The 225,113-nt window shown below is 34.9% G+C and overlaps 31 protein-coding genes, 2 long non-coding RNA genes and 3 other non-coding genes across 77 annotated transcripts; 20 read left to right on the top strand and 16 right to left on the bottom strand.

Annotated features, from left to right (window-relative positions):
* Positions 1-940: 940 nt before the first annotated feature.
* On the bottom strand, positions 941-3,224 carry LOC102613736 (serine/threonine-protein kinase RIPK). The gene is made up of 5 exons (XM_006474663.4): positions 2,546-3,224; positions 2,305-2,440; positions 2,039-2,175; positions 1,805-1,928; positions 941-1,698 (listed from the first exon to the last, which is right to left on the bottom strand). Exons 1-5 carry the CDS (start codon positions 2,930-2,932, stop codon positions 1,115-1,117), a joined length of 1,368 nt encoding a protein of 455 aa, XP_006474726.1. The 5' UTR covers positions 2,933-3,224; the 3' UTR covers positions 941-1,114.
* A 7,546-nt stretch (positions 3,225-10,770) lies between these two features.
* LOC102578016 (cysteine protease Cp) lies at positions 10,771-13,924 on the top strand. The gene is given in 7 exon segments (NM_001288897.1): positions 10,771-11,136; positions 11,938-12,053; positions 12,173-12,246; positions 12,324-12,588; positions 12,752-12,883; positions 13,226-13,361; positions 13,621-13,924. Coding segments are annotated over 7 exon segments (1,086 nt in total). The 5' UTR covers positions 10,771-10,811; the 3' UTR covers positions 13,659-13,924.
* On the bottom strand, positions 13,682-18,331 carry LOC102614332 (pentatricopeptide repeat-containing protein At2g06000). Of its 2 annotated transcripts, XM_006474666.4 has the most exons (3): positions 16,186-18,331; positions 14,973-15,019; positions 13,682-14,887 (listed from the first exon to the last, which is right to left on the bottom strand). In XM_006474666.4, exon 1 carries the CDS (start codon positions 18,090-18,092, stop codon positions 16,305-16,307), a length of 1,788 nt encoding a protein of 595 aa, XP_006474729.1. In that variant the 5' UTR covers positions 18,093-18,331; the 3' UTR covers positions 13,682-14,887; positions 14,973-15,019; positions 16,186-16,304. The 2 variants fall into 2 exon arrangements, with proteins under 2 accessions (XP_006474729.1, XP_006474728.1); XM_006474665.4 differs by having other exon boundaries at positions 13,682-15,019.
* Positions 18,332-18,507: 176 nt separating this feature from the next.
* Positions 18,508-26,263, top strand: LOC102614822 (hypothetical protein). 7 transcript variants are annotated; one of them, XR_008051922.1, is made up of 15 exons: positions 18,508-18,691; positions 18,828-18,915; positions 19,009-19,117; positions 19,719-19,768; positions 20,148-20,214; positions 20,413-20,485; positions 21,257-21,312; positions 22,208-22,304; positions 22,585-22,669; positions 22,872-22,934; positions 23,945-24,004; positions 24,695-24,787; positions 25,448-25,510; positions 25,701-25,983; positions 26,099-26,263. XR_008051922.1 is itself a non-coding variant. In XM_052434283.1 (15 exons), the coding sequence occupies exons 4-15, from the start codon at positions 19,326-19,328 to the stop codon at positions 25,875-25,877; spliced, it is 891 nt and encodes a 296-aa protein (XP_052290243.1). In that variant the 5' UTR covers positions 18,632-18,691; positions 18,828-18,915; positions 19,013-19,117; positions 19,249-19,325; the 3' UTR covers positions 25,878-26,079. The 7 variants fall into 7 exon arrangements, 6 of the variants coding, with proteins under 6 accessions (XP_052290239.1, XP_052290241.1, XP_006474730.1 ...); XM_052434283.1 differs by lacking the exon at positions 26,099-26,263 and adding an exon at positions 19,249-19,332 and having other exon boundaries at positions 18,632-18,691; positions 19,013-19,117; positions 25,701-26,079; XM_052434279.1 differs by lacking the exon at positions 26,099-26,263 and having other exon boundaries at positions 25,701-26,079.
* TRNAG-GCC (transfer RNA glycine (anticodon GCC)) lies at positions 26,183-26,253 on the bottom strand. The gene has a single exon. It is a non-coding gene; the product is annotated as a tRNA-Gly (tRNA).
* A 657-nt stretch (positions 26,264-26,920) lies between the features above and the next one.
* On the bottom strand, positions 26,921-34,057 carry LOC102615710 (uncharacterized). Of its 2 annotated transcripts, XM_006474671.4 has the most exons (15): positions 33,617-34,056; positions 33,093-33,356; positions 32,779-32,903; positions 32,469-32,685; positions 32,079-32,204; positions 31,719-31,975; positions 29,883-29,990; positions 29,463-29,604; positions 29,207-29,372; positions 28,726-28,883; positions 28,165-28,488; positions 27,942-28,016; positions 27,663-27,732; positions 27,375-27,532; positions 26,921-27,190 (listed from the first exon to the last, which is right to left on the bottom strand). In XM_006474671.4, the coding sequence occupies exons 1-15, from the start codon at positions 33,893-33,895 to the stop codon at positions 27,044-27,046; spliced, it is 2,616 nt and encodes an 871-aa protein (XP_006474734.1). In that variant the 5' UTR covers positions 33,896-34,056; the 3' UTR covers positions 26,921-27,043. The 2 variants fall into 2 exon arrangements, with proteins under 2 accessions (XP_006474734.1, XP_024953179.1); XM_025097411.2 differs by lacking the exon at positions 27,942-28,016 and having other exon boundaries at positions 33,617-34,057.
* Positions 34,058-38,482: 4,425 nt separating this feature from the next.
* Positions 38,483-44,227, top strand: LOC102616281 (uncharacterized). 18 transcript variants are annotated; one of them, XM_052433661.1, is made up of 5 exons: positions 38,483-39,171; positions 39,644-40,915; positions 41,265-41,437; positions 42,540-42,721; positions 42,955-44,227. In XM_052433661.1, the coding sequence occupies exons 3-5, from the start codon at positions 41,424-41,426 to the stop codon at positions 43,902-43,904; spliced, it is 1,146 nt and encodes a 381-aa protein (XP_052289621.1). In that variant the 5' UTR covers positions 38,483-39,171; positions 39,644-40,915; positions 41,265-41,423; the 3' UTR covers positions 43,905-44,227. The 18 variants fall into 18 exon arrangements, with proteins under 18 accessions (XP_052289621.1, XP_052289637.1, XP_052289634.1 ...); XM_052433677.1 differs by having other exon boundaries at positions 41,257-41,437; positions 42,540-42,695; XM_052433674.1 differs by having other exon boundaries at positions 41,257-41,437; positions 42,540-42,695; positions 42,952-44,227.
* On the top strand, positions 38,888-40,094 carry LOC112497920 (protein OXIDATIVE STRESS 3 LIKE 2-like). The gene is made up of 2 exons (XM_025097458.1): positions 38,888-39,171; positions 39,644-40,094. Exons 1-2 carry the CDS (start codon positions 38,888-38,890, stop codon positions 40,092-40,094), a joined length of 735 nt encoding a protein of 244 aa, XP_024953226.1.
* A 1,317-nt stretch (positions 44,228-45,544) lies between the features above and the next one.
* LOC102617374 (uncharacterized) lies at positions 45,545-48,005 on the top strand. Its single transcript, XM_006474678.4, has 6 exons — positions 45,545-45,706; positions 45,822-45,971; positions 46,710-46,862; positions 47,037-47,212; positions 47,457-47,571; positions 47,718-48,005. Exons 2-5 carry the CDS (start codon positions 45,840-45,842, stop codon positions 47,551-47,553), a joined length of 558 nt encoding a protein of 185 aa, XP_006474741.1. The 5' UTR covers positions 45,545-45,706; positions 45,822-45,839; the 3' UTR covers positions 47,554-47,571; positions 47,718-48,005.
* A 604-nt stretch (positions 48,006-48,609) lies between these two features.
* LOC102617756 (uncharacterized) lies at positions 48,610-49,496 on the top strand. The gene has a single exon (XM_006474679.3). It carries the CDS (start codon positions 48,645-48,647, stop codon positions 49,269-49,271), a length of 627 nt encoding a protein of 208 aa, XP_006474742.1. The 5' UTR covers positions 48,610-48,644; the 3' UTR covers positions 49,272-49,496.
* Positions 49,497-56,012: 6,516 nt separating this feature from the next.
* Positions 56,013-58,358, top strand: LOC107176489 (uncharacterized). Its single transcript, XR_001507827.3, has 3 exons — positions 56,013-56,339; positions 57,905-57,955; positions 58,093-58,358. It is a non-coding gene; the product is annotated as an uncharacterized LOC107176489 (long non-coding RNA).
* A 753-nt stretch (positions 58,359-59,111) lies between these two features.
* On the top strand, positions 59,112-62,949 carry LOC102618036 (uncharacterized). The gene is made up of 9 exons (XM_006474680.4): positions 59,112-59,486; positions 59,585-59,771; positions 59,900-59,952; positions 60,399-60,435; positions 60,531-60,596; positions 61,970-62,074; positions 62,181-62,334; positions 62,405-62,481; positions 62,585-62,949. Exons 1-9 carry the CDS (start codon positions 59,383-59,385, stop codon positions 62,645-62,647), a joined length of 846 nt encoding a protein of 281 aa, XP_006474743.1. The 5' UTR covers positions 59,112-59,382; the 3' UTR covers positions 62,648-62,949.
* Positions 62,950-64,223: 1,274 nt separating this feature from the next.
* Positions 64,224-68,633, top strand: LOC102618320 (probable protein phosphatase 2C 6). Its single transcript, XM_006474681.4, has 5 exons — positions 64,224-64,874; positions 65,530-65,898; positions 66,766-66,883; positions 67,070-67,293; positions 67,615-68,633. The coding sequence occupies exons 1-5, from the start codon at positions 64,614-64,616 to the stop codon at positions 68,152-68,154; spliced, it is 1,512 nt and encodes a 503-aa protein (XP_006474744.1). The 5' UTR covers positions 64,224-64,613; the 3' UTR covers positions 68,155-68,633.
* Positions 68,634-74,366: 5,733 nt separating this feature from the next.
* Positions 74,367-76,639, top strand: LOC102615600 (scarecrow-like protein 18). The gene has a single exon (XM_006475038.2). The coding sequence runs from the start codon at positions 74,672-74,674 to the stop codon at positions 76,043-76,045; it is 1,374 nt and encodes a 457-aa protein (XP_006475101.1). The 5' UTR covers positions 74,367-74,671; the 3' UTR covers positions 76,046-76,639.
* Positions 76,640-79,459: 2,820 nt separating this feature from the next.
* On the bottom strand, positions 79,460-88,922 carry LOC102618791 (peroxisome biogenesis protein 5). The gene is made up of 15 exons (XM_006474683.4): positions 88,660-88,922; positions 88,275-88,406; positions 88,034-88,181; positions 87,682-87,875; positions 87,262-87,513; positions 86,733-86,855; positions 85,939-86,106; positions 85,172-85,362; positions 84,434-84,680; positions 83,604-83,688; positions 82,201-82,310; positions 81,511-81,735; positions 81,136-81,201; positions 80,220-80,314; positions 79,460-80,113 (listed from the first exon to the last, which is right to left on the bottom strand). The coding sequence occupies exons 1-15, from the start codon at positions 88,777-88,779 to the stop codon at positions 80,035-80,037; spliced, it is 2,235 nt and encodes a 744-aa protein (XP_006474746.1). The 5' UTR covers positions 88,780-88,922; the 3' UTR covers positions 79,460-80,034.
* A 2,198-nt stretch (positions 88,923-91,120) lies between these two features.
* Positions 91,121-95,015, top strand: LOC102619095 (COP9 signalosome complex subunit 6a). Its single transcript, XM_006474684.4, has 9 exons — positions 91,121-91,581; positions 91,717-91,805; positions 91,889-91,982; positions 92,116-92,177; positions 92,276-92,354; positions 92,501-92,593; positions 92,727-92,827; positions 93,978-94,033; positions 94,649-95,015. Exons 1-9 carry the CDS (start codon positions 91,299-91,301, stop codon positions 94,728-94,730), a joined length of 939 nt encoding a protein of 312 aa, XP_006474747.1. The 5' UTR covers positions 91,121-91,298; the 3' UTR covers positions 94,731-95,015.
* A 722-nt stretch (positions 95,016-95,737) lies between these two features.
* LOC102619389 (F-box protein At-B) lies at positions 95,738-98,616 on the bottom strand. 4 transcript variants are annotated; one of them, XM_025097317.2, is made up of 5 exons: positions 98,098-98,616; positions 97,805-98,010; positions 97,381-97,471; positions 96,740-97,261; positions 95,738-96,403 (listed from the first exon to the last, which is right to left on the bottom strand). In XM_025097317.2, the coding sequence occupies exons 1-5, from the start codon at positions 98,245-98,247 to the stop codon at positions 95,888-95,890; spliced, it is 1,485 nt and encodes a 494-aa protein (XP_024953085.1). In that variant the 5' UTR covers positions 98,248-98,616; the 3' UTR covers positions 95,738-95,887. The 4 variants fall into 4 exon arrangements, with proteins under 4 accessions (XP_024953085.1, XP_006474748.1, XP_024953084.1 ...); XM_006474685.4 differs by having other exon boundaries at positions 95,738-97,261; XM_025097316.2 differs by having other exon boundaries at positions 95,738-97,156.
* Positions 98,617-98,751: 135 nt separating this feature from the next.
* Positions 98,752-100,594, bottom strand: LOC102619693 (putative 4-hydroxy-4-methyl-2-oxoglutarate aldolase 3). The gene is made up of 2 exons (XM_006474686.4): positions 100,361-100,594; positions 98,752-99,494 (listed from the first exon to the last, which is right to left on the bottom strand). Exon 2 carries the CDS (start codon positions 99,484-99,486, stop codon positions 98,968-98,970), a length of 519 nt encoding a protein of 172 aa, XP_006474749.1. The 5' UTR covers positions 99,487-99,494; positions 100,361-100,594; the 3' UTR covers positions 98,752-98,967.
* Positions 100,595-107,034: 6,440 nt separating this feature from the next.
* Positions 107,035-112,074, top strand: LOC102619977 (receptor-like protein kinase BRI1-like 3). Its single transcript, XM_006474687.4, has 2 exons — positions 107,035-107,500; positions 107,626-112,074. The coding sequence occupies exon 2, from the start codon at positions 107,928-107,930 to the stop codon at positions 111,639-111,641; it is 3,714 nt and encodes a 1,237-aa protein (XP_006474750.1). The 5' UTR covers positions 107,035-107,500; positions 107,626-107,927; the 3' UTR covers positions 111,642-112,074.
* Positions 112,075-116,354: 4,280 nt separating this feature from the next.
* LOC102620262 (probable WRKY transcription factor 2) lies at positions 116,355-120,750 on the top strand. 4 transcript variants are annotated; one of them, XM_015529211.3, is made up of 6 exons: positions 116,355-116,850; positions 117,744-118,224; positions 118,501-118,683; positions 118,797-119,641; positions 119,735-119,893; positions 120,056-120,750. In XM_015529211.3, exons 2-6 carry the CDS (start codon positions 117,805-117,807, stop codon positions 120,615-120,617), a joined length of 2,169 nt encoding a protein of 722 aa, XP_015384697.1. In that variant the 5' UTR covers positions 116,355-116,850; positions 117,744-117,804; the 3' UTR covers positions 120,618-120,750. The 4 variants fall into 4 exon arrangements, with proteins under 4 accessions (XP_015384697.1, XP_006474751.1, XP_052289655.1 ...); XM_006474688.4 differs by having other exon boundaries at positions 116,357-116,850; positions 118,794-119,641; XM_052433695.1 differs by lacking the exon at positions 116,355-116,850 and adding an exon at positions 116,869-116,987 and having other exon boundaries at positions 118,794-119,641.
* Positions 120,751-121,336: 586 nt separating this feature from the next.
* LOC102620548 (chloride channel protein CLC-f) lies at positions 121,337-125,526 on the bottom strand. Of its 2 annotated transcripts, XM_006474689.4 has the most exons (9): positions 125,028-125,525; positions 124,430-124,832; positions 123,976-124,170; positions 123,227-123,681; positions 123,004-123,108; positions 122,526-122,756; positions 122,189-122,401; positions 121,858-122,090; positions 121,337-121,677 (listed from the first exon to the last, which is right to left on the bottom strand). In XM_006474689.4, the coding sequence occupies exons 1-9, from the start codon at positions 125,358-125,360 to the stop codon at positions 121,599-121,601; spliced, it is 2,247 nt and encodes a 748-aa protein (XP_006474752.1). In that variant the 5' UTR covers positions 125,361-125,525; the 3' UTR covers positions 121,337-121,598. The 2 variants fall into 2 exon arrangements, with proteins under 2 accessions (XP_006474752.1, XP_052289812.1); XM_052433852.1 differs by lacking the exon at positions 121,337-121,677 and having other exon boundaries at positions 121,956-122,104; positions 125,028-125,526.
* A 1,982-nt stretch (positions 125,527-127,508) lies between these two features.
* On the top strand, positions 127,509-132,377 carry LOC102620811 (uncharacterized protein At4g26450). The gene is made up of 5 exons (XM_006474690.4): positions 127,509-127,993; positions 128,537-130,414; positions 130,547-130,736; positions 131,010-131,064; positions 132,043-132,377. The coding sequence occupies exons 2-5, from the start codon at positions 128,559-128,561 to the stop codon at positions 132,096-132,098; spliced, it is 2,157 nt and encodes a 718-aa protein (XP_006474753.1). The 5' UTR covers positions 127,509-127,993; positions 128,537-128,558; the 3' UTR covers positions 132,099-132,377.
* Positions 132,378-140,584: 8,207 nt separating this feature from the next.
* Positions 140,585-147,490, top strand: LOC102621106 (uncharacterized). The gene is made up of 4 exons (XM_006474691.4): positions 140,585-140,810; positions 141,586-142,053; positions 142,761-143,916; positions 144,244-147,490. The coding sequence occupies exons 2-4, from the start codon at positions 141,884-141,886 to the stop codon at positions 147,136-147,138; spliced, it is 4,221 nt and encodes a 1,406-aa protein (XP_006474754.1). The 5' UTR covers positions 140,585-140,810; positions 141,586-141,883; the 3' UTR covers positions 147,139-147,490.
* Positions 147,491-151,639: 4,149 nt separating this feature from the next.
* LOC102621378 (uncharacterized) lies at positions 151,640-155,878 on the bottom strand. Of its 4 annotated transcripts, none has more exons than XM_006474692.4 (4): positions 155,711-155,878; positions 155,435-155,558; positions 155,186-155,291; positions 151,640-155,079 (listed from the first exon to the last, which is right to left on the bottom strand). In XM_006474692.4, the coding sequence occupies exon 4, from the start codon at positions 154,801-154,803 to the stop codon at positions 151,837-151,839; it is 2,967 nt and encodes a 988-aa protein (XP_006474755.1). In that variant the 5' UTR covers positions 154,804-155,079; positions 155,186-155,291; positions 155,435-155,558; positions 155,711-155,878; the 3' UTR covers positions 151,640-151,836. The 4 variants fall into 4 exon arrangements, with proteins under 4 accessions (XP_006474755.1, XP_024952936.1, XP_024952934.1 ...); XM_025097168.2 differs by having other exon boundaries at positions 151,640-155,041; XM_025097166.2 differs by having other exon boundaries at positions 151,640-155,291.
* A 3,818-nt stretch (positions 155,879-159,696) lies between these two features.
* On the top strand, positions 159,697-163,087 carry LOC102621860 (WPP domain-interacting protein 1-like). 2 transcript variants are annotated; one of them, XM_006474694.4, is made up of 3 exons: positions 159,697-159,919; positions 160,152-161,335; positions 162,229-163,087. In XM_006474694.4, the coding sequence occupies exons 2-3, from the start codon at positions 160,249-160,251 to the stop codon at positions 162,975-162,977; spliced, it is 1,836 nt and encodes a 611-aa protein (XP_006474757.1). In that variant the 5' UTR covers positions 159,697-159,919; positions 160,152-160,248; the 3' UTR covers positions 162,978-163,087. The 2 variants fall into 2 exon arrangements, with proteins under 2 accessions (XP_006474757.1, XP_006474758.1); XM_006474695.4 differs by having other exon boundaries at positions 159,699-159,919; positions 160,263-161,335.
* A 1,953-nt stretch (positions 163,088-165,040) lies between these two features.
* LOC102622354 (uncharacterized) lies at positions 165,041-167,936 on the bottom strand. The gene has a single exon (XM_006474696.4). The coding sequence runs from the start codon at positions 167,208-167,210 to the stop codon at positions 165,423-165,425; it is 1,788 nt and encodes a 595-aa protein (XP_006474759.1). The 5' UTR covers positions 167,211-167,936; the 3' UTR covers positions 165,041-165,422.
* Positions 167,937-171,049: 3,113 nt separating this feature from the next.
* On the top strand, positions 171,050-171,121 carry TRNAW-CCA (transfer RNA tryptophan (anticodon CCA)). The gene has a single exon. It is a non-coding gene; the product is annotated as a tRNA-Trp (tRNA).
* Positions 171,122-171,259: 138 nt separating this feature from the next.
* Positions 171,260-175,148, bottom strand: LOC102622657 (high mobility group B protein 10). Its single transcript, XM_006474697.4, has 6 exons — positions 174,621-175,148; positions 173,704-173,782; positions 173,117-173,279; positions 172,954-173,034; positions 172,296-172,657; positions 171,260-171,669 (listed from the first exon to the last, which is right to left on the bottom strand). Exons 1-6 carry the CDS (start codon positions 174,821-174,823, stop codon positions 171,577-171,579), a joined length of 981 nt encoding a protein of 326 aa, XP_006474760.1. The 5' UTR covers positions 174,824-175,148; the 3' UTR covers positions 171,260-171,576.
* A 1,114-nt stretch (positions 175,149-176,262) lies between these two features.
* LOC102622955 (photosystem I reaction center subunit V, chloroplastic) lies at positions 176,263-177,043 on the bottom strand. The gene has a single exon (XM_006474698.3). It carries the CDS (start codon positions 176,853-176,855, stop codon positions 176,379-176,381), a length of 477 nt encoding a protein of 158 aa, XP_006474761.1. The 5' UTR covers positions 176,856-177,043; the 3' UTR covers positions 176,263-176,378.
* A 189-nt stretch (positions 177,044-177,232) lies between these two features.
* TRNAW-CCA (transfer RNA tryptophan (anticodon CCA)) lies at positions 177,233-177,304 on the top strand. Its single transcript has one exon. It is a non-coding gene; the product is annotated as a tRNA-Trp (tRNA).
* A 353-nt stretch (positions 177,305-177,657) lies between these two features.
* Positions 177,658-182,066, bottom strand: LOC102623249 (hypothetical protein). Its single transcript, XM_025097938.2, has 10 exons — positions 181,801-182,066; positions 180,549-180,692; positions 180,224-180,391; positions 180,020-180,106; positions 179,579-179,713; positions 179,324-179,434; positions 178,901-178,992; positions 178,714-178,819; positions 178,540-178,626; positions 177,658-178,389 (listed from the first exon to the last, which is right to left on the bottom strand). The coding sequence occupies exons 2-10, from the start codon at positions 180,687-180,689 to the stop codon at positions 177,976-177,978; spliced, it is 1,341 nt and encodes a 446-aa protein (XP_024953706.1). The 5' UTR covers positions 180,690-180,692; positions 181,801-182,066; the 3' UTR covers positions 177,658-177,975.
* A 7,176-nt stretch (positions 182,067-189,242) lies between these two features.
* On the top strand, positions 189,243-195,563 carry LOC102623727 (actin-related protein 8). 2 transcript variants are annotated; one of them, XM_006474701.4, is made up of 13 exons: positions 189,243-189,738; positions 190,621-190,697; positions 190,913-190,983; positions 191,150-191,217; positions 191,600-191,661; positions 192,284-192,381; positions 192,710-192,791; positions 193,073-193,215; positions 193,598-193,746; positions 194,454-194,587; positions 194,769-194,887; positions 195,141-195,214; positions 195,398-195,563. In XM_006474701.4, exons 1-13 carry the CDS (start codon positions 189,422-189,424, stop codon positions 195,435-195,437), a joined length of 1,434 nt encoding a protein of 477 aa, XP_006474764.1. In that variant the 5' UTR covers positions 189,243-189,421; the 3' UTR covers positions 195,438-195,563. The 2 variants fall into 2 exon arrangements, with proteins under 2 accessions (XP_006474764.1, XP_015384672.1); XM_015529186.3 differs by having other exon boundaries at positions 195,141-195,248.
* A 159-nt stretch (positions 195,564-195,722) lies between these two features.
* Positions 195,723-203,457, bottom strand: LOC102624493 (GPI-anchored protein LLG1). 4 transcript variants are annotated; one of them, XM_006474703.4, is made up of 4 exons: positions 203,146-203,457; positions 202,998-203,054; positions 201,489-201,722; positions 195,723-196,141 (listed from the first exon to the last, which is right to left on the bottom strand). In XM_006474703.4, the coding sequence occupies exons 1-4, from the start codon at positions 203,225-203,227 to the stop codon at positions 196,014-196,016; spliced, it is 501 nt and encodes a 166-aa protein (XP_006474766.2). In that variant the 5' UTR covers positions 203,228-203,457; the 3' UTR covers positions 195,723-196,013. The 4 variants fall into 4 exon arrangements, with proteins under 4 accessions (XP_006474766.2, XP_052289268.1, XP_052289267.1 ...); XM_052433308.1 differs by having other exon boundaries at positions 195,723-196,199; positions 201,547-201,722; XM_052433307.1 differs by lacking the exons at positions 201,489-201,722; positions 202,998-203,054 and adding an exon at positions 197,651-197,707 and having other exon boundaries at positions 195,723-196,375; positions 203,146-203,453.
* Positions 203,458-204,221: 764 nt separating this feature from the next.
* On the top strand, positions 204,222-205,334 carry LOC112497944 (uncharacterized). The gene is made up of 3 exons (XR_008051829.1): positions 204,222-204,361; positions 204,491-204,883; positions 205,019-205,334. It is a non-coding gene; the product is annotated as an uncharacterized LOC112497944 (long non-coding RNA).
* Positions 205,335-205,479: 145 nt separating this feature from the next.
* LOC102624765 (phosphatidylinositol/phosphatidylcholine transfer protein SFH13) lies at positions 205,480-210,943 on the bottom strand. 2 transcript variants are annotated; one of them, XM_025097747.2, is made up of 16 exons: positions 210,636-210,943; positions 210,331-210,395; positions 209,661-209,758; positions 209,229-209,532; positions 209,033-209,132; positions 208,649-208,915; positions 208,272-208,349; positions 208,091-208,195; positions 207,961-208,010; positions 207,767-207,866; positions 207,524-207,622; positions 207,321-207,431; positions 207,068-207,221; positions 206,536-206,918; positions 206,370-206,444; positions 205,480-205,915 (listed from the first exon to the last, which is right to left on the bottom strand). In XM_025097747.2, the coding sequence occupies exons 3-16, from the start codon at positions 209,665-209,667 to the stop codon at positions 205,895-205,897; spliced, it is 1,854 nt and encodes a 617-aa protein (XP_024953515.1). In that variant the 5' UTR covers positions 209,668-209,758; positions 210,331-210,395; positions 210,636-210,943; the 3' UTR covers positions 205,480-205,894. The 2 variants fall into 2 exon arrangements, with proteins under 2 accessions (XP_024953515.1, XP_006474768.1); XM_006474705.4 differs by lacking the exon at positions 210,331-210,395.
* A 9,970-nt stretch (positions 210,944-220,913) lies between these two features.
* LOC102625059 (ubiquitin-conjugating enzyme E2-17 kDa) lies at positions 220,914-223,494 on the bottom strand. The gene is made up of 5 exons (XM_006474706.4): positions 223,344-223,494; positions 222,326-222,414; positions 221,706-221,833; positions 221,457-221,561; positions 220,914-221,270 (listed from the first exon to the last, which is right to left on the bottom strand). The coding sequence occupies exons 2-5, from the start codon at positions 222,393-222,395 to the stop codon at positions 221,127-221,129; spliced, it is 447 nt and encodes a 148-aa protein (XP_006474769.1). The 5' UTR covers positions 222,396-222,414; positions 223,344-223,494; the 3' UTR covers positions 220,914-221,126.
* Between the last annotated feature and the right edge of the window lie 1,619 nt (positions 223,495-225,113).

The raw sequence follows: 225,113 nt of genomic DNA, 5'->3' as shown, positions 1-225,113 counted from the left end.
ATAATTTCAACCACTCCCGGTGGGTTCTTGCAATCGAAATTAGTCATATTCGACCGTATTCTCGTGTCCTCGATGGAATTTCTCATTCTAGAAAATATGCATTCTGTGGCACTGATGTTCCCTTCTCTTCTCCAAACGTCTTTATCTTGCCCTTTGAGATGCAAGACGCGTTAACTACATCTATGTTGTGTGGTACTAAAACTCTTTATCAATGTTCACACCCTAATCAACATGTTTACCTTAATTCGGACGAACAATCAAAAACATACCTAATTTACGTTTTTCATTTCACAACTAAAATAAGGCAGTTTCCTTCTCTTGCTTGCTAATATATATATGCTACGCAACCTCTCAAGTCAGCTGGGTTCTTGCTTTGAATTCAATTTCCTAATTCAGTAATGCGTCTAATTAATATAATCTCAAATCCTATTTATTTCCATGTTAATTAATTTATTAGCAGACTTATAGTGGTTGTTTTATGGAGATTAATTGATAAAGCCAGACAGATCTTCTTCACTTTCCCTGTTAATTGCCTCAACTTGCGATCAAAGGAAAGGGAACCAAGTGCGTGACACTAATTAAAGCCGGGGATATCCGATATTAATTTAATCTTCAGATTCTGCATCCTTGATCAAAAGAGAGAGAAAAAAATTGTGCCCACATTATGGTGGACATAGGCTGCTCTATAGACTATAGGCAGAACTATGTATGTAGAAAAAAGGGTTGGTGGGATTTAATCAGAAATAGCGTCTCCGCGTTGTATTAATTCAAACTGATTAGCTGTAATCGATCGATAAAGTTTGAATGTTACATGCCTAATTAGTTGGTCATTGGCCATACAATTCAGAATTGGTCTTTGGCTTAATAAATAAGTATACAATTAGGTTGTTCATTAGCTGAGTACAATTAAAATAATAGTAATAATAATAAAGATCCTGTATTTCAAAGAATTAATTCTATAAAGAAAAAGAAAATTAAAAAACTCCCTCACAAGAATTCTTACACTTGGGAGAAATATTCCCCAGCACTCACACTTAGCAATAATGCATTCACGGGATACAATTCTAATTCAGTGTCTCTATTTACAGTATGATTTACGGTTCTAATTAGTACTCTACGCTCCCTTTGAGCTAGGGTGCAACGGAGACTTGGACTCATTTCTGGAATGATCATTTTCAGATTGAAATGTTCGGGACCTCGGTGATCTCATATGACGTCTACGGCCATTGACGATGTCATTGTGCAGCTTGTGATTTTGGCGATGGTTGCCCTTCTCTTTCTTTGTTTCCTTTTTGGCTTCACATTCCTTTAAATCCTCATTATTATTTTTATCGTTGTTACTACTTTCAGTTGGGACAGTGAACACAAATGTCCCAATGGCAATGTCATCATCAAAGTCCTTGAGAGGCTCCAATGTCTTGACAACGGTACTCATTGCGGGTCTTTGCTTAGGCCTGTGGCTAAGGCATTGATAAGCCAATGCTGCCGCCTTTCGAGCACCGGTTTCCGAGTACTGGCCTTCGAGTCTTGGATCCATTATCCGGCCAAGTTTCCGCGCATCATTCAACATTGGCCTCGCCCACTCTACTAAGCTCTGTTCTCTTTGTGGACGGCTCTTGTCCACTGATTTTCTCCCCGACAGAAGCTCCAATAGTACTACTCCAAAGCTGTACACATCACTCATTGATGTCAAGTGACCTGAATTATACCCAACCAAACATATCAATATATCAGTTATTTTTAGAAAAAGATGATATCCAAACTGAGAAGGCTAATTATTAGCAAATTAATTAACTAAATATACCTGTCATGACATATTCAGGAGCAGCATAGCCTTGTGTGCCCATGACTCTGGTGGAAACGTGCGTGTCATCTCCTTCCGGACCATCTTTTGCGAGTCCAAAATCTGACAGTTTAGCGGTGTAGTCCTGGAGAAGATTATGAAAATAAATAATAATTAGCACATAATTAACAAAACTAATTAATTAACTCTATATATATAGTTAAACTAAAAGATAGAAAGAAAGGCAATACTTACAGAGTCTAACAATATGTTTGAAGCTTTAAAATCCCTGTAAATGACAGGTTTTTCAGCGTCATGGAGAAAGGCAAGACCCTTTGCAGCTCCAAGAGCAATTTTCATTCTTGTTGACCATGGCAACGATACGGAATATCCTGCAAGCCAACAGATCATGTTCTTCACATGAGTTTCTCAGCAATATTATTGAGTAATAACAATAATTCAAACAAAATTAAACCAAACATCAGCAGGTTAATTTATTGATCAATAGAGAGATAACTTACTTCTGAATAGCTGATTCTCTAAGCTGCCACGTGGCATATACTCGTACACTAAAAGCCTATGTTCTTCTTCGCAGCAATACCCAATCAACTTCACAAGATGTGGGTGCCTGAGTTGCCCAAGAAATATGACTTCGGTCTATCAATAAGACACAAAAAAGAATGTCAAATATGATGGATATGTTAAACAAAAGCCATAGTGGAAGCTCCAATAATTTTACTTTTTATTAGAATTGATACTCACCAACCACTCTCTATGTCCTTGTAAACCTTCCAAATCCAAGTTCTTAACAGCAACAGGCTGAGCTTGCAAACCAGGCCTAAGCTTATCGTCAATGAATCCCTTGTGCACAGCACCAAACCCGCCTTCACCAAGAAAGTTACTCGAAGAAAAGCTCTGAGTGGTCACCTTCAGCTCGGCGAGTGTAAAAACGTGAAGATTTGAACCGGCCAGGGATATGGAAAGATCCTCGGAGAGCGTTGTTGAGCTGGGGTTACTCAAATCCACAAAAGAAATCCTTTGAATCGAACTTTGCTTCTTGACCGCCTTCTTGGGCTTGCATGCTTTTTCCTCCTCTTGAATGCTAAAACAATTTGGGACTATAGATCTCCACGTGATTTTAACAGTCATTGTCGTTGGTGATGGTGAATGAAAGATTCTTGATTAACGTTTATCGGATCCAATAATTAGCTCAACAATTATGCTCTAAATGGTGTGTTGGAGAAGAAATGGAGGGTGTTAGGAGAGACTTTAAAGAGAAGAGGCGCCGATGAGAAAAGCCAGGATGAAATATTCAAAACACCAACTGCTCTCGCTTGCAATTCTTTCTTTTTTTTTTATTATTATATCGACTTTGGAATTTTTCTTTGCATCATTCCATTTATAGGCATGGAATTCTTCAGTCTTGTACGCTTGTGTGTACAGATGAGAGATGATTTAGGCGTTATATATATTATATAATTTGATTAATTGATGATGAGTTTCGAAGTCCACAAGGTTGGTTCAAAGACTGAAATTACATAATTACCCTCCTTTGACTTTTGGGTCTACTGGGGAAATGATGATAATGAACGAAATTAGAACTTTCGATGTTCTTCATTGGAACTATAATTGACACATGAAAATTACGTTTGTATCAGCAATATTATTAAGGTCACGAATCTTACGGAAGTCTAGACATGCAGAAAATGAATTGAAGTTCCCACGATGATTTATCCAATAACATTTGTCTAAACTCATTTTATTTCAAATTATCCAAAAATAGATAGAGAATGAAATAAATGATTGGATGAACGTACCTCAAAAAATAAAGTTTAAGAAAATACAAATCAATCTTAATTCTATTCAATCGGTTATAACCCAGTATATATAATTTTTTGGAACAACGAAGAAACTTAGATACACATTTTTTTATTAAAAAAATAATGTGAAAGCCTTTTTGACTTTTAACTTTTCTGCCGCTGTTACTGTTTACATAAAATTTATAGTTATTTCACTATTCACTACTAGATAATAAAATGGAGAATTGAAATTTATGTATCATAATCACCACTCAATAAATGCACTTCAGATATTTTTTGGATAAATTTTAGAATGTAAAACATCAACGGCGGTGCTAAAAATTCGATATAAGGGGACTATGTTATACTCATCATGTTTTTTTTAAAAAAAATTATCATGTCTAATTATTATTATTCTACGATGTAGATTAAACCCATTAATTCTTTAATATTTAAAACTTTGAAGACTTTAAACTTTAGCTCTAATACGAGCTTGTAGATGTAATTAGTTGATGGATTTGGTCATGGTGATAAATTCTTTAACAATTGAAAGACAGATAACATATATAAATTATCATTAATTGTCTTACTTTTAAATATTAATTAATAAAAAATATTAATCTTAAACAAATTAAATAAATAACTTTATACGTCGTGATCCTAGAAGCTTAACCATAATGAGCATTGTCTGGAGAAGAAGAAAAGGGGCAATTTCGACAAATCGGGAAATATGGTCATCAGACTTCCTTGAGGAAAAAGGTAGGCAAGTTTGCAATACCGGGAATAACCTTCCAGAAGTTCATCTCGTTCTCTTTTTTTTGGTTTGTGGGTTAAATATATAATCCACAAAAGACAAAACCGCCCTCCATGCATAACGAGATGACACCTAACTGACGACAGCCGCGGGATCTGTGGACTTTTTCCCGCTCAGTGGATCGTATGGCGATGAAGCTTCCCAATTGACTTCAAATATCGAAAGTGGGACCGTAAGACGGTAGGTGAGGGGTCAGGCTAACATCTGGTGAATGAACCATGTAAACCTGTTTAACGAAAATAATTAAATAAATTAAGAATAAAATCATGCAAATGAATTTGGTCCCGTATTGGTTGTTTACAATTCTGAACCTGGATAAGTGTGGCTGCAGGCCACTGCCTTTTGGTTGGCTTACACAGAATTAGAATATCCATGGAAATGAAGACCTTAGAGCATTACTAAAATGCTTTTTAAATAAGATTTTATTATTTATTTGAAGAGTCACATCAATATTTAAGACTTTAAAAAATACTTCAATTAAGATTCTTCAAATAATAAATGATTATCTCTCTTCAAATTTGGAGAGTTGATTTCTCCCTCTTTAATTTATATTTTATTATTTTTCATTAGAGAAAGAGAGAGAAATACTTTAATTGCTATTGACTTTTCCTTTAAAAAATAATTATTTGATTAAAATAATATTAACTTATTTTTATTTGAAGAGTCTTTTGAAGAATAACATATTTTTTTACTCTTTTATTTACCATGTAAGTAAATATTTGAAGAATAAAATTAATAGAGGCTTTTGGAGATGCCTTGGGGTGAGTTTTGCTGACCGTCGAGGGGCAAATTTGTCAATAAGGGAGTAGGTGCGCGCCATATTGTCATATCGTCATTCGAAAAAAAGTCAATGGGCATTATTGTAAACGTATATAACGACCGCGTAGTCAATGGCGACCTGAAAGTTTTTAGACTGGACACTTCTTCTGGAGCTTATGATATTCCTTGCTCTTGGTGGGCATAAAGGTCTTTTAAACAAAGCCTAAAGCCCATTTCAAGATAAAATATAAATTGATAACATAGGATATCACACTAGTAACGTAATGATCCGTAATAATAAAAATGTTGGACCAATAATATTGCATATCAAATCGGAAATATGTTATCACAAATATAATTAATATTGATTCTAATCCAAACCTTGTAACGAAACCTTCATAATAAATAAACTAAGTGAATTACATAAAAGTTTATTTAAGAAAGTCAAAGAAGAACGTTTGAAAATAAATATTAAATGTCAAATTATTAACATGTTACGATCACAAATACAGAACTAATAAAAATATGATATTGTATTAAAGTGAGGATTACCTGACTCAACATAAAAAGATTAACATTCGAGCAAGATATTAAGGGTAAGTTAAATGGGTAATTAAAAATATAATTTAAACTGATCAAAAAATTATTATTATTGTTGTTATTATTATTCTTGTTGTTTTGGAGTTGGGGGGGTAGATGATGGGTTTCCCGATGTCAAGAAATTAGGATGAGGAAATCAAATAAACTACAACTACTCTCACCTTTTCTATGAAAAATCACCAAACAACTGTACATAAATATGAGATATCAAAAAAAATTTGAAAATTTTATATGTCATATTGACTTAGGAAAATTTCGTCTGATTTGACAGGCTTTTTCTATAATTAATTGCTTCTAACAATATCAATTGTACAAACTAAAACATTGAGTATTTTGAATAAGAAAATCAGAAAAGTCTCATTTTGCATGCGAAAACTCAGAATTTGTTGACATATATATTTCCTTCATCCACCCTCACTTATCACATGCTAACGGATTAATCATGTTTATTGAATTAAGCTTAATGATGTTTAAATTAAAACTTATTGAAGCTTACGATCAGAATAACTATAAGATGAACTAACCCGACAATTTTAATTATAAAGTAGACAACAAAACAATAATTAAGTAAATCCCATGAATTAATAATATAAGTCATATATTTACAAACTCGAAGTAGTTAATTTTAATAAAAAGAATTTTATTTTAGAACACGTGGTGTAATGGTAAAAGGTGTTCAGTTGAGCTGCCCAAAGACTCTGCTGCTATAGTTAGTGCTCACTAACCTAATCCCCGAATCCCAATCCAATCTTCATGCAAGTTGGGTTATATATACGCGTGTAAAGGGTAGACCAAAACATATCGCACGTGTAAATTTCGTTTGAAAAGAAAAACTAGTATGTACTGAGAATCACGGAAACAGTCTACGGAAGCGTGTTTGTACAGATGATCCGCGCCGTAAATCTTGTATTACTACGGGTCAAAGTCAATCTTATCATTGCATATTTTTCTTTTTAATGTTAATGCTTGTCTGACTAAATACGCTTTTTCTTTTTTTAACGTAATTTGTTTAGACTTGGACTTCCGTTAAGCGCGTCAGCGCCACGTCACCGTCGCCTATGAAGAGTGACGACTCTCATCGATACGATTTTCAATTTCCTTTTTTTTTTTACTCTTAATACTTGGACGCAGTCATTACTCATTATATATATAACTTATATGGGTTTGCCCCTTTGTTTATGGAAGTAAAGGGCATACGGCACAGTCTACTATCGCGTAAAGGCACTTCTAGGTACAGATATTAAAATTGGTATAATATCAATCGGATCTAATAAGATGCTCTATTATTTATGCGATTGTAAAAGTTTTGTTTTAGTAATTAAACTTTTTAAAATAATTGAGATAAATTAATTGTTAATAGATGAATTATATTGGAATTGATGAATAATTTTAGAAATTTTAATAATTATTTTTTAAAATGGATTATACAAATGGCTTATGTCTTTATTTATTTTTTTTAAGAATAAAACACTGCACTAGGAGCACATCATGAAGCACAAATTGACATAGCAATCACACCATGCTGCGTTAATTATGTTTTATTTCAATTTCAATTTAATTTCCATTGTTAGAAGTGTCGTCCAAAAGATTTGAAACTAAATAATTATATCATTTTTTGCATGGAAAGGAGGAGGTTCGTTTATTTTCGCTTCGGCGGCTTCAGAAAATTTAAACACAGAGACAAAATCCCTTGGATGGAATTGAGCAGAAATTGCTGGCCGAAGAGGTTGGGCTCTTGGTATCCAATGCTTATCATCTTGGGCTTTGGCAATATTTGCAGTTTTACGAGACCATTATTTTGGGCTTCAAATTGAGGCTATCTTGTCATACAATTCATGTCTTTAATTATTTAAATGATACACCGATCAGATGATAATTCTGGATTATTATTTTTTTAATTGTTACGATCAATAGACAAAAATAATTTGAAATTCATTTATGAAAAACAACCTCTCTTGAGTTAAGGAGCTTGAATCTACGTCCTTCAATATATATTCAGATGCAAGTGACCATTGGCTAGTAAGACCTATAATGACTTAAAAATGATTTAAGATTGAAACCTTTGCTCATCTAAGACATCTTGAGAGAGGGGGGGGGGGGGGGGGGGGGGGGGGAAACAGAAGAAGAAAGTTTAAGAAACGTCGAAGGATGAGTAATTATTCAATGATAATATCACAAGATTATGTATATGTAATTGTTATTGTTATTTGATAATTCTAGAAAAAAATTTACAACATGCCGTATAAGTGTTTGATTAGTATAGGGAATCAAATGACTATGCGTATTTATTTAATTTTATAATTTTTATCTTTTTTGTTGTTGTTGTTGTTTAATTATTTTTTAATAGAGTTTTTAAAAATTAAATAAGTTATTTATTCGTACTCAAATTTTTATTTTTGGAGGTAAATGTTAAAATTCTTTTTTAAAATGTTAAAATATTAAAATATCCGTTACATTTTTGACAATTTTATTTCATTAATTTTAAATATAACTTTCAAAAATTCATCCATTAAAATAATTTTACAATTTTTAATAAAATGTTTTTACTAACAATCAATCGAAAAAAAATTTCATAAGAAATTTATTAATAAAAATTGTACTTAAATAAACTCTTTTATATTAAACAGAGCTTGTACCAACAGAATGGCTATGCGGTGCCACAGACTCTTCACGCGGGTGCGACCGTGCGAGTGGAATGGATATAGGCAATTTTTTAATTTTTTTTTAGACAAATCTTATGTGTGGTATAGGATGATTCCCCCTTCAAGCTTCCTGGTTCCGAGTGATTAGGATTGATGCCATGAACACGGAATCTTGAAAAATTGCCAATATCAGAATCTGTCAATCTTTCAGTCAATTGTGGAACAGTGATCAGTGCTCTAATCAACAAAAGACACGTTTTAATCTGTACAAATTGCAATTAAAATATCTACGGCCTTTGATTTTCTCAGGGGCGGCGTTTTGTCTTTCTGTTAAAAATAATGCACAAAAAGGTCGATCCAACCATAAGACATTATAAATTTATAATTGACGCTAGCCGAGTGAAGGACACGGAGATGGAGTGGCCCCTGGCGCTTTATTGACGGCGTTATTTATTTTATTTTTTCAGTTTTTATTTTTTTTAAAGCTGTAATGTTATGCCATATTTTTTTTTTTTTGTTTCTTAAGACAATTTGGTGTTATCTTTCGGAGCAGTCATAAATTAATGGTACGTTTGATATTATTTTTTAAATTAGTGTTTTTTGTTTATTTTATAATAAACAAATGATTAATTTTTAGTGAATATAAAAATATATTTGATAGTTTTTTTTTTTTTATAATAGTCTCTATAGTTGAAAAAGTGAAAATATATTTAAATGTCTGTCTTCGAAAAATAGTGATAATGAAAAGAGTTGGGAAAAAAAAGTTGTATTGTACAATAAAAGAGTTTTAGTAGAACCTGTTAAAATAATAATATATGATTATTATTATATTTTTTTTCTCGCTTAACATAATAGCCTAATGCATCTATTTGTTATTTTTTATAATTTTGTAAATTTTATTTTTTAAATTATATAAAAATAAAAATTCAAGAAAGTGGCATTCAAGGCAGAAAGATGTTGGAAAAAATACCTTTAAAAATTGCCTTTAAAGTAATATATATATATATATTGCACTATAGGAATAATCTAAGAAGAAAAAAATAGCTAAATTAAATAATATAATAAAAAAATTATTTGAGTTGGCCTACAACGATAAAGAGGCATAGAGACTCGCAACAGTTTTGATGACTTTTTATGCAGTATGGACTTTTATTGTTTTCTACTTTTGTGGATGGAAAGATAGGAGACGAGAACGATTCATTCCCAGAACAATCCAAACACCGTCCAAAAAGGGTGCCACCAAACATGTTTTTCATTTTTTTAGTTTTTGAAAAACCAAAAACACTATTTTAAAATTAGGACCATAGAGGCCCTAAAGATTACCTGATTGAAAACATCACATAACTCATGATTTATACAAATACTAAATATAGTACAATATTATAATTTAATATGATATAATTAATGTAATGCAATGTGATACAACGTGGTGCATCAAATACACCCTAGATATTATGGTTAGGATATAATAATAATACATAATGTTTAGCACAGAAAAATAATGTAGGTATGGTGAAATGGTAGTTAGGCAAATATTAAAACTAATTAAGTAATGATCAAAATCAAATTTGTACAAATTAAAACAGTATATTGTATTTGGAGACCAAAATAATTTACAAAAGCTACATACCAACTACTACCAACTAAATTATATTATCTCGAGTGACCATGTAATGGAAAAAGGAAGGAGAGGGAAAAAAAATTGTAATGAATGTTAAAGTCTCACACTTTTTAGTCATAATATCTTTTTCATATTTTAAAATTAGCGACTAATGCTCATAGCATCAAATAAACTTAATAACTAAAGGATATTATAGTAAATATCTACTTTAGAAATATTTTTATAATTGATTGCAACCGAACCCAAATATACGGGCTCATTTAAAGCGAATTGAGCCTCTTTTGTGATAAAAATGTAAGTAAAATATTTTGTACGATTACAAATCATTCCTATATTAACAGAAATGAACGCTATAACGGCAGAGAAAAAAACCGTTACGACGACGTGAAGGAATTTCACGAGAACGTCATCGCGCGCGTCAGAGTTAGTTCCTATCGTCTACGATACGACAAAGCCAGCTTAGACGCCCGTTCTAATCTACAAATTTCCAATCCATCCCTCAGACTGAAAATGATACGGAATCTTGAGTCTTGACTTATCTTGCACCCGACGAGGCATCTCATAATAATAATAATAATAATAATAATAATAATAATAATAATACACAACTCATTTCAACCACATAAATTATGAATCTCATAATTTTATATAATTGAGATGAATTATGTAAGTTACATTGAAGATAACTTAGCACTTGCCGAATAATAATAGTGTTCATAGACTGCATTCATTTAATCCGAAGCCCTTGAGTGCAGTGTGCTCTCTCCAAACAAAGCAGACACAATCATTAGGCATGGCTCGCCCCGTACAGTTGGTCTCGTCCGTCATCTTGTTGCTTTGCTGCGCTGCCGCAGCATCAGCATCAGCATCAAGCTTCGACGACTCCAATCCGATCAGATTGGTATCATCGGACGGTCTCCGTGACTTCGAGACCTCCGTCCTCCAGGTGATCGGCCAAGCCCGCCATGCTCTCTCCTTTGCCCGTTTTGCTCGCAGGTATGGGAAGATTTACGAGTCCGTTGAGGAGATGAAGCTCCGGTTCGCGACTTTCTCCAAGAACTTGGATTTAATCAGATCTACCAATTGTAAAGGCCTATCTTACAGGCTCGGGTTGAACAGTAAGTTTTTCATTTTGAATATTGGTCTGTAGCTCAGGAGGCCAGTCAAGCCATCTGATTGCCTAGATTCCTGATTGGTCTGTAGTTCACGTTAGTCACGTGCTTTCCTATAACAATCTACGCACTAGAAATGAATTTTTACGATTTTATTATTATTACTGTTATTGTTATGCCCATATTTTTACCAAAACTCAACTTCGATGACATAAAATGAAAGTGTGAGGGCCCAATTTAATTAGGATAAAACAATACAAACTCTAACTCTCATCAAATTCAGTATTACGCGATAAGAGATAAAAATTTTCTAATTAATTATACTGTTTACTTCAATTATATATATTTTTTTTTTCATATACGCGTGTTCTTAGTTATTCTATTTGATTTGTATAGGGATTTTGTACAAATATATTATTTCTCATCATAGTAACTAGTATTTTGTGATCTTCATTTCTTGGGAACCAATCATGGATTGATGATGCTTTAGCTTATGTAGTGATTCTGTAGTTCCCTCAGTAGATTAATCACGGATGGTTATAGGTTATAATTGGATAATCAAGCTTCAAACTTATATTTTTGCATTCATTTGTGTATCTCGTGCAATCTAGTAGTAAATATTTATAGTGAAAATGAAAGAGGTATTAAAACTGTCTTATTTCTACTATTGGATTGTACAAAATAACGAGAATTTGTATAAAAAATTTAAGATCGTATTTACTAAAGTTACACTAGTATTATTGATTGCTAATTAACTCTATACAATTGTTGTTGATGGCGTTTAAATGTAATTAACATAACACGCAGAGTTTGCTGACTGGAGCTGGGAAGAGTTCCAAAGGCACAGGTTGGGAGCTGCGCAAAACTGCTCTGCCACTACAAAAGGAAATCACAAGCTTACTGCTGATGTGCTTCCAGAAACGGTAATTCTACGAAATACTATTCTCGATTGAACAACCAAGATGACCATCAGTTTCTATAAGCTTGTATTTTGTATTACATAGAGAGGAAAAGACTGATTTTTCTGCTGCTATATGTGTAGAAAGACTGGAGGGAATCTGGCATAGTAAGCCCAGTTAAAGACCAAGGTCACTGTGGATCTTGCTGGACTTTCAGGTCAGCTTGATTTGGAATGAAATCAGAATTTCTAAACTGAGTTTTCAATTTTAGTGCTAAATAATTACCTTTTGCAGCACGACTGGATCTCTTGAGGCTGCTTACCACCAGGCCTTTGGAAAGGGTATCTCTTTGTCAGAACAGCAGCTTGTAGACTGTGCCCAAGCTTTCAACAACCAGGGATGCAATGGTGGGTTGCCATCCCAAGCCTTTGAATACATCAAGTACAATGGTGGCCTTGATACTGAGGAAGCATATCCCTACACCGGAAAAGATGGTGTCTGCAAATTCTCATCTGAAAATGTTGGCGTCCAAGTCCTGGACTCAGTCAACATTACCTTGGTGAGTTTTATGCTGAATTTTCATTTTAAATGAGAGTAGAGTCTGCAGTACTGGACTCACTACATGCCAAACAAATGAAAATCAACCATAAATAAATCAATCATAATCTAGAAACTCTGGATATGTATATGTTTCAAGTTTCATGACTTGTAAGACAATGCAGGGTGCTGAAGATGAATTACAGCATGCAGTTGGTCTTGTTCGACCTGTGAGTGTGGCATTTGAAGTAGTAGATGGATTCCGATTTTACAAGAGTGGAGTTTACAGCAGCACTAAATGTGGAAATACTCCCATGGTGAGTCTTATTGACTTGGAAAACGATACATTATTTTGATAGGCATTGAATGCAAATCTGTTAAAAAATGTTTTGATTTATGTTCAAAATCAAAATTTAACAGGGCATTCAAGTTTTGAAGTTTTGCAAAACAAATAAATGCCTAACATTATGGTCCAAACTCTCCAAACAACATTTCTCATTTTCTTTTCTGAACTTCTCAGTTGGTCAACATGTTACTCACGCAAGGAATGCTTAATGTAGACGTTGTGTAAATGATCCTTCACTTGGAATTATCACCCAAGCATTAACCACTCATCCGATGCATTTATTGCATTTCTAACTTTCGGGATTTTATGGCAGGATGTGAACCATGCCGTCGTTGCTGTTGGGTACGGAGTTGAAGATGGTGTTCCATATTGGCTGATTAAGAACTCTTGGGGAGAGAACTGGGGCGATCATGGCTACTTTAAGATGGAGATGGGGAAGAACATGTGTGGTAAGTTACTGTTACATCTAGATTGTCAGTACCAGATCATTGCTCACAACTTAAATTATCAGTCATCGTCAATTTTCGTCATCATCAATTTTCAGTATGACCTAAGATATGATGTCAATAAAAGAAACAGAATAATGTAGTATACATCCGATAAGTCTTGATAAGTTAACAGAGTAGTAACAGATCTACGCATGAAATTTGAAACATTTAAATAGGTGATATATATTTGTGTTTGCTGATTTTACTGATTTGATTGTAGGTATTGCAACTTGTGCATCATACCCAGTTGTGGCTTAGTCTGCTCCTGAAGAAATAGTTGGATCTGGCTATCAGCAAGTCATTTGCTCATAAAACTTATATTATTTCACTCAAGAATGATAGCAGAATGGTTGGCTTTATGTACGAAATAAATTCGGAGATTAATGTCCATATAATCTACAATAGCAATGCATGGCTGCTTGATGTTCAAAATAAATTCTGAGATCTATGTCCATGTAAACAGTCATTGTGACTAGGACACCAACGATGTTATATATATTTTGTCAATGCAAGGTAGTTGTTATATGGAAGCTTTAGGCAAATATCAATGCATTGCTTAAAAAATTTGGTTGTCTTCTGCCCTAAAAAGGAACTGAGAACTTGCTGTGAGAATGATCGTGTGTTCATTGTGACATCTGCCTACTAGATGCCATTCAATTCATGCTCTCTACAGGCCTTTTCATTATCATAATTTGTTGCTGAAAAATAAGGGCACTTAGCAGCTTAACCTCTTAAAAAAGCTTGACCGCTACTCCAAAAGTAGCTTTTTCAATCTTCCATCAGCTTAATTTCAGATACAACCCAGCAACAAAGATATTTAAACAAAATCCATACCAACTATGCACTTGAATATTTGCATTTCCATGCACAAAGAAAACTGTGGTAAGTGAAATTTTGCATTTAACAACTTAATTTGTAGACTCCCAGTCAATTTCTTACGGGTCAACTTTGTTTGCAGAAGAATGTACTATACAGGAAAACCAAATCCAAACAACGGGAAATTATTGGGAACCAGAGGTCCAGAGCCAAACAGAACACATTTAAGATAATTACAATTTTGACTGAGATTACAATGAATTAATACTAAAAAGGGGAAGGGGGCAAAAACAATAGAAAAAACCCAACCATATCTATGCCCATACCTGTTAAACATGGATTCATTCCAGCTTTTGCCCATTACTTCCTCTTTTCCTGGCAATCTGCAATATTCATTTTGCTGTGCTGGAGCTCTGTGTTCTATACAAAAATCTTTCCACGAATGGTAGGGTAAAACTATGTGCAGAATCTGGGAGACCACAAATGAAGAAATAAAAACTAACTGGATGGAGACGGCAAAAATTTTTTATTGCTAATTTTTCCGGCAAATATAATCTGAAATTAGAAAATTTACTAATCCAGATGGTGCCCTTTTAGTGCTTAAAATATCTTCTCTCACTTGAACAATAACTACTTTCTCCGCAACTATCTCTGGTTTACTTGTAAAGTCCCTGTAACAAGTTCAGATTGGATTAAACAAAACCCATTGATCTCTGATGATATCCTAACCTGCTGAGAATGGGAATGACTTGATACCATTCATCATTCAGTAAGTACTTGGTAAATATACATTAGCTGCCAGCCTGCAAGTCCACAGAAATGAAAAGCATTAAGCAAATGCAACGTTCAGGACAAACAAAGTGCAACTCATCAATTCTTTGTCAATGGGAGTTCAAATAAAATTATCAAACAGATTTCAAAAACGATCACAACAACCAAATAAAACGAACTAGCAACATAATATAAAACTTACAACTCATAAAATACCAGCATCCAAATTCTAGTGTAAATGAACAAAAAAATATTTCTGAAATTTAAACAAAGATGACCAAAATCAAATTCTGTCCCGAATATACCACATCCAGCCACAAATATGTTAAAGATCATCCGACTCAGTTCCATACAAAACAACCCAAAAGATCACAATCATGTATTGCTTGCATTAAGCAGCATCCCTTTTCCCCCTTCAAAAAAAAAAAAAAGCATTTTTACAATCAACAGTTTCTTTTAAAGCTTTGTCTGTGGAGACTTGATCAAGTGCTTTTCAAGCAGATCTCTTTGGCAGGATACTTGCATTTGAATCCTGAGGAAAGTAAGGGCTAAAAAATCAATTTGGTTGCCCATCCTCCTATCTTTCAAAGAAAAATTAAAAAAAAAATCTTTAAAGCTTTAGACTGCATTTAAAGAAGAAGAAAAAAATGTTGCACCAGTACTTAGGACGTGATGTCCAGAGTATCATCAAAAAGTCAATGGGAACACCAAAAACCATATAAAAACAATCCAATGAGTGCCTGACAACCCTATACAAAGCTAAACCAGCCTTTACATTATCCCAAACCCCCTCTCAATTTAGCTGAATGAGGAAAAAGTACTACAATAAATAAACACTGAAATACATCAGAGAAGAACTACTCACTTCAGTCTTTCTTCCCTACAAAATTGTGCCATTACATACCAATTATGCTATTGAAACCTGGAAGGAGCCTTCAGTGACACAAAACTAAAAGCATAATGGTAATTCCATATTAAACACTGTTGCTATAAGTTCCAGGCACAACAAAATGCTCCCCCAGCTAACATGAAAATAAAGTTTATAGGCTTTTTGGACATAATTTGAGTCTAGGTAACTACTCAAAGATAGCTCTTCATGGGTATCCAAACAACAAGTCTCTTTCACTAAATTTATTGATAATAGTAGAAAAACAAGACACAACCAACAACTAATGAAGAACATGTGCAAAATACTTACTGCTAACTTATTTGCAGTGGAAGCTGATGAGCGGCATTTGTACTTGAGTCATGACGATGGTAAGATCTTGCTTCATGAATGGGTTGACAGAGTAAAACAAGTAGTTCAACTGCTTTCTTTTAAGCTGCCACCGGAATATCTGTATTTGTTCTCAAAGGAACTGCTTTCTTCCAGGATGGAAGCTGCAAGTTCAGGTCCTCTGATGCCCTTTGCATTATGCGAAAGGCTTCATTAGGCATCCCTCCCTTCAAAAGGCAAGATATCAACGAATTCACCGTAATGTCATCTGGCGCACAGCCAATTGTCAACATCTTATTGAAAATGCTAATAGCCTCAACCATTCTTCCCTTCATACAATGCCCAATAATTAGAATGGTAAATGTCACTTTATCAGGTTTGCATCTCTTCTCCTCCATCTCTGCAACAATGACATTTGCCTCATCCACATTACCAGCCTTGCAAAACCCATCAATCACAGGGTTGTACATAAATGGTTTTGGAACTAAATCATTCCACTTCAATTGCTTCAAAAATCGGCGTGCGTCGTTTAGTCTATTCTCCTTGCACAAAGCATTAATAAGAATCGTAAAAGTATAAACATTTGGGGACAGGTTTTTCCCTTTCATTTCATCACAAAGCTTTAAACCTTGATTCAGCTGTCCATTTCGGCAATATCCATCAATTAAGGAACTGAAAGTAACAACATCAGGAAGGTAACCAAAAGAAAGCATCCTTTCACGCATGTACTCAGCCGAAACCATGTTCCCAACCTTACCAAAACCATCAATAAGAACATTGAAAGTTACTGCACTGGGTTTAATGCCACAACTATTCATCTCATTATATATGCCCGTAGCCTTGTCCATCTTACCTAGCTTGCAATAGCCGGATATAACTGATGTATAGGTCACAACATCTGGTGAAAATTCACTTTTAAACTTAACTTCCTTCAATAACTCATGGCCTCTAGCTACCTCATTAACTCTGCACAACCCACTTATAAGTGTGTTATACGTAACAATATCCGGAGAACAGCCAAAACTCCCCATATCATAGAAAAACTCAAAAGCCTTTTTAACTTCTCCAATCCTGGATAAACCTTGAATCAGAATATTGAAAGTCCAAGTATCTGGCTGAGAATACAATCTAAAATACTCTTTAAACATGTACACAGCCTCGTCTGCATTATTTTGTTTAACCAATGCATTCAACAGGCTATTGTACATAAATGTACTCATGGTAACTTCTCCAGGCCGAAACTGAGAAAGCAGTCCCTTGGCAGCATCACACTTTCCAGCTCTTATACATGAAGAAACAAAAAACTCTATCATCGGACTATTGGGCAAATGACCATCACTCCTCATGTAATCAAATACCACTTGCACCGAATCATGTAGACCCATTTCACACAAAGACCTCATAACCAAATTGTAAGTCTTGAAAGAGTGATTAAGACTCAGATTCACTCTACTGAACTCTAAGAACTTCAGTCCCAGTTTTGGGTTATCTAACCGTTTAATTACCTCCAATGAATTCAAAGGACTCAACTTCTCGCACAAATAACGAGCACATGTATCCGACAAATAGCTGGAACGAAGTAATAAAGTACACACAACTTTAACAAACCAGAACTCGTTGCTACACCTATAATTTACCTCCTTTTCATCAAAGGGGCGAGATCCTCCGTTGGCGAGGCCGTGAAAATGGGCAATGGCAGCGATCGTGGAGGCTCGAACCCTCGAGGGACGGACTGTGAAAAATAAGAGGGTCATCGGCAACCCCACGCCATTTGCAGCAGCCTCTGACTTATGCCCACAAAAGTCTATGGAATTAGATCTTCTTTGAGGATAACCGTTGGATTCTTTAGATTTCGAAATGGGTATATCGTTAAGCTCTTTATTCTTCATGGAGATGATGCGACACTGCGTAAATAAACCATAGCAAAGCGAAACCCAAATCCAGGTAAATTAAAATTTATTCATAAAAACACAAAGAAAAAAAAGTAAAAAACCCAGTTATATTTTAGACCATTTAACAGAGGTGGATTAAACTTCGTATATTGGGGACGCTGTGAAGGTGGCAAACAGGCAAAGTTGCGTTAGGGTTTTTAGTAGCATGGCGAGTGATTGAGGATCGGATTGGTGACTTCGGGCATGAACCGGTTATTACACGGGCTGGGTTTCGCGATTGTGTCTTGAGCCGCCCCACGAATTGCCCACACACACGGGTCAGGCCCCGCTCAATTCTAAAGTTGGGCCAAACTAGTTGTTCGGTCCAGTAAGCCGGTTTTGTAAATTAATAAAAAAATGAACAAATGTTTTTAGTTACAAGTGTCAACTGTTAAACGAGGTGCTCTGGCAGCTCAGCAAATAAACGGTTTTCAATCTCACTGCCAAATCCTGAATTTAAAATTTGTCCCGAGAATTATAAGCTGCAGGAAGGAGAAGATGTCGACGGAGAGACATGCTTCTTCTTCGACCTCTGCATCTCCTGAAGAAAACGCTATGTATGTTTTCAAATTATGCAATTCACTAACACGGTTTTCACCTGATTTTGATCACTGTTTTATTTTGTTGAATAATTCTTCTAAATTAGTTAATTCCTAATGAAATTATTTCGTTTCATAATTTGTCACTCCGTAGGTTCCTCGATATACTGCATGAAGCTCCATTACTAGGTCACCGAAAATCTCATAGTATTTTTGGTAGTGTTGTTTACTGTTTCGTACTGGTCAGTAGTCGAATTTCGTGTTGATTTAAAATTCGTTTGCTCAAAACTATTATTATTAAGTCAAGCTCTGATCGGTCTTTGATTTGATTTTAGGCAGGTTATGCCATTTTGGCTGCAGGAACTACATGGATATTTCATCCTATTCACTATTTGATCCCGCCATTGCTTTGCAGTTGCGGTGTTATTCTTTTGGCACTCACAGGTTTACTTCTATCACTTTCTGTAATTGGATCTGCATGTTGAAATATTCTTCTAATAATGCTTTTAGATGTGTTTTTGCTTACAAAATAGAGGTACAATTTTCCAACACTATGGACTCCTTGTGTGTGCTAGTTGATTTGCAATTGTGTTTAGAGAAAGGAGGAGAGGGAGGGAGAATGTTCCTTTTGTGATGCTAGGAGCGATTGTTCATGATCTGTAAGTTCAGTAGTCCAAATATGGAACCAGATTGTAGTGTTCTGAGTAAAATGTTTACATGTGGAAAGTATATTATGAACTTGAAAAAAGACTATAAAAGTCAATGATCTGTTGTTCCATTATCAGCTTGAACGTCGCTGCAATAGGATTTTATATTGATTTTTGACATATTCAAACCATTGCTGTTACTCGGCAAATATGTGCAACATGCCTAAGGCATAGCATATTCTTCCATTTTTTTTTGGTTGATCAATTGTACTATGTGCTTAGTTTCACATAAGAAACTTACATTTCTAGGCTTTTATTCCTTTTATCTTTGCTTGGTATGGAACATGCTGCTATTTTAGTGACTGGATTTTGGTCAAATTCAAATTTCATTATTTCAGGCATATTTCAACAGTATTTTGTGTATCAAGTCCAGAAAATACGCTTGCAGGTAAAATTTGGAATATATCTCTATCTTTATCTGTCTCTCGTTCTTTGAAACTGTTGAAAGGCAACGGACATAAATACTTGAGGGAGAAGTTTATTATGTCATTGAGTTCTTTCAGAGTTTCACACAAAATGGTTTCTCTAGGATATGTAGACCTCTATTTGTTAAAAGAACAACTTTTGCTCTTCTTGAAATTCAATTCCTCTTGGTCTGAGGGCATAGATTATATTTATGATGATAGTGTCCTTTGGAAAGGGATTTATGAACTTGCCACTGAAATCTGATTAAAAGGGTCCAGTGATGTTGTTATTTTTATTAATGCCGTTGAATTGTCAAATCAGCAGTTTTTCATTTGGAATTTTTGAAATGGATATTTTGGCAGGGTTATTATAGCTTCAGCCAGAAGTTGAAGCATATTGTTCGCCTACCATTTGCCATTACTGCCTATGGTATGTACATATTAATCTATTCTTATTTCATCTCCATCGGAATCTGTTTATCTTGCACATATTCAACCATGCAACAGCAGGAAGGGATTTTATTCACCATGTGGCAGAGGGGGAATGTTTTAAATGTCAGTTGCTTATTTTTGAAAATCTTAAAACATTAGAATTGTTGTTATATTGAAAAGTTTGCTCTCATGTTAGGAACTGCGGCAATGCTACTTGTCATCGTTTGGAGACCCCACATCAGTATTCTTTCAATCTCTACTCTCCTAAGGTGCTCTCACAAGTGCTTCCGTGAATGAAATTCGAGTCATAAGCTGATAAATAGGTTGCCTTGTGCTATTTCATATCAGTAAACAATGATTATGTGTTTCTCTAGAAGAAAGTCTTCAGACAGTGATGAATAAGGGGAAAAGCAAAGTGTAATCAGGCAACTATGTGGAATCTACCAGTGATCTTATAACTATTATTATTATTTTTTAAATGTCAAGTTAATACAACTTAGTGCATATAATCGGAAGTAGATTGACATGTACAGATAATTTATATCTAATTTCTGGAGTTACATATTCATGCATAAAGACTATTAAGACATAATAAAGTAGAGGAATGGAAAATTTGCTGATATAGGGAAGCTGCAGGCTGCATGTTTTTCACTTGATTTTGTGCTGGTTTGCATTTGATGGTTTTGTTTGAGCAACCTTTTTATCAAATCATAAAGGATACTTTGATGTTTATATTTGTTTCTGCTTCCTCCAAATTCTATTAAAGATGGATTATGGTTGTTGTACAAATTTAGACCCTCTCTCCAACTTGGTCAAATTGGTTTAGACAATGTTAAAAGATATTTATTCTACAGAATAGAGTATTACCACAGATGTACCAACATCTTGTCTTTGTTGTGTATATTAATTGTGCTGGGTGGGAGTGAAATTGAAGATGCTGCTTTAGACTTGCCTTTTCCTGGGTAGATGTTAGAATACCATGGTTGCTTTGCAAACTATTTATGGTCCACTTGATCTTAGTGTACGCATTTTATTTGCAGGATTATTATGTTAATTGAAGCAATATGTGCTGCTTCCTTTATGAGTGTCTATATCGGTGAGTTTTAATTATTTTGAGCGTTTGAAAGAGTTATGTTGCTGCAGTACATGCTGATGATTTGAGTTGTTAATTTTATATGAGGTTTGATGCTTTGTTCTAGGTGCCAAAGCTACTTATAATTTTCATATTTTACCAGACAAATTACTAGAAAAATGACCTTCCTACTAAATTTGTTGAATTGCATATGACCTCCATCACTCCTTGGAGTATTTATTGATTACGTTGTACCTAAAAAAATTATTGACCAAAGCAGCAGGCAAATTTTATAGTTATTTTTCAAATTTCAAAGGATTTTGATCCCTTTCAGAAAGTCTCATCTAAATTATTTGCAAAGCCAAGACTGGAACGTCTAAAAAAAAAAAAATGGGTATCACAAAGTTTATACTTGTTGTCACTTCGTAATTGTAACCTCCATCTTGGTTGGTGGATTTCCAATCTGAGATGTTCTTGAGCAAACATATCAAAGCCAAATGCGATATATCATGGGTGTGTATAATTAATGATTCCCATTTTGTTTTCCCAGATAATATAGGACTGTGTATTTAGTTACTCCATTTGACTTGGATTTGTACTTTTACCAATCTGACAGGAGCACGTATCTAATCTAAGTCGGTATAATTTCTTTATATGTGCAAATTTTGTTATTGTTTCTTTGGGATAGACGTGCTAACACCAATTTTCGAACTTCCATGACCTGTTGACTATATGTTCTTTTATGTAGTTTCCTTAATTTTCTTTCAAGAACCTTGGTATTCATCAGTTTTGGGAATCTAGTTTTTAAATTATCTGGCGTGTTTGATAACTAACAATCTAGTATGTGCAGTGGCCTCTAAAGGTGGGGTTATATTTCGCAGAACATTAATGTTTTCTGTATACTTCCCGGTGCTTGCAGGTTATGTACATCAGTACAATTCATTGAATTCTCAGCCTGATGTTATGAAGTCACTTTATTCTCCTCTTCAACCATCAAGTTCTTTGGAAGGTTTAAGGTATTCTATCAAAAACTTTAAAAGCCAACATACTAAATTTTGTAGCCTTATGGGACGTGAGAAAATGCTAACAACATTATCATGCATTAACAAGTATGCTTCACCGGATTATCTTTTTCCTCTTGGTAAGATCTTTTTGATGATATAGCAGATTTCCATCAAATGCAGCATATGGGTGACCAAACTATACATATAGTGGAAGTTGAATATATGCATCATGAGTCAAGTTTTATGGAGTGCATACATAATGATCCATTGACAATTTTTTTGGTCCAAACAGGTATCATGATGGTGGTCGACTCTCTGATGAGCAAATGGCTTTGTTGCAGTATCAACGTGAGAACCTTCATTTTCTAAGCGAGGAGGTATACTGTGATTAAGATTTATGATTCTGCTTTTACAACCCAAATGTTATTGGATCTTCACTAAAGCCAGTTTGTTTTCTTATCAAATTCCAATGTGTTATGAGCTGGTATAATTTGCATAAGTAGTTCATCTCTTGGTAAAAACCATAATGAACTGTTTTCTGGTTATAATCAAATTCCAAACAACATATGTTTGCTGCAGATTCTTAGGTTGCAAGAATGCCTGAGCAAATATGAACAGTCCGATGATGGAAGTACACCTCAGGTAATACTTACTCAGACTATATTAATATGGTTTTATGTGCAAAACAGTGCAGAGCAGGAAGTAATTTGAATGTCTGCTTTACCATATTTAGACATATGGGCAAGCATCATCAATCTTCATGACTGTGATAAGGATAAGTACATAAACAGGCCTTGTTTGTTAAATTATGTGGGACTGGTTTGGCACATTTTTCCAAGGCTGGGTCATACCTCTGGCCTGCCAAAGATACAAAGGCCACCCTGGAATGATATATGTTTGTAATAAATGAAACTGTTATGAGTCATAGAAATTTGGAACTATCTATTATCCAACCTAGCTACAACGACAAAAATTATAGTTTCCTGAGGTTAAAAAGAGATTTGTGGTAATTTATGTGCAAGAAAACTTGCTGGTGGAGTTCATATTAAAAAGTTTGGCATTCGAATACTTGAGGACTTGTCGTATGTACCAAACACTCATGGATGTATAGGAGAAAGGCACCTTCATTTGTCTAGTACATGTTCAATGTTTTGAGTGTGTTCACAAATTTTGTATGAATTTTTTTTCTTTTTCACTTTTTATGGTTCCACAATCCAACCTAACACATGATCATATGTGTTTGGGCGGGTATAGAGATTGAGAGTGGGAGAGAGAGAGAGGGAATATTATTAACACAAATATTCCAATGCATACTGTTGTTTTGCATACCATGCCATAGATTCATGATTATGTTGCCATGTGAGTCAAGTGCTGGATGTGCTTTTGCCCATGGCCATCCCCAGGGTGATTTATTTTATGAAAGTGCCAGCTACTTTATATATCATATTAAACTCAAAAATATATTTTTTTTAAATTCGTTTAAACAAGTGGCTTTGTTCCTTGGTTCTGAAGTCTATGGATGACAACTATCTCTTGTTTATTAAATCATTTTGAATTGAGCCTTCAATCGATGCAGCTTTTGTTTTATAATAGTGGAATAATTAGGCATCAAATGATCAGAATAAGTTGGTTACAGGTTGCTCTTTTTTCAGGTTGATCTCGCACATCTTTTAGCAGCTCGTGATCAAGAATTACGGACACTTTCTGCAGAGGTAATTCTTAACTTACTATATTACATGGGATTGCCCAGTGGCTTATAATAACAGAATAGAAATGCATATAAGTTTATGTTGTTCATTGTCAATGAAAGAGATGCTTTTCTGACCATCAACATTTGCAATGTCTTATACTGGTCATTCTTAAACATGCCTTAAAATTCCAGGCTGCTCTTTCTGGGTTTCACATATACTCCTTGTTCACAGCTCTCTCTAGGTTATGCTTAGGCATATTGAGTGCTTATGCTTTATAATTAGTGGCTTAGTGGGTATATCTGTAAGATTGCTGAGCACTGGGGATCTGTTGGATGTGATCAAATTTTCTAGCGAAAATCATTTGACACAATACCAGCACAGTGTTGCACTAATATAAGGGAGACTTGAGAAAGTCTTTGGGAAGGAAGTAGAAACACAAAAGTTTTTCTGTGTGGTAAAGTAAAATTTATACGGATGAGTCCAAATGTTCAGAGAATTTTCATGCACTCTCACTTTCATGAAGTCAACCAGTGGGCTTCTGACATATATCTTCCTGACCAAGTTACACAGATGTTGAACAGGTTATGATATTCTTTTGATGGTGATTACTAGTGATACACTCCATCAGTATATTCCCAGGAAATGATTGAATCTCAACAGTTGTTCTGGAGAATTAGACTTTAATAGATGCTGAGATTATATCTGTTGCAGATGAATCAACTGCAATCTGAATTGAGGCTTGCTCGGTCTTTTGTAGCTGAGAGGGAAGCAGAGGTCCTGCGAGTTCGCAATACCAACAATCAGGTATTTTCTAGTAGTATATTTCTGTGACATATGCCAATTTATGATATTATGTACTTTTTCACGAAATCTTAGTCACGTGTTATTGTACTAAAATGGAAATACTTCCAAGAGAGAGGGTACTAGAGCATGAGGGCAGTATTTAAAAAGTAAAAAACTTGATCACCGGATAGAAGATTTAAATGCCAAAAAAAGTTTAATCAACCTTTCTGTTTGGTAACTACATACTACATACTGCATAGTCTTTTCTATCTTGTTCTTGTGAGATAAGATAAAAGCAACTCTCTACCAACTTATCGTTAATCATTGCATGGACCCTTCCTTCTTTACAAATCTCAGTGCCAACGTTTAAATATAATTGGGTAGTTTTCAATGTAAATCTCTTAATATTTCTCTTTAGCTAAGCCAGTTAACTGCTAAATCTGAATATAAACTGCCCCCTTTTACTAATATGCTAGGAAATTGTCAATTTCCTGAAGGACAGAAACTGGTGTCTTACTCTTGCAGAAAATTAGCATTGTATTTGTTTGGTTGTAGTAAGACTTGGAAATTTCATGATGTGGTTTATGCCATGAATGTATCTCTTGAAGAACTTTTGTTATGGGATTGTCACATCCATGTATTTACTTTTATTTTTTTTAACAAATAAAACTATTAAAACAGTATGTGGAGGAGAATGAAAGGCTTAGAGCAATTTTAGGAGAATGGAGTACCCGAGCAGCAAAGGTACCAACCATCTTATGGATTATGTTTACTCTCCGCGAATGTTTTTTTTTTCCTCTTTTTCCCTCTCCCCGCTTGCAAACCCCACCCACCCCCCTCCCCCCAAAAAAAAAACACAAATCTAATTCTACATTCACACACTCTGGTGCTTATTTACGTGCTGTAAAAATTGTATCTGTTGTTCTAACTGAAGCAAAACTTGTTAAAAAGCTTGAGCGAGCATTGGAGGTTGAGCGGATGTCAAATATTGAATTGCAAAAGAAAATTTCGACAAGAAGAAATCAACATGGACCAGCAGAATCAAATGAGCATGACACAGCGTAATTGTTCCTTTTCAAAAGAAATGTGTAGATTGATATTTACTTTGTAATTTTCCTGTGAAGCCATTCTTTTATGTGTTGTGATTCTTGTGAAGAAAGGTAGGTTGGACATCCCTCCATTATGGGAGTAGACACACACTTTTCAACCAGCCCTAGGTATATGGTTCAATGTACATAAACACAGTTTCTTTTTTCTTTGATGGGTATTAAATTTATAGTAATTTCAGCTTAACGTTTCTGATTTGGTTAAAAGTTTTCTTCGCCGATTCAGTCTTTGATTGGAAGCATTACTTTTTTCTTCCCAAAATCGACAGAGCATGATTTCCGCAGTGGGGATGAAAATGGCAAAATGAAATGCACCAGCCGGGAATCGAACCCGGGTCTGTACCGTGGCAGGGTACTATTCTACCACTAGACCACTGGTGCTTTGTTGACAGCTGTTTTCTCATTTAAAATTTAACTAAAATACTCTTGGTTAACAGGTGACAAATTTTTGTTTTTCCTCCTCTTTAATTAAATGAAGATTAAGGTTCGTTTATTGTTGAGATTCAATCGCCCCACAACCAATGCTTCATGTCATTAATGAGAGCTGAGCTGTGTAGCCACTATTAGAAAAACAAAAAATCAGCCACCGTCACCGGCGTTAAATTTAATGGACTCGTTTAAACTAACTAAATTTAATGGCGACGAGTAACGGACAGAAGATGCCCAGCAAAAAGTTGGGAACAATTGGGTTTTGTCAAAATAATAATGTGTCTTAAAAAATTAACCCAATCATCCCCCCCACCCAGAAAAAAAAAAGAAAAAAAAAGGGTCAATTCAATTACAGGTAAAGATTTTCCCAACATTCCAGTTACAGCCAGGGCAACCGATGTAAAGATTCATAAGTTCATTGGCTAAGATTTGCTTATAAACTTCAAATCTGAAAATGCCAGGAATCATACACCCAAGTCCGACATTATCCCAGTCCTGACTAATATTAGGCAGCAAACCAAACAAAAAACATGGACGAATTAGCAACTTCAGTCATGGACTCTGCCACTATAGCAGAGTATAGGATCACTTCGAAAGGAAATGGTAAGACCTTGCACAGTGGACAAACTCTGTAATCCATCAGGGAAAATCTTTTCATGACAAAATTTTGATAAGGAATTAAGGAGAAGAATGACACACTCACAATCTATCATGACACTTGGTACAAATGAATATAGCTGCATTACAATGGGGTTACATGTGCGGTTTTGTTTAGAAAGAGACAACCAAAGACATAATTGAAGAAATCAGCACCTTTGACTACTTCCCCTGTGACTAAAGCTTCTGTATCATACTTGCACGCTCTTGTACAGTCTGGACAGTAAGTAACCTACACGAAACACAACATACGTACTATTTTCATTGAGGAAAGACGAATCTTTTGTTTGCTTAATTTTTTGGCAAACGAACACAGTAAATCAAAAATTATGAAATTTAGATAATAGAGGTCTTAGTTCAAACTGCATTCCAATCATTTATGCCAAAAAAGGGAAATGTTAGCTAACGTTACAAACCTCCAGTAACTTGGGCTGAAAAGAGCTATCAAGCATTATATCCACACCATACATGGCCCTAGATTTTGAACTGTGCATCTCTGGATGTGCAACAGCGGCTGCCTTGAAGACAGATCGGATAGTATTTTTGACTCTCTGATGAATTTCTAACCATTTAACTGAAACAAACATAGATATCAACATAGCACATAAATTCAAGTATGTTAACAATATACTATTACTTTGTGATCACCAACTTTCTACATTGATTGGCAATCAGTATTACACTAGTTAGGAAAGTCCAAATACCTTGGTGTTCCGCTTCGAACCCCCTTACAAAATCCGGTGTGTTCATGTGATTGAATCTCCGACCATAATTCTGAAAACCACAGGAAGTTTTTGAAAGGACTAAATTTAAAGGCTCCATAGAAGTGTTGAAATATAATCCAGGTAAAACAAGTAATTTCCAATAAATATCAGATTTTCTTCAGCAAAATCAGCGTTCATCAAACAGAGGGCCATTGTACATGCATAACCGCCCAGAGATTAAAAACAGTCATTGTGCATAAAAGTGATGCTTAAACATACCATAACTGTAAAGTGTGTCTCGTACTCAAAGAAACTGTGCTTGTCTAAAGAATATGGATTGTTTGCCAGTCTAACCTGAAAATATAGCAAGGAAAAACAAAAAGCTAATATGTGCATCTAAATTAGCAGAAAGCATTCCTAAATTATGAACACGAGAATAGTAAGGAAATAGTAATCACATCATTCTATCATTTTATAGAATCTTAAAGAGGAATTAGCATACCCAGAAAACATCTGAAAGGAATATTTCTAAAGGGTCCATACTGCGAACCAGTACTATGTAACGAAGATCAAACTTCCTTCCTTGGAACAAAGCAGGGAACTCAATATATTTCTGGCATATTTTTGGACCAGTTTCCATGAGACGGATAATAGCAGATAAATCATCAGTCACAGAGGTATCAATAGTCCTAGCCATGTTCCAAGGTTTTAATATCCATAAATTATTAAGCCCATCTCTTTTCCGTACGTAATAGTCACCAATAAGTTGAGGTAGATGCATTTCAAGATTGTAAGTAGGCTGAAACCATTCAGGAGAACCATGTGCCTGTTGGAAGGAGAAAATTAGAATTAATGACATCTGGCAGAATCAATTGCAAGTCTTCCCCACCCCCCACCCCCCCGCCGCCCCTCAGTCTTGGTATATTAAGCATGTTACTCTGCTAAGTTGATATATATAATAAATATTAACAAGAGAAGTACTTATTTTAACTTTTTAACAGATAACAGTTCAGTCCTTGTAATATGCTCTTTGTGAAATGATAAATTAGTTTATTTTTCTAACCTTCTGAACAGTCTCTGCCAAATGATGTTTCATTACAAGGCAAGACTCAAAAGGAAATTGGTTTACATATTGCTGATCGGTTATTCCAGTAGCCGTTTTCATGTCCTCATCCACCTGCAAACTTGTCCATATAATATCAGCATCCTTCGGCTCAGTTGCTGTAAGCGGAAGAAGAAAGGAAATATCAGAAGTGCAAAGGCATAGGGTGTATATAGTGTAAAATTAATGACATCAAGATAAAAATCTCAGCAACTTTTTCCAGCGAATCATAGCCCCGACCAGAAAGTAAAATCTAAGCAAGAAGCACAAGTCAATCTAGAAGTAAACCCAATTATAATCACAAATCTAGCAACTGAAACATTAAAAACTGTGGAGGCTACATAGGGTGTATACTGTCTCCAAGCCAAAAACAGGAGACATATAGATTAAACTAGTCGAACAGAAAATAGAAACCCTTAAATCAATGAATCACTATACTTACTGATTACAAATTCAGTACGAGTCAAAAATTCTTCCACATAAGGTATGTCAGTGAAAACACGTAAAGCACATCCGTCACTACGATGCAGACTTTCAGTGTTAGAAGACTTGGTAGGTGTGTAGCTCAAACTTTTGAATTGCAATTTCTGGCAGTGTTTCTTATACTCCTGCAAGATTCAATGAAAATTAATACCAAACTAGAAGTAAAATATATTTCAAGTAGGAAATATCTGTGGGGCTAGTAATAGGGATAATACATTGATAAAATAACTCTGTGGAGTATGAAACCAAGCTGTAAGTCTGGCAGATCGTTGTTTGTCCTCCCCAATACCATATAAGAAATCACGAGTACACTCATCACGTTTGTAAACATTCTGTATTGGCCATAATATAGAAAAGCTGAAAGAGAAAATTTATTCATGTTATTGCTTTCACAAGAATTGTAATTTATGTTTCATAGGAAGAACACAGGGAATATGTTTTTCAATAAGTAAATATTAACAAATAAGAACATAAAAAAATATGTTTTTGCAAAAAGTAGTTATATAATTGTTCTAATCCAAAGGAACATATCCGAACTCTATTATAACTACACTTTAGATATCAATATCAACAACAGAAACAGGGTACAATGAAAGACTAAAAAAAGTGCTAAAGCTAAAAGGTAAATATCGAACCTCACAGCTGATGATAATTTCCCTTCCGGCATGAAGAGGAAAGGAGCTACCCTGAAATTTGGCTCATCACTATGCCGCACAGCTGAACCTAATTCATCCATAACATACCTGCAGAAAACCCCAAAGAAATGATCATTCATGTCATAGCTTTGATTGTAGTTGTCAGCCAGTTCAGTTGGTAAAATCTCTTGAGGTGAAACAAAACGTATGGGTTCGAACACCGGTTACATGAGTGAGGAAGGGTTTAATTATCACTATGTAATACTAACATTTAAAAAAAATGCCACGACTTTCATTTACAGTTGACAAAGGCAGGGATAATTGTGAGACTGACCACACACCCAATGAAATAAAATTAAAGGACAGGTAGTTCTTTAATATACTGATAAGGCATAACCTCAACTTCCACAATATCAGTACCATGTTATGTTGTTGCTACAAGATGAAATGATGCAACATGGTAATCAAAACGGGAGATGCTAACACACTCGTTGTTGGGCATGTATGAGAAATAAAAGACTAAATTTTAACTCATAAAGAAGCTTGGAAGCTCTGAATGGTATATTTTTGTTCTATATATTTGTCACAAATCCAACAGCCAGGGACATAATTGCACTAAAGCCATAAGCTTTTTTTTTTTGGCTGAGAAACAAAATAAGTATATTAGATTAGGAAATGTACATAGAGGAGGGAAAAGAAGCGCATATAAGCAGAAGACAAAAAACCCCAAGCCCAAAAACTGTAAATCCTAAAAGATTAAAAGTTCTAACTAATGAAATTACACCATAACTGCTTCCCAATTTAATCAAAGAAAAAAGAAAGACAAATCTTTAAACTCCAGAGAGATACAAGCCCATAGAGAAGCCCAGAATTTAACTCTCTCCCAAAGATACATGTTATCCTCCATCACTTTGCTCTAAAAAATTCTTAAGTTTCTTTCAATCCATAGGACCCAAAATATAGCCATAACTGTGCAATCCCATAAGACAGAAGCCTTAGACCTGCCTTTAAGTCTCAAATTTTTTTCCAAGAGAACAGAAAAGCCTTAACCCAACCTTTAAGGCATAAATGAGTACAACAATCCAATCACGTTCAAGTATATCACTAACAACATTTTTCATCCAAGTAGCTTTTATGAAATTACCAAGAATAACAGATCATTAAAGTCAAGAGTGCCAGTTTTTTTTATAATACTTTTGGTATGCCAACTAAATTCGCAACTCACCTTTTAGGAATTAGTTTATACGTAATAAAACCTCCATCAGACATATCTTTAGCATGTCATGGTCGTCGAGACTTCTTAAAATTCAGATTTTTCAATGTTAGTAGAATCCACGGGTTTTGATCTTCTTTAAAGAATATATTCTTATTACTTTTTATATGATCTCCACTTTATAACTCTATAAAAGCATGTTCTACTGTCATATAACATCAACCCTCACCTAAGAGTTCTTATCCTCGATGCATTTAGAGGACTTCTATTTCTCCTCATCCCACAAACTTCACCCACAACTGCCCACATACCTTCAGAAGGCATTAGCCAAAAGGAAAATTTTCAACGTACTTACTTGGAAATACTTCCCTCCCAACTTTATAGATAAAGTAACATCATATTTACAAGCATCAATTAAACAAAAATGATGGACAGCTCAAATTTGCTGTAGCTAATCAAATCTGTTTTAAATATTTTCTCCAAAAACCTTTCCCTCCCAATTGACTTATGAGATCAAATTATACCAGGCAAAGCACCAATCTAAATGTGTTTGTAGCCAATAAGAAGAGTATTTAAGATAAAAGATATGAAGCAAACTGCAAGATCAAGAGAAAAGAACATACCATACAGATGTTTCATCTATCTTCTCCTCATTGGCAAGCCTATATGTCATCAAATACAACCACATCGCACTAAGAACACGATCAGCAAGAGGTTGATCAGCACTCCATTCAGGGAGGCGCGGTTGAAGCATTGAATCAATCACATGTTTCCCCTCTTCCAAAATTTTAGAAGCAGTGACACCATTCAATGTACAAAGAGTGGGAAGAGATTCAAGAATCTCAATGGCACTTTCTCCAAGAGGGCCAGGTATATCGACCTACAAAAAAAGGTGAAGATCTGAAATATCCTACAAATAATTGTTCTACCTTCATCAGTGTCCTGCCGGAAAACTAAAGTGCTATTTCTAGAAAGAAAAATACCCCCAAAGATTGCAGGCAGGGAAATCCCTTCAAGACTTCCAACAGTTCACGAACTGAATTCTGCTCTAGTGGATTTCCCCGAATATTCAAATGTGAAAGAGTTGGCATCTCAGCAGGTGAAAATGCCTGTGTGGAGGGAGAAAAACAATGAATCATGAAAAATGAACTCCTCAAAGGACAAATTGCTTGAAAGAACAAGCACAAACTTTGAACAAAGTTCATAGTGTGCTAACTATCTTGACCGTAATTTCTTAACAAAGAATGATTCCTGAATATGGAAATACTTAGTTTGTATGGATTACAATTAATGAGGGAAAAGTAACTAATTAACAAAAGAAGAGAAGGGAAAAAAAAAGGAAAAAGAAAAGAGTACAGTAAAGATGTTGACACCTTATTGACCAGATTGTGAATACATCTATTTGAAAAGTCAAGTGAGGTCACACTTTGCAAGGGACGGTCTCTCAGACAAAGACTATTTGGATAATCCTTGTCATAAACTTCTCCACAAAATCCCAAAGCCCACTCACCAAAATTAATGGTGAAATTTGAGTTGTAGATTTCCAGTTTAGGACATCCTTGTAAAATTGCATCTTCCATACGATGATCACTGAAAAAAAAGGTAATTCAGTCACCTCCTGACAGAACCACTAGCATTAACTTTAAACGATCGTGGCAATCATTAATTTATCAGCTGTCGTACCATTTTTTCAGAACTGGATTATTATTCAGCCACAACGCCCTTAGATTTTTTAATTTGGTGACTTCCTGTACGATAATTTCGACCGTCTCGAGCTTGTTTCCACAGAGGCTAAGTGCTTGTAAATCCTAATGCAACAAGGAGCATGAAGAATAGAGAGCATTACAGCATAAACAATGATTAAAACACCAGTCCAAGACCTAAACTACGGGTAAAAAACATCAATATGGATAACCAAAATAATTGGTGTCAACAGAAAAACATGCCTCATGCTATATTATGAAAATATACATATAAGATTATCTAAAGTAACGAACCGGAAATTTACAAGACAAATTGAGAGACAGAAGCATATCATCATGAATGTCAGCATCCTCAAGCTCCAACCACTTAACAGTGCCATCACCCTTTTTGATTGCATTACAAATCTCACTCTCCAGTATGTCCTCAACATTTGATTTGGTGCCATTCTCATGCAAAACTCCATTTACGGCGTCCACTTCTTCACTATCTGTATCAAGATCAGTATCTACACACATCAAAGAAGCCATTCTCTGAGCCAGCCCCGGCACCTCCTGTAGCTGCAATCACTCAGAAATTGCCAACCGTCAGTACACGTCCTTGTATCAAAACTCCGAACCATGTTCCATCATCACTCTGTTCTCTTAAGAATGCAAAACACAACTCAAAATTAACGCTATTTTCAAATTCATTTTTATTTATAGCTATCAGTTCTCCTCATAAAGCAATCCAAATTCATTTTCATTCATTTTTTTTTTACTCTTTTGAAAATGCAAATACAAGAATAACATTAGCGTTCTGGAGAAAGCATGGCAAGGACCTGACTAAAAGCATCGGAGAGACGGAAAGTCCAGGCATGGTCGACGAGGAAAACGTTTGATTCTTTAGGCATGGATTGAGAGTCCAGCACGAGTCTTCTCTGGCGACCGTCCTCACAAACCTCGATTTTAAAGTAACAGCCGGCATCGAAAGTTTCCGTGGTGAGCTTTTGGAAGAGCTGGCGGTGCAGCGACTGCGGTAGCCCCGAAGCTGCCAAGAGTACACCGTGAACTTTCACAAAGTCCTCGTATGTCTCTATTCTGTTGCTGTTACTTGACATTTTCACACCTGCCTCTCACTCACGGTTCTCACGGTCAGTCCTTTCACCTATTGCAGGTTCCGCTCTGCTGGTTTTGTGGTGGCCTCGGCTGTTAGCTTCGCTTGATGGTCCAGCAAATTACAAAATGCTCCTCTAGTCAGTCGCCCATTTTCTTTTCAATACTAGTTTTTTTCTCGGAATTTTATAGTGCATAAATCCTGCAGTTTTTCTAACTTTAAATTTTAAGTCTTTTAAACTCTATTTTAAAATTTTTCAAAATTTTCCTCAATTTTAAAATTTCGAATAAAAAAATTAAGTTAATGTTAAGTTACATGCATATAATTTAAGAAATTCAAAAAACTATCATTTTTATCGTCATCCTTAAAAACTTAAAATTATATATATATATATATATATATATATACACTCCATCAAACTATGGTGCATAGCCCCTACATTAAAATACTTGTAAGTTTGGTCGGTACATTACATATTCACATATAAGATTCGGGAGGGTCGAGTGATTAAAACTAAGGGTGTTGTTGTATTTTCGCAGCTCATCTAATAAAATCCATGTGAAAATCGATTGCAACTCATAAAGGGTTGAGTAATTTTACAGTACAAAATTTAATGAGTTAAAATGATTAAAAAAATAATATATTTTATGATAAAATATACTGAATTAGTGTACTTGATTTTTTTTTATCTTTAACTTATTCTTGGATTCTTTTCATTCCTTTATTGTAAAGTTACTCAAAAGTATATATTTATAATTTTTTTAATCTTTTGGAGCATATTGCATGCAATTTCCTTCGAATTTTTTTACATTTGAAAAACTAAAAATTAAAATAATTTTATGATGTTAAAATTTTAAATTTCTAATTTAATTGCAGATTTTCAAAAAAAAAAAAGAGATTGTGTAATTAATTACATCTAAATTTCATATTTTTAATTGAGTGCTTAGGTTGTGTTTGGCATATAGGATTAGATTGGACTAAATATTATGATTGGACTGAATTAATTTGGATTGGATTATATTGGATTTATACAATATTATATTATGTTTGGTACAAATCGGACATCGTTAAATCATATTTAAATACAGAAAAAATATTTATGAATATTTAAGAGTAATAATTAAAATTAATTAAAGGTAATTAATAAGAACATTAAGGTGGCGTTTGTGTTTTAACTTAATAACTTAAAGTGACTTAACTTAATTAATTAAAGATGTTTGTTTTTATAACTTAATGAGACTTTTTAGATAATTTTGACTTAATAAAATAAGCCAATTTTTTTGGCTTTTTACTTAAGGAAGAAATTTGAATTAAGTCAATTACTTACTAATGTAAAAAATATCCATGTTTTATAATTTATTTTTCATATCTATCACAAAACTCATCCATAGACATTTACCCCACATAAAAATATTCATGTTTTTTATTTCTTATATCATATACGATAAAATTTGAAATTTATGGTATTTTATATATTAAAATTCTAAAATAATAATGTATTCACTTAAATATAGTTTTACATATAAATGTTAAAATATTGTGGTATTTAATATATTATTTATTTGACATTCAAATTTAATAAGGATACAAATGTAAAAATACATATTTTCAGCTTTTTCAGTTGAAAAAAAAATAAATAATTTAATACTTATTTTCTGAGATTCAGATGAAAAAACAAACATATTATTCAGATTTATACATTCAGATCTATTCAGAATTCATACTAATTCAGGTCTATTCAGATTTCAGAAAAAAAAAACAAACACCACCTAAATGTATAGTAAATTAGTTATCTGGTAGTTATAATTATAATGGACAAATATAAATTAATAAACTATTTAATTAATTAATTAATTTTTGTAACAATATATATATATATATAATCAATTAATTTCCATGATTATTTTTAATATTAAATTAATGATTATTAAAATTAATACAATCAATTATTGTAACAATTTATTAAATAGTTAATTTTATTGGAGTAAAATACATATTTAATTAGACTATAAAAATAAAATAAAAAATAAATTTCACGTAAATCATGAATAAAATAATTAATTAATTAATTAAATTTTAAGTGACAAATAAAAAAATTGTGTTATATATGAAAGAAATATTACAAATAAATAAATATTTTTCATTTATTCTAATCCCATCTAAACTCACTTACAAATTGGGATTATTAATCTTATGATTTAAGGACTAAATTTAAATTTAATCCTCTCTAATCCAATCCAAACAAAGTTACCAACACATGAAATAAAATATTTAATCCCCAACTTAATCTAATCTCACACTAAATCCTAACTTCCAAACTTCGTTGTTAGTACATCATTTATCAGACCGTCCTCCGGTTAATTGAAGATCACTTAAGCGGGATAAAAATTTATTCAAACAAAGTACATGAAGAGAATTGAATCACTAAATTTTTAACTTAGAATAGAGAGTTGTGAACCATTAAGTCGGGGGTGGTCCTAAGTCCTAACTCCCGCTGTCACTCTCTTGCAAATAAGAAAATCATTACTTCTAAAACTTTGTATCAATTATACAAATAATATACTCATACAAAAATGCAAATCTTAGGAGTATCCGTGGAAAAATAAATAAATATGTAAATTTCAAAAGCTAATAATCATAAATTTTTTATACAATCATTGTATCCTAGTTTTGTAAACATATAATTAAGTGAAAACTAATTCTCCTCTAGTGTCACTCGAAATATATTCTATAGTAGGAGTGATATTACTAAAGAGTACTTCTAAAATGACTTTTCAACATATAATTTTTACTTACAAAAATCACTTTTAGCCATTTCAAAAAAATAATTTTAAGCCGCCCGAACTATAATTTTAATGTGATTAATAATGACATTCACCGTACATTTTTTAAATAAATTGGACAATTCTTAAACCGTTAGATCGATACATTACAACAAATACAATTGAGATATAACCTCAAGAGGATAATTATTGCCTACGAGAGTTAGGACAATAATGCTTCCAAAAATGATGACATTTTTTATAAAAAAAACTGATTACACAAAATTTACAATTGTTGTTAGAGCAGATATTACATTGATATTTACAATATTATATTGATATTTATAATTAGATATATAGTTGGAATTTATATTATTACGTTAATTGTATGAAGTACATGCCCAAACATATGACCCTCACAGACGAGGAATGTCTCTGTTCAACTCATATTTTGTAAGGGAGAAAAATTTATAAATTAACTCCACACATTTTTTCGCTTAATTGAGGGAGATTGAGCCTATAGAGACTCGAATTAAGGTGGGCAAAAAAGCTTAGGGCCGGCCCAGGCCCACTATTTAAAAAAAATAATTTAAAAAAAAAGAAAACTTAAATTCTTAACTTATAAATAAATGATGATTCAAAAAAACCTAAAATTATGATACTAAACTCTCTCTTTTGTGTTAATTAATTAAGAGAGTGTTTGAATTAGAGAATTCAGTATTAAAGAAAATTAAAGTTATGAACTTTTATTTACTTTAAAATATTCATTTTCTTTAATTTATTTATAATTATAATAACTTATTGATCATTAATTTATTTTAAATTTATAATAATTTAAAAATAAATAAAGCCTAAGTCCAACCTGAGCCCGGCCCAAACCCTCTCGCTAAACTTAAAGTGGGTTTGGATATAAACTTAAAAAAGCCTGGTCTAAACCCACTGTTTGCTATCCCTAACGAAGCACTACCCTCATAATCTTCCTTAACTTAGAGAGTAGTGATTCACCACAGTAGCAAAGCCCAAATGGTAAGTTAGATGACATTTTATTTGCTAGAAGTTCGAGGGTTCAATGACCTTTCTTTTTTTTGCTAAAAACAATGACCTTTCAATTCAAGAATTTACCAACCATGAACAGTATTTAGATGCGAATTCAAGCGAGATCAATGGTTCACTGGGTAGCTATGGCGTTTTAATTGGATAGTGAATTAAATTCATATATCTTAAATGGTTTGGCTAATTATTATTAAATATTATTTTGATTATTAACCATCAAAATGGATTAAATTATTGATTCAAAACATATGTTAAAATTTTAAGTAAAAAACTAAAATTGAAATAGATCCACAAAAAAATACTTTGGGAGACGCGAGTTTTGCAGCTAAATCAAACATGGGTAATGTCGCACACAATTTAACACGAACCCCTTGTTACTCTCTCCATTGAAGTTTTAAAATAATATTTTGTGCGTCCATTTTTAAATTTTTTTTATGGCCTAAACTAATTACAATTAGGATCTACGAATCATATTAATTAATTAATACTAATTACACACTTGACATTAACGAGGAACAACAATTAGCCACTAATCCAACCCCACCATGCATTTGTAAGCACTTGTTAGCTTCATTATTATTATTATTATTATTATTTTCTCACAAATTATATTTTCCAGTAATCTGTTTCAATTTAAACATTTTTAAAAAGAAAAAAATGGATAAAACGATCTGTGAAACCAATATCAAAATCAAGCCATCCACGCGGCATACAAGAGTGAACCCTATCCTTGTAGTTGACTAGTTGTACAGACTCGAAGCATCATATTCTGTGTCTACCTTTGCCCACAACTCTATCGCCCCATTTTTTTTTTAAACTTTATAGATTTATAAATAAATATCTGAAACAGATAATCTTCTTTTGGCTTCCCAACATTAAAAGACGACATTTTTCGACGAGCAGGATAAGGCTGCACCTTCATCATTTATTCTTCTTTTATTTATTTTTCCATTTTAAAATCCTAATTAATCAATTAATTAAACGAAAATCTAAAGCTTTCTTTTTTCTCTCTCATCCAAGCAATGGTGAAAATATCGCCAGCCCATGTGCAAGAACAGTAGGCAGCAGCAGCAGTTGCTATTATAATATTTATTTGTACCCAAAACTTTGCAGGCCTTTTGCTGTTATTTTTTTAATATTTTTTTGGTCTATTTGATCGATCTTCATTTATGGGTTGAACGATGTCGATTGCTTTGGAAAGAAACAACAGTAATCCAATCCAACGGTCCAAGTTCATGCAGTGTGTGTCGTCGGTCTACGATCCACCGGAGACTGAAGCTTTCACCGGTGATAGGAGGTTTCTGGTGGGGGAAGAGAGGGAGGACTCCAGTAGTACTTCGTCGATTGGGAGAAACAGTGACGTCTCTGAGGTTCCATCGGACGGTGAAGATTCAGACGAGGTGCAGAGCTCCTATAAAGGACCCTTGGATACTTTGAATGCTTTGGAGCAAGTTTTGCCTATCAAGTAGGTCCTTTTTTTTTTCCCTCCCCCGGGTTTCTTCATTTTTATTTTGTGTTTTTTATATATATTTATTTATTTTTGATTGTGTGATTTTTCTTTTTAAGGGTAATTTTATTGAATGGTAAAAGTTTTGGGAACTTTAAAGATGGCTTTTAGAAAATTGAAGATGTTGGGGCTTATACATTAAAACCTGTAATTGCAGATGCTGAAAAGCTGCACTTTAGAACATTAATTTTTCCATCTTAAGTCAGATTTCCATTTATTAGATTGTGATAGATTGATGCATTCTTTTTCAATAGATATTTAGGTTGTTATAACTAGATTATTTTGACTGCTGTTGATGGGGGGTGTTTATTCTAATTTACCAAGGTTTATTTTACCCTATCAAGCCCAATTTACTAGTTCTTGTTATACTTACTTTGGTGTTGTTTTCTATGGTTCTAAACTTGCTTCAATTTTTCGTTCCACATATCAGGAGAGGTATATCCAGTTTTTATAATGGAAAATCAAAGTCTTTCACAAGCCTAGCTGATGTCTCCTCTGCTTCATCTATCAAAGAACTTGCGAAGCCAGAAGATCCATACACCAGGAAACGCAAGAATCTATTGGCTCATAATAACTTATTTGATAAGAATCACAACCACCAATTTAAAAGTAATGGGAGAGGGGCATCAAAGAAACCGGCCAACTGTGGTCGAAGCGCCATGGTTCTGGGAATGACCATGAAAAGCTGTGATATGAATCACAGAGGGGATTCCGACTCGATTGCTTCATCACATTTGCATCATCTTCCACCTCTACATCCTCAAGGTAAAAAATCTCCCAGCAATGGATCACCGCCACCACCTCTTCGACGAAACTCCCCCTGGCGTTCTTTCTCCTTGTCCGATCTACAATGTGTTGCTGCTGCAAGTCCTAATATATAACTGTTTTAGCATTTCATGGCAGAGATGTGGACGGCAAATAGTATTGAAATTTAACTTCTTTTTTTTTTTTTTTTCCATGTTATGAACCTGGAAGTCGGAAGAAATTTCATGTTTTTGAAGTCTCTGGCAGTCAGTTTACTTCTTTTATCTTGTAGTCTTTGTCGATTGTACTTGCAGCTTTAGGTATACCGCTTATGATGTGTATTTTGGAGCATTTATCTTCAGCTGTACTCTTCCTTTTTCCTTACCTCCTTTGGCTTGTAGACGGTGACTAGATTGCACCACTGTATCATACAAATATCTAAATATATCTTTTTATCTTTCTGAATTTGGCTGAATTTTTTTTTAGCATTTGAAGTACAAAATTACACTGGAATAAATAGATATTTGCCCTTTTCTATTGTGTTCTTAAGTGTCTTATTCTTGCATGTACCCTTATAATCAGTAGTATTTCTGGTGTTTTATTGTCTTGTTCTTCTATTGTTTTGGTGGCTGGACTATAATTGTTCAAATTTGATAAGGTTCCCTGTCATATGACCTCTTCCTTCCACTTTAACCCCTCTTAATGTTGAGTTGAGGTTTGATGTTTTGTTCTACTCAGACCTAGCAATTTTGTATCTCTATACATGTTTGATTACAGATATCCAGGTTTGTGCTACTGACTTCTCAGCAACCATCAATCTAAGACCTCCACAACGTCCTTCTTTTTGCAATTTGCTTCCAATGCTCTAACCATGAGGATTTGTTGCTTTGGACTGCAATTAATGAACATTCCGGGGATTTAGCAATATTGAAGATCAGATTTGGATGCTTTTATGCATGTAAGTTCCTATAAATTGGATTGGCAAGTTCCTATAAAATAGATAGGTGTTGGTGCTATTCCGCCAGTAAGTTTCTGTTAATTGGTAGTCATAGTTTACGCTAAAACATAAAAAGATTTGTGACTTATTAGCAGTTAAAGTTACAGATGATTTGAAAACACATCATGCTTGACGGATATATTAATAATAACCTAATTAGAAATATTCTTATGGTGATCAATCTGAAGTGGAAAAAAATTCCAAATAGGTATTTCTTTGTCATGAACTGGTATACCAAATCACAGGATGATAGTAGGATTGTATTTAATTGAAATCAAGTGGATTAATGATAAATCTTACAGATATCCAGGTTTGTGCTACTGACTTCTCAGCAACCATCAATCTAAGACCTCCACAACGTCCTTCTTTTTGCAATTTGCTTCCAATGCTCTAACCATGAGGATTTGTTGCTTTGGACTGCAATTAATGAACATTCCGGGGATTTAGCAATATTGAAGATCAGATTTGGATGCTTTTATGCATGTAAGTTCCTATAAATTGGATTGGCAAGTTCCTATAAAATAGATAGGTGTTGGTGCTATTCCGCCAGTAAGTTTCTGTTAATTGGTAGTCATAGTTTACGCTAAAACATAAAAAGATTTGTGACTTATTAGCAGTTAAAGTTACAGATGATTTGAAAACACATCATGCTTGACGGATATATTAATAATAACCTAATTAGAAATATACTTATGGTGATCAATCTGAAGTGGAAAAAAATTCCAAATAGGTATTTCTTTGTCATGAACTGGTATACCAAATCACAGGATGATAGTAGGATTGTATTTAATTGAAATCAAGTGGATTAATGATAAATCTTCCTGGTTGATCTTCATACTTAGTAAAATAAATATTGTATGTGCCTATGTGGTTTGAGGGGATAAACTTTGATTTCTGTCAATAATTTTATTTTAATCTGAAATTTGTCGTTTTTGAAACTCATAGATTAGTTTTTAGTTTTTGATATGGTATCAAGTTGTGGGTTAACTTGACGTAGATAAGCTAGAGACTACAATCAAAGATAAGTGAAGGGATTACAATTGATGTAGTTTCCTCCTCAAGATCAAACCGGTATAATAAGTGAATTAAGCCAATACTTTTGTGAAATTAGAATCTGTAATACATTGCACCAGGACTGAAAAATACTACTAAAACTTATCATTATAATACTGCTTTTATCTATATGTACACATGTATTACTTCTGCTTATAAACTAGCCAAATTCATTTGCAATCCCTATTAAATTTCATGTGTAGTAAACTGATATATGAAAAACAGATGCTTTCTAAGATGTCAAAATTAGTCGCAAAATTGATAGCATCAGCTGATTGGCGTAGAAATGAATCAGTGATAGATATTGGAACCATTTGCTGAGTAATTTAATATGCTCTGCTATGTTCGGCATTTATATAATTTCCTCACTGCCAATTTTAGATACCTTGAAAAAGGAAAAACTATGAATAGCCCCAACTATGTTTTCCTTGAGGATCATTAATTATCCCTTGCCATAGAAGTATATTTTTCCATAATATAATGTTGAAGACAACACAGTTATGATAGTATGTTTTAAATAACAAAATTACAGGTCTAGCTCATTTCTAGTTTGCATTTTAGCTCACAGTGCTATAAATTTGCTTGGACTCAGAATGGTATCACTACAGGAGCATTTTGGCAATGCTGGTTGGTCACAAAGAGAGGAATTCACAAAGAAACAAGTCCTACATCAGAAGAACACCTGCAGGTTTCTTTTTACTTGCAAAATGCATGGTATTGTTTTTTATGACTTTCGTTATGGTTGACACTTGCAGTCTGATGATTTGAACTATTTTGTCTATCAAAAAATACGTTTCTTTCTCTGACAAGCCGTACAACTGTACTATTGTAAATGGCCAAGCCATACAACTGTAGTTTTGTAAAAGGCCGAGCCAGCAAATCCTTTTCTTCCTTTCCTCATATCTGAAATTCATAAGATGGTAATGACTATTTTGGTATTTTAGCAGGGTCCTGGTTGATTTTGGTGGTCTCTCTACACCAACTCAGCACTGTTGTCTATCATATCCTAGATACGATGCCTCCTTCATCTTCTTTTGTTTCGGAACAGGAACTCAAGATGTTTCATTCAATTGACAGGGAGTTATACACCCTCCTTACCATCAACTTATGGCGAGATCCAGTGGAATCTTTGCAGATTATGGCCTTATGGCTCTGGTTGGAGAGAACAAGCTTAAACGACGTTGTAAGTAAAATATTAACCTTGCCTGATGTATTGATCAATGAAATAGCAGATGAAGCAGTCACATGTCTGAACTGCATTAACAACGACCATTCTGCTTGCTCATCTGAGAGTTATGTTATTCCGTTGACCCAAAGCGTGATGGACAAAGAAATCTCTCTCAGATTTTTCCATGAAAATCGGCTCAAGGCAACTGAAGGGGTGGCCAAAGTTGCCAATGAGGTATGCATCAGAGCATTGAATGACATCATGCAACGAGCCGTTGCCAGGAATGCTGCTCAAAGCATAGCAGATAGCCAGAAGATGATGACGGCCCAACCTTTTCAGCAATCTCTGGTTCACCCTGGATTTTCTCAGATGAGATTTGGTTCTAGTGATGTGTTAGAGTCTGTGACTCCAGAAAATGAGGTACCACCAGATGATAGGACCATGTTCGTTACATTTTCTAAGGGTTATCCTGTGCAGGAAAGGGAGGTCGGAGAATTCTTCACAAGAACCTATGGGGATTGTATTGAGTCCTTGGTCATGCAGGATGTGCAGTCCAGTGAGCAGTCTCTCTTTGCAAAAATTGTTTTTCGCTCAACAGCAACCATTGATGTGATTCTGAATGGTATGGGCAAAGTGAAATTTACCATCAATGGGAAGCATGTGTGGGCTCGAAAATATGTTCCAAAGCGTCCAAAATCCCAGCTGATGCCGTCTCCGCCATCAGTTTAGCAAGGGTTGCAACAATTTAGGGGAGATTAATGTTTTAGTTTCAAGTCCTTTAGTTATTTCAGTGTCATGTTATGCATAATAAAAATCTCCAGCGTTGTTGCTTTAAAGGATTATTATGTGCTTGGTTTGCAGTTTGTTAAGAAATCAATATCATAGTTGGATGTTGCTCTGTTCGTGACTTGAGCAGTTGCGCATTAATTTGTGTCTTGTGGAAACTTTGGTAGCATGTACCTTGTTGAGTGAAGTTACTTTGGTTTCATCATAACTCAAAAGAATTGAATAGAATGCATCTCAGAATTGTAATGCTTTGATTCGAAATTCAATTTGGGAGATACTGGTATACAATTAACTATCAATTTTTCACCTTAAAAGTTCTTTTTAAGATTTGATTTGTCGTCTTATCATGAATGTCAAGTGCTGAATTCTAAAAGAACAGTTAAAAGGTCTGCTATTGTGTATCTGACTATTTATGGATTATGGCAAGAAATAGTCAAAGGTGGAACCTGGGAGTAAATGATTCTGTTCAATAATTACAAATTATATTGTCTATTTTTCAGAGTAAAGTTAATATATTTATTCAAAGAATTAACTTCAACGCACTAACAATTAATTAAATAGACACTGATTTTGAAAATAACCATAAATAATCCAATAGTGTATTCATTAATTAGTAATTTGTTGAAATTAGAATAAATTGGAATTAGATTGGACTAAAATTAGAATGGAAATATTAATTTGAATGCATTATCTACTTTTAATTATAAAAATCAGAATCGAAATCGAAATAAGTTATACTCTCATTTATGTGTTTACTTTATCTTAAATAAAAATAAATCGTTATAAGTTAGTAAAATACTAAAATGACCTTAGTTGATTATTGTCATTATTTATATTATCTATAATAATAATAATAATAATTGTTAAAGTTATTATTACTATTATTATAATTATTAATTAATTATTATTGCTGTTAAAATTATTATCATTAATTAGTAGCATTATTATCAAACAAATACAAAAAAATAAGAATTATAAAAATAAAAATATAATATAATATAATATAATATAGGAAAAACATGTGGTGCAACTGTGGTACCGTCCCACAGTTGCATCCAACCGTTGGATGCCCGTAGACCCCACCCATTCAAGTGCATCCAACGGCTGGATGCAACTGTGGCACGGTACCATAGTTGCACTGTAGCCGGACCATATAATATAATATAATAATATTTTATATGAGGATAAAATAGAAATTACAAATTTTGGGTGAGGTAAAATAAGGAGTTAAAAAAATTAGAACTTAATTCCCAACCCCATGGAAATCAAGTTCTCATTTCTTAATATATATATATATTTTATGCAAGTTTCACATATTTTATTCATATTATTATTTTTTATTTTAACAAGTAAATACTATCGATTATTCATATTCTAAATTTCAACTCCTCAATTTAAAAAGTAAATGCACCAAAAAAAATAATATAATTTTTTAATTATACTATATCACCTTAAACTTATGTCTACTATAGGGTATTCGAAAAAAATTCAGATTTATTAAACTCTTTTTATTTTTTTAAAAGAAAAAGACAATCTACGGGCTATTCCCTGTGAAAAACTTACTTTATTATGATAAATAATTGCTTATTCATTTAAAATTTAGAAAATTACGAGTGCCGACTCCGGGGATAGCACGCCCCCTCCTAGAATATTTCCCGTAGAAATAAGTTGCAGCACTGTCTATTTATCGAGTTCTATGAAAGCTTTTAGTTCTTCAACTCAGAGCCCACACAATTCTACTCTACGTATGATTTATTATTTTTCTGTTGCTGTTTCCCTTCTGTAGTGCATGAAACACATGAGCTATTGGGTTTAAACTTCTTGCAATTTTTTTTTTAAAAAAAAACAAAATTTGCGCAGCTTAATATTGCTTGAAAAATGGAAGCGGGTTCAAATGGGGAGGAACCCACTTCGTGGGATGAGCTTTACAGCATAAATTTGATGCCATCAGAGCTGTTTCTCAAGTTTAGAAAAGAAATTGAAGGGTTTCGAGTTGGTGTCAATTTAGAGGTTCATTCCGTTCCCATGCCTTTTACTGTTTTCATTTGTTCTATTGTATTTCCTATCTCATGCTTTAACAATTTTTAACTTTTAATTACTGTGGATGATGGTTAATTTTGCAAACAATCATGAGCTTGTCTCTTACAATAGCTAAATTATTGATTTATTGCACAATTTTACCATTGATTAATGTATGTATAAGGTCTATGTTGTATTTGGGTGGAACCAATAATGAAGAGTATGGCATCTCAAAATCTGGAGTTTCTATGGGAGTTTATCTTCAGTTAAGATACTTGAAAATGCAGTTCGTGAAGTTAATATATTGCTTTATTAGTTATTGATGAAGGTTGTAGGTTGGACAAAAGCTGCCATTATGTCTTAAGCTGTTCTGAAAATAAAAAGGGGACTTATACCTGCTTCATTCAAAGTTTATTATATAACTTAATGCGATTGAACAGAATGTTGGATGGCCCAAAATGTTCCACTTGATAGAAATGAAAATAATACGTGTAATAATCAAGTATGCCTTTTCTCCTTATGTCTGGGCATTGCTGCATTGGATGGATTTGAATAGTTGACGAGCACTCATCTTTGTTCATTGCACATTTTTGAAATTTGGAAGGGCATCTGCTATGTAGTTGGCTAGTTGCTGCGTACAACTTAATGTATATATATTTTTCCTTACAATCTACAAGTCAATGTTTGGTGTTCTTTTGTTTTATGAATTTTTCTCATGTTATGGCCCAGTTCTATAATGCTCCAGTCAATGAATACCAAGCAAAGATCATACTGAAGCCTTTGTCCCCTAATAGGCCGTGGAAGTTCATATATGAGCCTATCCACCAGGATGTACGCATTCTTTCGAAAAAGATCCCTGTAACCAAATTTCTGAATCTCCAGGTTAATCATTTAACTTAATCCCCTTTTCCTCTGGCTGTATTAGATAGAGTTTTATCTTTGATAGGATGTTCCACATGAGTTCATAAATATGCTATTTGTATCTGCGTGATTTTATTGGCTCTTGTTTATTCCAAATTTTGCAGCAATGATGCTCAAACTCTTGTAAAATTGCAGGTTGGCATAGGCCATAATTTTCAATTGCATGCAACTGGTTGGAAATGGAAACTCACTACATGTTTAGGTGGAGATGGAGTATCCCGGATCCGGAATAAGACATCTCTGGGCTTGTGTCCTGGGGTGGATTTTCGATTTGGTTGGAGGGCAGATTATGTTCTTCCAGAGATTACTGGGCAAGTTCTTTGATCTTCTATGCAGTTACCAATGAAGTAATCATGAGAGTTTATGTTTACTTATATAAGATTCCAAAATCACTCCTTAGAAAAATGGATGACTGTAACACTGCTTACTCTTGTTCAGCAATCAATGGTGATTCTTTTTTTTTTTTTTTGGTTATCCATGTGTTCCTCTTTTTGATGCAAGATATTTCTGTATATATAATTTTATAGCTTTTTGCTGAAATGTTGCATTCAACAGGGCTCTGGGTACTGGTGAACCGTTGTTCAACATGAATTCAGGAAGATTGCAAGCATCACTAGATAGAGTTGAGACCATTCTAACCCATTCTTCTTGATACTCATTAAAAAACCAGGTAGGCCTATACTTGGACTTATTCTGGTTGTTGAGGTATTTTGAAAATCACATAGAATATTTTCCAGAAGGCAATGAATTGCGTTGTTTTCTCTTAATCTTAGCTGTTGAACTTTTTTTATATTAAATAGTAATTTTTCATTTCAGGACCTTATTATTTAGCGGGATTGGCAAAGGCTGAAAGATGCAATTCGCATTAGAATGCATCCCATGCCTGGAAAGTAGTGACACTGATCATTGTCGGGTTAGCATTCAATGAATCAGATGACGGTCCTTCCTTAATATGCACATATGTAAACAAGATTCGCCAAATCAAACAAGTCTTTGTTGACTGTTTGTTTTCAAAATGAAAGTAGCTTCATGTATGCAATTGGCTTTTGGATAATCATTGTTTTTTTGGCTTTTGTTAGTGAATCGTGATTGCTTCAGTTTTCATGGCATTTGTTTTTCCATTACTTACTTTTTGTCGATGTAAATGACTTTATAATTGCTGTTGAAAACCTTTTACCCTCTGAAGAAGATTCTGCTACTAATCAATACTTGTAATATCTTAAAGTTTGTATAATGCACACATCAAAACAACCATTGAGAGAACTCAGCCTCCACCGGGCATTACCAGCAAATCTCAAAGAACTTCGCAGGTTTTTGGCTACCTTCCGTTTGTTATGTTTAAGAAGGTCAATTGCAACAAAATGTTATCGGCTGGCTAATCCTTGTTCCTGATAGTTGAAACCGAGTGAGCCTTGATGTGGAAGTAAATTATTCAACTACAAATTGCAAAATGAGCTTTAAAATAGGTTAGATTCGAGATTAGCTTCAGTGCATATTGTCCCTTGGGTTTGCTATGCAATCTGCTCTGTGCAGGCAGCCACTTTTAAAAGCCAGATAGCTCAAACTTTTAAATTACTTCAAATCCAAGTGGAGGGAATGAGCGACATGATACATATCGAACAATGCAAAAAGTGGGCCCTTTACAACATAGCCGTTATAGCCTGCCTCCAACGGCCGAGCTGTCTTGCTATATAAATTCAAATGCTAGCTCCTTACTCCTTGCATCAATTAATTCATTCACAAATGGCTTCCTCTAAGCTTAGAAGGTCATGTTCCTTCCCAAATCTTCTACTTTCTTGTCTCAATTTCACACTCTTTATCTTATCTGCAGCTTCTCTAGCCCCAACAATTCTCCTCAAAATGCCACCTACTTCTTTTGGCTTGGCATTCCTTATGGTCTCTTGCATCTCTCTGCTCTCCTCCTTTGTGGGTTTCTACTCTCAGCTCACTCACTTCTGTTTCATAACCCACGTCTCACTTCTCCTCGCCTCATTGATGGGGCAATTACTTAGCACACTGGCATTGTTCACCAGAGAAAAATCAAGCCTTTCGATGCTAAAGTCAGAACGTGACCCCAAAGAGGCTAAAGTTTTGGTGAGATTAGAGTGTGGGATTTTGATGGCAATGTTTCTAATGCAGTTACTGGTGTTGATATTGAGCTGTGTTATACATAGCTGTTGGGTAAGAGATTATGAGGAGATAGAAGCTGAGAGAGAGGCAATGGCAAAGAAGAGGAGCAGGAAAATTGCTCAAGTGCAAGAGGAATCCATGGCAAATGCAGCCAAGATTGCTGAGGTTAAAGCCAAAGAATTCGATGAGAAGATGAAGAGCAAGTATGGGCAGTGGGTCAAAACTGATTTTGAAGGCTGAACTCAACTGAAGCCCACTATTCAGTTATCTTATCAGCTATTTGATTACTTTTATATGTACTTTTGTTGTGTTTGGTCACTGCGGTAGTGGCCAATTCATGTGTGTGTAGTAGTTTAATGTAGAGCTATAAATGGAATATATCATGTTTTATATTAATTAAACTTATCTACTGGATTCTGCAAAATATATCTTGAATCGAAGTAGATATTACAACACGTTATCTAATTGTCTATCGCTTTTGGTTGAGGCTAGAAAAATGGTGTCGATGTAAACACATTTTACTTAAGCCCCTTCCTTGGCGTCTTCCTTCACTAGTGTTTTCTCTGACGGATAGAATACTAAATGGAAGCATAGATGGGTCTTAGTTCATTTAGCTTTTCTTTTGTTTTGCTTCTAGTTTTCAGCCTTTCGGAAGCTCCTACAGGGTGGGAGAACCGATAGCAGAGAGGAGTGCGAGATTTAAGACAAGGGGTTTTCATAACAACACAGGGAAGTGAGTGAGATTGGTGGGTGTTTTCAACAGTCGTTAAGGGCATAGTACAAACCATTGATTGCAGGTTGTGTCATAGTCAGGACAAATGGGAACAGAAGACTTAATAAGCAAGTATCAAGCAATAACTCCAGCAGGAGAAGAGGAAGATACAATCACTTTTATGGGCAGTATGAAAGAAAAAGGAGTTTCAAATTGTTGCAGGCTGTTCAGTTGGAAAAATCTTTCTCCCGAGAGGGATACCTCGAGATGGTCTTAAAACAGCATGGCAAAAAGCTTGGCATAGATTTTGATTTTAAAGTAGAGGGCTTGGGAAATAACATTTTTATGTTCAAAATTCACGTAGAAGCTGATAAACGGAGGATGTTAGCTGGAGGACCGTGGCATTTTGACTGAGCTCTCATTGTGCTTCAAGAACCAAGTGGCAACTGGTATTGGTAGCCTCTTGAAACAGTCTTTTACACATGTCTCATTTCAGGTACAATTCCACAAATGTCTACGGATGTACGCACTATTCGTGTGTGGGACTCAAAGATTGGAAAGGTGGAGGACGTTCGCATTGATGCAGCAGGAGAATCAAGAATGCTTTGGAGAGCATGTGCGAGTCCAGATCGCGAGGACGACGTGAATACCATTGAGGAAGATTATTAGGGTAATTTTCAAAAACATCCTCTGAGGTTTAGGATTTTCTCACTTTAATAGAAAGCATCCGTGTATTCTCAGAAACCTCCTCTCTTATCAGTACTCCGTTAGGTACATATAGGTATCGTTTACTTTTTGGATTGATTTGGGAATTCTGAGGAGTGAGAATCCTAGGATTGGAAGTGTGGAGTGGGAGTGGGAGTAGGTTATTTACTTACACTGGAATGGAAGCATAAAATGGAGATCAGAATTCAATTTATGTGTTTACTTTGTCTTGGATTGAGAGTAAATAGTTTCAAATTATAATTTTATCCTTATTTAAAGAATTATAGTTTTTAATTACAAAACTAATAAAAAATATATTTAATGAATAATATTTATTTTATTATATTTGTAAATTTATTATAATTATTAATATTCTTAATTATGAACAATAAATTATTAATTTTAATTTTAATATAAAATGAAATGTTATTTTATTTTATTTAATATAATTATATTAAATTTATTATTATATAAAATAATAATATAATATTATTTAGTACAAAATTAATATTTTATTAGAATAAAGTATTTATTATTATTAATATTAAATAAATATAATATTATTATTTTTAAAATAAATATAATAATATTATATTTATTAATTTTCTATTAATATAATAATATTATTTTAAAATAATTTTAACTTAGAATCAATATAAATTATTATTTAGTTAAATATAATATAGAAATGAGATAATAGAGATGACAATCAGTTGAAACTGATAAACTTAGACTTCCATTTCAGTTTGTATGTATCTAGCTGTCACCCATAATTATAGGATTCAGTTTGTAACTTCACTAGTTTATAGGATCTTCAATTAACTTCTAATGTATTTATATACGGTTGATTTATCAATAAGAAAGATGAGTTTTACAAGTCTATCATGGTATCAGAGCTCAACCAGAGATAACAAACTCAAAAAATTCATTTTACTTTTCTTCTCACATCCCATTCCTTTCTTCACTCTCGAACAGCCATGGCTACCTCTTCCCCCTCCATTCTCAACACCAATGAATCCCAAAACGCCCTCATCAGTATAAATGTTGCTGCCCAAACCCCTCTAAAACTCACCTCCACCAACTACCTCTCATGGAAACTACAATTTCACACCCTCTTCATTGGCTATGACCTCCTAGGCTATATAGATGGCTCAAAGCCATGTCCCCCAGCCACTCTCACACAAAATGAAACAACCATAACCAACCCTGCTCACACTCTCTGGATCCGACAGGACCAGTTAATCTTGAATGCAATCATTGGCTCCCTCTCCCACACCATCATACCATTCATTGCCCGAGCCACGACCGCTCGCGAAGCATGGACTATCCTGGCCACCACCTACGCCAAGCCTTCTCGTGGCCGTATTAAACAAGCCAAAAGCCAACTCAAGATGATCACTAAAGGCTCTGACACTGTCACAATGTTTTTGCAATCCATCAAGGCAAAGGCTGATGAGCTTGCCCTTCTTGGAGCACCACTAGATGCGGAAGATCTCACCGAAAAGATACTTGATGGCCTTGGCGATGAATACAGAGAACTAACACGTGCCGTCCAAGCCAGAGACATGCCTATAACCTTTGAGGAACTACATGAAAAGTTGCTCAACTTTGAAGCTTCAATGCTCACCACGAAACCAGAACCCCTTCACTTTCCTGCCACTGCTAATCCTACCACCAAAAATCCAGCACCTTGGCGCTCACCTGCACCTTCAGGGACCACCAACAATTCATGGCGTCCCTCCCACAACCACCAAAACAAGTATCCTACTCCACCAAACAACAGCCAACTCTCAACTCAAGGTAATCGTCCATCTCGGCCATACTTGGGTTATTGCCAAATTTGCAGGATACAAGGACATACAGCAAAAAGGTGTCCCTCATTTCGACTAGTCCCAGTTAACACATCCAACAGTAATACAGGAAGTCCTTCTCCTGCTTTGCCCAATCTGTCTGCAACTCCATGGCAACCAAGGGCTCATTATGCTTCCCATACACCTAGTACTACATCTTGGCTCCTGGACAGTGGAGCCTCTCACCATGTTACAGCTGATCTACACAATCTATCCATGCATGCTCCATATAATGGCTCGGATGACATTATGATCGGTGATGGCTCGGGTCTCTCCATTACTCATACCGGTTCTACTTCTCTCTCCACAACTCATAACAATTTTCGATTGAACAATGTCCTCTGTGTTCCTGCTATGAAAAAGAATCTCATTTCCATTTCTCAATTTTGTACCTCAAATAATGTCTCCATTGAATTCTTACCAACTTCTTTTCTTGTAAAGGACACTCGAACGGGGGCAACACTGCTGCAGGGCCAAACTAAGGATGGCGTTTATGAGTGGCCGGTATCTCCACCCTTGCTTGCATTTTCCAGCATCAAAACAACCTTACCCGAGTGGCATCAAAGACTAGGACACCCAGCTTTTCACATTTTGAAACAGATTGTTTCCCAAAATAATCTCGATATCTCTTCTTCATTATCCAATAACTTTTCTTGTAATGCTTGTCTAAGTAATAAAAGCCACAAATTATCATTCTCTCAATCTACAATTGTCTCTTCTCAACCCCTTGAAACTATCTTTTCTGATGTTTGGACTTCTCCAATTCTATCAAATAATGGATTTAAATATTATGTCATTTTTGTGGATCATTTCACCAGATATATTTGGTTCTATCCTCTCAAACAAAAATCTGAAGTCAAAGATATTTTTATCAGATTTAAAGCCATTGTTGAAAAATATTTTGATAAACCCATAAAAACACTTTACACTGACAACGGTGGTGAATATATTGCCCTTGCCCATTTTCTTTCAACAAATGGTATTTCTCATCTCACTACACCACCTCACACACCTGAACACAATGGTTTTTCTGAACGTAGACATCTTCATATTGTAGAGACTGGATTAGCATTACTCTCTCATGCCTCTCTTCCTTTAAATTATTGGCCTTATGCCTTAGCCACAGCCGTTTATTTAATAAATCGAATGCCCACACCCACACTCAACCTTTCCTCTCCTTATGAAAAAATTTTTTCACTAGCCCCTAATTACTCAAAACTCAAAATTTTTGGTTGTTTATGCTATCCCTGGCTTAGACCGTATACAACCAACAAACTAGACACTCGATCCAAACCATGTGTCTTCCTTGGATACTCTTTAACTCAGAGTGCTTACTACTGCCTTGATCCATCAACTTCCAAAATATATGTCTCTAGGCATGTTAAATTTGTTGAGTCAGTTTTTCCCTTCCGTCATCTCTCTGTTTCATCCTCTTATCCACAATCAGATTTCATTGCTACTTGGATTCCACCACCTCTTCGCATTCCCACCGTGCCATTGGTACCACCACTCAATTCGTCATCTGCAGTGAACACTCAACAGCAAACCCCCAGAGAAGCTTCACCATCACCAGCCCTGCCTGTCACTTCTGTTCCACCACCATCATGTGCACCTTCAACTACCAACAATTCCCAACAACCATCACCACATATAAACCCACCCGAGCCTCAGCCACAACCCACCCACACCATGACTACTAGAGCGAAAAATAATATTCGCAAACCCCTCACCAAAATGAATCTTCACACCCAATTAACCACAGGCAATGATAATGAACCCACCACATTGACCCAAGCTCTCAAAGATCATAAATGGCGTCGCGCCATGTCTGAAGAGTATGACGCTTTAGTAAAGAATGGCACATGGGTTCTAGTCCCACCGGATAGAAATCAAAATCTGGTTGGATGTAAGTGGATTTTTAGAACTAAACGCAAATCTGATGGCTCTGTTGACAGGTTCAAGGCTCGATTGGTTGCAAAAGGCTTCCACCAACGTCCTGGACTAGATTACCAAGATACTTTCAGTCCAGTTGTAAAACCGACTACTGTCCGAATTGTTCTCAGTATCGCAGTCAGCCGTGGTTGGTCCTTAAGGCAACTTGATGTAAACAATGCCTTTCTTCAAGGACATCTCTCAGAAAATGTATACATGTCACAGCCACCGGGATTTGTTGATAAAGATAGCCCCTCCTATGTCTGCAAACTCAATAAAGCAATATATGGCCTTAAACAAGCCCCCCGTGCGTGGTACCATGAGCTCAGAACATTCCTCCTACAGTTTGGCTTTCAAAATTCCCATGCTGATACATCCCTTTTTGTCTTTCATAATGGTGGCCATACTATGTATCTCCTTGTTTATGTTGATGATTTAATTCTCACAGGAGACAATACAACCACAGTTAATCACTTCATTGCTATTCTTGCTCAGCGATTTTCCATCAAAGACCTTGGCTTTCTGACTTACTTTCTGGGTGTAGAGGTTGTACCAAACAATCATGGCTTGTTACTTTCACAAAGGCGATATATTATGGATCTCCTCACTCAAACCAAGATGCAAGATGCCAAGCCTGTTCTTACTCCCATACCAACCAGTCCAACTCTCATGTTAACCTCCGGTTCTCCTCTGTCTAATCCAACTGAGTATCGCCATGTGGTTGGGAGTCTCCAATATTTGCTAATAACAAGACCAGACATCGCTTTTGCTGTCAACAAACTCTCCCAATATATGCACTGCCCAACAACTGAACATTGGTCCTTTGTCAAACGGTTACTACGTTATCTTGTTGGCACCATTGATGATGGTCTGCAACTCTACAATGACTCTACTCTCAGTTTGCATGCCTTCTCCGACACTTCTCTTAGTTTACAGGCCTTTTCTGATGCTGATTGGGCAGGGGACAAGGACACTTTTTGCTCAACCAGTGCTTATGTTGTATATCTTGGTAAAACTCCTATCTCCTGGAGTTCTAAAAAGCAACGGACTGTTGCTAGATCCTCCACTGAGGCAGAGTATCGTTCCGTCGCAAATACAGCTGCTGAACTTAATTTCATTTGTTATCTCTTGACTGATCTTGGCATTTCGCTTCCCACCTGCCCTGTCATTTACTGTGATAATATTGGAGCAACTCAGCTCTGTTCCAATCCACTCTTTCATTCCCGAATGAAGCATGTTGCAATAGATTTTCATTTTATCCGGGATCAAGTTCAACATGGTACTCTCCGTGTAGCTCATGTCTCTTCTGCCGATCAGCTTGCTGACGCTCTTACCAAGCCCCTTCCAAGACAACGTTTCCTTCAACTTAAACACAAGATTGGACTTCTTTCCCGCGCTCCATCTTGAGGGGGCATAATAGAGATGACAATCAGTTGAAACTGATAAACTTAGACTTCCATTTCAGTTTGTATGTATCTAGCTGTCACCCATAATTATAGGATTCAGTTTGTAACTTCACTAGTTTATAGGATCTTCAATTAACTTCTAATGTATTTATATACGGTTGATTTATCAATAAGAAAGATGAGTTTTACAAGTCTATCATGAGAGAGGTGGGAGTGAATTCCCACTTACACCTTCTCCGATGAGAGTCTCACTTCCACTTCATTCTCTAAAAATAAAGCCTACAGAATAGAACTCCTAAATCCTTCCCGTTTTAAGTAAGTAAACACAAAAGTGAGAGAAATCCACACTCCCCGCACCTACTCCAAGTAAACACAGCGATAATGTAGACGAAGGCATTAGCAAGATCGAACTTGAACACGTTAATGATAAAAATATTCCAATAAACTTAAGATTTTCACATTGGATTCTGGAAATGGTCCGAACTTTGTTCATCTCTTTCCTCCCCCGAAACCATAGCAATCAAGTTCAAATCCCATTTCGTTTTCTCTGGAATGAATTCATCAAGTACGTTGGCACAAGCTAAAAGACCATGACGACGAAGCCGACAACTCTCATATCAGCGACAACGGCTCACGACCGCGAGGTAAGAGAGTACAGACCAGTGAGTTTTGCCGGTGACTCTGTTTTGGAGCCGCGAATGAGGTATTTGTTAGCTTCTTACCCTGCATGTTATTTTCATTAGCTGAAATTGGAAGATTTGGTGAAAAGTTGAAAATGGGTCTCAAAAATTGTTTAAGAATGTAGCTGTTTCTCCCGATTTTTCCATCAATTCATGTTAGTTTTAGTTAAATGATTAATCAAAATGCATGTAGCATGCTTAAGATAGGGCTAAGTCGAGTTACTCTCTAGTCTTGTGATTGATTGAAAAAGGGTCTTGAGAATTGTTTGAGATTGTTAGATATTGCTTCTCATATTTTCCTTGGCTTCATGATTAAAGACGTTAAAGATAGTTTGAAGTGTATATTGGCAGTATTCCATTAAAGGGGTTTTAAATTTTTTCTTTTTCTTTTTCCATTTTTGGGATGGTTTATGTCGTGGTTTTTACATGTGTTGGGCCGAGAACAATGAAAATGGTTTGTTGCATTTTTTTTGGATCAATTCGAGGGGGGAAAAAAGTTTCAACAGGGAAGATGCATGACATGGCTTTACTGGGGCATGCGCTGAAATGATGAAGTAATGGTTCCAGAATGTGAAAAATGCGATAGATTTGTGATAATGCAATTGTATTGACCTCATGATCGGCTATAACTTGAACTTTTTGTTATAAATGGAAGTCTATTACTGTTGTACATGGACCAGTTTCACTAAAATCCTACAAATTGCTGTTAGATTGTGTTGAGATGTGAGCTTTCACAGGTGTCGAAAACGATGTAGCGAGTACAAAGTAGGATTTTAAAGATTTTTGAGGGAAAATGGTGAAAGAAAAGAATTTTTTTTTTCTTAATTTTTTATGGGCATGATTGTGCTTATCAAACGTATGTGGCTAATTTTTGACAAATACAACAAGAAATTTTGGTTGATGTTTATGTAAAAGATATAAGTTATTTGTGTTATTGAAGCTGTCGTGTGTTTTGATTTGCAATTTCACCATTAAATTGACGTTGTTACTGATTAGAAGCTGCATGTGTAAAAAGAAAGCAGTGTTAGTTTTCCTGAGTGGGGTATAAATATAATGAGATGCTGAGATGGGGATCCATGACTTGTAATTTGTGTTTTTGCTATAGTTGGAAGTGACTGTGAATACCAAATCTCCTAAAAACTTACTTAGTTTTGGGCTCCAGATGAAAAATGACATTATTTTCATTATTTAGTGACTATATGATCATGCTTCGAGTGAAAGTTGGTGTGGATTTTGTTCAAAATTTTTTGTTGAGCTGATCAAAATGTAATGATTCCTAAGTAAATAATTTGTGGTTTCATGCTATGTTTTTTCACTTCTTCTTGTAGAGGTTGGAAAGGATAAGTGTCTTTTTTTATCAAGGCATGGAAAGAGAGTGAAAAGCAAAGAACAAGTAAAGCTTTATGTAAATTGTCTTTCTTTTAACAAGTATTTTAGTTCTGGTGTACAAACCACATTATTTAGCTTGGATCACAAGTCACCCTTATTCACTAAATAATTTTAACCAAAGAATGAGTAAAAATTATATTTTTATCCTTTTTCTACTGATATGTGAATTTGAATTAATTGTGCTGAAAATGTTGAACAGGGCTCAGAAAAAGCTCTCAGCTATTTTTAAGCCAGACTGAAAAAGATTGAGGTAACCCAACTCTTCTTGTTCTAGATTTTTTCATTTTTTTTCCCCTTTCTCTATGGCAATGTAACCATGGCTGAAGCTGCAGTAGAATGGGAAATACAAATTGCTTTTAAGTTCATACAGAACCTCTGTGATTGTAGAGTCGGATACGTAGGAAGTCGTGGACTTGGATAGCAACATATAGCAGGAAGAATTTTCAGAATTTGAAAGCCAACACACCCCTAGACTTTGTAATGCTATAGCTCATTTCTTGGCTAAATTAGCTTTTGAAGAAAAGGGAATCTGTTGTGTGGTTGGATGAATTTTCAGCGGAACTTGTATATCTTTTTGCTAAATTGAATCAATGAAGGATACACTTTCTTTGAAAAAAAAAAGATAATAAGAATTGTTGATTTAATAATATTCATCGGAAAGCCGTTTAAGGCTTTAAGCCTCTGCAGTTAAGGTTAGTACATACATCATGCACATGGCCACATGGATCATACTCATTCGATCACTCGTATCAAACTCGAAGACTCCATCATTGAACACAAATCATTTCAATTATCAGATCAATTAATTAATTAAGATAAATAACAATCTATTTTTCTTTCTCAAGTTGAGTCTGAATGAAAAATTACGAACTTTTGGGTATTCTGTCTGTAAAATTCTTATAAAGTAGGGTAAATTTCAGTTGAGCCCCCTTATCTTGTACGAAATTTTTAAGAGATTTGGCTGGCTTGCTATTGCCAAACATCGTGTTACATCCACGTGTTGCTCTGACAATGATATCCAGTTCCTCTGGCCAGTTGCCACATCGTCAACTCAACGAGCATTTAATTTCATGGTCGGTCCTAATTGATATAGGCAAAATCCTTAGCGGATTATATTTCCGTGTCCTGGCAAGATGCCCACGGTTAAAACCCACCAACATGGCAACATGTCGAGATCCAAATTCGAATTGGTTACTGGTCCTGGTCAGAGACTACTGTGTTCGCGCCGGCGGTCCAACAAGGAGGCGAAGAGAAAATTTTAAAAAATAAAGTAAAATAAAATAACTATTGGCTAGAGAATTTGTCTTATCCTGAATTAACGGCCCACCACGTGACAGGCATGCAAATAGGCCCTAGCTTACATGGACATGGGCTCCAGTCCCCTTGTAGCAACCAACAATAAAAACCGTCTTTACATATAATTCTTTCTTTCCAGAAAGAAAAAGAAAAAGAAAAAGAAAAGGTAAAAGAAGATTAAAAAAAATATATTATATTCTGGAAATAATCCGAAAGCTAAAACTGTTAGCAGATATGGTGACTGTTTCCAGATGAGATGACAGCAGATTTCTATTCTTCTCTTGTCTATCCATGTTGTTGGATGAAACATAAAAAAAAATTTCAAATTCTTAAAAAATTAAATTAAATCAAGCTCAAGCTCAAGCCGAGGCTGTAACTCAAATGTCAACGATTTTGGTTCAAAGACCTGCAGTCTTGAAATTCCATCGCGATGGCGGCTTTAGAAATCACCGCAAGTTCAGCCGAATTTCCGCAACCTGGACTATGTAAGATTTTTTTTAAAAAAAAATTAGGTCTTTTCTTCGGATTAATTATAAATATATAATTAATTAACTATTGACTTTTTTTTTTTAAATTTTGACAGGAGGATGGATTCTAAATCTTCCCGTACAACCAAAAAGGAAGATCTCTCGATAGTATCGATTCCTCAAAGGTCAAATGATCTGAGGTTTGACCGCCTTCAGCCGTCCGATCGAGAGTTGCTTCAACACGACCGATTTGAATTTGGGAAATTCGTCGCGCGTGAAGCCCTTCTTGATGAAGAATATTGGGTAGGTCCTTGATCACTTTGTAATCTTAGATTTAGAGGTCTCCTTTTTTTCTTTTTTTTTTTAATTTGTATAATTTGTGTTCACTGCTAATATATTTTGGGGGCTTTGTTTTTTTGATTTTGTGGTAGACAGCAGCATGGCTACGAGCCGAAAGTCACTGGGAGGGTCGGACAAATGAACGGTGCGTTTTTAATTGTCATTTTGTTCAATAATTACACTAATTTAGCTAAATAAAATAACTACGGTTTATCATCTAAAAGTATCTATGTTTAATAATTGCATTTTGATCCTTTGTTGCGCTTAAATAATTGATTTTAAAATGGTGAGAACAACCCATTAGTCTTTATATAGTTAGTTTGAAGCAGTATAATGCACCTATTTAATAGTTTCTTTCAATTGCGTGCACATACGATGTAATGAGCTTTGATCAAGGACGAAGTGCTTGCTTAAGGAATGAATTTGATTTTCTAATCTGCTAATTAATAAGTTTTAATGGAAGAATCCTTCCCTGAGATTGTCCCAATGATGAGTTTGAGCACCACTATGATAATGTAGTTAAAATAGGTACAACACTGTAAGTTGAAGAGTTGGGGAATTACTGATTTTGGGTGTACCTGGTTAATACAGATATGTTGATAACTTCAAAAGGAAATTCGCAGAGCAGGTAGGATTGAATGTCATTCTATTTAATCGATCTATGTTGTGCGCAAGCTGCTTGTCGTGAATTGAATGGTTGATATAGATCTTCTTATTGTGTAGGAGTTCAATGCCATTAAAAGGCGATGCAGGGGGCTAAATGGACAGAGGCACTATTGCATTGTCGCGGTATGATATTTGTAAGATTTTGGCTTCATTTTTTCATTCTCACTTGATGTTTCCTGACTTATCAATTCATCACTAATGTTCTGACAACTACTTTTTCCCACTTGATCACTAACGTTTCTGACAACTACTTTTTCCCTCTTAATCTTTCACTTCTTATCATTTTATCACTGAAATGTTAAAACTAACGGAAACCACCAAAATGTTAAAACCAACGGAATATTTAATGTAATTTATATGAAAAGTCTATTTTATCCATGTGTAATTTATCCATATTTAGGGAAAAAAATTATGAAAAAAGGAAAAAAAAAACCTACTTCATTTTCTTTTTCCTCCAAATGTCAACACCGGCCTTAGCAAACACGGAAGAGATCACACAGCCACTACCAACATCAATCCTTCAAATCTAAATAAAACACAAAAAATGAGATAAAAACAAAAATATAAGTATCTAAGGAAAGAAACTCATCACTTTTCAGAATATGCATTTTTAGGTTTCCTACACATATCTCTTATCAATAGTAATGGTGGACAGCAGGGTTAAATCTGGATAAGTCAACAATGAGTAGTATGGTGATAGTGGCACTGAGGTTTTAATCGCAGAATGAAGTTTCAAAGGTAAAGGTTTCACTATCAGCAGTGGGTAGTTTGATGGTGATGATAGTTGACAGTAAACTTTGCGGGATCGGGGATGGTGCTGCAGTCACTGTTGCAGCTGGGGCTTGGGACGGTGTCAATTTCTAGCTTCTTTTATTCATTTTTGCCTTTTGTATTTTGAAATATTATTAAGATTTTGACTGAAAAAAATATGGATTTTGCCTTTTATATCTTTAAGGAATTGATTTCGTCAGTAATGTTGATTAGTGATAAGGTTTGTGTATGATTGGATTATGGTTTGATATTGATTAGTTAAAGCATATTATGTTTGGATTTGATTGGGTTATAGTATATGTTCTCTCTCTCTCTCTCTTTTTTTCCCCGGGGGGGGGGGGGGGGGGGAGATCAATTTTATTATCATATTTTAGGTAGTTTTATGATTAATATGGTCTTGTTTTGACTTCAAGAGATTGGATTATTGAAATTACTCAGATACTCTTGTGACATCAGCATTTTTTAAATGAGGTTAACATTTTGGTTGTAAAATGATAAGTGAAATATTACGTGGGAAAAAGTAGTTATCAGAAAATGTTGGTGGCGAATTGATATGTCAGGAAACATCAGGTAGATATTTGATAATATCCCTTTTAATTAAATCTTGCTTCACCTTTCAATTTCCTCTCCATTATGATGGCTAAAAGGCGAACTGAATTGCTATTGGTTTTGTGTGCATGTTAAGATAGAGCTCCTCATACTGTGCTATAATATCGAATTTTCAGGTAAAGAAGGATGAGGGGAACGTAAAACGCACCGTACTGAAAAGTGTAGTCGGAACCCTTGATTTGAGCATCCGGTATTTGTTGCAAGGGGAGAATTTTCCTGGGGTACATGCCTTATCTTAAATGCAAAAGTGCCAATCTTATCTATCATCCGAACAATCTGTTACTGTTAATTACTTACACTGCTAATTAAGTTAAATTCTTCTCACAGGAGCGGGTAAATCCTCCTCTCTTCGGCTGCATCAACAGAAGAGGCCCGAATAGGTATGGGTATATTGCAAATTTATGTGTTGCCAAATCAGCACGTCGGCAGGGTATTGCAAGCAACATGTTGTATTTTGCTGTTGAATCAGCTAAATCCAATGGTAAGATCAACCAAGCATCCGTGAATAAGAAACATGAGAACTTCCTCCTGATCTGACTCTTGGGTCACAGATGTGGAGCAGGTATATGTACATGTGCATAGAAACAACATAGCTGGACAGCAACTGTACAAAAAGATGGGTTTCAAGGTAATACTATCATCGTCACTTGAAACTGCTGCTTCTGGTTTCATTTTGTGGTCATTCTATAATATCTGATGAAACGCTGATCCATCTTCCATATTCTTATCAGATGGTTGAAATGGAAAGCTCTCAACCTGTAGATGAGACTGACTTGCTGTGTGTTAAAACGTGAAATTCAATGAACTGTTGAATTGTGTTGTCTCCTTTTCGACTCCATAAAGATAGAAAACCATTGTACATGAAGTTGTAGATTAATCCATTGTTTACAGAGAAACCCAGATTAGGAGAGTGGAATCCCAAGAACAAGAAAAAAATGGAACCATTAGTTGTTACTGTTCTTTATCATGTATGAACTTGTGCCATTGTAGATACTCCATTTATGCTGTATGCTTCTATTTAGATTGCACAACATCAAAGGTAAATTGTAGACACCGATTTATTTGACGGGCTAATGTTTATCAATCATTTCATCCATTATATTTTAGAGGATAATACTATAATGATCTCTATTGATGAGGATACTTACGATAAAAAAAATTGCAGGAAATTATCATATACCACCCTGAGGTTTGTACTAACTTCAGCTCAATAGCAAGTATGAGTAAATAGGCAAATTTTATACAGCCTGTCTTTATGAGTTGATGCCATTTGTGCTATTTTACAAATAAGAGGGTATTCTAGTAACTTGATAAAAATAGTATGAAACTTTTAATTTTTATGTTAAATGGAAAATATTGGAATCTTGTAAAATTTAATTGCAAAATGAATAAATGTACCTTACAAGATTGCATTTCTCTAGCTCAAGTTTTTGTTGGAGAGAGCTGCTCCAATGGGCATGATTCTCTCCTTAGTCCTTATGCACCAGATCAAAACCCTTTGATGGAACTCATACAAGGTTTTCTGTTACATGATCTTATGTTTTGTGAAGAAGTAATGCTATTAGTACCCCTCCGTTTGCGTGTCTCGTAAAAACCCTTGTTAGGGTGCTATTGAAAATCTCCTCATGAGCTTCGCTCATAATGAAGCCACTGAAGCATTACATTGCATTTAGGACGGCGAAATGCGGGCATGGGCCCGGCTTTACCAACCTTAGGCCCAAGCTCACTTAGGAAAAGTATTAGGTTTTTACTTATTTTTTATTTTTTTTATTGTTGTATGTTTAAAATGAATTAATAATCATTAAGTTGTTATAACCACAAATTGAAAAAATAAATATTTTAAAATAAAATAAATAAAAACTTACAGATTTAATTTTTTTTAATACTAATTTCTCTAATTCAAGCATTCTTTAGTATTATAATTTTAGATTTTTCTGAATCATTATTGATTTATAAATTAAAGATTTAAGTTTTCTTTTTTTTTATTTTTTAAATTTTAATTTATTCTTCTAATTTATAAATTTATTTTTTAAAAAATTAGGAGATTAGACCTAGTTAGGGTGGGCAAAAAAAGTCCGACCCTCATGTGAACAGTCGAGCCGAAATATGTGGGCCTGGGCCGGACTTTTTTTGCCCACCCTAAATTTGCATTTGGTGGCAAATAGTTGGACAAAGTAATTGCGCCAAATTGATAAAAGTTGTGGGCCTTGGGTGGGGTCGCCAATGGAATACTGACTCGCCTGCAATTAATTACAACGGTGCAATATCAACAACGATGTGTTTGTTTTATTTTAATTTGACAAAATCAAAATTATACAGCACAGACCAAATTTAAAAAAATAATAATCATTATAATAAAATATTATTTTGATTTGTAATCTAATGCCCAATTGTCCATTTATACACCAATTACATCACCTAACAAGTTTTGTCTCAGTTCTTCTTTCAATTTTCTTACAAGCTATTGTCTGGTTGTTTTCTATCAAGCGATTCAACCCCAAAGTGGTGTCTTGTCTTGAATTGATCTCTATTTTTCAAATTTCTCTCAATACCAAGCAGCAGTAAGCAAATAAACTTAAAAAGCTTTATGTTATTTTGTGTACTTTTGTTGTTGTGTCTGCTTCCCCTTTGTTTTTTTTCACCTAACCCAACCAACCAAAATCCAGTAACAATAATCATAATAATAATAATAATTCCAACCCAAATGCAATAAAATTGGATTTTGATTTGATCATTTGAGTGGGCAGTTAGGATTAGAAAATGGGATCTTGCTTCTCAAAAGAAAAGGGAAGCTCTGATGCTACTGATGATGCAGCAGCAGCAGTGGGCTCTTCGGGAAGGTGGAGGAAGAGCAGAGATGCTATTTTTCTCAAGAAAAAGTCATCCATTGACGATGATGCTGATCAGCTTCTTCATCACATATCTGGGAGGATGGTCAACAACGCTGCTAGTAAAACCGCCTGCGTGTATACCCAGCAGGGCAAGAAGGGAACCAATCAAGACGCCATGATTGTTTGGGAGGTAAGCTTCATTTTCTATCTCTAATTAATTATTTTGTTCATTTTCAATGCTGGTAGTTTTCTGTTACCAAGTAATTTGAAAGTGATGCTTATTATTTGGTAGGTTTATGGTTTGGTTTGATGCTATTGGGAATAAAACAAACATAGGGGTAGAGGCCACTCGGTTTCTTATTTTACTTGCCAGTAAATCCAAAATAAATAAATAAATTTCTACATTGAACCTGAACCTATAGTTAACTAGGCCTTGGAAGGTTTTACAGACATGGTATTGTTAGTTCAATAGACATTATGATTGGTATAGCATAAAATTTAAAATCTTGATAATCCCACCGGGTGGGGTGGTGGGGAAGCAAATTTAGAGTGAGTGGTGTATTACTACTACGCACTTGATCACAATTTCAGTTCGGAGCACATAAAAGTTTGATTTAGGCAGCGTGATTCTAGAGTAGCATTGTCAGGAATGAAGGCATGGAAGAGTATCCATGTGGACCCACCCTCCAAACCACAGTTATGTGGTTGCAAAGACAGCACGGGTTCAATTTTCCTTACACTGTTACTGTGCTTCTTTAGTGTGCAATCATGTCATTATTTCTACAGGCAAATATTTGTCTTTGACAATTTTATTTGATTAGTTGATTGGAATGTTTGTACAATAGAATTTCAGTTCAAGTGATACGGTATTTTGTGGGATATTTGACGGTCACGGTCCTTATGGTCATATGGTTGCCAAGAAAGTACGGGATTCTCTTCCAGTTATATTGTGCTCCCAGTGGAAAGCTAGCAATGATCAGACCAGCTTTGAGAATGCTAATGGAAGTACACATTCTGAGGAAACTGCATCATTAAGCATGGATGAGGAAGGGTTTGAGACACTGGATACTGAGGGTGACAAACTCCCTGAGATTTATCTGCCACTTAAGAAATCCATGTTAAAATCTTTTAAGTTAATGGATAAGGAATTAAAGTTACATCCAGCAATTGATTGTTTCTGCAGTGGAACGACTGCTGTTACACTAGTTAAGCAGGTAATTTTTCTTACTGGATCATAACTGATTTCTTATAATTTCAGTTTTTAGATCTCAATATTTTCTTATATTTTACTGTTGGAAATTGGTAATATGTATATATTTTGTGGAGCAACTTAAAATATTCAGTTTCTAATTGTTGTAATATTTTCAATAGTTTGTGAACATGTTAGTGATTTGTGTCTTTTGGGTGAACAACATAGTTCTGCACATCTTTTATCTAAAATTGTCATCGTGTGCATGTTTCAAATGGGTACAGTCCATAAAGCTTTCTGCAAATGCTCATCATGGTTTACTTTCTTCTATTTTCTCTTCACTCTTAATCTAACATGGTTTATAGACGTTTGATACACGAAGAAGTGAATTCTATGTATCTTATTTTAAATCTGGTCAAACATGTCTTTGGCATGCAATATTATTCATCAACTTATTTTTCTCTTTCTAAACTTTAAAGCTGTTGAATGACAAATAAATAATGTTTAACATACTAGTCTAACCAAAAGGATGGCAGCAGCAAAAATAGAAAGCTACTAAAATTTTGAACTTAGGTATATAATTGAAATTATGTGCTTGTGCTGTAGCTGGATTTAGGTGATTATGATCAAAATTTCAAACAAATTTTCTTCCACAAACCCTCATATTTTAGGTAGTTTATTGGCTTGATGAAAATTTACTAGATCAGGGCTGGGAAGTACTTCATTATTTATAGCAGTCACATTTACTGCAGTTCTGATTGGGGTACGTAATTTTGATAAAATGTCTCTTGATAGTTGTATAGATGTCTTAAACTGACAATTTTTATTTGTGATTATGTTAAATCTGGAGATAACACCATTTATCCATCTTATGAAAATTTTGACTCTGCAGGGTCCTGATATTGTAATTGGAAATGTTGGTGACTCAAGGGCAGTGCTGGCTACAAGAGAAAAAGACAATTCTTTGGTTGCTGTACAATTGACTGTGGACTTGAAGCCTGATCTCCCAAGTCTATCTCTCTCTCTCTCTCTCTCTCTCTCTCACTCGCTTACATCTAATGTGTGCGACTTAATTTAAATTCTAAGTTGTAAAAATTAAAAATTAAGAAAGAAAAATTGGCTTTCTTCAATCGATTATGTTGGAACAATAAACTTTGTATTTCTATAGTCTTAAATTCTTGTCTTTATATTTTCAGGGGAGGCTGCAAGGATCCAACAATGCAAAGGAAGGGTCTTTGCATTGCAGGATGAGCCAGAGGTTGCACGTGTATGGTTGCCAAACAATGATTCTCCTGGTTTGGCAATGGCTCGAGCATTTGGGGACTTCTGTTTGAAGGATTTTGGTTTAATTTCTGTCCCAGATATTTACTATCGTCGCCTTACTGAGAAAGATGAATTTGTTATTCTTGCCACTGATGGGGTATCTTTCTCTTTCTCAATATGCTATTTACTTGAAGCATCTTCTTGTAGTTCTGAAACTTCACTGTCTTCTTTGTACTTGTGATCCTTTTTTGGTTTGTCACAAGTTCAGTGACATGCATTGGTTTCGCTGTATTTTTGCATGTTTTCTCATTCATCTTGTGCTGCCAATGTATATGATGCTATAACTGATCCATATTGCAATAAGTTACTTGCATTTAATTGATAGATCATGTCCTACTAGGTTTATTATGTAGTAGGAAACTTTTATTCTTCAAAACAATCATTGATGCATTGGAAGCTGTTTTGTTTGCATACTCAGGTTTGGGATGTCATTTCCAATAAGGAAGCTGTGGAGATTGTAGCTTCAGCACCTAGTCAAACTACAGCAGCCAGAGCTCTTGTAGACTGGGCTGTTCGGTCATGGAAGCTTAAGTACCCAACCTCCAAGAATGATGATTGTGCTGTTGTATGCCTCTTTCTGGAACATTCATCTGCAGTCAATGGATCTGTGGAAGAAGACAGCACAACAGAGCCTCCTCATGAGGCAGCAGAAAGGGTGGCAGTGACTGATGGGAAAAATACGGCCTTAGATGTCCCCGGCGATTCTCATGCATTGGCTGTTGATAATTTGAGAAATTTACAGGGTTCTTCTGAGATTGTTCCCGTCCCAGAGTCAACAGAAAAGTTTTTTGTGAAGAGCCAGGGCCAATCAAAGAGGAGCCTAGCCGAGTGTATTTCTACTGCTGAGGATGAGGAGTGGTCAGCTTTAGAAGGTGTTACCAGGGTTAATAGTCTGCTAAGCCTTCCCAGGTTCTCGTCTGGTGATAAAAGATCAGCAAGTTGGAGAAATTGGTTATGACACATCTAAAAGCAGTTATTCCCTTGTTTTAATCACAACGAACTGGGGCTTCAGCAATTCCACGTGGTCTCCCTTCAAAGTAAGAAATTTTGTAGGATTGCAGTTGCCAAATGTTAATAACTACGACTATGGAAACATATAGTGACTCTCCATTGTTAGAGCTGGAAACTTGAAGGGATTCTTCGTACTTTGAAGGGAGACCACGCATGTTTTGTTGGTGTTACCATCAATTTGGAGTTCGAAGATCTATGTTGTCCGTTAGACTGAGCTTTGCTAGACTTGGCATTTTCAACTGTCTCATAAACATGTAAGCCTCAAAATTCATAGAAGACGCTTTTTTCTTTTCGTTGATCTGTTTATCTATTTTATTGTTGCTAGATTGAACAAAAAATATATATGCATATGGCATGGCAAAATGTTGTACGCTAATATCCTCTGCCTTGGAAATGAAATCTTTGGGTCCTTTTGTTTTTGGCTTATCCCCTCCGGAGAGACATTAGACCTTTCTTTGACTAATGTTCTGTTAGATTATAAAAGCACCGACCATCTTGCACCCATACATGTTGCGTGGAAAGAAACAATTGTGAAAAGTGAGTTACAGTTAACACATGAATTTTCAACTTGAAATAAAATGAGCATTCTTGTGAAGCAACTAGGAGAGGGTGAATTCCAATCTTCTAGGCTTGCCGCCAGAACATGAAGGTATCTAATATCGACTCCAATGGTGAATCTTAAGGGCTTGATACATCAAGAGCACAGCAAATCGAGCCCTCTATCTGAAGCCCACCCTCACTTTATATTGACAAATGAGGAGTCATGGCAAAGATCCAAATACAATCACATAAAATGAAATATACTTATATAAATAATAACAACATTTCGCTCAGTGACACTACTAATGACATTCAAATTTCTCCTCTCAATTATATAATGAGATAAGAGTTGATATATACCCCATAAAAATATGGAGAGAATAAACTTCTAATTGTATTATAATATATCAGTGTTAAAAGATATATATAGTGCTTTTACTTCCACCATCCATTAGAAAGAATCAAGTTAGAACCCTCACAACTGTTAAGTTACATTATTAGTAACTTGCAGCAATCCATAACCAGTCACTTAACTCAAGATCGTGAAATATTTTGGAGATTATAGATGGTTAAATTTACATATGAGGTAAGTTACCGCTGATATAATTTAGTAAAACTTAGAACCCTATACCAAGACGAGCTCGCTGAGGGTGAAATAGTGTGACTCTTAATCTAAAATTGATGTGAAATGAAATTTTCAGAATTAAGTCGTGAGCAATTATTATTATTTTTCCGAATAAATATGAGCAAGTGTTAGTGGAATACTTGTAAACTCTCAAAATTATTGAGTTGAGACATAGTAGATACGACGGATCCAAAGAAGTATTTTTTTTCCACAGTTGTTTCTAAGCTGTAAAACTAATTGAACTTCCTGAGCAAAAAAGAAAAAACAGGAGGAAAGCTCGAGTGAGTGCAAGGGTGTAGTGTCTCGAGAAATTAAGAAGAATCCAACAAAATGAAAGGAAATTGGTGGACTTTTTGGAGATGTCAAATCAAGGACAATTAATGAAGGAGGTAAATTTCAAAAGAGAGCAGCTTTTTAATGCTTGCACTCCACATATACACCACTGTTACTGTAAGGGGCCGGGAAAAACAAGCTCTTCCATAAATACGTGGGAGTGCTGTTGCAATCTACACCACTCAGCAGCAAGCAAGGCATCAAAAGGTGGACCCAAAAATGAAAAACTCCCCCTTTTTCTTTTCATTATTTATATTTGGTAATATACTATATATTTTTCTTTTTCGATCTCTCCTCTTTGTCATTCGTGTCTCTTAATAATTGCAGGAACCGGTTAAAGAATGCGATTCCCTCCAGTTCAGTTTCTTTCTTTTTTCTTTTTTTTTTTCTCCTGTCCTGGTCTCGCACTGATATTTGAAAGCTAGCAAAATATTATGATTTGGGTTGCAAGTTTTTGATGTGTTTGTTTTAATATGTGTAAGGTAGTGATTACTGTGTAAATCTTTTTTATTTAGAGTATTGATGATAGTCAACAATAAATATAAATTTAATATTTATTTTTATAATCATTCGATCATCACCATCGTTTTACAATTAATTAATGTGGAGTATTATCTCTTGTCCTGTTGGAGCAGATAAGGGATCTTCTTTTACCCGAGGCTCTCAGAGATGTACATATATTCCTATGCCCATCATCACGAAGCACACTACCCAGGAGTGTAATAAATGGGGGGTTTCTGTTTTTGGGCCTGTCCTAGCAATATTCTTGCTGTTTGCTAGTGATTTGGATTCAACCGAGATGCTTTCTAATTTATTGTTTTGATTTAGATAGCTCGCTATATATGAATTGTGAAATTTGATGAAGAATCCAGGATATTTTTTTTTTGTTCCCCATAATGGATGGTTTTGTTTTGCTTTTGCAGCAAATTCTTTTTGTCTTCTTTCTTCACTTGGCGCTAATCGAATTGCATAAAATTATTTCACGATGCCTGCTACATTTATACTCTTGTATAAAATCTAGTGGCCAGTGGGTTTACTGTGTACTTGTTCTTAGAAATTAAAGAAAGCAGCCATTTTGCTGCATACGCACGTGCATGAGAATGGGATTTACATAGGTTAGGATTACTCACTTTCACTCACTTCACTTGGGATTAATCAACATTTCTATTCTTTTCTCCTCTCCCTAGAACTCGTGCTGACACTGATCAAAGAAGGTGGTTTCCTGCAAGTAGCTTGGGCCAGGCAGTGATTTCATCACAAAATCAAGTTGATACCATTACTATATATATATATATATATAAACTTACAGTATTCATAAGATAAAACTGGCCACGCAAACATGATTCAGTGAGCAAACTCTAGTTGATACTTACATCAAATTTATGTACACGGTAAAGATTTGTTATCGAGATTATTATCTTTAATACCTTAAACTGTCACGTGTTATCGGTCTTTTATATAATTAATTAATTAACGTATCAGTTTAACTCTTATACTATACATAAGAACTAATAAATCTAACTTTGGAATTAAAGATTATGTCAACTTTATTTAAATATATAAAAGCTACTAAACCTAACTTCGTAACATCTTAACGTTAAAAACATCATTCAATTGAAACATATATGTGCTTTGGTGTGGATGCCAACTACAATAATTAAGTTAATAAAATTTATTATGTTCAAGTTAGAAGGTGTGAATTCAATCTTGTTCGTATGAGCAAGAAGTAGATTAAACTACATACAAAGATTGAACTACAGTGAGGCTAAAAACAAGAGGGAAAAAGAGGGAGTACTCCGGTGCACGTGGTGAGGAAGTGATGAGCCAAGTTGTGTATCTGTCAAATCTTGTGAAATGAAAAGGCAGCAAGCAAGTGATGAGGGTGAGCCAGTTGCAGCTATAGGGCGAATCCAAGAAAGAGACAAGAAAGGCAAATTAAACAGGTGTCAGCGTAGAGACAATATCACACAATACCCTCCTTCCTACTCATGTATACTCATGCAGGCTACAAGCTTTGCACCTCCACATTTAAAGCTTTGCGTGCTTTTGTGGCTGGGATCAACCTGCTTCATTTTGTCCCTCTTTTATACAGAATTTTCATTTTTGCAGCTTCTGATTTTACCTTTCACTTTCCCTGGGTGATCCCCAAAAAAAAAAAGAAAAGAAAAGAAAAGAAAACTGCTCAACTCCACCATGCCAGCATAATAAATGCTGAAACAGATCTGGTGTCTCATGTGCAACACTTACATAGTAACTATTAAATGCGCAAATTAAATGCCATTTCTAACAGATTCATTTGGAAATATGAGAAACATTCTCCTTCTCCTTCCCTATAAATATCGATCAACTTATTACCACCTACCACCACAATCATATTTATCACTTGAGAAACAAGGTAATCAGGCGTCCCCCGGTATTTTGACGCATTTTAATTGTATGTTACGTATCGTATCGTTAACCTGTTAATTAACTTTGGTTTATCATGTGATTTATATAAGATATCATGAAGTTTAAAAAATTTACCGTGTTAGACAATGGATTGAGAGAGAAAATGCTAATTTGGAACTTAAGGTTAAGAAAACTAACGTAAGAATTACTTTTGTATATATGATAATTAAGAATGATTTTGCTTATCTCTCTCTTGAGAAATTTTTAAATACGTAAAGAATGTCACGTCAGTTATGTAACAAACAAATGATATTATAATATGTATTCATTTATTTAAAACCAACATGTAACTAATAGTTATATTAAGATTAACTATACATGTCACACATGTAATAGTTGATTGTATCATCTCTTATATACTAAAGATTTTATTCTCTCTCTTTTTAAGTAACGCCAACTCTAACATTCAATACATTGAAATTGTAAATTATTTACTGTCTAATATGTCATGTAACATCTCATTTTATATGCATATTTTAAAACAAAATTTGAGAAATGTTGCCAAACTCAATAATTAATAGTTCTGTAATGGCATGATAGGTATCTATTAAGAGTTATTATCAAACTCTTGAACTCATAAAAGATGAAGAGAATGACGGTTGTCCAATGTTGTTAAATAAATCCACCCATCCCTACTTTCCACTCTTAATAATAGAAAAACTTTGAGTGGTAGCAAAATTAAAATTTTTTAGCGGAGAGTAGGGGGACGTTGAAAAAAAAAAAAAAAAAAAGCATTGCTTGTGAATATACCCCAACTTAAGAATGATAGAATTAAATAACAACCTAGCTCTAGCTCTACAATAAAGATTCTCATTCTTGATTGTTATTGGTTTGGTAAGGAGCCCTACTTTGAGTTTCCCATTTTGATATGTAGTGTATGTTTCATGTCGAAAAAGGGAAGAAGCAACTTGCTTCTCGATCGGCTCCAAATCCCGAGTGGGGTTTCTCAAGAGAAATGGTATTTGACATACCAATGTTTCTAATCCCGCATTATTTCACAGGGATTTCGCATCTCCATGTGAGACCAAGATGACTTGTCAGTTAATTAAAGAACGATATTACGTAGGCCCAAGACAACTAATCGATTTATTCCCTCTTCTTTTACAGCTTCAAAACAATTGGAACACACGCCTTCATAAACCTAACAGAAAAATTAAAAGGAAGTACGCATAAAAATCAAAATCAAAATCAATTATTTATTCAATTTGTAACATTTATTTCATACTAAAGAAGTCAAGTTGTTTCATAATGGGTATCATCAGTTCATCACCAAATTGGATCTAAAGTGTCATTACGATGTTCAATGGACATATGAAGTTAGTACTATCATATAAAGTTAAAGGAAAAATAATAGAAGTTAATACAACTAACTTATACTCAAAAGTTAATTAAAGAATTGAAAGTTGTCTAAATTTTATATAGTTGTATGGACTTATTTGTGGGTGAATTTGACTGTAATTTTAAATATAAATTTGTGGACTTAAATTGTCCATGCCTTATATGGTTAAATCAACATTCAATCTCACTTTTACCCAAGTCTTAAAGATTCAATCTCCGCTAATGAGGGATATAATTTCCCTAATGAAAACTATGCATAAAATTTAGATAGTACACAAACACACATATATAAATGTATCAGGTGACATATGGCCTGTCACACATATTAATGTGTGTGACAACATGTACCTGATTAGATTTCTATATACGTATTCACATAATTTAATGTCATGTATATATAGTTGAGATATATAAAAAAAAATTGTATTCGATTGTGGTACGTAAATGACATAATTATTAATAAAGTGTCATAAGTTAAGTAATTACTTATTTTTTGAGAAAAACTGCATCAAAAGTACCACATCATACATCTTTGATATAATTGTTTCGTCTCTAATATACATTTTTTTTTTCTACTTATCATTTCTCCATCCTATAGTAATATTTGTATATAGAACACATGTTTATCACATAAATTAAAATAAAAACTTTATATCATCATTTCGTAAGTTTGCAAATGTACTCGTATTCTCAGCAATAATTAAGAATGAGAAAATGAGTATTGGACCGGGTTGAGAGATTCTGTTTGACTTTGCCGACTTGTTTACTTACACCCACATCCACAACATAGGCTTCCTATATTAATTCGAAATTAAAATAATTATAAAAAAAAAAAGCATGGATTTCTGTTGTGGGGGAGTGAGGAGGGCAAGAAAATGAGCAAGAGTCTGCTGCTTTAAAGTTTAGAGCTAGAGCTATTACTAACTACTACCAGTGTCACTTCTCTTGCCTCCCTGTTATAAACTTTCTTGGGCAGGGCAGATTATGTTGGCTCATACAAACAGTTTCTTCTTTATCATCACAACCACAGCTTAATATATAATACCATTGTATTCCCCTAAACCAAAAATGAATCCAAATCTTGTACATTCTTTTAGCTTTTCACATTCATTTTGAGAAGACACACACCTCTTGCTAGCTAGCCCTGCTGATCAAAATAAGAGAGACACACAAATCAAATATGCTTGGGTCTTTGAACAATACCACCTCTTCCCGTCATGATCAGCAACAAGAAGAAGATCCCTTGGCTGCTGCGGCTTCGTCGTCGGATCTGATGCTGCAGCATCATCAGCCACTTCATCAATCTCATCATCAATATTCATCATCATCATCAAGAGTAGGAGGGTTAATGAACTCTCCTCCAGCAATCCACATGCGGCAGTTACTGATAAGCTGCGCAGAGCTTTTTTCGCAGGCAGACTTCTCCGCCGCTCACCGCCTTATTTCCATTTTATCCGCCAACTCTTCCCCTTACGGCGACTCCATCGAAAGATTAGTCCATCAATTCATCAGAGCCCTTTCCCTTCGCCTCAATCTGCACCACGCCAACGCCACCCTCTTAATGATGAACATCACTACCACTACCACCGCAACAACACTACCTTATAATACCACTACTTACAACGACAGAAATGCTCTTCAATCCTGCTACTTGTCACTTAATCAAATAACACCATTCATACGATTCAGTCACCTCACAGCCAACCAAGCAATATTAGAATCTTTACAAGTAGGGCAACAGTCCATACACATCCTTGACTTTGACATCATGCATGGAGTCCAGTGGCCTCCTCTTATGCAAGCCCTAGTCGAGCGTTTCAAAAATTCCAATATGCTCCAGCCTCCTCCCATGCTTCGAATCACCGGCACCGGCCACGACATAGAAATCCTTCAAAGAACAGGCGAACGGCTTCTAAAGTTTGCACAATCACTCGGCCTCAGATTCCAATTCCACCCTCTCCTCCTCATGAACGATGATCCAACTTCCGTAGCTTTTTGTCTTCCCTCAGCCTTGACGATTCTCCCAGGTGAGACCTTGGCAATCAACTGCATGTTGTTCCTCCACAAGCTTCTTAAAGATCACGACACGCGAGACCTGCGTTTGTTTCTCCACAAAATCAAGGCCTTAAACCCCAGAGTGGTGACCATAGCTGAAAGAGAAGCCAGCCATAATCACCCGGTGTTTTTACAAAGATTCGTAGAGGCAGTGGATCATTACGGGGCCATATTTGACTCGCTGGAGGCTACGTTGCCACCAAACAGCAGGGAGAGGCTGGCGGTTGAGCAGGTATGGTTTGGAAGGGAGATAGTGGAGATAGTGGCGACTGAGGGGGAGAATAGAAAAGAAAGACACGAGAGGTTTGATTCGTGGGAGATGATACTTCGGAGCTGCGGTTATAGCAACGTTCCTTTGAGTGGTTATGCTTTGTCTCAAGCTAAACTGCTGTTAAGACTCCATTATCCTTCAGAAGGTTACCAGCTTCAGATTCTTAATAATTCTTTGTTCCTAGGTTGGCAGAATCGTGCCCTTTTCTCTGTCTCTTCCTGGCACTAAATCCTTATATATATAAATATACATATATCTATTATTTGAGTCAATTATTATGCCCTAAATTATGACCAAATCCTCACCCACCCACTTACCCCAACCAAAAATAAATAAATAAATGAGATTAAAATAAAGTACGAGGGGATATATTGAGACCCTTTTTGCTTCTGTAGCTACTTGCTTCAATTCAGTTTGAGCACAACAAATGATCAAACGCGATCTCAAGATCCTCAGTTAGCTGGCTGTAGCAAGTTGTTGTCTTTGCATGAAATTATTTTTTGAAGAAGTTAAAAGCAGCCCAAGTTTCTCGCTGCTGCTGGTGCTGCGGGTTGTGGCTTCACTCACTATGCGCCCTCCGTTGGTTCTTTTCGGGGAGCTGAAACTACATGTGTATGTGACTTGCTACCTCTTATAATTTTTATAGTTGGTTTCGTTGACATTTTCTTTCTCTTTATTTGTCTTCTTAATTATCCCTTTTTATAGTATAAAACTTTTTTTGGCTTAATTAAATTAATTCTGTAACCAAATCCTCTTGGCCTGCGATGGGTAACAAGAGCGATGTGAGATGTTTCATGATCAACATAATTAATTAATATTCCATTTAAAGTTTGAGGCACCATCTTCCTCTAGACGGACGGTTGTTGGTTTGGTTTTTGCTTTAGACAATATTTGTAAATATTTTATGTTAATGCTGCTTCAGTTGGGTCGATTTTATTATAAGTAAATTTAATTAATTATATCCGCTGTCTTATCCTCTTTATTCTCGCTCGTATTATTTATAAAATAATTTAATGATGAAATGAAATAGTGTTATTGTTGCCTTCTTTGTTCCCCAAAATTCCCTTGTGCTCTCAATGAAGGGATCATCAAAATGCATGAGGGTTCTAGTTTTCTGAGACATGCGCAAATTAAGTATCTACGTGTATATACCCGTTGATGTCTCTTTAATTTAATATATGTGTTGCCCTAATTTCTGCCTTTTGTCCCCTCAACAAAACCATCAAAGTTCACAAATTAAGCCCTTTTCATGTTCACCTTGCCTCCTATATCACCATGCATTTGCAAAACCCTATTCCCTTCCTAGGGATCTCTCGTGTTCTGTAAATTTTAATTCATCATCTTGTTTATTGCATGGACCACTAATTAATATTCTATCTTCCTCCTCGCTATCTCCTTGCTTGGTTAGTAATGTACATGACGATAATTGATAGTGAATATATAGATGCTTTTAGGTTTCACTGCTTTGATGTGTATATATCTGACAACGATGAAAATTATAGAGCTAGCTTGCGTGTGATCAGAAGGCTACCTAGGGTTTGGTTGGTGCACGCATGGCTTGTTTTGTTTTGACAGAATCATCAACCCATCCATCTATCTGTATCTATCTTTCTATGTCTATTGATGTTTCTATTTGATTCAGACTTAACTTGCCTCTTGGTTTTGTCTTTGTTTACATGATGAGACACTACTATATATACTATAGCAACTTTAATTGATGATACTCATTCTCTACTCCCCGTGCCATACTCCCTTTTTGCAATAATTGCAATGATATGTAGATCTGTTGTGATGCATTAAGTTTGGTTCACTTGCTGCCACAAATTATTCGTTTTGGCTTTCTTATTTAATTATATATTCGCATGATGCTCATTTGCTATGACAAGGATATTCCCTGTAGATTTATACTTGTTTATGCTTAGTGGGTGCCTCCTCAAATCTTTGATGATTCTCATTACCAAGTCCACTCTTTATTAATTGTATGATCTGTTGCGGTCTGAGAGAGATCAAGAATTATTTTACAACTCGTGGATCTCAATTGAAGAATCAGTCGAAACTCACAAAGCACAGTTGTATCGTTAATTTATGATCACACATTTTTTGTTTTCTTTCAACTATATATTATACAATTAATGAGCATATATATGCTAGTACTTGTCCTAATGGTTTATGAGTGGTGGCTCTTCCCTTATTTTTGCGTTTCATCAGTGGACAGGGAAAGGGATAGTGACGGTAATTAATTGAAAAGAAAATGATAGGACCCTTAGTTAATTGATAAAATCTGTAAAATATATCGAACAAGAACTACTAAGTAATAATGTTCCATCTGGCATTAATTAACATGAATGCACAATCATGTCTTGCCTGTTCCGAGAGATGCATTTAATATGAGGAACCACAGGATGGAGCTGTATGTCTGTTCTTTCTTCAATAGTGTTTGAAGATAATCGTAGAACCACCATTCCCGAATATAAAAATTTCCAAAAAGTTATCTACAGTAACTAGTCAGATTGATGTAATGCATTATTAAGAGATATATATATATAGTACAAAGTATTAGGTGAAACAAGTGATGTGAGCATTTGTCAAAAGCACTTTTTGATATCAGGAAACAGCAAGAATCAACCTCCATACTGGTCTTATTCCCGCCCCACAGTATTACAACAACTGCAGGAAAAAGAGCACATATTTATACATGGACATGGATCTGCAATGAGAGATTTTCCTTTAGTTTATAGCTTTAGGCTATAAAACGTTTAAAGAAGAAAGAAAGCAAGGAGCAAATGGACGCATGCAAGATTTTGTGCCAAGGGACAATGATATATATATGAACTCTACATATTTTATTATCTGTGAATGTTATCATAATTTTGTTCAAGAATATATTAAGATGTTAACAGAGAAATATCATTTGTACATCTATGATACAACATTGTTTGATGCACAGCCCTGCTCTCGGTTGGAAACCTCTTAAGTTTGCTGAGGGATCAAAAACTAAAGAAAACTTTGACAAATTGAGTTGAAGTGCAACAATGTTGTGCTCCATGATATGATGATATACTCGGGAGAATACATATAGCTAGGGACATGCCAAGGGTCGTGCTAGAGCCTAGATGGGACCGTGTGCAAGAAGTAACAGGCAATCAGAGGTTCGTCCACTCACTTTCTCCCATCTGGGCAACAAAATATTTACTCAGATCCGAACCAAATGATTTTTGGGAGAGAATATTAAAATGGCCTACCAAGGGTTGACCAAAAATGTAGCATATGAAGCCTCTGTCCTACAGCTATCCTAACTCATAATGGTGGTTCTACTCTTTTTGTGCTCCTATTATAGATATTTCCCAAGTTTTGGGAGAAGAAGAGAACCGTCCGCTTCGTCTGCAACTAAGTAGTCTTTTAGGCATGCATTTCGTTCTAAAGGGTCATTTAATAACCCTAAAGGGTCATTCAGCAACCCTTAGGTATTATTAAATGACCAAAAAACACTCCGAACCCCAAATTTTGTTTTAATGGACTGTCAAATCCCCATCATTTAAGCAATAAAAATCCAAATCTCTTTCAGTATTAGTCTACCAAGCTGGAGAACATACTCTCACTAACATTTAGCCTATATTTATTTATAATACATGTACATTATAATAAACTTAAATTGAAAAATTTTCTTTCATTGTAGATAAGGACATTGCAGTGCATTAATTGCAAGAAATGTAACAAACATTGAAGCAATCAGTGTTGCAATGGGTACACAGTTGTACTCCCCTCATCTTCACTGTAGAGCGCACATGTGCTTCCGTCACGAGAAGCCAAATTATTGTAGACGAATCCCTCTAGCATCTATCCACTCACTCAGTAACCTTACATGCCAACACAAGTACATCAATCAGATTATGGTAATATCTCAATAGTGTATTTATTTTACATTACGAGGCCATGTGGCTTCTTGGATCTCTTTATCACTTTTTCTCACCCACAAGCGGCTAATCCCCTGCTACTATTTCGCTTATGCTTGAGAAAGCTCAAGAACTACATAAAATACCTCATCCAATTGTGTATAAAATTAATGCTGTTAATTGCTGACAATCATGTATCACGTTCCAGCTTCTAGCTCTCTTGGAGGCTGTTTTACCAAAATGGATGGCATTTGATCTGCCGTCCAATCGGACTAAGCATTATAACCATCACCAATTAATCCACTGCTTCAAAATAGATACAGATTACAATGGGAATTCCTTTTGGAGAACATCAAGATTCCGTGAATCACAAGCTTCAAGCATATCATTTCTAGAAGCAGAACTGCAGATTTAAAAAAAAAAAAAAGGATGAAATTTGAATAACCTCAGGTTTGAACGATATATAAGCTCAGAATATATCCCCTCTATTAGGATAACGACCAGCATACCTCAAAGAAATTCTCAAATACTGCCAGGCATTATCTGCCTTGGGATTCATAGCGAGTGCACGGACATAGTAACGAACAGATTCCTCATACATACCCTATATTCCGAAAATAGGTATACATTTTTGATTGATTAGTACAAGTTTTTTCCCCTTGAACAATATATCATAATACTTAAATGAATGCAGTAATTCAAAGATTTCGAATAATCAAGAAGAATGACATAAATCTCAAGGTAAGTCATTATCAAACAAAAGGGATGTTCAGTAGCATCATCTTACAGATTAATTTGACATAGAAACTGAAAGTATGAAGTTAAATGTAATAACTAAACAATCACGAATAAAATGTTATCATACAAAATGTCATTGTCTTTTGCTCATTCATGTACGAAGAGGACAGCACTTGTGCAGAAGCAATAGTTTGCAAGCCAGCAAGTGTTTCATATTAACAAAAATTTTACCAGTAACAAAGGAAAAATAACAAATTGAAGCTATATTATCCCCAGGAAAGCATGTGAATTCCCCATATATTTGAGACGATTTGGTTCCCTATCATTCTAAACAAGTTCATAGGTTTCCAATAGCAGTAAAATGAAAAATTATTTTTCAATTAGTTCATTCTGTAATTCCAGAAACAGATTTCCATGTGATTTATGTGTCTTTAATTGATAATACAGAAATTCTATACAGGATTGCCAATACGTAACTTGAAAATAACAGTAACATGAGATTCTGCTGCATCAAAAGAGCTGCAAAACTTGTACTTTAATCAACAGCAAATAAAACACAAATCGGTTTCTAGAGAGACTTTCGCATAGAAGAAGAATAAATGAATCAGAAGAGTGCAATCTATTCAGTTCCTAACAAATGCAAGGTACAGTCACAATTTGTATAAAGAATCAAGAATAGGAATAGACCTGGTTGGCATAGCTGATACCCATGTTTGCCCATGCACGAACATAGTTGGGCTTCAAATCTAAAGCCTGGAAACATAGAGATAAACCCAAAAATAGGAAAGAAAGAAAGATCACATTCATGTTAAATGGAAGAAATTATGTCAGGATGGGCCAAAACATTTATCTAAGAATTATCTGAATGACTAGTTTTCATACCGGAATTCGTTTCTAATTTTCTATTCTACTCAGTTCAGAGATCATGCCAAAAATTTTGTACTTCAATAACCTTTTTGCATCCAAACTTCAGAACTTTTAATTGAAATGCAGTATAAAGCACAATAGTATACTCAAAATTTCTCACAACATTTAATTTGATGGGCTAATTGCAGGGCTTACCCGTTGATAAGCAAGTATCGCATCAGCACTTTGAACACTATTGGCTTGTGTTGCACCAAGTTTGTTCCAAAGAGAGTAATCTTGTGGCTTCAGTTTCAAAGCTGTCTGGAAGGACTCAATGGCTTTATCATACTGTCTAGACAAGTTGTACAAGACACCTAGTACTATGTGCACATCAGCATCTTCGGGAGACATACGGGCAGCTTCAACAAATAATCTAGCAACCTGCATACCGCAAATCAACAGATGTAATACAAGAAAATCAGACCTGTATCATCTATATGGAGTTTTGTGGTCACTAATGCAATATATAGAGAGGAAATCTCCTTGATTCTAAACTTGGATATGATTAGCAATTTAGATATATTTTATGAACTAATACTTTAATGCAGGTACATATACCGAGGTATCAGCAACTTTGACTAGTTAGCTAATTTTTACTAATCAATCCCCTGCAGTAAAACTAATACTTCTCATATTTTTGAGGAGTTTCACCATAACTTTTCCAGTTTTAACTTCATTTGTTCTGCAAAGTGTCTTTTATAAGTAATATACTAAATTACGATACTACCCAACAAAATTAATCTTATCAGGGAAAGTTGAGAAAATTAACTCGAAAGTATCAGCAACTCTAGATGGCACAGTCAACTTGGAGAAAAATAAAAGTCATTCCTTTTGAGAGATACTTACATCAGCATAATACAAAGAATCAGAAAGCTCCGGGGGGGCAATTGTCCCGTACTTCGGGTGATGACGTAGCCATCCATACAAATATTTCAACGCAGCTGCCTGCTCCAACTCTGCGATTTTTGATGCACAAGTTTCTGATTACTGATTGATCATATATATAGATTTTAGGGGTGTTTACAAATCTGATCTTGCGGATTGGACATCAATGCATGTTCAATTCATAATTTTGCGGATTAAAAATTTTCAATCCAATCCACGAATTAGTGAAATTCAATCCAAATCCACTCCATGTGTCTGCGGATCAGATGCAGATTTGACCCAATCTATATCCAATTCACCATTTTGGGAATTACTTTGCAAGTAAAAAAATTTTAATCCTATCAAATCCACAAAGTAAATAAAAAAATATAATATAAAAATGATTTTACTACCGATCAAATTTAAAATTGAATAAGATTTAAATAAATTAATTGTTTAAATAAAGTTAGAATAGTACGTTCAAAGTTTCAACTATAACGTAATGAAAAGAAAAAAATCTCATTTGTTTAGATCAATAGATAAAAATTAACTAAAATTATGAATATTAACTGTTTAGAAACTAGATTTGCCTATTTAATTATTTTTTATTTTATATTATTATGGATAAGATACAATATGGTGTTAAATTAACACATTTTAACTTATTTTGTTATTAGTAAGTAGTAATTCCACATTTACAAGTTTAATTTTTTTAATTAAATAAAATTTTTTTTGCGGATTCACGGATTTTTGCAGATTTATAGAAGTAAATCCATATCCAGCCCATTGATTGCGAATTTTCAAATTTTCAATCCAATCCAATCCACCAATCCACAGATTAGATTTTTACGAATCGGATTTTTGTTGATAAGACGAATTGAGCGAATCGAATTGGATTCTGAACACCCTTAATAGATTTGATACTTGAACATGCTATTTTACCCATAATTCAAGGAAACTTATAGTTAATTAATGATGCATCTATTTTATGAAAACTGCACACAATTATACTTTAACTACAGGTATGTCTGGGACTGTTGCGCTTCAGCTTATCTTAGAAAGACAAAAGCTAAAATCTTTAGCAAACAACCCACTTTTACTTGGTAGCTAAATAATTACCACCCACTTATACAGTTATATTTTGTCAGCTAGCAATTTAATCCCACAACAGCTAAGGATTAAAAGCCACATCACTTCACCTCAATCCCAAATATAGCCCACATGATCCCATCAGGGTAATAACATAATGCCTACTGGATCACATCTGGGTATTAATAATTGAATATTTCATTCCCTAGAAGTGATATAACTCAATATTATAAGTAAAGCTCTCTTTTATCAGCTTTACATGACGTATATACGTAGATGAAAGGAACAACACTAACCATTTGTATGACTCACGCCAAGAGAAAGAAGCACTTCGAGGTTTGTAGGTTCCGCCTCATGAGCACGCATCATGGCCGCTATAGCCTGCATGTAAAACAAGTTGGTTCATTACATGCTCTGCACAAAGTGCTTTCGAGTAACCAAATTGCTCTCTAAACAACCAGACGCTTAAAACTTTTAATGCACAAATCATAAGAGCAAAGGTCAATTGAGCTATATCGTCATGAACAAACATTTAATTTGAGACATAATCACCTGCCACTACTTAAGGCTGAAGAATAAGTTGGAATTCAGGATACACTTATAATGCGTAGTCATGAGTGGTCAACTAATCAGCACTAGCTCTCTCATACATATAGATATATGCCAATGATAAATGTCTAACAGGATTGCTAGATACAATTTCAGAAAGCTGCTATCGACTATGAAAGGTAAATAATCAATCTATGACCATGAAAATTTTGAAAAATGGGAGGTGGACCCATGGAGATGTGCTATGAAAAAAGATATATGGCCATAAATCATCTGTATTAAGAGATGGACTGGAGGCATAGGCCATTGGGAATAGGGAAAGACAGACTCTTCTATATTAAATCTTAATTACCCACTTTGTTTTGGAATGATGATAACTCTCTTCCCTGAAAAATACAATGCAAGTCGGCATTATATCTGTAGTAGAAACCCCCAGAGGGCATTAAAAAGCTTTGAATAATGTGTCATGAAAATGGGAACATTTAAGTTTCAAGAATCTCAAGCTTGATTCTCTTGCATGCACTATTTCAAACGAAATGATTCAGAAACCATCCCAAGGCATGAACAATAGAATAACCTGTTGATCATCATCGTTTTCAGCATGTGCTATTCCAAGTAATCTCCAACCTTCAGAATTTTCAGGGTTTTTCAAAACTTCAGCCTCCAAAGCAAGCACTGCTTCACTTAGAAGTCCTTTGCGGAATAGCTCCTGGCCTTCTTTTAAGGGATTGGGATGACCAACATAAGGATTCATATCCGAAAAGACATAAACCCCCCTTGAAGCATCCGAACGCACCTTGGCAGCTACTTGCTCGTTCAGGAACCTAGAGTATAATTCCAAAAATGGTTTCAAGTAACAACACATTTATAAGGAAAAAAGGGCGGGCAGCAAGACGAAAGCTCAAAACTTTGAACAGTTTTATTATATGGAAAACATTTGAAGTGCACAGATCAATATTAATAAAAAATAAGTGTCAATCTCAAACATAAAGGATTGGCAACCAACCGATTAATTTTTAAACAAAACATTTTTACAGAAAAATTGGAAGAAAAATACAATGAGCACCCCAGCTGCCAGGAGAATAAGTTTATAGTGAAATTATCTGTTTGTACTGCATAAGTTACGATGACCTTAAAAAACGCATGGAAAATGAGGGCAGGAAGGATACAATAAAAAAATTATGGAGTGGCGCTCCTGGTAGTGAGTACAGGAACCATAATTCACGTCATCATCAGACCATTGATTGCAAGAACAAAAAATTAAATATTCAGCTATATTCTAAACTAATTGAAACACAGGATATGCAGGACTTACTCATCGTATGCATTTGCCCAACTATCACCCGAGGTGTCGAAAGCCCCTTCACTAACCTGCTGCCCAAATTCTTCTGCCCAGTCACCAACATGCAATTTAGAGAATTCATTGACCCACTGATCGTCAACTGAACCCTGTTGCTCTTGTGCAGCAGCAAATTCATCTGCCCATCCTTCAGGTCCACGAGAAAGCTAAGAACCAACAAAATTAGATATAAAATTTTTGTACACTAACATATACAGATCTTTGTACACAGTAATTTCATGGGACACATTAAAAACACATCAAAGTATATCAAGAACTGTCACAGCTCGTATATCAAGAATTGTCACGACTCAACCAACCCAAAAATAGAATATGAATATAAATATATCCATGATATAATATCGTATTGATCTGACTCAACAAAACTTCATCTTAGAGTTGCCTATTGTATATTTTCAGTAAATAAAAATTTTCAGGAAACCAAGACACACACACACACACACACACATATATATACACATAAATATGTATGTATGTATATCTATATATATATATATATATATATATATATATATCTACGCACACACACACACACATGTGCATTTGCCTATGTCAATCTACAAATAATCAAGATAAATTAACCATTCGATACATAATTAATACAAATGTATCTTTTCCTTCAATACAGTCTTCTTAGCTAAATAGCTTGTGAATACAACTAGATTATTCATGAAAAAGCACAAGTGTAAATGGACTTTTGCTTCAATAGATTCTCTACTTGCCTCATTACGTGCAAATTCATCAGCCCAAGCAGGACCATTATTATATTGTTGTTGATATTCAGATGCCCAATCTCCAGATGCAGGTAAGGTGGCTGGTTTCACTTGATTATCATCAATAATAAGTTCCCCGCGACTCATTTTTGACACAAACTGAAGAAACCTTGAATTCTGCAAACCCAAAATCTCTAATAAATATCTAACATGAAATTTAAGGAGACAACAACATCTTGAAACATTGAAAGATTGGGGCCAGCATCTACATTTATAACAGCTAGACCTATGTCACATGGTCAACTGCCATTAAACAAAGAGGTGGACAATTTAAGAGTTCTTGCATCCAGTGTACATTGACATTAACAAAAGCATATACAAACAACATACCCACATACAATATATCAGTCATCTGGTGTCAAACTTCTTGATGCTTTTATTATTTTTCTTATCAACATCCAACCTAACTCCTTCCAGTGAATAAACACAAAATAGTTTATTATGTCATAATACAACAAGCAAATTACAAGCTACAGCTTTTCATGTTGTTTAGAGGATAAAATAAGACACCAATTCACAAATTACTCAAATCAACAACAGTGTCTAATTATAGACCCTTTTTGTGCATTTTGGGGGTGGTAAAAAGGCAATTGTATTGTGGAATAATGGTGTTTGGCAATGATGAACCTAGGGAGAAGGATATTGATCCACCCTCTTGCATCTTTCTTTCTTTGAAATAAGATTTCTTGTGGAAGCAAATGCACATACTATGGAAATCTTAAGTCATGATAGAGGATATAAACCTGAAATTTAGGGTCATGATTTTGTGCTAATGTCTGCGCGAGCATACGAGTTTGCTCCATTGCAGCTAAGTTTGAGACATTTCCACCTCTCATTTGGTCTCCTGATGTCAACAGAACTTGCTCCTGCAACAATTAGGAATAATTAGAAAATACTAGAACTTAAAATGACCAAGGTAATGATATCATATGGTTTTTACCATGAAAATGAAAGTTAAAAAGTGGCAGTACCGCCGTCAATTACCCAATAAAACAATTAGAAACAGGAGAAAACTTCAAAGTGTCAATGTAATGGTCAATAATTGAGAAGCTGGAGCCAAAAATGAAGAAGTTCGGCAAGGTTTGATTTGCCGAGTTTAGAAACAATAGAAGCTATAACAACATAAATTCAATGAACCTAATAGCTAGCGACTCCAGCATTAATAATGCCAACCGTCATACAGTTCCAAAATCAACCAGTGGCCAATCTAACCAAATTTATATGACCTATCAGCCATGGAAGGTAGACACAAGCCATATAGGACATTCTTACTCGCTCGAACTCAGAGGCCCAACCATTGGCACCGTGTTGTTGTTCAAATGAATGAGCCCAAGCATCAGGATCACCGTGTGCTGCTCTGTGCTGGCCATATTCAGCAACCCATCCATCTGCAGGATGAGGACCAGTATTACACATACTTTGAGATTCATTCCAATAATCCTCCAGCTCCCGAAATCGCCCAGGCAGAGGTCCCTTTCCACGGGCATCACTGTCTATCTCCAAAGAAGACAATAATGTATTTACCTGGATCGAAAAATCAGGTTGCCAATTCATCTATAGTCAAACAAGTGCGACTAGTGTGAATAGAATCAACTGAAGAAATTTTAAAGCATTTGTGATATAATTGAAGGTCAAAGAGAAGAAATTGTCAGAAAAAAAGAGCAAAATTCTCAAATTAAATCAGAAGTCAACCTGAGCATTAATGAAATCCTCACTCTGATCTGCGAAAAAATGCCTTGCCATTATGCTACTACGATCACGTATGCATTTTTTGTCACCTTCAGACAACCCCAATAGTGGAAGTGCAGCAGGATGGAAAGGAATACCACTGCGGCTACTCTCAACAAATGAATGCAAAAAGCTTGATAACACTCTTTGTGGAGGACCTACATTAAGGTAAGCAAGGAAGAAACACAAAAAAACTCATTATAACTTGGATTTTCCTCATTCCCACAACGCTGCAAAGCTGCTTTATGTTTGGAATACTATTTTAACCTCATCATAGTGAAACTGAGTAAACGTATAACATTAAAGAAAAAAGTACCATCCAAAGTTGGTTGAAGCTGAGGAGCAGCTGCCCTGTCATAAAAGTGATCAAAAGGAGGACCATGGCTTTGGTGCTGAATCTCATCCCAAGCATCAGTAAATCCATTCTGATCAGCAGAGCGGAAGCCACGAAGAAATTCAGAGCCCTGCAACAAACAAAACAACAAGTATGATAAAAGAAAGAAAAATAGACGTAAAAAATTCATAATTCCTAAGAAGTAGAAAAAGAAAACAAAAACCTGAGCATTAGGTGGCAGAAGGGACTGGTCAAACTCAGAACCGGGAAGAGCTCCTAAATGATTGTCGGTCTCCGCATAAAAATTAGGCTCAGAAGTTACGGGTGTGGATGTTGGAACCTCCTGTAGCCTTTCCTGTTTATTTTTCAAATTTATATAAAATAAATGCTTAAACCCAATTCAAGAACCACTAAATACACGATGGAACTCGTTACGAATCAATCAATAAAAATCCAGCTTCGACTAATAATTTGAGGACAATTATGATACAGAAGAACTCTACGATTATGGGGAAAAAAAGCATCGAACTTTTATGATTTTTACGAGTAAAATAATATTTTAAATTAAGTCAATTCAGTAAAAGCGATTTGAAAGAAAAGAGGAAGACCTGAGTCTTCGAAGAAGAGCCGATAAGAGCGTTGGCAAGAGCACCGAGGGGATTTGAAGAAGAAGAAGAGCCTGGAACCGCGCAAGCAGCTCCGCCGGTGACTAGCTCACGCATCGCCATCACTCCGATTTCTTCTTCTCAAAGTAATTTATTTTTTTACTCTCTCAATCAATAAATTATGATGATGAATTGATGATAAAAGGTCGACTGTTTTTAGTCCCCGTATTTTTTTTTTCGGTTACGGGAGAGTTGTTGTTAGCCTGACACTTCCTGTGTATATATTATTGTTATTTTTATTTATTTTTATAAATAGTTGTCTTGCTTCTCTTTTTCTGTGCCACAAGGGGATGTCATTAATAATTTTAATAATTTATAGATAAGGCAATTGTTACAAAATTTTGGGATTGACATTCTCTCCTAATTTAAACACTCATTATTTTTTTTAAATTTGGTGACATCTGTGTTTTAATATTAGTATATAATTAAAATTTAAATATTTTTTCTTTTTAATTTATCCATCACTAATTATATTAATAGCACTTCCTCTATAAAGATCATATAAAAAAAAGATCCTGATCCAAAATTTTGGGGTTATTCTCAATTTATAACAAAATTATCGTTGATGAGTCCTAATAAGCCCAGCATGTAAACAAAGAGGGGGTTATGAATTGATCCTAATCAAACATTAAGAATCATCTAAAAATTTATGTCATAAAGTACGGAAATACGATACCTTTAAATTGGCAAAGCTTATGTTACTTATAATGTAACAAACAACCAATGAATATAGGCCATTGATTTTGATATTCCTTAAATCCAATGGATAAAAATAATTTTAATATAAAACAAAGTACAGGTGAAATAGATATTTACAGAAAATTTTATTTCTAATCATATGTTTACTTATTTTTTCAAATAAGTCCTCATTGATTTTTTATAATTAAATGATTTTTCATCCATCTTTTCTACATTTATTTTTAAAACTTTATAAATTTTTTACAACATTTTTATAAAGATTTAAATGATTATTATATTCATAAATATCCACAATTTTTTAATATATTTTTGCACTTGAATTTATAATTTCTTGTCTCTCTTGAGACATAAACTAAAATTTTCTTCTAGCACACACACACATTCAATCTATTTTCCTTCTTAAATACATATCATCAATGCCATCACACAGATTTTGTAACATAAATTTAGTATCATGAATTATAAGAGATATTATATGTAATAAATATCTTATAAATCTAATGAATTGTTAAAAAGATGGTACAATGAATAAATTACCAAATCCTCTAATAAAAATATTCCAATTCTTTGATCTTATCAATGATTCAAACATGTGGAGAAATAATCAATTAAATTGAATGTCACTATATTTATTAAATAAATTAGAAAATCTAAACTTATCTATAAATAATATAGAAATGGTAAACAAAATATTAGAAATTAATAATTTCAATGAAGGAATATAAAATAAATTAAAAAGTTAAGAGATCAAGTGATCAACTAAGTAAAGAATTTAATAAAGTTAAACAATTCATAAAAGACTTTAACATTAAAAATCATGATATATTAAACCAAGTGATTATTAATATAATGAATAAAAACTCAATAGATAAAAAATTAAACAAGTTAAAGATTCAATTAAATAAAAAAAAAAATTGTTGAGCAGTTTGATACTAAGTTTGCTATAAATATAAATGAAGAACTTCAAAAACATTGAAATACTGCAGCTTGGGTGTAAACAACCTGGAGTATAAATAACCTGGGGTATAATGTAAAATATTAAAACTTATTGATATTTTTAATAATTATGATCTTTTCTAAGGGTTTAAAAATTTATAGCTGTAACATAACATAAACTTTGCCCTTTAAATTTGTGTTTTCCTTTTCACATTAATTAGTTGGGTTTGTCAATATTTTTATAGATTCTTCCATAACGTAGTAGAGATATATTTATTTTAAAAAATTAGATATTATTTCTTTTCATTTTGGGAGCGGACTCTTTTCAGTTAAGGAATGTATAAATAATTGTAAAAACCCGAAACCAATAAGCCCAACCCAACAAATAATTAAGGCTTTGTACGGACGAACTCCCTAAATTCACCCGAGCGTAATGTTTTTCACACCCCTTCAAAATTCTTAGATCAGAATTTTGGTAATCATAGCTCCATTGTCATTAGAAATGGCATTAAAGAACAAATATGAATTTAGTTACATTAAAAAATCTTTAAAAAAAATAACACTTTACAGATCATGAATCTTAATTATTTTATAGGACTTTTGTTATGTTACATAATATATGTAACATAACAAGAAAGTAAAATAATTATGAAATAATGAAAAAATAAATCATCTGATAACATTAATTTTATTACGAAAATTATGTTTATAAAATTTATTGAAAATGAAAATCGAAATTTAATAAAATTTTCTTGTAATTATGTGTGCGTGTGTAATTTGATAAAAGAAAGAGATAAAAAAATAAAAAAGTGAAAAGATTTCATTAGAACTTTAAAGGGCATTAGATTCTCACTCTCATCAATTCCAATTTTCGTTCTCCTCTCCGTCGCTCGCAATTTCATATAATAAAAACAACAAACGGTAAAGAGGAAGAAGAAGGGAGAGCAATGGCGTCGTCGTCGAGCAGTGGATTGACGTTCAAGCTTCATCCACTGGTGATAGTAAACATATCGGATCACTACACTCGTGTAAAATCTCAGATGAACCACTCCTCCTCCGCCACCACCACTAACGACGACAACAACAACGGCGCTCAGCCACGTGTCTACGGTTGCGTCATCGGTATTCAAAGAGGACGCACCGTCGAGATCTTCAACAGCTTCGAACTCCTCTATGATCCCTCCACTCACTCCCTCGACCGCGCTTTCCTCGAGAAGAAGCAAGAACTCTGTAATTCAATTCAATTTATTCTCTTTTAATTTACAGAAGAAAAATTAAATAATAGATATTCCTTTTTTAAAACATATTATTATTATTATTATTATTATTATTATTATTGCTGTTATTATGCTTTTTGTGTTTTAGATAAGAAGGTGTTCCCACACTTCTATATACTTGGATGGTACTCCACAGGGAGTGATGCTCAAGAATCCGATATGCACATCCATAAAGCTGTATGTTAGATTTTATTCTCTTTTATTTTATTGTAGTTTATTGTTGCTTCGTTTTGCTTATAGAATTTTTTGTGTTGTAACAGTTGATGGATATCAATGAGAGTCCTGTGTATGTTCTTCTCAATCCTTCGATCAATCCTGCCCAAAAGGATCTCCCTGTTACTATTTTTGAAAGCGGTATGATAGTTCGTATAGAGTTATAGTTATGAAACTTGAATTGTCGTATGGCATTGCCAAATGCTTCTTTTAGTTTTTATTTTTTTGCTTGTTAATTTTTATATGCCGTGGGTGGTGATTGTTGTGAACCCAGAGCTGCATGTCATTGAGGGGATTCCGCAGCTAATCTTTGTTCGTTCAAGCTACACTATCGAGGTACAATCTGATTATACTTTATAGCATATAATTGTTGCAAATAGATTATATAGAATTGTGTCCAACTGAATAATTTTCTTTCTATTGTCATTTTGAAGACTGTGGAAGCAGAAAGGATCTCTGTTGATCATGTTGCACATCTCAAACCTTCTGATGGAGGTTCAGCAGCAACTCAATGTAAGTACCCACTTCCTTCTGTTGTTGTCTTTTTTAATTTTTCTGATATGAACTTTGCTTTGACCTGTTGTAGGAGGATAGCTAGAAGTTTTTGACTGTGTGGTTCTTTTCTTTTTTGATTAATGATATTATATGTTTGTGTGCAGTGGCTGCTCACCTTACTGGCATACATAGTGCCATCAAGATGCTTAATAGCAGAATTAGGGTCCTTCATCACTATCTTGTTGCAATGCAGAAAGGTATAAGATTTTTATTCCTGAAATTTCCAAATTGGTATCTGTGTTTTCTTCCCAAAGCTGGATGCCTTCAAAGGTTTCTTATGTTGATGAATAAAATGCCACTGCTCATTGCCTTTTCTACTCCTGGATGCAGGTGAAATTCCTTGTGAGAATTCGTTGCTAAGACAGGTATCAAGCCTCCTGAGAAGATTGCCAGCCATTGAATCTGAGAAATTTCAAGATGATTTCTTGATGGTGAGTTTGTTTTCTTCCTTTTTGAATATCTTCACAATTTTCTACCACTAACACCTAGGTATAACTGCAAACTGCCTCATTGTCAAGGGATGATTTTCTGCCTCTTTAGATAGTCTTTCTTTTTGTGAAAAAGAAGGGGAAGAAAATCTAATCGTGATATGATGGAAGAAAAGCAATCATTAAATTGTGTTCTTTGATTAATGGAGAAAAGCAGACATAATTTTCTCTTCAAATATGATTTTACCATAACATCAAGCTCTTGACTTACCTTACCTCCTTCGAGGTTCCAATCTTTCTCTCTTGCTCTTATGGCATCAACCTCATCAGAGTAGGCAACATACATGCACCTCAATGTCATTGGTCGAAATCCTGTTCTCATCAAACTCATGAAAAACTCAAGATCATGGCCATCGGCCCTATGAAGGAAAATTTTGGCTCACTGCAATTCACTCCGTGACAATTTGAGTTTAGGGTTTGGGTTTAACTTGATGGAACCTTTGATAACGTTGAAGTAAAATGGCAAATGATGACATATATGATATAAATATTAAGAAATGGCAATTGTTCTGACCCTCAGCTTTGGTGAAATGAATGCTAGTTGAATTTATGATTCATATTGTCATCAGCTAGTTCAGCCATTTTGGTAACTAATCACAGCACACAGCACTGTAAGACTGTAGATAGATTTGTTGGTGAAGCTTGATGGTAGACTGATTTGGGGATTCAGTCAGTGAAAATGATAGCTGTCATGAGCTGATTGCCCTCAGATTAGTGGTAGTCTTGAGATGACGCAGCATCTTGTATTAGTTTTATTGAGATCTGATTTCTGGTGTTTGGGATGGCAAAAATCCCTTTCCTTTTCCTTCCCTTGAAGTTCTATAAAAATCAGTTATCAGTAAATTTGAAGTGCTGAGAATGATTAGGTTTTGTTTGCGCTATTGACTGTTTTGCCCTAAATTCTGTGGATCTTTAAATTTCACAAACTAGATAAAAGGTGAAATAATCTTTGGCTGACTTATGTTCTCTCTTTTATTTGGTATATCTATAATCAGGATACATGCTTATAGTACTCTATAATTACGAGATACAAAAGTTACTAATGTGTTATTATACAACTGCTTTATGATGCTTATTCTTCTTCCTCTTGTAGGAATACAACGATACATTGTTGATTGCTTACCTGGCCATGTTTACCAATTGTGCAAGGTACAATATACAGTCTTTCTTGCCAGATTTTGTTTCTTTCTGAAAGAACTGAGATTTTAATATGCTTGATAGGTTGAAAGGAACAAACTGCAAATGTCATCGGTTGAGTAGGCTAGTTAGGTTTGCTTATATTTGAGTGAAGAATATTCAGTAGTGATAACAAGCAGGCTTTATTAGTTGCCTAGTTATTGTCAAACCCTTTAAATATCTTACTGATAATCATTGTTAGGTGCAGGCATGGGCACCCTATTTTTTAGAATGCTAATTCTGAAAGATCAGTTTACAACTTTGTAAAACCCTGAATCTGCATTTTAAAAATAAAAATAAATCTGTTTACCGGAGAAGGTTTCATCTCCCATATGGTAGTAGTTATTTAGGGGATTGTAATCATCTTGTTTTAAGTTGGAAGAGTAGTAATTATGAGAAATTCGAAGGCATCTTATTGAACATGAGATAGGAATGTTCACCTAGTGATTATGTTACAATGGTAGAAAGTATTGCATGTTATGAATTTTTTTTATAAACATTTGAGTAATTGTATTTATTTGATGTGATAGGTGTCCCTTGCACAGACACACTAACCTGATTTCTTTTTTTAATTTTATTTTTGGGCAGTACGATGAATGAGCTGGTTGACAAGTTTAACACTGCATATGACAGGCATAGCCGTAGGGGGGGACGGACTGCTTTTATCTGAAGCTGCTTGCTCTTGTTTGGCAGTGTTGCTGACTTGTTAACTTATTTTGGTGTGCATAGCACATAGGAGCTTAGGAATTATATTGGCAGCACCATACACAAATCAAAAAAGAAATAGAAAGATCTATAAGATTTTCTCTATATCTTCCTTTTTATGGATTTGCTTTTCTACTGTTTGTTTGAGTTTACTGGAGGTGGAAGAAAATAGCACTGCTGCATTATGTGAGGGTTTTAACATATTCAATATCCATTTTGCGTAATATTAAAATGCCTAGTACTCCCAAGAGTTTGGAGCTTCTCAGGCAGGATTGAACAGTGTGCAAACAAAAACATTACTGATAAGACTTTGTTCCAATACCACTATTAACAGAAATTGTTTTATAATCCCGGTAATAAAATAAGGTAAGCAGAAATTGTTTTCTTGCACCTTGATTTCTTGTTTAGGTTGCTTCTTCTGAACTCACTTCATGAATTAGTCTACTGTTAATAGGAATTTCATGGAGACTAATATTAGTAATTTGCAACTATTATTTGTTTGCATCATGGTGCCGACTTAGAAAGATGCGTAATACACATCGGTATTTGCCGTATTTGAGCAAAAAAAATGTATTCAGTGGACATCATTTGATTTAAGGCCATGATGTTTGCAAGCTAAAAGTCACTGCTTGCACCCTTAACTGGAAGCTAAAAGCTGCTTGCACCCTTAACTGTATTCAGCTTCAACTTTTGAGTCTCTGACAAAACGGAGATATCCAAGCAGATCTAGTTGTCAGATACAGGCTAAAATACATTGTTTTGGCAGGTAGGCCAAATTCACAAGATATTTCTTGTTACCAGCCCATGTACAGCATCCTGATTTGAGCTCCTATTCAAATAGCATTAAACAGTAGTAATATAGGTCAGGCATGCCACACGTATAATCTCAAAAAGCAACGCTACACAATACAATTTTTTTTTTCACAGAAAATTGTCTCAAATGATAGGATATTCATCAACTAATTGGCGAGATAATATAATTAATTTACTTAAATTTTGTAAAAAATTACCAACCACACAATAAATGACATATCATTTAAGATGAAATTTGAGTTAAAAAAAATTGAGTTATGTATCATTACTCAGTCTCAAAAAGTCCTAATGCAGCACAAGTGTGTAGGATCAAATAAATCCTGATTCATGGAACTGCCATCCATCATGGCATCCTATTTCACAGCCATCCAAGCAAAACGTCAGCCATGGTCGTTCATTGTGAATTTCTGTGATAACAGGATTTCCTTTGCTAGCCAAACGAGTCTGTCCAATACCAAGCCAATGTAATCCTCGAAATGAAGGCCTTTTTAGCCATCTTAGTGAATCAACTGACAAACCAATGCAGTTGCAAAGATCAAGCCTTCTTAGTTGTTTACTCTTCTCTTGGTCCGGTTGCTTTCTAGCCAATGCTTCCACTGAAGCATCAGTCACATAAAAGCAAGATCTAACACACAAATCAATAATCCCTATACCAGCTGCGGCAATTGTCAGAATCCCATCATCTGATATACCTGGCATGTAACCTAAATCCAGGGTTGTCAAAGATTGGCTAATTGTCCCTCCAACGCACAGCAAATGAGAAATTCCCTTGTCAGTCACCCTCTTACAGCCTCTAAGACACAAATTCATGATAGGCAGATTCCCCTGAGCAAGAATGGATAAACCAGAATCAGTAATATCAGCTCCTGTGAGATTCAGTGCAGTTAACTTTCGGAGACATGAAATAGATCTAAGGCACGTATCTGCAATGCTCTTGCAACCACCTAGATCAAGAACCTCCAAGTTCCTAGAGGAGGCTAATTTCTTCACAGTTTCACTAGTTATTAGCCTGCACCATAATAATCTCACCTCAACAAGGGCACATGGAACCCCAGTGAGATCATGAAATGCCAAATCTGACAGAAAAGAGGCACTACGGACTTCAAATTTTTTTAAGCTGTGGCAGGAAAGTAAAATTGCAGCAAAACCAGCATCACTTACTTTGGAGAATCCACCAAGTCTCACCGACTCCAGGCCTTTGCAACCTTCAGAAAGTAGAAACATGCCCATATCGTTTACTCTTTTAAATGTTCCTTGGTGATTGTGTCTACATCGAGTAAGAGAGAGGCCAGTCAAATGATGACAGGAACCAAGGGACTGAAGCCCGCTGCTGGTTAAGTCAAGGCGTGCCAATGGTTCCGTGTTTGGTCTGTCCTCAAGATCCAACTCTACCAGAAAAGGAAGAGACGCGGTGATGGTTATAAGCAACTCATCAGTTATTACATCTAAAACAAGTGACAAGCTCCGCAAGTTGAAACTGGAGTAGTATGAGGAAGTAAGGATGGGGGGTTGCACTGTCTCCATAAGGTTTCTACCGATTCTCCTTATGAGAAAGAATGCATCACGCTCAAGTACTGGCTGCAACTTCAGTGATTTGATAGTACTGGGAAGGAAAAATATAATGGACTGGAATGCACATGCATCAACCTCAACCCCAAATCCTCGAATTTTGAGAGAAAGAGACTAATGATAGAAAAGAAACATGCTTCAGTAGACAAACATGACTTTTCATTTAACTTTCAATTTATCCAAAACAAATATAAAAACAACTGAAGAAAAATGGTTTAGCTAAAATAACTTACTTCCAATTGCAAGCAACTAGTAAGCATTATGGCAAGATTATTTTCGAATACATGAGGTGATTCCTTGTCTGCCAATTCCAGCATAAGCACCCTGACAACAAGGTACAGAAAAACTTGTTCATTGCAGCAAAATGCTTCAAATAAATATACCTTTAGCCAAACTGAAACAAATGAGGTACGCTCCATCAAACAGATTATATTAGTCTATTGTTCTCTTCTTTTGCTAAAATAGGAGAAATGACAGTAGCCTAACACAGGTACAGTGAAAATGCAAGGAAACAATAATACAAATTGCATGAATTAAATCCATAATCGTCTATTTCGAGTCAAAATTGAAGTCTAGCAGTACCCATTTGTCCATTCTGGCAACCTGTATGATAAGTTCGAAACTGTGAGCAAATAGGTAGATGACGGTGGCCCTCACCTAAGATTGGGACAGTTATGTCCAATGGAAGCAAGGATTTGATACGACAGCGAGGAGCAGCACCATAAATTCAGCTCACGGATTCTTGGAGTAAGGAAAGCGCACAGTGAGTGATCTTGGAGGCGGAGGCAGTTGAGTGTGAGACTGCAGAGGGCTTTGCACCGACCCAGAATGTGAATCAGAGTCTGGCCACCGGGAGATATAGTCTGCCAATCGTTTCCATGCGATCACATGTCGTCAGTACACAAAAGTAATAATACATACATGCAGGTCGAAAGAGGGAATGATCCTACGCTGAGATGAAGAGAAGACAAAGAAGGAAGTGCTTGGGACTCCACTGAGAAGCGTAAAGCTCTGTTGACACATGCAAGCGAGCATAGCGCCTCAATGTCCAATCTTCCCAGTATCTCTTTGTTTAACACTGCGCTAGGCACTGTCTCCATTTTTCTTTCCTGCCCTTCGCTTCAAACTGCCCTTCAACTCCTAATCGTAGTGTATCGTGTCTATATCAGGCCAGGGTCGGTTTTGTTTCTCTGGTGTTATGTTCTGTTTTTGGGCCATTTGTGGGCCCTTGTGATCAATTAATCGTGGGTCTGCTACTGGTACCGAAATAGACGCCTCTTCGATTAGATTTCTGTCATATGAGTGTCCTAACTAATCACACCATGTAAGAACAAGCATTAATGAATTCACTCTTGACAAAATAATTACTAATTTAGCATTACTAAAAATTACCAAACTCTAGCTAGCATCCATGAGCTTGACCGAGTGCACTTTCAAACAGCTTTCTTTGGTTAACTAACCTATTTGTAAAAATCTAAATAATTGATGTAGACTTTTGTTCACCCCAACCTTGTTAAAAATTTTTAAAATATATATATAAATAACAAAATCTATACATATGCAAAAATGGGTGACAGGTTATACCCATTGTCAAGCAGATAAAATAAGCAAAAACAAAGACAACTTTATTAAAACATGGAGTGAACTTTTTGTTATTCAGTTGCACAATAACGGTAAAGAATGAATCATTTGCCATTCATTCATTAAGCACAACCGTAGTCCGGGTGGAAAAAGTTTCGTTGGTCAATGTGATTCTCTTTCGAGAGCAATAGAAATTCATGTTGCACATGCAGAGAAGACTGCAAGCTTCAACAGTTGAATCAGATGCTCAGCTCCGATTTTGAGACAAGAATGCCATCGCTATCAGCATACAACCACTCCCCATCACGGATGAATGATCCAGCAATGTATACGCCGGCAATGTACACGGGGACATGCTTGTCACCATGGCCCTTCTTGTTCGATTTCAAAGGATGAGATCCCAGGGCTCTCACGCCAATACCACATCCATTGATCTCATCTACATCTCTAATGCATCCATTCACCACAATGCCCGACCATCCATTATTATGTGCCAATTGTCCCAAATTGCCTCCTATCAGAGCACACCTCATGCTTCCCCCACCGTCTATAACTAGGACTTTCCCTTCACCTCTGGTTTCAAGCAGCTCTCTAACCAAAACATTGTCCTCAAACACCTTCAGGGTGACAACTGGACCAGAGAATGACCGACATTGGCCATAGATCTGGAAGACCGGTTGCAGAACGCGCAAGTCACCACTTGCCAGAAGAGCTGCATTTGAGTCACAAGCTTCAGCAGTTGCTACCACCCCAGCCATATAGCGTCCTGCAATAAAGTATACAAATGTCACAAAGGTATGAACTATCCGTAATCACTACAAACGGGGAACCAATTCAGCTATGTGTTGTTATGGACACACAGGACTTCATCATATTCCTCAATTTTCATCATCCCCTGTTAACATGCTAGGAAGTGAAGCCTGCGCAAGACGCATGACAAGCAAAACAAGACCTAATAGCCCCGCCACTCGAAATCAAGGGCACTAGGTGGGGACTAAATCTAATTGCTATAAAAAGGCGCTTTTTCCGCTGATTTATCAGCTCACGATTGCATATCTTAGAGACTGCAGTCTCCAGCAGACATGCTTCGGAAGTCAGAAACATGGCAATGCCAAGAAGGGTTGACTCATTACCATCTAACGCACAAGCAGTTTGAGTATGCTAAGGTTGAGCATAAAAATAAACTAAGTTATCATAGTGCTATGAATATAATTCAACCTGTATGCGAAATAGTTGAAATTCCGTTACTCAATATACATAACCAATCAAGCGTTATTTCACAACTGATCAACATATAACTGAGAAAGGTTTGCAATTATCAGACAAGCCCCTATCGAGACATTAACCTCAATCAAAATTTAGCCTCATATATCTATCCACACGAACCTCAAACAAAGTTGACTCAATAACTTAAAGAATCGTCTTCTTGTTTAAATAAACAACCTTTTCGTGTTGCATGTCAGGATCACATAACTAAGCGATCAAGAATTTAGTTAGCTCATACTTTCAATAAATAGTAAATTGAAATCATTAGCAAATTAATTAGTTGCCTATAAAGTTGACGAAGATATATAAACAGAAGAGCCAGTAACATATAAATAAAAGTAATGAACAATGGACAAAGTTTCTAACCTTGAGCAAGCTTTAGAGAGAATTCCCAGATTATGGAAAAATGAAGTACTGAAACTATATTATATATGCTGACTGAGGATGAATGAATGAATGGTAAATGAATTCTTTCCTTTTCTTTCCTTAATTAATATCAAGAAAATATCAAGGATGATGATATCATTGTGACCCTATCAAATTTTGGAGGTCGACGTTGGCCGGAGAGACAAAGAATTATCTCATTCATAGGTTTATGTGCCACTACGCCAATGTGATGATGATGATGTCGTCACTGACCCAAACTTAAGGTCAAACGGTCAAAGGGTCAGTTACTGTTACAGTGATTCGGAAAGTTTAAGATATTTTTCCACTTTTGACTGTTAGAGGGTGCGAGGTTGCAACGTGATCTGGGCTGGGCTGCTCACTGGACTTGGCCCGTTAAGTGATTTCCCGTATCGTGCTTGACTTGGGTTTACAGACTTTGAGAGTGAAAAGATTGCCGAAATCTTCTACATTTCTTTGTCATTTTATTGATATTTACGGACAGACATTTCGCGGAACTATGAAAATGTTTAGATCAGCTCGTAATGCCGCAATATAACCAGAACTTACTAGATGTCGCAGCCCAAATATTTAGAGTCTAAAATGGATTGGAACTACTATTGAATATTTAGAAGAAAATCCGCACCCGTTATTATGTTTAAGAGACTTAAATTTTTATTGATATAGATAAAAGGAAACTAGGTTACAATCTATGGATATTGCATATGATCTATGAAATCTATTGAGAGTACATACACTTATAGTACAATGAAGAGGTTTATCAAGATCAACTTCAAAAATCAAATCCTATTAATACTTGGAGAGATATGTAGCCCCAGCATTATTTTATGGGAGGAGAAAGGGAGATAGAAACTTATAGCCTCAACTTTTATTGAGAGCACAATGTAATGGTCTGCCTAAAATTTCAACATGAGCGCCCAATATTCTAAGCTCAAGAGCATAAATCCTGGCCAAGGTGTGTTCGCTTGACCTAATTATACAATTTTCTAGCATAATTTAGCACATCTTATTATTTGTACATATTTAGAATTTTTCACACTTGTGTATACTTAAAAATATCTAGATATTTTGTAGTAAGTTGAGCATATAAATGGGGCATAACACTTGCCATTTGAGCATATAACACCATGAGCAACTCAAGCATTATTGTAAAACTCTGAAGCTCTCTTGTATATGTTATTCGAAGTAATAAATTTCTCTTTGACTATAGTGCTCTTTCTTCTCTCTAGTTTTTCCACGAACATCTTTGTTTGGCTAATTTGAGAAATTTAATAGACTTGCATAGCAAATTTGTCTAAATGCCACACTCATTTAGTGAACAAAATCCTCATCTTATGACAACAAGCCCACCTCTAGATTAACTCGTATTGAAAAAGTGCATTGAGTTCTCATGGAATAAAAATATGGAATATGTGTGATGGATGGAAATTTCACAAGGCCTATTTACAAACAACACATTTTACTTTAGTATTTGATTTTAGAATAGATCGCATTAGCTGACCGGAGAGGCAAAGAATTATCTCATTCATAGGTTTATGTGCCACTACGCCAATGTGATGATGATGATGTCGTCATTGACCCAAACTTATGGTCAAACGGTCAAAGGGTCAGTTACTGTTACTGTTACTGTTACAGTGATTCGGAAAGTTTAAGATACTTTTCCACTTTTGACCGTTGGAGACTGCGAGGTTGTAACATGATATGGGCTGGGCTGCTCACTGGACTTGGCCCGTTAAGTGATTTCCCGTGTCGTGCTTGACTCATTGAAAAAGTGCGTCGAGTTTGAACATTTAATTGTCATCAGTGGCGGACCAATAACTAAAATGAGGGGGCTTAGTTCAAAAAAATTTATTTAACTTAGATTTTTTTAATATTCACTCGAATATATTTTAAGTTTTATAAACTTAAATTTTATTACTTTTTTTTTAAATTCTAAATAATAATTCTAAATAACAATAGTAATAAATTATTATTTTTAAATGCATGAAAATATTATTTTTTGAAGTAGTATTTTAAATACGTGAAAATATTATTTTTCGAAATAGTTTCCACAAAATATTTAAAAAAATAAAATAATGTGGCTAATGGGATTTGAACTAAGGTATTAAAATTATTAAATAATACTCTTACCATTGAACCACAAGTCTTTTAATATCTAAAAAATGTGTCTAAATTATTTTATCTAATTTTTTCAAAAAGGGCTTGGGGTACATTTAAAAGAAAACTTAATGGTTCAGGGGCTGAAGCCCCTCCTGGGCCTTAATTGAGTCCGCCCATGATTGTCATGCAATAAAAATATGTAATGCGTGCGCGATGGATTGAAATTTCACGAGGACTATTTACGAACAACACATTTTACTTTTAGTATATGATTTTAGAATTAGATCACATTAGTTGTCAAATTAGTAATTATCTACGAACCATACGAAATGCGTGAACTAAATTTTTTTATTCAATATTCGTTGTCAATTTTCCACATCCTTATCTTCAAGCACACAAAAGAGTTAATAATTCTGAAATTAATTAGTATCTGTCTTGGCGTTGATGATGGATCAAAATCAATGTGAACGTGTGGATTCAAACATGTAAATTGTTTTTATCTAACTAATATTATTATTATAATAATAATTATTATTATTTTGTCTTTGATGAAATATCCAACTAAATACCATAACAGGAGGGAAAATTAGAAACTTGAAAAGTAGCTGCGGCAGTAGCATTCACATTGAGGGATATTAATTTGTCATGGTTCAAAATTGAGAAAATGAATATAATAAATCCATCATCATCATCATCCTCGATTGCTCATATCATATCAATAGCTTTCACTCATAATTAGGTCGGTTCAATTTGTCAAAGCCAAATCCCATTAATGGTTTTGGTAGGTCTAAGCAAGAAAAATAAAAATTAAAGATCCGAGGTAAGGGACCTCCAATTCCAAAGGAAAAAAAAAAAATGTGCGTGGTGCCCACTAATTTACACTCCCCCCCCTCCTTTTGCTTTTGATCCCGTTAATAATTACAATCAATGGTTACAAATCTCAACTATTTAGATCTCAGTAGATATCATTCATCATAAACAACCGCTAAAAATATTCTTAAATCATATGTAAAATAGACATGAACAATCATGATTCATGATATTAAAATTTTTTTTTTTATCATCTGGACTCCGAATGTTTTGAAAATTGACACGTACCCTTTTTATTTATTTATTTATTTTGATATATTAATTCATCGGACCGTATTTTTTGAAATCTATGTAAAAGATTAGATGTATTTTACGGAAGGGAGCAAAGCAATGGAGGAGCTGCACGTGTGATGTTGACCCAGAGGGCTGCAAACTTAAAAATATTGGAGATACAATTAAGCCTTCTTCGAAATGGACGAGACGAGTCTTTTTCTTCTGGAATAATGAATTAATGTGATCAGCCCTGATAATTAAATTAATTATCTATCACTGTGTAAGAAGAATAATTAATAAATAAATAAATAAATAAATTGGTGCCGTGTTTATTGAGACCTCCGGGTGGAAGAAATTGAGACGTCCATTTTAAGCTAACCAATCCAACTAACCTAAAACTTTGAACAGTAGACGTTTTAGAAATTAGGAAGCCTTTTTTTTTTTATCAATTATCACCACCAGGTTGTTAATTAAAAAGTCAAATATTTCGGAATGGTCCACACACCCACACGTACGCGATATAATTCAATTATTAAATTTCATTAATTTTTATAAAAATACTTTGGGGGGTAGTGTGCGCGCGTGTACATATGTATATATATATTACAATTAATTAAAGACTCTTGATTTTCAAACCCGTGGAATTAGACTTTTTGTTGCCTTGTCTTTTGGTACACTCCATCCAAGCACTCCAAAATTTAACGAAATGGTTTGTAGTTTTTTTTTTCTTTTTTTTTAAAAATTCATTTCATTTTCACGCCAACAACAAAATATTTTAATTGAAAAAATCAATATGATCAGGTTATATTTAAAATACAACTGTTGTATCATGTAATGTCCTCATTTTTCATTAACAATATCAAATATTTCCTTTACGCTCTCGTATTTTTCTTTTTTTTTTTCAATAAAATTAGACATAATATATATCATAAGTTTGGAGTATACGAATAATTAAAGAAGAAATATTAGATAGACTATGCGATAAATTACAGCCTTTAAATAAAAATCTTCGTGTGATCTAAGATGTCATTACTTAGTTTTTATAAATTTGATGTTATGTGTCTATTGACAAGCGTATTACAGTTGGTATTTAATTAACTATTCATGTAAGCATTCTTTCAAAATGAAAGATAAATACAAACAAAGAAAATGATTGATAACACATGGGGTTTGAGGGGACGCTCGTGTGACAAAAGGAAATATTGTCAAGATTAAACTCTTGGCTTTTCTAAGGAGTGGGGCAAAGGGAAAGAGAGTGGTATGCACTTTATTCAAAATCCCATTTTGAAAAAGGGGGAAAAAAGAAAAAGGCAAAAAAGAAAAAAAAAACGAAACCCAAAAATATTTATTAAATAAAGGGGGACGGTCCATAAATCTGCCTGGTTTCTTTGCGAGGATTCCGCTGTTTTCTAGTGAAACTTAATCTTATTTTAATGCTAAATAATAATAATACTTCAACAACAATAATTATAGTTATTATTTAAAACATGGAAGCAAAATGCGAATCTAACGGGAACTAATGAGAATAGGATGCCCTCGTGCGTATTGCATACATGCAGACAAATTGTGATATAAGAAAATAATAAAAGAGTGATTACAAAACCCAACACCCTTTGCACTAACCCTAACCCTAACCCTAACCATAACCAAAGGCTCCATCTTTTTAAAACTTTGTTTTGTCTTAATATTTATGTACATGCATGTATGATACCCATCACTTTCCCGAGAAAAATATTGTCTCTTCTTCCGTTGTATATACAATACCCAAAGGATTCTTTCTTTCTCTCTTTCATTGTTGTATGTGCATCAATTATTCTTTTAATATCAATTTTGAATCATTCTATCAATATCAGTGATGTAAGAATGAAACGCATGCTTGTATATTCTATAAATAATTATGCTCATCATATCCTTTTTGTTTATATACGTACATCATTGACCTAAACTATTTAATGCCTTAATATTTAAATTAAGGGATGTTATTTTGGCACTATGTTACCTAACATGGTCGTTTTTGGTGGATGTGTTATCCTTTTATTGTCAATTTTATTCAACATGCCTTCCACAAGAAAGTAGTTCCCAGATCGCTAGCTATCTTAGACTTTTTTCCCATTGAAAATTTTTGTTACATTGACAATTTTGTTTGGAGATATGTCTCCTTTTTCAAGGAGAAATACATCTTGTATAAGAAAAGAAATTATTTGTCTACAAAAAATAATAATTATATTCACATAGGTTGGATTCACTTATCTGTATAACACAATAATTAATTTATGTTCCAGTAGAAAATTTCCAGTGTGAGAGAAGTTATAGATCCATTGAGAGATTAAGTGTTATTAGGATTTTGAGTGTGAGAAAAATATTAAAGTGATTGTAATAATTTTTCACACAATGAATTTTTCTCTCTCATTTCTGGTGAAGTTTTTGACGTAAATTCTTTTATTATGTGATTGTTTTTATTCTTCATCTTTTATTTATTTAATATTTTTATTTGTAAAGCCTTAGGTGAAATTAAAATTCCCCTAACAATTTTTTTTTCTTCATCTTGTATTGTTGATTATTCAGCTGTAAAATACGCTAAAAAAAATGTTACTTCCCAAGTAGCAGGATCCAAATGCGTCGCAATCGTGTTGGTTATCAAATTAATATCATCTGAAATAGCAAAAATAAAAAATAAAAATCACAACTTGTTCTTTAATCTTTAGTGACCCTATGTCTTGTATGTAATTGGTGAAGATTATTGTATTATATACAAGAACTGGATCCCCTTTTAGGGCAAATTAATAAGCAGAACAATGTATTAAAAAGTGATATGAGCACTAAATTAGATTACCAGACCAATTTTGTTTTTTTTTTTGTTTTTTTTTTTTATAATAGATACTCAAGGACAATGTGTCGCAAGACCAAATATTAAAGGTATCACGTCTTCACATACGTATGTTTTATAATGTAATTTACTAAAGGCACATAAATGTAAAGATAAGATATAAAATTAACTTTTTATTTTTTATTTTCCCCATAAATTTGTTTTCCCCAGCTAGAGAGAGGACAAAACAAAATACCACGTAATGAAAAATAAAGAAAACTAGAAAAGTAAAAGTTTGAGTCGCAAAGTCCAAAGATTCAACCACTAAATTGGCGGTCGATTGGTGCAGGATTTTAGTAAGTATATATATATATATATTTTCTAACTTTTTGCACAGGATGAGATTTTGATAAAATGCAAGGGACCTCACTGTAATTTTGTTGGGAAATAAGGTGGCAGGAGAATTTTAAAGGAAGTCACGGAGGGAAGAGACGTGCGTGCCGGGTAATTCATCCGAAAAAGAGCAGGCTCTGAGAATCAAATCCAAAGTTTGACTGGACCCGAAAAATAAGAAAAATAAATAAATAAATAAAAAATGTAATTGGGGAGGAAGCATCACTCCCACAAACAATTTACTCTTTTATGCTGCCTCCTCCTCTCACTCCAACTCCAATGCAATGCACCCACCAACTAGTTATCACTATTCTATTCTTTAATTCTTTGAATTCTTTATTTATTTATTTTTCGTTTTTGAGTCTCCAAGTTTCTTTTCTTTTTCTTTTCTTTTTTCAACACTTTCGTTCTTCTTTCTTCTTCTTCTCCCTCTCCCTCTCCCTCTCCCACTTCCTCTTGTTTTCCTTCTTTTGCAGCGCCAACAGCTTCTTCCATCTTCATCAACCCATTTTTCTTTTGTTGCCGCCAAAACAGTGCTTTTTTTTTTCCCCTCTTTGGGTACCAAAAGAAAATCTTGTTTTTATCGAAACTAAACCGGACCCGACATTTCTGAACATAGTACTTTTGTTCTGTCTGTTCTGTCACTTCCTGTACTTTCACTCACTTCCCCATTACATAGCATTTACATAACAAGTTAACAACCTCCGCTCAAGACTCAGGTACTCTTTTCATTTTTACCTTTTTTGTTTATGTATTACTGTTATTATTATTATTATTGTTGTATGGTGTTGAATTTATGTAAGTTTCAGGATCTTTGATAGTGATTTTTATTATTTAATTTCAGCTGGCCAAGGAAGAAAAAAGAAAAGGGGTCGGTCATTTTGGAAAATGCAAACAGATCTCAAAGTGAAGAAGAAGAAGAAGATAAATTTGGAGGAGCTATGAATCTTGGTTTGGTGCTGTTCGGCTTTCGTATGGGGGCTGCACAGAGATTACTATTGCTCACTCAACCACTTCAAAATTAAAACAATTTTTTGAAGAACGGAGAATAAAAAAAGTTGCTCTTTTATGTCAGCTCATTTGGTCATTTTTTGGATGTGAGGATTTGAGACCCAAAAGAAATTTAAAGAGCAAAAGAAAAAAAAAATGAAGACAGAGTGGAGGGTATCGTTATTATCACAAGATCAACAGCAACAAGGGAAAGGAATCATGGGAATCTTTGGCTTTGTGCTATGGTTGTTGCTTCTCTGTCACTTGCTAATAATGCCATCATATGCTAGAGAACTATCATCATCTTCAAGGCAAAGCGGCGGCAATGAAGAGTTGACAATTTTGATGGCTTTCAAGCAATCCTCTATTGGTTCTGATCCAAATGGGTACTTGGCCAACTGGACTGCTGATGCTTTAACTCCATGTTCATGGCAAGGGGTTTCTTGTTCTCTTAATAGCCACGTTACCTCCCTCAACCTCAACAACCTTGGCCTTAGTGGTAGCTTAAACCTCACAACTCTCACAGCTTTGCCATATCTCGAGCATCTGAATTTGCAGGGCAATTCTTTCTCTGCTGGTGATCTATCAACATCCAAAACTAGCTCCTGCAGCCTGGTGACAATGGACCTTTCGTCAAACAACATTACAGGCTCTCTTCCTGGCAGATCTTTTTTGCTCTCCTGTGATCGTCTGTCTTATGTTAACCTCTCTCACAATTCAATATCTGGGGGTAGTCTCCATATTGGCCCTTCTCTTCTCCAGCTTGACCTCTCCGGCAATCAGATATCGGATTCTGCCCTGTTGACGTATTCTCTTTCCAATTGCCAGAACTTGAATCTGCTAAACTTTTCTGATAATAAGCTCCCCGGCAAGCTGAATGCTACTTCAGTTAATTGCAAGAGTATTTCCACCATTGACCTTTCTTACAATCTCTTATCAGGGGAGATACCGGCTAGCTTTGTGGCAGACTCGTCCGGATCTCTCAAATATCTTGATCTATCCCACAACAACTTCACTGGCAAATTCTCCAATCTTGATTTTGGACGCTGCGGCAACCTCTCCGTGATCACTCTCTCTCAAAATGGTCTCTCTGGAACTGAATTTCCTGCTAGCCTGAAGAATTGTCAGCTTCTGGAGACGCTTAATATGTCCCATAATGCACTGCAGGGTGGTATCCCAGGCTTCCTGTTGGGGAGTTTCAGGAATTTGAAGCAGCTGTCTTTGGCACATAATCAGTTTGCTGGTGAGATCCCTCCTGAGTTGGGACAGGCTTGTGGGACTCTTCGGGAGCTTGATCTTTCATCCAACAGGCTTACTGGTGAACTACCCTCAACTTTTGCATCATGTTCTTCTTTGCATAGCCTCAATCTTGGCAGCAATATGCTCTCAGGAAATTTTCTTAACACTGTTGTAAGCAAGATTTCAAGTCTGATATATCTTTATGTCCCATTCAACAACATTAGTGGTCCTGTGCCGCTGTCCCTCACCAATTGTACTCAACTTCGGGTACTCGACCTCAGTTCTAATGGCTTCACAGGAACTATCCCATCAGGGTTCTGTTCGCCTCCAAATTTTCCAGCTCTAGAAAAGATAGTGTTGCCGAACAATTACCTCTCCGGTACTGTGCCCTTAGAGCTTGGAAGCTGCAAGAATTTGAAAACGATTGATCTTAGTTTCAACAGCTTGGCCGGTCCAGTTCCGTCAGAAATTTGGTCCTTGCCAAATCTATCTGATCTTGTAATGTGGGCAAATAACCTTACAGGTGAAATCCCAGAAGGCATTTGTGTCAACGGAGGAAACCTGGAGACCCTAATTCTCAACAACAATCACCTCACTGGAGCCATTCCAAAGTCCATTGCCAGCTGCACAAATATGCTATGGGTGTCACTTTCCAGCAACCAACTCACCGGAGAAATCCCTGCCGGCATTGGAAATCTTGTTAAACTTGCTATACTCCAACTGGGTAACAATTCGCTCACAGGACAGGTACCTCAGGGGCTTGGCAAGTGCAGGAGTCTTGTTTGGCTTGACTTGAATAGCAATAACCTAAGTGGTCCTCTCCCATCGGAGCTTGCTAACCAAGCTGGCGTAGTCATGCCGGGAATTGTTTCGGGAAAGCAGTTTGCATTTGTGAGAAATGAGGGTGGTACAGCATGTAGGGGTGCTGGAGGACTAGTTGAATTCGAGGGGATCCGACCAGAGAGGCTGGAAGGCTTTCCAATGGTTCATTCTTGCCCATCAACTAGAATTTACACTGGCATGACAATGTATACATTCACCACCAATGGAAGCTTGATCTACCTTGATCTCTCCTATAATTCCTTGTCAGGAACTCTTCCTGAGAATTTTGGTTCGTTGAACTATTTGCAAGTCTTGAATTTGGGACACAACAAGCTAACAGGTCATATCCCTGACAGCTTTGGAGGTCTGAAAGCAATTGGTGTTCTGGATCTCTCTCATAATAATTTTCAAGGATCTATCCCAGGTTCATTAGGGGGTCTCTCTTTTCTCAGTGACCTTGATGTGTCCAACAACAACTTATCTGGTATCATTCCATCCGGAGGTCAACTGACTACTTTCCCAGCCTCCAGATATGAGAACAATTCTGGCCTCTGTGGGTTGCCCTTGCTCCCTTGTAGCTCTGGCAACCATGCAGCGACTGTCCACCCCCATGAAAAGAAGCAGAATGTGGAAACAGGGGTGGTTATTGGCATTGCATTCTTCCTCTTGATTATCCTTGGGCTTACATTAGCTTTGTATCGAGTGAAGAAAGACCAGAAGAAGGACGAACAGAGAGAGAAATACATTGAAAGCCTCCCAACTTCAGGTAGCAGTAGCTGGAAACTATCCAGTGTCCCTGAGCCACTGAGCATCAATGTTGCCACATTTGAGAAACCTCTGCGGAAACTGACCTTTGCACATCTGCTTGAAGCTACTAATGGTTTCAGTGCTGATAGTATGATTGGCTCTGGAGGGTTTGGTGAGGTTTACAAGGCACAACTGAGAGATGGCTCTGTCGTTGCAATCAAGAAATTAATTCATGTTACAGGTCAGGGAGACAGAGAATTTATGGCAGAGATGGAAACTATTGGGAAGATTAAGCACCGAAACCTGGTTCCTTTGCTGGGATACTGCAAAATAGGTGAAGAGAGGCTTCTTGTGTATGAGTACATGAAATGGGGGAGTCTGGAGTCTGTCCTTCATGACAGGGCCAAAGGAGGCGGCACAGAGCTTGACTGGGCCGCTAGAAAGAAGATAGCTATAGGGTCAGCACGTGGCCTTGCATTCCTTCACCACAGCTGCATACCTCACATTATTCACCGGGATATGAAGTCTAGCAATGTTCTTCTGGATGAAAATTTTGAGGCCAGGGTTTCAGATTTTGGCATGGCAAGATTGGTGAATGCTCTGGATACTCATCTCAGTGTAAGCACCCTTGCAGGAACTCCAGGTTATGTTCCCCCCGAGTACTACCAGAGTTTCCGCTGCACAACAAAAGGTGATGTCTATAGCTATGGTGTCATACTACTAGAGCTTCTTTCAGGAAAAAGGCCAATAGACCCTTCTGAGTTTGGTGATGATAACAACCTAGTTGGATGGGCAAAGCAACTTCACAGGGAGAAAAGAATCAATGAGATACTGGACCCTGAGTTGACAATGCAGACATCAGATGAGACTGAACTGTACCAGTATCTAAGAATTTCATTTGAGTGCCTAGATGACAGGCCATTCAAGCGGCCAACCATGATACAGGTAATGGCAATGTTCAAAGAGCTTCAAGTTGATACAGAAGGTGATAGCCTTGATAGTTTCTCGCTGAAAGACACAGTTATTGAAGAATTGCGAGAGAGAGAATCTAGTTCAGGCTAAGGCAACAAAGATGCAGTATCAGCGAGTTGAACCTCTGATATTAGAGATGAGGTTTGTCCTACCCGTTTCACCTAGTGTAAATAATAGAACACTGAATGAGACAGAGAGAACACGGAGGAACAAAGTTTGGGGTCTTTCAGTTGCTGTAAGTTGGATAAGTTATATTTTCTTTTTCTTTTCATCATTGTTTCTGTTAGTAGAGACTTCAAGACGTTGTTCCTTTGCCATTAGCTTCTTCTTCCTGTCACAGTTTTGCTAATTTATGTTCCACTAATTGTTTGTCGCAATTGCCAATTGTTGTTCATAGAATGTTGGAATGTGATCAGTGAGAGGAACATTTTGTAAAGTTGTAGGTAGCATTATTTGACAAAGTAAACTCGTAATTGTCATCTAATTTATGGTGCAATTAAGTGATTGTGTTAATAATTTTGAATTTGAGAAAGCATATATGCAAAAAATTCAGGAACAAGACTGTATGTGCACGTGTGTGTGCATAGTGGCTGTTTCAACTCTTGTTTTGGCTCTTATAAAAAAAAAAACTCTTGTTTTGGCTTAAAAAAGAATCAAATTGATGACGTTCATAACATATTCAGACTAAATGAATATTAAAAATTGCTAAGCGTGTGTGTGTTTGTGTTGTATGAAGTAGAGGCAGGGATTTCATGAATCTGTTGTTTTTCAATTTGATGAGTTTTGAGTTGACAATTACTTCCAAGCAAGCGATTCATATATTCATGTAACTTGTTATTATTACCATGATGAGCTGATTGCCTTTCATTTCTCATTTAGCTACTCTATTATCTGTATTTACGATTTTTCATTGACCGTTAGTTGCTGAATCTACCTTAAACCCTATGAAATAAATTTCAAAAAACCCTTGATGAATGTCAAAAGATTTTTCACTGTTACCTAAAGGTGCCTCATCCTGCTAAAATAGTTCAATGTAATAACTAAACCACTATTGCGGTATTGCCTTTGATTCAACACGATCTTACATGCTTTTAAATGTCAAAGATTTGCCCTGTTTCTCATTATGTCCCATGAATTATGGCTTTTACCCAAATAGGCGTATTAGTCAAATCTTTTTTTTTCCAAATTTATGCCATCATTTGCATGTTCTTGCATGATGCTCTACAGGCGTTTGATATGAAAGTTTTGTCTTCTTATTCTTTTCCCACGACACATTGGTCGCTTTTGGACCATCTCGGATCACTCACTCTTCAAGAATAAGTACCTTGGTATCATTGTTTTGAAATCAAACACTCATGACGCTTTTGACTTAAGCCCCTGTGGCCTGGGATTGATGATGAATCAATCAATCAGTCAGTGGTGCTTTTACGAAATGAAGAAAGGCAAGTAAATGGGGTTTCTGTGTCATCCAATATCCGCTGATGATTGTTGCCGCAATCTCCAGAATCCAGAATCCAGAATCCCCAAGTAATTGGGCCGACATGGGCTCAAAAGAGTAAGCCCGGCTCATAACTAATCCAACAAATAGTGATGATGGCCAATAAACGTGGGACCCCTTATGGCCGAATTTGCAACAGTACCTGAAATTGGAAGTCATGGAATTCAGTCCTGAAAGAGGCCCCATAACTTGACAGATAATATGGTTTTACTCAGCTTCCGCTGACTGTGTGACTCAAATTTGTTGCTTGGAAATGGAAAAAGTCCAAAAAGAATAAAAAAAGATTGGCATTGGGCAGCGTGGCTCCCAATTTTCTCTATCACATGTCCCCACACACACACATATCTAACCTGCGTCCCGAATCCTGACACACACAAACCGGAGACCATGTTTGAAAAATGAAAACTCATATGCTGCCGGCTGCATGAGCCATGAATCTGAAGCCCTTTCTATAGCCAATACAAACAAAAAAAATCCTTTACTCTCTGGAGATCATAATCTTGCTTCTATTACGTTAAGTTTTTTACTATAATTGCACTTTCTTATTCTAGTTCATGAAGCTGTGCATGCATTGGAATTTTTTTAACCCAAAAACAATGTATTAGTAGAGCTCCTTTATGGAAAGTGATCAACTCCACTGGACTTTTTGTGTCCGGGTAATAGAATATAATAAATAAAACATTAGCAACAGTACTGTGTCCGTGAGACATGGGCTAAGAGACAAAGACTCGGTCAAATAATCTTTTTGACCGGGTGGGGGGGAAAAACTGCCCATAAGAAGAAAATAAACAAATAAAGTATTACATAAAAGATAAAAATTATCTTTGTCACGTACCCACATGAAGAAGAAGTAGATTAGACCGAAATGCTGTTTGTTTCCTCATATTCACATACATACTGACATACATACATACATACATTACACGCATGATGTAGGCTGTGTGTGTGTGTATATATATATATGCAGACAGATACATGAGGCATGCATGGGTTACCCCCCCCCCCCCCCCAGTTGGCACATTCTGAACATCTTCAAACAACAATGTTTTCATGCTTTTCTGGTGCCAGTTTTTGGCTCCATTATCATCAGTTGCTTTCTTCTATTTCTTTTGAAAGATTCAACTCATGGGTTTAATTTATATACACTGTAACTTCTGCACACGACATGTAGCCCAAACAAAATCTCAGCTCAGGCACTGCCATCCACCCATGGTCTTGTTTTCAATTAATTTAAAACTAGTACTTTGTGCCACATCCTATACAATACTGTTGGTTTAATTAAAAGGTTTTCACATAATCTAATAAACCATGCATGATTGAAGCTAGTGCTCTAGAAGATCAAACTAGTAATGCAAAAAATGAAAATGGGGCATAAGCTTTATGGGAAAGAATATGAACTCAACTTTACGTTGTTAGTGGGCAACCCGCAAGTAACAATAAACCAAACCGGAAAACAAAAAAATAAAATAAATAAAATAAAAAGTAAGGTCACGCGGCAAGAGATAACTAGAATTTATTTATTGATTATTTTATAGGGGTGGGCGTGAAATGATTAGGCTAGAATTGGATCCTCTTTAGGTCTTTTGGAAAAAAAAATAAAAAAAAGAATAAAATTAGAGATGATTATCAGCTGGTCCTTTTCATTTCAACAATACTATATTAAAAAAAAAAAAAAAAGTAATAGAGCTATCCAATATGGTTCCAAAAATATGGCTCAAATTAAAATGGGAAAGTCTTTTTTTTTTTTTTTGGTTCTTTCGGAATTCTGATACATCAGTTTACTTGTGTAGACTGCCCTTCTTTTTAATCCTGATATTTTAATTAATTAATTAAGTAATTAATTTTTTTTAGCAGATTCTAGGAATTTACATTTGGTGGCCACTTGGGTGTCATTTGTCACTTCCATTAAAGTCCATCTTTGGGAGCTCCGATCATCCACTATGTTAAAATTCGTGTTTATAATTTATTCATTTGCTTCAACAGTCCACTTCTTCATGCATAATTTTAAGCCTTATGGTTGGGTTAATCTTGGGAAAAAAAACAAACTAATGATTAATTTAAATGGGTTCGATTGGATTAAATTGTAAATAAAAAATTAATCAACTGGTGTTAGTGAAACCAACTCGAAAGTTTGATAATATGTTGTTATGATTTGATTCTTTACCATTCAAAAAAATCATGTCAAACTTCACACCCCAACAAACAAAGTAACATCTTTACTCCATCCATTGAATTGATTGAGTTAATACAATTTACCAACTTGGTTTGATTGATCACACATACAGAAACTCAAAATTATTAAATTAAAAAAAAAAGTGTAGACTCCATATATGTTCCAAATGACCAATTAAATCCAACCGTTGCAAAAATATCCATTCATACTCCTGTTCATTAGTGAATTTGGTTTATGTCAATGGAGATGGGAGTATTAATTTATTATTTTGTTTATTCATCACCAAATGATAAAATGGGTGGTGTTTTCTAAAACCATACAATAGAAAATGGAATGAAAAATAAAAAAATAAGGGTCCGTTCGGGATTGATTTTTAAGAGTTTAAAAGTAATTTTAAAAAATTAAAAGCTAATTTTAGTGTTCAACAATTTTTTTTAGAAATCACTTTTGGTAAAATCAACTTATCCTATATTAAATTTTAAAAAATAGAAAAAAGTAGCTTCTTAAAAACCTATTTTTGAAAATTAATTTAATACTTAATATTATTCTATATATATATATATATATATGAAAAAATGAAAAAAATTATTTCATTAATTATAAAATAAAAATATTTATTTTGGTTACTAATTATTACATGTACGCAATCAAATATTATACCTAATTTAATTATTTATATTTTTACAGTAATTTAATAATAAAATTTATAAAAATATATACGACTGTTTTTAAAACTCACAAATCACGTTACTTTCAAAAATAAATTTTATAAAAAAAATCAACTAATTATTTTTATAATTAATTATTTGTATAATATAATTAGCAATAATAATTTTAAAAATTATAGCATTTAGCTAACTGATTCTGAGTTCATAAGATATCGAAGTGGAAGGAGCTGAAGCCTCGAAGGGATCGAGTTTGGGCAGCAGGCGGTTATAACATCTTCACTTTACAAGGGTACAGGTGTTAGGCACCCAAATCACTTGACACCCCAACGTTACACATATTTACCAATTATTATTATTTTTATTATTATCACTAATTACTCCAAATTAATTAACCTACAACTCACTTTCCTATAATTCTTCCATACAACCAATTGCATCACTGCTCTCGGGGAATTTATAACCCGCCCTCGTTCACATGGCGCTCTGCCATTGGCTTTGGCCAGTCCAGAAACAAACAAAAGGGTGAATGATTAGTTAAAATGAATAGTACTAGAACAAGCAATCAATGAAACACAAATAAGAGAGGGAGAGGGAGAGGAGGTGAATATGTATGCTTTGTTGATTTGTTGTTGTTCTTCTTGCAGAGCTTTTTGTTTCATTCTTCTAAAGATTCCATTTTCTAGACATAATATTGTAGGTTTCACAGATTAAAGGAAAAAAAAAAAATCATCTTTTTCTATTTCGTTTGGTTTCAATTTTTTAGCTATAAACCAAAAACAAGAGAGGAAAACAAAAAGATTCCATTTTGACATTTTGTAAGGAGGGGGGAAGAGAGAGAGGGAGAAAATCCGAGGTGGGTTTGTGAAATTTGTGTTCTTTGTTGTTGCTGTTGTTGATGGTAGTGGTGGAGGTGGTGGTGGTGGGTCTTGTTCATTTAGCTTTGACTCTTTAATCAATCAGGTAATGATTTTTAATCATTCTTTCACTTTCTCTCTCCCCATCTCTTTCTTTTCTTTGTTTTGCTTTTCCTCCTTTAATGTTTTGTAACTCTCAATTTTGGAAAATATTTATCTTTGATAAATTATGCAAATTTTGAGGTACCACTCTCACTCTAATAATTCTCTTTTAAAAGATTTTATGATCTCTGTGTTTTCTTTTTTTGGTTTTGTATTCTGGGTTGTTTTTGTATTTTTAAAATGTCAATTGGCTTATCATTAGATCTTGATTGATGGGCACCATAACTTGAACAACTGGTTTTCTATATATGTAAAGGTTCAATGGATTTGTATGATTAGTTTCCTTCAACTAAACTTTATCAATATTTGGAATGTTGTCAATTTTTCTTCATCTATTTAGCCATGTCGATTTTCTGTTGCTACCTCTCCACCCCTCTTACAGGATAAAATTTTGGGTTTTGTTGAGACATTTTTTTTTTTTTGCCTTTTTCATTTTGGAAAAAGGTAAAGAGATAATATTATTGCATTATTGAATTATGACATGTTTTTAGATATCTTACATGGGTGTTCCTTCATCTATTCCGGGCTTATCTATATGCAACTTTGCGTTGATTCTCTTTGTGTATATATCAAATCATTTGATAACCTCTAGTCAAAATTGCAGCTTTATACTCCTTCTGGGTTTCTGAGTAGCAAAACTGGGATTTTTTTTCTTTATTTTATTTGTTGTTTCTGGGTTATTTTTAGTCTTATTACGGAAACCCACATGAGTGCACACCTGTATTTGAACAAGTTTTTTGTTTGAATATAATCTTCCATCTTATCTGCAGCTAAATTTTATCTCCGTCATTGGTCATTTTCTGATTCCATTGTGTACTGTGTGAACGAATCTTTCAGGCATTAAACCCTTTGCGGAAGACTTTGATTCTACGTTGACCTGACTTTTAGACTAGACTGAATGGTCATGGCTGGAATTGATGATAACATGGCAGTAATTGGAGACTGGGTGCCGCCTAGTCCAAGTCCAAGAACCTTTTTCGCAGCAATATCAGGTGATGATATTAGCTCAAGAGAACCACCCAGTGAGAATGGGGCTGATGGGCTCTCCTTAGGATCTCAAGAGCAGATGACATCAGGAAATACTGAGAAAAAGAACATGATGACAGGAGGTGCATCAACTGACTTAGGTCCATTTTCTGAGCAGAAATCAAGGTTGGCGGCAAGAGCTGGGTTTAATGCTCCAAGGTTGAATACAGAAAGCATTAGAACATCTGACCTTTCTCTGAACCCTGATATTCGATCTCCTTACTTGACAATACCACCTGGTCTCAGCCCAACGACACTGCTGGAGTCTCCAGTTTTCCTTTCAAATTCCCTGGTGAGTTTATTTCTTGAGAAATGTCACCTGTTGTTTCTTGAATTCTTGTCTTTAAATGAAATTTGATAATATGAAATCTATTGATGGGGTTTCAAATGATTGCATTCCGATAGGAACCATTACGATTCCAGTTTGTGGCTTTTTTGCATTTTGCGTTAATTTTTTTGCTTATGCTGAGAAGAAAGTAGTTTTAGATAATAACTACATTAAAAAATGAGTTTAATTTTATGAATTTGCTGTGGCACATGCTAAAAAACTGAACCCTTGCCTCCGCAGGCACAGCCATCTCCAACAACTGGAAAGTTCTCATTCATCCCAAATGGTAATGGTAAAAGTTCGACATGTATCTCAGAGGCCCCTGATAAAAGCAAGGATAACATCTTGGAGGACATCAATACATCATTTGCGTTTAAGCCTGTTGCAGAATCAGGTTCTTTTTCCCTTGGTACAAGAAATAAGGCAAGTATAATATGGCCGGATTCCTAATGCTATTTGTTAAACATTTTCATTTTCTGTCTGTTGAATATTGTGTGACTAGTACTTACAGATTTACTTTTCCTCATCCTCAGCAGTCCTTTCCTAGTATTGAGGTTTCTGTTCAGTCTGAGAATTCCCATCAGTCCCAAAATGTAAATGCAGCCAAAGTCCATTCTCAATACAGAAACAGCCTCAGCCTCCAAGTCCAAACAGACTTCTCCAGAGCAACAACTGAAAAGGATAATGGGTGTAATACCATCTTGGCTGATCAAAGGGTCTTTGATACTTTTGGTGGCAGTACTGAACATTCTCCACCTCTTGATGAGCAACAGGATGAAGAAGGAGATCAAAGAGGCAGTGGAGATTCCATGGTTGCTGGTGCTGGAGGTGCATCATCTGAAGATGGATATAATTGGAGAAAATATGGACAAAAACAAGTGAAGGGTAGTGAGTATCCCCGTAGTTATTACAAGTGCACACATCCAAACTGTCAGGTTAAGAAGAAAGTGGAGAGATCTCTTGAAGGCCACATAACCGAGATCATATACAAAGGAGCTCATAATCACCCCAAGCCTCCACCCAATCGCCGATCAGCCATTGGGTCTAACCCTCTTGACATGCAATTAGACATTCATGAACAGGCTGGACTGCAGAGTGGTGCTGATGGTGATCCCTCATGGGCAAATACACAGAAAGGGACTGCTGGTGGAACTCCCGAGTGGAGGCATGACACTGTCGAGGTGACATCAGCAGCACCTGTGGGACCTGAATACTGCAACCAATCTTCTGCTTTGCCTGCTCAGAATGGCACTCCCTATGAATCAGGTGATGCAGTGGATGCCTCATCTACCTTCTCTAATGATGAAGATGAAGATGATCAGGCGACACACTGTAGCGTAGGTTTTGATGGTGAAGAAGACGAATCTGAGTCAAAGAGAAGGTATCTTTTTCCTTTCTCCATATTTCTGCTATGAAGTCTAGAATTGTATATTTACTTCACTGTGGGAATATGCTTATGTTATTGATATCCCAGGAAAATTGAAGCTTATGCAACAGAAATGAGTGGAGCCACTAGAGCTATTCGTGAGCCTAGAGTAGTGGTTCAGACAACGAGTGAGGTAGATATCCTTGATGATGGATACCGCTGGCGCAAATATGGGCAAAAAGTTGTGAAAGGAAATCCAAATCCAAGGTGATCCTTGAAATCATCTACTTCCCCCCCCCGCCCCCCACCCCCCCTCTCTCTTTCTCTCTGAGATACACGTGCACAAAAAATGCACAAGCCTGCATGCCCAAAGCAAAATTGCAGTCCTAACAGTCGCATTGAAATTGAAATTTTGTTGCTATCTTGTAGGAGTTATTACAAGTGCACAAGTGCAGGCTGCACGGTGAGAAAGCACGTGGAGAGGGCGTCCCATGATCTGAAGTCAGTGATCACCACATATGAGGGAAAGCACAACCATGATGTTCCCGCTGCTCGAAATAGCAGTCATGTTAACTCTGGCTCCTCAAGTGCCGTTGCTGCCCATGCTGCTGCTGCTGGTCAAATCCACAGGCCCGAGCCATCACAGCTTCACAACAGCATGGCAAGATTTGACAGACCTGCTTCTTTTGGTTCTTTCAGAGTACCTGGAAGGCAGCAGTTCGGACCTTCCCCTGGCTTCTCATTTGGAATGCATCAACCAGGCCTGGCCAATCTATCTATGGCAGGACTTGGCCCCGGCCAACCCGAGCTGCCTGTTTTGCCTGTTCATCCATATTTGGCACAGCAACGCCAGGTTAATGAAATGGGTTTCATGATGCCAAAAGGAGAACCAAAGGTGGAGCCAATGTCGGAACCTGGTCTGAACTTGTCGAATCGTTCAGCAGTTTACCAGCAGCTAATGAGTAGGCTACCTCTTGGACCTCAGATGTAAATGTTGCTGCTTTATTTTATTTGAATTTATTCCATAATTATAATTATAATTATAATAATTATTATTATTGTTTTGTTGTTCTGAGGAAAGTAGTGCTATTTTATATAAATCTATACAAAAATTCTGTTCTTTAGATGATCCATTCTGTGATTCTTTGTTCATTGCGAAGCTGTACCAAATTTTCATCCATTGGTAAATGATGAAAGCATGCATCAACTTGTAGAAGGCGACTTTCTGTTAAAGATGCTATTTTTCATTTTAGCTTCAGTCTACACTCAGTGTGTGCAAGAAAAATCTATTAATAGTTCACGCTTCAAACTCATCGTTTAAGGAAAATTGTGATTATAAAATAAAAATTATTAATGAAGATATTATAGATTTTTCATTATATAAGTGTAGAATTAAATCAATTCAGTTTCTAAACCATAATAATAAGTGTTTAATAGACATTTTCATAATATAATTTTTGCCGTCCAAGCACTCCAAACAGGGCATTTAGGCTAAATGCTGAATGTGTGCGGGCATGAACCCGTTTAGGCTCCCGTACTGCAACGATCCTTGCCGTTTAACATTTGCCAAAATTTTTATCAAACACACTTGGCGTGTAGCATTATTAGAGGGGGAAAAAAAAGATCCTTAGCCGTGAAAAATAAAGAATTAAGTGAAATTTTCAGAAAAGCTCCAATGCAACCCACTCTGTGCTGTGAAACACATGCATCAATCGGTAATATTGAGTACATTTATCAGGGAAAAATATGGATCTTTTTAACTACTGATTTTCAATTCCTTTCGCTACTTAATACGAAAAAAAAGGGAATATTACATTTACAAAGTGTAATTTTGCTAAATTACAAGAGTTAAGATATCAGCAGCAAAACCCACAATGGGTAACTCTAAAAGGCATGTATATTTTGCTTGTCAATGAAGATGGGATGAGTTCCAGAATCAACACTCGGCAATCAAATGCAATCAATCACCCACTCAATGGCCGTTTGAAATCTCCTCGAGATTTTTGTCTTTACTATGCTGATAAACTGATTTCCGGTGATTTACTTCTTCTCTGTTGGACATAAAATCAGAAAAGTGCCAATTGATTAATTATTTGGAAACTTTTGTTCCCCAACCAAGATCATAAAACAAGGGAAGCGGAAAATGATACCAGATTTGCTTATTTAAAAGGAGACTGAATGAAAACAATGAAATCAAATGATATAATAACAGACTGAAAGAGAGTAAGAACCTGAGACAATTCCATATAGAATCATAATGAAGAATAGCAACAATTCTTTGCTTCCTTCTTCTTTGGAGTTCTCTGGAACGCTTAATTACAGGCAACTGCTTGATCCCCTTGGCCTCCATTAATTCCTTGGCAATCGCCAGATCTGTGTCCGGGTAGCAGGTTAAAAGTCCACGCTCTCGGCCTCTATAGCTTATCCCTCGAGTACAAATAGAGGAAACAAGACATGTATTCACCTATAAAGATTTCACTTGCATGTCATCAGTAAGGATATAGATAGACAAAGTAAAGACAAGCTGCGAGAGTTCAGAAAAGTAAGGCAACAATTACATACATCGGAAGCTATTGAATCGCCCTTGGAATTATCACTAGACAGTTTGGACAAGCAACGTTTAATGTCACCATATGTTAATATGCCCTCCAGGAAATCTTCACCGTTAACCACAAGGACACAATTCTGTTGGCCATCTTTCATGGATTCTATTGCTTCTTTTAAGGTTACAGTAAGTGCAACCTTTACAAATTCCTTTGACATAGCCCTAGAAACCTGACAAGGAGGGATGGAGAATTGAAGTAGCTTAAGTCACAATTAATGGAAAATAAGCAGGATTGTAATTTGTGAGGAGCTTTAGTCAGGTACAAAATGATGAAGCATATCAGGAAAATTGTACCTTCAATTCTTCCAAAAGCATTTCTTCAGCTGCTTCAGAGTCAGCAGCGTTTTCTACGACAGAGAGTTCTAACTCATCTGCGCCATCAGTCCTCCTCCATAAAACCTCATTTTTATCTTCCATAGGTGAAAGCGACGAATAACCCCTAGCCAAAGTCCGTTTATCAGATGCATCCGTCTCCTTGGCCTGGTTTGCCACAGAGGGAACCCATATTGCCAATCCAACAGCTCCCTACTTGCGAAATAGGGGAAACAAAATCAAGCACCAAGGTAAAATTAGCCTCTGAACAGCATCAGTGCATTGTTATGAAAGACTACAACTTAACAGTATCAGTGCATTGTTGCAATTGTGATTGCCTTCAGAAGACAACATCCGCATGCCATTGCAAAATGGAAAGGAAAGGAATTTTCATAGGCAATAAGCAGTGAACACACCCATGCCAAACATGAAAGATGCAAGAAGATTTTGGATCAATTACCATGAGAGGAAGCAATATCCTGTAATCTCTAGTCAGCTCAAAGAGAAGTAGAACTGATGTCAAGGGTACAGAACAAACAGAAGCTAATGTAGCAGCCATTCCGACCTGCATTATGAGTTTGTAAGGACAGTAATTAGCTAATGAAGATCAACATCCCCAACAACCCTCAGACCAAGCCAAGAAAAATGTAATTGATAACTTCTTTATAAAATGGAAATGTTACCAGAGCATAGGCCTGCGGCTCTGCAACAGCGACATTGCCTGGAATGGCTGAATTTATAATTTCTGCAGCCGAACCACCAAATACAGCACCAACAGCTGCACCAATCATCAAACTTGGTGCATAAAGACCACCCACAAGCCCAGACCCTTTGCACAAAGCTGTGGCCACAACCTTAGCAGCTGCAAGTTGAGTTAACAACCAGATTCCAGGAGCAGATGCAGTTTTCCCAGTATGTAGGATTTCTTCAACATTTGTGAAACCCCAGTATAGTATTCCCGGATATCTAAGAGCAATTATCCCAGCTCCCAAACCACCTAAAGCAGGGCATACAACAGGAGGAAGGCCAAATTTTTCCTTGATGAAATCAAATGACTTTGTAAACCAAGCAACCAAACGAGTGAAGACTACACTTACAACTCCACATAGCATGCCCAATATGAGGTATAAAGGTAATTCTGCGAGACAATATCAAAAAAAATAATCAGTAAGCAGATGATTCACGAACCGTCTATTGAAATTTCATCTATGGATTGGACGAAATTATCCCGGACCCAAAAAAAAGAGAAAGATCTGACTAATAGAACAAGCAGAATCAGAAATCAAATATATAAAATTACAAAAGAAAAAATAAAATAAAATAAAATAAACTAAGATCTCCAACAAGCACGGTTAATGTCCAATAAATACTTCACAGAAGAATACCATGCAGATTCAGGATAAAACCAATATATAAAAATCAAGAACAATACCAGCAGCTGACTTCAAATCATATGAGGGCACAGTGAATGCTGATTGTGTCCCCAGCAAAACAGTTGATACTGTAGATGATATAACAGAGGCCAATATTATCATTGCGGTTGTAAATGGGGGTGAGTTTTCAGCCCGAAGAGGCCTTAACACAGTTTCAATGGCAAAGAAACAACCGGCTACAGCCGCATTAAAACCTGAAAGCAAATTGAAACAGAAATATCAGCCACTTGAACGATCAAAACTGGAAAGGGCACACGTTCTAGAAGCTCAAATAATCAGCCACTTGAACGATCAAAACTGGAAAGGGTACACGTTCTAGAAGCTCAAATAATAACTCCCAATTACATTAATAAATAAGGATGAGAAAACTCAACCTCATTGTTATTCATATCTAGATCAAAGCTAGCTATTAAATACAAAAGTGCATACAGATCCATAATAAATTTATGATACCTGAAGCAATTCCAGAAGCAGCACCAGCTGCAACAAGCGCAATTTTCCTTTCTCTGTTATTTTCCATCATTAAAGAAAAACCATTGGCACATGATTTTCCAATATCAACACTAGGACCTTCAGGACCCAAAGAACAACCAGTACCTAAAGTAACAGCAGCCTGAATGGCCTTTATTGTAGGAAACACTCCGGCAACCAAATCAAAACCTTGTCTATCCAAAGAACTCGACTGCTTTATTTGATTTAATATCTCAAGTAATCCATGCATCATTCCAACAATTACTCCTCCCGTCACTGGAATGAGTAAAATCCGATGCCAAGTGTCCGCCAGTCTCTGTAATCGAAGCCAAGCAGCACCCTCATTCGGAGTACCCGCCCAGGCCCATTCATGTATAATATGAACCTAAATAACCAGACAAGCAACCAGTTTGTATTAGCCTAAAAAAAAAAAATCGGACTTTAAAACAGGAAAAAGAAAAAAAAGATCAATTTCCTTGCAAAGCAATCAATTTGGATAAATATTTGCAACTAGCAAAGCTACAAAGCAAAAAAGATTCAAACTTCAAAACAAAAAGATCAAAATTCAGCAAAAGCTAACCCCTTTATTGAAGAAGGCAACGCACAAACCGGATGCGAGGCCGAGAAGGCAACCGATGAGAAGCAACGCCCACTCAGGAGGGGCACTTTCCGTCAGAGAATCACGGGCGTCCACATAATTATGGTGATCGAAAGACGACGAACGCGAATGCGAAAGAGGAGGATCTTTGAAAGTTATGCGGCGATCGGAAAATCGACGATCCAATTGCTTAAACAGATCTTTGATTCCGCCTGCCGCAGAAGGAGTACTGGTTCTATTCGACGGCGAATCTGGAGCTGATTCTAAGTCTTCTTGATTCGACGATCTCAGCGGACGCCTCTCATCGCTTGACATTTTCTGCTTTCGAAAATTTGATTATTTTTTATTTTTTTTGGTTTACGATTTATCAGTTCTTCATTTTGTTTGTTCTACTGGTTTATGCATTCGTAGCCTTCTTCTTCTTCATCGTCTTCGTTTCGTTCGGTTCCGTTTTGTTTTCATTTTGAAGCTTTGTTTTTCATTTCCTATAATATTAATATAGTGTGACGTAAAAATGAAGGTAAAATATTATTTTTAAGAGAATAATAAAAGTAATTAGCAATATATGGATTACGAAAACCAAATATGAAGTTTTTCTTTTAAATAATAATTTATGAAGTTAAATTAGAGTAATTTCTATAAACGAAGCAAAAAAAAAAAAAAAATCATTTTATTTATTTTTGTGGAAAGGAAGCAAAGACCTTTTTCTTTTTGACAATAAAAGTAGGAAGCAAAGACCTTTTACTTGTGTGGACTGCAGTTGTTTCACAGTAAACAATTAACACTCGTTTTTGTAACTACAGAGTAGAGGGGTGGTCTTTATTAATTAGTCTATACAAATTATCTCTCTATCTTGGTTCTAATTCATTTCTTGATATTCACCAATTTTTATGCACATTAAAATTTTGTTAATATTTGTTTTTGAATGATCAATTTTACTCCTTTTAATTTATGATAGCCCATATTATTATTTGCAGTTAAAAGAAAAATATATGAAAAATTTGATGAGAATTAAAGAATTGAGAATGAAAAGAGAAGAAAAATATTAATTACATAATTTTATCAAAAAATTATTAATTAAAAAGATGGTATAAAGAAAAAAAATTAGTGAGTTCAAATAGTCCCACCTAAAGAAATGAGTGATATATATTATAATATGTAACAAAAAAAAATGTTATTATTTGAATGTGATGTAATATTTTAAGATTAATTTTATATATATATAGATGTATACATATCTTTAAATTTAATTTTTAAATAAAGTATTGTCCAAATCTCATCTAATAATCCCACTAACTAAGATGGGATGGTGAAGAATCCAACCCAATCGAAACCCCACTGACTGAGCATGTATGTATCTCAATGAATGAATTGTTTTTCAATAAAAACAAACAATAAGAGTAGAACACGTTGTGTTGTATCATTTGATAATTGGGCATTGCCCACCGGACTTTGTTGGCATTTGCCCACGAACGCATATAACACAACAAGAGGTTATCATCCCATTTCTTTCGAGGGCAAAAAATTTGAGTAGATCACAATATTACAATGTGCCCATCTTACATATCATATTATTATTATTATTATTATTGTTATTATTTTAAAAGAAGAATGATACTTTAAGTCTTCAATAATTTTCATTTGTATCATTTAAGTCCTTAATTCTGTAATAATAAATTATTACTTACATAAAGAGTGTGTTCGGCAGCCAGCTTAATAATTTATACAGTGCAGCAATCTTATGTTTAGATTATAGCAATAGCTGCACAATGCACTATAATGTAACAACTGCCAAATTATGCTAACCTTAACCTTGGGTTTACATAATAAAACATTATTCTCTCTCTCTGTTATATATTATATTATTCAATAAAAATAAAACTTATATTTAATGTTACATTATTTAATTAATATATATATATTATATTATTCAATAATTGTATATTATATTTGTATTTTTATGTTAATTATAAAAAATAAAAAATAATTTAATATCTTAATATAATATAATATTATTGTATTGTACTAAGATAAATTATTAAATAGTTAATTTAACATAACCAATAAAAATTAAATAATATTATAAAATAATGATATACAAATATTATTATATTTAGTTCAATTTATTGCACCAAGTATGAAATTGTATTATAATTTAATCGCAATACAATACACCATAAATTATATAAGATGATACAATTAATGTAATACAATATAATGTGTTAAACGCGCCCAAAATATAAAACAAAATTATAAGTTTAAAAAAAAAAACATTTATCCCGAAACAGTAAAGTTCAAAACTTAAAATTATAACATCACGACATAAGGGATTATAATAAATAATTAAAAACATTAAAAATCTAAATGGCAATAATAAAACGAATTAGGGAGCCGAGTGTTATTTTATTTTCTAAATACTTAAAGGAGATGACAGATGGAGAGCGCGTGCACACGTGCTAGAGAGCTGGCGTGGCTGTGTCAAAAAAGTTTGGTTAAGGCATGGCACTCGTTTCTTGGCGGATGGAATGAAAAGGAGGAAAAAAAAAATCTCAACAAGTGAATTAACAGAGAAACCCATGTTCAAATTCTGCTGTGTTTCTGGTCAGAATCAGTTTGAAGACGAAATTTTGAACGCAAATTTAAAACGAACACCGCCAGCCACTTTGCACCCAGAAAGTTAAAGGGAAAAAGAAAATTTTCCTTTTTTGCTATCTGAAAGCAACAAAAAGACATTCATAATTGGAAAGTTGCTGCTGATGACCAAAAAATGTTGCCTTTACTCTTTTGCTAATGTAAGAAGGGGATTAGGGTTTGACTTGGAGGACTGGATGTGGTAATCTCAGCTACTGGATCTGAAATTATAGAGAGACTTGAGCTGGGATCTGTTTATTCTTCAATCAAAACAAACCCAGCCATACAATTCAAGCAAAAAAAAGGAACAAATAGAGGTTTGATTTTTACTGTCAAGATTGGCCCTGATCTTTTCATCTGAATTCTTGGATTTGGTTTATATTTGATCTTTAAAACACTGGACATTTAAGCTTTTATGCAAATTATCATTTGTTGACCTTGACTTGAGCTGAACATTTTCTTCTGGGGTTCTGTTTTACTTATTTTTATTGAAGTTGAAATTTGGCTGGGAATTTGCTTGTGTAGCTGTAATTCCGAACCAAGTTGATTTTGTGGTAGTTGAGAACATTTCTATTTGTGAGAAAGACAGGCTTGGCTGTTGGCTGTGTGTTGTTCTGACTTTCTGAGAGATTTACAAATCATAGAATCTTCACTGTTCTGTGGACAAAAGTATAACAAATGCCCTGTGGCAAAATCCAGTTCTAACATAATTGCTAAAGATTGATCTAATTCCTTTTGACCTTGAAATTTAAATTTGTGGAGCATAAACGTTGGTCTTTGTTAGTCTTTACTTTGAAGAACTGCATGTAGCTCTTGAAAATTGTTGGTTTACAATTGAATTGATTACCATGAATATATAGGTACTCTGAGGCAACAACCAATATGCATGCTAGGCATCGGAGTCCTGGAAATGGCTACAGGTCAATAGGGATGGGCATGGGCCCAGAAGCTTCAGCTAGAGGCCGTGGATTTTACAATTCAGAATACCGGGGCTTCAACCGTGGGTTTGGGCGTGGCCAGGGCCAGCCTAAATCATTTCAGCCGCCGCCTCCCACACCAAGAAAGGGTGACATTTTCATGGAAGCAGGTCGACTTGCCGCTGAGTATCTGGTTTCGCAGGGACTGCTGCCTTCCAGTGTACTGTCTGGCAAATCGCAGAATGGTAATTTTAGGTCACTAGATGGAGATGGTATGCAACTTCCATCGGAAGGTCGGACATCAGCCCTTACCCGTCTTGGGAATTCTGGTTCCGATGTGGAGTCTGGTAGGAGAAGATACCCAGATGATTATAACTCAATGGGGTTGGGGAATTATTTGAAAGGTAGGAGAAAAGGGTCCTTCAGAAGTTACGGATCAGATTGGGGAAGAGAATATGGCAGGACTGGTTCATGGTCAGAGAGAAATAAAATTTCCCCCGATGTGGAGGGTGATGATGACTCTTATTCTGGGCATCAAGAGGAGCAACGTCTTGGTAAAGATGTTGATAATGGGTTGCAGAAGGCTGGGACGGGTGGATTTGCACCAAAAAGTGAGGAAGCTGGTAGCATAGAGGCTGAATCGGATAAGCATAATGTCCTTGATGTAATGGGCTCACGAGTGAGTTCTTCAAGCAACGGAAAAGATTTACTTAAAGAGACTGATGGTGAATTCTCCAGGAAAACTGTGGAATCAACAAACATGAATGTGGAGACTGGAGAGCTGAAGGATGTTTCTTGCAAAGATGAAACAGAGAAACTGGATGACACGGAGGGCTCATCCATCAAGCACTGTGCTGAGGAAGGTGATACATTGCGCAAGAGTAATAATGATTTACTAGCATTGTGTAAATTTGCCAAGGTGCCCACAAAAACTCGCTCTTCACTGTCATATAAAGGCTTGAAGGCTGATTCGGTTTCAAATAATGATGATGAAAACACTTCTGATATCAAACCTTCCAGAAGATCCGAGGTCTTAGTTGAAGATGTTTCTGCTGCTGATTTGCCATCGAATAAAACTCAAGAGTCAATGTGTAACGACTTTGAAATGTCCAAACCTCTGACTATCCAGGCCGTTGAGTCTGTGGGAGCATTAAGCTCTACTTCTGGTATCAATCAAGGTAAATGTGCAAGATCACAATCTTTCCCAGATAGAGGTTTCGTGCATGACACCAAGCTGGAATCAGTTCAGGAGCTGTCAGATCTGCAGAGGTCCAGTTCTATGGTCATTGAGAGAGGTGAAAAACGACCCATGGAAGATAATGATACAAGGGAAGGAGCCAAAAAATTAAGAGAATGGTTTCCATCAATGGTTACTAAGGCTGATGAGTACTTTGGGATGTCCAATTTGGGTGAGAAGAAAGCAGTTTCACTAGAAGAAACGGCTTCACCTGAGGAAAAGGTGATTCTGGCTTTTGATCAAGAGAGCTCAGTTAATAACTATCAATTTCAAAAGGGAATTGGTGAACCTTGTGTTGAGTACACAGAAGAGAAACAGCTTTTTCCTGGTTCATTTAAGATTTGTGACCTTAATCTAATGGAAGGTTCAGACTTGAATGAGAATCATCAGAGTGATCCAACTCGCATGTACCCTTCTGTTCCAAAAAGAGAAGCTACGCCAGTTGATATTGGTTTGTCCATGAGTAATTCCAGTATGGTTAGTGAATATAGTAGACGTCAAAGTGATTGTAAGGCGATTGAAGTAATTGATTTAGAGGATGATTCTGTCCAAGAAAACAAGACTAATGATAATTCAGAGAGAAAGTATGTTTCTCTTATCTCCTGTGTTTTCTCTGTTACTTCATTGGTGCATTTCTCAAATATACACGATTATGGTGTTATAATCTTTTGGAAATCCATATTGATTTTTTGAACATAAATTGTTCCTTTATGCAGGACCGAAACTATGTTTACCAGTTTGGAAGGTTTTCCTAACAATACACAGAATTCCACTCAAATTCTTGATGTTCCGGATAACTATGATGGGCTTACAATCACACAGTTACTCAATACTTTTCCAGATTGTCCTCCAGTACCTGGGGATATTAATCCCCTTCAGAATGAGATGGTCCTACACAATGGAGAGGTATTGCCACCGTCTTCTAAGACTTTTGGTTATTTATTCAACAAGGGTCTTTCTCATTTTTAATGTGAACACCAGGCAACATGATGGCTGCTGGGCGTAATTTGATGCCTATTTGTAGTGTCTTTAAATGTTTAATTTTTTAATCTTGCAGCACGAGCATGTAGTTTCCTATTTTTCGGTTTGATCATGGAATGAATACTACATCACTAGATTCCATGTCTTGAGTTCATTACGGCTGATTAATTACCAATTGTTTTTAACTGGTTGTTTCAGGGGGCTCTTGCTGATGATGATTCAATATACATGTCCCTGGAAGAAATACCACTGAGTATGCCAGATATTTAATTTCATGCTTTTTTTCTTTTGAATTTACAGCGTAGCTAGAAGTGTATTGGGTTAACTAATATGGTGGATGGGATTTTAGAATTTTGATAACTTATTCAAGCTGATCTAAAGGGAATGCCCAGGAAGCCATTAGAACCAGTTGTAACTTCTGTATCATGCAGTTAATGTAGGTGGTTTTTTATTCCAATTTTAGCTGGTAAAGAGCATGGGCCGGGTGATTATTGGCTTGCGAGAAGTGTTATTGGTTAGTTAATGTGGTGGATGGGATTTTAGAATTTTGGTAACTTATTGAAGGTGATCTAAAGGGAAGGGCATGAAGCCCTTCAAACCAGATTGGAACTTCTGTACTGTGCAGATTAATGTAGCTGGTTTTTTATGCCAAGCTTAGCTGGTAAAGTGCGAGGGCTGGGTGATTTACCTCTGAGATTTCATTTCATTGCTTTAGACCCTTCCCTCAAATTGTTTCATTGTTTTTTTATGCCAAGTTTGCTACTAAGTGGATGGAGTACCCATTTTTCTTTTTTTTTAACGCTCAAATTTTTGGACGGTGGGCAATTGATTTTTTTTTTTTTTTGCCCCTACCTTCTGCTAGATTCAAACTTTGGTGGCCAACAAAAGAAAGCTACTTGAAAACTGCTTGGCCTAGCCCCTAGGGGCAAGTGGATCGAGTACTGGTCCATTATGTTTTTTGACCTGTTAAAGTTTTGGCGTTGAATTTATGTTTCTGCACTAATATGGTAGGATCTTCTTCGCTAAATAGAAAAGAAAAGAAAATTAGTATTAGTGTTGGGTTTTATTTATTCTTAGATAGGGCAATGTTCAAATTTTTGTTGAATCATGCTTTTGTTGTGGTGATTGTGATGATAGTGTACTTGTTGACCATATGTAGTTTTTGACTTCCTCATATTTTGGTGCTCTAATTCATCCCTTGTAAGAATTGTTTTTGATGATTTTTATGTAGGCTTTTTGCGGGGATGGGAGCAGCCACCACCACAAGAATATGAGAAGCCTTTCTGATATGGCGATCGCTGAAAACTTAACTGAAGATACTGCTTGGTTTGCATAATATTTGGCCACTGGGTTCTTTTGTTGCAATTACTATTTACTCCAACTGTATGCCTGCTTCTGGTAGTAGTTTGATTTTGATGATAGAAGATAAGCATATTCCTTCGGTAGGAATTCAGGCAAACCGTGATTTCTTTTTTACTATATTTGGCTGTTACACCTCATTGTAAACTAAATGGCGTTTGTAGTGTTGTTGGTTGAAAAAATATCTACTTACTTTTCCACGCATAATACCTGGTTGGTTTTCAGAAATTATGTCGTCTAATACATTAAGGTCTAACAAATTTATGACCATTTTTTCGTCAAATGGGAACTTGCATATTTAAATTGATAATATGAGAAGGATAGATTAATGTAGGCTGCTCCAATGTTCCCCGCTTGGAGCACTCTGCTGCAAATTCTGATGACAAGAATCATTTTTATTTGACTCATGGCTTAGCAGCTGTTTTCTGCGTACTCTTGTCTAAATGCATCAATTGCTGATTGGTTCAATGATTTAGCAAATTTGTTTGAATCAAGATTCTTGTTTGATATCTGGCTGTATCTGTACTATGGTAATGGACTAGCAGTCCAAGTTATTGGATTGGAGGGAGAAACTTCTTATCAAGTTTCAAAAGCTTAAAGCTCAGCATAATTTCATTGCCAACAAACCGGTAAGAAATTATCTTCCCTCCCTGTAACACAGGATGTCTTTGGCTATATACTAGACTTGCTCAGCTGAGCATGCAGCTGCATTTGGCATATAATTCCAACTTCTTCGTGCTGCTAGTCACTCTAAACAAGCACTGGAGGTCTTTTCCATGCCCTAGAATGTATTGTTTTTATTCATAAGCTAGAACTAAAAGAGCAGTGGCCGGTAGCACGTGCAGATGCAATCTCTGTTTAAAAAAACGGAGCACTTGCAGTCCAACTTGTTCGCTCAAGAAGAAACGAAAGAGTATGACATGACATGCGAAAGAAGTCTATTAACTAAAGAAATGAAAGATAAAGACGTGTGACCAGAAATTAAGGGCTACCTATAATATAGCTTACAAAGTCTACAACCTTTTATTGTATACAATCCGTCCGTTGGTGGATCATGTTCATGTATAATGCGTATATTCATCAGTGTAGAAGGTCTTTAAATTCTTAATGGTCCTGGTCTATATGGACCCACCTGCCTTGATATTTAAGACGTTTGATTCTACAATATCTGATGGCCTTTTGTCCCCGATTTGCATCTTCTTCTTGTACATTTATTATTTACTGCCCATTTGGCTAAAAAGCAAGGGGCTGAGGAAACCCTTTGGTTGTTTTGGCTCAACACTGATGAAAACTCGGTTCAAAATTCAAAAGCTTGTCGACTGTTGTGATATAGCATGCACTTGCAGCACACATGCTAGCTGTAACTTGAATAAACAAGTGGTATCAGAACCAATGAGGCTAATTGAACATGATTCCACGTACAGCGGATGTTTGTTGCATATTGAATTGACGATGGGGAGTTTTTGAGTTACCAATTTGATCTGCCGAACTGACATTGACTGTTTCTGAATCCATAGTGATTAAAGTGGAAGAGTGGGAGTTGGAACGCCTTTCTTGTTTCGTTACGTTTTTAAACTTGGTTATTGCCTTAATTAAGAGAAAGAAAAAGAAAAAGAGTCATATGGGGGGGGGGGGGGGGGGGGGGGGGGTATTTGGGATGGGAAGTAGGGGAAGATTATGGGGGCACCGTTACAAGTCCTTGTCAGCATCCAATGAATGGGATTTTAATTTAATTAAATCTTCTTACAGAAGAAAAAAAAAAAGGAACTGCTTCATTACGTTAAGTAAGCACAATCTGAAAACAACATCACATGGATATTATGTATGTATGTAAGTAATGGTAGTCTTAAAAAGAAAAATCTATGAAGAAAGCAAAGCAATTAAGCAAAGTGAGGACAGCAACGCACACTTGCATTTCTCTTCTTAGTCAGCAGCACAGCGCAGGCACTGCGGAGGCTTCAAAACAATCAACAAAACAACATGACAAGTGGGTCATTCATTTTGTCCGCTTAAAGAGTTATATGGACCTTCACACTCACTTGGGTTTTCAACTCTCTAACAAGTTGTCTTTTGGGACTGTGCATTGAACCTCCAAATAGTGGCCAGTGCTACTAGGCCTAGCTGTCTAGCTGATTATATAAATAAATCGTGCATTGAACCTCAGGCTCTCTCTCTCTCTCTCTCTCTCTCTGGGTTTTTTTTTTTTTTTTTACTTTTTGACATGAAGCTATTGATTGTTCAGTAAATACTTAGAATTATGCTTTGGCACCAAAATTACATAGGCCCCCTTAAAATTTGATGTTTATGTAAATATGTCCACTTAACCAGTTGGTTATCTTTTTCAAACATCCAACAGCAGTTGCTTAATCTTAATGGTCAGAACTTAAAAACTTCTATTTCTACTACACCAACGACTTAAAAGACATAGCAGCAGCGTCATACCAAAGGAATACTTAATACATATTTACATAGGGAATTGTCACTTTACTCCTTACATTATAATCAACTCTCGCCATTTAATTCCCCATTATTTTTATAATAGCTAATTACTAACGTGTGTGTGTGTGTGTGTGTGTGTTTTTTATTTTTTTCTTTTTTTAAATTTCTTCCACCAATCTATCTGTCTCTCCTTATTTTATTGATAAAAAAAAGAGATGGATGGGTGATTGATCATGTAATCTGATAACGAAATCATGAAAGACGGTCAAAGCAAGTAAATCATGCATGCACTGTACTACCGAGTCACAGTGACAAATAAATCACAGCGACATGTTGTCGCGGGCACAGTGAAACAAATAGAAACTAGTATCTTTCTTTTTATAGCCTTGCCTTTTGTTTTGCTGCACTTGCCCATTAAATAAAAAATAAAAAATAAAAATAAATTTATTATTATTATATATTTTTTACCGATGCCGAAAGAAAAAATGAAAAAAAGAAAAAAAGAAAAAAGAAATCGAGTCTGAAGTCTGATCTCTGAAGCAGGCTGCAGCAGCTCTCAGCTCCGGCAGGGATCCTGGAGTAAGATCTTGCAGCGTAAACGTGGCATCATTTGGGTGAGCGGGGCAGACACTGTTAATCTCCGTACACGTGTCCCGTCCTTTTTTTCTTTTTTTTTTAATTTCAAAAAATCTTGCAAGGGAGAGGACCCCGCGGAGCCAGACATCCAACCGTCACATCTCTTTCATCCACCACACTTCCTCTCTTCTGTTGTGTTGTGCTGCCGCAAGAGCAAGTGCGAGTGCTGCTGCTGAGTCTTTGACTCCCACTTTTTTTTCTTTTCCGCTTTTTAATAAATATTTTCTCGTGTTCCATGTCTGAACACTCATTGGCTCCTCTCTCTCTCTCTCTCTCTCTCTCTCTTATTTCCATAAATTTTGATGGTAAAAAAAAAAAAAAAAAAAAGATGTTATGCGATCACACGTTTATTTTTACCCACCGCCCATCAATATTTGCATGAATTTTCTTCTTCTTCTTTTTTTTTTTTAAAAAAATTTGGAGAAAAATTAGCATGAACCTCGGTCTTCTTCTAAAATAATCGTTAATTTGCCAAAACGCGAACAGGGTTTTGGTTGTTATATATGAAGAGGGTGAAATATATGTGTACCCAAATAAATGCACATGAACCACTTCTTATTCATCGATCATATCATATACTCATGAAATAAATATATGTACTATGTTTATCAAGATTTAGATGTATCATATCAGCGGCCCCTATAATAATACCTCTCTAGCTCCGCCGCAACAAAGTAATGAAATATTATATCTTTTTGGTGTTCCCATGCATGAACCGTATCAATGTACAAGGCTTTAATATCTATTTGTAGTGCCCCTCCCCCCCCCAAAAAAATTAATAATAATAATAATCACTTTGAAGGTTTGAAAAACGTGCAATGGAGTATCATCCTTTTGCAAATGTTAAGCTGCATTTGGTATTTTGGTAATATCAAAATAAATTTTAGCTTCCCCACAAAAATAAAAAAATAAAAAAATTGCCCCCCTACTTGTGAGAGTTTTTGTTGTCATGCTTAGAGTTTATTTTTGAGTGATACTATTAGCACCTACCTCTTTTAAAATAAAATAAAATAATATCTCTCTCTCTCTCTCTCTTTGATTTTTTTGATAAATTATCCTTCTAATTAAAACTTAAAAGAGGTGTCGCCTTAGCTCTATTTTTATATATATATTTATTTATTTTTAATAAAGAGTTGTATGGTCAAAGTTAGAAAATAAGTAAATATAGGCCTGGCAAAGCAAAATAAAAATAAAAATGTTAGTATTAGATATAAATTATGACTTTTTTACAAACTACACCTTAAAATTAGATACATTTATAATTTGACCTTTATTAGTTGATGTTCATTACGAAATGATCCCGGTATCAGTGCATCTTTTATAATTTTAACATCTAAATCATCGTCTATTATATTTTGATATCAACTAATGTTATTTACAACAAAATGGTGCCTTAATCCAAAATATAATAATTAAGGATTAGATTATCAATTAAATACTCTAGCAACTAAAAACCAACTTAAAAAAAAAAAAATGAAGCCTTACTGGATTGATATGCAATGGTATAAGAAGTTTTATAGCTTCGGTCGATTTTTAAATATTTAGAAGTATTAATAATACTTCTATTTAATTGTCAAAAAATCACACGCGTCGAACACAAAGCAAAAGTAATCTTTTTACTTGTATGAATAAAGGGTGGGGGGGAAAAAATAAAACTGCTTTGAAATTACAAATAATAATTTAATTAATTATTGGCAGTAGGAGGAGCGGGGCTGCGGGAGAGGTCACTTTGAAGATGCAAGGTTAAGAGAAAAAAAACAAAGAAGCGTTAAACAGAAAAAAAAAAAAAAAAGGGTCGAAAGGTACATCAAGGAGTTGTTAAAACTATTTTATATAATTGTAAAATATTTTCTTCCTTTTTCTCGATTTTCTTTGAAGTTGATCATTTCTTCGAGCAACTTTAATGGCTAGTGGGGTCAATCCATGTTCAATCTTAGCTGCTAAAGAAACCCCATTTTATTATATAGCCCATAAAATAAAGAATTAAAACGTTTCTATTTTTAATTTTGGTCCAACGGCTTACGAATTGGCGACAAGAGTCGTTGAGCCAAATTTTATTATTTTACACTACAAATTGTGGGGTTGAATTGCAAAGGTGATGGGGGAGGGGGGAAAAACCATGGAGATTTCTGTCACTCTTTCCGTTAAAGTCATTGAATTATATATATAAATGGTTGAAGTGGAAGATATGTGATACTAACACGCATGAGATATGCATGCTTATAATCAATTGTATATATATTGCGTGAAGCGAAATCCATACTTCTAAGATTATGTTTTATCCTTTAATTTCATTTTTGGAAACAAGTCAAAAGTATTTTTAATAAGTAAATGATTTAAAACAATATTTATGCCTTTAATTAAAATTCTACAAGGCATATATAGATAATTGTGAAGACTACTAGCTAGATGGGGCTCCTCCACACCAAAATTTGGGATCAAAAATATAACTCTCAATTGAATAGCTGGGCTCCTACGACAACACGTACGTCGGCCTTGAGAACCACAGCTTAATATTGTTTGAAAATGAGCATTGGAGTGGAGATTATGCGTATTGGTAAGTTTGAGAAGTTGAAAGAGATTGGGAGAAATGGATAGGATCGTAGTGAGGCTCAGGCTCACAAATATCATCGCTTGTTACATGGGAAATGCATGGGAATTTTTCTCTTTTTCTTTTTTTTCTTTTTTTCTTCCCAATATGTGTACAATAAATTTATTCGTTTTTATACCCCATGAAAAAATATAACTTTTTGGGAAGACAAATTAATACACAATAGATTGACAACAAAATTAAATGCGTTCTTGTTTTTTCGTGCCTTTTAATTTCCAAGTGCATGCATGCATGCATCCATCCATGTATATGAAGCAGATTTATTTGTGATATATCTATCAACCGCCGCTAATTTTACTACATTATTCATCGAATATTAACTTGAATAATTGTCACTCGTAATCATTTCTTGAAGCTCAACCTTAAATAGTTCATAGTAAATGCATGCAAACACACTATTTATGGTACTAATTAACAGTTTTTGTTTTCACTATCTAAAAACAATTATCATACCCATACAAAATTCATGTGTACAAGTTATTACCCGAATGAAAGGATGATAACTATGTGATATGTAATAGACTTTTAATATCCATTTGAGTGGGAGAAAATTTTCTTATATTATTAATTTTATAACAATAATATTATTCGTTAAAAAAGAAAAAAGACACGCGGACAAAGTAACTTTAATTAATCTCGATCCTTTTTAATATAATTGTTATCTTATAATATATTGATGTTGCAATAAGGTATGATAATTAAATTCATACAATAACAATAACATAAGTTAGTCCTTTTATAAAAAGAAAAAAAAAGTTTGGTTTAGGGACTCTGAGTGTTGAATATAATTCATAAATTCGTGACAATTTGAATCGTATAATTCTTATGTATACATGTAAAGAAAAGGAAAATTAGCAGTCATCCATCCTCAAACTGCCATGTTATTAAATATAGGACAACACTTTCTAATTGTATCATGTTTTAATTTTAAGATCGATGTTATTCATCCACCAAACCATTAGCTTCCGCTAAAAATTAATAGAATTGTAACAAATTGATCATTATGCCCTTGAAAATCAATTTAACGTAAAAAAAAAGGAAGTTATCAACAATATATCTTAAGTTTATCACGTTATCAAAAATAATAAAATAAAATTTAGTTTTTTTTTTAAATATGAAATCATAAGGATTGGATTTTTTGGGTGTTTATGAATTACGGTTTAGGGTAATTTGTGGATTTTAGTTTGATTATTTAAATTTGTGAAGATAAATTGAGAAAACAAATTAGATTTTTTTTAATTAAGGAAAAAAAGAGTTCAAATTTGTTTGAAATACTGTAAAAGTTATATTTTAAGTTTATCACGTTATCAAAAATACTGTAAAAGTTCGAATTTGTTTGATTTTACACGCTAAGTTTGTAATTTGTATCAATTGTTCACCAAAACATTAACACTAACTATTAGAATATTTAACAATATTGATGTAAAATGGCCATTTTTACCCTTGAATTCAAGCGCATTTCTGACTTTGCACTATAAATAATAAAATAATTTTTTAAAAAAAATATGAAATCATAAGGTTTGGATTTTTTGGGTGCTATGAATTACAATTTAGGGTATTTTGTGGATTTTAGTTTGATTATGTAAATTTGTGAAGATAATTGAGAAAACGAATTAGAATTTTTTTTAATTAAGGAAAAAAATAGAGTTTAAGTGTATTAAATTAAATATTAGTTATGAAAATATATTTTTTATATATTTTAAACTATTATTTTTTAAATATTTAGCATTTTAAATATCTAGATCACCCTCGTGACATCATTAATTAGATTAGAAATGACAGTTAACGTTTTGGTGAACGAGTGATACATATTATAAACTTAGGATAGAAAATTAAAAAATTCAAATTTTGTAGCATTTTTTACAACAAAATAAACTGGAAGTGGAAGATTGATAATTTTTTTTTTTACTTTTTATAAACATAATAAATGTCTAAATTATTCTTATGGCATCGTCATTTAAAAGTATAACTTAAAAGTATTATAATATTTTTTTAATAACAAGAAAATTTATGAGTGGACGGCAAATAATAATTTTCCTAAAAAATAACCACTTAGTAAAAGATTCAAGACAAAAAAAAAAATCTAGGAGGGGGATGAATGAATGAATCTAGAACAGTATATAGAAAGAAGCAAAGAGCTAAGATAAATGCTTACAATTAAATTAAAGCTGCAAAGCGCCACCAGATATCAATAATTAAAAAAGAAAAAATTCCCCATAACAATGAGAGGGATGGAATTGGAATTTTCGAAAGAGAAGCGGGTAAAATACAATTTCCCACGGCGGTGATGACTGATAAATTGTCAACAGCATGACTGCAAGATATTTGTCGTGTAGCGAGGCGTAAATGAATTGTGTTTTTTTTGAGAATTTTCAAGAAACAAAATGTCCAAAACAGACATTTCAAAAGGGTATTCGATAAAAAATAACAAAAAATCAGGAATAAAGAAAGCCGAGAAAATGAAAGGTTTTTTGTAGGGTAGGTGCAAGATAGGACAGCTTTGTATTTTCTTTAAATTTTCAAAAAAAAAAAAATTAAAAAAAACGCAAACACAAACGAGATTAGCTCTAATCAAATGCATTAAGCCATCAACATTAACTCACCTTTCATTAATGAGAGAGAGGTTATTCTTTTTTTCTTTTTCTCTTACTTGTTTAACTTTTAACAAATTACAAACATTTTCTTTAATTTTTTTTGACAATTTTGCTTTTTGGGTGGAGATGTGAGAGAAGGAGAACCTGATGCCCTTTTGATGTGTTAGTGGGTGGTGCTGTTTTTCTCTCTAAAAACAACACACACACACATACACATACACACATAGCACACACACACTCTCTCTCTCTTTCTTTCTTTTTCTCTTTCTCTTTCCATTTCCATTTCCATTTCTTCTTCTTCTTCTTCTTCTTCTTCATTTTCTCCTAAAAAAAAGCATCCCTTCAAAACAACATCAAAAGGTTTGTGTGCTGTGTTATTTTTCTTATTATTGTTGTTGCTGAAGTTTCATTCTTTTTCCTTCTGGGTTTGTTTTGTTTTGTTTGTTATTTTTTTCTAAGGGATCGGTTTCTTCCTTCCATGAAGCTTCTTTTGAGTTGTGATTTCATGATCTTTGCTTCAAGCAAGTCTTCTGTTTTTACCGAAACAACGGGGCAAAAATATCAAAATCTAAGTCTTTGGTCATGCGTTTATACTTTGTACTGCTTACTCCTCCTCTAGATTTCGTCTTTTGTGATCAGTTTTTAACTATTCACTTCCTTGATTTGAGCCTGAAAATTCAAGTCTTTTTAACTTGTAAGCCATAAAATTTCTCTTTTTGTAGTCTTTAACTCAGCGTATACTCACGTTCCTGTCTTATTTTATTTTATTTTTCTCCCGATGGCTTGCTGCAACACTTAATCTCACCTTTGCATCTTTATCTAGCTATTGCCGTATGATTTAAAAATTTTCCAAGATTTGATTTTTGAGTTTATGATAGTGGGTTATGGTATCTCAAAGTTTTGATTTTGAAAACTTTTTCTGGGTTTGTCCACATAAAATAATAATGCTCTTTTTTGCTTGTGGGGGTGTTTTGTTCTTTGCTTGATCAAATCAAAACATTGAAGATAGCTTCAAATTTACTCATTAATCTCCCCATCACATAAAATAACATCCATATATGGAAAGCTCTAGTCTTTAGAATAATCTCCTTCTGGGTCTCATGATCTTATTATCATTTTTGTGTATTTCTCTCAGGTTAAATGGATGAAGATTCAAGTGGGGTTGTTGTTTAATTGATCTTGTTTCTGAAACTACTGCTGATGGTGGTGGGGTTTGGAGTTTTTTTTTGGGTCGCTAAGGATGCATAAATAATAGAAAGAGAGAAAATTTTCAAAAGAGTGATAATAAAGAAGAGGTCAAGTGTTCCTTTTCCTTTCTATATGCTGAAGGCTAAGAAGAGCAGTAGCAGTAGAAGAAGAAGAAGACGAAGAGGAGGAGGAGCAGCTTGTGACTGTTGCAACAACAGCACAAGAAGTGTGAAGCTTTTCTTCAGATGTTATCCGTTGAAAAAACTCCATCAGATCCGTCATGTTCTTGTCAATTTCCTCAACTAAATGCTACTTGTAACAGTGATGACAAAGCTTCTCCTAAAGTAGTAGTAGATCTGCTAAACACACAAACCCATGATCATGATCATCATCATCTTCCCAAATTCTCTATAAGGTAAAAACAATTTTATTAATCATTTTAATAATCTCTTGATTGTATTCAATGAATAGTGAACAGTGTCAATAATAATAATAATAATAATAGTACTTGCATACATCTTAAAAAGATTATGCTAATATCTGATGCTTAATTTCTTCTTGGGTCAGATCCAGAGTTTTTACAAGTAGCTTTTGGTTCAGTTTCGACATGGGGCCTAACTCAAATCTTGTCTCTATTTTGGTCTTTTGGGGAGGGGGAGTGGAAGGAGATCTTTTTCTTTGATCATAAACTTATGCACGGCTCTTATCCAACCCAGCCAGCTCTAAGCTTCTAAGTTTGCGTCTAAATTTGTGTAAAGAATAAATCTTTTTTGTTAAACATTTTATTTGCTCTTGATGTTATTGCCTTGTGATTTCATGTCATCTTGCTACATGTGATCCTATTTGGGTCTTAGCCACCTGGGTTAGCTTACCATATCATTCCAACATATTTGAAACTTCTGTTTAAGTTAACTAGATCCTCGAATCTGGCTATTTCTTGGATGTTTCTCTTTCAAATTCCGTGGTCCATATGTTGCTGTCATCGGCTGACATATGATATAAGGGTCTTATAGGTTCTATAATCCAGATAATCTTATAAAGTTTATTGTTGATGATTTGAGCTGACGGTGTCTTTCATATTTGATCAGAGTTACTAACCATACACAATTGTTTGAACTGTAGAGATTATGTGTTCACCTCCCGGAGCAAAGATATCAAGAAGAATTGGCCTTTCTCTCTGAAGAATTTGCAACTTTGTTTGAAACATGGTGTGAAGGAAGTATTGCCACCATTTCAGACTCATAGTGCAGTGAAGACTCAATCTATTAGGAGATGTGCGGTTGAAACTGAGAAGAAAAGTGTAGCCAATTTTGATGCGGAGCCTTCTGAGCCCAACAATAAAGAAGTCCTAGACTCATCTGGTAATGCTCAATTGAATGACAAACTAGAAAATGCTTGCCTAGACACGAGTTCATGTCGATCAGCAGGAGAAAACGAATTTCCATCTACCACAACAAGTGTTTCTCATTCTGAAATAGAGTCTGTTCCTACTAAAAGACCATCTAGTTCATCGCTAGAAACTGATCCTTTATTGGAAGCCTCCGCCTCGGCCTCAGCCACAGCTGAAGTTAGAGCTGCAGGTCATCCTACCACTCGTCCCCCAGGCAAAAAGTGCAGATTGATAGTAAAATTCGGTGGCAATTCCGATCGTAGTTCAACTGAAGATATTGCTTCGAATTCTACTGCTGTATCAGAAACAATGGCTTCAAAAGTTTGCCCTGTTTGCAAGACATTCACGTCCTCATCAAACACCACTTTGAATGCACATATTGATCAGTGCCTTTCTGCTGAATCAACTCCTAAGTGGACTGCAGATTCTAGACCTACAAGGCATAGAATCAAGCCAAGGAAGACTAGACTGATGGTGGATATATATGCTACTGCCAAACATTGCACATTAGAAGAGCTTGATAGAAGAAATGGCACAAGCTGGGCTACAGTTTCGAGCTTGCCTGCTCAGGATACTGAGAAGCATGAGATGCCAGCTGAATGGAAAAGGCCAAGGGTGTCACAGGTACATCCTGAGGATGCTGGTGATGTAGGTGAAGTTTATATCGATGCCAATGGCACTAAAGTTCGTATTTTATCCAAGCCTAATGATGCTGCTGAGGCATCGAAAGAATTAGAGCATTTTCAACCGAAGAATCCCTTGAAAGGATGTAAAGGAAGCAAATTATTTTCCAAAAAGAAGAAGCGCCATGCCAAAAAACAACTCAAGTATCTCAAACTTGCTCCTCAAAGCAGAAAATTTTTCTCTCACAAAGCCCGTGCTTCTCAGGTACTCTACTTTGATAGTTTCTACTAGGATATCTAAGCATTTCTTTTTCCTCTTTCCATCTTTTTTTTTTTAAAAAAAAATCTAATATATGACAAATAAAAGTGAAAATATGTTACATGATATCAGTCATGTAACTGGATCCATGTGCGTGATACTTATATGCCAGATTGACAAAATGTTTAAAATATCATAACCAAAAGCCACTATGTGATCATTTCTACTTCTTGTCATACATTCTGCACTTAATCACAAATTTAAGTTGGAGATTTGTGACGAATCTGGTACTTTGAAATTTAGCCACATATGCTTGTCAAATTTTTTGAACAGATATGCGGGGGTCAAGAAGGAGATTATGGAGTGGAAGAAGGTAACAAGAAGGAGAAACATCAGAGACAGAAGCAAACCAAATCTGGTGATTCTGGAGCTTTGAGACAATGGGTTTGCTCAAAACGAACAGGTCTTACAAAGAAGGTTAACAATCAAGATAACCGTAAAGCTTTCAGATGTAAATGGCATTTACCTCGGGAGTTGCTGATAGATAGTGAGCGGTCAAGTTTAGGTGAATCTCTGACAGTGGGGAATCATATTGAAAAATATGGTAATTTGTCTGAGAATCTGCCGTCTTCTCCTGGAACTAGTGTGAGGGGGGAGAAGCCATTTTACGAAGTGCAAGTTAGTGACAAGTCTGGGAGAAAGAAAGTAGGATGCCCATCATTTGGAGCCAAGGTCAGTGATAATACGGAGAGGTCTCGTCTGCCAATGAAGCAAAATAGCCATTTGAACCGAGACAATCCTATTATTCATGACTGTCGTACATCTGATGCATCTTCTTTGACCAATAAGAGAGCAAGTGTTCCTGGAGGTCTGGTTGATATCCCACCCAGTGGTAGCACAACACCGTGTATGAATTCACAAGTATTCGCATCAACATCGATAAGAGTGATATCAAGGAAAACTAGGTCAACTGTGTTTAAATCCAATCCTAATAGGGAGAAGAAATTTTTGGCTGGAAAGATGACTCGATTGGAGCTTATTAGAAATGTAGATGAAGAGGTAGCAGCTTGGGGTTCAGAGGTTGGTCAACAATATGCATTAAACTGCATGGGTGGAAGAAAAGAGATTAATGACGAAACACCTTTTGGAAAAAGTATTTTACGTGGAATGATACAAGATAGAGGAGCAATGAGTACTGAAGGAGAGGAAATCATGGCTTTGGAGAGTTCGGAACAAGCACCCCAGTTTTATGGCCATGACAATGGAGAAAACACAGATGCTTCAGCTAGAGCTGGTGATGATGTTATAGACAAGGTCGATGTCCTTGAATCTGTTGAGGATGCAGTTGCTACTGTGGATACTAAGTTCGAACAGCTGAGTGATCGTTCCGGGACCCGTTCGAATTCTTTTGAGGACTATAATGGGATACTATGTGGAGGTGAAGCACTGACAGGCCCGACTGAGCCAAGCTTTGTTGATGGACAAGAGATGTATAGTTCCGATGAAGCAGGCAATGGGATAATTGGGCAAAATGATCAAATGGGACCAGGTTTGGATTCTGATATTGGGGAAGGAAATTCCTTTCCTGAGGTTGATCCCATTCCAATTCCGGGACCACCAGGTTCATTTTTACCCAGTCCTAGGGACATGGGATCTGATGATTTTCAAGGGAACTCATCACTAACCACAAGCCGTGTTCAATCTTCTCAAGATCAGCTTGATTTGGTAGATGGAGATACGTCAGATTCACCAATTTCTGTGGCATCAACTGTCTCTAATTCCACTGCAGTTAGGTCTGACTTCAGTCCATTATCATCTGCGGTCCATGCAGTTCAAGACAAGTTGAAGCCAGGCTTATCGAGTGGTGGTGCTGAACCATTGGTTGAAAATGCAGCTGTGGTTGCTCAGACAGGTACAGGAGCAGAAAGATCGTATTTTGATGGGGAGAAGTTTAAAGTCAATAAGATCTCTATTGAAAAGAGAACTTCCAGTTTCAAGAATGATGGTCAGCCATGCTGTTGCCAACGGAAGGAGAGAATATCTCAGGATGTTGCTCAGAAATATCAAGAATCACAATTATTAAAACGACGAACAATGACTTCAGTGACGTTGCCTGCCATTGTGAAGCAGAATGTGAAACCCAACAATTTGGATGTGAGACCTGAAATATTCTCCCTCGGCAGTTGTCCAAATTTTGTATCTGAAAAGATTGTTCCCCCTACCATGAAGTCCTCTGCCAGTCCCATTAGTGTAAAGGGATCTCCTGAAACTGGTGTGAAGTTTTCAGGTCACGGTGATTGTGATTCTCCTAGTCCATCAACTCCTAATCCTGTGCTCAGGCTTATGGGGAAGAACTTAATGGTGGTCAATAAAGAGGAAGATGCATCTGTGCCTCTTGGGCAGTCCCAACCTTGTGCCCAGAACAGCCATTTAATTTCTCAGTTGCCAACATCGTCTCGATTCTCTCCTGGAAGTATGCAAAATCAGGACTGCCATTACTTCCCACAAATGGGTTCTCAAGGTCCTGTGATCTTCAGTCATAATCCATATGATGCAGCGGGCCAATCTTTTGATGCCAGATTGCCTAGCAGTTTTAGAAACCAGACTAATCCAAGGACACCACAGACATCTGCACAAGTTCCATCAGGCCTGTTTCCCAACCAGCATGTAAATGGTGGTTTTACTGCTCCAATGGAGCCTCACATGTATGGAGATGCTTATAGTTTATCAAGTAGACATGATCGACTGAAGTTCAGACAGAGTGAAACATCCTCATATGTTATGGGGAATGTAGTAACAAGTCTTGACCGTCCACATAAGAGTGCAGATTGCGGTGCTTCCCAAAAAGAAATCATTGTCATTGATGATATTCCTGAAAGTGAAGCCAATGTGTCTGCTGATGTAACAAAATATTCCGAGGGCTTGAGGGCAAGTCAGCTGATGTCATCTGGAATTTCAATTGCAAAAGCTCCCAATTTCAATCCAAGGCATGTGAATCATTTCTCTTGTTATCAGGCACGAGATCATCCCCCAGTCTTAGGCGAATCACCTGCGGTGCACAACAGCAACTTCCCTGCAATCCCCAAGCTACCCAATGCAAGTCCTGTTAGATGGGTTTGTACTCAAGAAGGCTCTACTGTGCTGCAACGGGGTCCTTTTGCAGCTGCTCCACCCACGGCGGCAAGTCATGTAAGATCCGGGCCATATTATTCTCCAAGCTTGTCATAGTCAGGAGCGTGACTTGAGATTGGCAATTTTCACATGGTCCATGCAGTATCAACGGATGGCCAGAAAAACGAATTGGGACTGCAGAAATTATGGGGGATCTCATTAAAGACAGTCTGCATGGGTTCATCGGCTAAGATCTTGAATAGAGTTTGTATTTATATTTCAAGTTACTAAATGTTGGCTCAACTTTATGCTGTTTTTGGAGGATTTTCTGCTTAGGCAAAAAACTCAAAAGCCTTCCAGGAACTAGCAAGTGTATAAGGAATCTTTGAATAATAGTTTATGATGAGAACGACTCAATGCCAATGGAGTTAAATGTACCTATAAAGAAATTTTCTTCTTGTTCTTTCCATTTCTATATTTTGTTATTAGAGAGCTGCTCTTTTTACCGTGTGCCTTAGCATCCATTGATCTAGTAATACGCCTTATGAAAAGTCTAAAATCAAATGACCTGTGAATTGTAGTTAATTCATATTTTCAATAGCTGGTCTCATTTTTTCTCCCCCATCTGTACTCGCAGAATTAAAATACCAGAAAAGATGACAATGGTATACAAACTCCATCCGTGATGGTATGGATATTGCAAGATTACTACGAACAATCAGTACTCAAGGACTAATTGGGGGATCAGCTCAAAAACTTTCAAAATTTCAATATTTCATGGAGATCATATCATCGATATTTTCGGGTAATTTTATTGTAAATCATAGGCTTATTATATCATTAGCACATGTGATGTGCGGTTGTTGGTTAGACGAGTAGAGTAGAGAGATAGATGGGCGGATTGTACTTGCAGCGCGCAGTAGCCAGTTAATTTGTAAGAATCTTTGCATGCATGGTGTGTCATTAATAATTGTTCAGATGCAAAGGCCCTGCTACCTGCCTCTCGCAGCAGGGAATGCATGCGATTCGTACACCAAAGCCCAGAAGATGATGATCGATCTCATGGCTGATTTGAATTAGACCACATAAAATTACGTTATTAAGTGAGCTGTCAACCGATGCGCTCTCTAATAGCCGTCAAATATTTGTTGCATGATGAACAAGAATTCATTTTCTAATCTTCGCCATAAATTAAATTAATGTGGGACACAAACAGGAAAATATAGCAAAAGACGTGTAGGACCCCAACCCCAGCAACAACAAGGAGGTGAGAAAAAAAAAAAAAAAACACTGAAAGTTGCTGTAGTTTTTGTGGTCATTAGGCTAAAAAGCAAGGCTACTGGAAGCTCTGCCAAAACGACCATGAAAGAAATATAGCCGTTGCTGCAGAGAGAAAAAGGTGAGCTAAGCTAGGGTATGTACTGCTAATCATAATTCATAAAAAAGAGTACGAACAAGAGAAGGTGATGAATGATGATGATTTTCGGACAGACAGAGAGAGAGAGGGAGAGAGAGAGAAAGTAAGGTCAAGGTCAAAGGAATAATGCCCAAATTAAAACCATAGTGGCACAAAACAACAAAACAAGAGAATGGCCGTTTGCTTTGCTTAGAGCCTTAGACATTCGCATTATTTACTAAAATCTAGGGCTTAGTTAGCTTGGCTTAGCTTAGTTTAGTTTAGTGGCACTCACTATTTAGCTTGCATTCTGCTTTTTCGTGTTTTTTGAAAACAGTTTTGATTCACTTTTTCTATGGTATTGGTTTGGGTTCTGGTCTCATTTGCCAACTTGAGATGGGAGGGGTTTTTGTGAAACAACGTGGGATGTGCGTTTTGCATGGTGAAAGCTGGACACCTTGACAAGTCTTTACAAAGACGAATCGCTCTGTTTTTGTTTTTTTGTTGGGGGGGAATTTGTGGGCCATTCCTTGTCTTTCTCGTCATCTTTTGCCCCCAAACCCACTTCCACTTTACTCTTGCTTTCTTTTCTTTCTATTTGCTTTTGAAAAAAATATTAGAAAATTTTACAAAGTTGTGTTGCCCAAGGAAAGAAACCAACCTCCCCTCAAGCAAGAATCTATCTTCAAGCCCTTAATTATTCCAACCTTGACCAATCTTTGTTTTTTTAATCCTTTCTTCCTTCAGTAAATATAATATAGTGTTATTGATTTGTTAACTTTTCCGGGGTGAGTATGAGTTGGGTTGAGAAGAATTCAATCTAAATTAATTAATCAAATAAATATGTCCAATCTAACTTTTAAATTATCAAGTTGGGTTGGGTTACATTGATAGAGTTGATAAAAATTAAAAAAAACTATTTGGTATTTAGAATTATTTCAAATAAGAATAGGACAGATTAATTCTCTATTTTGACATTAAATGTTATTCATTATACTCAACAATCGATTTGTAAACAAAGAAACAACATAAAGATTTGTACAAAAGAAGAAGAAGAAGAAAAAGTTATGACGTAATGTTTGAAAATTTATCAAATTACTTTTAGTGAAAATTCGGGTTTAATTTCTAAATTTTGAATCAAGGGAATTCAATCAATGTCAAGTTTAAATAAAAGAAATTGAAAAAAAAAATCTAAAAAGGAAGGTTGACAGTTGGCATTAATTTTATCATGATTTTTATTATTTTTGGATTGGTTGGGTTATACGTGAACCCAACCCAATTCAATCATTAATTGGGTTAAACAAATTGATCCAATCAACTCATTATAACATAATTAACTCATCTAAATTTAATTAGATTAGGTTGAATAAGATTTGTGCCGAGTGGTTAGAACTTTGCCCTCACAATTGTGAGGACATGAGTTCGAGACCTATAATACATTGTGAGGGTTTAATTTTATTATTCAATTTGAGTGAATATAGTCTTCTCCTTTTAAAAACGTGAGTGGAGTATATGTCCCTCAAATATTAGAGAAGAGAAAAATCTAGACATTGCTATATAAGATTTGTAAATCTAATTTCATTTGAAATTTGAGTGGAGTAGGCGTCTTTCAAATATTAGAGAGGAGAAAAAATGAAAATCAGGCAATACTATGTAAAATTTGTAAATCTAGTATCAGCAATTGTCTGATTGTAAATATAGGTATAGTAATCTCATGAAATATGAGTTATAATTTGAGTAATAGTCTCATGTAATTTTTTTTTTTTCAAAGAGATTTGTCGACCCCTACCAAAAACGCTCTTTTAATTTAACTTTATATTGAATTATCAAGTCCTTGCCATTAAGCTATACGGTTTCGCCAGTAATACATATATAAGGATATTATTTAAAATGCATCAGGTGATCAGAAGAAAGTATCAAGTGCATTATGTACTCATTTTTTGTTCTTATTGCTTATCTCCATTACAAAAAAATCACTTAATCAATGCTTGAGATTTTGATTACGGAATTGTACACTTAATTTGTTAAGAGAGGAAAACAGACACATTCTTCTAAGGACATATTTTGTCCACAACATAGGTGTTTTTAGCTTGTAAAAACAAGAGAAATGAGAAGTTGACTGCTTAAGAAATCACCCCATATATATATTTTCACTGTTCCTGTAAATTTCCCAAAAGTTTTACCTGTCGTATTGTGAAAGTGGCTGTGTATAAAATATAATAGCATAATCTCAAATTTAACTCATGGTCCCTGTGGCTATATAGTAATGTTACAGCACCAGAATAAATAAAATGTAGAGAGAAAGAAAGCAGCACATAGACATACAAAGGGCGTCCAAACGCAGGCACGTCGTGCGTTTAAGTGAAAGAATATGTTAATGTAGATATATATTTATAGATATATCTACATGCAGGATGCAGCTTATTACTTATACGAGTATTAGGAAGCTGGTTGGTTGTAAGCATTAACTCGGCTCTGCAAAATCCTTAATGTTATTTCGATGGACCACAAAAGTTTTCATTGCCTTGCCTCACATTTCGATGGACCACAAAAGTTTTCATTGCCTTGCCTCACTCTCTTGTCATTGTTGTAACAATAGTTTTATCTAGATTTACTGTACATTTATTTCATCCATATTTAGAAACGCAGTGGTTATAATTTTTTCCTGATGTTGATATCTGTAAAAATTTAATTAGTTTCTTAAAACAATTACTTGTAATGATGAATCATCAGCAAATCAACCTTCATGTTGCACTGTTTTATGTTGATGGAATGAAATTATGAAACTATGTTTCTTTGTCCGAGAAAAGAAAAAAAAACTGTAGAAATTTAATCTTTAATGGGTTCTTACTATTTGTAAGTTTATAAGAATTTCATTTTCAAGTTTTGTAGTAAGAGTATGAGCAATCAATGAAATGAAAGGAAATTTCTATTCAAATGATGACATCAATAAGCCGTAAAGAGTCCACACACTTAGACCAAACCTTGAACCAACGGTACCCACCAACGATTACCAACCCAGCATTTGAAACAGTTGAGAGTTAGTTGGTCAGTTCAAATCGATGCACCTGTAAGACCCTGTTCACGGGCCTTCTTTGGGTTGTTGCTCATGTGGGGGTTGATGAAAATGTGAATATTGATTAGTCTAATTTTGACTTTTGTTGGTGTGATGAAAAATGAGAGATCATACCGTTAGTTGTATACGAAGTACTTGTAAGTTGTAACTTGTGTTACTAGATTCATTTCAGAATCTATGCATATTACAGAGGCAAATGGTGTGAAAGCCAATGAAATTGAAAGCCGCAAGTTATAAGAAAGAAACTTGATGACTATATATTTCTAGCTAAAAGTGTTACAGCATTAACAAAACTGAGCTTCCCAAGAAGGGAGTCGAATGGTAAAAAACAATGATCACAGGATCATATCTTACTTCTCATCCTCACTAATTTTGCCAAAGTTTCCTGAGCTGCCAAGGTATGAGCATGGTTATGTCCCAGCATCACTGTTCGAATACTGATACAGGTTCTGCATAGCTCTTCACCACTGTCAAAATGCCCCCCTCTCAGCAGCAACTTAGCTCTTGTCTCAAGTAGGGTTGCCTTCAACAATGTCACGTCTTGCCACACATACTCATCAACCCTTTGGTTCCCATTTAACTTTTTCTTCCAACAAAGTGAGCCATGGCACCAATCTTGAATCTGAGACACAAATGATTTCTCTACTTCCTCGAGTACATTTGTGCATACTTTTAGAAGCTCCAATGCTGAGCTGCACCTTGAGAATGTTGTGAACGCCCTGATTGCTAGAGGAAGAGCTATCTTTCTAATATACAGAACCATGTCTATTGCCTTCACTTGGACTACTGGGGGCTCGGATTTGAATCCAAAAACAAGGAATGCAGATGCCCAAAGATGATCGGAGTTTAGCAATGGATTGCTAATCTTCCTTATGCCTTGAACTGCTGCCCTAGGAGCTAATAAACCTTCTTTTATCTTTGCAAACACTTGAGCTATAGGATGTAACTGAATCCAACATCCAGGTTGTTTGTTGGCTCTTCGTGCAAGTCCTAACTTGACTAGAAGAAGAGCTGATTCTTCTTCAGTTTGGGGTGCCAGGCCACAGCCAACACAACACCCAAATGTGAGAGTCAAGAATTTTGTCCATCTCCTGAATCTATTTCCAGCATAAGGCATGTTCTTAGCAGCAGCAGCTAGCAAATTTACTGAAATCGGAGCAGGACCAAACCAGGCACCAACGAGAAGCATTCTTGAGGCAAGAAAATTCTCTCTCCCATTTATTTGTTGTAATATGGCAAAGCAAAAGCATAGAATCTTCATAAGGAAAGGATTGTTTTTGCAATACTGTTCCTCATTAATACTCATGTGAGGAGAAGTAGAGCATTCTTCAAGTGGAACTTGATTCACAGCTTCAAAGAGTGCTGATGGAGCAATTCCAAGTTCAGAAAGTAGTGATCCAATTACCCCCAAACCAAAGCTCAACCTTCCCAGTTTCTCATCAAAATTTTGAAGGAACTCTAGCTCCTCAGCTGGATAGTCTTTCTTCCTTTTGCCTCTCATTAGAACCATTGCGTCAGGCAAGGACAACGGTGGAAGCTGCATTATTTCAAAATTCATGATCTTGGATAGCCTTGTAGTGATAATCACATGAGTACCTGCAGTGTTCCTTGGTATCAAGTCATGCAGATCCTTCCCTTCCCACCATTCTTTCTCTGTCTCAAGGTTGTCAATGATCAGTAGATAAGGCATGTCTCGGAACAGCTCCTTCTTAACTCTCTTGAATGCCTCAAATTCTTGCTCTTCGAAGCTTCGAATTCTACCCCTTTCCTTCTCTGCATCCGCACTCACATCTAACCCCAAATTGAGTGAGAGGTTCAATATGTTCTGCCTGAAGTATCTAGCTTCCCCACCAACCCACAAAACCATCTTGTATCTTTGAGAATATCTGTAAGCAAATTCAAGTGCTAGCTCAGTTTTCCCGCTGCCAGGAACCCCATTTATGCATATCACGTTGCTGCCCAAGCTCTTGTAGTTCCCACTTCTAGACTTCTTGTACTTTAACTTTTTCAACGAGTTTCTTCCCAACACTGGCTCAACCCAAGCCTCTAGCTTTGGTTCTTTGCACTTCCCTAACTCCAAGTTGATAAATCTCCCACCTCTGGTGCTGACTGAATCACTTTCTTCATCAGCAAGGCCTTCAGATTGGCCACTTGCCTCTCCTTTGGTGATTGGCATAGCATAATCTTGCTCAAGATAATCTCCACTTCCAAAAAAGGCAGTTTCAATCTCCATAATCTCCTTGTCTCTTCCCACCAAGCACCTGTTTCTAGGAAATGGTAGCTCCTCAAATCCTTCTAGATCATTCTCAGCCACACTCTTCCTTCCAAGCTTCGCTCTCAATATCCCAGCAGTTTTAGCCACACAGCTTCTCCAGTTACATTCATTGGCTTCCAACTTGAACTCATGAGACTTCATAAGTCCATCAAGTGCTTCTTTGCACTCTGTATCAATTGAATTGCAGTTGAGCAAACCCAATATCTCATTAGGCCCATTGTCAAAGAAAAGTGGAATCAAATTCTTCTTTTGAGCGAAGAACCTAATCTCCTCCAAACTCAAATGATTAAGAAAGCTAGAATTAGTCACAACCACAACACCATAAGTCACTGAGCAGATAACCCTGTCAGCAATCTCATGGCTCTGACTATCTGAGTACTTAGCTCTGTCAGCAACAAAGCAAGCAATTCCCTGCAGCTCAAGTTCTGACTTAAGCCACTTGCAGAACCTGACCAAGTTGGGATTTTGCCCATGAAAACCAATGAACACATCACAGCTTCTTAGTTTAGCATTAGAAACAGGAGAAACTGGACCTTTGGCAAAGGAAATTCTCGGCACTGGAAATGAAAATGATACCCTTGGAGGAGCAGGATCTGCTACTTGAACACAAGTCATAAACTTGAGCTTTGAGTCAGTTGGGTCATCAGAATACTCATATTGGTCTGACGGGGGTGTGTAGGAGCTACTAGGAATGTCATCGGATTGTGAGCCTCTGAATGAAACTGGAGGTGAAGGATGTGTAGCTGGAGTTGGGGTTTCTTGGGGTTTTGGAGTAATGGCTCTAGGTGAAATGTACGGTGATTGTAAAGCTGAAACAAATGCTGAAGATGGCGGTGACACAAGAGGAGAGCCGTATGGAGATGATTCAATTGAGCTGATTTTAATGTTTGGTGAAGGCAAATCCGAACTGATAGGAGTTGAAGTTACATTCGTACCAGCTTTGGTGCAAGAAGTTGAAGTCTTGATGGTAAGGCCAGTTGGGGTTTCTTGAGGAAGCTGAGTGTTACCAGATAGTGAAGCTGCTTCTACAGCCATGGCTAGTGACTGAAATTTCACCACACGGTAAAAATGCCTTTGAAGTATGCAGTACAGAAGTAGATCTCAATGCTTTTAACAAAGTTGAACTTTACAATGTTGCTCTTCTCTAGAACACATTAACGCTTGCTTTCATTCACAGCCTGGACTGGAAGAAGTTGACGAAGGCCCTTTAATATGTGCTTCAAAGCTCTTCACAAAAACCATTCTTGGCTGAGCTATTCTATTCTTTGCTTTGCTGACACATATAATTAAGTGAGTGGTTCTGTCCAGAGACTAATGGCAGAAGATGAATGCAACAGTTATAATTCATTCACACAGAAAGATCTGCATGTGATGTATTATCACTTGCCGTTGTGGGCCTATTTAGTCAGAAGTATACCTGTTTTCTTCCGCTTCTCAGAGTAGATTTGACCGAATAGCATCAGCATAAGATCATACTTCATAATACATCACTTGGTAAAAAGAGCAAGCATTCAAGCATAGCCCTGTACAAAAAATGATATATACTGTTAGATTCGGAGACAAAATATTATTGCAAAAAGCTGTTTCCTAGTAATAAAAGTTTCATGTACATGTAAGTGATCAACAGTAGTACCTACTGCTTCAGAAGCTATTTAAATTTATTTACCTGAAGCAAACAAGAAATATTGGCCCTAGTCTTCTGCAACTCTCGAAAATTCATCTGTTTCTCTCTCTCTTTCTTTGAAAAACAAGCTGTACAGTATGGGAGGAATCTAACGTATGGGTTGGATCTGCAAGGTTTTTGAACATAAAATAGTACATAAATAAGTGCTTAAAAAAGAAGCTGAAGAGGGTAATAAAATATAATGCGTTGGGCTTAGGCAATTGCTTTCTTTTTGTTTTATCTAATGTACATATTAATCTTTCAAATTCTAAAACATACATGGGGTTCTCACTTTGTCACGGAAGCCAAGGACTGGTCAGAAAGAACTCAGAGGAAAAGGGCATTGGGAGAGCAACCCCCATTACGCAGACCTTGTTGTTTGTGGTTGATTTGTAGTAAGTGGTGGAAGGTGTAAGCTTTTAAATTGCATTAGAATAAAGCATTTTGCATTGATATTATACATGTGTATAATATATATATAGACACACAATACAAAGGCTGGCAGACAAGTTTTTCTCTGTATGTGTACGCATCTGACACTATTTGAAACTATATTGCTCTGGGAATTGCACCATAGACCAGTCCAACTGATGCAATTGCCAAGTTAAAATGACACCTACTGCATCTGCTTCTGGTTATTCATCATTTGAATTGTTTTACTGATCTGTGACCCAAAAAAAAAAAAACACTGTTCAATTTCAAATTATGAATTTTCTTATCCATTATTTAGTTTGATTTACACCATCCTCAAGCAATGTCTTTGACATTGTCAAATAGTGAGGTACACGCAGGCAATGTTTATATGAGTATATATATGATATGTTATATAATTATGTGGCATAGCCACCACCTCTTTAGTTTCAAAACGATAGAATTTGTTTGTGCTTAATGCTCATCGTCTCCCGAAAACTCAAAAAGTGTTGTTGGTGTTCAATTACGCAAGGTTTTGCCACTAACATGCAAGTGCTTTTCACTAAATATCTAGTGCTACTTGCTAAAAGTACTCTCCCTTGAGTGCTTATTTAACTGTGGCTGCAAAACAAAAGTGCTTGTGTAATACTTTATAAATGAATTGGCCCAAGCTGGAAGGCTGCGCTTACTCAGACTAATGTGTCAAGTGTCAACTTGGACACCCCGACCCTTAATCCTAAAGCTTGATCTCTTTAAAATTTGTTTAGTGCTATGGTCTTCCTTTTCACTGTGGACCCTCTAGCTTTCAATCATGGAGTTGTAATAAATTCAATTCGACTGGCAAAAGATAGCTATTCAGTTCAATAACATCCTTATGCGTCAGCTCTCATATTCTTTGTATAGCTGTGCGTTAAATTGTACAGAAAAAAAGGGTTATTTTCCAAGCTAGCTTTGCATACAAAAGTTGACATTATTGGCACCTTTCTGGTTTATTTTATTACGCAGTTGTGTCGTGGGATTTCCAGTTTAATGGAACTTCACTAGCAACTGAAAAAAAAAAAAGGCTCCATTGAAGAGTTTCATTGTACTCCTACGTCCACTTGCATTCAATTAATTTTTAAAGCATTGAAGTGAGGGGATGTGTTAATTGGTACATTAATAACAAAAGATTATTTTTTAATCGCCTTAGTTGTACTCTAATAACAAAAGATTATGTATTGAGATACATATGTATATATAATATAGCTAGAAAGGGTGGATTTAATTATCTTTTAATCTTTATTATCACTTGCCCATGTGGTCTTGATTTTCCAATCATGCTGACAGGTGGCAATTATATACAATGAAATGCGGCATTCACCGGCAAATCAATAAGCAGATGGCAGTTGTCTAATTGTACTGGCTAATCATTAAATCTAAGGCTAAATACAACACTAATTAAGAATTTACAAGAGGCAGCAGCCATAAGCGATTAACTGATTGAGCATTAAGATGGATAAACTTGCCTTTGTTTCTAACTTTTCTCGTCTTTAAGTTGCCTCACTACTGGGGAAATTGACAGCAACAGACACCTATTATATAATAATCATTCAAGTGAGAAGATTAGCAATATTGATTCTTGTCTCTACAGCTTTCAACTTAGAAATAGTGAAGCCACAATCATAGTGGAGCAATTGATCAGTATTGATCATTAATTATTGGAAGAATTAATAAGTTGTTCTTGTTATTCCACATTAAACAGCACCATTATGTAGAGCACTCATCTCATATTTGAGACACTTCATTGTTCATAGATGGAGCATTCAAGGATAGTGCCTGTATTGTTCGATACACTTATCTTTGTTTAAAGATTCACTGGTTTTGATTATTTTATGATTCATTTGGTATCCCCATTATGTTGATGTGGACCACCAACGAGGCTTGGTATCTATGTGGACATTTAAACTGGAGACAAAATCAACCTCTCTGTCAAGATTAATATGCATGGCATCTTCATAAATCGTCTATTCGTCTTGGACTTTGACTGAGGACATAAAAATTTTTTCAAGAACAAATTTTGCTCAATAAGGATTCAATTTGTTGGCATGCAATTAAAAACTTGTTGGATATGAGCTATATTACCAAAGTAGTAAAACTGCCCATTTGTTTTACCGGCTATCAATAACTAAACGAACGAGATTTATGAGCAAACTCATAGATTTAAACGCCTTAATGTTCGTTGTATGCTTTCCTTTTTGCTTTCACCACATATAGAAGATTCTTAAAACTTTCATTAGCCAATTATGGTATATGAAATTCAAAATTACATGTACTTGCCAAGACTCGTTCAATAATTGTGATATATTATAATTTTATGTTTTATCATTCTTGGTTCTTATCTCCTTTCTCCTCAAATTTAACTTAAACTTTTCTATTACGTATGTGAACCAAGATTTCATCTCAAAATCCTTTTTATACTACCTCAAGATAAGAGATGTTACAAATGAAAAAAAAAAACTAATACCATAATTTGATCTTTTTTCAGTTGAGATAAGTTTTAGGTTTTATTTAATCATTAATAAGCTACATGCACAAAAAATAAATTTGACAAGGCGATTTTAACAAGAGAACAATGAAGAGTGCCAAAGAATATAACAAAAAGCATTGTCATGTTTTGTCTCATATTAAGGTTGAAATTATTCCTCTTTTTGTTTTGAATCTTGCTTGACTCATTAAAACTAAACCTCATTTGGGATTAAGGTTGAAACTCAACAAGTTATTCATTTAATAATTTTTTATAAATATAATGTTTGGTAAATTTTTTAAAAGATACTTATTTCACAATTTTCTTTATTTTTATAGTAACTTTAAAAAGTAGGTAAGGGATTTTTTTTTCTTTGTTTATAAACAGTTTATTAAATAAGCAACTGTACCTTTCAAAAGTTTCTATTATAATCTTAAAATTTTAATAAAAAATAATTATGGCTTATTTTTCCACAAACCACCCTAATATATGAACCATTAGATATCATATCACCACCACAATCAAATTACGCTAATAACAATTATGTCATTGTATCCATGGCATTGCAGAATTATATGAGGAGGCATGCACAATGTGGTCTTCATTTTGAGAACATTGAGATGATCCTAATTTAATCTTTGATGAAGGAATAGAAAGAGACAATGACATTTAAGAAGAGTATTACAATACTAATGGCTCTAGATCATAAGAATGAAAAATTTGAGGATTATTATTGTAATAAGTTCAATGTGAATGTAAACTTTTTATTTTATTTGGATTATGTATTAGTATGAATTTTTATCATATTTTATGTAACATATTATGAAGTTCATTATATATTATTTAGTTGAGTTTTTTTTTTCACTTTATGCAATTTCATGTGTTTGAAAAGAAAAAAAACACATGTCTACACAATTTATTAAATATACTTTAAAAATTTAAAATGCAATTTAAACTTATGCTTATTTTAGTCATTAAATAATAAAATAATTCATTCATAATAAAATTTACCAAACGCATGTACCGTGTTTTTCAAGTTATACAAGCACAGTAATCTAATTAACCAAATACAAAATTACATTTTTAATTAATTATTTATTAATCTATACAGTAGAAACAACTTTTTTTATCGGCCATCATAATTCTAAACGATGCCAAAAGTCCAAAACGAGGCCCATTTAAAAGTTTTAAACCCAAAAAAAATAAAGTTGCTGTCCGTGGAATAATTGATAACTTGGGGTATTTTCGTCATTTAGTATAAACCGACCTCGTCGCATAAGATGTGTGTCCGGTGTCCCAGATCAGATGGCCAGCAATGCCCACTTGCGTTGTGTCTGTGGGCCAGCATCTCCATGTGGGCATCTATGAATCACCCACGATGAGTTCTTATAACTTTTTTTTGCTTAAAAAGTTCATTTTTTTTTTTATCATTTTAATTAAATTTTAATAAATTCCATTGGCTATAAAAATCCAATTTGAACAATACTTTAGGGTTTCCAAATTCTTCGATTTTCGATATATCCTTATTTTGCACTTAAAGATTCATTTATGGATCATTAATAGTCACATAAAAGGTACGTCTACATCCCATATCTCATATTTACGTACTTTTATTTATTTTCTGGGGATCCATTTTTTCATTTCAATTGAATTATAAACTTTTATGACAAACTTGATTGAAATTTGAGTTCTTTAATGCTAGTTTATCTTTAAATTTCATGAATAGAATTCGAATTATGTAAACATGAATTGAATTTGATGTAAGCTAAGATGATTCAAGAAAATATGGATTTGATCTTTTTTCAGATTATGTCAATTTGGACAATCATACTGCTGGAATGAAAGTTGTTGTTCTTGATCTTGATCTCGCGGCATCTTTTGATAAATTTGAGAGATATTGATAATGGATTTTGACAGTGAACGTTCAGCTCATGAATCTGTGGAAGATAATGTAGTAGTGAGCCAAGGAGCTGTATCCCATGTTAATGATGACAATAGCGTTAAGATTAATGGGTCATATGTCAACGAGTTGGTTAGTAGTGACAATCATGATGCTAATGTAGCACCAGTTGATTGCAAAGAAACGGGTGACCAAGGTTTGGCAATGAAATCTCCAACCGGAGGTTCACCTCCTATGAAGAAAGGGTATGGATTAAAGAAATGGAGGCGGATTAAGAGGGATTTTGTTAAGGATGCTGGTCCTAGTGTGGATAGCAGCAAAATTTTGAAGCGGGGTTTGTCTGGTGCTGTTAATCCAACTACACCATTGGCTGATAATTGGCAGAATAACAAGGCTTCTGTTGGATTCCCAAATGCATTAAAAACCATGGGTGTTGTTGATGGCTTTGCAACTCGTGGCTCTAGTTCGGATTCTAGGTTTGCGGTTGGTTCCGCTTTTGCTGCGGGTACGGATTCTGAGAACAGTGAGGATCGAAGTAGCAAGTCTTCTACAGCAGCCAGTGCTCCAAAGTTGAGATATGAATTGCCTGCTGCATCAGTGTATGTGCGAGAGAGGAACAGGATGAAGAATTTGAGTGGGAAGAGTGGGGGTAATGCAACTCAACGTGTTCAACAAGGAAAAAGTCGGGCCGAAGGCAGTAAGAAGCCTAGAGGGGAAAAGGTCAAAATTGAGAAAGAGAACTCTCATTCCAGCATGGAATCTGACTCGAGAAGCTCCAACTTTGTCTTTATGCAGGGTACTTCTGCCATGACTAGTAACGGGAGGCAAAGTGGACGGTCAATGAATTACGATGGGGAAAATAGTGACGATGCTCATGCTTCTGACCAACAGTTTAGTGAGGAAGTTCAAACTGGTTACGCCGAAGAGAATGTGGGAGTAGTTGAGGATCTTTCACAAGATGATTTAGCAGCGGACTTATCTTGGGATGCTAAGGATGAGAAGAATGAAAACCACCAGCCGTCAACAGTACGGGATCCTTTGGTGGAGTCTCTCCTCACCCTCCAGTCTGTGCAAGATGCGCTGGAAAAAGGTATGGTGCCCTCCTTAATTTTCTAAACAGTTTTAATGAGCTGCGTGTGAGTGTGTATTTGTTATGTACCGTCTTAGACTCTCAGTAGTGCTTTGCTCTGGTCAATTGTACAATATCTTTGTTTTTGTAAATATGTAGTTTGGAAACTTGAATAATACCCATGATCATTCATTGGAAGCATTTGAAACATATTTTTACCCTATTATTTAAAGGAAAATCATTGAAATCATTTCATTTTGTGGGTGGAAATTTAAGATTCAAACTATGTTTTAAATCTGCGTCATTTATGCATCCTCCTGCTAGATTGTACACTATCCTAATTTCTTTGCTTGATTTGTTGGAATATCCAAATAAGGATATTATTAACCCAAATGTGGATTTTTGTCTTGCTTGATTTGCCCAAGTGACTGCCTAAGGGAGTACATTGGGTTGACTGATACTGATTTGGGCTTTGGGCATGCGTATGTAACTGCCACAGAAAGGATTCAGTGTTATTAATTGGTTTTTTTTTTTAAATTGGATGATCAATATTGTCTTCTCCTTTGGATGAAGATTTTACCATTAAAATCAACTTGAAAGGTAACTTAGTAAATACATTCAAAGCACAAACTTAACTGTATATAACCATTTGGCAGAATTTCAAATTGTAAATTGTCATTGTTTTCACTTGGCAGCCGTTTGTTAATTTCTGTTGATTTCGCAGTTCGGTGATTCATGTTTAATGTGCTTAACATAATTGATGTATTGATGTCGTTAGTATGTCTTGTAGATTGTTTTACTCTATACTCCTTATGTCTTCTATCTGCTTAGAAAAATTAATTCAAATACCACTGTAATTGCTTCGTGGACATGATAGTTTGTCAAGTCTGATCGAACTATGTGCTCATTTGCAGAAGTTGAGAAATTAGGGGAGATTGGGAAGGATGCCATATTGCTACATGATAACTCATTTGAGGGTAGCAGTATACCTGCTGATTCCATTTTTACTGATCCACAAATCCATGGACTAAGTTCTTCTAACAAATTTAGATCTGAAAAGAATGGAGAAGGTGCTTCAGGTTCCTTGGAAATGCTGGTGCTAAGCTTGAAACAGAATGTGCAACATTTGGAAGCCAAACTGGAGGAGATGAGAACTCTGCTAGAGGTGAAGGAACTGAGGGTCGCTGAACTGGAAGCCACATTAAACAGTAGCAAGCCTGGAAAGGAAGAGTCAGGGAGCACTATTGACTTGCAGCCAGAATTATGTAGAGAGATGGAGACTGAGTTTGAATGTCTCTTTCGGCAAAAGATTGAAGCTGAGGTGGAGTATCTGACACTAACGAGGACAATAGACAAGGTGAGAGCAGCTGGTGGTGGTCGAGTTACACTCATTGAAGAGCAAGAAGCTCTAGCCTTGGAGCAAGCACAGATGCTGAGCAAGCTAGAAGAAACCGAATGCAAAGCAGCGGTGCTAGAGAAACAAGCGGAGGAGTTGGGAAAATATTGTAGACATGTTTTGGGGGAGGAAGTAGTTTTGAAGATGCAGAACAGGGTATGTAAGGTTACTACATGTTTTGTCATACAGTTTCTATTACTGGTCTTGGTATTTTGGCTGGTTGTCTTGCGGTTGTCATCCCATTCAGGGGTGATTGTACCCACATAAATTTTTAATACATGGGTTCCTTTTGTAACTGCAACGTTTTAGGCAAAAGGTTTGAATATTGTATTAGATTTCATTGTTATTAAATAGAGCATTTTCCTTTCTCACTGTAATTTGTGTGCCGAGGCCCGAGTGGGAGGAGTTGCAGTTTTTAACGGTGTTTTCTTAGCTGGTCTCCATCTTCATGCTTGTGCATGAAATATACATATGATTTTTATTTTTTTTTCCAATTCAAGTGCCAAGATTGATGCACAAGCACTTGATGTTTGTTCGTCGGTAAAGTAAGTTTTAATATCATCGTCATCTTTCACTCCCCATTCAATGTGAAACTGCAATCCATATTCAGTATTGACATTTAGGACTGGCTTACAGTAAAAGTCTTCTTCAGTCTATTTCCAAGACACTGTTTTGACGGGCAAACATGGGGTTTCCAAGTTGAATCACTTCGCACAAAAAGTCACCCACTAAGGCACTAACTGCTGAGTGCTGACAGGCTACAACTTCTTGTTCAACTTTTGATAACTGCCACCTGCTTTTGTCAGCTTCCTCGTTAATTTCTTATTTCGTTCTTAGGATCATGTTAAAAATACTGATTTGGAATTTTTTTTGTTTTTAGTAAGTAATTTTTTTTTAATTAAATGTCTTAAATGCATTATGTGCTGTGTAAACCAAGTGATCCCAATGAGGCATGCCTTTGGATATGAAAATAAAATTGTGAATTAAATAGAAAACAATGGTATTATTACAGTGCGTATTCCTCTTTTAAAACAAGAAATCCAAAGCAATAACAGACTCATTAAGACTTCATTTTGTGGGAAAAGAATAATTACGAAGGCTAAGGTCCTTTTCTAAGCACATATGATTTGAACCTAAAAACGGTAGTTACAGCCATTAAAAGGCCACAAAAACTAGAACCATGTGCGGCAAACAATAATGCAAAGCTTTATATAGCATGGAATGGATGCATATAACATTGCATCTGTTGTCAACATCAATGATGCATGCATAAGCACTTCCTGAAATTTTATGCCACAGGAAAAGTGCTTTCACACGGTATGAAAACATAGAGATTCATTCTCATTTAGGAAACAAATTAAGGCATTGTCCTGGCTGAGAGTGAAACACTGAAACCTAGTGATTTGTCCAATCTTTAACTTGCCAGAAAAAAAAAAAAAAGAATTGCCAATAAAATTACCCATTTCAAAGTTTTGATTGGAAGACCCTTTGATAAAATGTTTAGCCACCCTCAAATCATAGGAAGAGCATGAACAGGAAAATAATGTGTAGTCCTAGAAAGAATATAATAATGGATGTAATGCAACTCATGGCATGATCAGTAGTCAATTATTACCCACCATGCTAGTAGTAATTTACCAGGTTAGCCCCACCTATACAATTATATATCTAGAACACTTGCAATTCTTCCCATGTTATATAGAGAAGCTTCTTGAGTTAAACAATATGACATTAAAATAAATAAATATAAAGCAGCAAAATAAAGAAACTCGAACAAGCATGCTCAGTGTACTATTTAGAAATCAAGAGTAAGGCGTGAGAAAGGTGTTAATGTGGCTTTAAAGTCAAATGATTCGTATACACAAGGTGTTGCTTTCATTTGGTCACGAGAATCTGTCAACAAAACAGGTGAAGCTATTCCTTTTAATTTGATATGTGCAAGAAATTCATTATGGAAACACTAATCACTTGATAATTGAATTTTGACACCCTTTAAATTTGACCATTCAATGCTTTCTTGTTTTGATTTTCAACCGAAAAGACTTGGTCTCAAAGAATTACTTACTAACTGCTGTCAAATTGACAAGAAACTACTTAACCATGCTTCCTTCTTCTAATTGGATCCTGATCATATAATAATGTGAGACCGGAAAGATGAATATTCTACATCTTTATCAAAGATATTTAGACCTTTTCAAAGTACCCCACGAATTATAGACTTTCATATATTTTCGCATAATGTACACTTTAAATGTGAGTGAGATTCGAATGTTTTAACTTACAAGAGAAAATTGTTAAAGATTCAGTCATCAAACTCAGAAGACGAGTAGTAATAAGAACTGAAAGGACAAAGCAATGAATATCAAATGACCCCCCAAATAAAAAAATGTAAATGCAGTTCACTTTACACCATTTGGGGAGGAAAAAAAAAAAACATAGCACCTTTTTTCTAATCTTTTCCTTCTCATACAAGCCTAATAGACCATCATGCTCTGCATGAAAGAAATTTTTAACACAAAGCGACAAAGGTCCTAAGAGACCCCACTTGAGAAATTAGGAAAGAACCAAGAGGGTTCCTTTTGTGGCTTTGTTTTCGCTAGAGCTAGCTAACTCCAATCAACTAACTAAGACTTAAAAAAAATTAAAATAAAGACCAAATTCTAAGACTAATTAACTGAACTAATAAAGAAGAGACTGTGTATCCCAATTGAATTAAGAAATAGTAGCTGCTGCAGCCGAAGGCCCAGCAGCTTCACAACCATGAAATTGATAATACTCAGGTGGAGTGTCATTGAGATCAAAATCATGAACTCTTCTGCTGGGACTAGGAGCTCTTTGAGTAACTTCACCAGCTGATGTTGTCACCTGGCTTGAGCTTGATAACGCTTCGGCTGGGCCTGTCCAATGGCACCTCTTGTGCCCTCCAAGTGCTTGTCCTGTTGGGAATATCTTGTTGCATATGTTGCATTTATGCTCACTGCTTCCACCTCCTCCTGCTGCTGCTGCAGCTAATTCTCTTGATGACTCCCCAGTTTCTTCATCGGATGCTGCTGCTGCTAGTTTGTCCTCACCTTTGCTATCCTCGGCGGCGGCGGATGCAGATGAAGATTCTTTAACATTCTTGTTTTTGTTGTGGCTAGCTACATGGCCTCCAAGAGCTTGATGCTTGTCAAAAGACTTGTTGCAAATAAGGCAAGAATATGTTTGAGCAGTCGACATCACCACTGGCTCCTCTTTGAGAGCACCACCACCAGCAGTGGTACCCTCTAGTACTGCATCATCCAATTCATTCAATCTTCTCCTCTTATTCTTCTTCTGTTGCTTCTTCTTCATCATCATCATCATCATCATCTGATCATCCATATCACTGCTACGAGCATCCTCATCACCTTCATAATCCTTCTTCACAGTCCACATGTCCTCTGAATTACAATTATCGAACCCTAACCCATTGCCATCTTTCATCTCAACATTACCCTTCTTCTTTTCCCTCTCATCATCTTCATCATTATCATCATCAATCTTGTTATTATCCTTAATCTTTAACACACCATATCCAGAGTCAACAGATGAAACGACTCGATGATGGTCAAACGTCCCCCGCTGCTCCTTATTATCGTTACAATCATCAGCACTAAGTTGAGCCAGCAACAGCAGATCACTCACAGCTTGTTGCATAGCTTCTTCTTCATCTTCATCTTCATCTTCATCCGAAGAAGACGACATTATCAATCTCTGACCTCTCTTTCTCTTCGCCGACCACCCCCTCAGTGACTCCACCAAGTCTTCACCACCGGATCCCATACTGCCATCAACATCATAACCATCGTCATCATAATGATCATGATCACGATTATCACGTGATAGACGATAATGAATTGTTGGTGAAGAAGAGGGAGAAGGATGCTGACGACGATGATTCAACAAGTAGTGCTTTGGAGGTTGAACGCCACGCCACTCTCTCTCAGGATGCTTTCTCATGTGGCCGTACAAAGACTTGACAGATCTAAAACTCTGGTGACATACATAACATATATGGTTATTAATATTACCCTCTTCACCTGCTTCTTCCGGTTTCACAGCAACCGCCTTCTTAATCAATCTTGGGTTTTGATTATTATGAGTAGTGCCGTTCTTGATCTTCTGCAGGCAAGCTCTCTTGTGGCCACCCAAAGCTTTACCAGAAGTAAACTGCTTCCCACATTCACTGCACGTTCTTGGCAGCCCTAGTACCCCGCTGCGATCTTGTTGATCTTGTTCTTGTTCTTGTTGCAGCAGCAGATCTTCTTCCATAAACTGATGATCATCAGCTTCAGCAGCAGCAGCGGCGGGAGGATTTGTTATTGGGATCTTCAGCTTCAAAGATAAAGAAGACCCTTTTGTTATTTCCGTATCATCGTCAGCTTCAGAAACCAGTTGATTTGGCTTTTCTTGAGCAGCTTCAACTGCTACTGCAGCAGGAAGTGGTTGCTCTTGATCTTCTTGATCTTCTTCAGCCATTATGTTAACTCTTTCTTTCTTTTTCTTTTTTTTTCTTTTTGGGTTTTGATGGTGACAGTGATTGAAAAGTGACGTTAAAACATAAAGAAAGAAAGAACTAATAAGAGAGTCACTGACGACTGTAGAGCAGTAGTAGAGCAGAAGCTGAAAGTATAATGAGATATGTTGTTAATAATAAGAAGAAGAAGAAGAACAAGTTTAAATTAGGTTTAGCTGAGCTCCTTTCTGTATTTCCTTGGCTTAGAAGGAACTCAAGAATTCCAAAAACCGACCTTAATATAAGAATAATTATAATTAATAAAAACAAAAATAAAATCTTAGAAGTTGATTTTATCTATATTTTCTATTAAACTAAAGATTACCCAGATGGAAATAATTACCGAGATTTTCTATTAACCCAAATTTTCTTTTAAAAAAAAAAAAACAACAGCAGCTTCCTCTTTCTTCTTCTAAGCAAGATTCAAGAACAAGAAGAATCCCATCTGTAAAATAAAATATCTATATATATACATATAAAGCGCAGAAGAGAAGAAGAAGATGATGATGATGATGATGATGATGATGATTGCTGAGGAGGAACCTCGAAAGATTAAGCTGTTGAGTTGAGAGTTGAAATGAGGAGTCACACTAGAATTGGTTAAGTTTTTTTAGAGTAGTGGGAAATTGACTGACTGTCACGTTCTTAGCCTCTTTGCCTCTCATTCTGCATCATTATTGATTTATTCAAACACATATATATATATATATATATATTTCTATTATTTATTATTTTATATTTTTTACCATTTGCCATACCCTATCTTGGATTTTACTTATTTATTTTGTAATTTTCTTAATTTCATAATTAATTTTCCTTTTTCTTTTTGACTTCTATGGAGTGTATGGGTCATTAATGATTCCCCCGATAATCCCTCTCGCATTTGCAAATTAAATTAAAACCTTTCCTTTAGTAATTGGGATTATTTGGGTAATTAAAAATTTTTCATTATGTACAATATCTTTGATTGGGATTCTTCAACTGTGGAGTAGTGGATGCAACAATGTGTGTGTGTATGTGTATATATATATATATATATGTACTTTTGGGTTTAAATTAATTTTCATAGTTATCCATTGTCGTTGCTATCCTTAAACCATTTTTTTTCTTTTTCATAAATGATAATGTTGATCAACACAACACAAATTACAAAGTGATTTATAGACTATTAATTAATTAATTTAATATACTTTCAACGGTTGAGATTTCATCATCGTATCAAATTTACTCTCAACCATTCATAATTTATGTAGAAGACCCTATATAAGTGCATTACCAAGCTGCCCATTCACACTTTGGGACCAAACCTTCTGAAGAAGCTGCACGTCCATGACTTTCCAATTCTTGAATCACATTACATTTTTTTTTATTTTTTATTTTTTTTTTGGGGCTATGGATTTAAAATGGTAAGTGCCATATTTATTTTTATAATTTATTAAGGATGTATAAAATTGATTCGGTTATTAAATGTTTATAGACGTATATCTAAATTGGTACTTTGTTTTTCAATGACCCAACATTGGGTGGTTCATTGTAGCATAAAGGATGATGCATGTGACCTAATCAAATACGCGATTGAATGGAGAAGGACCAATCAAATGTGGCCAATTGGAAAAAAAAATTTCAAAGCAAAAGTTACCACTCTACTCAGAATTCTAAAAGAATATATTGAACATTGGAATTTGAACCCATAAATATAGGATTATATTTATTTTTAATTTCATATGGAAACAAATAATTAACCAAATATAAAATAATTCTCTTAATGTAAAGTTAAAATAACCATATGAATTCATATATAAAGCAAAATGTTGCCATTTCTATTTTTTTTTTTTTTTATATATTGAATATGTTGTGATATGACAAATTAAATATTTGGGCTCAGAATTAGCCGAACTAATGTACATGGGAGAGTCTCAAAATCATACCTACACTAGTGAAAAAGCGGGGTGATTTACCAATGAAAGTTCAGATTTCATGCCTAATAGCTAGTGCTTTAATTGTCAGCAATGGCAATTATGGCATAGGTCCAAGAGTTGCAGATAATTTTTGTTGACTGAAGAGAGATGGACAAAAGAAATACGTAAGAAATTTTGGCACTACTTAAAGTCCTTTGAGCACAACAATTTCTAATAAATAAGGCACTCCATTCCAAGTCTCAAAATCATATAGTTTTGACTAATGTATAAGAAGAAAAAGAAGAAGAAGAGAAAGAAAGAAAGAAACGTGGGTATTCAACTAATAAAGACATTACCATATTGAAGAAATTACGAGTCAACAATATGTTCTGGCTTCTGGGTTCTCTTTTTTTTTTTTTCATTTTTTTTTTGTAATTAAATGAGAATTTAAAGAATAATGTGAACAGGGTTTTTCTATTTTTTTGGGTTCTGGGTCGTTTTAATTTCCAATTTTCTACATACGGATAGTCATGGCCCTAGAAATGTTGCTTTTATCATGGCGATGTGGCTCTTGTTGGCACAATTTCTGGTAATATGAAAAGAAAATTAAAATTATTTTGGAAAAAACAAACATGGAAGGCTGTAATTATGTATGAATACAGCTATGAGATCCTCTGAATTTCTTAATGACAAGATCATCTTTCTTTATAATCCATAGAAAGCTTATCTTAAAGACATGATTTTATCTTTGATCAACCTTCTATAACAGTCTCCTTATCTCATAGGCTTGTTACAATTTTTTATTTTTTTTTTAAATATGCTTGTTACAAGTTACAACAAAGAAATTGCTACTTACCCACTTAATATTTTGTATTCTTACCACTTATATTCCCTAATAATTTTCATAATACTAGTTATCTCTTTAACGTCAATATTTTCATAGAAAAAACCTTCACAAATTTGCCATCTTAGGCCCGTAGCCATAAAATAAATATTTATTGACATCCTAGGAATGGGAGCAACGTAACATTATAGGGTTATTATTCTTTCACTAACCTAATTTTATTGAAGTAACAAATTATTATAAGAATTATTTAAGGATAATAGTTTATACGTAAACTATGAAAAAAATAAGTGATTTATTAATTACTATTTTTCTGTTTCTTTCTGTTAATTGACTTATAAAATATCAAACCCAATTTTGTATCTAAAATTTTGAAAGTGTGACAGAACAGCCTTGAATATAGTTACCATATGTTATAAAAATTTTACACTTTAACAAATCACCCCCAAAAATTCTAATCCTTAAATCTTTTTGTCTCGCTGTAACTCCCTCCTCTTCTTCATCAGATTGAAGTACTCCAAATCATTGTGGGATTTGCTGTTAATGGGTTTGATTTGGGTAATATTTAATTTTTAGTTTTGTTAAAATGATTAAAATTTTATGGTATAATTCAAATTTGGGATATTTTAATGTAAAGTCAAATTTGTCATCGTGACATCATCTTTTTGGACTTACGGAAATAACAGAAAAAAAAAGAGTAAAATATTATTTTTATAGTCAACAGTTTTTATAGTAATTTATTATTTTGATGTAGTTACGAGTAATGAAAGAATAATGACCCCATAATATAAAAACTGTCATGTTAAAAGTCGTAAAAACAGTAAGATTTAGGGGTTGCTATCATCTTTTGACTTATGGAAGTAACAGACAAAAGAGTAAAATGCTTTTATTTATAGTTAATAATTTTTATAGTAATTTATTATTTTGATATAGTTAAGAGTAATGAGAGAATAACAACACCATATTATTAAAACTGTCAGGAAAAAAGAGGTAAAAACAGTAAGACTGGGCAGAATAATATTGGTTAATACTATATGATTCCACCTTAAGCTCACCAACGGGATCCGTGGCGCAATGGTAGCGCGTCTGACTCCAGATCAGAAGGTTGCGTGTTCGATTCACGTCGGGTTCAATTCCCCGAATATTAGGATCCAACCCCTTTTTCTTTTTTGAAGAGCAAAATTGACTTTAACCAACGTTGAAACGAAAGTACGACATGATTCTCAAAATATGGCATCTCAATAGTTTTGCCTGGATATAAAATGCTCCATTTCCAGTCAATCATATAAGATGCTCCATTTCCAGTCAATCCTATTGCCATTTCAAATGGGAGGTCAGTTTTCTTATGACAAATGAAAAGCATACCAACTACTGTTGTGTCCTACCAATTTAAGAGTTACAAATATTTTACATAACCGCCCCATTTCACCTCCCTCTCAGTTCTTTTCTCTTTTGCTCTTTTGCTCTTTTGCACCGGGGCATATCGTTACAACAACAACTGCTAGAAAGAACAGAAAATTCTACATCCTAATTGATGGCTTCCCCCACCCCCATCCCCGCAAAAAGCAAGCAGCAATACACTGGAAGTTACTGCTGAACTGTTGAGTCATAGGAGGATCTGTATTCCAACATCTCAGACTTGTATCGTTCCTTGTCCTTCAACCCTTTCTCCTGGTAAACCTGCATCACAGTAAGAGTGAACTGGTGAGGGGTGACCCAATTTACAAAATAAAATCTTCCATTGTAAAAGTCGGCCGGACTAATTTAAACGGTTTCATTTATGTCCCCACGCTCAAGCCTGTACTGTATTCATTTCATATGCCCCAAATATGGATTCAGAGACAATGACGTAGAGCAATCACAGCTAGATTAATTAAATGCAAATAAGTTGTAAGTGGATCAGCTCAAGTATCCCAGTTGCTAGAGTCATCTTGCTTCTAATACCAATAAAAAATTTAATTTATTAACAAGTCCTACTAGAATATAAACATCTAAATTACTCTCTGTGTCACTGCCTACTGGATACAAGTTTTGATATACGAACAACTGTCCTTGAGTAGCATACCACCAAAAGCAAATAGCAGAAATAACTAAAAAGTTCAATAATCAACTTAGAAATAAGGGCTAAACTTTCAGAGCAATATGCAGCATCCATTGAAATTATTTTTGTTGAAAACCATTCATATCCAATCATTAAATGCAACCGTGTGTACTTATCTACATGCTGTTAAAGAAAAGCACTTGAGAAACATCAGGATATGGAGACATGATACCAGAGAAGAATTGAAAGTAAATATCTGGTATACCTGTTTTTCAGCTTCTGTGAGATTGCTCCAAAGGACCCCTATCTTCTTGCTGATGGCTTTCTCTTGTCCATAGTAGTGTGGCTTTAGTCGGGCATAGTGCTCAGCAAAGAAGAAATTGTAACCACTCCTGTTTGACTTGGGCCGAGAGGGATCTCGTAAAGCCAACCGAGATCTCTTACGGCGTCGGTGAGTAGGCGCAGCTGAATTATTAGAACTCTGAGACACATTATGCGCATGAGGAATATGATATAAGACACCTTTAAGTTGTTCAGAACCCAAGTTCACAGTGACCAGATATCCATTATCAAATTTCCCATCAATGACTCCAGAAACTGAACAGCCAATCTGCAATTTTGAACTCCCTGCACATCAAATATACAACAGCAATAGTTATATCAGCCAACAACCACTTAACAGATCAAAAAAATTTAAAAGAGGAAAAAGTAGGTACCATGTGAAGAAAATACTGATGGAAAATTAAGAACTACCATAATTCAAACTTTTTGAAACAAGTAGATAATCATATAAAACCAATTTATCTTTATGTAAAAAGTGAGTAATAACACAAATCATTCTGAATTACAAGTAGAAGAACTAATCATAAATAGACACCAAATAATCAAGGATGAATATATAAAATGTCACGGATGAAACATACCCTGACTGCCCAACTGGTTAATTGTGGAACCTTCCTCTGGGGATGCTGATCCATTGTCAAGGCTGCTCCCGCTTACAGCATCTGTAGAAGTAGAATAGCAAATTATATAATGAAATCTAAACAAAAGTTCTAACAGAAAATTCAAATCCATATTTCCAAGTACCAGGCATTGACGATGAAGGAGCTTCTCTGCGGAAGTAGTAGACTTGCTCGAAGTGGTAAAGTAATGAGAGATAATACTTCCGTAATACAAATGATGCACTGGTAATCGTTGTGGGAAAGTTGAAGACCACAACCACTTCCTTCCATCTACGATCTCTAATTACCTAAAACCATTTCAAGACAATTAGGGGGGAGAAAAATGGAAAAATACAAAAAAGAGCTCCTCAGTTGTGAGGAGAAAATGGAAATTAATCTATGGAAGATGCCCCAACAATCATCCCAGTTGCAATCATTATCAAATCGTGGACTAGATGAAACATAACCAAGACAAACCATGTCATCGGAAAATGCAGGAAAAATGTTAAAGTCATGCCTCAAAAATTAGCTGTGACAATATCATTGGAAGTTTGTTAAAAGATCAAGATAGTGCAGGTCATAGGAGAAAAAAATACTTGACATGATCCTTTAATCATCTCCGGGGAATATGAGACTGTCACCATTATCGTTAGGCTAGGTTTTGTAACAGATTTACGAGTGGAATGTTGCACACACCATTCTCCTCATTTAAAACAAGGCAATAGCTTGTACCTTTCCAAGACCACCACGAGATGTCACCTCCACAAAAAGGCGATGCAGATCGAGCGCCTTTCCTCCTACAGTAGGAACCCTATTCAAAGGAAAAAGAAATTGAAGGAATGTCAATCGTACTCGTTTTTCTTATTCTAAGTTTTATTAAGAAGGTCAGCTCTATTGGTGGACTAGCAGCAGAAAAGGATAATGAAAGGAGTTCATGTAAAGGCATTCAATCACCTAGAGGGAAAGAAGGAAAAAGGAACAAAGGGAATTATGAAAGGGTCGATTGAAATAAAAGCAAGCAAGAAACATAATGACCTCAAAAGTAAATGTATATAATACTTCTATGCTCCACGTCACACCGGATGAAGTTTTAGCCAAATAAAGAGAAGGCAGACAGGTCTCATAGTTTGCAACTTTGGATAATGGTGTTTAAATACAAAGAACCAAAACATTGAAACCTTAATAAGACCAGCAAGTCACTTAATATCGGCAGGCCAATCATGCAGTTACATTGAACAAGCTTATCAAACCAGATTCCAACTAATCTAACAGGATGTTCATTCTTGTCTCCAACTGTCAACTAGTTTGAAGAAACTGTCGAGCTGTAATTATATCAATTAGTTACACGGTATCAAAGCATTGAGATCTGAACCACTGCCATATCAGTGAGCCATAAGTCAAATGGCAATCCCCGTTGTGCATCCATGGCAAGCATAAAAAAAGTTAATGGTGCCTAACATAAATAAATTAAGAACAGACCACCAATCATCCAACATTACTTAGAAAAGGTAAAAAAAAATTACTAAAAACATAAAGCTCTCAGTGTCAAAGCTCAAAATTTGTTCAGCAGACATGAGCCAAAAATCATAAAGGAACAAAATTTACGGAGGGGGAAAAAGAAAACATGAAGAAAAGCAAAAGTCACAAACTTGAACTTGTCACCAAAAGACTTGTGAAATGCTTCGAGAGTAGCCCAGAAAAGATCAGAACTCTGAGCAATATCCTCGTACTTGGCTGTTGGTGGAGGGTAGTAACTGGATGCCTTGTTGTTGTTGTTGTTGTTGTTGCTGTTACTGTTGCTGTTGCTAGTAGTGGCGGATGATTTTTGGCCATTTAACATATGGGACGACATGTTTTGTGCGAGAGATAAAGATTAGATAGTAAGGAAGAAGAAGAAGAAGAAGATTAATTTTTTTCTTTTTTCTTTTTTTTTTTTTTTGGCAAAGTAATTAGCCAAAAATAATAAATAAAATGAGGATTAGATGGTTGACAAAAAGATGATACGAAAATAAAAACTATATGATAAAATAAAATATATTTAGAATAATAGTAGAATCAAAGTTAATTCTTGCTACTAACACAAGCAGAGGAGGGGAGATAGAAGAAGAGGAATGAGAAGATGAGGTTAGGTCATCGGATTAAGACGAAGGGTAAAGGCAAAGCAAGACACTGGTGACTCCTTTTATTTTATTCTTTATTATATTAAATAAAGATTAGAGGCGCACCCAGGCTAATAATTATTATTTTTATTTTATTAAAAAAATTATATTTAAACTACAAAAAGACATCATTAACGACATCACGAATGTTGCCATTTTGTGTGTCGGAATGATAATGTAATACGAACAACAATTTCATTTCCATGTATTTTTTTTATATTTAATTATCAGTGCTCTTATTTATTTATTTATTTATTTATTTATTATTATTATTATTATTATTTAACTTTTTTTTAGAAATTATAATGTGAGTATTGCGAATGGAGTAGAATATATAGCCGGTGACTAATGCATATTCTTTTGAGAAGAAATTATTATATAAAAATTTAGTGACATATCTATATTATTTTTGGTTGAATGAAAATGCTTGCAATTAATCAAAATAAAATAATGACTTTATCCACAAGAGTCAACATAATTGATTCTCTTACCACATAGGTCTTAGAAATCTGGCCGTTCTATCATGGTGAGCTACAATTACCATGATGAACGTGTTAAATTAACTTCACTGGTACATGGTGGAACTTAATTAACCAGTCCGCAATTTATTTGATGATTCATTTAAAGGATGATGATAATTTAGGGGGGGAAAAGAAATAGTGTTAACAATTTCTAGGTTTTTTTTTTTTAATTAAAAGCTGACTAATTGATGGTTTTAGTTCAAGGAAAGTCAAGTCTTCCGAAACGTCTATTAATTAATTTTAATAAATTGAATCAGAAGAAATTAGAAAGAAAAAAAAAGAAACAGGATCTCCTTCTTCTAATCTGAGTTTCATTGAACTTTTAAAGACTTTGTGTACGGATAAAATTTAATTTTTTTTATTAATTAATAACTAATCATATAGTTATTTGCTCAGATTAATCCGGAAAAAAAATTGCTGCAAATTACTGACACAGAGGCCAGAGTCAGATTAAAGCCACCACTAGAGAGCTGAGATCTCAAGAATCCATATTTGAGTCAACATTTGTTGCGAATCATTTGTTTTCAGTTTCTGTTTTTTTTTCTGCAAGCTGTGACATACGGAACAAAGAGAAAAAAACATGCACGTTAAAAATGTGAAAAATGCAAAGATTACATCATCGGTCTCATCCATTAAATGCTAGGAAATTTATTAACTATACAAAGCGCAACACTTGAGAAATTAAGAAACTAAAAGAGACAAAAGAGAGACAGTACAAATAACAAAATCAACCAAAGAACTTGGGATCATAGCCGTTGCTGGAGGTGGCCAAGATGTAGTAAGCGACAATATGGCCAATGGAACCCCAAGCGAGAACATCAACAATGTTAAAGCCAACTGGGTCGTTGGATTTGAGGAGGCTAACATATTCCTTGGCACGAACATCACCGGCTTCAAAGTGGGTGACTCCATTCTGCTCGGGCAAGCCTTGTTTGGCCACGTTCTCTCTTTGGAAGTTGAAGAAGACGAACCTGCCCAAGAACAAGGAGAGGCCAGTGCTGAGGCTGATGACAAGTGGTGTGTTCAGCTCAGCTTTAATGCCGCCGAAGCTGTTTCTTTTGGCGGAGGTGGCGAGCTTGGGGAGGGGGGTTTTGGCCCTGGTGTTGAGGGGTCTTAGGCCTTGGAATGAGATGCTGGAGGGTGAAATTTGGTGTTTTCGGACGGTGATGGTGGAGGGTGTGAACAAGGAGGATGAGGCTGCCATTTTTCTTTTTTTCCCCTCTTTTTCCTTCTTTTTTGTGTTCTGGTTGATGCCTTGATGGATGATGGAGTTTTTGAGTTCCTGGATTATGATAAATTTTTGCAAGAAATAGAACAGGCTTAGCGGCGATAGAAACACAGATATGGATCACGTATTCTCGTGATCCATACAAGTATTGGTTAAGAAAAAATCACACTGGGATATGAGAGGATGGGAATGAGTGATGAAAGATTTTTGCTAAGGTTACTTGGCCTTGTCTCATTGGCTCTCTTGTGGATCAGAGATTTCTGGTTCCAGATTCCAGGTGTCAGCAGAAGAGCTCTCCACTCTTGATTATAGTTTAATATATAAATTTTATTTTCCCTAGATCCATACAACTAGGATCCGTGGCGCAATGGTAGCGCGTCTGACTCCAGATCAGAAGGTTGCGTGTTCGATTCACGTCGGGTTCAATCCCCCTAAGTTAGGATCTCTTTATTTTTTATTTTGAGTAAACCCCAGGTTAGTTTCATTAATTGCAGTATACACGTGTTACTATTTGATTTCTGACACTGTTTTTTCCATTACACTTTCAAAAATTCTCTATAACATTTCTAACGAAACTAAGACCTAATATCATTGATGCGTGGTGTATGATTTCATATTTAAGTGCAACCAGTAACTTGATAGGCGTCACAAGAAACACTTGCAACCCGTACACTTTCAAACCATTATAACATGATGCAACATTGCAAGTCTGACCCTCCACCATGGGCCTACGACATCGGTAAGAAAGCGAGAGACTGGAAAAGAGAATCGAACAACATTAACATAAATCAAGGGCAGGATTCACTCATGAAATTGTACTGTTCATCAGGAAGACATAGTTGTCATTTTCCTTTTATGTAGTTCACATGAAATAGCTGGTTTCTTCCAGCCTCTGTACATCGATTCCTGCATTTTCACACATCTTCTGACGACCTCCACCACAGGAAGTGGAATCACAATTGATTGAACCACAATAACCTAAATTGCACGTCACGGCACATTTACACCTAGACTCTCCTACCGGCATGAAACTAGGTTTCTCAACTGAACCAAGTAAGCCCCATCAACACACTTATTTGCAAATTGCACATCCAACTCAAATTAAGGAGTCGAGATATGAGTAATTCCGGCAGCGACCATATTCAAGGAGGCTGCCATATGTCCGATCCCAAACTCCAATGAAGAGAGACTCTGTGTCGGGACTGAATGAAATGCCAGATATTTCACCAAAAAAGTCAATTTCCTGCTCCTTCTCATACCCACTCTTAACGTCATAGACATGCACAAAGTCAGCAGGCTCGGCTGTCGCCATGTACCGACCATCAGATGTATAGCGGATCGACCTAATGGCTCCAAGATTGCCCTTCAGAACAGCCACCGACTCAGATAGGTTTCGTAGATCCCAAATTCTGCATGTTTTGTCCTGGTTTCCAGTGGCGAAAGTGACACCATTGGGGTGCCATGCAGATGCAAATGAGAAATCCAAGTGCCCGCACAATGAGGCAATGGTCTGCAGAGATCACAAACTCAAGTTAGAGCATGCTTTGATTTCAGGCTCTAGATGTCAATTTATCACTAATTCATGATATCAAATAACTTCCAAAGAATTAATTTGAGAACACATATGTCCATTTAAATTGAAAAGAGAAGAGGAGCCTACCTTTCCCGTCATGGAATCCACTAATAAACCATCTGGGTTGTCTCCAACGATTATTAGAAGTTTACCATCAGGACTTTGTGAAGAATGCTGCAAACACAACAAACAGATGATTACCTTTTCAGTCATAAAATTCAATAATCTACATAACAGGATTATACAATATGAGGAACTTACATTCACAGGCCAAGGGAAACGGAAATGCTTAGAGAGTTGATACTTCCCCATATCAAAGTCTCTCACTCCGCAGTCATTGTTTGAGGCAGTAAAGTGGACTGCACCACTGAGAATTAAGTGAACAAGATTAATTAGGTTCAGCTTGGAAGTCCGTAGTTTAATTACGGGCATAAGAAAGAAGAAATACCTGGGACTGCCGTAGATCTCAACAGCATTGGTGATTGCATTATCATCATAAGTAGTACGAGAACAAAAGCTCACTCCAGGTCGATCTAAATGCTGTATGTCAATGAAAATAACACCTCAATCACAAAACCAACTATATAATTCTTTCAAAGCCAAAAGTGGTAAGATGAAAGCTATTATCATAGCTTAGCAAAAACATTAACATGATTCATATATCAAAACTAATGTACCCCGCCGTTATTCAATTAAGGATCCCTTAAAAGCTAAAAGCCCTACAACCTAAGGCAAGGAAATCACATCTTACGAAAAAGCAACCACCATTTATGCAAATGGGCCTGCCACTGCTACAGCAAGGCTTATTTATTCTCCAATATCTCCTTATTCTACTCCAGAAAAGACTTAAAGAGGACGTGCTACAACTTACCTTGCAAATAAGCTCTCCCTGAAACCCTCCAGCAACTAGCAACTTGTCTTTCACAGCAAGCGTACTAACTTGAGTCTGCGTAAATCCTTCCAACAGACTGCCAGGATGTTTCTATATAAAAGTAATTAAAAAAAACAAAAAAAAAAACCGTATTCAAATCTTAAGGAAATCATGATTCAAGATGATAAAATTTGGAAAGGCAAAAGGATAGAAAAAGCAAGGGTTTTTCAGCACAAAATTTGTAAAAATACTAACCTCGGATGGTGCCACATGGCCTGAAACATTGAGAACTTGAGACCTGCTGGAAGTTAATGAAGACCAATGGATGACTGAAAAATGTGACATAAGGTAGACATCGTGCTTTGACGTTGCCCAAACCAAGTTCCTCAGCTACAACACAAAAACAAAGGTGTCAGAGAAACACATATCATCTTTCGTGAGTCAATCGCAGGTCAGAAATAGCCACGTATGTCTGCACGTATCCATAAGCCATGTTCATACCAGAGTCATATTGCTGCACACTGACAAATAAATGATGCATACTATTGTCCATTTATGCAATGAAGAACCATGACACTAAGGACCATAAATTGAGTAATTCACTCTAGTTAAGAGTGATAATCAGAGTACATTGAAGGGCGATAGAAAAGGAAATGTGAGTTATATGTAACTACAATTATACTTCAATTAGCCTACCTGAAAATGAAGAATAGTGGATTTCACAGATCTTGAATTTCTTCTGAATTCATAATATGAAGCCCCTTTCTTAGTAACTTTGCAATCCTGCATATAATAATGGCAGATGGAAGGTAAAACAGTGATTTCTATTGAATTACAGTATAAACATTGAACATGGTGTGAAAGGTAAAGGTAGAAAAACAGAAAGTAAAAATGTTCCACCTTCCCTGAGCCCTCTCCGGAATTAGGAATGTTTTCATAGTTCTTGTACTGTTCTAGCCGAGTTTGCCGGTATTTTTCCCTGGTTATGCTAAGCCTCTCCCATGGTATACCCTGGATATCCTTCCCTCTTCTAGCTTGAGCAGCAGACGTATCGGCTATTTTATTATTCTGCACCAGTCACATCAAACCTCTTATAAACTACAATGCTCAAACAAAAACTAAAGAAAGATCAAACATGTAAAAGCAACATCCAGATCAGCTCAAATAACAATGTTAGATAATGCTTAAAACTTTCTAAATAGGCAAAGTGAAACACATCACAAACCGAGTAATCATATTCATCGACATCAGAGTCTGAGCCACCCATATCTCTGCCACGAAATTCTTCGTCCATATCATCATCTATATCTTCCATGTCATATTCATCTGCCATATACTCCGCATCATCCGCGTGGTAATGGGACATATTCTGCCAATTAAATGCACAAGTGCACCAGAATGAATTAAAGCAAATTCATCAGAGAACAACAGGGTAATACTTCAATGTAAATGTAAAACAAAGATAAGTCAATATACAATACTACATGAAGCACTCAAAATACTCTTGTCAAAATGGGGTTGGAAGTAGATATGGGTAAAACACTCAGAAAATTCCAGAAAACAATAGGATAACACTTCAATCTAAAAGTAAAACAAAGTTTAAGTCAATATATAATACTACATGAAGCACTTGAAATGCTCTTGTGAAAATGTGGGTGGAGGTAGATGAGGTAAAACACTCAGAAAGTACCGGCTAGGTGAAACCAAGAGAGCACCCGTGCAGGCATTTGAGAGAGAAGCAGTGATACAAACAGAAAGGTTACGAAATACAAGTCACCATACAAGAAAATTGACATCAACTGAAGGTAGAGATATCGAGACATAATGCCCCCCCAGTTGCAAAAGCCACAAGAACAGCCAGAACAATTTCATCACACATAATAGCCTCATCAATGGATTACCTTAACCTGAGCTCATAAAGGAAAATCTGAGGGCTGTACTTGTTCTTAAGGAAACTAAAAGTCCAATTTCGTTATAATCATTAGACATAACTTTAAAAATTCAAGGAAATGCAAGTCAACTGGAAAAACTACATCTATCAAGATCAATTCTGAAGGGATTCATGTATAATTTTCCCTACAGAGTAAAAGCACTTTCGATATATATTTTTTATAAAAAAAACGATTTTTAGAAGCTTTCCCAGTTCAAGGGATTTTAACTTTTAGGCCAAATCCCATGTCAAATTCTTCCAGTGATAGCTCAACAAAACTAGCAGAAAATAATTCCATTTAAGAATCAAAATTCCATTTTTTACGCTCTATTCCCAAAGGAACGTGAATAATCAACATCTTGAAAATTGTAATAATCCATTATAAAAATTTATATAACACAAACTCTTATCACGTTTAGACCAACCAACAAAATTAAAATCCCAAAAAACACAAAAGAAGAAACCAGAAAAACAAAATAAAACCCTAACACAATCAACGAAAGCGGGTTTTTATAAATATGTAACAAAATAAGAAAATTAATTTTACCTCTTTGGCGAGTTAGGGTTTACGGTTGGCTCCTCCGATCTGAGGAAAAAAAAATCGGAAACTGAATCGCTCGCACGTTAGAAGACTGTAATGATAATTGCTTGCGTAATAATTGAATTGAAAATAAAATGTCCCTCCAAACTTTGCTTTGACGGTGAGTTGAATTGATCGCGATAAATTGGGAGAAAACGCGAGAAGAAACGAGAGTGAGTGAGACGTATTTGCGTTTATCCGGTTGTTCTGATCTTCCACGAATGAAAACGAGAAGCCTGAAAGAGACAGGTGCTGTTATATGGAGTCATATTACTATTTTTATTTTACTGGCCTGAACGATAACTGCTTGCGTGTCTCCTATCAAAAGAAAATGTTTTATTTTTTCCTTTCTAATTTTGCAATAAAATATGCACGCACAAAAATTTTTAGGTTATTTATTTTAATATTATGTATTTTTCATTTATGATATATTTATTATCGTAATTTTTTTGTTGTTGGAATTATTGTAATTACTTTATCAATTAATGTATAATAATAAATTTTATCTTACAAACTCATAACCGACAGAATGTGGGTGACAAAAGCACATTTTCTACCATCATTCAATTACCTTTCTAGAAGAAGTATATCTATTTATTTCTTTTTGAAGAATAATAGCCCCAATGTTGTTTGTGAGAAGCTTTATTTTATTAATAGTAAATAAAGACTGTGATTAATCATTCGATGGATAACAGATCGGTTCGGTTTTGGACCAAATGAAAAATTTCGGTTCGATTTAGTACTGAATTTTAAAAAATTAATTAGAATCGAACCAAAATTGAACCAAATAAAAAACGAGATTTCTTTTTTCTTTTGAATTTGGTTTAGTTCTTCGAATTTTTATATTTTTTTTACAGAATTCAATATTTTTTTTTATTTTCTTATGCCCACTTAAAATGTGGCACTGTTTCAATAAAAAAAATTAATATTTCGTTCGGTTCAAAATTTTATATTTAATTTTTTAAATATTGAACCGAAAATTTCAAAAAAAAAATCAAACTGAACAAATTCGATTCTTCTCATCCTTACCAACCATAGTGAGATATTATTATTCTGATAATTAATTTTCCATGGTTTATTTGATGGCCCAACCACCTTTCAATTCCTCTAATGAATACAAAATGTTCCTTTTCATATGGAAATTAACGCCCTCCCGTTTTTATTATCATTAATATTGTTAATACAAAGAGACCCTACCATTGAACTTTGGCTTCATTGATGCTTGAACACCATTATGCAAACTTAACATTCAGTTTCATAGGTTTTATTATGCACGAACACCATCATGTTTCAATAGAGATTATCTAATTTTAATATTAAAATTCTTATCATGTATTATTTAGTTCTTATCCTCTTATATCATTGAAAGATAGAGTTGACTGCTCCTTTGGGAAAAAAAAAATAATAATTCTCCCAACTTGTCTCATAAGTTGTTTCTTTTCTTATTTTAAAATCTTCTACTAAGTAAATGTTCCATCTTATAATAATGATGATGGGGTAGAATTAATCCCATAACAACGATGACAAGAAAATAATGAGAAGGGACAAAAAAGAACCTTCTTATTACACTAAAATATCGATAAATTATTAGTCATGTTATTATGAAAAAAATCTATTAATTTAGCGAATGTTAATGTATCAATAAATTAATAATTATCAATTTATAAAATAGTATCACTTTTATAATAAGATTTTTCATTAAGTATAAAGGTAGTGTAAGTAGAGAATTTAGTGTTTATGTTAAGTTGTACGAGACAATTCTGATTTATTCTTGATCGATTCATTGATCGAGTGAATCAGTCACTTGATAATCCTTGGCTATATTGCATGCCTGAATCACGATTTCAATTAGATTAAACTTCAATCCACCTCTATTTAGAATGATCAACTTCCATTTACTCTTTAAATACAATTATTTTTAATAGTTGACTGATGTTAACTTAATAAAATACGAGAATGTCCCTAATGCTAACTTACAATTTTGTGAAGTTAAGAAGGATAATTTTATTTTGCCGCTTGAGGCATGCTGTATTTTAAGTTATATGACAAAGATAATTTTGTTAATAAAAATCCCCTAAAACAATAGTAATAGACCTATAAAAAAATTAAATTAATTTTTACATATATTTTAATTCATAAAAAAAATATAATAATTTAAATTACAATATCACCACAATGAAAAAAAAAAAAAATTCACCCTTATATTGACGTTAGCCATCGAATATAACTATTTTTTAAAAATATAAATCATTAATCAATTAATTAATCTTTACCATTCAAAACACCATTTTACATTCCATTACTATCTATAAGGGTTACTGATGTAATTGAATAGATTGAAAATTAAGAATATATATATATAACTTTGCAAATTCAAAAAACCAAAACCTTACCTCTAATCGTAATCCCAAAATTTTATGTTTTCTTGGTTTTATTAATATTTCATTTGTTATAAATTTTAATATTACTATTTTTTAATTTTTTTATAATAAATTCCTTTTTATTAAAAGCCACTTTTTTGCATTTTTCTTCCCAAACATGAAGGTAAGGGTTAAAATATTAAAATAATTAATAATTTATAAATATTTGAGTATATCTAACGTTTATCATTTTTCATTGTTTATCTTTAAAAATCTTGAAAAATAACCCCTTTAATTTATGATTAAAATATGAAAAAAATGAAAAGTTAAAATATTTTTAAAATAAAATTTTGAAATGACTTAGTGGGCCACAAGAACTAATTTTATTCCTAATTTGGGCTTTTGTACATAATAATTTACCAACTATGCCACTATAATTTGTTCTTAATTTAAATTTAAAATTATCATTCAATTTCTTTTCTTTTTTCCTTTATACTTCATACTTATTTGGTACGGCTTTTAAATAGACACAAATACTTATTTAATCTCATAAGCCTTCTTTTTTAATTTTTTATTATTGTTTTTTTATATTTTCTTTTACTAGAGTTTTTAAAAATTAAATAATTATTTTATCTCTACTAACAAAAATTTTAAGTCTGTTCAGTGTTGTTTCTGAATTATATATTATCTGAAAACAAAAAATGAATAAAAATAGTGTTTTATAGTAACTATTTTTTGAATTTAAACATGAGTCTGATATTATTTTCTGTAACATATATTTTAAAATTAAAAACAGTAATATATGTTTGGTAAACATAATTGAGAAGGATAAAAACAGTAAATATATATTTGGTAATACAATTTTTAAAAGTAGTTTTTACTTTAAGTCATACTTAGAGTTAAAAAGTAATTATTTAACTAATACATACACAAACATGCCATAAATAATTTAAACAAAATAATTTTCAAAAATTACATGATAATTATTTTTAGTGTTAGCATTAACAAATTCTACGAATATGATTAATTGGGTCTAAAATAAACGCGAAGAACCACCATCACAACTTACCCAGATAGAAAAATTGAGGAATAATACTAGCGAGTAGAGATGAAGTAGAGACAAAGCAAAAAGCAGCAGCAGTAGTTGAGAGTTGAGACTGAGCAGAGATGGAGCAACAATAGCAGAGGCAGAGCAACAGTCAATTTTGGGCACGGAAAGAGAGAGTTGCGACAGTGGATTGTGGTTGACAAACGAGTAACAGTCACAAAGCGAAAGAGAGAGAGAGAGTTGTGAAAAGTTTAGGTGGCTTGTGGTTGAAGGAGAAGTATCAACCACAAAGAAGAAAGATGTGTGAATAGAGATAACGAGAGAGATGGGATAAGATTTGAGACAGAGAATGATTGCTTTTGTAGTTTGTCTTGGGATTTATTTTTTTAATTTAATTTGCAATTCATTCGAGAAATTCTTTGTTTATAATTATTTTTTGGATTCAACCCACCGAACATGTATTATATTTATACTCGGAAAACAAAAATGAAAACAATACCAAATATGCTATTAAATTTTAGACTTTTAAAAGTAAAAGTTGTATAGCTTTTTTAAAATATTAAATATCTAAAATATTCTTACTTATTTGATATTTTTATTTCATTCTATTCATAATTTAATTTTTAAAAACTTAATTTTTATAACTTTTAATAAAAACTCTCGTTATCAACCAAACAACTTTTCTTTTTTCAAAAACTTTACTTATAAAAACTCCACTTAAATAAACTCTAATTAAAAAACTCTACCAAACCAATTATCTTTTACTCTTTTTTAGTCCTTCTATTTTTTTTTTCATATTTTGTCTTATTTTCCTTTTCTTCTTCTTTTTTCGTCATCTACTCTATTTTTTGTTTTTTGTTTCATCTTTGTTTCTTTATCTTCTTCTTTGTTCTTCAGTTTCTTTCTTCTTCTCCTCTACCATTGCTTCACAGCAGCATTAGGCAACAGGCAACAGCGGTAACCATTGGCATAACTGTTAGGGCGGCACGCGCAGTGCGCGACACGATCTGCTCCTAGATTGTGACCCTACGTTGCTACCAAGTCGGCTGCCACTACTTTGAATTGCCGCATCTACTACGATGGTTTGGCCGAAAATTGAGTGACGACGGTTGTATATGGATGCTTGAGGGGCGGTAAACACGATGACAGTGGTGGTGAGAAAGCATGCGAGCTGAACGGTGTAAGTTAAAGAAGAGGTAGCAGCGTGTTCATCTTGTTGTTGAAAAGGATTCTGGTGATGCTTTAGTGGCGATGATGACATGGATAAGGCTGCTGGCATGTGGGTAATCTGTTAGTTTTATTGAATGGCGTTGATGATGGTTAAATGGTGGTTGATTTGAGTGTGGAGCTCTCGAGTTTTCAGTTGCTTGTGTGATGGTTTTAGGCGATGGTAACGACAGCCGATGATTGGGCTATGGTTGTCTGATTATGGGGATTCTAGTGGGATGATTAAACAAGCATAAAATGAAATAAAATTTATTATTTTAGATTTGGAGATGTTGCAGTGAAATTTAGGGTAAATGGTTGTTTACATCTGTTTAGTTCTTATACTTTAAGACATCTTTTTTGTTTAAATAGATCACACTTCTGTCCTTATTTTTTTCTTTACTTTTATATTATAACCCTTACTACAATTGTAAAATAACATTCAATACCTTACAATAATCTTGTTAATAAACTATTTATAAAAAAAAATAATTTATCAAATTAATCCTAAAATTAAAATAATAAACAAAAATTTTACATTATATTTATTTTACTTTTAAGGTTAATTTGTTAATTAATTATTTTTATAGATAAATAAATCAATATTACTAAGAATATTATTTTAAGGGTATTATTATAAAAGCAAAGAAAAATACGAGCATGATGTCACATATTCAGGTATTTTTAAAAAATAGAAGGATTAGTCGGACGTTTAACCTAAAACATATGGATTAAATGAGCATTTAAAGTAAAATTTACATTTGGGGGATTTAGGGTTTTATTTGACAAAAATAGATCGAAGAATTTAGGGATTTAGGACGTTAATATATTTATTGATATTTCAATGGGTAATTTTTAAAAACCTCCCCTGAGGTTTGGGCTTGTTGCAAGTAGATGGCGAGAATTGATTTATTTGTAAAAAACCCCCTACCGTCAGTTAAGTTTAATATTGACCGTTAGTTGACCGTGCAAAGACAATATTACCCTTAACAATAGTTTATAAACGAAAATAACTAAAAAAAAAACCAAAATTATTGGTGCAAAAAGCACAAACCCTATTTTTTGACAATTTTATCCTTGTCAATTCTAAAAATTTACAATATCATAGGTAAAGATTATGACTATTTCATTTTTAAATTTTAAATTTTATCTTTCTTGTAGGAATTTTAAGGAAATATCAATAATTTAAAGAGGATTTTTTAATTTTTTAATTTTTTAATTTTAATTTTTTATAAGAACTTTAAGAAAATATCAATAATTTAAAAAGTGTAAAATAGCTAATAATTTTGGTTTTTTTTTAGTTATTTTCGTTTATAAACTATTGTTAAGGGTAATATTGTCTTTGCACGGTCAACTAACGGTCAATGTTAAACTTAACTGACGGTAGGGGGTTTTTTATAAATAAATCAATTCTCGCCATCTACTTGCAACAAACCCAAACCTCAGGGGAGGTTTTTAAAAATTACCCATATTTCAATATTATAAGGGAATTGCTGACATTTTATTTTATTTTTTTAAAATGCGTTGAAGGAGGTCCTGTGCCCGTGGAAATTGGAATGTCTATTTTCTAATTGAAATATTCATAATCATAGTACATTTTTTATAATTTTCATAAAAAAAACTAAAATAGGAAATATAAATTTTATTTGTAATAAAATAAAAAAAACTAAAAAGAAAGTAGTGTTATCCCAAAAATTAGGGGTACAGTGGTCATCCTCTTGGTCAAAGATAGTCAACAAACATTTTTTTTACAGAAAATTTAACATTTAGGGTGAAAATGTCATTTCACTATATCAAGGGGGGTGAATATGCCTTTTAGTTACATTTTGGGGGAGTATGTGTCTTTTAACCTTAAACCTATAATTTTATCTGTCAAAAATTATAAAACCGATGGCAAATATGGTCCATTCATTACAACTAAGGTATACATATAATATAAATTACCCAAAAAACATTAATTAAAAATATAAATTAGTAATTTGAAAGCAAAGTGAAATTTATTAAAATATTTAGGTGCGTGTAATAATTTATTAAAACATTTAGGTGTAGTAGAAATAAAAAATAGTTTTGACCTTTTGATTAGATAACTAACGGTAAAAGAACGTATAAAAATAATTTGTTAAAATTAAGTAATAATAATGGCATTGGGGCGATAAATTGAAGTTTTTATATATTAAAGTTTGTCATTTTAAGTAAAGTTCTTCCACTTTAATATTACAAAAAAGTTAGATGAGATTCAAGAAAAAATCAATTTTAAGAAGAAACAAAAAACATTAAAAACTAATTTTATAAATGCCTCATATACATCATATGTATTTAGTTTGAAAATAAGTTAATTATTAATTCATGTATTAATTGGGTTATTATCAAAAAATAAGATTTTATAAAAAAATTTATTAAATTATTAATTTATTACGTTGACCTCAAGTTGGGACTAATAAAAATTATTCAAACGAGAGATTAATTTATCCAATCATTTAGCGTGGTTCAATTGTATTTGTTATTGTCGTATTTATGGAAAAGTTAACGATATAAGGCCAGTTTCACAATTTTTAAAATCAATTGGAATTTTTTAATATTAGATAAAAATTGAGGGATATCGATGATCTTTACCCAAGAATTTCGATAAGGCTTTGCACTCATACGAAGGTTCAGGTCTTTTGCAAGCAACTGAGTACTGACAGTTTTCTAGCGGACCCCACTTAAAGCCACACGAGTCCCACGTGGCAAATCACAATAAAAAAGGTGGACAAGTTAAAGAATCTCCAAAAAAACTTAATAAAAAAGGTTAAAGAATCTGTATTGCAACTGTTACCACGTGTAACCACTATAATTATCCCACGTCACGCTCCCTCCCGTCAACCTTAACGTCGCCACTCATCTTCGAGTCAAAACAAGATCAGTTTAGTTTCCTCAGAAAGAAAACAGAACAATTATCCTGGAAAATTCAAAACCGATGAGCTGAAAGTGAAAGATGGCGATGTTGTTGAGAAGAGTATGGGAAACGATGTCGTCTCGGACTTGTTCGACCGGCGACTCGTCCGCTCGGCCTAGTTGTACGACTGAGTCGTCATCTTTAGGTGCATTTGATCAGATACCGTGGGATGTACTTATTCAAATTGTGAAATTGATTGGTCCAAAGGAGGCGGCGAAGCTCTGTGTTGTCAGCAAGTCGTGGCGCGCGCTTGTATCTGATAATCGTCTGTGGATTTTCTTTCTACAGCATCAGCAAGAGCCGTGGGACTCCATTTTCTTCGGTGAAACAACTCTCGGATCGGGATATCCTTACCAGTGAGTGAATTACTGTGGAAATTCTGTTTGGTTGCTTAGAAAATGGATGAAAGTGAAAATTGTGAAATTTTCACTGTTTGAGGTGCTATTGGGTGAAATAGTGTACTCAGCTAAGGGATAAATTTCAATTCATCCCTCAGATAGAATGAGAATTTTTAATTCATCTCCTGTGAAAGTCTTAATTTATCTATTTTTGTTCAGAAGACGAGGGCAAATAAGGGCACGTTGATGGATTTCTTTTTTGTCTTTCTAGTCGTAATTGGGGATAAATTGATGTTTTGACACTTTTTGAGGGATTAATTGAAGATTGTCATTCTAAGTAGGGGTTAAATTGAAGTTTATGGAAGTAGTAATATTGATTTGATTGGATCATATTAGGTAGAATTTTTTGGGTTAATGACGAATTTTGATTAGGAAAAAAGAATATGATCTTTTATTAGTTAAGGTTCTGAATTGGTTTTAGATTTTTTATTCATCAATAGTGCAAAGGTAGGTATTTTGGTGCTTGATGATAGGGAAAAACCTTAAATTTTGGATTTTAATCAATGAGTATTCAATTTCTAATGCTTGATTATTGATATGTATACACTGGACAGACAGGACTTTAATATGGGGTAGATTATCATTATAATTATTGATGGTTGCTTAAATTGAATCTTATGGAAGTTAGTTGACTGTTGAAGACTGGACATTTGATGACTGAGCTTTTGTGGTCTGTTGTGAAAAGTGAGTAATAGGATATTTTTGTGCATAAAGTAGTCATATTCATACCTTCTTTTTTTTTTTTGGCGGGGGCGGGGAGGGGGGTGGGGAATAACTGATAAGAGTTGTTAATTTAGTTGTGCTAACCTAATGTCCTTGTCAAAATGATTTTTATTGCAGAACTTTGGCGACTGGCTTATCATTCATGCATATTTATGGCCAACGGGCCCAAGTTCCTGGTTCTGTTATCATTGATGGTGAGTACTTCGAAATCTCTTGTCAATTTTTGTTCTTCATTGCGGTGTGGTGGGTAATTGGGTATACTGTTGTTCCAATTTAAGGGCATTGTATGAATTATTCTTTGAATCATTGTAGTCGTCTCTTTCCTATTTCTTGAGTTTGTCTGCGTCATTTGTTTTAAAACTGTCCTTCTTGAAATTTGTATTGTGTTTCCTCTTGATCGTTTCTGTAGGTGGTTCAGGTTATTGCAAGTTTGGTTGGAGCAAGTATGATTGTCCTTCTGGGCGAACAGCAACATTTTTGGTGAGGTTTCCACTGAACTAGCAGTTCGGTTAAAAGTTTCTTTGAAACAAATGTTACTTAAATGTGAAATATCATTTAGTCATGAAATGATTTTCCAGCTATGCTTATTGTTTCATAGATGAATTTCACAACATTTTTCTCCATTCTAAACCCATGTGATGCATAGGAATTTGGCAATATTGAGTCTCCGATGTACTCAAGACTTCGACATTTTTTTGCAACTATATACAGCAGGTTTGTTTTTCCTATTTTATGTCTATTTTGCTGTTGACTATTCCAGGTTTCTTTTTTTTTAAAATAAAAAAGAAAAAACACAAAAAATTTCTCTTTCTCGCATTCATTTACCAACACACATGAACAAGGATGAGGGGTCATTTAACTGTTATCGTACATATTTTGCAGCATTAGATATATGGGTGCGAAGTCGATTGTTAATTTCTGTAATTATATCTTTGGACATGGATAAATCTAATGACTAATGTTTAATAAAGTTCTATTTTATTAAGATATGCTGGGGATTAATTATATAACATGTGCTGTACAAGATTGAGCTTGCTGATCCTTCTGTGTTTTGACGCAATTTTTGGTCTTAGTATGCTAACCCTTGTTGTTACAGGATGCAGGTGAAACCATCCACGCAGCCAATTGTGGTGTCTATTCCAATCTGCCATTATGACGGTTAGTTACATTCAACTCAGCTCTAAGACCATACCACTTTTTCCTGCTATTATTTGTTTGAGTTTAAATTTTTGGAATTTATGCTCTCTCTGTCTGAACAAGATGCTATTGAAAATTAGGCCATTTCTTATGGAGTCTACTAATTGCTTTCTTTCTTGGGACAATCATTTTGGTTCTTGGTGATTTGGTAATAGAGGATGGCTCTGCAGCTATTAAATTTGTGGTAATGAGCTTCTTGCTTATACATAATTGTTAAGATAAGGTTCTCCACATTGCATGGCAGCTCATTCGTCAATTTAGAAATGACCCCTACGTATGCCCATGAATGAATAATTTTTATGAACTTCTGATGCATGTTTTGTCATGCACTTGCTTTCTGCTGGTTGTCAATCTGACACTGTATGTTTTTATTATACATTCATTTTTACTCTTTTTTTAAAAGAAAGAGAAGCTTTGTCATGGTGCTGAAATCCTTGATCTCCTAAAGTTTAAAATAAAAAATAGGTGCTATTTTGGCCAGATGTGAAAAATATTGGCTAATTATGGGAGTTTATTTAATACTTACAAGTCCTTTCAGTTTACTATCATCCATATCACTTGTTTTCTTTATCTTATATTCCAGATACTGAAAATGCAAAAGCATCAAGACGGCAGCTTAAGGATTGCTTCCAACAAGTCCTGTTTGACCTAAATGTTCCAGCTGTCTGTGCCGTCAATCAGGTAGGTCTTACCAAACAAATATAGCGTGTTGGCCACTACCCCCCCCACCCCCCCTCCCCCAAAAAAAAAAATGTAAAAAACTACTAAGAAGCTAATGGTGGCATAATTATAGTTCTCATTTCTGTGGTGTGCTTCGGCTTATGAGGGACATAACTTGAACAAGTTTGTGCCACAGAGGCTTTTATTTATATCCTTTTAGTTTTGAACGGTCAAATTGAAGTTCTTTATCCTTTTTGGAAAAGGGAGTTCTTCAGCTTAGTTACAGAGAGATAATCCCTCCTTTCTCTTGTTAATCCCACTGACTGCTCAAGTATATATAAATATACAGGCAACTTTGGCTTTATATGCAGCAAAACGAACTTCAGGAATTGTTGTTAATATTGGTTTCCAGGTCACTTCTGTTGTTCCAAGTGAGCTTTTCTTCTTCTTTAGTTTATTTTGAATCAACTGCAAAGTGTTGAAAAGCGGCCATTAACTCTCACATATGGCTCACTGTGTGCAAGATGTATAAAATAAGGGTGCTTTGTTTATGTCCACAGCTTTTAATGATGTATCAAAATTTTGTTTTTTCTTTCTTTGGTTTTCCAAATGTTAGTTTAACTGAGCTCATCCTTCATTCCTTTCTATCGACTTCTTTCACTCAAAATCATCGGATATTGGATTCATAAGGGATTGCGGTTTGGTTTTGTAGTTTTACATGGTAAAGTAATGCGCAAGGTGGGTGTGGAAGTAATGGGACTGGGAGCATTAAAACTCACAGGATATCTTAGGTTGCTGATGCAACAGAATAACATAAATTTTGGATCGCTGTACACTGTTCGCACACTGAAAGAGGTACTCCTATCCTCCTCTCAAGTGAAATCTTGGTTGCTATATTGTAATTTTTGTTGATGGGAACCTTATGTCGTATCTTTTAAAGTAGGGAAGTAGGGATTTGATTGTTACCTTCTACGTGCATGCTTGGTGATTGTGATTTCTAAAACATAACTTTTCATCATTTTTATATTTAATATTAGTGAAGTCGTCTAATGCTCCGTGCTTTTCCTTTGTATCTGATTAAAGATTATACATATCTTGTATATTTGATGAAATTGATTGCTTTTCTGCATTGTCCCTGTTTTTTTTGGAATTCTTAATCCACATGTGCTGTCTTTCAATATGGAAATGCTTCCTGTTCAAGTTGTCTGATCCCTCATTTGGCAACATGGAATTACAGAAACTATGTTATGTTGCTGCTGATTATAAAGCTGAGTTATCAAAAGATACACAAGCATCATTGGAAATTGCTGGAGAAGGATGGTTTACCCTCTCGAAAGAACGCTTTCAAACTGGGGAAATCTTATTTCAGCCGCGTATGGCAGATGTGTAAGTTCTATTCTTGAATGATTCTGTTATTTATCTCTTTTTTGCTATGACTTACCCCTTTTTTAATTCATTTCTTTCATGTCTTCCGCCAAATATTTGACATATTCATCATATTTAGCATTCCGTTGATTAACGTTTGAGATCGCTTTTCGAATAAAGGAATCGTTTATGATATAAGTAATAATCATAGATATATTACCAATTGGGTTTTTCTAAACGGAGCCTGGATACCTCATTTTATTGGTCCAGCCAAGACGACCATAAAATTGATTTATTGCTAATATTAATCTGGATGCTTCCTCACGAAATAGATCTAATTGCACTTCATTGCATTTCACGCTACAAATTTTAAGTAAATGCCGCTGAAGGACTTTCATGGAGATGTTTTCCTTGGATGAGCCTTGAAGACCAATATAAACTTTTGAACAGCAAGCCTATTCTCAAGCTCTAAAGACTGTTTAAGAAACCTTTTTTAATTTATTTAAAAGAGAAAGAAAGTCATATTTCCCTCAGATGTTGAATATCAGTGATCCTATTTAGTTAAATTGAGGCGTTTGTTCTTAAGAATTAGTCCGTGAGGACCCTGGCGCAGGAACGTGGTCCTTATTTTAATTGCACTATTTGTAGTTCATTATTTAGGATGTCTAATACCATAAGTTGCAACTCCCTTAACTTGTTGAGTAAACAATTGTGTTCCCTTGTCTCAGGCGCACTATGGGTTTAGACCAGGCAGTAGCACTTTGTATGGACCATTGCCATTACGCAGAATTGTCAGGTGATGATGCTTGGTTCAAGACTGTGATTTTGACTGGGGGATCTGCGTGTTTGCCTGGCCTTGCAGGTATAAGAAACAGCTTCAATAAGCAATAATTTCTTAACCCTGATAAATTTTTGTAGTTGCAATGAGGATCCCTTTCTTTTTGGTGCCCTCTAAACGTTAAACAAGATGAAGATAGATATATTAGAGTGAAATATATTTGAATAAATCAGCTTATGAAGCTTTGTCTCTGAGCTTTACCCAGAAAGGCTAGAGAAAGAACTACGTGGACTTCTCCCCTCATCCATCTCCAATGGAATTAGAGTCATTCCTCCTCCTTATGGTGCAGACACTGCATGGTTCGGGGCAAAACTTGTAGGCAACGTAAGCTCCTTCACTACATCAGTGAAATGTTCCTACATGCCTATTTGCATGTGTTTCCTTCCATTTCAGATGCTTAATGTAGGGTTCCATATATATTATGACATGGGCTTACTTTATGTAGTCTGTAGCTGTATTCTCCCATGTTGAGTATTGGTTTCTATCAATTGACATAATACTATAGCATTATCGGATATTTTTTGATTTATGCTCATTAAACTCTTTTCTAATCAATCTGTGTGCTGTGGTTATGCAGTTAAGCACCTTTCCTGGGGCCTGGTGTGCAACAAAGAAGCAGTTCCGGCAGAAGAGTAGATTCAACATCATGTGGTAAATTTAGCTTCCTATGGCATTGAGAACCTTAGTGAGTTCCTAAACTATATTAAAGAAGCCCACCATATTCAATACTCAGATTTCCTACGAGGAGATACATTAGTTTTTTTTCCCACACTGCCTTAGAAATCTTTGGGTCATTTACTGGATTATGAAACAATAATGTTAATTCTTTCACAGGAGGAGTTCTTTACCGTATCTTGAAGATGATGCACATTAGGTTTCATTTACTGTAATGAAATAATGATGTAAAATTGCCAATGCTGGCTAACAGATGAAATCAAATGACTTGCAACAGTGCTGTATTATTATTATTTATTATTATTTTACTGGAATTCAGAACCAACATTGTTTATTTATGAAAGTAAATGCCGGCTTCCTTCATCCAGTTCATGGCATCAACTGTTAATTGTCTGACAATGCACTCGTTTTGACTTCAAAAGAACCTTTCAAAGACAAAGATGTTAGGTGCAGTTTGCTGATATTAAGCCACCAACTGGGCAACTCTCAACTAATATTGCATCAACGCAAAATCATAGAGATTCATATTGAAAATGACAATTACATGATGATGGATTCAAATGTTTTGAATAGTTGAATCGAAACAGCTCTTTTGTCAACAAATGCAGTTGACAGTACATACTAACTTCGTCTTCTCAGTGAAATGGAAGAATTAAGCAGAAACAAACGCATAAATAAAATTTCTGTACGATGGTGATTTGCCTTTATCACAGTTCTGAAAATACAGAGGGGTGTGATCAAGTAATCGGATGTATAGAAACTGAAATTTGAGAACTCATAATAACTGGAATACCAAAATAAGAAAGGCGGCTGTGAACATTAGCAGTGGGGATGAATTACACGTGATCTGACTCCTACTTGCATTTGCCGACTGAGTTGGTGCTGATGCAGGACATTCAAGACCTCGCTTCCCTTCCTGACACTCACTGGCAAAAAGACCAGGAGGGTATTTCCCATACAGGTTAATGTAGCTGAACATGGTTGTAGCGCAGTCTGTCGTCAAGTCATTAATCTGATCCGCATAAGGACAAGCAAATTCCTTAAAAGCACTACAGCATTTGTCAGGTGGAAACTGGGGTCCTTTGCATTTGCTTGTGATGATTGTGTAGTTCAGAAACTCGAAATTCACGGGGCATGCTGCAGATAAGGCAAGCCAATGTATCATTATTCAAATGTGCTCAATCAACTAAGAGAGCGACATACATTAATTAACTATGTTCTCCATAATAAAAGGGAACGAAAAAGATCACATAAATGAAAGACAAGCAAGCAGTCATTGGATTAGGACCATATTTTCTTTCTTTCTCATAACAGTGTCCTTGATCAGAAGGATTCAGGAACAATGCAAATTATAGCTAATCAGAGCAGGCAAAAGGTGTGCAAAATAAGTGCTTCACTTGGGCTAAAATTTTAAACTCACCTTAGGCATACCTTTCACCTTTTCTTCCCTATAATCAATACAATCATTTTATGTTATTCTCATCTTTGCTCTTTCTTTCTCCTTATATGCTTCATAGGATTACATGTGTATGCATGTAGCTAAGGAAGTCTCCAGAACAGAACTAATCGATAATTGCAATGACAACCAGCGAAGATATTGAAAATCAAGTCCAAAGGTTGTGTGAACAATGGTTTTGCTTAAAATTTGCATCAGTATAGCGTTTAGCTTATGACTCACTATTACCTTTAGGAGACTGTTAAGTTATTTCATCCTTTCATCTTAGGTCAATCAAATTATTGACAAAGAATTCCAAAAGTACTTTCTAGTATATTACTACTTGCTGTAAAGCAGTTGATATATTCAGATAAGCCGCAAAGTAATGTGCCAGTGTTATCTTTAGAATTGAGTCAACCTTGTGGTTCACTCAAAATCTAACAATCGGGTTATTCTAAACAGCTGAAGCAATTTCATCCATACGGGCAATATCAACATGTCAATTTTCAAAGTCATTCACTTGCTTAAATTGGCATGTTTTTATAACCAAGAACAATGAGACATATATGTTTATCACTCTGTTATTATCGTAATGCAGTTGTATTTAGAAGTTCAACTGTATGCAAAATCCATGACGCCAACAAAGATGTAACTCTTACAAGTAGTTGTGGGACTGATTAAGCAAGATTAAAAACTAAGACGGAAGGAAATCCCAATAATAACAGAGAATTTTGCTTCTTCCAGCACTCTATTTAATATCTTGTTTCTGTTTTTGCCATGGTTTTCACTAAAACTCCTATCTTCCTCCATAACAGAATTAATTGAATGAAAAAAAAAAAGACCATTTGGGCAAATGACAGAAAATAGAAACTTAGAGATCTTAGATCTCACATAAATATGCATCACAAAATTATGGCAAAAAGCTAATCAAAAGAAGAACAATTAATTAGGATATATGAAATCAACAAAAATCAAACCTTTCTTAGCCTGGAGAAGATTTCTGCCAGTAAAAGCGTGCGATTCAAAGATACCATCTGCATCCAACTCAAGAACATATATTTCACTACCAAACAAAATCCCAAGTAGCATAAATATAACTTTAAGAATAGAAAAACCTTAAATTACCTGAAATGAAAGTTGCAGAAGACAAACCCATCAAAATAAACAAAAGAAAAATAGATAGAAACACTCTGTTGAACTCCACCATTTCTCTCACAGCACCAGAAAAGATCCAATTTTTTTTGTGCTCCCACCTATTCTCTTCAAAAAAGATAGAAGCTTTTTACACGCTTGTACAAAACCAGTATGCAACAGACAGCGACGGAGCAGATTTGAATGAGTTTAAAGATTTATAACATGTCGTGATGATTTTGTAATAAAAAGACAAGGAGCTGTCGTCTTAGTAGTAGTTGCTGGCTCTTGGATTACAACCCATAAAAACGCGGAAACCGGGATTTTTTTTTAATTTAATTTTTATTTTTCTTTTGAGTTTTTGTTACTGTCATTAATTTTTATTTTTTGGTTTTTGGCTACAGAAACTGTTGTGACTGGTGACTATTACTGTTACTTTAACCATGTTATCAGTTACCGTTGTGTATTGCAGTCTGCAAAGCAAAGACCCGACAGTTTACCGTTAATATCGGTTTCAACCGCTCCAATTTTCATCCGAGATATTTTTCTGTTGTTAATTTTATTTTGATTCCTCGTTAAAGGTTCTATCAGATAAATTTGGGCTAATGTTTCAAAAAAAAAAAGTAAAAAAGAAAAAAGAAAAAAATGGGCTGCCTTCTCGAGTGTGGTTGAAAATTGTACACAATTTGTTTTTTCTTTGAGAAAAAAAATAATAATATTACAATCTATTGACAAATTGTAACATTAGTGCCAGACATATTATAACACTCCAAATCTAACATGTGCGGAGCACATGAAGAAGAAGGTTATTTATAAATCGTAATCTTTACTCATAAATTTCAAATTGAAATATCTCAAATTCTTATTCAAATAAATCCACAAATTCATATATTTAACACTAAATAATCTCTCCCAAAACAAAACATAAATTTCAAGTTCATAACAGAAATAAAATAAAAAGAACATGTGTCTATTCCTCCTTTTATTCAAATAGCAAATGAAAACAAAATCTCTAACTCCAAAGCGAAGCACACATTTCAAAAGGAACTTAATTTGCAAAAAAGTAATGACAAGGGGTGAGCCGTCAACTCGGTAAGTAAAACAATTCCTAACACACTAGGCCTATTGATACTAAAAATATTACAAGCCTTCTTTTATTTAAAAACACATATCATAATCCATAAATTTTATAAAACGATATATCACGATAAAATAACATAAATTCATTGTATCTCAAAATATCAAAAGCATAGTTATTTACGAAAGCAAATCATATATCACATTCACAAAAAAATAAAAGGTTAGCTCATGTCACATAGTGTCACCTATAGTCTCGGTGACTCGGCCAGAAACAAAATCAGAATATCGTGTGCACACTCAGAACAGAAACCTAGTACTGATCTAGAACAGACATATATCATATTATACGATCAGAATAAAAAACAGAATAACTACGGACAATAAGCCAAAACACAATGACTTATACGTGACACTTTGCACTATATGTGGCACTTTGCGACGCTTTGACCTTCAAGAGGTGTCCCCCATACAGTCCCAAGAGGTGGCCCACGTACAATCATAAATAATTAAAATCATACATAGGCACAAAACATTCTTATCGGATTCATAAAAGTTCATAACAATAATTTAGGCTTGCAAATTATTTTATAGATAAAATCATAAAAGGTAGTCACATCATAAAATAATTTACATATTAAAAAACATTTATAAAAATACTTTGTTAAAAAGAATTTAGGTTTGAAAATATTTACATAAAACTAATTTTGTTATCAAAATCAATTAATCATTTAAGTAGTATAAAAACATTTATACTTATAATAATAATATCAAAATACTTATACATATCCAGTATACTAGGAATGAAGTTACTTATCTCGACAAAATAATTTGAATTAACAAACCTCTATGCCTCCAAGAGTCTCAATCACCTCCAACACCTTAAACAAATACAAGGCATGACAATTAATAACTTATTCTAAGAACATAATTTTTCTAATTCATATCTGTACAGGTCTGATGCTCAGAATTTTAACTCTTAATCTAAAACTAAGAATGACATAATATTCTACAAGGCTATTCTGGACATCCATAGGCACCTCATGTAATATTTCCACTCATAAGCAATTCTAATCAAATTATCCCAAATCTCCTAAGGGTATTTAAGTCTTTTTAGATTTTAGTAATCCTTTTTACCCTAGTATAAATAGAATGAGATGTCTTTCCCCATCATAAGAGAGAGGGAAAGAGAAATGGTTGAGGAAAAAAAAAGAACGACAAAATAAAGAGAGAGAGAGAGAGAGATGGAGAGAAAAGAAAAGAAAAAGAGAAGAAGAAAGTCTTCTTCTTCTTAGTTTTGCCATATGGAACACATGAGATCAAATTGTTATTGTTGGGAGAAGTTTTGAAGGTAAGTTTTAATTATTGGTTTCTATTAAATTGTTGTGGAGAAGCATGATTGTAATAGAAGTAAAAATCTCAAATTTTACTGACCATATGCTGACACATTGAAAATTCATTGATAAAAATTTCATAGCATAATTCCTTCAAAAACTATTGAAAATAATTGACGTTTCAGACATCATCAATACTGTCAAATAATTTTTTGTTTTGAACACAATTGTTTTAAAAATACAAAACAATTTATTGCTTTATCATAAAATCATGAAAATTAACAGAATCATACTAGACATATATAAAAATCATTGATCCAAATTTCATAATTTTCGAAGAAGTCTAGCTATGGTAAAAATAATTTCGTAATTCACGTTATTCATTAAAATCATAAATTTCTAGGTTTTCAGACTTGATTTTGAAAGATCATAATTAATTGAAATCTTATCCGATTAACTTGAAACAAGTTTCAAAACGTTCTAAACGATATCTAGTTTAACATACCCAAAAATAAGAATAAAAAATCAATTTGTATAAATTATTATAATTTTCGTAATAATTTACTATCAGCATATTTCTACAAAATCTTAGGTTTCTACTTCTATTGCAATCATGCTTCTGCACAACAATTTAATAGAAACCAATAATTAAAACTTATCTCCAAAACTTCTCCCAACAATAACAACTTGATCCCATGTGTTGCCTATGACAGAACTAAGAAAAAGAAGAAGAAGATTTTCTTCTTCTTTTTTTCTTTTCTCTCTTTTCTCTCTATCTTTCTCTCTCTCTCTCTCTTTTTTCTCTGTCGTTCTTTTTTTTTTTCCTCAACCGATTTCTCTTGCTCTCTCCCTTATGATGGGGAAAGACATCTTATTACACATATCCCATGGATCTCACTCACTGTTTGTGTCCGTATGGTAAAAAAATTGCTCACAATTAATAATCAGTTTCAATCTTTCCTTAAAATGTAATGGCTTGTGCAAGAGATTCTTTCTTGTACTGGTATGTTATTGGTTTGACAGCTAGGATTTGCCTGTCAAAGAAATTGAAGACGGGAGGCTACTGTTGTCCGATTGATGAAGTCCATTAATAAATGTAACTTGATCATTACAAGAACAATATTTTATTTGTTATAAAGCAAATCTCATTACGAGATTGTATGTTTAGATAAATACAAAAACGTCAAAAAAATTTTAAATTCTTAATTGGGTTTTTTTAACGTGTGATCTGCATTTGCCGACTGAGTTGGTGCCGATGCAGGACATTCAAGACCTCGCTTCCCTTTCAGACACTCGCTGGCAAAAAGACCAGGAGGGTATTTCCCATACAGGTTAATGTAGCTGAACATGGTTGTAGCGCAGTCTGTCGTCAAGTCATTAATCTGATCTGCATAAGGACAAGCAAATTCCTTAAAAGCACTACAGCATTTGTCAGGTGGAAACTGGGGTCCTTTGCATTTGCTTGTGATGATTGTGTAGTTCAGAAACTCGAAATTCACGGGGCATGCTGCAGATAAGGCAAGCCAATATATCATTATTCAAATGTGCTCACTCAACTAAGAGAGCGACATACATTAATTAACTATGTTCTCCATAATAAAAGGGAACGAAAAAGATCACATAAATGAAAGACAAGCAAGCATTCATCGGATTAGGACCATATTTTCCTTCTTTCTCATAACAGAGTCCTTGATCTGAAGGATTCAGGAACAATGCAAATTATAGCTAATCAGAGCAGGCAAAAGGTGTGCAAAACAAGTGCTTCACTTTGGCTAAAATTTTAAACTCACCTTAGGCATACCTTTCACCTTTTCTTCCCTATAATCAATACAATCATTTTATGTTATTCTCATCTTTGCTCTTTCTTTCTCCTTATATGCTTCATAGGATTACATGTGTATGCATGTAGCTAAGGAAGTCTCCAGAACAGAACTAATCGATAATTGCAATGACAACCAGCGAAGATATTGAAAATCAAGTCCAAAGGTTGTGTGAACAATGGTTTTGCTTAAAATTTGCATCAGTATAGCGTTTAGCTTATGACTCACTATTACCTTTAGGAGACTGTTAAGTTATTTCATCCTTTCATCTTAGGTCAATCAAATTATTGACAAAGAATTCCAAAAGTACTTTCTAGTATATTACTACTTGCTGTAAAGCAGTTGATATATTCAGATAAGCCGCAAAGTAATGTGCCAGTGTTATCTTTAGAATTGAGTCAACCTTGTGGTTCACTCAAAATCTAACAATCGGGTTATTCTAAACAGCTGAAGCAATTTCATCCATACGGGCAATATCAACATGTCAATTTTCAAAGTCATTCACTTGCTTAAATTGGCATGTTTTTATAACCAAGAACAATGAGACATATATGTTTATCACTCTGTTATTATCGTAATGCAGTTGTATTTAGAAGTTCAACTGTATGCAAAATCCATGACGCCAACACAGATGTAACTCTTACAAGTAGTTGTGGGACTGATTAAGCAAGATTAAAAACTAAGACGGAAGGAAATCCCAATAATAACAGAGAATTTTGCTTCTTCCAGCACTCTATTTAATATCTTGTTTCTGTTTTTGCCATGGTTTTCACTAAAACTCCTATCTTCCTCCATAACAGAATTAATTGAATGAAAAAAAAAAAGACCATTTGGGCAAATGACAGAAAATAGAAACTTAGAGATCTTAGATCTCACATAAATATGCATCACAAAATTATGGCAAAAAGCTAATCAAAAGAAGAACAATTAATTAGGATATATGAAATCAACAAAAATCAAACCTTTCTTAGCCTGGAGAAGATTTCTGCCAGTAAAAGCGTGCGATTCAAAGATACCATCTGCATCCAACTCAAGAACATATATTTCACTACCAAACAAAATCCCAAGTAGCATAAATATAACTTTAAGAATAGAAAAACCTTAAATTACCTGAAATGAAAGTTGCAGAAGACAAACCCATCAAAATAAACAAAAGAAAAATAGATAGAAACACTCTGTTGAACTCCACCATTTCTCTCACAGCACCAGAAAAGATCCAATTTTTTTTGTGCTCCCACCTATTCTCTTCAAAAAAGATAGAAGCTTTTTACACGCTTGTACAAAACCAGTATGCAACAGACAGCGACGGAGCAGATTTGAATGAGTTTAAAGATTTATAACATGTCGTGATGATTTTGTAATAAAAAGACAAGGAGCAGTCGTCTCAGTAGTGGTTGCTGGCTCTTGGATTACAACCCATCAAAACGCGGAAACCGGGATTTTTTTAAATTTAATTTTTATTTTTCTTTTGAGTTTTTGTTACTGTCATTAATTTTTATTTTTTGGTTTTTGGCTACAGAAACTGTTGTGACTGGTGACTATTACTGTTACTTTAACCATGTTGTCAGTTACCGTTGTGTATTGCAGTCTGCAAAGCGAAGACACGACAGTTTACCGTTAATATCGGTTTTAACCGCTCCAATTTTCATCCGAGATATTTTTCTGTTGTTAATTTTATTTTGATTTCTCGTTAAAGGTTCTATCAGATAAATTTGGGCTAATGTTTCAAAAAAAAAAAAGTAAAAATGGGCTGCCTTATGATCTGTGACGCACTTGAGTGCGGAAGAAAATTGTACAAAATTTTTTTTTCTTTGAGAAAAAATAATAATAATAGTACAATCTATTGACAAATTATAACATTAATGCCAAACATATCCCATGGATCTCACTCACTGTTTGTGTCTGTATGGTAAAAAAATTGCTCACAATTAATAATCAGTTTCTATCTTTCCTTGAAATTGAAAGATTACACTTATTCCTGAAAAAATAAGTGGTTTTGATTTGATGTTTTATAATCAACGGTTTTAAGTGTAATCTATTATTTCTTGTACTGGTATGTTATTGGTTTGACAGCTAGGATTTGCCTGTCAAAGAAATTGAAGACGGGAGGCTACTGTTGTCCGATTGATGAAGTCCATTAATAAATGTAACTTGAACATTACAAGAACAATGTTTTATTTGTTATAAAGCATTCTCATTACGAGATTGTATGTTTAGATAAATACAAAAATGTCAAAAAAATTTTAAATTCTTAATTGGGTTTTTTTTTTCTTTCTATTAGTATTGGGTGCCGTGTCTTTTGGAGACTTGGAGGCCACGTTCAAAGGTACTACGGACTTTGTATATTGCTATCTTCCCCGCAATTCACCACCACATGAGTTTTTATTCCTGAACATTTTCTGTTAGCATCTTCCCTTGTCATTTCTTCTGAACATTTTGTGTAAATATTTGCAAGGTACAAAACTGCTTGGAAGAGCTAAGTGCTCGGCCTGGCAAAAAGAAAAGAAATGATCGGGGCAAGGAAGATGCTGACCACAACGAATCAAGGTCATGGCCAGACCTTCCAAGCCCTGTAGTCATCTCAATCGGGAAACAATTAAATAATCTAAAGCATTGGTGACACTTGCAAGGCCATTTCCTGGCCTGGCAGTTTCCTATCATGAAAGCAGCTGCACAGTCAACTTGTTGAGCTTCCCGTTGTGCAAATGGTATCAGCCTAAGGGCTCAAAGAACCCTCTGGATATTGCGCTAGCTCCTCCAATGGCTGGCTAATAATGAGACAACTTGTACCTGCCAGATAACAAGAGCCTTGCCGGCTTGCCATCTTGGGTCTGTTTTGGGGTAATAGGTATGTATATCCCCTCTGGGATTACATAATCAGTTTCCAGTATATTATCTTTTCAGCATCACATAACACTCACACTACCAACTTTAGACGTGTAATACTAACGGAACGTTCGAACCTGCGCTTATTAATCTACAGAAATGCATTTTGGAATGAAGAATTCTGTAACATAGTCGACCCCAGTATGCCGTATATGCCATACTATTTGCAGCTCGCATTTGAAGGGACAATACACGCCATAAGTAACCCTTGAGTGGCTCCCCAGATTCACATCCTAGGGTAAGCAGATTGGGTGTGAATAGAGCAATTCCCTCGAGGCAGTGCAGGTCTCTCAGAGAGCATTTGCTTGAATATGAGGGGGAAATTTCAATTATCTTTCTCGTCTCAAGTGGATTAATGAACATGGTGGATGACTGACATCGAGGTCTTTTACTTTGGATTTGGCAGTTCAATTGGGCCAAGCAGAAGAGCTTGGGCAATCAAGTATTGTTTCTTAGGGCTCAGCTGTAGCATGCCGTTGTCACCAAATCAACTGGGATACAAAAAGAATTGCAGTTTATTTACACAGCCTGCAAAAGATGGCTAGTGGTTCTTCTCAATGGAAAATGGAAGCATATCTCCCGAGTAAGAGATTTCATTAATTATACACCTCTGCTAATAATTACATCTATTCAGTCTGTTAAATTGAATGTGCGTATTTTACTGAAAAACCAAAATAATATACCGCACCGATAGAACATTTCTTCATATTTTTCCTTCTTTCCTCTCTACATTGCTTTGAAGTCGAAGAGGGGAAAAACCCCCATAAATATGACTGTAGCTTTTGTTAAGTACCAACTACCAACTGTGCTAAGGAAGATAAAAAAAAGTGAAGGTAATGGGAAAAAAGTGTTCGCCTAGGCACTTCTAAGTATGTGCTGTCATCAAAGATGCCTCCAGTATGACTTTTCTCCACAGCATTGACATAAGTCCAATCTGCAGATGTAACTCCGTTCCAAGTCAACCTTCTGACATTCAACAGAACAATCTTCTTTGCTGCAAGAAAGAGAGTGACTAGTGTCATGCTTCACAAACAAACTATAGAAAGATTATCAAGTTTGAACTGAAATTATAGCCACATTAGCAAACATTCAGAGCTTCAAAGAAAATTTAGAACTCTGTCATAAGCCTAACAGTGTAAGGCAACTTCCAGTTTGTGGTCCGGGGACAAAAACTGTTTAATCCTGACTACCACAAGCGAGCACTGTGACAGTGCTACATTAATTAAGAAAATGGTTAACATAAGTTCCACAGACAAAGACAAAGATAAAGGAAGATAATGACTAGGAAGGAGCACCACTGATAAAGTGAACAAGTACTGGTGAAAGTTCAGTTTTAATGGTGGACTTTATAGTTGTCAAGTGAGATTTCATCTGAGAAAAGATATCCTAATAATCACCACAAACATAGAAGTGAAACAAAAGAAGTTTATTTCAAAGAAAAAACTTACATGAAATTTAGATTGTCTTAAATTTTCTAGCGCTTCAGCAATCTCATGCTGCTTTACCACAGTTGCATGTAATACCTGCCACAATGACAATTATTCAAATTGTTATCTTTCTGCAACCCAAAGGTTCAATTTCCAATCATTAAGACACAAGTAGAATGCCGCATACTTTTTTTGTTTTCTCGAGGTCAGACTCAACAGACTTGATCCTTTGGAGAGATTCCACAAGCATCTGCTCCTTCTCCAAAGGGATTGCAGCTGGCTTGTGTCTAAGTTCCTCATATGCCTTCTCCAGTTTCTGAAGACGCTCTATGCATGGAACGACAAGGTCTTCCTCATTCACAGCTTCAACAGCCGGGAGATGGCTATTTGTGTTTTCTTCCAACAAATTAGATGGATGAATGTCATTCTGCCTTCTCCATATTAACTGTAAACTGCCAAAAATTGCAAATATTCTGACCATGAAAGATAGTAGCATTCTCGCTACGCCCTGGATATTCCCTCCCTCAAATTTTTCCTTCACCATGTTGAACAAATGCACGACTGAAGAACCTACATTCCAACGTATAACGAAAATATAAGTCCCAAGGGAGATAAAAATGACCAAAAAAAAAACTCAAAAAATGATGAGATTAGATCATAACTTGCAACAATACTCCTAAAAGAATATTTTCTGGCAAAGTAGAAAAAGATCAATATACCTTCTGAATTTGATATTGCATCACAAGAAATGTCCCCCACATCATTGGATCTAATTGATTGCTTTGGAGAGTTTCTGAATCGATCATTTTTCACAGATTTCTCAGCAAGAGTGAAATTATCCTCGCAACTGTAGTAGGCATTTGGATCCCTTGCCTGTATAAATCAAATTTTTTATATTGTTATTCTCAGTTGACATGCACCATAAGTAATATATGAAGGAGCAAACAAACATAAACAAGTTCTGTAACTCACTTCTTCATGAACAGGAGCCAAGCAGGGAGCAGAACTTCTTCGCCCACTGGTAGAACAATGATCATCAACATCTGACCCTGATTCTGCTGTCAATGTGTCACTAGTTCTTCCCTGATAAACAAACCAGAACAAATTATATCACCTGGGAACAGATTTATACCAGTGACAACATCAACATACCAGACACCAGATGGCCGGTTTACCTTTACTGGACGTATGTGAATATACGAGTCAAATTTCTGTCGGTCATCATGCACTCTTGAGACTTGCCTCACAACTGTTGCTCCTGCATTATGTACAAGCTAGAAAAGGAGAGCCCTCTGTTAATCTCCAGGTAAAATTTCAATTTACAAATGCAAACTTAAGAATAATTCATGCTCAAGGTATGAAATCATGATATAATATAAACAAAAACCACTATAATAAGAGCAGATGGTGATATGTACCTTCATTATTTCAGGCTCATTCCAAGGACCTTTATTAGACCTAAGGCACCCTCCTTCCACAGAACAGGTGCATGAACCACCCAAGAAGTCTGGCAATTGACTGTGTGGGGTAAAAAAAATAAAGAAGCAATAAATTTATAAGAGCCGATAAGTTACAACTTGAACTAGACAGAAATGTGTGAAAACAAACAAACCTCGCATCAATAACTTCCAGCAGTTTACCAAGAGATTTAGGTTCCAGAACCTGAAATATTAGAAATTAAAAATAAAGCCTGTTAAGGGAGAGGAAACTTTAAAAAATTAAATGAATAGACATATGCTTACATGTATCTTTGCGATACTCTTTGGATCAAGAAACTTTTGTGCGGCAGGCCAAAGCATCTTTTTGAATCCAGGACCAGCATTGACAATGAACATCTGGTGTAATGTCTGAAAATCACGTGAAGAGCAATTTGAGACCAATAAAATAATAGAGAACATAATATCATTGGGAATACTTGGATACCTCTGGGTAGTAGCAATTGTCTACTTTCGCCACGGCAGCTAAGAGATTTGCAGCTGTCCGAGTAAAATGCTTCATTCCCTGTTTTGATTACAACGGTATTAGCATTAAAGTTCAACAGACAAGCAATTGGAACCAGAAAAGAGAAGACTGACAGAGGATGATGATCTCTTGGTATTGTAATAACACAAGTAACTGATTCTCGCCCCCATTCCATCAGTCATAAGACTGATGCATTAAGAGCAGAAGCTAGATGCTCAAAGTCATAAAACACTTGACAAGTAAATCTAAACAGATTGAACCAAAAAAGAGAGAGAGTGGGTGTAAGACAGTAAGACACCATATTGTTGGTAACTATCAATAAATATGAAAGATCGTACCAAGCCCTGTACATCCAATATAGTAGTTGTTGAACAGATACGTCGTTTGGCTGCAACAGAACAAGCAGGGAATCTTTCGAGTAACGCCCTCTCAAACTCTTGGACATGGTACTTCAAATATCGATCTACGGTGGTGATACGCATTAGCCTACTTGGATGAGCTTTCCCAAGCAACTCAATGTAAACTGGCCGTCCTTCCTTATCAACTCCATGGTATCCTTGAGGGTAATATTGCAAGACTTCCTCCAGCTCCTCAAACTCAAAATCCTAAGCATTGATAAGTTCTATAAGTCTTATACTCAAACAACCAAAGATGTAAAATGCATAAGCATTCTATAAAATGTATTAACTTCAAATGAAGTTTGAGGCACAAAATTCTCTTGCCTCCAATATGGTGTCTGTGCCATACTCTTTCCTCCAAATAAGCATTTCCTCCCACATCTGAATTGTTCTCTCAATATTAAATTCTCTAGCTTTCAAAAATCTACAAGATGAAAATTACAAAATGAATTAGTTCACATTTTGGGCAACTTAAAACAACCAAATTTGCTAACATCTTTAAAAAAGGGTTACAACTGACCTCAATAAAGTATGATAATCGTCTTGCCTAGGAGGCAACAAATCTCTTTCAAGGAGTTTTTGACGCAATTCAAGAACAGCACTCTCCTCTCTTTCATCCCTTACATCCTCTATGGGAACCGAAGGAACCCTGTAATCAATTTTTCTTTTCCCTCTTCTTTTAAGAGAATGGGTGAACTTATTCGAAGCATTTATTGCCTTCTTCTTGAGACTGCCAATTCTTGATCGCCGTCTCTCATCTTCAGAGTTCTCAAAATCTGATCTTCTCTCTCTAATTTCATCATTGGCACCAAGAATTTCTAGACCTTCATTATTCAAATATTTCAACCAATAAGCCATCAGACACATTCAGCAAACATAGAACCAGAGGTATTTTGTAGCTCAATTGCTCAAAAGCATAGAATACTTGTGTAGTATATACTAAAAAACATACCTGACATTTTAATCTAATTGAAGAGGGAGAATATTGAACCTAAGCTTCAATTGAAGAAAAATCCACAGCTAACACGCAAGTGCTCATGTCCCTGCTTTCTGTCAAAAACAGAAGCTTGAGCATTCAAAAGCAAAACAACAAATGCAACACAGAGATTCTAAATTTAAATCACCAAACTCTTGAATGAACAAGAAAGCCCATTTTGGCTGCATCTGATATATTAGCCAAACTAGAAAGCAGTAAAAGAAGCAAGCAACTTTCTTGTGAAATATCATGTATCATGCACAACTTCACCAGCTTTTAATAAATCAAAATTGCATTTTCCCGTGAAAGTTCAGGATTTTTTTACTTCTTCACATAACTCCCCAATAAACCAAGCAAATACACTTTTCAGATTATGCATATATTTAATATATTTTTTCACAAATCCAGGAATATCAATAGATCTAAATCAACTAACCCATTTAAAAGATTAAAAAACACACACACACACACTTCATTTTCTCTCATATATTGATTATTCATCAAATTCACCACTTTCATGGGCTTCACTTCATTGTTCAACCAAAACACACACAAGACACAGATTCACAGAAATTCAAACAAAAACTTCATTTCTGCTTCAAAAACAAAGCCAGCAGGAAAATAATAAAATAATAAGAAAGCTCACCCGAAAAAACTGAAGCTCATTAAATATAGTGAGCATTAAAAACCAATCTTACAGGCTCTAAAAACCTGAAAATATTGGAAAAATGAATAAAAAAACGGAAACTATTGTTGCATTTCAGACGACAATAATTCATTTGACCTCAAATCCGCATTGCAACTCCACAATGCGGATCATAAACCGTACGGATCCGCATTCAACTCACCGCGCAAAACGATAAAAGCACAAACTTCATTCCAATTTCACGCGCCACCCCCCCCCCCCCCAAGAAGCCACCCAAAACAAACACAAAAAATTACAAAACTCACCGTTTGAATCCGAACCCAGATTCCCTCAGCTGGATCCCAATTACAAACCAGTCTCCGAAGCACATGAAAAGGAATAATCTTCTCGAGAAAGTTCGGAAATTTTCTCGAGAAAACTAAAAAAAGTTAAGATTTTTTTCCTCCCCCCGTCGCTCTCAGATGATATAAAATCGAATTATACGTAAAAGAAATGAGTAAAAGAGAGAAATGAAAGATCTGGGTTTCGTGTTTTGTTGTCGTTGTTGTGCTTTTGTATGTGTTTTTTTATTTCTATATTTTTTGTTTTTGTTTTTTTTTTCCTTTTATGTTTTATGTTTTTTGCTTTTGCTTTTTCACTTTCTCTCCCTGAAGGTTCCAGGCTTCCAGCGAGCCTATTCTTTGCTTTTGTGTCACAATTTTGCTTACGTGTCGCCTCTACGCTTTTTTTCCCCCAAAAAATTTAATTAAATTATATTCAATTGCTTAATTAATACCGATATATTTAATTTATCAAACTTAATTATAATTAAAGTGACAGTTACTGACGATACTGTTACTGCAACTGAGCTGTGAGGATATTACTGTAACTGAGGTGACTTTTGAGGTAGCCATGGCTAATGGGGTTTGATTTTTCCCTTTTTTGAGCTGTTCAAGAGAATCTCTGGCTTCCATTTATTAAAGCAATGAAATTCTTAATTATTAATTTTAATTCTTTAAAAAATATATATTAATTTAATTACTTAATTAATCCTACCACCAGTCTCTATATCAAGGCTTGTGGCCTCATCAGTTCCACATGACCCATTCTTAATCACAATACAGCTCCTAGATAGATATGAACAAAATAAAGGAGTTATTTTCAAAAGAAAAGTGGGGTGGGAATATTTTTATTTTTCTATACACTATACCACGATCGTTTTTATTCCATCTTATTCGAAACTCCAACCGATAATTTATTTTTATCTTATCAACATATTAAAGATTCTTTATGATTATTAATGAGGCAATTGCCTATCTAATAAAATCTAGTTGTTATTAGTGTTTATGTCTGAATAGATTTTTTTAATTAAAGTTGACTTTTAATTGTACCTATCAATTATCGGTGCATTAAGTAAAATGGGTATTCTTATTGTAATATTAATTGTTTTGTAATGTGTTTTTTTTTTTTTTTTTTGGAAGAAAAGAAAAAGAGCTACGACTTGATGTGGACTAAACTTGCATGCTTAAACATTCATGCGTAATTTATACCTAAAACTTTACTTCCAATGCTGCCAAATTTCAAATAATTGACCAATTCTATTTCCGCTGTCACATTGTTGGTGAGTTTGGTTGGCTCTAGTCTCTAGAGAATGCAGAGAGATGCGGGTTCATCATCTCATCAGCTTTAGACCTAGGCGCTAGACCGCCCCAAATTTCTTTAAAATGACAGCACCTGCCCCACTTTGCCACGTGTCCCGCGACCCGTCTGGCCACCTTAGATTTCCAGAACCTAAAAACGAAACCCTAATCAATGGCGGTGTGTGTACGTATTTATTAATCCTAGTACCATGATTTTGTTGAAACAAAAACGTCTACTACATATCAGTTTCCACTGAGTTACTGAGACGTTCATTAATTTTTCGTTTTAATGAAAAATGGTCCCTTTTTTTTTCCAATTTAAAGAAAAAATCATTTATTATTTATCAGAATTCATAATTGTGGCTGGCTTTGCTTTGTTTTTTTTTGTTGAAAGACTTGGAAAAAGAAACAAAGGTGAAGATTCCGGTGGATGATAAAGTCATCATGACTCTTGTTTCTTTCAAGAGCCTGAATTGAAAAAATGTCAGTCACATCATTATTGTGAATTGGGGCGATCAAAAATATTAATTAATGTCGTGCATTAATTAAAGTCTCTCAAAGTAAAAATGAACAGCATATATTCCAAAATTGAAACGGAAGAAGAAATCTTAAAAGGTCCAAAATCTTAATTACGTTCTTTAGTTAATTGGATCCAACGTTACTGCCTAATTAAGTTCTCTTAAACTTCATTACGAATGCTAATTAATTAATTTATACGTGAACGTAATTATTAATAAATATCAACATAACGTGGAGATTAAGTTTTTGTTTGAGAATCAATGCAATGAATGATCGATCGTTTAGACCTTTCTTGAATAGAATAAAATCTAAAAAGGTATAAAGTTTCATAAAGATTATTTTTCTCTTTTTTTTTTTTATAAAAAAAATAGATAAATAAAGTAGGAAAAATGTGAAGGATGGGCAAACTTTCGGTAGGTTTCATATACTTTTTTTTTTTTTTGAGTGGTCAAAAATTAAAACTGCGCATGCATGCCAGTGTAATCTTGTTCTTGTTTGTTTAAATCAATAATAATAATGATGATGATGATGATGATGATGATGAAGGGATTTTAACCAAAAAAAAAAAAAGTGATGATGTTAGAAGCACTTTTCCAACGCAATGGTTTCGGACCTAATTTTGCCCTACTTTTAATGGCATGCATGCATGCGCTCCATTATAGAAATTGGCATATATGTGGGGGTGTTAGTGGTTGATTAATCACTCTTCTTTATACAAAATTCGAAAAGCACTTAAATATAGAAAGCCATTGTTGGATGAATGACCCAAATTTGAAGAGATAATGCGATATGAGTTGTAAACACACAACATAGACATCCCAATTTCACTCTAATTAAACCCTTAAACATATGTACGTATGAAAATCAATGATTTAGTTCCCAGTTTGCAACTTGGCACAATGACGTATTTTTAGTTATGACAATATTAAGGTTCTCACACTTTATTAAAGTGCGGGAACGCCATTAGAATATTTTTATCATTGTGAAGTTGTAGATATGATTGTGTCACTCATTATAATGAAAACAACTTTTTTTTTTTTTACTGAATTTTATTATTCATATATATATATAAAAATAGGTGAATCATGCATTAATAACTGAGGGGCAGAACTAAGTGTAAATTTGGGTGGCCGTGGCCACTCCCTAAGAAAATAAATAAATAAATAAATAAAAAGACCGAATTGTAGTTTTACCAAATTTATTTATGTGTATTTTACTTTTGGCCACTTGCTAAAATTGATGGTTCTTCTATTATATCATTACTTTTTGTCCTCTTAATTTTTTTTTTTTATTTTATGTTGCTATTTATTAATTAATTAATGTTTTTTAGTTTCTGTTTTATGGCCCCATTAAACCAGAACCCTGGTTCGGCCAATGCATCCAGTCAAAAGATGATCTCTATATAATGTCGTTCACACAATATTCACTCACAGTCACAGAGCTCTAGTTAAAAACGCTCCTCAACTCTTTAAAGGCACATTCCGCCGAATAAAACAAATCTTTTTTATAAGAATTTTCCTATCGATTGCATTTTCCTTCCATAAATGTAATAAATTGTCCGATAGCAAAGTGACAAGATTAAGTGAAAGCAACAAGTCAAGCTGGTTACTGTACATATATACAAAATGGTGGTGATATAATTTAGCTAAAGGTAGCTGTTGTGTTTTGAAAGTCGTTCAACTCCCAAGGGGCTACAGAGAGTATTTATATATATAATTCAAAAGAGACTAGAATATCAATATGATAGAGCTAATTAATCTATACGCTGTAGCTGTTGGTGGATAAGTCACTCTCAATGAGATATAACCACGAACCCCACCACCAAGAAAATTAAAATTTATGCAGTTATTCGTCGCTTTCACTACACATAAATTTTTGTCTCTCTGTATGAATGTTTCCTCTAAGAATTACTGCATTAATCCCCATATATATATAAATTTCTTCATAAGAATAATATTTGCACATAAAAGACAACCCATATATATAGAGAGAGAGAGAGAGACTATAGTCTAAAAAAGAATTTCTCTCTCTCTCTCTCTCTGCATGCATGCAAAATTTGCAGTGACCAAATGATACTGTGCAGATTGCATTTGTCTCAAAGATTGTCAATGTTTAAACGAGGCAATGTTTAAAGAAAGCGACAAGCATTTTAGATATTGATAGATCACATGCATCTTTTTACCTATTCGCTGTCTTAAGATTGTATTTCAGATCTTCTGATACCGATCGTTTTACTTTAAACGTAACCCTAGCTAAGTTTCTTTAATGGTCTCCAAGCCGCACTGTGTGTTTAAATATGTGTACTTTGATTGATTCGATTCAAGACCCGTGACTCGCTGCCTCTCTGACAATGGCATTTTGGGTTCCGCAAATTAAACAAGTTCATTCAATAGGAATGCATGTTACAGAAGAGGGCAAAAGCATGCATAGAGACAGAAGCTACAGTGTAGTGCCAATATTTTCTTTAGTGGGATCATGGGTGAACAAATTGAGTGTTTAGTCCAATGGGTTTCTGGTTTCATCTACCAAGATTCTCCCACATGTTTTGTTGTTTTGTCAAACGTTTGTTCTTTTTTTTTTTAATTTTGTTTCTCCCTTTTTGATTATTTAATCAAGGAATTTGTTGGAACTGTAACCCCACTTGTGATTAAAGAATTTGAGATTTTTTTTCTTACTTTTTAATTGGGTTTTTTACTTTGACTTGTTCTTTGTTTAATATGTTATTAATAGAAATATATTTTACAAAAGGGTCCACAAAATTGCTAATTTAGTGATCGGGAACGAAAAATTGGATGCTCTAAGATTATTATTATTATTATTATTTTTCGTTTTGAATGGAAACCTGTAGGATTTAATCTTGAATAAAGAAGAGAATTATAGAACAAAAATGAATCAAAATCAATCGGGTTAAGAATATTTTAAGCTCCCTAAAATCAAACAAAATCTCTTGGGCAGTCCTCTCTTTTTTCCTCTTTAATACTTATTAATAGCAAGGACAAAGGATCCAACAAGATCTGTCCCTCCACCCAAAATCCCCAGCCATCTTCCTAACCTAATTCAAATTTGCACTTCCACTAACGTATTTTAAGGATTAACTTTATAGCCATGATTTTGGAGGGTAGTTCATGGGGCAAAACAATTCTTCATAAGTAGATTCAATTCATAAATTTTCTCAAACAAGGCTTTCCAAAAAATGTAACTCATACATATATATATATATATATATATAATTTACCTTAATTATTTGACTCGAATAAGAGCTTTTAATTAGTCTGATTATATTATATTACACAAGCAGAAAAGGAACCTCACAATCATGCATCTATTCGCTATAGGGTATGGAGGGGTTTGAATTCTCTCGTGTGTATTGGTAAAGGAATTTGTTTTTTTTTGTAATTTAAAAGTAGATTTGCTTGTCACTGGGTCATTAGTCCAGCGGTGAATCTCTACTCTCACAATGTGAGGATAGGGGGTTCAAGTTCCCATTAACTCAAACTCTTTCAATAATGCATTATGCATGATTATGTGGAGTTATTTGTAAGTCTTTCTCCCTTACCAAATGCGAGTGGAGTAAAAACATTCATTGTTTGTGTAGTTGTCTGTTGTAATAACATAAGTCTTTCTCCATTTCCCAATGCAAGTGGAGTTTGAACATCCCTTATTTATGTAGTTGTTTATTTTAATAACAGTTGTAAATATCTGCTGTAATTCAGTAATCCAATGTGTAATCAGTATTAAAAAAAAAAGTAGATTCGCTCTATTATAAACATTGATATTCGAATTACCATACAAGTTACATAAAGTACCTCTAGGGGTGTTCGCGGATCGGATTTCGAGGATTGGACATCAATCCATATCCAATCCACGATTTTGTGGATTATGAATTTTCAATCCAATCCAATCCACGGATTGGTTAAACTCAATCCAAATCCAATCCATATGTTTGCGGATCGGATGCGGATTTGACTCAATCCATATCCAATCCATCATTTTGCGGATTGATCTGCGAATTACAAATTTTTCATTCGGTCCAATCCACAAACTAATAAAATGAAAAAAATAACATAAAATAATTTTACTACCAATTAAATTCAAAATTGAATAAGATCTAAATAAATTAATTATTTAAATAAAACTAAAAAATGCATTAAAGTTTTAAAATACAACACACCAAAATTAATTGTTCAAATGAAGATAAAATAGTACATTTAAATTTTCAAAATATAATACATTAAAATTAATTGTTCAATTAAAGTTATAATAATACATTTAAAGTATCAAATTATGACACATCAAAAAGAAAAATGTTTGCTGTCAATTTATATTTCGTACTTTAACCTGAACTAAATAAACATAATTGAAATAAATAACAAATAAAATAATTTTATTGAATAAAAAATTAACAAATAAAATAATTTTGTTCAAATGACTGCTTGCACAGAGATCAAGAATTTGGAGAAGATGGCCGAAGGAGAAGTTTAAAGCTAGTAAGAATCGTTGGGATGCTGGTGGCTCTGTGCTTGTGATAGGAAATGATACGAAGTCAAGGGTTTTTTGTGTGCTTGTGACGGGAAAGTTTAAGAAGTTAAGGTTTTTTGTTTTCTTGTGGCTGCTTCGGTGAAGTGGCATTTATGATAAATGTTTTGTTTGGTTTATAATTTTTTATTTTGTTTAAGAATTTTTACAACTTATCTTTGTATATTTTAATTATTTAATTATTTTTGAATAATAGATAAGGTATATTATGGTGTCAATATAAGTATGTAATTACATTTGACTTATTTATTAGTAATGTCATATTTATAAATTTTTTAATTAAATAAATATTTTTTTACGGATTGACTGATTTTTGCGGATTTACAGAATTGAATCCATATCCAATCCACCGGTTGCAGATTTTTAAATTTTTAATCTAATCCAATCCACCAATTCAAGGATCAAATTTTTACGGATCGGACGGATTGAGCGGATTGGACCGCATTCTGAACACCCCTAAGTAGCTCATTCATAAAAGTATGCATCTTCTAGATGTCCTTTCCTTTGACCCATTGCAAGTGGTCATTTCATTAATAGAGAAACAACAATTTATTCTCCTCTTCCTTACAATGCTATGGTTTAATTCACTGAATAATAAAAAGGTAAACAGAAACAACGGTGGGTGCCCTTAAAGTACGGATTGGAGTACATCCAGCCATCTACCGACACTACATTCAGCCGACAAGATTATATTTATTTTTTAGTGACAAGATAGCTCAAGGGGTCAATGCATCTTCGCCGAGAAGAAAGTTGATTTTTAATTACAACTTACTTAGCCAAGTAATTTAATCAATCAAGCATGAAGCAAGGCTAGCCCCTTTCGTTATTAATAAACCACTAGTCACCTTTTTCTTTCCTTCTCAATTACAACACGATTGTCTCTTTGGAGACAGTACTCCTACAATTACAACACTATTAGCAATTTCAACGGCAAAAAATGCATAAATCACATGAGGGTGCAAACCCTCTTCAGAGTTCAGTCATTATTGCTTGATAAAATGAAATTAACCCAAGATTTAGGAGTATCTCTTCAATACATATAACACTGTATAATTACGCGACGGTCCTCTTATTTTTGTTATTATGTATATCCTCAATTTTTTTTTTATTGTTGTCCTTCCTATTATAAGTTGGGATTATGAATTAAAACTCAAAGGATCAACGAAAAAATTTAAAAATTTGAGAACATAGAGTTGGGTTGAGACGTTGTATAATAATGATTTTTTTTCTTCATTTTCATATCTCAAAGGAATTAAAAGTGAAAAAAATTTGGTACTGTTTGAACACTCAACCATTAGCAAATTAGACAAAAGCATAACCATGTGCATGGAATTGTATAAAACAAGCTGTCATTACTGAACGACTATATATGGTTTAAATATACATAATAATTAAATAAAGTTGGTAGGGCACATTATCAAATTATTAGCCTTACAATTCTCTGATGCATCGGGTGCTTGCTTGCTCACCCAACTAGCCAACAAAGAATGGAGATAGTGGGAAAATGGGTGTCTAACACAAATAAGAAAAGGAAAAAAAAAAAAAAAAAAGCCAAGCAAATACGGCCTACGATTTACATCTGATTGGGTTTATTGAACCATCACAAGAAACTCAATAGAGACATGACGTGTAAGTTCTTTCTGCCCCTCAAAAAATTTTACTTTCTTTCTTCATGTGGGGGCGAGTTTGGTTTGGTTTTATCTGAGGGCAGCTGGAGGCAAGAGCGAGCCTCAAACAGAATCAATGAATGGACCCCAATAGCTTTTTGGCCATTAGGGCGCCTTGTAGAAGAAGAAGAAGTGAATTGAGGAGTAGTGCAGTAGTGACACAACACAAACACGAAAACACACAACATTAAGAGGCATCACATTGGGAAACATGACAACATGCCAGAGATGGTGAGTAGTCTCCACTCGAGGGTCCACTTTTTTTTTTTCGCACACCTTCTATTTCATTTTTTTTTTTTTTTGTTTCCTTCTCTCTTTCTCGCTGTACAAATTTGTTACAGCTTGACAGTTATGTGTCCTTTTCTAGTTCATTTATCTTAAAGCTGCACAACTGTTCGGTTTTTGGCAACTGTCAAACAGTAAATGCTTGGGGTGCGCATGTTCGTTTTTTTAACAGTTAAAGCGGTTGTAGGCTTGTGGTGTGGGCTTTCTACTGTCCGGATGAAATTAAATGAAATGAGAGGTGAAAGCTACTCTACTCTTAGACTAGACTCTAGTGTCGTTGTGGTTGATGGTGAAATTATTTGGCTTTGATGATATTCCATTTCCAGGATCATAATGGTGAAATTATGAAGACGGCAAGAGAGCGCTGCAAGGGACTCTGAGCTCCTCCATACTGACACTGAGGCCCCCACGGGACTCTGCCTGTCAGCCATGGTCATTTAAGTGATCAGAGATGCCCCCAAGTGAGAGAAAGAACAATAATGGATTGGCGTTTAAGGCCTATGGGCTTCACTCAATAAGTGACCCAAAACAGCTCTGCCGTTTGCTTTTCTAGTGGATAAGAGTATCAATTGGGCTCACATGTTGCCCGTCACAATGGCAGAGCTATGAGGGTAGTTGGTAAAACTATCGTCTAGTGGAGATTACTGATTGACTGATTGTGGTTAGTAAAATTGGATCCAGCAAAATTTGATACTACTCAATTATCGGCTAATGCTAAGTTACATGCATGTACCTTACACCCCTCTCACATGAATAGTGAATGATGTGGGTCCACTCACTATTCATGTGAGAGGGTTGTAAGGTACATGCATGTAACTTAGAGGGATCCCTCAATTATCTAATACGAATAAATAGTATGGGTTGTCAGATTTAATACGATTAGTAAATAGATTGAATTCGGGTCAACATAATTTTTTTCATTTATAGATTAACGATATGATTATATTTTCTATTTTAAATTAATTTGTAAGTTCTCACTATCAAAACTAAAATAGTGGACACTAGTCTCTTTGTTTTTTTGGGGGGGGGGGGTAGGGGGAAGATGAACGTACACTTTTTTTTTTAATAAAATTTTATATAGATTTAGAATTTTAATAATATAAATGTGTAAAATATTGATAGAAATGCATATATTATTGATATGTATATGTGTGTGTGTGCATGTATAAACATATAAGTGTATGTCTCTCTCTCTCTCTCTCTCTCTCTCTCTCTCTATGTATGCGCGTATATATTTTATGAAAATCTTGTTAAATATATAAATATTAAACATATTATTTGAGTAACCTTTTAACTTTTCATGTGACCATGTCAAGTTAAGTTCTCAATATTCAATTTATTTTTCATGTCAAGTTAAGATCTTAATATTTTAACATAATTATTAAATGAGTCATATTTAAATTAACTTAAATTTGAAGCAACATGAAACTAACACAATACGAATACAATTTGGTGAATCGTTTTGTCAACTCTCATTAAAATTAGTCCTTCACCAAACCAATGATGTAAAGGCAAATCTCGTTGCCCTCACAATTGTGAAGGCAACGGTTCAAGCCCCCACAAAATATTGTGGAAGTTAAAATTTTTTTCCTCCTAAAATAAGGTCCCTCAAATATTATAAAATGTAAAAATCTAAACCCTAATCCTAAGAATTATCTGATTGTAGATATATAAACAATAAACTCATATAATATGAGTTGTAACCTCTACATTTGTCTCATAAAATTTAAAAAAAAAAGGGCAAATCCTAGCAATTCCGATGTTAAGGCCAATTTTGTAATTATAATTCATAACAGTGATAATTACTGATCAATATCAAAATACAGAGACATCAAAACCCATGGGCAACTCTTTTTTCAAAATGGGAAGTTGGGAATCATACAGGAATGGAGAGGTTACGTTCATTACTATAAATCACATTCTAGAAGCCTTCAAATAGACCATTACCAACAATAAATAAAGGCAAAGGCAGCTCAATTCTGCAGTAAATTATAATTTAAGTATTGAAGAACAATGCTAAATTTGAAAGTAACCCCACATAAAACCTTTTAACAACTTAGTAAACAAAACCAAATATCGTCTTTTAATATCTGAAACAAACTTATTTCTATTATTTACTAATAGGACCACAAGCCATTAATGTTCTCAGGGGCATACAGCCTAGCCCCTCTTAACCCATGGCATACTTCTGAGTCCAGGATCGAGCAGTAGTCTCATATTTGGCTCTGTCAGTCTTGTACATGTGAGCAATCTCAGGCACAAGTGGGTCATCTGGGTTCGGATCAGTAAGTAGTGAGCAAATTGACAGAAGTACCTGCAATGTGTAGATCATAACAAACAAACAAATTAAACTAAAATCATATCTAAAGATAACTAAAGGTACAAAGTTGGAGGTCAAACTTGAACGTAACCAATAATACTTACAATGAACAAAGGCCCCTTGACAAAGTTTTCAACAAGAGAGATACAAAATAATCTAACAAGGACATGAGTAAATTACCTTGGATATTGTCAAAGCAGGGCTCCACTGCTCCTTGAGAATGTCAAGACAGATGCTACCATTGCTGTTGATGTTAGGGTGGAAAACCTTAGTACGGAAGGCCACCTGTGCAATACATATTCAAATTTATTCACCATGGTAACTAGTATTATACACGAATACGCTCCAACCCAATCCCAACCAATAATTAATTACCACATATTAACTAGAATAAGAAAAAATTTGATAAAACAAATAGTAACACATTACCTTCGGTGGCTTGAATGGATAATCAGGTGGGAAATGAATGGATACAAGAAATACACCCCCAGCAAATGGGCTGTCTGATGGGCCCATAATTGTTGCTTGCCAATGGAACATGTCATCAGCAACAGGGCCTGCAAAATAGGCAGCACTCAAAATTACAAAGTTCCAAAAGATTAACTCAAAGCTGTGATGGACTTAAAGGCAAAAAAGTTTAGATAATTAGAAAAGCAAGTGGATTTGGAACCAAGAAATAAAATTCCATTTCACCTAATATCTTCAAAGTTTTATTCCTCCCATCATGTGAGAGATTAGTGGGTTGATAAGTCAAGTTAACTTCATGAATACATATATATATATATATATATCTTCAATGACAAATAAAATAGAAAAAAATAAGAAAACATGCTGAGATGGAAATGAAGAAAGAACCAGTGCTGCGAGAAGAGAAGTGGAATTGGAACCAAGAAATAAAGTTCCGTTTCACCTGGTATCTTAAAAACTTTAAGCCTCTCCATCGTGGGAGTGATTAGTGGGTAGATAAGTCAACTCTATGAGTATATAGTCTTCAATGACAAATGAAAATAGAAACACAAATAAGATTGAGAAGGAGATAAAGAAAGAACCAGCGCTACAAGAAGCAGGAGGGTCCTTCTGTAGGTCCTTCAACTCCTTGTTGATCCGTTTTGAAGCCATCTGGGAATTTCTCAACAAACTGCAACGACATCCAAAAGAATAACACAATTCAGTTCGACTACAAATGTATTTCCCAATCCTATCTAGACCTAAACAAAAATAACACTAACAAAAATAGTTGCCCGATATGGTGAAATGTGAATGTCAAAAATACGAACGCGAGGTGACAATATTTCAATCCAACACAAACAAGCAGTAATTATTTTGCCGAGGTGACAATATTTCAATCCAACACAAACAAGCAGCAATTATTTTGTTCAAAATAATTAAAAGTATCATAACTGCTAGTTTCAAAACCATTACCCTATTCACTGCCAAACATGTCACAGAAGAAATTAGGTTTCAGTAGTTTTAATTTTTAAAACCCTTCTAATACATAAATCCCCCAATTAATCAACACCCATTAACATTCACAAGAAATTATTCACAAAAAATTATTTTTTCCCTTGATTTTTCAGTCACCAAAAAAATAATTGAAAAAAACATAAAACAACCAATTATTACCACCTCTAAAAGGACAAATAAAATATACCCTCCAGATCTATAGACAGTACCAAAAAAATAATAAATACAAAAAATATCTTTTTAAATAAAACCTTAATAAAAATAAACAATCAAACAACAAGCAGTGCCGGATTAAAATATTATATGCACCGTAATGATAATAATGATAACAATAATAATAAATAAGTTTACCCAACAGAGAAACAGTGCCGTACTTCGAGGGTTATATCTTAAAAGCAAACAGAATCGAAAACACGATCATAAACCCTAACCCTAATTCTAAAAAGTACAAAAATTGTACCGACAGATTTGAAGCAACAACCTTTATTTATAAATTCAAACCAAAATCAGGGACGAAGGCGTGATTATTGGGGAATTTTCAAAAATTAATGAAGTAATTGAGAAATTTAAAAAAAAATTAAAAATTAAAAATCGAAGCTTTACCTTTGTGGCCTGAGAGTTTGGGTCTGGTGTTATTTTACGTTGCGAGTCAAAGTCACGCGAAAGCTTGTTTTGGGGTGAATATATAGTGTGCGTGTGTGGCGGTCTCATATTGCCACGCACGGCTCCTACGTGGCAGATTTTTGTTGGTCTGTTACTCTTAACTCTATTATGAGTAGTACTTGGCACTTACTGCTCTTGTGAAATTTATTTGGAATATAATTACTCAAAATAGTAAATAAATTATATGATAATGATTTGATATTCTCAGATATAAAATCAAATGTTTTAATTTTTTTTTATAAATATGTCTTAATGATATGAAAAACGTTGCTAACAAGTACTTAGCTAGTGATTTAGGATATCAAATAGTATCCTAAGAAAATTAAATAGTGTAACTACGAGAATATATACCACACATATGAATGTAATATTTGGATATTAATGAGAATCATCACATGATAATTCTAATTATGATTACCATAAATCACAATGTATCTAGTGGGATGTTCATTAGTTCACAACTTCCAAACCCCCCCCCCCCCCCCCCAACACAAAAATGATAATGATGATATATATATATATATATTTTACCAAGATTCTCTATTATCTAAGTTTTTTAATGAGCAAAGTACAAATGAGTGATTGGTGATTAACAAGAATTTGAAAGAAATCTGTTTGGTTACTTGGTATCAATTGATAGAGCCAACACTAGAGTCAGAGGTTGTTCAAATAGCAAGAAGATTGTTTTTTGGGTGGAGTTTTAATGTAACTTGTACACGTTCCTAATACGCTATTCTCCTTTGTAATGGATTGAATATGCATATTGATCTAAGGCTCCGTTTGGTACAGCTTATTAAATAGAGCTTATAACAGTAGAGTTTATAGCAGTAGAACTTATACCAATAGAGCTTTTGAACAAAAAGTCATTGGGTGTTTGGTTGTCAATAAAAAAAGTACTTTTGAACCATTAAATTGTGTGATATTTTTTTATTATATATTTTTAGAAAAGCCCTCTAACCTCTACTCCCAAAAGCTCAAATTTTGGGCTTTTGCTAGTAGAGGTAAATTAGCTTATTTAAGCTAAAAAAACTCTACTAAAAAAATAACCAAACACCATAAAAATTTTTAAAAAGTGCTTATACGATTAAATAAGCACTTATGGCTCTTAAATAAGCCATATCAAACAGGCACTAAATACAATTATCATATGATGAATGAGAGTCGTGTTTGTTTATAAAGATAATACGTAATATAATTAAAACAATAACGTCAATAATAATCAATAATCGAAGTCCATTAGTGGGCAAGGAATAGCCGGTGTATAATGATTAATGAGGAGTAAAATTCACTTTCCTAGACCAAACGAAGTCCACCATTAAAGGACTGATGAATGATTGGAATCCTTCTAGTTGATTATCTTTTAAGATCTATTTGTACATCTAATTATGGATCTACAAAGACAAATGTTATCTCCACTGGAAGCATTTCAATTGGTTGGGTTTGGCTATTTTATTTACAAATAGCTTTCTGTAACGGATTACTCGAATTCAAAGATAAAAGTTAAAAAATGATTTTAAACTTTGCATCTTACTCGGTACAATAACGCAACGTAAAATATTTATCCACAAATCAACAAAGCAATAAATTGTCAAAAGTCTTGTTCATATGTCATAGCAATCGAGATTTCCATTTTTTTAATGAAATTACTCGACTGCTGATGCGTAATGCATGTATGAAGCAAGGTCAAAAACAAAAAATAATGCAAAAAAT

This window comes from Citrus sinensis, chromosome 9 (genome assembly GCF_022201045.2).
Source record: "Citrus sinensis cultivar Valencia sweet orange chromosome 9, DVS_A1.0, whole genome shotgun sequence".
Lineage (NCBI taxonomy): Eukaryota > Viridiplantae > Streptophyta > Magnoliopsida > Sapindales > Rutaceae > Citrus > Citrus sinensis.
Note: the sequence above shows the minus strand (reverse complement) of the source record. Positions and strands in the feature narration are given on the sequence as shown.

Coding starts and splice junctions, on each gene's coding strand:
- LOC102613736 (XM_006474663.4), bottom strand. CDS start 2,932: ATGACTGTTAAAATCACGTGGAGATCTATAGTCCCAAATTGTTTTAGC. Junction 2,176..2,304: donor AGAGAATCAGCTATTCAGAA/GTAAGTTATCTC, acceptor GTTGGCTTGCAG/GATATTCCGTATCGTTGCCA. Junction 1,929..2,038: donor CAAACATATTGTTAGACTCT/GTAAGTATTGCC, acceptor AATCTTCTCCAG/GACTACACCGCTAAACTGTC.
- LOC102614332 (XM_006474665.4), bottom strand. CDS start 18,092: ATGAAGAATAAAGAGCTTAACGATATACCCATTTCGAAATCTAAAGAA.
- LOC102614822 (XM_052434279.1), top strand. CDS start 18,633: ATGTCGACGGAGAGACATGCTTCTTCTTCGACCTCTGCATCTCCTGAA. Junction 22,305..22,584: donor AGTTCTTTGGAAGGTTTAAG/GTATTCTATCAA, acceptor TGGTCCAAACAG/GTATCATGATGGTGGTCGAC. Junction 25,511..25,700: donor GGAGTACCCGAGCAGCAAAG/GTACCAACCATC, acceptor TTCTAACTGAAG/CAAAACTTGTTAAAAAGCTT.
- LOC102615710 (XM_006474671.4), bottom strand. CDS start 33,895: ATGTCAAGTAACAGCAACAGAATAGAGACATACGAGGACTTTGTGAAA. Junction 32,904..33,092: donor ATTTGTCTTGTAAATTTCCG/GTTCGTTACTTT, acceptor TTGTTGCATTAG/GATTTACAAGCACTTAGCCT. Junction 28,884..29,206: donor TCGTACTGAATTTGTAATCA/GTAAGTATAGTG, acceptor TTCCGCTTACAG/CAACTGAGCCGAAGGATGCT.
- LOC112497920 (XM_025097458.1), top strand. CDS start 38,888: ATGTCGATTGCTTTGGAAAGAAACAACAGTAATCCAATCCAACGGTCC. Junction 39,172..39,643: donor GAGCAAGTTTTGCCTATCAA/GTAGGTCCTTTT, acceptor TCCACATATCAG/GAGAGGTATATCCAGTTTTT.
- LOC102616281 (XM_052433661.1), top strand. Junction 42,722..42,954: donor TTTTACTTGCAAAATGCATG/GTATTGTTTTTT, acceptor GTATTTTAGCAG/GGTCCTGGTTGATTTTGGTG.
- LOC102617374 (XM_006474678.4), top strand. CDS start 45,840: ATGGAAGCGGGTTCAAATGGGGAGGAACCCACTTCGTGGGATGAGCTT. Junction 45,972..46,709: donor GAGTTGGTGTCAATTTAGAG/GTTCATTCCGTT, acceptor GTTATGGCCCAG/TTCTATAATGCTCCAGTCAA. Junction 46,863..47,036: donor CCAAATTTCTGAATCTCCAG/GTTAATCATTTA, acceptor GTAAAATTGCAG/GTTGGCATAGGCCATAATTT.
- LOC102617756 (XM_006474679.3), top strand. CDS start 48,645: ATGGCTTCCTCTAAGCTTAGAAGGTCATGTTCCTTCCCAAATCTTCTA.
- LOC102618036 (XM_006474680.4), top strand. CDS start 59,383: ATGTCAACGATTTTGGTTCAAAGACCTGCAGTCTTGAAATTCCATCGC. Junction 59,772..59,899: donor TTCTTGATGAAGAATATTGG/GTAGGTCCTTGA, acceptor ATTTTGTGGTAG/ACAGCAGCATGGCTACGAGC. Junction 59,953..60,398: donor GAGGGTCGGACAAATGAACG/GTGCGTTTTTAA, acceptor TGGTTAATACAG/ATATGTTGATAACTTCAAAA.
- LOC102618320 (XM_006474681.4), top strand. CDS start 64,614: ATGGGATCTTGCTTCTCAAAAGAAAAGGGAAGCTCTGATGCTACTGAT. Junction 66,884..67,069: donor CTTGAAGCCTGATCTCCCAA/GTCTATCTCTCT, acceptor TTATATTTTCAG/GGGAGGCTGCAAGGATCCAA. Junction 67,294..67,614: donor TTATTCTTGCCACTGATGGG/GTATCTTTCTCT, acceptor TTGCATACTCAG/GTTTGGGATGTCATTTCCAA.
- LOC102615600 (XM_006475038.2), top strand. CDS start 74,672: ATGCTTGGGTCTTTGAACAATACCACCTCTTCCCGTCATGATCAGCAA.
- LOC102618791 (XM_006474683.4), bottom strand. CDS start 88,779: ATGGCGATGCGTGAGCTAGTCACCGGCGGAGCTGCTTGCGCGGTTCCA. Junction 83,689..84,433: donor AAAACGATGATGATCAACAG/GTTATTCTATTG, acceptor TTTTACATGCAG/GCTATAGCGGCCATGATGCG. Junction 80,315..81,135: donor GTATCAGCTATGCCAACCAG/GTCTATTCCTAT, acceptor TTCGGAATATAG/GGTATGTATGAGGAATCTGT.
- LOC102619095 (XM_006474684.4), top strand. CDS start 91,299: ATGGCGTCGTCGTCGAGCAGTGGATTGACGTTCAAGCTTCATCCACTG. Junction 91,983..92,115: donor TGTTACTATTTTTGAAAGCG/GTATGATAGTTC, acceptor TTGTGAACCCAG/AGCTGCATGTCATTGAGGGG. Junction 94,034..94,648: donor ATGTTTACCAATTGTGCAAG/GTACAATATACA, acceptor ATTTTTGGGCAG/TACGATGAATGAGCTGGTTG.
- LOC102619389 (XM_006474685.4), bottom strand. CDS start 98,247: ATGGAGACAGTGCCTAGCGCAGTGTTAAACAAAGAGATACTGGGAAGA. Junction 98,011..98,097: donor TGTCTTCTCTTCATCTCAGC/GTAGGATCATTC, acceptor AACGATTGGCAG/ACTATATCTCCCGGTGGCCA. Junction 97,472..97,804: donor CATAACTGTCCCAATCTTAG/GTGAGGGCCACC, acceptor CCTTGTTGTCAG/GGTGCTTATGCTGGAATTGG.
- LOC102619693 (XM_006474686.4), bottom strand. CDS start 99,486: ATGGCTGGGGTGGTAGCAACTGCTGAAGCTTGTGACTCAAATGCAGCT.
- LOC102619977 (XM_006474687.4), top strand. CDS start 107,928: ATGAAGACAGAGTGGAGGGTATCGTTATTATCACAAGATCAACAGCAA.
- LOC102620262 (XM_006474688.4), top strand. CDS start 117,805: ATGGTCATGGCTGGAATTGATGATAACATGGCAGTAATTGGAGACTGG. Junction 118,225..118,500: donor TTTTCCTTTCAAATTCCCTG/GTGAGTTTATTT, acceptor TTGCCTCCGCAG/GCACAGCCATCTCCAACAAC. Junction 119,642..119,734: donor GAATCTGAGTCAAAGAGAAG/GTATCTTTTTCC, acceptor TTGATATCCCAG/GAAAATTGAAGCTTATGCAA.
- LOC102620548 (XM_006474689.4), bottom strand. CDS start 125,360: ATGTCAAGCGATGAGAGGCGTCCGCTGAGATCGTCGAATCAAGAAGAC. Junction 123,109..123,226: donor AGCCGCAGGCCTATGCTCTG/GTAACATTTCCA, acceptor CTCATAATGCAG/GTCGGAATGGCTGCTACATT. Junction 122,091..122,188: donor GCGATTCAATAGCTTCCGAT/GTATGTAATTGT, acceptor AAATCTTTATAG/GTGAATACATGTCTTGTTTC.
- LOC102620811 (XM_006474690.4), top strand. CDS start 128,559: ATGCATGCTAGGCATCGGAGTCCTGGAAATGGCTACAGGTCAATAGGG. Junction 130,415..130,546: donor AATGATAATTCAGAGAGAAA/GTATGTTTCTCT, acceptor TCCTTTATGCAG/GACCGAAACTATGTTTACCA. Junction 131,065..132,042: donor CCTGGAAGAAATACCACTGA/GTATGCCAGATA, acceptor ATTTTTATGTAG/GCTTTTTGCGGGGATGGGAG.
- LOC102621106 (XM_006474691.4), top strand. CDS start 141,884: ATGTTATCCGTTGAAAAAACTCCATCAGATCCGTCATGTTCTTGTCAA. Junction 142,054..142,760: donor CTTCCCAAATTCTCTATAAG/GTAAAAACAATT, acceptor TTTGAACTGTAG/AGATTATGTGTTCACCTCCC. Junction 143,917..144,243: donor ACAAAGCCCGTGCTTCTCAG/GTACTCTACTTT, acceptor TTTTTTGAACAG/ATATGCGGGGGTCAAGAAGG.
- LOC102621378 (XM_025097166.2), bottom strand. CDS start 154,803: ATGGCTGTAGAAGCAGCTTCACTATCTGGTAACACTCAGCTTCCTCAA.
- LOC102621860 (XM_006474694.4), top strand. CDS start 160,249: ATGGATTTTGACAGTGAACGTTCAGCTCATGAATCTGTGGAAGATAAT. Junction 161,336..162,228: donor GCAAGATGCGCTGGAAAAAG/GTATGGTGCCCT, acceptor GCTCATTTGCAG/AAGTTGAGAAATTAGGGGAG.
- LOC102622354 (XM_006474696.4), bottom strand. CDS start 167,210: ATGGCTGAAGAAGATCAAGAAGATCAAGAGCAACCACTTCCTGCTGCA.
- LOC102622657 (XM_006474697.4), bottom strand. CDS start 174,823: ATGTCGTCCCATATGTTAAATGGCCAAAAATCATCCGCCACTACTAGC. Junction 173,035..173,116: donor TCCTTCATCGTCAATGCCTG/GTACTTGGAAAT, acceptor CTACTTCTACAG/ATGCTGTAAGCGGGAGCAGC. Junction 171,670..172,295: donor TCACAGAAGCTGAAAAACAG/GTATACCAGATA, acceptor ACTGTGATGCAG/GTTTACCAGGAGAAAGGGTT.
- LOC102622955 (XM_006474698.3), bottom strand. CDS start 176,855: ATGGCAGCCTCATCCTCCTTGTTCACACCCTCCACCATCACCGTCCGA.
- LOC102623249 (XM_025097938.2), bottom strand. CDS start 180,689: ATGTCCCATTACCACGCGGATGATGCGGAGTATATGGCAGATGAATAT. Junction 179,435..179,578: donor GCCATGTGGCACCATCCGAG/GTTAGTATTTTT, acceptor ACTTTTATATAG/AAACATCCTGGCAGTCTGTT. Junction 178,627..178,713: donor GTTTCCCTTGGCCTGTGAAT/GTAAGTTCCTCA, acceptor TTGTGTTTGCAG/CATTCTTCACAAAGTCCTGA.
- LOC102623727 (XM_006474701.4), top strand. CDS start 189,422: ATGGCGATGTTGTTGAGAAGAGTATGGGAAACGATGTCGTCTCGGACT. Junction 190,984..191,149: donor GGCGAACAGCAACATTTTTG/GTGAGGTTTCCA, acceptor TGTGATGCATAG/GAATTTGGCAATATTGAGTC. Junction 192,382..192,709: donor CTGTCTGTGCCGTCAATCAG/GTAGGTCTTACC, acceptor ATAAATATACAG/GCAACTTTGGCTTTATATGC.
- LOC102624493 (XM_006474703.4), bottom strand. CDS start 203,227: ATGGTGGAGTTCAACAGAGTGTTTCTATCTATTTTTCTTTTGTTTATT. Junction 201,723..202,997: donor TCTTCTCCAGGCTAAGAAAG/GTTTGATTTTTG, acceptor CCTTATCTGCAG/CATGCCCCGTGAATTTCGAG. Junction 196,142..201,488: donor GTGTCTGAAAGGGAAGCGAG/GTCTTGAATGTC, acceptor AAGGGAAGCGAG/GTCTTGAATGTCCTGCATCA.
- LOC102624765 (XM_025097747.2), bottom strand. Junction 208,011..208,090: donor AGAGTATCGCAAAGATACAT/GTAAGCATATGT, acceptor CTAATATTTCAG/GTTCTGGAACCTAAATCTCT. Junction 206,445..206,535: donor ACCTCGAGAAAACAAAAAAA/GTATGCGGCATT, acceptor TCATTGTGGCAG/GTATTACATGCAACTGTGGT.
- LOC102625059 (XM_006474706.4), bottom strand. CDS start 222,395: ATGGCTTCAAAACGGATCAACAAGGAGTTGAAGGACCTACAGAAGGAC. Junction 221,834..222,325: donor TCCTGCTTCTTGTAGCGCTG/GTTCTTTCTTTA, acceptor CCTATTTTGCAG/GCCCTGTTGCTGATGACATG. Junction 221,271..221,456: donor CTGCTTTGACAATATCCAAG/GTAATTTACTCA, acceptor TACACATTGCAG/GTACTTCTGTCAATTTGCTC.